This window comes from Capra hircus, chromosome 9 (assembly GCF_001704415.2).
Source record: "Capra hircus breed San Clemente chromosome 9, ASM170441v1, whole genome shotgun sequence".
Taxonomy (NCBI): Eukaryota; Metazoa; Chordata; class Mammalia; order Artiodactyla; family Bovidae; genus Capra; species Capra hircus.
In genome coordinates, this window is record NC_030816.1 from 70,101,218 (window position 1) to 70,333,673 (window position 232,456).

Sequence of the window (232,456 nt, forward strand, 5' to 3'; positions counted from 1 at the left end):
CCCCCAAAAGGAGAGAAACCTCAGGCCCTCTACTTCCTCCAAGAAGATCACCTAGATGGAAGGGGACCTGGATTTGTGGACATCCCCCTTACCAGCTCCAAGGTTCAAGAATTGAAGAAAGAACTGAAGGCCCTACTAGAGGATCCACCTGGGGTTGCAGACCAGCTGGATCAACTTCTAGGCCCCCAGATTTTCACATGGGCCAAACTTATGTCTATCTTTGGTGTTGTGTTTTCTCGCTAGGAAAGATCAGTGATTCGGACAGCAGCAATGGCCGGCTGACTAGAAAAGGGAATACCCAGCTGGCCCAAATGCCTTAGTAGCTGAAGTGAAATTCCCTAACCAAGAAGCCACAATGGGATAATAACAGTCCTGAACATAGGGGTCATATGAGAGATCTCAGGGACCTAATAATAAAAGGAATCAGAGAATCAGTTCCCCAATCCCAAAATATTACTAAGGCCTTTGACATCAAGCAAGGAAAAGATGAAGGGCTGGTTGAATTTCTGAGTAGGTTAAAAGACCAAATAAGAAAATACTCGATTGAATTTAGATGATCCTCTTGGCCAAAATATGTTAAAATTGCATCGTATGACTAATACTTGGCCAGATATTTCTAAGAAATTACAGAAATTAGATAATTGTAAATATGTAAGTTTAGAAAAATTAAGAGAAGCCAGAAGGTATATGTAGGTAGGGATGAAGAAAAACAAATAATTAATGTTAGAAACCAAATTTCCTTGGACCAAGTGCCTCCCAATTACTCTTCTCAGAATCAGAACTGCCCCTCGTAAGAATTCTGGATTATTCCCATATGAGATGCTGTATGGCTTACCATATTTGGGTCCAATTGCTGACCTGCCAAGCCTGGAAACTAAAGACCAATTTCTGAGAAATAAATACGTGGCCACTCCTCTACTCTGCCTTCTCTTAAGTTGCAGGGCCTGTTGGTTGGCTCAGGCTCCATCCTTGGATTTCCCATGCATCCTCATCAGCCTGCTGATCGTGTTCTGAGGAAAACCTGGAAGGAAGACAACTCAAACTGGCCTGAGAAGGACCTGATAAGGTACTGCTCATGAAGGAAACAGCTGCCCGCACTGCAGAGAAAGGTTGGACTCATTATAGGAGAATCAAAGGGACTCCATCTCCTAACAAAAAAGAACAATGGGCTGTGGCCCAATACTCCAATCCTACAAAGCTGTCTTTGAAAAGACTTTAATATCCCTCTTGGTCATTCTATATACCAAGATGCTGATTGTTGGGGGCAGCCCTTATCAGGTCAACTTAATTATTAATGTGACCATGAGCATGGATCCCCTAACTGTGAAATTTGATGCTTTCCAGGTCTTGCCTTATGGTGACCTACACAGCCAAAAACAGCTGTCTGAAGAACATAAGTACCTTTGTCCTGAACCATATCGGGCAGGTCAGGAAATGATCCATGACAACTCTCCTGCTATATTTGGGCCAAAGTATGGGGGACTACCCAGGATTGGTTACACAGCTGAGCCATATAAAGCAGCTCCCACCCTAGTGGAACTAAAAGATTATCCCTGGCAAGGGGGGGGGGCGGTTCCTGAGATGATTATGGGAATCTACAGTGTAACCCACGGTTGTTAACAGTCAAACCAGAGATAAGCATCCATCTCTTGAGCATTGGTATGGACTAGGGGCAGACATATCCAGGAGATGTCCACTGGGAAGGTTAGCTATTAAGCTTGTCAAAAATTTTACCTCCTCATTAGTGACATAGACCCAGAACTCTAAACAAACTTGACCCTCAGTTCCCTACTAAGGTCACCATGGTAGAGGTGAAGGATTTACACCAAACTCTAGATCAAAGCTAGAAACCAGATAGCAGAGAGATTAGAACCGGTGTTATTCTGATGGTCCACCGTCAATAAAAATGTGGATTGGATAAACTGTATTTATTATAACCAGCAGAGATTTGTCAACTATACTAGAGACACTATCAAGGGAATAGAAAACAATTAGACTCAACCAGTAAGATGACCTGGGAGACTGGCTGGCCTTAGACATGACCCTGGCAGAAAAGCAGGGAGTATGTTATGCATGTGTGCATGCTCAGTCGCTCCCATCAGGTCTGACTCTTTGTGACCCTATAGAATGTAACCTGCTGGGATCCTCTGTTCATGGGATTCTCCAGGCAAGAATACTGGAGTGGGTTGCCATTTTCTTCTCCAGAGGATCTTACTGACCCAGGGATCAAACCAGCGTCTCATGGGTCTCATGCCTTGCAGGCAGATTCTTTACCACTGAGCCACCAAGGAAGCCCATATGTGTCATGATAGGAGGTCAATGATGTACTTTCATCCCCAACAAGGCGGCCCCTTATGGCACAACAACAAGAGTCCTGCAAGGTCTTACCACCTTGGCTAATGTGTTGGCTGAAAACTCAGGGACAGATAATCCTTTCTCCATCCTGATAGTGGCTCAGCAAATGGAAAGGTATAAAGACCTCTGTCCTGACCTCCCTAATCATTGTATTTGGAGGAATGGCCCTAGTAGGATGTTGTATAATTCCATGTATTAGAAGTCTTGTGTAAAACAGTCTGCAAAAGACCATCAGAACAACTCTTACTATTAGACACCTCAGAACATGAACTCCAGACCTTCCATAGGTCATTTACTCTCTGGGCCTCAGGTTCTTACCTGTGAATTGAGGAAATAATGACCTATAAAGGCCCTTCCAGCTCTAAAGTTTCTCTGGCTAGTGCAAGAGGCACCACTCAGAGCCACGATCTCATGCAAAAACATTTCATACTTTTCCCTTGTCTAGACCAATGTGATGCCTGAAATGACACACAATCACTTTATTTTTGGAAGAATGTTATAATACTTTTAGTATGTATAAAATGGGTTTACAGTAAACATTTTCAAGCTTTTCCGAGGTAAACAAACAAAAAAAAAAGGTAATTCTATGACTATAAATTTATGGCTTTGATAATTTTTAAATGGCATAAAATAAAACCTTTTGCTTTAAATCTGCTTTCAGTAAAAGTCAGAAATATTTTTTCAACTTAAAACATCATTTTGGGCCCAGAAACACAGGCTGTTTGGTCAAAAGAAAACTATTGAGGATGAGGTGCAGAGGACAGGGGCTTTGATTTTGGTCACTGCCTTAAGAAAACCAGTTGTCCTGTTAACATATTTGTGACTTTTTGATTCTTTATTAAAATTTTCCTCGTGGTCTTAACATGTCTGTATTCACCGACACTTAAGATATCAATCTTCTGCAAACTAAAGACACTAAAGGATACCTCTTTACCAGTATTGAAAAGCTTGTGGGATACAGTCCATAGGGTCGCAAAGATTCAGACACTACTGAACAAGCAGTCACTTGCTTAAAGCTTGCGAATAGTTGGGGAGAAAGTCAACATTTCACGCCTTCAGAATATCATAAGTAAAACAAAGAAGTACAAATATGTAACCTACAAACTCAGTCTCTCAGTGGAGCAATTAGTAAGCTATTAATACATTTCATTTTAAATATTGATATTCCAGTCAGTGTTTGGTTAGTTGCTAAGCATAAGGATAAACACAAAGAAAATTGTGAAGACAGAAGAGCTGGCCAAATACGGCTAATTCGGTAGCAAAGTAGACATTAAATCACAGTGGAAGTGAGTCAGTTTATTCAAATTGCTGTTACACAATATTCTCAGGGTCATTTTGGGAAAATGAGAGTGCTTTGAGCCTGCAAAGACCCTGGAAGCTGGCAGTTGAGACCTTTCTTGAGCTCTGCATGCTGCCCCTGCTGCATGGGTTCCAGATGGCATTATTCCCACCGGCTCTTCCAGAGGGAATACTACCCATTCTGGAGATGAAACAGTAGCAAAAAACGAAAACAATGTATTTGTTCAACAGACATTATTTCCTTTTCTTCTCTCTCCTCATAAAGAAGTTGAGTAACAGTTGGAAGCACCATTTTTTAAGGCCCTAAACAAAATTTGTAATGGCTTATTTTTGGCAATGGCAACCCACTCCAGTACTCTTGCCTGGAAAATCCCATGGATGGAGGAGCCTGGTAGGCAGCAGTCCATGGGGTCTCGAAGAGTCAGATACGACTGAGCGACTTCACTTTCCCTTTTCACTTTCATGCATTGGAGAAGGAAATGGCAACTCAATCCAGTGTTCTTGCCTGGAGAATGCCAGGGACAGGGGAGCCTGGTGGGCTACTGTCTATGGGGTCACACAGAGTCGGACACAACTGAAGCGACTTAGCAGCAGCAGTAGCAGCAGCAGCATTTTTGGCATAAATTTAAATATAGTATAAAAGTGCTAGCTACCCTTGGTAAAATGCAGTTGGGAAGAGAGACAGGTATGGATTAACAGACATATTTTACAATCTCATCCATACTTTGTCAATCATTTGAACTTTTTAACAGTGATAATTAGAATAGCTATGGGGCCATTTTTATGTGCCAGACACAGGGTTTTCATATTCATATTATCTCATTTAATTCTGTCACCACTCCTATGAGATGACTGCAGTTGTTATCCTCATTTTTATATGTGAGGAACCAGGCTAGAGAGGTCTAGTAAACACAGCAAGGAAGGGGCAGAACCACGTGCTAAAAGACATCCATTGAGCTCATAGTTAAAGATAATTTAATATACTATTTGTTTTCTGATAATGAAATCATTTACCGAATTTGAAATCCCAGCATATTTGAATAGGTTATTCCCCATTAGTTCTTAAAAATGAACTTTATGTAATTATTTCCTGTAACAAAATTCATGCTTAGGAATAATTAGAACAGATGAATCATAAGTGGCAGTCTTAACTGATCAATGAGTCTGTAAAACTCATAAATATCTTGGTATTTAATGTGAATTTGCCCTCAGGTGATAGAAAAATGGTAACTTTTAATGCCTTAATATGCCTATCTTGTTGGCAGAGGAAACACAGATTTAAGAAGGCATTATGAAAAAATTTATCAATCATTAAGCTGTGTTATTTCCAGCTCCTTTTCCTTGTTGTCTATGTGAGATTTCTTTTTACATTTCAATAACTGAGGATACTTATTAAAAGAGATTATTTATGAAACCCATTTGGGATCAGATTCTTGATGCTATAATGACCAGCTGAATTAGAGCAAGAATTAGAACAAGAATTAGCTCAGCAGAGTAACATAATTCTGATGATAATTTTTAAAAGACAAAACTAATTTATTGTCATTTAATTTCATTTCTGTAGTGCTATCTCCTATATAACTATAATATATCTTCACAGATGGGTGATAAGTTCAAATTTAGAGTTTAAGGATCCAATTCAAACGTAAATTCTTTCAAAGCTCCCTCAGGGAAAGCTATTACTGGGATCTGGTAATTTCTGTTTTCTGAAGCAATCTTTCACTAGTCAGTGAGTTATCATAAATCTTTCCTTATAATATTGTGTGTGTATTCACACACTCACTGATGTAAAACATATTTCAACCAAGTAGTTTAGAAACCATTATAAGGATTAGTTTATTACTTGTCAGAATATACTGAATTAAATGTGTCACATACTACTGCCAATTGTGTGGCTTAAAAAAAATAACAAAAGGAAAAACAAAAAAACCTTCCAGAGAGAATTTGAATACAGCTTAAAAACGTTTGCATATTGCAGCTTCTCTTCCGGCTTGGAAAACTGTAGGTTAAGCTACTTGAAATCTCTTTGAGTATCTGGAGCAGTAGAAGGATTTGAACCCTAGGCTTTGTTCAAAAATCCCACAACGTTTCTCAACTATTTAAAAAATCCATGTTCCTTTTTGATATATGTAAAAAATCTTCTATTTCCAGGAGATTCCAATAATTCCATTTCCCACCCCCGCACAGACAATGCATCAACAACAGCTAGTTTTGTCATGCTTATTTCTCTGTAATTTATACAATCAAAAAGGTTAATTTTTAAAATGCTCCAAGTATAATATGAAAATGAAACGCATACCTTTTCCAAAGGCATTAACTTTGCCCCTTCCCTCACACATTTCTTCCCACTCTCTGAATTGTGAAATCCACATGTCTTCCTGGAATTTCTCAATTGGGAGCTTCTATTCAGCAGGTCAGCCTGGTTTCTGTTAGGCAATGACCTCAGCTGACTTTTCCTATGGAAAGGAGAGAGCCAAGCTAGGTGGCCAGACCTCGAGGTTAGAGACCCCAGTTTAGAGTTCCTTCAGTGGTAAAAAGATCCTCCTAGGGCCTGGATAACTTGCATGGCAGGCTAATTAACACCTTTCTCCAGGAGGGTAGAGAGCCTGATAATGCAACACTTGGGAATAAAACAGCAGTAGGTAGAAGGGATGATTTAAAACTCCCAAGGGAACTTTCAAAGAGTTTGCGAAAAAGGAAAGAGGTTAGCTGAAAGCAGAGCTGGCTCGTTTATCCTTAAATGGAGAATGGAGATTGAGGTGGGAGAGGAGGACAGTTGTTGGGGGTCGGGGGAGGCCAGGAGGCAAACCTAACAGCACTTTTTAAGAATTTGAATGCACTGTAATTTACCCTTTGCATATTTTTCCTTAACCATTGTATTATATGTGTTTGTATTAAGTATGTGTGTTAATTGCTCAGTTATGTCTAACTCTTTGCAACCCCATGGACTGCAGCCCACCAGGCTCCTCTATTCATGGAATTCTCCAAGCAGGAATACTGGAGTGGGTTACCATCTCCTTCTCCAGAGGATCTTCCCAACCCAGGGATCAAACTCAGTCCTCCTAAATTGCAGGCAGATTCTTTACCATCTGAGCTATCAGGGAAAGTGAAAGTGAAGTTGCTCAGTCATGTCCGACTCTTTGCCACCCCATGGACTGTAGCCTACTAGGTTCCTCCATCCATCCATGGGATTTTCCAGGCAAGAGTACTGGAGCGAATTGGTATATCCTTCTCCAGAGGGATCTTTATGACCCAGGGATCGAACCTGGGTCTCCCACTTTGTAGGCAGATGATTTTACCGTCTGAACCACCAGGGAAGTCCTATTAAGGAAGCCCTATATTAAGTATAAATACTTTAAACATGAAACGGTTTAGGGTGCCTATTTCTGAGGTGGGAAGAAAACAGCAGGCAGGAAGTTGGGGTGACAACATTCCTTTACTTCACCATAGCTGGACAAAGGCCAGGATGCTAGAGAGAAGGTAGGCATTGGTGGGAACCATAGGGAGAAACCTGAGGGGGAACCCCACTGGCCTTCAAGAGGAAAGAAAGGATAAAGCAGTATCTGAGTAAATGCCGTGGGCCTTCCCCAAATCTCTAATTCTTTTCAGGGCTCCCTCGAAATGCAAAAATAGGTTAGAAGGGGAGCACGTCTTCATATTTTAATTAATGAAACCAGCCACTTTTCAAAGAAATATACTTGTCCAAGCAGGCACTATGGACATTGCCAATGTATAATTTTCCAGAATGAATCTGCTGCAAATTAATAAGGGAACCAGCAGGATGGTAAAGATGGTTCAAAAACAATTCAAGAAACAAAGTCTATAGACACTAAAAAATTGCTAGATCACTAGGTTAGATACAAAATTGATTAATTTCCCACTGGGCAATAAAACTGTGACCTTTGGGTTTCTCTGTTCCACCACACAGAAATCAATTGCATCTTTAACCACGAAACATTTACAAAATATAATATATAACTTTGAGGATAGGGTCTTAATCAATGATAAGCAGTAACATAAATCAAGGCAGGAAGAATAATTCTTGAATGCATCTGATGGATACTGTTCCCGTCTGCCCAACATGCAGTCAACTTGCATCTTACTTCTAAGTTTTGAATACTTTTTCCTAACAATATATAATAATAATAATAATCACTTCTCATTTATTTGAGCGCTGATCTACTGTGAGGTAGGCACCGTGCTGGGTGTCTAACATACCTCATCTTACTTAACCTTCTCCACACTTCCACAACATAATTATGATCTCCATTATACAGAAGGATGAAAGTTTCTGAAACATTAACCTATTTACCTCAAGCCGTACAGCTGATAAATGACAGAGCCGGGAACTGTACTCAGGAACGTCTTCTCCAGCATATGGTTGTGCAGCTCACATATTGCACAGAAGCGCTGAGATGGAGGGATCAGTGGAGCTGAAATGCAGCCCATGCTGCCCTTGCAAACCCTTTTAATCTGTGTCCTTTTTTCTTCCCATAAAACACCTGCTCCTTGGTAAGCCTAGTACCACAGAGTAAATCCATAGAAAGCCATGGGGGCTGAGAATACTAGGGGTGACACACATCACTATTTTCTTCTCCCAGAGGAAAATATTCCCAGTTCTTACAAAGGTATATATGTAAGCTAAAGCCCTGATCCCGCACTGGGATGATCCAGAGGGATGGTACGGGGAGGGAGGTGGGAGGGGGGTTCAGAATGAGGAACACATGTATTCCTGTGGCGGATTCATGTTGATGTATGGCAAAACCAATACAATATTTTAAAGTAATTAACCTCCAATTAAATAAATTTATATTTAAAAATAAATTAATTAATTAAAAAATAAAATAAAAATTAAAAATGGGCAGAACTAAATAGGCATTTTCCCAAAGAGGAAATGCAGATCATCAACAGGCACATGAACAGACGCTCAACATCGCTAATAACCAGGCAATTATAAACCAAGACCACGACAAGATGTCACCTCACACCTGTCCAAACAGCTGTCATCAAAAAGGGCACAAATATCAAATGTTGGTGAGGATGTAGAGAAAAGGGATCCCTCATACACTGTCAGTGTGAATGTAAATTTGCGCAGCCACTGTGGAAAATAGTACAGAGGATTCTCAAAAAACTAAAAATAGAGCTACCATATGACCCAGCAATTCCACTCCTAGGTATCTAGTCGAAAAACACCAAAGCACTTATTTGAAAAGAAACATTCCTTCCAGTGTTCATGGCAGCATTATTTACAATAGCTAAGATATGGGAGCAACCTAGGTATCCATCAAGTGATGAGTGTATAAGGAAGATGCGGCATTTATATACAACGTAATACTACTCAGCCATGAAAGACTGAGGCAACATGGATGGACTTAAAGGACATCAGGCTCAGTGAAATAAGTCAGAAATACAAATACCATATGATATCACTTACATGTAGAATCTAAAGACTACAACAAATGAACAAATATGACAAAAAATAAGCGGACTCACAGAGAAACAAACTAGTAGTCACTGGTGTGAAGAAAGACGGAGAAGTAATATAGGGACAGAGGTTTAAGATGGACAAACTTAGGTATAAAAGAGGCTACAAGGATACATTGTAAAACATGGGGAATATAGCCAATCTTTTATGATAACTATAGATGGAGTATAACCTTTAGAATTTGTGTATCACTGTATTATACATCTGTAACATAATATTGTACATTAATTTTTTCTAAGTAAATTAACAAAAACAAAGGCAGCAGTCTGCCACACAATATGTTCATAGACACAGTATCACAGTGCAGAGCTTGTGTAAGAAGGAAGGAGGGGAGAGAGGGAACAAGAAAAAGCATTGTTTTTTAAAAAGTGGGAAAAAAAAGATAATTGTTTAGACACAGTTTGGTAAATATCTATATTTTCACTCATTAGGACAGATCCTTTGCAAAAATTACAGCTCTAAGCAGATTGTATATATCAGCCTGGGGGGCGGGGGCAGAAACAGATGTATCTAACTAGACGTAGAACAGTAGTCTAGATGTTATATACATTCTCTATGGTGAGATTATCTGCCTTTGGAGGTCTACCAAGTGGAGGAGTCTGCATCCTCTGCTAAGACTTAGAGAACTAGAGGCTTCACAGTCATTCCGTATCTCTAGGAACTCCAAAAGATGAATGAAGCAGGGAACAAAAATTCTTCTGCTTCCTTCCTTAAAAGGAGGCCAGAAGAGGTTGTGGTGAGGGAAACAGTTTTCTGAACCTGACTTAGTAGTTTCCACTTCAGCGTATCAATATAAATATGAACCAGATGGAGTGAGGTGCTATTCTCTCTATGCCACCACATGCAAAAAAAGAGCTTGCAGGATGTACCCAAAAAAAGCAAATGAACTGTTGTATTGCCCCTTTAAGTCACGTGAATTGTGAACTCTGCTTTTCAAAGGAAAACACACATAAACTTGGTTTGTAAAAATCTAGAAGAGACTTTGTTCACTTCACCATACCCTAAGGTTCCAATTTGTACTTTATAGTGGTAGATAGGAAAAATAACCATTTCATTTTTTTTCAAATCCCTCCCCCCAAAGCAACTAATTCATATCAGAAAATCAATATACAAATACTGTTGAAATCGACAGCACTGGATTAGGCGACTTGGACTTCATAAATATATGATCCTTGCCCTCAAGGAGTTTATGGTGTAGTCGTTAGAGACAAACACACGTGAAAAATAGATTTACAGCACAGATGTTATTTTTAATATAAGGATACTAAATTATTTGTCACAGAGCAATGACTGACAACTAGAAACAGAAATCAAAAAGGGCTGAACAGGACTGAAACACCAAGGACCCAGACGGTTGGGTCTGACCATCAGGTCATCAACAACTTGGAAGCAGAACATGGGAGAGACAGCAAACAAGAGATGGAGATAAGGGGACACATATATCCCAAGTCAGGGGACTGCATCCACAAAATCGGAAGCAGAAAGCCTCAAAGCATGTTTAAGGTAAAGTCATTTTAAAGGACCAAACGATATGGATTCCAGAAGTTGGTTTTCTAAAATAATTATATAACAGACATGTATTTTGCCTTACTCAGTTACATTTTAGAGTAGTCATGCACTTTATTTCACATGTTTCACATACCACAATTTGGTTTTTTTCTGTCTTTATTGAATGTGTGACAATATTGCTTCTGTTTTTTATGTTTTGGTTTTTTAGTCACAAGGCATGTAGACGAGGGATCGAACCTGTATCCCCTGTGCTAGAAGGCGAAGTCTCAACCACTGGACCACCAGAGAAGCCCCCACATATCACAATTTGTAATAAAAAACAATGGATAAAGAGACAAGCTGCTGCTGCTGCTGCTAAGTCACGTCAGTCGTGTCCGACTCTGTGCGACCGCATAGACGGCAGCCCACCAAGGCTCCTCTGTCCCTGGGATTCTCCAGGCAAGAACACTGGAGTGGCTTGCCATTGCCTTCTCTGAAAGAGGCAAGTATGTTACGGAAATTCTATTGCAAAGGAGTGGAAAATGAAAAAAAAAAAAAAAAGAAAATGTCCTGGGTGTTAATGTTAAAGAGAGAATAAGAAACTTATTGAAATCAAGAGGTGAAGCATTTCCCACACCTTCAGTTCAGTCGCTCAGTCGTGTCCTACTCTTTGCGACCCCATGAATAGCAGCACACCAGGCCTCCCTATCCATCACCAACTCCCAGAGTTCACTCAAACTCCCCACACACCTTAGTTCAGTATAAAGACATGAGTTCACTTACGCTATTTCGTAACAGCAGGAATGAGCACATGGTAAATTTCGAGTCTATTTGCTCATTACCTTCTGCGGTGAATATGTGAGTGCATCACCTTCAAGCCTATCAGGCCAACAATATTAATCATGGAAAGACTGATATATATACATTCAGTAATTTCATTGAGGTATCAAGCTTTTTGGAGTATTAGGTGCGGATAGTGCATTCTTACGTGAATCTCTTTGGGATGCGGTAACACTCTTTTTAGAGCGTGTGATTTATTATCACTTGAGGTAAGGATTGATTTTCCATAGTCTTTAATTTTCAATAAATGTCCAGCTCTGACGTAGTCACTGCAGGGCCACTAAATTCACCATGAAAAAAAAAAGATTCTGTGATTTAACTACATCTGTATGTTCCAGGTGGAGCAGCAATTGATCCTATAATTCAATTTAGAAATTTCTCCATAGAATAGAAGAAAACATCCTTTGTTTCACCAGATTAATGCCTTTAATATTTAATTAGTTTAATATACTTAGTTTACCATTTTGCCCTGAATTTAAAAATTCAAGCTACTGTATTTAGAACTGCAGATTTTCAAGATCCTCCTGGTCCTGCGTATGCCAGCCTCTTTGTGTGACACACAAGCAAACTGAGGCGTTTATGAAACCATTTTTTAAGTTTCCATTCATTTGTTTTCGCCTATACATCTAGGTTCCTAAAACATGAAGGATTCTTAGAGACACACTTCCTCTTATTTCTATCCTCCTCATTCTCACTCCCTTTCCTGAAGGGCTGACTATTTGGTAACCTCGTGTCACTGATACATTCACCAGAACATTCCCAATCCATGATGAATAATAATGTTTTCACTGTGTTGTGCAATTAGCACCAAAATCTTAATTCCAGAACTTTTTATCAATCCGAACAAGGTCCCATGCATATTCATGTGTGTGTGCACGTGCATGCTCAGTCATGTCCACCTCTTTGCAACCTCGTGGACTGTAGCCCACAAGTCTCCTCTGTCCGTGGGATTCTCTGGGCAAGAATGCTGGAGTCGGTTGCCATTTCCTTCTCCAGGGGATTTTCCCGACCCCGGGATTGAACCTGCATGTCTTGCATCTTCTGCGCTGGCAGGTGGGGTCTTTACATATTCTTAGACAGTCTCAATTTCCCTCTTCCTCCATCTTCTGGTAATCCCCATTCATCTTTCCATCACTATGGATTTGCCTATCCTGGAGACTTCATACAAATGGAATTGCCTTAAAGTCTCTACTGTTGTCTCTGAGATGTCTTTACAAGCCACTGATAATCGAATCGACAAGTTTTGATACTGGTACTTTCCTTTTTACTAAACTGATAGTTGCATTGTTTTCTATCCAAAGAATCCCATGCCACCTTTTGTTTAAAGCAACAGTTTCTGAAATTTGAAGTTTGATACCTTGGTGACGGTTGTCCACATCAGCCTGTCACAGTTTTAAATACTGCGCCATTCTACTAAGGGGTATGGTACCTCTCCTGCCCTTAGTTGCATCACTTGGCATGTGATAAACAAGACTTCTGCATGTGTCTTAGTAACAGAACAGCTCTGCTTCATCCACCTGCGGCACTCTCTGTCAGGTCCCATAAAGCACTTTGGGATATTGCTTTGCATGAAAATAGGAAAAAGTTTAACATTACAATCTCTCTAGAATTTTGACCCAGATATGCATAAAACAAATTTAGAAGTTTTTAGTGGGTTTCCCAGGTGGCTCAGCTGGTAAAGAGTCCACCTGCAGTGCAGAAGACATAGAAGAAGGGGGTTCGATCTCTGGATTTGGAAGATCCCCTGAAGGAGGAAATGGCAACCCACTCCAGTATTCTTGCTTGGAGAATCCCATGGACAGAGGAGCCTGGCTGGCTACAGTCTATGGGGTTTTCAAGAGTTGAACACGACTGAGGCGACTGAGCACAAAGGGAATTGTGATCTTTTCACTAATGATAAATTCTTTCTTTAATAGTATAAAACTTTCACTTGGCTGATTCCTTGCCTTTCTTGTATACAAGAAGTTTTCAGATTCTAGACTGGATCATACTGTAAACTTTTAGAAGATACTTTGGAGGGCAAACCAGTCACAAGTAGTCACCATCAGGCACATGGTTGAAATGAAGTGACAACAATATAAAGAGCTATGATCAAGCTGCCACAGTGATTGCCCCAAGGCAGACGTCAGCAAATTTTTTCTGTAAAGGGCCAGATAGTAAATATTTTATGCTTTGTGGACTACCTGGTTTCTGTCCCAATAACTCAACTTGCAACACAAATACACCATGGGCAATGTGTAAGATGATGAGTGTGATTGGGTTCCAATAAAGCTTTATTACAAAACTAGGTACAGGATACAGTTTATTGACCATTGTTGAAGGAATGGCACATGATTTAAGCTGGTCCATTAAGATTTCTTCCCCAGCTGGAGAAGGAAAACTCTCTGAATATTAGATTCTAAGACTAAAGCTGAGAGCTACCTGCATCAAAGGTTCTAGCCTCAAGGGCACAGTCTCAGAAGGGAGCTGACACACTAAGAGGAGCAAAGACAAGAGACAGAATCATCTCATTATTCAAGGCTATGAATCCTTTTTTTCAGGTCAGCACTTCTCCGGCCCTTCTGTGCTTAGGTTTTATGTACCTTTTTACTCTTTTTTTGGTGTCAGCTGATTCAACTTGTGTTTCTTGTGTTCATTATCCCTGACTATGTAATCTTGTTTAAGCTCTCAAACTCTGCCTCACTTTCTTCACTTGTAAAATGAGAAGAAAAATGAACCTGTTTTACTGGGTGGATGAAGAAATCAAATGAGATATCGTATATGGGAAAGTGCTTAGAACAATGCTTGGCCGATAATAAACACTATGCAAATGTTATTGCCATCATTCTCATCATCACTATTGTTAAGAATTTGGTTGCTTGCAAGAACTTAATATGTATCTGGAATGTTACATTTTCATTAAAAGAAAGAATAATTAGTTCACACAGGCAAACCTCCTGGGCAAAAATAACTCATTAATTTTTCCCTTTGTAATAAACGTTATGAAGGTAATAGAAGGAAAGAACTGTCAACACTATGGATTCTAAGACTGATATTTTCAGAATTCAGAAATATGTGCTAAGTTAAACAGTCATGACCTTAAGAATAAGCAGTGAAGTCTATGTTTAAAATGCAAGGGCTTAAAAGTCATTTTGCTTTATTTCTTAGCTAGGTTACACAGATCACCTAGCTGGCATATGTTCATTAGTAAATTGGATATTCAGTAATGTGTCTCCATTAATCTTCAATAATACTAATGCTTCAGCAGTTTGAGATGCCAAGATAAAAACTACCTGTGCAAATCCAGACCATTCTTAGAACTAGTTAAATCATTCATATCTACTAAAGAACATTGAAAACTTTCATTTTGTGATAATCATTTCCTTATTTCTCTTTATACTTTTATTTCCTACATATATAACCATCATATAGTATGGCAGAGGTTACTAGTATCCCACTAGTATTCCCTAGCAATTACTAGGGTTAAGTCTCAATGTAGTCTGATAGGAAATGAACTATTCTTCTCGGAGAGGAAACCATTTATCAAATGTGCTACAGGGCCTGGCTAAAACATACAGGTAGAAATTGACAGGCTATACCTGAAAATGAGGGAGTGGAATATAAGCTGTATAAGATATTGGGTTATTTATTTGAAGGCCCTCTTCTGTACTTCGGGATATATCATCTTTAGCAAGGACTCCTGAAGTCAGTCCTAATACATTCTAGGAATGGCTCCTTCAAATCTGGGGCCGGGGAAGGCGGGGAGTGGAAGGGGGGAAGATAGTATGTAGTGAATGATGTGAATGTTGAAATTGCCTTGGCAGAGTATTAAGAAATTAATCACTCAGTCATGTCTGATTCTTTGTGACCCCATGGACTGTAGCCCACCAGACTCCTCTGTCTATGGAATTCTCCAGGCAAGAATACTGGAGTAGGTGGCCATTTCCTTCTCCAGGGTATCTTCCAGGGATCAAACCTAGTTCTCCCACATTGCAGACAGACGCTTTACTGACTGAGCCACCAGGGAAGCCAAGGCAGAGTATTAAGGAAGGGATAAAGAGACAATGGGATGCGCAGGCTAGATTTTATTTAGAATACAGGGTAAGCGAAGCCATCAGCTGACCTTGCTTCGTGAAGAGCCAATAGAGTGTTTTAAGAGTCAGTAGTCTGAGATGTGCCAGCATACTCCCTTGGAAATAAAGAACTGCCATCTTGCAATTCCTACAACTAAGAAAAAGACACAGACTTTGTTATGCCTCTTTGGATTTTGGAGAATATATACCTCAGGAGAATATCACCTCAGCCCATTCACTGGGTCCCTTGGAAGACTACCAGTTGTGGTCGAGCCCAGAAGAAAAAGGTCTCTGCAGCAATTCCAGCATATGGTACAAGTGACAATGCCTTTAGTAGCGTATGTCTCAGCTGCTCCCATCAAACTAGAGATGTTTGAGGTAGTCAGCAGTGTTGTCTGGCATCTCTGCAAACTCCGGAGCAGCTCTCCAATAAAAATTAACAAGAAATGGTGCATAAATATCTTAATTTCTTTGTCCCTAAAATAAGTTAATTCTGGCTCCCCTGAGTTCCCTGATGGGGCTAAGCTCTAGTCATCCACAGTAATAGCTGGTTTGAAAAGTACCGTATGTTGTCGGCTTCCACTTCTTGTCTATTTCCCCACTGCAACTAATATTTTTCTTTCCTTCCCAAAATAAACTATTGGATTGAACCATATTTGCCATTTTTGCAAGTCATAAATATTAGATACCAGTAGTTTCATAAGTTTCAAATTAACTTTTGAGCTGAATCCTTGATTTAGGATTCTGAAGACACACATACTAAAAAGTTATTTCACCTATTTTTTGAATTTTGTGTAAATAAAACCATACCACATGTATTCTTTTGTAACTTAAGCTTTTTGTTCAGCATTATGTTTTTGAGATACATTCATATTGGGTCATGGAAATGCAATTTTTGTCTAAATACAGCATATTTTATTGCTTGAATATTTCATATTTTATAAATTTTGTTGTCAATAGATAGGCAAATTAGTTTTAGCAGGGTCCTATTATAAACAGTGGTGCTGTTGACAGCCTGGTATCTACATCCTGATATACATGCACAAGTTTTTCTGGAGTATGTAACTAAAAGTCAAATTGCTAAACCATAAAGTATGTTGATATTCTATTTGTTCTTTAAAGAATACCCAAAATTGGAAAAAGTAACCTTTACTAGGATTCAACACAGGGTGTGCAGCATCTTCCTAACCTCTGCTTTCTACACGGCATATCTCCAGTGAGAGAACTTTGATTCTATGCACCCCTGGGTGGGAAAGAAGACACAGATTTCTGATTCTTCTTAGAGTAACTTCTTCTATGTTTTCTCCTTGAAGAGTGTAATCTCCCTGTTTTCTCTTGTCTTCAACAAATAAATAAATCTAATTCCTTTAGTTATTTCTTCATAGAACTTATTTCCTATGGCTCTGATTATTTTCATGACTCTTCTGGGCCACCCCTTGATTTTTCAAATCTAGGATGACTATAAAATTTATTGTCCAAAGCAGGTCAATTTTGAGGATGGAAAGAAGTATTAAAATAATGAACTGTGCTAACTGACTTAGAACAGATCTAAACAAGATCCATCTTAGGCAAACCAGAATGTACTTTATTCATATCACACTTTATGTGGAGTGTTCTCAAACCAAATAAGGAATGCTTCTGGAGGACTGGCTCGTATTAAGTGTTAAAGAGGAGGGGTTGGCTCCATGACACGTTCCCATTTACAACTCCAGTCTCAGGGATGTTATTATGAAGTTATTATGCCTAAGTAACAGCACATAATGGTATTCCTAAACAGAAAGAGCAGACCATCAGTCTCTTAGAGGCAATGAGAATATTCTAACTAGGTTTCAACTGTGTCCTTTAGGGAAATTGTGACTGCATATTTGATCTTCCTTTTGGCAATAGACACAAATCTCATGGTAATTTAGTATTCAAAGGAGATTTTTCAAAAGTATTAGCTGGTTGCTGAGTAACGATAGGAAAGAAGGTGAAATGGGGGGAATTTTTCTAACTTCCCTTGTATTTACTGGCTTCAGAAAACAGGTCTTTTATGGTTAGGGCCCATTTGACAAATTCTACTTAAAAAATTGAAAGTGTGACATTTTTCTGCAAGAAGAAATATGCAAAACAAAACTATTTTAGGCACAAAGAAATTTCACAGGGTTAGTATTTGTTTATATAGAACAGTCTGTAATGCATCTCATTGTTTAGATAAGTGAAATATCCGAATAAAGAAGTAAAATGTTTGGGAAAAAGTCAAATTGCTTCGGAAATACTTGGATTTTCTCAAATAATTTGGTAATAATAATAGAAGTGGCCATTTAATAGGAGCTGTCTTGTCGTGGTCACTGAGCTGCAACTTGAGTTATATCACAAAATCAGTTCAGTTCAATGGCTCAGTCGTGTCCAACTCTTTGCGACCCTATGAACCACAGTATGCCAGGCCTCCCTGTCCATCACCAACTCCCGGAGTCCACCCAAACCCATATCCATTGTGTCGGTGATGCCATACAACCATCTCATCCTCTGTCATCGCCTTCTCCTCCTGCCCTCAATCTTTCCCAGCATCAGGGTCTTTTCAAATGAATCAGCTCTCCTCATCAGGTGGCCAAAGTATTGAAGTTTCAGCTTCAACATCAGTCCTTCCAATGAACTCCCAGGACTGATCTCCTTTAGGATGGACTGGTTGGATCTCCTTGCAGTCCAAGGGACTCTCAAGAGTCTTCTCCAACACCACAGTTCAAAAGCATCAGTTCTTCAGTGCTCAGCTTTCTTCACAGTCCAACTCTCACATCCATACATGACTGCTGGAAAAACCATAGCCTTGACTAGATGGACCTTTGTTGGCAAAGTAATGTCTCTGCTTTTTAATATGCTGTCTATATTGCTCATAACTTTCCTTCCAAGGAGCAAGCGTCTTTTAATTTCATGGCTGCAGTCACCATCTGCAGTGGTTTTGGAGCCCCCAAAAATAAAGTCTGACACTGTCTCCACTGTTTCCCCATCTATTTCCCATGAAGTGATATGACCGGATGCCATGATCTTAGTTTTCTGAATGTTGAGCTTTAAGCCAACCTTTTTACTCTCCTCTTTCACTTTCATCAAGAGGCTCTTTAACACTTCTTCACTTTCTGCCATAAAGGTGGTGTCATCTGCATATCTAAGGTTATTGATATTTCTCCCAGCAATATTGATTCCAGCTTGTGCTTCTTCCAGTCCAGCGTTTCTCATGATGTACTCTGCATAGAAGTTAAATAAGCAGGGTGACAATATACAGCCTTGACGTACTCCTTTTCCTATTTGGAACCAGTCTGTTGTTCCATGTCTAGTTCTAACTGTTGCTTCCTGACCTGCATACAGGTTTTTCAAGAGGTAAGTCAGGTAGTCTGGTATTCCCATCTCTTTCAAAATTTTCCACAGTTTATTGTGATCCACACAGTCAAAGGCTTTGGCATAGTCAATAAAGCAGAAATAAATGTTTTTCCGGAACTCTCTTGCTTTTTCGATAATCCAGCAGATGTTGGCAATTTGGCCTCTGGTTCCTTTGCCTTTTCTAAGTACAGCTTGAACATCTGGAAGTTCACGATTCACGTACTGTTGAAGCCTGGCTTAGAGAATTTTGAGCACTACTTTACTAGCGTGTGAGATGAGTACAATTGTGCGGTAGTTTGAGCATTCTTTGGCATTGCCTTTCTTTGGGATTGGAATGAAAACTGACCTTTTCCAGTCCTGTGGCCACTGCTGAGTTTTCCAAATTTGCTGGCATATTGAGTGCAGCACTTTCACAGCATCATCTTTCAGGATTTGAAATAACTTAACTGGAATTCTATCACCTCCACTAGCTTTGTTTGTAGTGATGCTTTCTAAGGCCCACTTGACTTCACATTCCAGGATGTCTGGCTCTAGGTGAGTGATCATAACATCGTGATTATCTTGGTCGTGAAGATCTTTTTGGTACAGTTCTTCTGTGTATTCTTGCCACCTCTTCTAATATCTTCTGCTTCTGTTCGGTCCATACCATTTCTGTCCTTTTTCGAGCTCATCTTTGCACTAAATGTTCCCTTGGTATCTCTAATTTTCTTGAAGAGATCTCTAGTCTTTCCCATTCTATTGTTTTCCTCTATTTCTTTGCATTGATCTCTGAGGAAGGATTTCTTATCTCTCCTTGTTATTCTCTGGAACTCTGCATTCAAATAGGTATATCTTTCCTTTTCTCCTTTGCTTTTCACAATTTTATTTATCACAAAATAAAATCTCCTTAATTTTCTTAACTACAAATTATGATTCCATTTTGTTGACTAAGATAGTGAAGCTTAAGTAGTTAAGTAAATTATTCTTCTGTTACAAATTAGAAAGGGTTGACCCAATATTTGAACCCAAAACTGTTTGACTCCCATGGCCTCTTTAATAAGATATTTGTAAGGCTTTGCTTTTATTTGCTACCATGTAAATGCTACAGTCGAATGACACTAAGTTAATAGAGACATAAAACATATTACTGAGACTTGAGGTAAGTAGAGATTTGGGAGGACTACTTTAAAAAGCAATCTACACTTTCCTTGAAAAGATGTTTCTAAACTAAAAAAAATCAATTGTTTAATACTTATACATTAAAGAGGTTGATGTAATCTAGGAAATATAAAAGAATTCTATTTTAAAATAAATACTGAATTTCATATTCTCTCTTGGGAAGTCAAACAATGTCATTTAGGAAAAATAGGTGTTAATTAGCAGAATAATGTAAATAATCACATAGGAGGAATTTAATACCCAAATTAACAGAGATAAGATATGTTTTCTGGTTACCTCTCAATTCTATCCAATTTTTGTTATGACAAAAATTCACTTTGGTGGATAATTGTGTAGCTCACTTGTATTTTTTTACTTTAATTTACTTTAAAGCTAAGATAAATAAAAGAAGGTAGGCCAGAAGGTAAGAAGATTAGAGAAAAGTGGTGATTAACCTATGGAAATTAGATGGAAAGAATAAAATGAAAAAGAAAAAAATTATTATGCATGATGGGCAATAACATCAAAGTTTAATATTATTCTGAAGCAGAAAACTTGAAATCATTGGAATAATGCCCCTGTATAACCTTTTCCAAGATGAATTGAAGCTTTCAAGAAGCTTTGGAAATTATATTTTTTCATTGTTCTTCTCCTCATTGCCTATCGTGCATACAATTTTTTTCTCTCCCATTTTATTCTTTCCATCTAATTTCCATGAGTCAATCACTATTTTTCTCTAATCTTATTGCCCTCTGACTCATATTCTTTTATTTTATTGATCTTACTTTGTAACTTCTAGCAACTTCTTTTGAAATATCTGAACCACATTCTGTTTCTTTCTTCATAGTAAAGTGATCCTTTATTAGAATAAAAGGTCATAAAGAACCATGTTTATTTTAAACTTTGGCCTTACTGAGGATAAATACAAAATAAATTATTATGGTTAAGGGGAAAAGTTTTCAATAGTAAAATTACATAAAAGTTTCCAAATGTAATACATGCCACATCTTCAGTAGAAAATATTAGAAATGTCAAGATAACTTTTTTGTGAGCTTTCTAGATATGATTCTTTTATTGCTAGCAAAGCTAAAGATAACACATGAAACTAACTCTGGACAATATTGCTAACTTAGTGTCTCAAAATCAAGAATGATAGATTTCTGAGAAACTCTTATGATTTTAAAAAGTGATGTTAGGTAGCATTTTTCTCAATTTCTGCACACTATAAAGAAATAAATTTAATTGTCTGATTCTGCAAAAGGAATATCATTTAAATCCCTGACCACTGAAGATCTGATTTTGAATAAAAGATTTTGTTAAATTATAATATCATAAGGTTTGGGATTCACAAATCCCAAAGAGAATTTGTGAGTCTTTTTTAATAAAACAGCAAAAACACAATCCTAAAATCCTAAACACGAATCCTAAGAGATTTAGGATGTGTGTGTGTGTGTGCTGACTAACAACAGTAGAAGAAAAGGAAACCGATATAAGAGTAGTGAGGTAGAAAAATAATGACTTTCAGTGTAGTTTGGCTCTGCGGTGGGGGCGGGGTGGGGGCTGGGTATGTATTTAAGAGCACTAATAGGCCTGGGGATGGAGAATAATGATCGTCCTAGTTGTGGTAAGAAGGAGACCTGAGCAGCTCCAAATCACAAGGACATGGATAAGAACAGTAGCTATAGGACTTCGCTGTTGGTCCAGTGGCTAAGACTCTGCACTCCCAATGCAAGGGGCCCAGGTTCAATACATAGTCAGGGAACTAGGTCCTACAAGCAACAATGAACAGTTCACGTGACACAAAAAGAGATCCACATGCCATAACTAAGACCTCGTGTAGCCAAATAAATAAAATAAAATAAAGTATAATATTTAAAAAACAACAGTGGGATACTAGGAGTTCACCTTGGGAAAAAAATAACAGGAGGGTATTTAATCTACAAATTATGAACAAATTAGCTTTTTGCTTAAACACATAAGTGGTAAAATCTTTATAGAGTTATTAGTATTAAACAAGTGGTTATTATTTATAATCAGTATCTGAGGAAACTATAGACAAGCAGATGGGCTGATGACACGTAGTTAAATATACTCAAAAGATAAAATTACATAGCAAATTGTAGTTAGTGATGTGATTGGAATAAACGTTACATTTGTGCTTGGTAAGGTCAAAGTGAAAGCAAAAGTGATATTGGAGGAGGAAATGGCAACCCACTCCAGTGTTCTTGCCTGGAGAATCCCAGGGACAGTGGAGCCTGGTGGGCTGCTATCTATGGGGTCGCACAGAGTCGGACACGACTGAAGCGACTTAGCAGCAGCAGCGGTGGCAGCAACGGTGTTTACACTTGGGGTTCAACAGTTGCCAGATGTTTTTCTATTCATCCTTTCTTTTGAAGTCCTCATATCAAGAGGAGGATAAATAAGAGGCTTTAAAAAGAGAATAAATAATATTCTGGAAATGTTTTAAGGTTACAAATTAACAGGAGAGATCTGAAAAGTCAGCCGAATTATCTACTTGCTCTTCAGCTATAGCCTCTTATAAACTAGCATCTTACATATTTGCAGGGAACCAGCTTAGTTTCCTGTGGCAGTTCATTTCTCAACCCTTTAACTATCTGAAATTTCAGATTTATTTTACTGGGTTGGGTATTGTCCTTGACTCCTTTTTCTAGTGAGCATTATTTGGTAAAAACAGTTCCAATCTTAGTGCTGAGAACCCATGTGGGTCTTAAATACAGCTCTACTTTGTGACCGTGAGCAGATTCTTAATCTTGTCTGAGCCTTAGTTTCTTCACGGAGAAAAATGAGTAATAATACTTCTTGAAATTTCACAATGTTCTGGTAAGAATCAGTGGGATAACCGATTTATAATCATGTAATTAAAATGTATGTGAAAGTATTTGGTGACCTACATTCTGTTAGGCATACAGACATGATTACTGTATCTCATGAACAAAAGTAAAGAAACTTCTCAATTTTGTTCTTCTCTAATGGTATGTCCTGAGGAGAAGGGGACGACTCAGAATGAGATGGCTGGATGGCATCACGGACACGATGGATGTGAGTCTGAGTGAACTCCGGGAGATGGTGATGGACAGGGAGGCCTGGTGTGCTGCGTGCGATTCATGGGGTCGCAAAGAGTCAGACACGACTGAGCGACTGAACTGAACTGAACTGAGATGAATGCTTCTACTTCTTTTCAGTGTTTTCTTACATGTCATGTTTGTTAACTTTGAAATAACTTGTTTTCTTCTGGGGCCTCTAGAGTTTATCATGGTTTTACTATTCCTTCAGGAAAACATTTTCAGCCCTTTTCTGGCTCAAGTATCTTTTAAATGCACTGCAGTCAGGAAACTATAGTTAGTCAATAGACCTTTCCTTATTGGAATTTGTGAAGTCTAAAGGACTTCATGACTTATAAATGGTCTATTTTAGCCCTAAATAAACTAATTCAATAAATGGGATGAATAAAAGCCTCTTTAAGGTTACTTAAGACTTCATAGCTGGAGAAGGCAATGGCACTCCACTCCAGTACTCTTGCCTGGAAAATCCCATGGACAGAGGAGCCTGGTAGGCTGCAGTCCATGGGGTCGCTAAGAGTCGGACAGGACTGAGAGACTTCACTTTCACTTTTATGCATTGGAGAAGGAAATGGCAACCCACTCCAGTGTTCTTGCCTGGAGAATCCCAGGGACGGGGGAGGCTGGTGGGCTGCCATCTGTGGGGTTGCAAAGAGTCAGACATGACTGAAGTGACTTAAAAAAAAGGTGAAAATTTTTGATGCTCAATATCTATCTGTATCTCTAGATAAATAGAAAAATATTTTAAAAGATACTTACTTTTACATTTTATTATATATGTGGCAAAATGGAATTTTTTCTTTTCTCAATTTTTTTCACTTAATGGTGTACACACACATTTGCACGTGTGTGTACACACACACACACTCTTTTCCCAATGATCTCTTCAGGTTCTGGTCCATCCTCAAACAGAATAATTAAAAATGAAGTTTTAGACTTTGGCAAAGCATAGAAAAGATTCAGAGACCCATATGAAAGTGCAAGTTGCTCAGTTGTGTCCAACTCTGTGCGAGTCCATGAGCTATAGAGTCCTTGGAATTCTCCAGGCCAGAATACTAGAGTGGGTAGCCTTTCCCTTCTTCAAGGGATCTTTCCAACCCACGGATTGAACCCAGGTCTCCCACATTGCTGGCAGATTCTTTACCAGCTGAGCCACAAGGGAAGTCCAAGACCCATAAATGTTATGCTATGCTGCTGCTGCTGCTAAGTCACTTCAGTTGTGTCTGTCTCTGTACAACCCCATAGACGGCAGCCCACCAGGCTCCCCCATCCCTGGGATTCTCCAGGCAAGAACACTGGAGTGGGTTGCCATTTCCTTCTCCAAAGCATGAAAGTGAAAAGTGAAAGTGAAGTCGCTCAGTCGTGTCCTACTCTTCACAACCCCATGGACTGCAGCCTACCAGGCTCCTCCATCCATGGGATTTTCCAGACAAGAGTACTGGAATGCTATAAAAACAGTCTATTAGTAAGAAAACCGTCTGTCTCATGAATATTTCTTTTTGAAAACTAAAGGAATCAAAGCACTCTGCACTCAGAAATTAGCTAATTGAGAACAGAAGTCTGCTCACAGCATCTATGCTGTTAACAGCTACTCATGTGGATATTTGTTGATGTTCAGTTGCTTAGTCGTGTCCGACTCTTTAAGACCCCATGGGCTGCAGCATGCCAGGCTTCCCTGTCCTTCTGTATTTCCTGGAGCTTGCTCATGTAGGTATAAAGAAATGATTTTGAAAGGAAAGATGAGGAAAGCTTTGTCCATGTTGAACTGTGGCCCTTGCAGGCCATTTAGGAGATAAAGACAAATAGGTCAACACTATAGCGTTTAAAGGAGGCTTAGATTTTCCTGTTGCTGTTCAGTCCCTCAGTCATGTCTGTTTGGAAGTATCAAATCTAGAGTGCCAGAAGGTGAAAAGTGAAGGTAATTACCCAGTCAACTGGCTACAACGAGTGGATAAAGGGCCAAGGGTGAAGTTCCGGTGTGCCCCAGTGTCAGAGAAGAGGCCTGACACAGAGAAGGAGCGCTTACTCATTCATTTGACAGTTACTTGTGTGTCTGCTTTATCTGGCAGGAGCTTGCTAATGGAAAGACGAAGAAGACAAAGTCCATGCCCTTTAGGAGACCAGTTATGAGCAGCCAAAATAAATTAAAGGAAAATAGGAGGAAGTAGTTAAGAGGAGACACGGGAAGCAAGAGTTTCAAGTGTCACAGTGTTTAAATAAGATAAAGACAGAAAAATACTCTCATGGAATTGGCAATTAAAAAGTCTTTACTAAAAATGTTTTGTTTTGTTTTTTTTGCCATTGCTGCAGGGGAAAGCAAATTGCTTAAGGTGGCTAGCGAATGAGACATGAACTAATAAATACACAGTGAGGGTAAACTACTCTTTCAAGGGGCTTAAATATGATGAACCACGAGATATGATGGGATGGAGGAAGGGGAGGAGGGCAGTGAAATACATATGGAGGTTTCTACTTAAGATGAAGAACGCAATCATATTTATGAACTGAGAGAATATTTAATATGGAGATGGAATTTGAATGTACAGGGCAATAAATGCTAATGGATGGAGCGTATTTCCCTGGATGGAGAGAAAGATGAAATCCAGAGCACTGATATGAGAGATTAACCTTGTAAACCACTTAGGAAGAGTATTTTAACAAAAAAAGGTTGGTGGGGGCGAGAAAGATAAGTACACATGCAAAAAAAAAAAATTTAGAATAAATATGGGGAGGAACATGCTGGGCTGTCTGATTGAGTCTTCTGTTTCCTGTTATGTTACAAACAAGTTTCCCCACTGAGAGTGAAGGAATGGAGATGTTCCAGACCCTGAGGGAATGCAGAGTGGCTGAGTAGCTCTGCATGCCTTTTGGTGTTTGGTTTAGAAAATACTTTCTTGACATTGACCCTCAATGAGAACAGTGAACCAAAAGTTTCCACACACCCTTTGATATCAGGATTTTCTAGGGTTCACAGTATTCCTCCTTAGGAAAGTATTGATCAAAGTTGAAGAGCTGAACAATGGTAGAGAGCAGCAATGTGAATGCAGTGATACAATAAAGAGTTAACTATTTTTAGGAGGCTATTTTAAGAGGTAAATATTTCAGTAACCTAGGGTTTGCACTGTCCTCAAGTTCTCAACTCCAGCGTCTCATACTAACTTGCTATTAGTATCAAAGATCCAAAGTTTGACAATGGTGCACTGTTTAAAGTTCGTCACTATGTAAACATCATTTCCACTCACTGGCTTTCCAGAAGTGTTTGGTTGAGTAGCCAAAAAAAGGAGAGGATGTTGGAGTCAACATGAAGAGAATGGTGAATAACCGAAGTCCCTTTCTGTGCTGCACTCATTAATGGGTGATTATCACTGCTGAACCTTTTACTGTTGCTGGATTATCAATTATTCAAAGTGCCTATCAGTTGTGATGTTGTAATCAGTTTTTTGTACTTTTAATTTTACACATGGATAAAATTTTAATGCAGAAGGAAGCAAAGGTAAATGAGGAAATTATGAGTGTTAGATCTAGTTTGCAGCACACAAATGAGATTAATGCTCTGAACATTGCTGTTTGTAACAACAATTTTGATGATCAAATTAAGAGCAGACAAAATAAAGCACAGGTGAAAATTTCAATACCCTATGTAGGTTAATGATAATAAATCCTGTGTGTGGATATTTTAAATTGAAATAGAGCTTATGCCACAAAATTACCCTTTTTAGGTGCAAAATTCACTGCTCTTTAGTATATGCGCGTGCTCAGTTAAGTCCACCTCTTTGCAACCCCATGGACTTCAGCCTGCCAGGCTCCTCTTGTCCATAGAATTTTCCAGGCAAGAATATTGGAGTGGGCTGCCATTTCCTCCTCCAGAGGATCTTTTTGACCCAGGGATCGGACCTGCATCTCCTGCGTCACCTGCCTGCCAGGCAGATTCTTTATCACTGAGCCACCTGGGAAGCCTCAGGTATATTTTTACAAAATATTTTCACTATCTGAAGAAGAATCCCCAACTTATAACGAGTAACTCCATATATCCCTTTTATCTCAGTCCTGGGAAACCGGTAATCAACCTCCCTTCTGAGTTGGCCTATTCTGGACATTTCGTATGAATGGAATGATGCAGTGTCCTCTCATTCATCTCTTGTTCTGGTAACTTAAGTCCATTTTCTTATTGGCTTGGTCAGTCTGGGGAAAGGTTTGCCAATTTTATTGATCTTTCTGAAAAACTGATGGTTTGGTTGATACTTTCTATTCTCCATTTCCTTTATTTCTCTTATCAGTTCAGTTGCTCAGTCGTGTCCAACTCTTTGCGACCCCATGAAACACAGCACGCCAGACCTCCCTGTCCATCACCAACTCCTGGAGTTCACCCAGACTCGCATCCATCAAGTCAGTGATGCCATCCAGCCATCTCATCCTCTGTCGTCCCCTTCTTCTCCTGCCCCCAATCCCTCCTAGTATCAAAGTCTTTTCCAATGAGTCAACTCTTCGCATGAGGTGGCCAAAGTATTGGAGTTTCAGCTTTAGCATCAGTCCTTCCAATGAACACCCGGGACTGATCTCCTTTAGAATGGATTGGTTGGATCTCCTTGCAGTCCAAGGGACTCTCAAGAGTCTTCTCCAACACCACAGTTCAAAAGCATCAATTCTTCGGTGCTCAGCCTTCTTCACAGTCCAACTCTCACATCCATACATGACTACTGGAAAAACCATAGCCTTGACTAGACGGACCTTAGTTGGCAAAGTAATGTCTCTGCTTTTGAATATGCTATCTACATTGGTCATAACTTTTCTTCCAAGGAGTAAGCATCTTTTAATTTCATGGCTGCAATCACCATCTGCAGTGATTTTGGAGCCCAAAAAGATAAAGTCTGACATTGTTTCCACTGTTTCCCCATCTATTTCCCATGAAGTGATGGGACCGGATGCCATGATCTTTGTTTTCTGAATGTTGAGCTTTAAGCCTACTTTTTCACTAGAGTTTATTATTTCCTGTCTCTGTTTGTTGGAGTTTAGTTTGTTCTTTTTTTCTTACTTTCTTAAGGTAGATGATTAGCTAATTGATTGAGATATTTGAGATGTTTCTTTTTTTGATGTAGACATTTATAAAGGTGTTTGTAGCACTGCTTTAGCTTCATCATATTTCAGTATTTTTTTTTTAATTTTCATTCATCTCAAATTATTTCCTGATTTTCCTTGTGACTTCTTATTTGATCCATTGGTTATTTAGAAGTGTGATGCTTAGTTTCCACATATTTGTGATTTTCCCAAATTTCCTTCTATTATTGACATCCAATTTTATTCCTTGTGGTCAGAGATTATGTGTAATTTTAATCCTTTTAAATATATTGTTTCATGTCTAAAATATGATCTGTATTGGATTATTCTCCATGTGCACTTAAGAAGAATAGTTATTCTGCCATTGTTAGATGAAACGTTTCATAAGTGTCTGTTAGGCCTAATTGATTAACAGTATTTAATCAAGTTTTCTATATCCTTGATGATTTTCTGGGATGCTTGTTCTATCCATTATTGAATGTGAATTATTGAAGGTTTAACTATTATTGTTCAATGTCTAGTTTTCCTTTTAATTCTGACAGGTTTTGCTTTATATGTTACGTTTTCCTTATTAGATGCACATATGTTTATAGTTGTCATATCTTCTTGATGGGTTGCTCATTTTATCACCATAAAATCTTTCTTAATATCTAGTGACACATTTATATTAAAGTCTATTTTGTCTGATATGAGTAGAGTCACTCAACTCTTTTCTGATTATTGCTTGCAGGATATATCTTCTGCATTATTTTTTAATTTTTTATTTAAAATTTTTATTGGAGTATAGTTGATTTATAATGTTGTGTTAGTTTCAGGTATACAGCAAGAGAATCAGTTATATATATACATATACATATATCCACTTTTTCCCATGAAGGCCATTACAAAGTATTGAGTAGAGTTCTCTGTGCTATACAGTAGGTCCTTATTAGTTATCTATTTTATATGTAGTAGTACATATGTCCAGAGAAGGCAATGGCACCCCACTCCAGTACTCTTGCCTGGAAAATCTCATGGACGGAGGAGCCTGGTGGGCTGCAGTCCATGGGAGTGCGAAGAGTCGGGCACGACTGAGCAATTTCACTTTCACCTTTCACTTTCATGCATTGGAGAAGGAAACGGCAACCCACTCCAGCGTTCTTGCCTGGAGAATCCCAGGGACGGGGGAGCCTGGTGGGCTGCCGTCTATGGGGTCGCACAGAGTCAGACACAACTGAAGCGACTTAAGTAGCAGAAGCAGCAGCAGCAGTAGCAGTACATTATGTCAATCCATCTCCCAATTTCTCTCTCCTCCCACCGCTTATTCCCTGGTAACCATAAGTTTGTTTTCTATATCAGTGACTCTACTTCTGTTTTGTAAAAAAGCTCATCATTCTAAGATTTCATGTGATATCATATTTGTCTTTCTCTAGTTCACTCAGTATGACCATCTCAAGGTCTATCCATATTGCTGCAAATGGCATTGTCTTGTTCTTTTTTATGACTGAATAGTATTCCATTGTATATATGAGCCCCCTCATCTTTATCCATTCCTCTATTGATCGGCATTTAGATTGCTTCCATGCCCTGCCTACTGTAAACAGTGCTGGAATGAACATTAGGCTGCATGTATCTTTTGAATTATGGTTTTCTCCAGGTATATGCCTAGGAGTGGGGGGGTCATATAGACCAATGCAACAGGATAGAAAGTTCAGAGATAAAGCCCTACGAAAAGTGGTTAAGAAAAACAAAAAAGAACTTACAAGTCACTGATATTAGCAATGAGAGATAGGTGATGACTACAGATCCTGTAAATATTAAAAGTGTAAAAAGGCGTCCCTTTTCTACCACAATGCTGCCCTCCTGCTGCAGCTTCTCTGACCTGTGCAGCTCTCCCCCTGCCCTTAGAAATTGCGATGCTCTCCTCCATTTTGGAACTGGCTCTTAATTTTTGAATAGTGTGTAATATTTAGGGGATTTTGCTAGAAAAATCTAAAGAGGAAAGGCAGGACTACCAAATTGGAAATTTCCTGGGCATTTGTGGTAGATTTAAATGGCCAGATTCTCCCCATTTCTATACACACACTCATTTGCAACATGCCTTTGCTTCTTCTCCCACCCAGACACAGAATCTGTTTCTCCATCCGTTGCATCTGAGCTTAGCCATGTAGCTGCTTTGGGAAATGGGGCATTCACAGAGGTGACAAGCAGCAGCTTGCACACTGGGGCTTACTCTCGTGTTCTTGCTACTGCCACATAAATAAGCCTGGGCTAGCCTGAGGGATGATGAGAGACATGTGGCCTAATGATCCCTACCACTCCAGCCAACAACCTGGCAACTGCCAGATATGTCTGTAACACTGTCTTAGGTCACCTAACCTCTAGCTGACCCATCAGCTGACCGTGGATGTATACGCCAACCAGACAGAGATCAGCCAAGTTAGGCCAGACCAAACCCAGTCAACTAATCATGAGTTAATTAAACTAGTTTCAAGCCATGAAGTTTTGGGGTGGCATGTTATGCAGCAAAAGCTAACTGCAGGTGCTCAGTTGTGTCTGACGCTTTTGTGGCCTCATGAAACCTGTCAGGCTCCTCTGTCCATGGGATTTTCCAGGCAAGAATATTGGAGTAGGGTGCCATTTCCTCCTCCAGGGGATCTTCCCAAAGCAGGGGACTGAATCTGTGTCTCTTGAGTCTCCTGCATTAGAGGGCAGATTCTGTACCACTAACAGCTAACTGAAATAGCATTAAAAATATTCAATTGTTTTTCATGATTAGTTCAGCAGACAACTACTGAATGCCTTCTGTGTGTAAGGCCTTCTGCTAGGGACAGGGATTCAAAGCTAATTAAGACATGGTTTCTGCCTAGAGGGTACAGATATCAACAAATGACAGTGCAGTGTGATGAATACTGAGAAAAAGTTATGATTTAAGTGGATGAGGACATAGATGAGGGCGACTCATTGGGTTGGGATGGTCTAGGAAAAAACAGGTGATATCAGAACTGGATCCTCACCAAGCATCTGCAGTTTACCAAAGAATTTGGAGGCCATCCTAGGCAAGACTTGCTTGGTGTCTCAGATAGTAAGGAAATCTACCTGCAGTGCAGGAGACCTGGGTTCAATCCCTAGGTCAGGAAGATCCTCTGGAGAAAGGAATGGAGAATTCTATGGACAGAGTCCATGGGGTCACCAAGAGTCAGAGAGCCAGACACACTGAGCAACTAACAATTTCCCTTTTCATTGTAGGCAAAAGAAGCATATGCAAAGGGTCAGAGACGTGGAAGGATAAGTGTTTGAGAAATGGTGCAGAAATGTAGCCTACAAGAGGACAGACGACGATGGTGAAGTAATGACTAAGGAAATCTGGGTCAAATAATCTCTTTGATAAAAAGTCCTAGCTATTGTAGAAATATCACAAAATTGATAAATCATGAAAGTAATAAATCACAACAAATTGAGTATGAATTATCACAATTATTTCCCTTCCTCCTAGTCTTTGACTGTGGACCTCACTGCAGGGTATAAGTGAACCTATTGTGGTGTAAGTCTCCTTTTGTCTACCCCGTTTATCTTAACGGTTTAGATCATACTGGCAGCCTCAGTCTATTTAGCTCATTTAATTATACTTATTGCTCAAGTTGGAGCACACCTGCGCCTTAGTTGGCATATATACCCCCAATCATATGAGACACAGTTATTTGCTAAATAATTTAACTTTTTAAATATCAACTTTAATCAACGCTTTTTCTGAGTCAGCTCTTTAGAACACAATGGAAAGTAACTGGCTTAAAGTAACCTAAACATACCTCCTTCCTAAAGTCATGAAAACAAATCCGTTAATAAATGCATTCCTCAAGTAGTAGACTCTTTGGAATCATGTGTATTTTACTGTACTAAAGAATATGTCTTTCGAATTTGAGGAAGATATATATGAAGAACATTTAAAAGTGCTTGACGTCTTTCTTTCTCTGGAACTTATCCATCTGTCCGTGTATCTGGCTTAGTTACCAGATACACAGTAGTCATAGGAGGAGGAGGAGGAAGCAGGTAGTACGAATTCATGAGGCATGTCATAATCTTCCAGAATTCAGCCTACACAGTGCCTGGCATCAGCACCCAAGAAATTCTTGTTTAATGAACAAACACAGACAAACATTTCAATTTCTCCAAACACAAAGTGAGACATTATATCATCATTAAAGTCCCTACTAATCCCAAGATTCATGTATTTTCCCACAAGACAATTCAAAATACAAAATGTATACACATCAGTTCAATTTATTAATTTAGTCTTATCTAATACATCAGGGTATTTGCTCTTTAAAAGGAAAACAAAATATAAAACTGTAAAAAATGACCATGAAAATTATACACAGTTTTTCAAAGCATGATTTTATATATGGATCTTTAAGAAAGTGTGATTGATTTGTGCCACAAAGAATCAATAGAAAATGTGAAAGGTGAAAAATGAACATGGACACCAATACTCCCTGTTAACAGTTCTTTAAATATAAGAATAATTAAGATGAATTACAATTTTATTTCTGCTGCGGTCAGCAGTACTTCTGTGATGGAATTCATGAATTTCACCAGGACTTTAAACTGAATAAATGTGTTACATTACTAACGCTGTTATTTAATTCTAAACCACAGCTTGAGCATGCACACTTGAGAACACTTTACTTTTTGGCTTTAGTAATGACTTGCAAACACTCCCTCTTTTTAAAAACACTGGGGTAAAATACACATAAATTTACCATTTTAAAATGAACAGTTTAGTAGCATTTAGTACATTCACAGCATTGTGCGATCCACACTGTTTTGTCCTAGAATATTTTTACTACTGAAACGAAACCAGTACCCAATTAGGCAGTCACTTCCTACTATTCCCTCTGCACAACCCTTAATCTGATTTCTCTCAATGGAATTGCTATTCTGGATTATTTCATATAAATGGAATTGAATCCTACAACATGGAGCCTTTCGTGTATAGCTTCTTTCACTTAGCATGTTTTTCAAGAAATACCACATCCTTTTGCAATTAAAATAAAGAAAATTATGTAAATCAGGAAGAAAAGAAGACACTTTGGAAACTAAATGACATCTGAGGTAAGTTAATGAGTCAGTGCAATTACCTCTCAGAATGCAATTCAAGTTTTCAGGATTGATTGGTACTTAAACACCGCTCAGTCTTTACAATTCATATCCAGTGATTTATTAATCATTTAAAGCAACATTTCATATGTCAGAGTTTTTAATCATAAAAGTACTGGAATGTTGTAGGCAATCAATACTATTCATTTCAAATCTCTAATATAGGTTAACAGCTTTTTAAAGTTATTGGTTGATATAAAAGACATCCCAGTTGACATATTCACTTGGTAATTTTACTCTTGAACAGATGTAGTAACCCATTATTGTTTCTATTTCTATGACTTGACTTCTTTTAATCAAATGTGATGAAACTTGAATACTGATAATTCTTCAACCCTACAAACTTGTGAGCTTTAAAAGAAGACTTTAAAAGAAACTAAGTTACTTTATCAAATCTGAACTTTCTTGACCAAGTGACAAAACGTAGGCTGATGAGCAAAAGAAGTTTCTGAAAACTCTGTGTGCTTAATCTGGGTTTTTTGATCACCTGATCAGAAAATTGAAGTCATAGGATAAAACAAGAAACAATGACAATGTGGAAAGGAGGACTTCGATGGAAAAAAAAAAAATGTAGGGCAACAAAAGGCAGGATCTTCTTTTTTCAACTTTAATCTTTTGAGCGAGAACAAATTATTGCTCCTGTTCTTGTATTAGACCACTGGATAATAATCTAATAGTGTTACTCTCTGACTGGAAGGGGTATAGAAAGCTATCTAACTCCAGTCAGTTCCTCCACCACAAGGATGAAACAACACATATATCTACCTATTTACCTGTTTGAAGATCTGAGTAAAAAATTCTAATAATTTATGTTAGAAAAAAGGAAAAATTAAACCTGATAAATTTGCTTTTACTGAGAAAGGACAATTTGACCTGGCTAGTCGGTTAGTCTTAAAAGAGTTTAACAGAAATGCAGTTTTATTTCTTTCAAACAAACAATTAAACACCACTACTACAACTCAGGTATTGGAGGATCATTTCCTATCATATTTACAAGCGAACAGGTTAATAATACAATTTGGGGGATGCTTAAAATTCTACTGGTGTTACTGAAAAAGAAACAGATTTCCCTTGCTTCTGCTGTCAGTTTGCTTCCAAAATGCTTTTCTTCATAGTAAATAATAGATGCTTCAGTACAGCATGTCAAAAATAAAAATTTATAAAATAGGGGATTCATCAATGAATTTTATTGTATTTCTATAGAGCATGTTCATGTATCATCCTTGTATGTAACTCATTTCTATGTAGTTTATTAATGAAAAGTCACCCCCCACTTAACACATTGGAATGTCGAACATTCTGAATACAAAATGTCAGTTTTGAAATATCCTAAGGTAAAATAGCACTTCAAGATGTATCTCCATTAGTATATCTCAACATGTTGTTTATTAAAATCTACTTGGCCAATTTATGGAGATTTCATATACAAATAAATATATGTATAAACAATACATTTACAGAATTTTACAAATCACAGATGCAGCAAAATACTCCTGAAAACTCAGCAAAAGACTATTTCTGCAAAGGATTTTCAGAGCAGCATTCTGTACTTGATTTCTATTAATACTTTGTTTCCTTTTGGTATTACCTAATAACTCATTCTAAAACACTTGTTAGGAATCAAATATTCTATGCAACTATATTTTCCAAAATAACTTCCCTACATCTGAATGTCCCTTCTCTTTATGCATTTGTAAACAACTGTGTCAGAACACACTGCTCTCAAACACTCTAATACACTCATCAGTACCTAAACTTTGAGTACCTAGGTTTTTTAATCCATACAATGGTAACTTAAAAGAAAGGTCTTAACTTTTGAACTTACTTAGTTCTTTTAAATCAAGGAAAAACAGTGTAAAAGATGACTGTAAAGGAAACCATTCTTCCTCTTCCTTCATTTTACTTAAAAAGGAGTTTACTAGTTGGCCTTTACTTTGTACATCTTAAACTTTTTTGTTTGGAAATCAGATTTATATCAAATTTAAAAAAAATCACTGAATTATTTTAACCACAATGGATGAGTCACTGATAAACTGATTAAAGGCATGACTTACACAGTCTTGCTTCCAGGGCCTCACAAGCTTGTCCAAACTGCTAAGAGCTACATTTAGATAACCAGCTAAATACACATCAGAGAAATTATTTCCATCAGAAGGCTCTGTCCAGCCTTTTGAAAGAATGAGGGATTTCTTTCTACTGTAATTCTTGACACTCACTTCTGCATGTTCCAATCAATCACCTTCCAGTGTGATGTGTCATGCATGAAATATTTTTTAATGTTTCCAAAACTCTCTTAGAAAATTTAAAAAACAAACTTTTTTTAGACTGAGATGCAAAACATGAAATCATGTTTTGCTTCTAAACACCAACACTTACATACAAATTGCCAGAAATTAAAAATCTATTACCAGTGTAGTTGTATAAACTACCAAATCTGCAAGAATCCCAATCTTCAAATTCTTGGGACATGTAGCACAGGGTCAAAGACCAAAAGAGAGTCAGTATCACTGATAAATCAGAAACCCAATTTTTAATACCTCTCATTGATAGCACTGAAAGAATTCCTACAGAATTCTTTTCAAATTTAATCTAGTATCTTTTTATTTCTACCCCATTTATCCTAGAAATCTAATATGTTCACATAAGTCTACAACCACTAAACAAGAGAATGAATGATAAGCTGAATGTTAGTGCTAATAAACAATCTGCAATTTACTCTGACCAGAAGACACACTAGTGAAACACTAGTAATAAGAGTAAATTTAAAATACTAGTAAATACTAGCTTTTTAAAAAAATGTCCAACAATCATGGTATCCAACGTATTAATATTTGTCATATGGCTGTAAGATCAAGACAACATATATCATTAAATTTAATCATTTAAGTAATACTAATAAATTACTATTACTCTTAATTTTGGATTATACATGTAGGTACATACACACATGTATCTGTTCTAACAACGTATTATTCACGACAAGCCTGGGCATGTCCCAGGCTTTCCTTAAATTCTCACACATTACCATGCATCAGAATCCTCTGGGGAGGCCTTTGTTAAAAGATTGCCAGTTCCGACACCAGAGTTTCAGATACTGTAAGTCTGTGAAGAGGTCCAAAAATCTGCATTTTGAACAAATTCCCAGGTGATGCTGATGGTCAAGGGACCACACTTTGGGAAACACTACTCTTAAGTAATCTGTGAACCTCAGAAGCTGGAGTGAGGGAGAGAGAAAGCGGGACAGAGAGTGGGGAAAGAGAGAGACAGAGAAAGAGGCAAGGATGGAGGGAGAAAGGGGAAAAGAAGGGTTGAGATTAAGCTAATAGGCAGTTCTAGGGACGAAGGCAGAGGAGAAAAGTGAATTCAGGTATTTCCCTCCTTCTTAATACTTGCCTTTATCTTTCTGGCTAGCAAAGACTAAGGAATCAATAAAGACTTCTCAAATGACAACATACTTGGCCAACACACAAACCTTTTCATGCTTAAAAGGCTAGACAGATTGTTCCCACTACAAGTTTTAGAAAACTACTATTGCTAGAAACTCTTCAGCCGTTCAACAGCCCCAGGTGGGACTACTTTCAAGAAGACACTGAAGGGGCAGAGTAAAGCTAACTATTTAGTTTTCCGTATTAAATAAAAATAGTAATAATGTTCACCAGTAAAACATGGGTGAGCAACGATAATCATCAAGGAACTCCTATAACATGCAGAAAATCGCACTATAGAAACAGTATGACTGTGTCTCAACTTTGTCAAACAAGGATAAATATTTTACTTAAATGTTTTTTTCAAGTTACTGAGCCATATAAAGGAAAATATTAATTTTATTAGAACTTGAACAAATACTACACAAAGAAAACATTTTAACAAAATAATATGGTGGCATAACAAAAAGAAAACAGCCAAAGATGTGTAAAAGAAAATAAAAGGTGAAAAATGGTAAATATCTCATGATCTAATGTGAAAATAAGGAGTCTAAACTTAAAAGAACAAGGATTTTTAAAAAGCACAACCATAAAACAAAAAGTTAATGTTTGTGCTATCCCAACCAGACATATTCTTCAGCAAAACTTCAAGAGGCAGAATTATATTTTACAGTATTTGATATCTTACTTCTGACTTTTTCACATAAAGAGACTGTTTATGTAATTCAAATCTCACAGTTCAAAACAATAGTTTAAGCACTGAGAAATAAGTATTCTACTAATTAAAATGACAAGTGAGGCAAAACAACTAATTAGTCTTCAATGCTGTATTTTTCAACTGTAATAAGGACTTGATCCAACCAAATCAGGTTTTAAGCAATTCAGAATTCTTTTGTAATGCCCAAAGAATGCCTCTTCCCAGCCCGACTGCCATATATGGGAATCAAGAATCTAGTTAACAATAGAGCACTCTTAGGGACAAATGTAGGAAGAGAAGACAAAACAGAGTTTTGAAATTTTATATATAACAAAGTAATTTGTAACCATTTCAGACTACCAAATGCCAGAAGTTACCTAAATTATTTAAGTACATGTCCCCATCTTTGCCATTTATTTCTTAATATTGATATATTCATTTTTTAAACTGACCATATCAGGTTAATGATAGCATAAATCAATTTGAAAACTGTAATAAAATACCTCAAGAATAGGTCTTTGAAGATATTAATGTTAATTTTTGATTTATACATAAAGGTGCAATTCTTACTTTTTTGGTACAGAAGTGTATGGAATACTAACCTGGAAATGTTTTAAAGAGATTGTCAACCAAGACAGGCTTCTCTGCAGTTTATGATTGTCATCTTAAAACGACAGCAAATGTCACATTTTTACATGTCTTAAAACAACATAATTGTGATTTTTATAAACACCGAAAGGCAAAAATTTTAAACACTTCTGAAAAAAGTTAAGCCCTCTGCACTGTGAATATCTGGAATTTATTCACAGAACATGCCCAACTCAAACTTAAAATGGGGCATACAGTCAGTTGTCCCTTGATGTCTGCAGAAGATTGGGTCCAAGACTCCCTGCAGTACCAAAATTCACAGATGTTCAACTGCTTCATATAAAATGGCACAGTATCTGTACATAACCCATGCACACCTCCCATACACTTTATATCATCTCTAAACTATTAACAGTATCTAATGCAAAGATTGAAGGCAGGAGAAGGGGATGACAGAGCATGAGATGGTTAGATGGCACCACTGACTCGATGGACATTGAGTTTTAGCAAGCTCCAGGAGTTGGTGATGGACAGGGAAGCCTGGCATGCACTGCAGTCTATAGGGTCGCACAGAAGCAGACAAGACTGAGCAACTGAACTGAATGCAATGAAAACACCATGTAAATAATTGTAAATATAATGTAGTAGTAGTGTAATGTTAGTCACCCAGTCATGTCTGACTCTTTGCGACCCCATGGACTGTAGCCCGCCAGGCTCCTCTGTCCATGGAATTCTCCAGGCAAGAACACTGGAGTGGGTGGCCATTTCCTTCTCCAGGGGATCTTCCCGATCCATGGATCAAACCATGTCTCCTGCATTGCAGGCAGATTCTTTACTGTCTGAGCCACCAGGAAAGCCCAAATATAATGTAAGTGCTATGTAAATAGTTGAAGATGAGTGGCAAATTCAAGTTGTGTTTTTTGGAATTTCATGAAATTTTTTTTTCCAAATATTTTTCATCCTTCGATTGAATCCATGCATATGCAGATATGAAGGGTCGACTGTATCTTCTTCTCTCCAAATATCAAATTCCTAGCAAATATATACAATTTCAAATTAAATTCACAGGCTTTTTGTTTTGTTTTGCTTTAACCTATCACGTAACATATTGCCATGAGTCTTTGGATGTGGCATCTAACCAAAAAAAGCTGCAAATGGTAACTCTCTGTATGAGAGGTGTAAACACAACAGGAGACAACATTTTTGTGGACTTTTTTAAAACACGACAAATGGCATTATCCACATCATTCACGATTTAAATATTATGTATACATTACAGATCATCTCCATATCAACAGTTATGTAAGGGGAACACTAGAAAATAAAAATTTTATAATGTTTTTATGCAGTGCTTAAGCAACTGAATGCTTTATCTGAAGAGCCTATGATGTAAAAATCAGAATCAAAGTTTTGCTTTTTGAATGCATGGGTTGTAACCCACAGAAAATGAGGAATAAATTGTTTGGTCAGGATCTTGTTAGTTTAAGAAGCAAAAAATGTAAGAACCAAAATATGCACACCATTAAAAATACTAATTCTGAAAATTATGTAGCTAAAAATTAAATCACCCTGTCCAGCAAGTTCCAAAAAATTCACACATTTCAAATATTAAGGCAACTTTTTCCCAACTAATCAGTACTTTATAAAAATATATGTCACTTCAAAACATTATATACATAGTGACAATAAATTTAGCTAGTTGTAATCTTTAATACATTAATAAAGTGTCACATATTACAAAGAAATTATACTAGGAGCTTGCACATATGTGCAAGTGGAATTTGACTTTTTAAAGTACAGGTTTTAAAACTGAGCGAAGTGAACGTCCCTCTTTAGTGAGTTCTCGCGTCACGCACATACACGGCAGTGGGATCGCTTCCTCCCGCTTCTCTACAATGTTGTAACTGCACTTCTTCAGGTGGTCAGCCATGCTCAGGATGTCAGCAAACTTCCATTCATCGACAGAACAAAATGCGGTACTGAATCGCCATACCTAGAAGAAAACTCTACTTCAGATTTAAACCAGTCAATTTATAAGAATTAAAACATTCATTTCTAACTGTTATGAGAAAAAAGTGGCTTGCTACAAAATTCATTTTGATACAAATCTTTTTATTAAATATTTATAAGATAACTTCTATGACATTATGACTTTAAGAAATCTAATAGCAAAAAAGAAAAAACTTAGCATTAAAAAAATCACATCCAACCTGGCTTATTAAGCAATTTTTAATTTCTATAGAATATTTAGAGTCACTTGCTAAAATAATATACACTGTACTAGATTTTCATCCTACCCAAAGGACTATGTATATAGGAGATATTGATAATACAAGTGTTTTTCCTCCAAAAAAATTTCCATGACACCATATGAAGTATACTAAAAAACACTCTACGATACTGTGCAGAGGAACCTTTTCTTTTCACTATTTATTAATAGTAATGGCATTTAGTAATACTGACGAATATAAGTTCTTCTGCATATAAGTTAAATGTTTCTGGAAATTTCTGTAGAATTTTTTGTAAAATGAACAGTTCTTAATTCCATATCAATAAACAATGCATTTCTGGGAAAAAATGCACCTAAGAACTTTCGGAGAAGGCTTTCTTGACGAGATAAGATCTGAGGAATAAGCAGGATATACCAAGGAGATGAGGATCGCAAGCTCCAGAAACAGCTTCCCAGGTCTGAATCCAAGGACATGTTACTTAGCCAGTTTTTTTATCCATAAATAGGGACAGCAGATTAAATAAATTAATAAAAGTGGACACTGTCTATACATTTCAAGCATTCAAATGGAGGTTTCAGGGACAGTGTACTCAAACACCTTAAGGCAAGAAGAAAACATTCAACAACTACTAGTAAATTCCATGGCTGGAATATAAAGGAAACTGAAGAGGCAAGTAAGGACAAACTTATGAAAACTCTTAAATGTTTCATTAAGGACTGCCCCTAACCCAGGGCAATGGATAGACATTTTAAAAGTTTTTAAGCACTACAGCATAAGAACTGTATTCAAGAAATTATTTACCACTCTACATCTTCTACAGGCAATATGTTGGAGAGGGACTCAGTTGGAAAGAGAAGCCCAGAAAGGAAGTGGCTGCTACAGTAACCCAGAAGAGAACCACAGGTGGGACCAGCCAGGGAAATAGCAGTAGAAAAGCTTGAGAGGCATGAAGAAGGGGAGCAACCGGACTGTGGGAATACCAGGAGAAGGAAACAAGGGGGGGAAAAGGGGCTAACCTTAACTCCCAAATTCCTAGTTTAGGCAACTTAAGAGATGATAATGCAACTTTCTGAGATTAAGAGGGGTAGAGAAATGGAGTAGGCTGGATATGCTGAGTTTACTGAAGATAATCAAATGGAGACGTCTAGTAGGTGCCTATATATAGTGACCTGGAATTCAGAGGAGAAAATGGCCAGGGATATACACATGTTAAGTAATTTGTATGAATGATGGCAATTTAAACTCCACGAGTAGATGACATTTTCTGTAGTGACAGAATCCCCAGAAAATATTTCACCTCATAGATCAATACTAGTGGACAAGGACAGAAAGGGACCATGCTTTGAGTGTCCCAGTCCAATGGCAGAAATACACAAAATCATGTAGTAAATGAAGACACACACATACTCACATATACATAGCAAGTATGAAATTTTCTACATAAAATAATTAATGTGTGCATTTACTGGTCAAAGCTTCAGGAGAGCACAGAAGCAGATGCAAAATTCTCAAAAACTGGAGCAATGAAAAAAAAAAAAAAAACTGGAGCAATGAGTCAAAATAAGAGAAAACCTAAGGGTGGTAAAAACAAAGTACCCAGAAATATGACCCCTGTTCAACCAATATGAAGGTTATCAAATTTTTTTATACTTTATGAAATCAGTTTCATATTATAAATGTTCTAAAATGAAAAAACACTTTCAAAGACAGCTGTAATGCCTTCTAGTTTCTACTGGACAGTGCCTCAAACAGAAGCTGGCAAAAATAAGATATCACACAAGGAAAATGGTGGAGCTAGGCTTTGTTCCCAGACCTGCCTAAATCTCCTGGTCAAGCTTCCAATCTGCAACACACCCTTGTTCCGTGCTAAACCCACAGTCTGCACCAATAACAAATCCTACTGCCCTTATTTCACTTCAAGCCATCTCCACATCCATCCATTTTGTTTTCTATATCCCAAATTGACACCGTCAAACTGTGGTGATACAGAAGACTCTTGAGAGTCCCTTTGACTGCAAGACGACCTAACTAGTCAACCCTAAAGGGAATCAACCCTGAATACTACATTGGAAGGACTGATACCAAAGCCCCAATACTTTGGCCACTTGATGCGAAGAGACAACTCACTGGAAAAGATGCTGATGCTGGGAAAGACTGAAGGCAAAAGGAGAAGGGGGCAGCAGAGGATGAGATGGTTGGATGGCATCACAGACTCAATGGACATGAATTTGGGCAAACTCTGGGAAATAGTGAAGGACAGGGAAGCCTGGCCTGCTGCAGTCCATGGGGCTGCAACGTGTCAGATGCAACTTAGGGACTGAACAACAATACCCCAAATACTCCACTGGTCACCTACTAGTAGTACATGTTTTTTTCATGTCTCCTTATTTAAGTTTTACTTGTAACAACCAACTTCTAAGAAAGAAAGGGCTAAGAACGTACAGAAGCTGCCAACTGCAAGCAATTAAAAAGAAACCTTCTCCTTGATTCCTCCATCGTCCTACAGTGCTAATGTGCCGGGGGCCAGCGTGAGGAACTCTGCCCATGGCAAAGGTCATGAGGAAGGAGGCTTGGCTTACGCAAAGGCGTGATCAAGCCTCAGGAAATTCCCTGTTCCTGAGCATCTACCCCCAAAACCAGAGTCTATCTACTTTACTGTTTCATGCTCTCACCTACACCTCTGACTTTATGGGGGGCTGCTCCCCACCGGTTCTCTTGGAGAAGGAGTAAACGTGCAGTTCGAAGTCAATAAAAATTCCTGGGCATGACAAGAGTGTTTCAACTTACGGACTCCTCTGAAGGTTCTCTACCCTGCCTGAGTGGGTTCGTCCGGCCACATGTGATTGTACAGCCTCCCAACCATGAGAGGCACAAGATGCTTTAAAACTTTCTAAATACAGACTCTTTTGAGAAGTTAGAAAATTATTAGTATAGTATAGTGGGTTGATTAGGAATTATATTGGTGAAGGGTTTTTCATTTATTGTGCCAATAGTTACTGCTAATTCCCTGCCCTGGGTGTGACAAGGGTGTCTCAGGTCAAACCTCTCTGCTGACAGACTAGCTTGTGTGACAACCTATCAACCATAAACAGCACAGAGAGTTTGGAGTATTTTGAGAGTCTTAATTAGCATAGGGCTTTTATCATTGTTGAGTCAATGATTGCCGTCAGGCCTCCATATCCTTAGGCACCTGGGAATATATTGATCAATGTATTTGGAATATAGAAAAGGAAATATAGTAGTTTTTAAGGTTAGCAATACTAGACTTTTTGAGTTAATGAATTTTCTCTTTTGTAATAGATCACTGTACTTTGTTATAAATCACTGTGTCCTTGGTATGTAAAAATGTAACTTCATCACTATCTTAAGACTAAATAGATCTTAAGGGGAGCATTGGTGAAAGGATTTTCATTTGTTGGGCTGATGTTTGCTGCTAAATCTCCATATTCCCTGCCCTTATAATGAATATAACTAGCATATAGGAGAAATAAATATTAACCTTTAAGATTAATCATGTTAACCTTGGGTTAAATAAATTCCTTTCTTGATTGTAACTCACTACACCCTCACCCTATAGGAATGCAACTTTATTTGGAGGGTGGTGCCTGGTTTAAGAAAAAACACCCTTGGAAAAAATAAGTTTTTTGGTTATCAGAAAGAAAGGGTAGTAAAATGTCAGCAGGTCTCACAGCCAGAAGATGATGTAAAACCCCTAAGACCTTTGATTTTGATAAAGGTCAGGACTGCTGACCCCCGTGTGACTCTGTATTCATCCCTATGTGTAACAAAAGGTATTTAAGCAAACCCCAAAATAAAGAAATCGGATCAGTTTCCGGAAAGACTGATTCCCTCATGTTGCTTCTTTCTTGCTCTCCGTTTTTCTGGCCGAATTCCCATCTGGTGCATGGGTACCCACCAAGTCTGCTAATTTTGCCTGGGCTTCTAAGATCGGACCGGGAGGTGGGGGGCCTCAGCGCCTCCTCTCCTTCTGGAGAATGGGAAGACGCTTGCGGCCTACGTAGGTGGTGATTGGTATTCCATGTGAACCAAGTTATTCAGCCTCTTTTTCTCTGCTAATTTTCTAATCCGTCTCTATCTGTAATTAAATAAGTTATTTCCAAGGATGCCGACTCGGCATCCCCACCTTCGAATCACCCTGGATCCAGGGGGCTGTACCCCGGCACAAATGTTTCAGATGGAGCCCAAATTAGAAAGAAGGTGGTTAATATGGACTCAAGCAAAGGGAGTTGTTTCAGAAGTGAGTAGGTACACAACCCCTCAACTGAAGAACTACAAGTGGCCTCTGTCATACGACATTAGAATCTAGTTCTAGGATGTCTGCAGTAAATATGTGATTATGACTAACAATGTATTCACATTGTTATTATCTTTATAAAAAAGTTTGTCATCATACTGAATTATTTTTAAGGATGGTCAATTTCACAATGGGCTTCCCAGGTGGCATTAGTGGTAAAGAATCTGCCTGTCAATGCAGGAAACATTAAGACATGGGTTTGATCCCTGGGTCGGAAGATCCCCTGGAGGAGGGCATAGCAACCCACTCCAGTATTCTTGCTTGGAGAATCCCATGGACAGAGGAGCCTGGCAGGCTATAGTCCATAGGGTTGCAAAGAGATGGACATGACTAAAGCAACTTAGCATGCACGCACGCAATTTCACAACAAAGATGATCAATTTCACAGCAACAACATTATTAAGTGCCTATTATATGTCAAATAAGGAATTGATACAATTAAATGACACCAACCTTTTCTTTGATCTGCCATGACGAATTTCCTTCTGGATACTTCTTTTTCCCCCACTGAAGTATGACCATTCCGCGAGACTGGAGAAGACTGCCACATACATCCCTCATTAACTTGGATACACATGAGAGCTGGCATAAGCTGAAGCCATCGAGAAACCCTGCAATATGTTGCAGGACTTCAAAAGGAAGACTACTTAGATGGTCACTATGTAAACCCAGCACACAGTTTCTAGCAGGCTCTACTAACACTGTGGATACAGACGGCTGAACTCCAAATGACCGCAAATGGTGATCATGTATAATCTTTGCTCCTTGTGTTGACGGACAAAATCTACGCTGTGAATAGGTACAACCATAATATGCTAGAGGACACCTCTGTTCCATCCAGCCATTGAGTCCAGCATGAATGTCACCATGCACATTCTTAAAATGCGATGAAAATTCTTTTCTTCTAAATAATTGTCCACAAACAAATGTAAACATTGGACGCTGCTTGGGCTGGTACCTAGCAACACATTCCAATACTAAGTCCAGCCCCAGTGTCTGAAAAGGGCTTGGATTTGAAAGCTGTGGGTTGGCATGATCACAAGCTGAAGCTGAAGCTATTTCCCCAACCATTGTATTTGTAGCTAAAATGGCAGATGGAAGTGAAAAAGTCTGAGTCCCAAAGTCAACGTGATAAACATCAGCCATTCGACTATCAGATATACCTCTTCCACCTGGAGAATCTCCTAGACAAAACAGTAATGCTGCTGTGATTAGATCTATTCCCTGGAGACCCATTGGATCTTCCGCAACTTCCAAATCTGATGTATCTACTGCTTTATCTTCCTTTGGTTTAGACCAACATGAATTCGAAAGAAATTTGAATGAAGGAGGGTGACTGAAAGATAAGACATCCACATTCCGTAGGTCCCCTAAGTCTACCTTTTTCCAACACAAGTCTTCATCATCATCTGGCATGAGGATATGCTGAACTGTGCCATTAGGCAAAGCATCAGGTGGTATTACTTCCCTAATTTGTGCTGCTACTAAAAGTGAACTAGAAGGTTCTGAAGAGCCATCTGATGCTACACATTCTCCATTTGTTAAGTTACTTTGTTTTGAGTCAGTACGTAAATCCTGGTTCTGCTCAATGACCTGTGCACATATATCTTCCAAAGGAAAGCCATTACAAAGAGCAGGAGTGCCATAAGAACTGGCATCCAAGTCACACAATAAATCACTTGAGCCATTTTGTTCCAACTGGGCACTCTGACTTGTGTCCTTATGGTCAATCCCACCTACTGCTCCCATCTCATCCTCATAAAGATGGTCCTGGTCTTTCGGGTTTCTATTCTGTAAGCTTTCTCTGGCATTTTGCTCTTCATTCATTTCATTTGGGGAAGCACAAAGACTCGTACTTAACATGCCAATGTCTCTTGTAGCAGTATTCAGAATATCTAAAGCAGCAGCCAAACTTCGGGTTGTTTCAACAGTAGCTTGATACAGTGCACCATAAGATTCTTCATCAACAGACACCAAACCATTAGTATGTGGTATTTCTGAGACACTTGGTTTAACTGAGATCTGTTCTCTAGGTTCTGACACTTTATCAGTTGCTTTTGACATCATGGTGGCTACTTTAAGAGATTCTAAGAGCATCCGTTGGTCTTGAAGGGCCAAGGCCATATCTAATTGTGCCACTTCATCAACATCTCTGCTTAGATTTTCATATGATTTCCGGTCTGCATAACTAACTGGCCATCGGTTCCATTCCATCGTACAGCACACCACACTTGCAGGACACATTTCTAGATGTTCAGCAACTTTATTTCGAGCCATTGTAAATGGACATCCAAAGTCACTATTTAAGCAAGGCACTCGTTCAAATGGACATAGAAGTCGATGCTCATCAGCCTTACATCCATGGAAAACTGCTCCACAAACCAATGGACAACCAATCAAGTCACAGGAAATCCCAGGCTCTGGTCTTGTCATACATCGTCTACTGACACAATTAACGCAGTGCGAATGCTGCAGCTCTTCCTCCATGATGGCCAGTTCAGCTCTGGTTATTGAGATGGAAAAGAAATAAGATGTTAGGCAAAAAGTGGCTGATTTTTAAAACAATGTTTTAAGAATAAAAATCAAATCATGAAGGTATATTGGCTTACATGAGAATGAAATATATAAAATAAACACATTTAATGAGTTTATTTTACATATAATTGATCCATCTTGAACCAACTTAAGAACATCAATTCAAGAAGTCAAAAATTCATTTTTACATAACATGCAACAATCTGCTCAAAAGGCCAAATGTTTCAAAATATAATACTTAAATTCTAGTATATTATGTAGTGTATAAATGTCAAAAACAAATTAATGCATATTTAACTTCGAGATTTCAGAGAATACTTGTATCTTTTTACACTTTACTTAAACTGATTATGATGTGCCCCCACATTACACAGACCTCATCATATTCCTGAAACAGAATAATTTGAATTTCATGAAAATATTTAACTAGAATCTGATTAGAAGTTTTCTTTATATTCTTTCTAAATACATCAATTCACTTCAGATTTCAGCTACTGACCTCTCCTTCTACATATGCCTTAAGAAATTCTAAAACAAATCAAGAGAGTAAGCCTTATTATTAATAAAACATAGAGGGCACTTAACCAAAAAATGTAAGTTCTAGCTCCAGTTCTGTGACAGTGGGCAAACCACTTACTTCTGAGGGCCATGGTTTCCATTCATTTATTCAACACTTATTTACTGTGTAACTGCCATGTACCAGACTCTGTGTTTGGTATGGCAATAATTAGGAGACACAGTGCCGCTTCCCAAGGAGCTACAGCACAGGGTTAGAGATGAAAGTAAAACCATGCCACTTTTTAATATGACTAATATGACAGAGAAAATAATCAAGATGGGAACAGAGTAGAGAAGAATTCACAGCAGTCTTGAAAGAGGAGGAGTCTTAATCATAGGAGGGTAGGGTTAGAAAGGAAGAAGGGTATTCAGTGCTGAAGCAACAGCATATGCAAATACAGAACGCAAAAACTGGCAAACCCGCCGAGGGACCCTCAGGTTTCCCAGTGTTGTTGGCTCACAGGTGACATGCAAAGTTCCTGTGAGAGATGCGGCCGGACGGGAATAAGGCAGATCATGGAAAGTGCACTGTACGCTATTCTAAGGAGTTCAGACCTCAAGTAGTCAGAAATCACTGAGGATTTTAAGCAAAGAAATAGCATCCATAAAATAACATGAAAGGATTACAGATAACTAACGGTCTTTCCTGCTTTTATCAAGACAAGTTTTATACACAAAGAAGAGAAGGCACTGCCACAATGCACCGATTTAAATCATAATTACTAAGCCTGTTCAATGTCTTCTTTTCTATAAATCTTCAACTTCTTTAATGGCTTGTTCCTATTAGTAGCAAAAACTTAGAAGGCTATTTCATCTTTAAACCCTAAGTAATAAAGCAGTATCTTCCTTTTGCTACTACTTTGTTCCTATTCACTCAAGCTTTCAAAAGAAAAACAACAAATAAACAAACCCTGTTAACATCCCATGTACTCTTCAGCCCTCTAATGTGGCTTTATTTTTACAACCACTCACTAAAACCACTGCATGAAGATTCTCAGTGCTAAATTCAAAGGGCATTTTTTTCCACACTCATCTTTTTAGCCATTACATCATTTTGTTGACTAATTCCTCCTCCTTTCCGAACTACTATCTTTCTTTAGTTTCTATGATCTCACATTTCCCTGCTTCTTCCCCTGTCTCTGGTTATTCCTTAATCTTTTCTTCTAAAATATTTCTCTTCTTCAAGGATCCATGTTATTTCTGGTTCAATCTATACATTCTCCCAGGGTGCTCTCAATTTCTCAAAAGCTTCAATTGCCACTTATATGCTGAAAACTTATCTGTACCTCCTGCCCAGATCCCTCGTCCAAACTTCAGATCTCTACAGCTACTTACTTACTATATACTTCCACTTGCATATGGCACAGGTAACTCACCTCAAAATTCCCCAAATTAAATTAATAATTTTCTGGATAAGAAGCCAATTTTTAGCCTATTTTCTTCACTTCGTGCATAAGAGATTGCTAGCTGAATGTTTTCCATAAATTCAATCTTACATCTAGGTGGCTAATGTAAAATAATTATTTCCCAGATTGCTATTTGTCTCTAAGACAGACTTAATTTTCCTCAAACTCAAATAGTGAAAGTCTACTATTGACAGAGTTTTGGTGATTAAGCAGCAAAGTTCTGAGTTGATATTACGGTATGCACTGCTGCCAGGGACAGAAGAAAACGAGGCACACATTTATCAACAAAACTGCACTTTAAAATGTTTTTTAAAATTACAAATTATGAATACTTATGAATGTTTATCCCTATAAAATTTAAAGCCAAGGAAATGACCTATAAATTAAAGATATACTGCTAAAGGGGTCAAAATAGAACAGATGACAGGCTAATGATGACATTCGTAACTTATGCAGAGAAACTTTAATAAGAAGACAAATTTTACTGAGTGATTAGATTGTGGAAACAGCTGCAGCTTTCTTATTTTGCAACAACTAGACTGAGTTCATCTCACATGCTGAAGGTTATAAACTTGACTGTTACTAAGAGAGAAACCTAAAAATACAAGCAGTTCCAACAGAAGTGACCAGTGCTCTCAGAACTAGTAGGAACACTTTATGTTACATGCACATCACATGACCACACCAGACAGAACACATCTCAAAACATCCCTTAATTCAGATGTGTTTAAAATAGCAACTGTTACAAACAACTGAGTTAAAGCATAATAGCAACAACTTTAAAAGGCAAAAGTAGAAGGCTCTCAAGGTTCAAAATAAATAGACTCCCCCACACTATTCCTCCATCGGACAAATGTTTAAAAAAATAATAAATAAAAGTATCCACAGCAGTAAGTCCATAACATTTATTATTTATTGAAGTAAGCTTAAAGGAAAAAGGAACATTAACTAGGTACTCTATCCTTCTTGGTATTAATATATACCATGTTAATGTCACTTAATCCTTGTAACAGCCCAGAGAAAACTGAGGTACAGAAAGGCTAAGTGACTTAGCCAAGGTCATCTACCTAGTAAGTGGCAGAGCTAGGACTGCAATCTGTATCTGATCAATATATATGGACAAAAACAGATATGCTTACTTACAAAAGTTTAAGAAAATAACACAGCACTTCAGTAACCAGTGATGCAATTTTAACATGTTATTTGAGGAATGGAGGTTACACAACTTTGCTTTGCTTGTAGTTTATCCCAGCACTTAATCACTCTTGTGGTCAAGAAAGTCTTTTTGGTCCTTTCTAATTATAATAGCACATTACTTTGCTTTGAACATTGGTGTTTTACTAAATTATTTTTTTAAAAACTTACATATGTACTGCTCAATATAAATGTACAAATTTACTGTTTGTAAACTGAGCTGTTTACTCAAAACAGTTATACAAAGAGGCAATCAAGTTTGAGTCCATTTTACAATTAAATATATTAAGGTCAAGAAAGTCTTTTTGGTCCTTTCTAATTATAATAGCACATTACTTTGCTTTGAACATTAGCGTTTTACTAAATTATTTTTTAAAAAACTTACATATGTAATGCTCAATATAAATGTACAGATTTACTGTTTGTAAACTGAGCTGTTTACTCAAAACAGTTATACAAAGAAGCAATCAAGTTTGAGTCCATTTTACAATTAAATATCTTAAGAAATAAGATTTTTAAGAATGTACTAGACAATACCCAAAGAGTATTCTTGGGTATTCTTTCAGAATTTAAAACTTTCAGATCCATCCTCTTTCAAAATCGCTATTATCAAATTAAATATGCCTCCTAAAAGTATTTCACAATTGCTCAGGAATTCTATGAAACAAGTTTAAAATGCCGATCCCTGATTTATCGGTTGAACAGTGACACAGCAGGTCCGGCAGAAAATATATTGCTACAACTGAGCTTCAAGCTCAAGATGAGCTTAATTTAAAACTCCTCAATATTAAGTTTTTTAAAAACTCTAAAACAGAATCGTAATCTTCCAAATAACATATCTATTTACACTTGAAGTTGAATGACTGAAAAAAGTTTCATTAGACTGCAAAATATTATAAATGATTAAATGCTTTACAATAGTTTCAATGTTCTCCAACAGAAATTCTAGGCCAACTCATAATCCAAGTGGCTGACAAGTAATCCATAAAAACAATTTTAAGACATGGCATTTGCCCATACAATGAAATGAGATCTTTTTATTTAAGGCTATTTCTAGACATAAAGATATTGCCTTCAAAAAAGAATTATTTTTCCAAATTCATGACAATACATAAGGCAATAGATAAAAGAAAGAATTGCAAATTAGCATGATTTTAAAATATGCTAAATCAAGTCATCCAAATATTCAACACAACTTGCTGCCTCAGGCTGATCTTAAGGTGTGCCTCTGACTCAAAGACAGACAGACACAGATACAGACACACACATATACACACACACACACTCCCTCTCTCCCCCCTTTCCTGTTGTCTCAAATCGTTATCAGCTTAAATGGTACTTTTCCACATACCCAAAGGCAAGGTATGACACAGATTCCATATACTCATGTGTTCATTACACTCTGCATTTTTCCTTGGTAATACTAGTCATGCTGCTCTTGCTGTTTAGTCACTAAGTCATGCCTGACTCTTTTGTGACCCCATGGACTGTAGTCTACCACGCTCCTCTGTCCATGGGATTTCCCAGGCAAGAATTCTGGAGTGGGTTTCCATTTCCTTCTCCAGGGGATCTCCAGTGTTCCTTGTATTCAAGATTGTGCCTTGTTTAGAGACTTGTTTATTAATATGAGCAAAATTATTATAGTATAAGAAATAACCAATGGATTCCAAAACAATTCTTGATCCATGGAAAGCTACATACATCATAAAAACATACTTTATAAATCTACTATTAGTCAACCAGATTGACTCAAAATTAAAAATTACCTCATTGTACCTTCTGTAAAAAGTCAAAAGTATTCAAATATTTACTGAGTATCTAGGGCATATGTTCCAGGCATTATATGTGGAATAAGCTAAATTGTCCATCAAAAAAAGCAACTCAAAGGGAAAAACAAATCAAAGAAAATTAATTTCAATCTTCCATTGTTTAAAATAATAATAATAATAGAAGGCACAGAAGGAAATGTTTAACTGTATATTTTCTTTAACTTTTTAATGAATCCTGCAGTCTGGTTACAGGTTACTGACTATACATGGATGCAATTCAAAGAGAATAGCAGAGATTGAGGTGTCCACATGTGAGCAGGTGACTGAGTACGTAGAGGGTGAGGAAAGGAAGTGGCATCAGTCTACTTCCTTAATATTACAATCAATATGATATTAGACCTTTACTGACAAAGGTCCGTATAGTTAAAACTATGGTTTTTCCAGTAGTCATGTATGGATGCGAGAGTTGGACCATAAAGAAAGCTGAGTACCAAAGAATTGATGCTTTTGAACTGTGGTGTTGGAGAAGACTCTTTTGAGAGTCCCTTGGACTGCAAGAAGATCAGACCAGACCATCCTAAAGGAAAGCAGTCCTGAATATTCACTGGAAGGTCTGATGCTGAAGTTCCAATACTTTGGCCACCTGATGTGAAGAACTGACTCACTGGAAAAAACTCTGATGCTGGGAAAGACAGAAGGCAGGAGGAGAAGGGAATGACAGAGGATGAGATGGTTGGATGGCATCACCAACTCAATGGACATGAGTTTGAGCAAGCTCTGGGAGTTAGTGATGGGCAGGGAATAATGGCGTGCTGCAGTCCATGGGATTGCAAAGAGTCGGACATGACTGAGTGACTGAACTGAATGATATTAGATTAAAAAAATTCCACTGAGACAATAAAATGTTGCTTCAATGAAAGGCTGAAATAGAAATATAGACAGACTTACTCATTAGTTAACCAGTAGGTCTATGACTGAAACTTCATATTTAGCAATCAGTTCTGACTCCTCCAGAGAGAGTCTCATGCTTATTGCTTAGTCAGAGGTGCTGCTGAACAATAAATACAAACACTGCTGCTGATTTACTAATCAGGTGTGCTCAGTTTTAAAGGCCATAATAAAAATATAACCTCAATTGGATATTTTATTTTACTGGCATAAAAACGGGGGCTGGGATGACTAGCCAAGACTGAAAAATCCAAGATCATTAAACTCCCATCTCAAACTACCTGGCCTACTGATGAGTTCAAAATGGCTAAACTGGTTACACAGTATACATTCTTTTACTAAATTTTTGTTCTGACTTTTTTTAATAGAATGATGACCTAATTATGTGGAATTTTGTTTTCAAGTTTCTACCCTTCCAGTTATGATATAATCAAAACATAAATCTTGCATTTCTAAATATGGTCATAGGTAACTGATCTCAAAGTGAAAGTTCTAACTACTTGAAATTGTTCTCCACTAAATAAACGAAAGAAATTACTATAGACTTACATCAGAAATTAAAGTAACAAATATTAATCTTTAATTTCATACCAGAATCTATTTGAGTTGATACTCGGATAAAAATAATCCACCAGAATGGTGGAACTCAACTTATTACAACGGGCAGCATGGCACAGGGGAATGGGCTTCCAAGGACTCAGCTTTGTGACCATGATGCAATTACTCTGTGAAAACAACCTAGTACTCTACAAAGGCTGGATGTAATTATTAGCATGTCCAGTACAACACAAACATGTATTGCTCAGAAGACAGATGCACTTCACTTTACACAACAGACACACACATGCACAAAATTTTATCTATATATATATTTCCATATCAGGTCATTTATACTTATAAAGTTTATTAAAAACAATCATATGAGGATCTAATGCTAACATTATTCACTCTTAAAAAAAAAAAGACAAACCTTTTTGGAAAAAGATTTTCAAAGACTGGGTTGTGTTTGAGGCATGCTTATCTTGTATTTAATTATTGAGCTACCTATAGTGTAAAAACCACTAGTCCAAAGCCAATCTCACTTATTTCATCAAAAAAAAATTGAAATTAAATAATATTTTATAGCCTTTTGACTGAAGACTTGAATATTAATAAATTCTACAAATACCATGTCATTTCACAGCATGTGCTAACTTCTTTTAATGAAACAAGCAGTCACGGTAACTTAGTTACAAGAATTACCAAAACCACCCGGAATAGCATAAGGCTTATGCCGTTAAAAGCCACATTTTAGTAACATAGTCTATCAAATAGTAAACACACATGAAACAAGACCTATTTCGGTGACCTTAAAGGACCTCTCTAACTATATACAGTATCTCAAAATATGTATTATTTTTCTTTAATAGCATATTAGGACATTTTATTTAAAAAAAAAAAATCTCCAACGCTAGCCATACGAAAGTACTGGATTGAAATTAAATACCTAGTACACTTGGAATACATAAAAGTTTGCCTATATCCGAAACTTCAGTTCTCTGATAACACTCTCAAAACTCCACCCACTAATATTTCCAGAATCACACATACACAAAGAGCTATGTCACCGCATTAAAATACTAAATAAAAAGAAATTAGCAATTTAAAAAGTTAGCAAAACATCATGTTATCCCCAATTAAACTTCTGTGGTAAGAAACAGTGACTAAGCATAATGAACATGATTCAGCGAAAACTGTAAACTGAAAACCTGAACCCTTAGGAAAACCCTCATCTTATATTTTATGCTACTCTCTTCCCTCTTGGCCGTCAACAACTCTGGAAAAGCTTAAAAAATATGAGGAAACGCAAAATGTGTTAATAGAATTTCTAGGACTCTAACGGACACAAAAATGGACTGAACTGTAGCAAACAGAAATTAAAAGCTTAGAAAGCTTGGGGTTTTGTATGTAAAGTTTTGAGTTAATCTACACTGAAACCAGAATGCCCATAAATAACTTCATCTTGGATCCGAGTCAACAAAGCAATTATGGAATAAAAGGTCAATTCCTTCCCAAGCATCTTTTATCCAAGACTTACGACAGGGCTCAGAAACAAAAACAAGACACAGGGAGAGGGGGGAATGGAGTACTAGAACCACGATAAACAACACGTTGTTCTGGCTCTATTCTCTAAATACACGCGTAAAAAAACGCGCTCAAATGAGATTACTTTGAATTCAACGTGCACGCTATGCTCCCTTCCCAGCAAGGCACTTCCAGGAGACAGGACACAAACAACTTGGAAATGGTCATATCCCTCAGACCTATAAAATCAGGATTCTCTTTAACGAGGGCTGAGGCTAATACTAAGATCCTCTCACTTCCATGAATGGAAAAGTTACCAAGTTCACTCATCCCGTGGAGACAGTCGGCGATGCCTCTCAGTATTACTTTAACCCGTCTGTCCCCAAACAAAGCAAGTTTCTAATCTGCAAAAGGGAAGAGAAGCCGGGTTTTCGAGGATCTTAGGGCTTCCTAAGTTTAACTCTGGCTTCTCCCCCACCTACCCTCACCCACAGACCCGCGAGCCCGGGTGGCACCGAGGGGTCGGCCCACGGGGTCTGAGGCGCCATTTGCCGGCAGCCTCCAGGGCCGGCCGGGCAGCAGGCTGGGCGCGGAGGCCAAGCCGCCGCCGCCCTCTCGCCGCCAGGACCCGGCCTGGGACTCGCGGGGTCCCCGCGAGGCCGTGTTTGCTCCGCCCCAGGCCCGGCCGGGCCCGCCCGCCGCAACGGCGCCTCCGGCTCGGCCGCCGCCTCTGCCCCCGGGCACAGCCCGGGCCGCGCCAGCCTCCCGGGCAGTCTGCCCCCGACACTCACCGGCCGGCCCGGCCGAACCGCGGCCCAAATCCCAGCTGCCGCGGCCGCCGTGCTCAGCTGCTCCCCGCTGTCCCGGCGCCACTCAGCGCCCCACACCCCCGTGCAACCCGCCTGCTGCTCGCCCCTCTGCCCCACCGGGCCGCCGGCTTTTCTCTCCTCGGCGTCCTCTCCCGGCGCCGGTCCTCTCCGCGCGCCCCGCCCCGCTCCGCTCTTCTCCGCTGTGCCCCGCCCACCCGGCCGAGACTCCGGATCTGTGGCAAGTCGGGCGGAGACGCGCGCGCCGAGCCAGCCGGGGACGCGCACGCTGAGCTCCCACCGTCCCTCGCCCTCCTCCCCGGAAGGGACGTGGCGAGAGGGTGTGGTCTGGAGTCAGAAATCGCGGGGTTCCGCGCGTTCAGCTTGCGGAGGGAGTTGGGGGGGTGGTTCCAGCTGGGCTACACGTGACTTCTGCCCCGCAAGTCTACCAAATCCTGTTCGATTTTAGAAGCTTGTATTCCTGAACGAAATCTTAGGCACGCAGTTTTGGAATTCAAGAAACAGACCCAATTTAAAGTGACTACTTTAATTGTAGGATAAGCAACCCAGATCCCTTAATTCTGGGTGCAGCAGTCTTCCCCTTAGGTCATATTTAGAAAATGGGGCAGCTGTCACTGAATCTTAGGTGAGCAGGCCTTCCTGCCGGCTGATAGGGCCCAGTTCAGTTCAGTTGTCCAGTCGTGTCCCGACTCTGTGACCCCGTGGACTGCAGAACGCGAGGCTTCCCTGTCCATGACTAACTCCCGGAGTTTACTCCAACTCATGTCCATTGAGTTGGTGAGGCCATCCAACCATCTCATCCCGTGTCGGCACCTTCTCCTGCTTTTAATCTTTCCTAGCATCAAGGTCTTTTCAAATGTCAGTTCTTTGCATCAGGTGGCCAAAGTATTGTTACTTCAGCTTCAGCATCAGTCCTTCCAGTGAATATTCAGGACTGGTTTCCTTTAGGATGGACTGGTTGGATCTCCTTGAAGTCCAAGGGACTCTCAAGAGTCTTTTCCAACACCGCAGTTCAAAAGCATCAATTCTTTGGCGCTTTGCGTTCTTTTTAGTGGGATTCTCACATCTATATATGACTACTGGAAAAGCCATAACTTTGACTCTACAGACCTTTGTCGACAAAGTAATGTCTTTGCTTTTTAATATGCTGTCTAGGTTGGTCACAGCTTTTCTTCCGAGGAGCAAGCATCTTTTAATTTCATGGCTGCAGTCACCATCTGCAGTGATTTTGGAGCCCAAGAAAATAGTCTCTCACTTTTTCCGTTGTTTCCTCATCTATTTGCCATAAAGTGATAGGACCGGATGCTATGATCTTAATTCTTTAAATGTTGAGTTTTAAGCCAGCTTTTTCACTCTCCTGTTTCACTTTCATCGCGAGGCTCTTTAGTTCCTCTTTGTTTTGTGCCATAAGGGTGGTGTCATCTGCATATCTGAGATGGTTGATATTTCTCCTGGCAACCTTCATTTCGGCTTGTGCTTCATCCAACCAAGCATTTCACATGATGTAATCTGCATATAGGTTAAATAAGAAGGATGACAATATACAGCCTTTTCCAATTTGGAACCAGTCCATTGTTCCATGTCAGGTTCCAACTGTTTGTTGCCTCTTGACCTGCATACAGATTTCTCAGGAGGCAGGTAAGGTGGTCTGGTACTCCCATTTCTTAAAGAATTTTCCACAGTTTGTTGTGATCCACACAGTCAAAGGCTTTGGTGTAGTCAATAAAGCAAAAATAGATGTTTTTCTGGGATTCTCTCTCTTTTTTGACAATCCAACGGATGTTGGCAATTTGATCCCTGGTTCCTCTGCCTTTTCTAAATCCAGCTTGAACATCTGGATTTAGAACGTCTGAAAGTTCTTGGTTCACATACTGTTGAAACTTAGCTTGGAGAATTTTGAGGATTACTTTGCTAGCATGTGAGATGAGTGCAATTGTGCAATAATTTGAACATTCTCTGGCATTGCCTTTCTTTGGGTTTGGAATGAAAACACCTTTTCTAGTCCTGTGACACTGCTGAGTTTTCCTAATTTGCCAGCATATTGAGTGCAGCACTTTAACAGCATCATCTTTTAAGACTTGAAATAGCTCAGCTGGAATTCTATCACCTCCACTAGCTTTGTTTGTAGTGAAGCTTTCTAAGGCTCACTTGACTTTGGCTCCAGATGAGTGATCATAGCATCATGGTTATCTGGGTCATGAAGATCTTTTTTGTACAGTTCTTCTGTGTATTCTTGCTACTTCTTTTTAATATCTCCTGCTTCTGTTAGGTCCATATCATTTCTGTCCTTTATTGTGCCCATCTTTTCATGAAATGTTCTCTTGGTGTCTCTAATTTTCTTGAAGAGATCTCTAGTCTTTCCCATTCTATTGTTTTCCTCTATTTCTTTGAATTGATCACTTAGGAAGTCTTTCTTATCTCTCCTTGCTATTCTTTGGAACTCTGCATTCAAATGGGTTTATCTTTCCTTTTCTCCTTTGCCTTTCACTTCTCTTCTTTTCTCAGTCATTTGGAAGGCCTCCTCAGACAACTATTTTGACTTTTTGCATTTCTTTTTCTTGGGGTGTCCAGATTCTTGTAAGTTCTGCCTCCCCTGGGACCAAGATCAGCCCAGCAGGATTCAGGCAGCTGTTGCGAAGCCCTGATGGAGCAGCCCACCAAAGTCTGCTTCTGTGAGGGACTGTGATCCTCCACACAGACCATAGCAGTGAGGTTGACTTGTGGGAAAGACAATGCAATCTAATGGAAAGGCGGCTAGAAGCTGCTTTTGCAGGTTACTTTGCAAATGACTAAGGGATGACGTCAAATGACATCAAATGACATCAGGGCTTCCCTGATGGCTCCCACAGTAAAGTGTCTGCCCGCAATGCGGGAGACCCAGCTTCGATTCCTGGGTCGGGAAAGTCCCCTGGAGAAGGAAATGGCAATCCACCCCAGCACTCTTGCCTGGAAAATCCCATGGACGGAGAAGCCTGATAGGCTACAGTCCATGGGGTCGCAAAGAGTCAGACACAACTGAGCGAATTCACTTCACTTCAAGGGATGAAGAAATATCATAGAGCCATATAGAGAACTGGGGTCCATTTCCCACGACTACTGCCATGCCTTGGTCTAAGGCCAAGGGACAGGAAGTAAAAGTGCCCGGTAGTAGTTATCCCTTATATCCCCTCATGGGCTTCTCTTGTGGCTCAGCTGGTAGAGTATCCACCTGCAATACAGGAGACCTGGGTTCAATCCCTGGTTCGGGAAGAAACCTGAAGAAGGGAAAGGCTACCCACTCCAGTATTCTGGCCTGGAGAATTCCATTGACTGTATAGTCATAGGGTTTCAAAGAGTCCGACATGACCGAGTGACTTTCACTTTCACACCCCCTTACCTCTACCCCAGTGTCCATCCCGAGGGCTCCTGCCCAGGCCTAAGGGAAGAGAAGGATAAAGAGATGATGACTAACAGTATATAAAAGCTAGTGTTAAAAAAGACAGGAAAAATTGTACCATGCATATCAGTGCCTCATTTCCTAAATGACAGGGGGTTGTAACACCAACTATTAAACAAGGACGTAATCCCTTAATAAAGGTCAGTTCCTTAAATAAATGAATTTAGCTTTTTGAAAAACTTAGTCTATTTTGATTTTGTCTATTAATAATTTGGCAGTAGATGGGCCCTGGTCCTCAGTCCCGAGTGTGAGAGCTATTGTCGTGAGAACTAGACAGAATGAATGGTGAAGCAGGCAGGATGGCCCTGTGGAAAAAGATGTGGGCAGCCGTCTATGTGGGCTGCTACATTGGCCCTCCTTTGCTCCTCGGTTTCCCTACACTTGCTCACTGCCCTGGATTGAGTGACACGTCTGCCCTGTGCTTTAGCTCTCCTCCTATCAAATGAAGGGGCTAGAATAGATGAACTCTGAAGCCCTTTGTAGCTTTAAAATCTCTTGATTCCATGTTTATACTTATTGAAATATGGGGTTTTCCTCTTTACTAAATCACCTAGCTGACACTGGGTTACTCTCAACCCCTCTCAAGCTGACTAATTTCAGGGGTAGACCTCACAGTCTTCTTTTCCCCCTCCATCTCAATAATTTCCTGTGTGCAGGCATTTAAAAAAATAAATCCTTTCTTCCCATCCTGTTCATTTCTTCCTGTTACCATCCTAAGCACATTTGACTTCTGCTATTGCCTGACCTGTCTTTCCTCCTCCAGTGCTTCCCACCTCAAAACCACCACCAACTTCATTCTTCCGATGACATCCATTTCATTTTGTCATTTCTCTATTCAGATGTCTATTATGACTATCTAATGCTCATGGGGTAAGTCTCAGTTCCTATCTTCAACTGCCCGAGGTAAATCTTTCATTCTAGCCTGATCAGTTTCCTTCTTCTCTCCATCAGACACAATTCCAAGTCCAATTCCAAGTCATCTGTGCTCATGTAATAATAGTAACTTCTTCCCTCTTAGCTGTGAAGCTCTGACCCCATGTCCTCCGTGAGGCACTTCTGTAGTACATCCTGCCTGTGCGCAGCACTTTGACCTCTGCCTCACTCCACTGTCACCTGCTTCACTGGTGTACATCAGCCTGCAGTATCTCCCGCCCCATGGAAGCATGTTTTGCATTGTCTTCCTATCTCCCTTCAGTATCTAGTATTCAGTTCAGTCGCTCAGTCGTGTCTAACTCTTTGCGACCCCGTGAACCACAGCATGCCAGGCTTCTCTGTCCATCACCAACTCCCGGAGTCTACCCAAACTCATGTCCATTGAGTCGTGATGCCATCCAACCATCTCATCCTCTGTTGTCCCCTTCTCCTCCTGCCCCCAATCTTTTCCAGCATCAAAGTCTTTTCAAATAAGTCAGCTCTTCACATCAGGTGTCCAAAGCATTGGAGTTTCAGCTTCAACATCAGTCCTTCCAATGAACGCCCAGGACTCATCTCCTTTAGGATGGGCTGGTTGGATCTCCTTGCAGTCCAAGGGACTCTCAAGAGTCTTCTCCAACACCACAGTTCAAAAGCATCAATTCTTCGGCGCTCAGCTTTCTTTATAGTCCAACTCTCACATCCATACATGGCCACTGGAAAAACCATAGCCTTGACTACCTCCTGTGTAATGTAGATGCTTAACGTTTGTTTGTCACTTCCGGAACAAATAAAACATATGCTTCTCTCATTTTATCCTATCCCCATTTTCGCTTTCTGTCCTATGGTTTCATTCCTCAGGAAACTTTCTCTTGGTAACTTTTTAAGAAAATAGGTCTTAAATTTTTGTTTCAAGCGGAGAGAATGCCAGGAATCACAGATTTCCTTATGTAAGTTCTCTTCTCTACCTATATGCAACTTGGACTTCTAGAACAAAGCAATCATCTATATGACTTAACCACTGAGAGAAGTGACAGCAACCCTGACATTTTAAAATCAAAAAAGGAAGAAAGGGCAGTATTTTGTTTGCTTCACCTCTGCCCTCAAAAAGGAGGGCCTTGCATCTCCTCAAATCACACTCTGCAAGCTGTCTCTCACAGGCTTAGCTCTTAGTGGCTTTTTTAAGAGGCCATTTTCAAGTTGGAGAAGGTTTAAGAACCATAAGAATGAAAACAGCAGAAATATAGGTACAAAGCTTAGACATGAGACGAAATTGTAAGAGAGAGAAGTTCTCAGCAAATGCAAATGCAGTGGAAACTCAACAACCAGAAAAATTACTCCCTCCCTTTTTCAGTGTCAGGCAAATGGCATCACTGTTAAAGTAGGTTTTCTTTCCCAATTAGACTAGCCTGCACTCAGGTAACCCAGGGACCAAAGCAACAGACAAATCAGGACTCAAGTTTGTCATGTACTAATTAAAGAAAGCATCACTGGCCTGAGACAAGTGTGAAAGGGTGGGGGCTGAATTGCAGCTGTGAAATCATGGGACAATCAGAATTGCCAGCTGGGGCTGCGGTGGGGGATACCATTCCTCTTTTATATATACCTAAGGAATTATAAGAGAGAGAGAGAAAGAGCCAGTTTGAATCACCTAATTGCCAGAATTTAGAACCTAATAGCTGTAATTATATTTCTTATATAGTTTATTTGAAGTACAGAGAATGTGACAAATAACATACAATTATATGGTAATTTAGAAACAGCTTGCCAAGGATAATGTTCATAACCCCAAATCAACCTTGCAATTTTATTTAAATAAACAAGGGAATTTGAGTCTTCCCAGGTGTGTAAAGAATCTGCCTGCAATGCGGGAGACACTTTTTCACATGGGTTCAATCCCTGGGTCAGAAAGATTCCCTGGAGAGGAAAATGGAAACCCACTCCAGTACTCTTGCCTGGGACGTCCCATGGACAGAGGAGGCTGGCAGGCTACGGTCCATGGGGTCACAAGAGTTGGACACCACTGGGCAACTAAACCACTACCAGCGAGGGAATTTGAACCAAGTCAGCTTGGAATTTTGGGAAAGTAGAAGACCCAGGTGCTGAAGCTGAAGCTGAAGCTGAAGCTCCAATACTTTGGCTACCTGATGCTGAGAAAAATTGAGGGCATGAGGAAAAGGGGACAAGAGAGGACGAGACGGTTGGATGGCACCACTGACCTGATGGACATGAATTTGAGCAAGCTCTGGGAGATGGTGAAGAACAGGGAAGCCTGGTATGCTGCAGTCCATGGAGTCGCAAAGAGTCAGACACGACTGAGCAACTGAACAATGACCCAGGTATTGTTCCTGTATACCACAGACTTGGTATAGGACACTGTTGATATTATCAATCAGCTGCATTTCAGTGTTTCACAATTTTAGTTATTATAATTAGACCTATTAGTATAGTTACTAGCATACAGACCATAGGGTTGCAAAGAGTTGGACATGACTGAAGTGACTTAGCACTCCTTAGCATACAAAATATATGTCTACTGATCAAATAAAGGAACAAATGAATAATTCTATTTCCCAAAAGGTTTTTGAGTGCCCCTAAGGTGTTGCATTTATATTTCCAGTAGCTACCACTAGGTAGAATAGTCTGTGCATGAGCAGATAAGCAGGTAGCCTTCTCGCAGGTGGGGGTAATAATGACACTGTCTTATATCAAGGTCTACAAATAAATACGTGTAACTTTGTTAAGGTGACAGCACATCTTAAGGGTGATATTTAATTTATAGGTATAAATACCACATTGTTCCAAGAAACTTGATATAGGTTAGATATAAGGGAGAAACTAATTTTAAGTTACCCCATAAATAGGCTCACTATTCAGTGTTCAGGCCTACTGTGCCCTCTACTCAATTTTAATGGTAGCAAAGTCAAATGCCTACAGTCAAAGGGCATGCTAGTAACAAGAAATGGGCTCAAAGGGAGTTGGAATCAGACAAACACATTGTTACTGTTACTTAGCTGTAGACAATAGTTGTTGCAACCCGAAAATGAAGGAAACAGACTTACCACATCTTCTGATTATTTTTTTTAAAGCTCCTGGCAGTCTAGGTAGGTTTTTGAGGTAGCACAGTGGTAAAGAATCTACCTGCAATACAGGATATATAGGTTTGATCCCTGGGTCGGGAAGATCCCCTGGAGGAGGAAATAGCAACCCACTCCAGTATTCTTGCCTGGAAAATTCCATGGAGGAGTCTAGTGGACACTCAGAGTCAGACACTACTGAGCACCCATGAACCCATGGGAATCTAGATAATTGTGTTTAAGTCATATAGTGTTGTTTTCATGTTTTTTGAAAACCTGTATGGGGGCAAAAATCAATAACAACAAAAAAGCTTCCATCTTCAGCAACTTTTATTTTAGTGATTCATTCCAAGGATGATAAAAGAGAAATAATACATCCTTGTTCTGAGTGTAGCCTAATTTACAGTCCATTTGAACTTCACTATCCTTTGGAGCTGGTTTTCCTGTACTCAAAGGCTGACTTAATTGTCTATCAGTTGTTAATTCTTGGGTAAGTGCAGTAGATGGAATGTCTGTGGCTCTTACCCAAATTCATATCCTGAAACCCAATCCCCAAGGTGATGGTATTAGGTGGTAGGGCCTATAAGATGTGATTAAGTCATGGGGGCAGAGCTCTCATAAATAAAATTAGTGTTCTTACAAAATAGTCCCTACAGCAGTCTTTGTGCTCCTTCCACCAAGTGAGGGTACAGTGAAGGGCTCTTACCAGGCACTGAATCTGCTGGTGCCATGGTCTTACACTTTGCAGTCTCCAGAACCGGAAGAAATAAATGCCTGTTATTTGCAAGTCACTTTAATCTGTGATATTTTGTTATAGCTGTCCCAAAGGGATAAGAGAGTAAGTTACTTAATCTCTCTGCATGTGGCATACAGAGAGGCCCCCAATGGCCCCCAAATGGCCCCTGATGACTCATGTCTCCTTGTATGTATGGACACTTATGTAATCTTCTTCCTATGAGTGTGGGCAGGAGCTGTGACTTGCTTCTAACCAATGGAATATGTCAAAGGAGTTGGGCTATCACTTCTACAATTAGGCTACAAATACTGTGACTTTTATCTTCTTGGCAGACTTTCCCTTGCTTGCTTTGATGAAATAATTCACCCAGTCGGGAAGGCCCACATGGCAGGGAACTGAGGGTGTCCACAGGACAAGAGCCAGCTAAGAACTAAGGCCCTCAGTTCAATGTCCCAAAGGAAGTGAATCTTGCCAATAGCTATGTACATGAGATCAGAAACAGATCCTTTCCCAGTGAAGACTTCAGATGAGACCTGAACCTTAGCCAACACCTTGATTGCAGCCATATGAGAGACCCTGAAGCAGAGCATCGGTTAAGTTATGCACTGACCCATAGAAAATGTGACATACATATCTATTGTTTTAAACCGCTAACTTTGTGGTCAATTGCTGTGTACCAGTAGATAACTAACATACTATACCTTATTTTCCCCATCCTTAAGATGGAAAAGCTAATAGCACAGATCACACCTACCCCTAACATAGGCTAGCGTGAGGTTTAAATGAGTTCATCCACATAAAGTGCTTAGAACACTGCCTGGCACATATGAGCACTCAGTAATGTTGGGCATCTTATCCTCCGGCAGATTCTAGAAGTGAAGTCAGGCATCTTAGCCAGGAAGATGTAGTAGAAGAAGCTGGAAGAGCTATTTCTGTGCTGCTTCCAGCCCAGTTGTGATATTGTGTTGAGTAGAGGAAAATTTGTTCCCACTTGTGTACAACCATGGAGAAACTGCTGAAGAGCCTGACAGAATGACAGGGGTACCTATGGAAACCAGAGGTAAGAGTGTGTCCTCACAGAAGGCACTGGGCCTTGAAGAAGAGCCAGTGCAGATCATTAGTGGGTTTATTCTTGAGCACATGTGTCAGACTCCCTGGGAAAACCCAGAAACAACTGAGCCAGCCTGTGAGATGAGCCTGTGAAAGGTGGCGAGTCCTACCATCAAAATTTATAACTTAATGCTTCTATTAAGCCTTGGAGTGCCAATCTAGTAAGCCCAAATGACTAGAGTCAGGGTTTATTGTCTGTCTTGCTTATTTCCCCAGAACACAGGGAATTATGATATAGATGATGTTAAATAAATGTTTGTTAAAAGACATTTGTGTTGCCCCAATAATAGTAAATTATTATTATTTTGTACTTTGAGATGGCAGCAAGTTTTCACAGACTTTTCTCTTGCCAGACCTTACACATTGAGAATAAAGGAAAGAGAGTGCATAATAACATTAGGCTAGCCCTTCACCTGCCCACAGTTACCTTGGCATATTTCTAGGAGCAGAAGCAAGGTGATCTTCAGGATCAATGGATTATTTCCCACTCCAGTGAAATATCTGAAGTGACAAGCTTGGTTAGTTTGTCTTGCTTAGACAGAGCATTTCCTAAATAAATAAACTAACCAGCATTACTTTCATTTCTCTTTTGGGCTTCCCAGGTGACACTAGTGGTAAAGAACCCTCCTGCCAATGCAGGAGACATAAGAGATGGTGGGTTTGGTCCCTGGGTCAGAAAGGTCCCCTGGAGGAGGGCAGAGCAACCCACTGCAGTATTCTTGCCTGGAGAATTCCGTGGACAGAAAAGACTGGTGGGCTATAGTCCATGGGGTTGTAAAGAGTCAGACACGACCGAAGCAACTTAGCATGCGTACACACACACTTTCATTTCTCTCTAGGTAGACGAACAGTTCAGTATGTGTTCAGAATTTAGAAAATGGGGCTGGAGGGAAAATATAGATGATGGGGCTGGAAGAAAGAAGTTTGTTTGTTTGTTGTTGTTTTTTTGGCTGGCCATGTAGCATGTGGGATCCTATTTCCCCAACCAGGGGTGGAACCCAAGCCCCCAGCAGTGGAAGCACAAAGTCTTAACCACTGGACCACTAGGGAGGTCCAATAAGTGTGAGCTGATACTAGCGATCATTCTAGCAGGTCAGCAGGAATGTAGGAGAGGCTTGCAATAGGAAAGGTTCTGTCACACCAGGACTGAAAGCCAAAATGCGAACTTAGGGGCGTTTTCCCAGTAAAAGAAAAATCAGATGTCTTTCAGAGTGTAGATGAGAGTGGGCCTTTCTAACTCTCTCCTCCAGAATTCAAAGGATTAAAGAGTGAGAGCTTTCTCCATTCCTATCAGCTTACTAAGCTGAAGCTACTGTCTGGGAAATGGCCTCCTGGTTTCTCTCTGGACCAGCTTTCCTTTGAAGAAAACAAGATTCTAGCAGAGAATGTGTTTTGTCTTCTTCAAGGTTGGGGAATATGAGGTCTACAGAGCTATGTGAAAGATAAGTCCTCTGGGTGGGACACCAATTTATCAATGTGTTTCTTTGATGACTATGAGGTCTTCTAGGATCACCTATTAAAAGACAGATAACGCTTGACTAGGCAGTACTTTATTTAGAAGGATTATGGACAGTTGGAAGTCTGAAGATCTGAAATGTGGGGCTCAGGATGGTGAGAAGATTAACAGGAGAAATGGAAGCTTCCAAATTTAGCTCTGGAAGTTTCTATCCATATCCTATTTGTTTCACCTATGGACTCTGGAGAGAGTCTGAAAGTGATCCCAGGTCTGGGTCTGCATCTGTTTGTTTGTTTTCATACAATTTGCACATTGATGGTGGTTTAGTTGCTAAGTCATGTCCTAAGCTTACAACCCTCTGGACTGTAGCTCACCAGGCTCCTCTGTCCCTGGGATTTCCCAGGCAAGAATACTGGAGTGTTGCCATTTTCTTCTCCAGGGGATCTTCCCAACCTAAGGGTTGGACCCAGGTCTTCTGCATTGGCAGGCAGATTCTTTACAGTTTGAGCCACCAGGGAAGCTCCAATTTGTACACTAAGGTGTAGTATAATCAGAATTGCATGGGATACAATTCTGACATCCTCATGGTCAATTTTCCTTGATAGTGCTGGGCAAATTTTGATCCATGTAGAAGTTTTACCAAATTTTTGGACACAAAGCAAGGCCAACGTGAATTCCCCTTAGTATCCTTTTCATGGAAATCCTGGAACTAACTTCACTGTCATTTTATGTTACCCAAGGCATTACGGATTTTCATATCATCCATATTTGTGAGTAGAAGGAACAGCAAAATCAATTTGTGATCCAGGATTTGAGTCGAGGACCTGACTACCATACACTGTGATTTAATTAACAAGATATTGAAAACAAACACATATAAAAAAATTAAATTAACCGTAAATGGACTTGCAGTTTACTTATCAGAAGCTTAATTTCATTTCCAACCAGAAATGGAGAGGTCTAGAGTGAGCCTACCTAGGTCATTCATTAAAGCCTATGTCACCACAATTCAAATGCCTCGTCATCTTTTTTGGGGGGCCTAATCTGTGTCCAGAGTTAAAGCAGCCAGTCACACCCTGATTCTGCTCACTCACTGCTCAGCATACTTTATGCAGAGAAACATTACAAACAACATTATCTCTTCCCTTCCTAGTGAGGTCACACAATAATGTTCCTTGACATTATAGGAATAGAACTGACTGATGCCTCAGCACTAGAATAACTTTCAAGTGCTTCCCACATTTGGTTAAATGCTTTTCATGTTTGTTAAAGAACATATGCATTTGTAAAATAGAGGAAAGCAGACTTTGGAAAGTGTAAGGCTCAGAGAACCGCACTCTGAAAAGGACACTCAGGGACAGCCTCTCGTGGACTGACAAAGTTTATTATCTAATTGTGTAGTTTTATAATTTTCAGGGAATACAGCATAAGGCTGACTTGCACGTAGCCATTCCAGATAAACATTAAAGCATTCAAGCATAAAACACAGTTCCCACCGCCCAAGCCATTACGTGAAACAACAGTCCTTGCTCTCAGAAACAGGTGGTTAGAAGGAAGCCTTCGAATGTCACAAGGCCGGGCGTATAACCCTTCATTATCCATTCCCAGCCTTGGGCACTTGGTGAATGCTCATAACCCTTTGTTATGCTCGTCCCAGCTTCCAACCTTCGTCATGAGTGGAGCAAATACATCCTCAGTATTTGCTCAAAGCCTTCCAGCTCCTCCACAGGAAAGAAAAGAAAAATACAGTTGACTGTTGAACAACATGAGTTTAAATTGCATGGATCCACTGGTGTGCAGATTTTTCTTTCAACAAATACAGTAGTATAGGACCTGAGGTCGGTCGGTTTAATCTAGGGCAGATGGAGAGCTACCAGATATGGTATGCCAACTCTAGAATTTGAGCATCCTCGAATTTTAGGTATCCACAGAGTCCTGGAACTAACGTCCCACTGATAGCAAGGGACTACTCTAGTACTTTTCAGGATTGGCCTTGATGCAAAGTACATCAAAGTAAATGCACCTAATCTAGCTGTTGTACAAACTCATGGTTTACGAGGCCCCTGACCTGGAATGATATAAACAGCAACATTAAAGCACCCTTGAGTTTGACCTCAGTTCAGTTCAGTTCAGTTGCTCAGTCATGTCCGACTCTTTGCGACCCCATGAATCGCAGCACGCCAGGCCTCCCTGTCCACCACCAACTCCCGGAGTTCACTCAGACTCACGTCCATCGAGTCAGTGATGCCATCCAGCCACCTCATCCTCTGTCGTCCCCTTCTCCTCCTGCCCCCAATCCCTCCCAGCATCAGAGTCTTTTCCAATGAGTCAACTCTTCAGATGAGGTGGGCCTGAAAAGATAAGGACCTCCGGATAAGGAATCGGAGGGGGTGGATGGTAAAAAAAAATTTACTGAGGGGGGAAGTGGTAAAGAAGTCCTCTTTATTCCCTATGGGTCCCTGTGCATGCTCCATCCAGTATTCTTGCTTGGAGAATTCCATGGACAGAGGAGCCTGGCAGGCTACAGTCCATGGGGTCCGAAAGAGAGAGCCACAACTGAGCAACTGAGCACAATTTTAAGTGGAGAGTCCCTTACATTTGTATAATACATTATATTATAATAAATTATTTCAAGTTGTTTATGTAACCAATTATTGTAACTTCACTATTGATCTCAAGAGTTAGTCAAGTTATCCCTACTTAGCACTTGAGGAAATAGGGGCAAGCAGCATGCAAGCGAGTTTGACCTCCAGGTCTCACAACACAGAACCACAGAACAGAAAGCAGAGGTCGGGTCCACTGATTTTTTTATTTTCCTTCTTTCAGGAATAAGATGAGCAAATAAGTTGGACCTTAGAGATGATTAACCCATCATTTTATGAATAAAGACACTAAATGCAGACACTGAATACTTGTACAAGGTCATGGTGTTAACTGCAGAATCAGAACAGCTGAAACTCAGCAAACTAATTGTCTGACACACTTGAAAAAAAATTTATTGGAGTATCATTGATTTACAATGTCTTCTTAGTTTCAGATATACAGCAAAGTGAGCCAGTTATGTATATACATATACCTACTCTTTTGAGATTTTTTTCCCCATAGAGGCCAGCAGAGCTCTATGCTATATAGTAGGTCCTTATTAATTATCTATTCTATATACTGCAGTGTGTATATGTCAGTCCCAATCTCCCAGTTTATCCTGCCTCCCCTTTCCCCTCTGGTAACCATAAGTTTGTTTTCTACATCTGTGACTCTGTTTCTGTTTTGTAAATAAGTTCACTTGTACCACTTTGAGGCCCCACTTCACATTAAAAAGAGCAACATATTGTGTGGAACTGATGCCTCCTTTTTCAGAGTGTTTATAAGGGTTTCTTTCTGTAGTTGTACAGCTCACAACTAGCACTTCCTAATGAGGCCACCAGTATGCTCTATCTGGGTATAGCCACTACACATTATATACTACAGAGGCTAATGAAAGATTGAGTTTCTTTATTTGTAAGTGATATTATGCCTTCCCAGGTGGCAATGAAATTATCATTTATAATGTTATTTCTGCGTACATGGAGAGAAGAGGAAAAGGAATTATCTATTTGGGAAGCTTTGGTGGTGAGAAGATTAGGAACTAGGTCCTGAACCCATTCTATAGGCATTAAGGATTTGTGGGTTAATGACCAGGGAGTTCAGTGGAACAAGAAAGATACCTATGATTGTGGGGAACTATCAGTGTGTGTAGTTCCTGGAAGGGAAACAAACCACTTTCTTCATATTTTATTTTAGTGATGCCCAGATTGAAGTCAGTTAGAAAGGTAGTTTAGTTTCTAATTTTAGACTAAAAGACACCTCAAAAAGTCATCTATATCATTATAGTGTTTTGTTATATTTGTGATTTAGAGAACCATAGATTTAAGTGTCTCATTTCATTCATAATTCCATTTAAATAAAGTATTTCATAAAATGTTCTACTATAAACCACACAGGAAAAAAAATACTATGTTTTAATACAAGAAAAAAATCATGTTCGGAAATGAAGCATTTAAACTTAAAAAAAAAAAACAACCCACGTATCTCATAGAAGTCAGACAGTCCAAATTGCTTACTGATAGTTTCTGCAATTTGCCCTGATTAACGTTAGTTAAATATTTGATTAATATTAACTGCAACCTTAGATTCAGAATGAGCTGCTGAAGGGGCAAAAACTAAGGAATTTACTGTCATTCAGAAGTGCAGGAGACAGGCAAGAGCAGCAAGGCAGCTGGAGTCAGTGTCTGAAATACAACCACTTCACAAATGCCTGCTGTCCCGTGAGCTCCGAGAGGCCTTGCTCGGCTCTGACCTCCCCCAACCTGTTTACCTCTGGCTGCATGACCCGGACACCCATGCCAAGTTCTTGCTGGCCTGGCTGCTGCTGACTGCTTCCTGCTGTGGCCTGAGCCAGGCTGGCCTTGGTCCACGGGTTTGATGGTGTTCCTCTGACTGTGGCCCTGACTCTCCCGCTCCGACTCTTTCTCTGTGACTTCATTAGGAACGAAGAACAGAGGCGTACTAAAAACTTGAAGACTGTATATACACCGAGAGGACTTTCTAAAAAGAGAAGTGATTCCATCATAAGGGAACCTACTCCAACTATTGAGTACTCTGTAATAAGACCCTATATATCTGTCTGTTATCTTCCCCTATGAATACATTTGCATTTTCCAGAGTCTGAAGCAGGGTTCCATGAAGTGAAATTTGTACAATTGGTATGAAAAGTGAAAGTGAAAGTTGCTCAGTCATGTCCGACTCTTTGCGACCCCATGGACTGTCCATGGAATTCTCTACGCCAGAACACTAGAGTAGGTAGCCTTTCCCGTCTCTATAGTCATTCTAACTGGAGAGAAAGCACTCTACAATCAGAAAGCAGAGAACATTTCCAAGAACAGACAGCAACAATGAGAGAAATACACAGAGGCCTATGGTTTGTACTGAACACTAAAATATTTTAGGATAATGTAAGACTATGAGGCCAATCTGTGATAATAATATCTCAGAAGCTCAGGACTTCATGAAAGTGAAAGTGAAGTCGCTCAGTCGCTCAGTCGTGTCCAACTCTTGGTGACCTGTGGACTGTAGCCCACCAAGCTCCTCCATCCATGGGATTCTCCAGGCAAGAATACTAGAGTGGGTTGCTCTTTCCTTCTCAAGTGGATCTTCCCGACCCAGGGATCGAACCCAGGTCTCCCACATTGCAGGCAGACATACCTTAGGATCAAACTAGAACTAGCTTAGAGGTGGAATAAGTGTCTGGAAATAAGAACTGACGCCAGGCATGATGGATTTCCAGTGAAGATTGGTACCATCTGGGAATTTAAAAAGCAACTCACACTTTAAATTTCTACATTTGCCTTGGCTTTCCTGGCAGAGATTTATGTTTCTATATATATATTTAAAAAAATTTATAGAGTGAAGAGTCCTATTTTTAAAATTATTGTCCATTCTTTTAAAAGTGTCACTGGATATCTCATATAAGTGGAATTGTGCAGTACTTGTCCTGAAATTGGCTCATTTCACTTAACATAATGTCCTCTGGGGTCATCCATGTTGCTGCACATGGCAAGAATTCCTTCTTTTTAAAGCTGAAAATGATTCCATTGTATTTATCTACCACATTTTTAATCTAATCATCTGTCAATGGACATTAGGTTGTTTCTAGATCTTGGCTATTATGAATAATGTAATAATGAACATGGGAATGTTGATATCTCTTTAATATTCTGATTCTAACTATTTTGAATGTATAATATGTAAACCCAGAAGTGGCTGCCAGGGTCTGGGGGAGGGGGAAATGGGAACTGTTATTTACCATGTATAAAGCTTCAGTTATACTGGAGGGATAAATTCTAGAAATCTGCTCTACATGTAAAAGAGTCCACAACTTTTATTTTTTAAATCTTCTCACTATAGGGAGCAGTACTCAGAGTTTGGGCCAAAAGACCATAGTAAGAACTATAAAGATAGTGGATTAAATTGTTACTCAATATTTAGTAAAAATTTTTCATTACAAAAAGTAGTGCAACTTCAGTTTGGTTCAGTCCAGTCACTCAGTCATGTCTAACTCTGCGACACCAGGGACTGCAGCATGCCAGGGTTACCTGTCCATCACCAACTCCCGAAGCCTGTTCAAACGCATGTCCATCTCATAGGTGATGCCATCCAGCCACCTCTGTCGTCCCCTTCTTCTCCAGCCTTCAATCTTTCCCAGTATCAGGGTCTTTTCCAATGAGTCAGTTCTTCACATCAGGTGGCCAAAGTGTGTTTAAATAAGTATGTTTACTTATGTTAAACAATATATAGTATGCTGCATTATTAAGAATTATTATTAAGTTAGTTGCTATAATAAAACAAGCTTCATGATAAAAAAGATAAAAAATAAATGCTGTATTGGAGAAAATTTCAAACACATTTGAAGTAGAGAGATTCATTTGTGTTGATTATGTAATTAGTAATTTCTCCCTTTTTTTGCTGATTACTATTCCATTGTATGGGAGAAAGAAATGGTAACCTACTCCAGTATTCTTGCCTGGAGAATTCCGTGGACAGAGGAGCCTTGGTGGACTGCTGTCCATGGGGTCACACAAAGTAGGACATGACTGAAGCAACTTAGCATGCATGCATGCATTGGAGAAGGAAATGGCAACCCACTCCAGTATTCTTGCCTGGAGAATCCCAGGGACAGAGGAGCCTGTGGGTTGCTGTCTGTGGGGTTGCACAGAGTTGGATACAACTGAAGCGACTTAGCAGCAGCAGCAGCAGCAGCAGCAGCAGCAGCAGCAGCATTCCATTGTATGGACATACCACAGTTGGTTTAATCATCCATATGTGGGTTTTTTCAGTTCAGATATATTATGATTAAAGCCTCTATAAGCATTCACATATAGATTTTTGTGTGAACACACATTTCTAAGTAAATTTAGCTAAATACCTAAGAGTATGACTGCTGACTCACAAGTGTAGTTTAACTTTGTAAGAAACTGCCAAACTATTTTCTAGGATAACCATTTTGCAGGTTCAGCAGCAGTGTATGAGTTTCAATTGCTTTGCATCTGCCCCAGTATGCGATAGTGTCAGGTTTTTTTTTTTTTTTTTTCTTTTAGTTTTAGCCATTCTAATGGAAGGATCTCATTACGGTCCTAATTCACATTTCCTTAGTGAGTTATGATATTGAGCATCTGCTTATTTGCCACCCATGTTGTTTTGATGAAGTATCTGTTCATTTGTCCATTTTTTAAACTAGCACTTTCAAATTAATTTCTTAAGTGTTGAGAATTCATTTTATATTCTAGATAAAAGTCCTTATTACATGTGTTTTGCTGATGTCTTTTCCTTCCCTTAAGATTTCTTTTGAATAACAAATATTTTCAGATTTTGATGAAGTCTACCTTAAATGCTGGGCTCTCCCTATCTGTTTTTAACTCCTAAAAAGGATCTACTGAATAAACTGGGTGCTATGCCATACATTTGCAATTGATTTGTGTACCTCTTAAATCGCTTTAAACCTCCAGTTTCCTCCTCCATCTTTTTTTCCTCTCTTTATTTTATTCCTTGAAGTTTCTTTATTAAAGAAACCAGGTCATTTGTCCTAGAGGGTTTCCCTTAGTCTAGAATTTGCTGATGGCCCTCCAGCTTTGTAAAGATTTCCTGTACATCAGTCACTATATCTAGACACTTGATGAGAGTCAAGTTCTATTTTTTGGCAAGAATACTTGCCAAGAATAAGTATACTGCAACCAGAAGGCACATAATACATGCAATCTGACTTTGGAGAATATTAGCAACCCTTGAGAATTGTGGCTATTAATATTTTTATCAAGCAACAGAAGTTGCAATCAAATATCGTTTGTTCTTGAGAATTTTATTCATGTGTTACTATAACATGACCATGAAAACTTATCACAATGCCCTACTGTTCAAGGAACACTTTCAGTAGAGCCTTTAGATTGACTCTCCTGACAACTTATTTGGGAGGCATTATCCTTATCTCTGTTTTTCACATGAGGTAACTGGCATCCTGAGATATTAAGTGACTAACTGCTTCAGAAATTGTATGTAGCCAGGAAATGATATCCTTTGTATCAGAAAATGTAGCCTCCTTATTATTTAAATGTCTTTGACTGTGTCTTTTGAAAAATCAGACCTGTGCAACATTTATTGTCTTCTTTTGATTTAACAGAGATCCATGGGCCAAGCTTGATCATTTCAATATAAATAACAGACTTTCAGTGTAGATTTAGATACTTTACCACAAGACTACCTGTGAAAATAAGAGTAGATAAGAACTGGTCGGTTAATTTCATTCATAAACAGAGCCAGTAAATCGGCTCAAAGTGAAGTAGCTCAGTCGTGTCCGACTCTTTGCGATCCTGTGGACTGTAGCCCACCAGGCTCCTCCGTCCATGGGGTTCTCCAGGCAAGAATACTGGAGTGGGTTGCCATTTCCTTCTCCAGGGGATCTTCCCAACCCAGGAATCGAACCCACGTCTCCCGCATTGCAGGCAGACACTTTAACCTCTGAGCCACCGGGGAAGCCCAAATAGGCTCAATGCTTGTATTAATTAGATGCATGCTCTCTCGACAAGTCAAGTAATAAGAGTTATACCCTTATAGAATTACAAGTAGTTTCATAAATCAGCTTAACCTATTGACTGGTGGTGCTAAAATTATAGTAATAATAGTAATAATAATATACAGTTAGTGCTATTGAACTCTGTTCTGAGGAATGATTTAACATTAGCAACATAGAGAGTTCTCTGGGATACCTGTTTTGTGGATACCAGCCAGGTCTATCTGGATGTAGTCGGCTCAAAAGAGAACGAGTCCAGTAAATCCTTGTTGCACATCTATCCTATGGATAGTAATTTGTATCTGTTAATTGAATCACTATGCTGTACACCTGAAACTAACACAATATTGTTAATCAACTATACTTCAGTTTTAAAAAGGGAGAGCTAGTCTACAGGTCTGTACTACAGATTTCTGGAAAGTACTTTTATAGACATATCTGGTACAATTTTGTAAACATAATGTAGGACCTTTAATAGGCAATTGACTTAATTATTGCCTCCCTTCCAAAAAAATAAAGTGAAAATGAAAGTTGTTCAGTCGTTTCCAAATCTTTGGGACCCAGGCCTGAATATTAGAATGGGTAGCCATTCCCTTCTCCAGTGGATATTCTCAACCCAGGAAATGAACCGGGGTCTCCTGCATTGCAGATGCATTCCTTATCAGCTAAGCTACCAGGGGAGCCCCCCAAAATAGAACTTCAAAATTATTCTTTGGTGACTAACTCTCAGTCTTCATTATTAATATTCAATGTAGCATGATGTCTTATCTGTTTGCCTGGATATATATTTGACAAATATTCCCTCTTGGAGGCTATGTATCAGAGAGTAGTTAAAAACTTAGTGCTCTTGAGTGTTTTATAGGGATCTTAGTATGTTGAGATTGGCATTCAAATATACTTATACTGCCTTATGATTTTTTTTTTTTTTTGGTCAACTTTTTAAAATAATTGTCAAATTATCTGGTGGAGAAAGTTGGAGCCTTTTAACAGTCATCATTTTCTGAAAAAGATCTTGGCTCTGCCTACAAAAATTCCCTCACCTCCAGGAGGAAGCGGAATGGCTTCAGGGAAAATGTCTTTGTTAAGTTCTTTGTTCTTCACAAGTTATCTATTCTAACCCTAACTCTTCCCTGCAGGAGCCATATGATTGTGTCTTTAATTGGCAAAATAGAATGTTGCTAGCCACTTGCCAGATATTACATTTTTTAAAAATTTTATTTATTTATTAATTTTTGATTGCAGTGATCTTCATTGCTATGCGCCTGCTTTCTCTAGTTGCTGCAAGTGAGACCTGCCCTCTAGCTGAGGTGGACGGCTTCTCTCTCTCCGGTGTCTTCTCTTATTGCAGGCTCTAGGCACTCAGGCTTCAGTAATTGCTGTACATGGGCTTCGTTGCTCCCTAGAATGTGAAATCTTCCTGGACCAGGAATTGAACCCATGTCCCGTGTGCTGGCAGATGGATTCTCATCCACTGTGCCACCCAGGAAGTCTGAGAGTACATTTTTTAACTCTTTGTTATTCAGGTTATTTTTTGTTGTTGTTATTAAAAGCTCAACTAAGAGAAGCAATGTCCAAGAATGATTTAGGAAAGATGCACATTCCATTTGTTCCTTCATATTTTGTTCCCATTATATTTCCAACATCCGTGTTTGGCAATTAGTAGGTACACAATACTTGTTCACTGAGTAAATGCATGAAATCTATCACTGGATTAAATCTCTTAAGGGCCAGGAGATGTATTTCTAGAACAGACTGTTATATTCCCTGCAAAATTGTTGTTCTTGAATTGTACTGGGTATGGAGCCCTGGGTTTGTATTGAGAATTTTTCTAATAATTCTCTTATGGATCTTGTGTTCTTGGAATACACTTTCTCTATTTTATGAAGCAGCTCAGGAACATATCTTTTTTGGACTTACTATAAGGACTAGTCCTGGTCATTTTGAGAAATAGATTTGTTTTTATTTTATGGGTACCATGAATTGTCCTATCATTCCCTTTTATAGAGCAAAATTTGTAGCTCAAAATAAACAGTATGATTGCACTTTTCATCTAATTAATTTCTACTTCTACTTTGCCTCCATGTTTGTTTTAACTTTTTGACTCTCATATAATTTGTAGCTTATGACTTACTGTCATGTATTATTGGTAACTGGTTTATTTTATATATCCCTTTAAATGATCTTGAATGTCTTTTGCAATAAGAGTATTAACAAATGAAAATTTTAATCATCAGGTAAAAAACTATTATTTTATTATACAGAAATACTTCACTGTTGCTAATCTCTGTTTCTAAAAGTCACTGACACAAGACAATCTTATGGAGTATACTTACTGTTTGTTTTACCAATCACCTCCTGACTTCTGGAAAAGCAACTCTTCTGAAAATTGCTCTTCTTTCTACTACAATCATGCAGTTCTCTGAGCAACTCTGCTTCCTTGAAAGTGTTGAGTACTCCACAGTTGGGCAACCAAACCAAGATGTTCTACTTGGGTTGTTTATTTGTTTCTTGGGGAGGGAGAAGTAGTTTGTATGAGACAGCCCTACCCTATGATGGAATTGAGATGTAAAACTCGGGAACTGTGTGTGATCATATTTCCTGCCACATGGAGAAAGCCTAACTCAGTGCAAGAACTTGGCAGAGAGAAAGAGATAGCAAATGAGAGAGAGAAAAGAGACCTGGTGGGAAATTCTTTTGACTCATGGGACACAATCTCAACCTTTCAGGTGGTTTGGATGTTCACCTCTCCTTTGATTTTGTAAGATCACTAATCCTTTTTCTATATTGATTCAGATTGGATTTCGGTCACTTTCAAGTGAGAGTCTTTACTGATGTATGTTGCTTTTAAGCTTTATTGTGTAGAATCTGGTGTGCTAACCTGGTTAGGAAGAAAAGCTTTGGCCCTAACCATAATCAGGGCTTCCCTGGTGGCTCAGAGGTTAAAGCATCTGCCTCCAATGCGGGAGACCTGGGTTCGATCCCTGGGTTGGGAAGATCCCCTGGAGAAGGAAATGGTAACCCACTCCAGTATTCTTGCCTGGAGAATCTTATGGATGGAGAAGCCTGGTAGGCTACAGTCCATGGGGTCGCAAAGAGTCGGACACGACTGAGTGACTGCACTTAACCATAATCAGCCCCACAGCCTAGCCTTGCAGGAAGATAGGATTTAGTCCTCACCTTGAAAAGTGTATACCTGGCTAAACCTTCGTGTAAAAGAAATTTTGCCATGCTTCTTAGAGACCCAGTGTATAAAACATTTAAATTTTCTTTTGCAAAATATCAGCTTTGCAGATTTTTGCCAGCAATCTTAAACTCAGATGGTTTGCTCTCCTGACTGTGTCAAAGTGGATTTAGACAACAGTTATTGGAGATATAAGGACATGATGATTAGCACTTTCCAGGTTGTTCTACTTCTGTCTCCACATCAAATCAACAGAATTCTACATGCTTTGGTGAGTAGAGTGGAAAGAACATAGACTTTAGATCAGGCAGACACAGATCTATATCTTAGCTTTACAACTTAGCCAAATTCCTTGGTCTCTAAGTTCCTTTCTAAGTAGCTTGTGGAAGAACATCTATCTCATATCATTATCAGAGAAATAGCATCTATCTTACAACATTATCAGAGAAAATATACATAAAGCCCTAGTACAGTGTCAACATATAATAAATGGGAGATATTATCATTATGTTGGCTCCCTATGGAAGGACCTTTTGGAAGCTTTAACAATTTGCTTTCAGCTTTCATAACACACACACACACACATACCACACACACACACACACACACACACACCATACATACACATACACACACAGAGCATGTATCCTCATCCTTTACATAAATATTGCTTACATAATTCCCTTTGTAGAGACATTTTTACACTATTCCTGCCTTAGGGATTCTGCCCTAGAGGAAGAGTAAAGACATTTCTGAATCGCTAATTTTCTTTTCTATCTAATGATAAAAGTAATGTGAGTGCCATCTTGCTCACCCTTTCCCATCTTCTTTTTTTCTTTCCTTTTTTCCCCTTGACTATCAGTGTAGGAATAGAGGTAAATTTAATGCTCACTTGCAGCAAACCAGGTTAAAATACTCACTACCTCCTCAATTACTTAACGTGTATTATTTTTTCAATGACCATATCATATGGATATCTTTATGAAAAGGAAGTGTTCCAAAATTCTTTCTGGAAGTAGGCAGCAGAGTATGAACAATAAATGTTGGTAAGTAAATACACACAGACTATTTCACACCTCTCAAATGGAGGATGGTTGAGACAGGAGAATGGGGGTAATAGCCCTCATGTTTGACAGATGTTGGAAGATGTGCTCTGAGTTTCCTAAAGATCGTGCTTCAGTCAGCAGCCTCTCATTGAAGCTTCGGTTCTGACTTGTAATCAAGCTTTGTGAGAAGTGCCCTCTTTCAGATCCCATGTTCCATGAGGCCCACTTGAAGAGCCATGAGGTCAACACATCTTCAACTTGGTTCAAGGTCTCCATTGCTGAGGGATTAACACCAGGCAAAAGAAGGTAATGACATCTAGTGCTGGGCACACAGCACACATTTAGAGAATTTAAATATTTCTTATTGGCTGACACTGTCATTAACCTCTTCTTTCTGAATAAGGCTCATCCCTCCTCCCCTGTGTCTTTGTTCCTCTATTTTCACAACACATACCCTTGGTGCTTACCTGCCTGCTTCCCCTAGCCTGCTAGCACTGGAGTTCTTTGAGGTTACAAGCTGAGTCTTACTCCTTGACCAGTCTCCGGCATATCTCACAATGCCAGCACACAGCTTTCAAAATATGTTGAAGAAGCAAAATGAATGAATAATCATCTTTATAGAGAATATTCTCTATAACAAGAGAGTGTAACAAGAAGAAAAGATCATTGAATATTTCACACTTTTCATTGATCTAAATCTTAAGTGGTAAAAATAATTATTTACTACCAGGGATAAAACGCAAATAGAAATCATTCACCACAAACAATATTTTGTTCTCATTTCCAGGAATCAATGCTACTTCTTTTATAAAGAACAGTTCATCTCAGGGTGATGTCTTACATTTATAGGGAGATAACTTATATTAAGTTCACTGTGTAAGTGTCTTAGTCTATTTTTGAAAAATATCTTTCACAGCCTACTTTTCTCTGAAAGAAAAATAAACACTGGGATGGTTTTCTGGGACAGTAGGTTTCAAGTTTCTATTTAAAGTATCTGTGCTATTGACAGCCCCACATGTCAGCCCAGGGGCCTCTGTTTGGGGTTCAGGTATTCCAGCATCTAGAGAACCTCTTGGGACAGTCACTGTTGGGTCACCACTCCACTCCAAGACTGTCCTAGGGGCTGTGCAGAGTAACTACTACACACTAGGAAACTATCCTTGATTAAAAATAGAAGGGCTGTTCTGGTGGTGAAACACATTTCCATATCATTTCAAGTATGCTTTATTAAAAAAAACCTTTTTGCATTTCCAAGTTAAAAACACGGTTTCCTGACAATGTTCTGAGATAAATTAACTGCATATTCTTTTATTTAGGTCAGAAGCAGCAAGTCTGAATGAATCAATGTAACCTTCTGTATTTATCTACATCTTATTATTGTGTTTCTCAGTTGCAAAGACTGAATCGATATGATCATTTTCCTAGAGGTGGTATCCTTCACAATGTAGTTCAGGAAACCTGGACAAAATCAAGGGAATTAATTTCTTTATTGTATTTTGTACTAAATTAGGAAAGAACTCTGCTCCATGTTACTAATTGCAAATAATTTTCTATTAGGTGTCTTATTTTTATTTATGTTACAAATATAGTCCCTTTGACTATTAAGTGGGCTTTGAAGGTGTGACCAAGACTAAGGTAGCATCACACTGGGGACACTGATTGTGATGGTTAATTTCATGTGTCCATTTGGTGAAGATACGCTATCCTGACACTTGGTCAAACATTATTCTAGACATTTCTGTGAATGTTTTTTTTAAGTGAGAATAACATTTAAATCAGTAGACTTTGGGTAAAGCATATGACTCTCTTTAATATAAGTAGGCCTCATCCAACAAGTTGAAGGCTTTAATCGAAAAAGACTGACCTCTTAGGAAGAAAGGCAATTCAGCCAGCAGAGAGCCAGTGGCCTTGAATTGCAGTTCCTGCCTAGGTCTGCATTTTCTGGCCTACATTGCAGATTGTGGACTTGCCAGCCTCCACAACAGCATGAGGCAATTCTTTAAAATGAATCTCTCTCTCTTGTTCTCTTATATAGATCAGAAGAGATAAAAAACAGAAGAGGTAATATATATAGTGTAAATATCTATATACTTATAGATCTAATTTATATGGTAAATTATATACATAATGATCTATATTACATAAACTTTTAATATATTTTTATACAAAATTTTTAATATATCTCTTATTGGTTTCATTTCTCTGGAGAGTCCTAATACAAGTGACTCTTTCTCCTATCTCATCAGTGAAAACTGAATAGTCTCAAGGAGTAATGCCAAGCAGACATCTTTGCTTTGCTGATCTGCTTTCATAATGTGCTACAATATATCAAACATCAGAGGAAACCACTGGTTTAAAACCAGGAATAAATTTCAATTTATTTATTTAAAAATTAGGCATTTCTGCTGTGGAGCAAGTATTTGCATGTATACTGACCAATATTCTTTTCTTTAAGTTGACTAGTGTTTATTCACCGCAGTTTTTCTTTCCTCCCTGCAGTTCCAGCGATGATTATGGTCGTAAACGTTCTTGCAGTTTGAGTTGCAACTATGAGTGTCCCAACTGCAGTTTAGATAACAGAACAGACCCACTGACGATGCCATCCTTCTATCAGGAACTTGTTTCCCAAGTGGTTGTCCCCTTCATGCTTGCACCGTAACTTCCCTTTTACAGTTGGAAGTAAACAAATGCAGGGAGGATGGGCGGGTGGCCAAGAGGGGCAGTTCATCCTGGACAGTTGTTGTGATGTTGGGCAGAGTATATTCTAAGCTTGATGGTGGCAATACAAGTGCTTTTAACTTAATATAAGTGCTTTTTTTTAACTTCCTCACCCCTTGCCACAAGGTGAGATAAAATAGACAGGAGCAGAACCAGGCAGAGGCAACATATGATTTCCTATTACCCCTTCCCTCCCCTCCGGACTCATCATTTTGTAATGACTTCCATGTTTAAAAACATGTGAGTTCCTTCCCAGGGCTCATATTCTCCCAGTTCCCCTGGGTGGTGCAAGCCTTTCCCCTGCTTCCCAGACAGCCTGTCTTCTTTGTGTTCCTGTGTGCTCACTGTCTATTGTTCCAGGCTCAGCAGGACTGACAGGCAGGTTCAGTGGAAAATCTAGAACTGAACAAGATAATGGATCACTAATTACTTACAGGCACACCCCAGAGGTATTGCAGGTTTGGTTCCAGACCATTAATTGAATATTGCAATGAAGTGAGTCACAAGAATGTTTTGGATTCCCAGTGTATATAAAAGTCATGTTTACACTATACTGTTAAGTGTGCAATAGCATTACGTCTAAAAATATAATATACGTACTTTGACTTAAAAATACTTTATTGCTAACCATCATCTGTGCTTTTGGTGGGTTGTATTCTTTTCACTGTTGGAAAATCTTACCTCCGTGTTGATGGCTTCTGATCAGGGCAGTGGTTGTTGAAGCGTGGAGTAACTATGTCAATTTCTTAAAATAAGAAAAAAAATGAAGTTGGTTACATGGAGTGACTCCTGCTTTCATGAACGATTTCTCTGTAGAAGGTAATGTTCTTTGATACCATTTTCCCATAGTGGAGTTTCTTCCATAATTACTCAGTCCTCTCCAAGGACCTGCCTGCTAATGCAGGAGACATGAGAGATGTAGCTTCAATCCCTTGGTTGGGAAGATCCCCTGGAGAAGCAAACGGCTACCCTCTCCAGTATTGTTGCCTGGAGAATCCCATGGACAGAGGAGCCTGGTGGGGCTACAGTCCATAGGGTCACAAAGAATCAGACACAACTGAAGCAACTTAGCACACACACACTCAAACCCCATGCTCCTTTATCAACTGATTTCATGTAATATTTTAAATCCTTTGTTGTCATTTCAACGATATTTTCAGCATCTTCACCAGGAGTAGTTTCCTCCTCAAGAGTCCACTTTGCACGCAGAGCAGCCCACTCATTATTTCTTTGGAATGCATCACCACAAAGTTTCAGTTTGTAAAAAAATGCAGTATCTGTAAAAGGATAATAAAGCGAATGGCTGTGATATGTTTTCAGACTTCTGATGATTGCAATTACCCTAATCACTTATTGTCAAGGAGCTCTTGTGTGTATCACAGTATATATCCATGTCCACAGACTGCAAGGGTATCTTTAAAAATATCTCTAGGGTTGTTTGTAGAGTGATCTTATATTTTTTCATCCACACCAGAACTTTTTCGAGAGTAAAAGGAGGCATTATTAATAATTATTCGAGACAAACCAGCTTGTGCAGATATCTGGTTACCAGGCACTAAATTTTCCTGCTTTCTCCACCACTGGGCAAATTGCTCTTAATAATACCATAAGCTGCTCTGCGAAAAGGAGGTGTGTAGGTGTGTGTGTTAGGCCCTCAGTCATGTCCGACTCTTTGAGATCCCATGGACTATAGCCTACCAGATTCCTCTGTCCATGGAATTCTCCAGGTCAGGATACTGGAATGGGTAGCCATTCCCTTCTCCAGGGGATCTTCCTGACCCAGGGATCAAACCCAAATCTCCTGCATTGCAGGTGGACTCTTTACTGTCTGAGCTACCGGGAAAGCCGGAGAAGGAGGTACTGTGGTTTTTTATATCTAAGCACCTAACCATCTTATGCTTAGAACTGTTCAAATAAAAGATAAATTGTGATTTCAAAGCCTGTATGTGCAAAACATGGACCTTAGTAGTATTCACAGAGCAGGGTTCTGACCCAGAAACCAGTCTTTACCTAGAAAAAGCTCAGGCAGGGTGAAATTATACTTAAATATAGTTCGGTACCCAGTGGAGAAAGGGAGGGTGGACGGGAAAGCCCACCACGCGGCGTGCCTGTAAAGGTCAGCTCCTTCCCAGCCAGCTTCCATCTGCTAGCTCTACGGCCTCACTTTCTGCTTGCGAAGAGCTCACTGTGTAGCCCAAGCAAATTAAAAGGTGGAATAAAATGTGTTTAAAATAAAATTAGCTTTCATTTCATGAGGAATAGATAGTATCTCACCCTTCTAGAAGAAATGAGGGGTTGGAGAGCATGTCAGGGAATCAAACTCAAGATGAGATTGAGATTCAGCCTCAAAGACACTAGGAATTTGTCTTAACCAATACAGAGAGAGGAGAGACCGCTTCCTTTTTTAGTTTCCGGTTTCTTTCACAACCTTGATGGTTAGGGGATTGTTTACCTTGTGAAATGCCTTTTGCATAATCTGCTCTGGAAGGCATTTTGTTTATGGTCTGATGCTGTCCCAGCTTTTTCACAGTCAGTCTTGCTTTTATTTTTTTCTTGTTTTTCTTCTCTTCTTTCCTCTCTCTCTCTGTCTCTCTTTCTGTCTGTCTAACATAAAACACTGGCTGTTCTCTCTCTGTAGCCTTTTCTCTCTCCCTACTCCACCCCTCCTTCTCTTCTGTCTCCACTCTCAAAATTGGTTTCAATAGCAATAGATTAAGAGCAGGCATCTATTTTGGGCTTCTCAGGTAGCACTAGAGGTTAAGAACCTGTCTGCCAATGCAGGAGAGGTAAGAGACACAGGTTCGATCCCTGGGTTGAGAAGATCCCCGGGAGGAGGAAATGGCAACCCACCCCAGGGCTTCCCTCATAGCTCAGTTGGTAAAGAGTCTGCCTGCAATGTAGGAGACCCCAGCTCAATTCCTGGATTGGGAAGATCCCCTGGAGAAGGGAAAGGCTACCCACTCCAGTATTCTTACCTAGAGAATCCCATGGACAGAGGAACTTGGTAGGCTACAGTCCACAGGGTCGCAGAGTCAGACATGAATGAAGTGACTTAGCATGTACGCAAGCATCTATTTAGGGCTTCCCTGGTGGCTCAGTGGTGAAGAATAATCTGCCTGCCAATGCGGAAGGCACAGGTTCAATCCCTGGGTCAGGAAGATGGCAATGGCAACCCACTCCAGTGTACTTGCTGGGAGAATCCCATGGGCAGAGGAGCCTGGTGAGCTATAGTCCATGGGGTTGCAAAAATGTCAGACATGACTTAGTGACTAAACAGCAACAAAGCATCCTTTTATTTAACAGTAATGGAATAAAGATCAACCCCTCTAAGTTATGTATAAAGATATGTTTGTCAATATTTTATTTAAAGTATCTTATACAAAGAAGATTTTGAAGGACCCTAAGAATTTTCATCAAGAAGCTAGTGAGTTTTGGTTGTATAGCACAATGAATAAGTTTTAGAAGTAGACCAACCTTTCAGTCAGTTCCCAAAATGTCATTCTGATTCTTTTTCTTTGCCTGATACGTGAGCCAATTAACTTCCATTAAGACATATTCTGAGCAAAGTGTTTTTGTTTCCACTGGAAATAATATGTCTATTGATAGTCATTTGAATTTAAATACACTATTTTAAAACATGTTTTAATATAGTGTCCTGGGAAATTTTTTGTGATCTTAAACAATCCTTTTTGGTAGAAGAGACAAATAATTTTTCCTTCTAAACAGTATTATAACATATTCTTGTGAAGTATGGACAGAACTGTGGAAAATTATTTTCTAAAGATGCTTATATATTTTAGCTCTTGATAAAGAAACTTTTTCTTTATTTGATTGCCTGTCTAGAAGGTGATGGACAGGGAAGCCTAGCATACTACAGTCCATGGGGTCGCAAAGAGTCAGACATGACAGAGCGACTGAACTGAACTGAACTAGAAGATATCTGCAACTTATTTTTTTCTTTTTGTTTTCTTTTTGTTGTTCACTCTGTACTTTTTCTTTCTGGAGACCCAACCCATTACCCACTCCTCATTCATCCAAGGTCAAGGTAGCAGTTACCTAGGCCAGATCAGTCAAGACTCTTTCACACAGCAAACAGTTCAAGGGTGGGCAAGGAATTCTAATTGTCAAGAGGAGAGGTGCTCTCTTTTACTGGGACCTACAGCCATAAAAATAATGGAGTCTAGAGTGGCGTGGTGCTGTCTTTGCCAGCTCTTTGGAAGAGCCTGAGAATGAGGACAACACAGCTGAGGTGGAGAAAGGAGCCTGATGACAATGCATGTTCTCCTGAACCTGTTCACAGCCGACCCACGATGGCCTGTCTGGTTACTTAAGGCAATAAATTCTGCCCTCTCCACCCCAAAGCTTAAAGTGGTTTACAATAGATTTCCAACCTAATTTTGAGAAAGTTCGAATATACCCATTAATTTTTAATTTGAATGCGAAATCACACAGTCATATTTGTTTTAAGAGAGAACATACTTTTTATTTCTTTTTGCATCCCTAACCCCAAAGGGAAGCTTGCTAGTTTGCTAACAGCAGAACTGTGATATAGTTCAACTGTGATACGGAGTACAGATAACTATGAGAAACCTCAACAGATCTAAATATCTGGACTTGTTTCCTAGATAATTTTATTCATTATTTTTAACAGTTTTATTCTTCCCAACTTAAAGGCAACGAGAAGACCTAAAGTCAAAGATTATACTTGCTCAAAGGACAGAAATCCTGCTGTTGCCACATGTTAATTTATTACGTATTATGTATTAATACATATTACATATTAATTTATTAATACAATGTTTTAGGCATTGTTTTATAAGGACCTCAGCAAGGACCCTTGAAAAATGAGCAATAAGTGCAACATAAAATAATGCTAATTTTATATTACTTAAAACCCTCTTTTACCTTGATTTGCTTATAATCTGTCAGCCTGGTGACCAGTCACTTTTATGGAGAGGACAGTCAGGTCACCACATTACTCGACTATTGTACAAGCTTTGTTCTAACCTTGCCAAGTAGTTGTGACTATGCAATTTACACTCCAGGGAAGTTTTAGTTTGTCATTCTTACTCAGTTAACTTACCCATGAAGTTTGTCATTATAACTTGGATTCTCTGGATCTAATACCTTTAAAAATAGAAGCAAGAATCTCAGGGTCCTAATTCTGTCGAATGAGTCACTTTTTATTTTGGCCAAAGACCCCCCCTGGGAATCAGTCTAAGGTCTAATCCTACAAGAGTCATGGATGAATTTCCTAATGGGTTGTGCAGAAGGGTGTGGAAATCTGTGGCTTGGGAACAACTTGTGAGCTGCAGAGAGAAAGGCAACATTCCTTCTGGCTCTCAACATTCCTTCCTCAACCACCTGTCACTTTCATATCAAGGGGATTGTCTCATGCCCAGAGTACAGAGTACCTCTATGAAATAAATGTAGCAAATCACTTTCCACTGAGCCAATTTAATTTCTTTCATAAAAATGACAATACACTTTCTAAGCATGTTTATCTTGGGGAATAAATGAGGAGTCAGCATACTTGTGATTTAGCAATTAAGTTTAGAGGTAAAGGCTCCATGAATGCATCCTTCTTTGAGGATCTGGTCCTATTTGCATCTCCAATCTTACCTTTCAGCATCACCTGCCCTCATTCAAACGCTATGAAAAGTGTAGTTAGCCAGTTAGTCGTGTCAAACTCTGTGATTCCATGGATTGCAGCCCACAGGGCTCCTCTGTCCACGGGATTCTCCAGGCGAGAATACTGGGGTGTGTAGCAGTTCCCTTCTCTAGGGGATCTTCCTGACTCAGGGATCAAACAAGGGTCACCTGCATTGCAGGCAGATTCTTTACCATCTGAGCAATCAGAGAAGCCCTCCAAACTCTATACTTAACCTTAAACACTATCCAGTCTCTTTTGCTTCAGGGAAATTTGCAAATGCTATTTTTTCTAACTCAGCATTTTTCCCTTTCCCCAAACCTTGCTGAAATCTTGCTAATCCTTGGTCATTTTTTCAGGTTCCAGTTTTTGTCTTACTTTCTTACCCTCCCCAAACTGGATTTAGCTCTTTCTTCTATTACAGAGCTTTCTATATGGTATGGTACTTGTCTGTTTTGTTATTTGTTCTACGACTAGGGTTTTGCCTATCAAACCTGGCATTACGTGAAGGATAATTCAGCAGTTTTCAAACTGGATAATTACAGGCCTAAAATCTGACTAAAAGAAGTAAATGAATACGATATGAAAAGTTTGATGTTGAATTCTTCATAAATAATGATCCACATCCTCAACATTTTCTTATATAACACTCTGAACCCAGCTGAAGAATTGAACTTGAAAATAAGGAACATTACTGAGTAGAGGTCACAACTACCACATTAGTAATGTTCCTTCCTGATTAGAAAGGGAATCATTTCTCAGCCTTTTGGCTAAGATCTAGTTTCTGATTAAAAGGAAATGTTATTGCATATGGCCTTGAAAACTCAAAAATTTCCACCTTATCTTTTTGAAACAATGTCTGAGAAGATAACAGCTGTTTCTAGTCAAATAAACTAAATTTATTTGATCGACACATGCGTAACAGTGTGCTTGGGTGGGGGAAGCCAAGATTTCTTTTGTAACCTATAAGGGCTTTAATGACCCCTGTCGGGGAGGCTGTGTACCCGGCATGCTAAAGAATAGATCAAAAACTGACAAAAACCCAAAGAATCCTTTTTTTTTTTTTTGGCTTTTACTTCCATAGGATCCAACAGTTAACTGCACATTCAGATTTTATGACTTTTTGGTTGCAGCTTGACTGTTAATTTTCTCTAAATCAACCTTCTGGGTGGTTGTGAAAAAAACTGATGAGGTTTGTTTTTCAGGTGTGCTGTGTGGTGATTTGACATTTGCATCCATTATGAAATGATCACCACAGTAATTCTAGTAACCATCTGTCCTCATACGAAGTTATTCAAATATTATTGACCATATTCCTTATGCTATATATTCCATCCTGATGGCTTATACATTTTCTAACTGAAAGTTTGTGCCTCTTAATCCTTTGTATTTATTTTGTCCTCTCCCACCTTCCCCTCCCCTCTGGTTTTTTCCCTCATCTGAGTCTGTTTTCATTTTATTTTGGGCCAACCCCAAAGGGAGCTGTGGTGGAAAGATTGACTGAAGAGGAGTTCTGCATTGGAGAGAGATGGCAGGGCTCCTGTAAGCCATGTCCAAGCAGTGCCCGGGAGCTGTCTAGGCTCCTGAAGGTACCGAAGCTGGAGGATGGCAGCTCACTGCATCCACTCGATGGGCAAGTTCTTTGTATCTGAGTGGCACATCTCAGCTGTCCTTTAGTAATGAGAAGTATCTTAGAGGACTCTTTCCAAAGTGCCCTGAAAGATTTCTTTTGTAGTCTGCACTATTCTTACCAACTCTAGGGACACCGTGAACATATTGAATAGTAACAGAGTAAAGACTCCTGAACTCTACCCTTCGTGAGAATCATATCCAAGTGTCCTGGGGGCCATCGTGTTCTACTGGAAAGCCCCAAACTGGCAATTCTATGCTCCACATAAGATGATGGGGTACATTTATGACACAAACTCGTATTTCTCAACTGAAGGAACTACAGCAACCCTGTTCAAAACAGCAATATGCACTAAACTGTCTTACAGATAACTGAGGCAGAGCTGAGGTTTATCACAAAAAGATGTTTGATGTGGTACCAGGGACACTTCATGTCCCCCTGTAGTTCTGTGGTATTGATTTGGATTTGGATATTCTTGCCTCCTGTCTCTTTCCATCCATTCTCTGTGTATGACTTGATAGATACTCCATTTTATATCATCTTTACCTAGCAACACTGGAACAAGGGACCCTGTCCACGGGAACAAGGGGAGCAAGAAAGAGAAGATGACTTTTCGAGAATGAAAGAGACATTTGCAAGGCAAAGGGGAAGGGACATGCCAGGCAGGTAAGACCACAGCTGTAAAGTCTGGGCAACACGGAAGTCCAAGATATAGTCAGGAAATAGCTATTCATCTAGTGCGACAGTGTGAGAGAAAGAGAGAGTGTGTGTGTATGTACTGTTTGGAGGGGAAGGGGAAAAGAGTGGCTAAAATGAAATCCTAGAGAGAAGCTGGAGCCTTTATTTGGTTCTCATAGATTTGAATTAATATCTTACAAATGCTTTTTTTATGCCACCCCATGGGTGAGAAATGGAAACTTCTTTGAGACAGATCTGCACTGCTCAATACAGCAACCTCTAGCCATATGTGGAGGTTTATTTTAAAGTTAAACTAACCCATACTAAAATAAATGAAAAATATTGTTCCCAAGTCACATTAGCCACACTTCAAGCATTCAATAGCCACATGTGGCAGGAAGCTAGTCCATTGGCTGGTGCAAATATAAAACATTTAGATCATCACAGAACTTTCTGTTGCACAGCACTGAGTGGACAATTCACAGCTCAGCTTTCTGCAGTATTACTTCTGCCCTGAAAAAGACAAAGAACTTTGGCAAAGGAACTCAATGAGGAAGTAACAGGGCTATGCCCAGTAACTGGACATAAGCACTGCTGCAAAAGCCTGAAAGATTTGCTTTTCATCTTCTAAATAAAAGCAGATTTCTCCCACGCAGAAAGCGGTGACGATCCAGGGCTTTAATTTTGAAAATAAAATCAAAGGCTAATGGGGAGAAAGTATTACAAGAAAAAGACTCCAGAGTCTCACTGCTAGGCTCAAAGATGATTTTGCCTCTTACTTCTACTAGAGATCAGTGGAGAAATAACTTCAGAAAGAATGAAGAGACGGAGCCAAAGCAAAAACAACACCCAGATGTGGATGTGACTGGTGATGGAAGTAAAGTCTGATGCTGTAAAGAGCAATACTGCAAAGAGCAATACTGGAATGCTATGTCCACGAATCAAGGCAAATTGGAAGTAGTTAAACAGGAGATGCAAGAGTGAGAATCGACATTTTAGGAATCGGTGAACTAAAATGGACTGAATGGGTGAATTTAACTCAGATAACCATTATATCTACTACTGTGGCCAAGAATCCTAAGAAGAAATGGAGTAGACATCATGGTCAACGAAAGAGTCTGAAATGCAGTACATGGATGCTTCTCAAAAACAACAGAATGATCTCTGTTCATTTCCAAGGCAAATCATTCAATATCAGAATAATCCAAGTCTAAGGCCCCAACCAGTTATGCTGAAGAACCTTAAGTTTATTGGTTCTATGGAAACCTACAAGACCTTCTAAAACTAACACCCCAAAAAGATGTCCTTTTCATCATAAGGGACTGGAATGCAAAAGTAGGAAGTCAAGAAATACTGAAGTTATAGGCAAATTTGGCCTTGGAGTACAGAATGAAGCAGGGCAAAGGCTAATAGAGCTTTGCCAAGAGAATGCACTGGTCATAGCAAACACCCTCTTCCAACAAATCAAGAGAAGACTCTACACATGGACATCACCAGATGGTCAACACTGAAGTGAGACTGATTATATTCTTTGCAGCCAAAGATGGAGAAGCTCTATACAGTTAGCAAAAAATAAGACTGGGAGCTGACTGTGGCTCAGATCATGAATTCCTTATTGCCAAATTCAGACTTAAATTGAAGAAAGTAGGGAAAACCACTAGACCATTCAGGAATGACCTAAATCAAATCCCTTATGATTATACAGTGGAAGTGACAAATAGATTCAAGGGATTAGATCTGATAGACAGAATGCCTGAAAAATTATGGACAGAGGTTCATGACATTGTACAGGAGGCAGTGATCAAGACCATCCCCAAGAAAAAGAAATGCAAAAAGGCAAAATGGTTGTCTGAGGAGGCCTTAAAAATAGCTAGGAAAAGGAGAGAAGTAAAAGGCAAATGAGAAAAAGAAAGATATACCCATTCGAATGCAGAGTTCCAAAGAATAAAAAGGAGAGACAAGAAAGCTTTCCACAGCAATCAATGCAAAGAAATAGAGGAAAACAATAGAATGGGAAAGACTAGAGATCTCTTCATGAAAATCAGAGATACCAAGGGAACATTTCATACAAAGATGGACACAATAAAGGACAAAAATGGTATGAATCTAACATAGCAGAAGATATTAAAAAGAGGTGGCAAGAATACACAAAAGAACTGTACAAAAACGACCTTCCTGACCCAGATACCCATGATGGTGTGCTCACTCACTTAGAGCCAGACATCCTGGAATGTGAAGTCAAGTGGGCTTTAGGAAGCATCACTACAAACAAAGCTAATGGAGGTGATGGAATTCCAGTTGAGCTATTTCAAATCCTAAAAGATGATGCTGTGAAAGTGCTGCATTCAATATGCCAGCAAATTTGGAAAACTCAGCAGTGGCCACAGGACTGGAAAAGGTCAGTTTTCATTCCAATCCCAAAGAAAGGCAACGCCAAAGAATGCTTAAACTACTGCACAATTGCACTCATCTCACATGCTAGCAAAGTAATGCTCAAAATTCTCAAAATGCTCAAAAGCCAGGCTTCAACAGTATGTGAACTGTGAAATTCCAGATGTTCAAGCTGGATTTAGAAAAGGCAGAGGAACCAGAGATCAAATTGCCAACATCTGCTGGATCATCGATAAAGAAAGAGTTCCAGAAAAATGTCTATTTCTGCTTTATTGACTATGCCAAAGCCTTTGACTGTGTGGATCACAAGAAACTGTGGAAAATTCTGAAAGAGATGGGAATACCAGACCATCAGATCTGCCTCTTGGGAAATATGTATGCAGGTCAGGAAGCAACAGTTAGAACTGGACATGGAACAACAGACTGGTTCCAAATAGGGAAAGGAGTACGTCAAGGCTGTATATTGTTACCCTGCTTATTTAACTTTTACGCAGAGTACATCATGAGAAACGCTGGGCTGGAAGAAGCACAAGCTGGAATCAAGATTGCCGGGAGAAATATCAATAACCTCAGACATGCAGACGACACCACCCTTATGGCAGGAAGTGAAGAAAAACTAAAGAGCCTCTTGATGAAAGTGAAAGAGGAGAGTGAAAAAGTTGGCTTAAAACTCAACGTTCAGAAAACTAAGATCATGGTATCCAGTCCCATCACTTCATTGGAAATAGATGGGGAAACAGTGGAAACAGGGACAGAAGATTTTTTTGGGGTTGGGAGGACTCCAAAGTCACTGCAGATGGTGACTGCTGCCATGAAATTAAAAGATGCTTGCTCCTTGGAAGAAAAGCTATGACCAACCTAGACAGCACATTAAAAAGCAGAGACATTACTTTGCCAACAAAGTCTAGTCAGAAGAATTGATGCTTTTGAACTGTGGTGTTGGAGAAGACTCTTGAGAGTTCTTTGATTGCAAGGAGATCCAACCAGTCCACCTTAAAGAAAATTAGTCCTGAATATTCAGTGGAAGGACTGATGCTGAAGCTGAAACTCCAATACTTTGGCAACCTGATGCGAAGAACTGACTCCTTGGGAAAAACTCTGATGCTGGGAAAGATTGAAGGCAGGAGGAGAAGGGGACAACAAAGGATGAGATGGTTGGATGGCATCACTGACTTGATGGACATGAATCTGAGTAAACTCTGGGAGTTGGTGATGGGCAGGGAGGACTGGCGTGCTGCAGTCCACAAGAGTTGGACACAACTGAGTAACTGAACTGGACTAACATTTTGTCAAGGAGAGACTCTGTCAATATAACAATAATACCTTCCCATAGGACTGTTAGGAAGGTGATATCATTCCTGGCGCTGAGAAATGCTGAAGGCAAAAGAAGAGGGTGGCAGAGGATGAGATGGTTAGATAGCATCACTGACTCAATGGACATGAATTTGAGCAGACTCAGGGAGATGGTAAAGGACAGGGAAGCCTGGAGTGCTGCAGTCCATGGGTTGCAAAGAATTGGACATGACTTAGTGAATGAACATGAACAAAGAATTGCAATATTGCTTTGTGGATAATACAAGTTTTTAGTGCTCATTAATATTATTAATCAGCTTGTCTTTTTGCCAAATTAGCATGAGCCTGCACTGGCTTTGAAAGGAGACCCTAGATAGAGCTGGCTTTATATGTGTGAACATGTCCTATTAGATAGTAAGCATTCAGTATCCATTTATTACTGTTGTTGTTACCTTTCAAATCGCTGTATTACCAGAGAAAATTGTGTTTGCAAAAGGTGGGAAAGTTAGTTTATGGAATGCAATTTTTTTAAATATAGAAACTAATGGCACTGGAAACTTATAATCCCACAAATTGCATAGTGTCCTTTGATTTTTTACCCCCTCTTTTCGAACTTCAAGTGCTTACATTCTAGAAGGAAAGTCAACTCTTGACTAGCATCCATCTTAAGGACAAGTTTGGTGAAGCAGAGGTCCTGGGTTGCTGCTTTCTGGTGTCCCCTGAGAGTGGATTGATGCTGTCTGATGTCATTTGGTTACTGTAGAACACATGCTAAGTATGAGAATACTATGTTAGGTAGAAATGTTTCAAAGCCTAGAAAGGGATAAATAAGCCTCAACAACAATCCTTTTTTCCTGCAAAACTCTGACAGGGACTCCTGCTCTTTGGCAAGATGAAAGGACAAGGGCAGGATTTATGCTCTTGTTATGAAACAAACAAACGTTAAAATTGAATATATAAAACAATGGTTTTCTAGACCTCAGGCAATGCAGGAAAGATCTTTTTGAGACAAAAATGGATAGGGTGAGAACTATGATTGCCTCTGTCACTGATACATGTAACAATATAGATAAATCTTCAAAAAATTATGCTTAGGGGAAGAAGCCTGGCAAAAAAATGTGCACTCTGTTTGATTTCATTCATTCAGAAGTCTAGAAAATGTGATGAATCTCTAGTGACAGAAAGCAGATCTGTTGAGGGGATTTGGTTGGGGGGGATAGATGACAAAGATAAATGAAGAAACTTTTTGTGATGACGGAGATGCTCATGGTTTTGACTGTAGTGATGGTTTCATGAGGATATTTTGATGTTAAAATTTATGAAGCTGAAAATTTAATTGTGTGCTGTTTATTATGTGAATGTACACCTCAATAAAAACTGTTAAAGAACAGAGCAATTCTCTTCTGTTCTTTCCTCCCTCTACAATATTCAACAAATGCATCACAGAACTACAGAAAATCTAAAGGTCTGAAACTCTAACACTGGAAAACAGCATCCTGCCCATCTTCTACTGGCACTGAGACCTGCAGCGTTCTGTGGTTTGGATTTCATGGCTCCTCACGACGGGGCTGACAAACACGAATTTACTTGTGGTCTACGCTGACTTTGCTCTTCTCATTTGCCTGTCAGTTCAGTTCAGTCGCTCAGTCGTGTCTGACTCTGCGACCATGGACTGCAGCATGCCAGGCCTCCCTGTCCGTCACCAACTCCCGGAGTTTACCCAAACTCGTGTCCATCGAGTCAGTGATGCCATCCAACCATCTCATCCTCTGTCGTCCCCTTCTCTCACCTTCAATCATTCCCAGCATCAGGGTTTTTTCAAATGAGTCGTTTGCCTGTATGTCTATATAATTCACAGGTATAATTCTGGTGGCTCAGTGGTAAAGAATCTGCCTGCCAATGTAGGAGACACGAGTTCAGACCCTGATTCAGGAAATTTCTGGGGAGAAGGAAATGGCAACCTACTCCAGTATTCTTGCCTGGGAAATCCCATGGACAGAGAAGCCTGGGTGGCTATAGTCTATAGGGTCATAAAGAGTCGGACATCACTTGGTGACTCACTAACCAATTATATAATTCATAGCAGAATAGCAAGCAAATCTGATATCAACCATTGTGTTTGTGATTGTTATGGATCTTATATTTTGGTGGTATAAAATATACAGCGTGGGCATCTTCAGAAACGTGAAAAGCAGGCCAAAATTTCTGCCCAGGCAGCTTTTGTATGTGCATGTACCTACAGATGGGCCTCCCAGGTGGTGCTAGTGGTAAAGAACCTATCTGCCAATGTAGGAGATGTAAGAGGTGTGGGTTTGATCCCTGGGTCAGGAAGATCCCCTGGAGAAGGGAATGACTACCCACTCCAGTATTCTTACCTGGAGAATCTCATGGAAAGAGGAGCCTGGCAGGCTACAGTCCATGCGGCCGCAAAGAATCGGACATGATTGAAGACACTGGGCACGCATGCATATACTTTTAGATAAGAGCAGACGTAAGTGAAACGTAGGTCCAGTCGCTTTTGAAGAGGTGAATCCTGACTTGGAATTCAGCAAAAGACCAACAAGTTCATCTCACCTAATTAGCCTGTCATATGAAATGCAATTTTGTCTTGATGGTTAGTTTTTGCATTTTTCTAATTGATCCATATGGAGTTTAGAAAAATGACATTGTTCAAATGATATGCTACTTATTTTTATTTAGTATGACATTTGACATTATTTATAGAATTTGGGCACGGGGCTTCTGGTTGGGAACTCTATTGTAACATTATTTTTATGGGAAAATCAAAATAAATTTTAAACATTTCAACTTAATGTACTTTTCAGTGTTGTTCTTTCTATGAATATAGTATTTACTTGTACTATAAAGTATACATCATTATTATTCAGAATAACTTACCCATCTGGTCAAATCAATGCCTGGAGATAATAATACCAATTTGGGTACAAAATTGTTTGTGTTCCAGAAAGCAATATGAGAGCGCCTTTTCAAATGACAAATGAAAGACACTTGTAATACAAATACAAAAACAAAGAAACGAAAAGTCAACATAGTAAGGGTCACCAACTAAGCAGTGACAAGATGCCAGTTACAACGAGGACGTGTTAGTGGCCATTAGAGAACTGGTTTCTAATTGATGTTTCTGATTCCAAACTAATACGAAAAACTGTGGAAGTTTTGCTGACAATGGCCAGTCAGCTTTGCAGGCTGTGATCACCATAATTAGAAGAACAGAAAAAAAGAAAGATAAGCAGCATGTGTCGGAATGGCAGGAAGAGTATAAACTGCTTTTGAACCTTAAGTTGAATTCTATCCTTGTTCCTTCTGAATGATAAAATATGTTTTGCAGTCTCATTAGCGTTATTGAAAGTAGATTTTTGTTGAACCATTGTTAATCTCTAAACATCATTTAGCCTTTTGCAACCTAAATTTAAATTGTATGCTAATAGAAACCTCTACACTGCTAAAATTATTTTCAACACAGCTTCCCTGGTGGCTTAGAGGTTAAAGCATCTGCCTGCAATGTGGGGGACCTGGGTTCGATCCCTGGGTCAGGAAGATCCCCTGGAGAAGGAAATGGCAACCCACTCCAGTATTCTTGCCTGGAGAATCCCATGGATGGAGGAGCCTGGTGGGCTACAGTCCATGGGGTCGCAAAGAGTCGGACACGATTGAGCGAGTTCACTTCACTTATTTATCATTGATGAGTGCAATGTGTACTTAAAGACAGGTATTGTGTCTGCTGTTCATATTCACAATATCTAAAGTACAGTTTACCAGTAGCATGAAAGTGAAAAGTGAAAGTGAAGTCGCTCAGTCATGTCCGACTCGTTGCGACCCCGTGGACTGAAGCCCACCAGGCTCCTCCACTGGAGTGGGTTGCCATTTCCTTTTCCAGGGGATCTTCCTGACCCAGGGATTGAACCCAGGTCCCCTGCATTGCAGGCAGATGCTTTAACCTCTGAGCCACCAGGGAAGCCCAGTTGCAGAGACAGTGTTAAACAACTACTTTCATGTTCTGAGTGTCAAACTCTATGTTCTGACTGTATGAGATGTGGCATTTCTCTCTGAAACAGAGATTTTATGCCTGTATAAGAGTGCTGAAGAAGTACAGAAAATTTTGTCTTTGTTTTCCATCAAGCTATTTCCATGAGTATCTTAGAAAACCCTCTCTCACATGCAACCAAATTTCCTGGATTATAGAGCTAGGAGGGATGAAGTCTTAGTCTCAGGATTTTCAGCTTCTGGCACAAATAGGTACCTGGAATGTGCTAAGTGCTCAGTTAATTTTGGTTGGGTGCATGAATGAGTGAGTAAGATCAAACTCTGCCTAGTGTTAAATCTCATTAGACTGCAGCTTGGCTCTAAGGATATCAGGTGTTGAACAACAACTATGTCTGACTCTGTAATAATGAATAGGATATAAAGGTACACATGGAACACCCACCCAGCCTGAAGGAGGTGCATCACTAAATACACTGTGCTATCACTAATGTGCAAAAGAAAACCCAAGGAAGCACAGGTAAAGGGGTGAGGGATTTTTAGATGAAGCACTACTTATGTTGGGGCTTGAAAATAAGAAAAATGAATGCAGAAATTTTGATTAAAGGTTAACCAAAGGAGAAATTTTCAGAATAACACACTTACTATAACTGAGACTAGCCATAAAAAGTGGACATATATAAGACCAGATTTCCAAAGAAATGCATGGATAAATGCTCATATGTTGTAATATATTGCCCAAGTTTAAGTGATACAAGTGAACTTGCTCAATCGTGTCCGACTCTTTGTGACCCCATGGACTGTAGCCCACCAGGCTCCTCCATCCATGGGATTCTCCAGGCAAGAATACTGGAGTGGGTTGCCATTTCCTTCTCCAGGGGATCTTCCTGACCCAGGGATTGAACCCAGATCCCCCGCATTGCAGGCAGATGCTTTAACCTCTAAGCCACCAGGGAAGCCCAGGTGGTATAGCCCCTTTCAATAAGCAACAAATATTTTAAGTCATTTGGATGAAAATGACATTGGTGAGCTGCCATTTTGCAATGTGCATGTATGGAAAGCTGCTTCAGTTGTGTCTGATTCTTTGCAAGACTGTGGACCGTAGCCTGCCAGGCTCCTTTGTCCATGGGATTCTCCAGGCAAGAATACTGGAGGGGATTGCCATGACCTCCTCCAGGGGACCTTCCCTACTCAGGGATTGAACCTGTGTGTCCTGCATTGCTGGCGGTCTCCTGCATTGAAGGTAGATTCTTTACCAACTGAGCCACCAGGGAATACTCCATCACACTGGGGGTTCATCATATGAATTTGGGGAGTGGGGAACAATACAGTTCATAGCAGTAGCTGAGATGGGAACAGACATGTAGTGCTGGGCCAGCTAATAAAGGACAGTTGTGCCCTATTCAGGGGTTTGGGACATTTCCATTGTCAACAAGGAGCTGGAATAAGTATTAAGTAGGGAAATGACGTGATCTAAGTATTTTTAGAAAGGTAACTTTGACAAGCAGCATCTTCTGGCTGCTGCTTCCTGCTGCTTTTAGTGACTCATTAAGTGGCTAGTTGTCAGGCAGCAGGACCTATGCCCGTAGGATACAGGGCGTTGAAGACTTTCTCATGATGTATTATTGAGGTTGTTGTTGTCTTGTGTTCAGTTGCTCAGTCCTGTCTGACTCTTTCTGACCCCATGGACTGTAGCCTGCCAGGCTCCTCTGTCCATGGAATTTTCCAGGCAAGAATACTGGAGTGGGTTGCCATTTCCTCCTCCAGGGGATTATTGGGATATTGCTGCTAAGTAGATTGTGTTAAAATCCTACACGATAATCTTTTTTACTTATTATTTATCCACATGAATAATTTGAATCATAAGGGTGGCAGCGGTTTCATGAAGCCACAAAACATTTCTCAGTATGAGTGGTTTATTCTCATATCTTGTTGACAAATTAGTTCACCTCTTCTCCTCTTGTCTGTGACTCTAATTTAAGGCAAAACTCTCAGGGCTGAAGCCTGTAGCATCATCTTCTTGCTTCATTATTTTTCATCTTTTTACCTTTTCTTGCTTTGGACCTTTAATTCGGGGGTCTTTACATTTATTCCTTAAAGACATTTAATACTGAATAACCTTCACTATTGGAGAAGGCAATGGCACCCCACTCCAGTACTCTTGCCTGGAAAATCCCATGGACAGAGGAGCCTGGTAGGCTGCAGTCCATGGGGTCGCTGAGGGTCAGACATGACTGAACGACTTCACTTTCACTTTTCACTTGCATGCATTGGAGAAGGAAATGGCAACCCACTTCAGTGTTCTTGCCTGGAGAATCCCAGGGATAGGGGAGCCTGGTGGGCTGCCGTCTATGGGGTCGCACAGAGTCGGACACGACTGAAGTGACTTAGCAACTCTCACTATTTTTATTTACCCTGAATATATTTAATTAAGAAAGATGCTTGAAAAAGAAATGGAATATTTTTTGAAAAGTAAAAATAGCAATTACAGTAAAAACAAAACAAAAACCAGAACAAATAATAAAGCCTCTTATAACAAGGCAACACTTTGCTATCTGGTTCAAAGATAAAGTTATTTAAAAGTCATTTAGCTTATGAATGAGATTTTAAAAGGCTTGGTGGATAAAGACAACTTTAAGAAAAGGCACATCATTCTTTCTAAGTGAAAAGCCCAAAGTGACCAAGGCTTGATGATGTCCCAGATTTCTGAGACAGTTTACCTTGAAATGATTATTTGTTTCCTTTTCAGTTGCCACATATCTAGGTCTTTAGCAGTAGGCAAAGTTGTTACGGGCACTAGCTTTTTCTGTTAATGTCCTTTTTTTCCTTTTTAAGTCCAATAACTCTAAAGCATGAAATAAATAAAATTCAAAACAGAAACAGATAATTTGAGACGTGTTTTTCTATTTATTTCTAGCATGGGATGTTCAGAACCATAAACTGCACATTTTCATGAACTGCTATAGTTTCATTATCCTGGACTATTTTCTTCCCTATAGTTGTGATCATCCCTGACTTCAGCCCCTTTTGGAGTTCACATTTTAGCACCTTTGACCCCTCTAATGCTCTCCCCATATGCATTTGGAAGGAAATAAGTGGTTACTTTTCATTCCAGTTCAAGCTGCCATCCCAACCAGTGAGAAGCAACGGGTATCAGAGTAAATTCCAGAACCGGCTTCTCTCAGGGAGCTGCGTCCTGAAGGAGGAGAGTCTGGGCAGTCTCTCCAAGAGTTGGGTTCAGCTGGATCTTGCTTCATCTGCTTCAGCGAGCTTTCAAGACAAAGTAGGAGTGATTGTATAGAGCGGGGGGTCTTTAAATTTGGTTCCAGGGAGTTTAAGACTCATATGCCGGCCCCACATGGGAAACCCTGTGTACTGTCCACACATGCTCTGTCCCTCAGTTGTGTCCGACTTTTTGCGGCCCCATGGACTGTAGCCCGCCGGACTCCTCTGTCCATGGGATTCTCCAGGCAGGCATGCTGGAGGCGATTACCATCCCCTTCTCCGGGGATCTTCCTGACCCAGAGATTGAACCCTTATCTCCTGTGTCTTTTGCATTAGCAGGCGGATTCTTTACCACTGAGCCAACCAGGGAGGCCAGGAGGCATTATTATTATCAGACGTTATTGGCAGCATCCCCAGAAGTTAGCAACTTCTGACCTCATTTTGAAAGGGGCAGAGGGTTCATCTCAGGTAGCTTTCGAGGAGCCAAAGGTGCAGCGCTCATGTGCTGGGAAAACGGGGACACAGATGCACCTCATATTTTCCATGAAAGGAAGAGGCCGCCAGTGGCAAAAAGGGTTAAAGGAGACTCTGAGTTGCCACTTCCTATCTGAGCTCTTGGCCACCAGGGATTCAGAAGTCAGAAGTGCTATTCCCGCACAAACATCAGCTACTATAACACGAAGTAGCCTGTCATTTCTGTCAGGTGGAAGGATGGACACAGGGCAGAAAGCAGGATTCTGGTAAGTGAAGTTCTACAGTGAATGGCAAAATTGGGCACAACACTCAAAGATTGCCTACACTTATTGGCTGGATCCATATCCTTCTTTTACATCCAAAATACTTATTTCCGCTCCAGAATATAAACCCTAAAACTTTAAAATAGGATGCTAAAGCTCAAAATGGAAGTCCCTATAGAGATGTTCTGTGATGGATTTTCAGACTCTGTCTTGTCTTTCCCACTCTTCTCTCCCTGATCTCAACATGAGCAGGTACACTGAACGTCTTGTTCATTCAGCATTGCTAACACCAGCATCGCAGGAAGGTACCTTGTGTTCTCTGTGTGGATCTGAATGCGTCCCCCGACCAGGCTGAATCACGGTTCCCGACAATGTCCGGTGCTAATCCCTGGAATCCGTACCTGGTAGCTTATATGGAAAGGGTCTTTATAAAAGTGACTAAGTGGGCTGGAAGAAGCACAAGCTGGAATCAAGATTGCCAGGAGAAGTATCAATAACCTCAGATATGCAGATGACATCACCTTTATGGCAGAAAGGGAAGAGGAACTAAAAAGCTTCTTGATGAAAGTGAGAGAGCGAAAAAGTTGGCTTAAAGATCAACATTCAGAAAACGAAGATCATGGCATCTGGCTCCAGTACTTCATGGGAAATAGATGGGGAAACAGTGGAAATAGTGTCAGACTTTATCTTTTTGGGCTCCAAAATCACTGCAGATGGTGACTGCAAGCCATGAAATTAAAAGGCGCTTACTTACTCCTTGGAAGGAAAGTTATGACCAACCTAGACAGCATATTGAAAAGCAGAGACATTACTTTGCCAACAAAGGTCCATCTAGTCAAGGCTATGGTTTTCCCAGTGGTCATGTATGGATGTGAGAGTTGGACTGTGAAGAAAGCTGAGCACCGAAGAATTGATGCTTTTGAACTGTGGTGTTGGAGAAGACTCTTGAGAGACCCTTGGACTGCAAGGAGATCCAACCAGTCCATTTTGAAGGAGATCAGTCCTGGGTGTTCTTTGGAAGGAATGATGCTAAAGCTGAAACTCCAATACTTTGGTCACCTCATGCAAAGAGTTGAGTCATTGGAAAAGACTCTGATGCTGGGAGGGATTGAGGGCAGGAGGAGAAGGGGATGACAGAGGATGAGATGGCTGGATGGCATCACCAACTCAATGGACACGAGTTTGAGTGAACTCTGGGAGTTGGTGATGGAGAGGGAGGCCTGGCGTGCTGCGATTCATGGGGTCGCAAAGAGTCAGACACAACAGAGCAACTGAACTGAACTGAACTGAACTGAAGGGTCTCAATGAGGAAGATTATCTGGATTAACCTGGTGGGCCCTGAATGCAATCACAAGTGTCAGTCTAAATGAGAGGCAGAGGAAAGACACAGACAGAAGAGAGAGGTAAAGGGACATGATCGTGGAGGCAGAGCTTGGAGAGATGCAGCCATAAGCTGAGGCATGTCAGAGCCCCAGAAGCTGAACAGACAAGGAAGGGACATCCCCCCAGAGCCTCCCGAGGGAGTGCAGCCCTACCGCCATCTTGATTCTACTCCAGTGAGACAGACTTCAAACTTCTGGCTTGCAGGCCTGGAAAAAACCCATTTCTATCATTTTAAGCCTCCGAATTTGTGGTCAGACTGGTAAAATAAACAATGTGATTTTATTTTCTCACTGTTTTGGAGACTAGAAGTTCAAGATAAACGTGTCAGCGAGGCTGACTTCTTCGGAGGCCTTTCTCCTTAGCTTATAGATATGTCTCCCCCATGTCTTCTCGTCTTCTTTCTGTGGAAGCTTGTGTCTGTGTCCTAATCCCTCTTCTTTTAAGGATGCTGAGCATATCGAATTATGACCTACACATATGACCTCAGTTCAATCGCTCTGTCATGTCTATTTGTGACATTATACCTAAATTACCTCTCTAAGGATCCTGTCTGCAAATACAGTCACATTCTGAGATACTGGGGGTTAGGATTCTCAACATATGAATTTTGATGCGGACACAATTCTGAGCATAAAATCAAGTAACTTCATTATCTTTATTTCTATTTTTCAGGAAATATTAAAGTCCAGAACTTTTGTTTAATATCACACAGCTGAGGAATCCAGGAGCTTAGATTTCTTGCTCTGAATCCATTACTCAGTTCTTAGAAACAACAACAACAAAAGTACAGATTGAAAGGGAGATAATGTAGTTGTCTTAGAAGAGTCTTGTTTTTACATCTCACCGCTCTAGTGTCTGGTTCAGTAGCTGAAGAAGAACCTATAGTCTAGACATATATATAATATATATAACAAATATTTCTATACATATATTTAAGTCTACTATAAAACAATTACCCTTACAGCTGATTTCTTGAAATATCACTTTGGAAACAAACAGGCATCTACAAAGAATTATCAAAGTTATCTTTAGGAGAAAGTTAGAAATCTTGCATCATAATAGTTTTTCATTCTTCTTCAATAATAATGCCTCTCCTGTGTGTTTCATGAGACACCATCCTTTTTCTTAACAAAAAATTTGATCAAATTCTAAAAATGTTGTTAACAGGGAAGAATTTCCAAACATAACATCATTCGTCGAACAAATACTGTTTGAAGATGTTCTGCCAAATATTTTTCTAAATATTGGGAATAAAGTTCCAAAAATACCCCACAGAAAAATCCTGAATGAAACCTACGGTTTAGTGGAATAAAGCAGATAGCAAACAATTACATGCCAGAGGTTAAATCCAGGGTACATATCGGCTGTGCCTTAAAGTGACTGCATCCACAGCCTGCAGGACACAGCCTCATGAGAGTGGTTTCCAAACTCATGATCCACAGAAATAATGAGAGCTATAAATTAATTATAATTTTTAAAGTCATTAAATTTTGAAGTGATTTGTTATTCACCATTAGACAACTAATAAGTTGCTTGCAACACTAATTCAAGTATCTGCTTAGTACCTACTTTGCAAAGCGTGTGTGACCTCATGGACTGTAGCCTGCCAGGCTCCTCTGCTCATGGAATTCTCCAGGCAAGAATACTGGAGTGGACTGCCATTCCCTTCTCCAGGGGGTCTTCCTGACCCAGGGATTGAACCCTCATCACCTATGTCTCCAGCAATGCAGACAGATACTTTTATCGCTGAACCATCAGATAATAGCTTTGTGCTTTAAATTGTTTGCATGATTATTTTATGCTAAGCATTATGAAACAGCTAGAAATAAATATTTTCCTCCAGGCAGTGTTTGGAAAGCAGTTGTTAATATTAGTTGTCATCTGATAATTCTGAGATGCTACTGAGATCACTAAATGATCAGGCTCTTTCAAAAGAATGTGAATTCCTATCCAGAAAACCGAATTTTCTATGCTGCTTGTTGAAAACAGGTCTTCTAGGTAATTATAATACCTTCCAGATCCTTGAAATGTCCCGACAGATATTAAAAAAGAATATTTATCTGTTCCCCTCACTTTATTTTTTACTGGTTAATTCTAACTTTCAATCAATGAAACTAACGTTGACTTTAGTATATTTTTATGTAGACAATAAATGTATCTGTTCCCTGTTTTCAAGTCATTAACTGACTTGAAGGAAGTTTAACAATGCATAGTATATGTACTTGCTGCTAAGTCACTCCAGTCGTGTCCGACTCTGTGCGACCCCATAGACAGCAGCCCACCAGGCTCCCCCGTCCCTGGGATTCTCCAGGCAAGAATACTGGAGTGGATTGCCATTTCCTTCTCCAATGCATGAAAGTGAAAAGTGAAAGTGAAGTCGCTCAGTCGTCTTTGCGACCCCATGGACTGCAGCCTATCAGGCTCCTCCGCCCATGGGATTTTCCAGGCAAGAGTACTGGAGTGGGGTGCCATTGCCTTCTCCGTATATGTACTTGGTTGACCATAAAATGATTGGACTTCTGCAGATGGCCGTGATTCCACCTGTTAAAGTGGTAGCCTCTACCACCTGAGGGCAGAATGGGGCATATTGCCCTTTCAGTCCAGGATATCTATACAAGGAGGAACCCCCTCCCCACTTTTATGTATTTCAAATAAATCCATATTAATAAAGCCGGAAATGCTTTGTAGAAACAGCAACAACAAAAACATCTTGGAATTGCCACCTGAATCAAATCTTTGTAAGAGGTGATAATTTCATTGATTTCTGTAATAAAACAATGTTGCAGGTAAAAACATAATCTGCTGTAGTGTGTGTTATTTAGCTGCTGATCTTAAGAGGAATCTTTATATAAATTATTACAGCACAGCTAATTTGCAAGTACGTTTGAAGATTAATGCCATCCTTTTTCTTTTTACTGGGCTATGAAGGCACTTGTATTATGGCTTTTTGACACAAATAGACTAACATTCACTCAGGGTTTCTCCCGGGAAACCCGCATTTAAATGGTAAATGTATTTGCCCTGAGGCATATGACAGTTCCTTACTTTACTTCTTACACTGTATTTAAAGTTTGTTCTTCAGACACTTTGAAGTGGTACTTGTTTCACTCAATGGCGATGTATTGATCCTTTTAAGTGGATGGCAGACAAACGCAGCTTTTCTTCTATTTCAATTTATCATGTAACATCATAGAAGACTGGAAAGCTGCCACATGGTAATTCTGACCAACCTAAGGTCTTTATAATTAAAAGGGAGACACACCATTGAGGGGTTTCTGTAGGCATTGCACACACTGAGCAGCAGTTCTCAAAGAGTGAGACCGATGGCCATGTGAGTGCTCACTGTGCTAAGCTGCTTCAGTTCAGTTCAGCTCAGGTCAGTCGCTCAGTCGTGCCCGACTCTTTGCGACCCCATGAATCGCAGCATGTCAGGTCTCCCTGTCCATCACCATCTCCCGGAGTTCACTCAGACTCACGTCCATCGAGTCTGTGATGCCATCCAGCCATCTCATCCTCGGCCGTCACCTTCTCCTCCTGCCCCCAATCCCTCCCAGCATCACAGTCTTTTCCAATGACTCAACTCTTCACATGAGGTGTCCAAAGTACTAGAGCTTCAGCTTTAGCATCATTCCTTCCAAAGACATCCCAGGGCTGATCTCCTTCAGAATGGACTGGTTGGATCTCCTTGCAGTCCAAGGGACTCTCAAGAGTCTTCTCCAACACCACAGTTCAAACGCATCAATTCTTCGGCGCTCAGCCTTCTTCACAGTCCAACTCTCACATCCATACATGACCACAGGAAATACCATAGCCTTGACTAGACGGACCTTAGTTGGTAAAGTAATGTCTCTGCTTTTGAATATACTATCTAGGTTGGTCATAACTTTTCTTCCAAGGAGTAAGCGTTTATTAATTTCATGGCTGCAGTCACCATCTGCAGTGATTTTGGAGCCCCCCAAAATAAAGTCTGACACTGTTTCTACTGTTTCCCCATCTATTTCCCATGAAGTGATGGGACCAGATGTCACGATCTTCGTTTTCTGAATGCTGAGCTTTAAGCCAACTTTTTTACTCTCCTCTTTCACTTTCATCAAGAGGCTTTTTAGTTCCTCTTCACTTTCTGCCATAAGGGTGGTGTCATCTGCATATCTGAGGTTATTGATATTTCTCCCGGCAATCTTGATTCCAGCTTGTGCTTCTTCCAGTCCAGCGTTTCTCATGATGTACTCAAAGCAGGGTGACAATATACAGCCTTGACGTACTCCTTTTCCTATTTGGAACCAGTCTGTTGTTCCATGTCCAGTTCTAACTGTTGCTTCCTGATCTGCATACAGATTCCTCAAGAGGCAGGTTAGGTGGTCTGGTATTCCCATCTCTCTCAGAATTTTCCACAGTTGATTGTGATCCACACAGTCAAAGGCTTTGGCATAGTCAATAAAGCAGAAATAGATGTTTTTCTGGAACTCTCTTGCTTTTTCCATGATCCAGCAGATGTTGGCAATTTGATCTCTGGTTCCTCTGCCTTTTCTAACACCAGCTTGAACATCAGGGAGTTCACGGTTCACGTATTGCTGAAGTCTGGCTTGGAGAATTTTGAGCATTACTTTACTAGCATGTGAGATGAGTTCAATTGTGCGGTAGTTTGAGCATTCCTTGGCATTGCCTTTCTTTGGAATTGGAATGAAAACTGACCTTTTCCAGTCCTGTGGCCACTGCTGAGTTTTCCAAACTTGCTGGCATACTGAGTGCAGCACTTTCGCAGCATCATCTTTCAGGATTTGAAACAGCTCAACTGGAATTCCATCACCTCCACTAGCTTTGTTCGTAGTGATGCTTTCTAAGGCCCACTTGACCTCACATTCCAAGATGTCTGGCTCTAGATTAGTGATCACATCATCATGATTATCTGGGTCGTGAAGATCTTTTTTGTCCAGTTCTTCTGTGTATTCTTGCCACCTCTTCTTAATATCTTCTGCTTCTGTTAGGTCCAGACCATTTTTGTCCTTTATCGAGCCCATCTTTGCATGAAATGTTCCCTTGGTGTCTCTAATTTTCTTGAAGAGATCTCTAGTTTTTCCCATTCTGTTGTTTTCCTCTATTTCTTTGCATTGATCGCTGAGGAAGGCTTTCTTATCTCTTCTTGCTATTCTTTGGAACTCTACATTCAGATGCTTATATCTTTCCTTTTCTCCTTTGCTTTTCTCTTCTCTTCTTTTCACAACTACTTGTAAGGCCTCCCCAGACAGCCATTTGCTTCAGTCGTGTCCAACTCTTTTGCTACTCCATGGACTGTAGCCCACTGGGCTCCTCCGTCCATGGGATTCTCCAGGCAAGAATACTGGAGTGGGTTGCCATGTCCTCCTCCAGAGGATCTTCCCAACCCAGAGATCGAACCCAGGTTTCCCACACTGTAGGTGGACTCTTTACCATCTGAGCTACCAGGGAAGCTAGGGCCATGCTTGTACCTGGAGGAGCAGCATTGCAGACAGAGGGAACAGCCATTTCAAAGGCCCTGAGGAAGCACATTTGGCATGTTCCAGGTACAGAAAGCACTCTGAGGATGAAACAGGCTGACAGGGTGTGTGGGAGATGAGAACAGGGAGGTGACAGGGACAGATGGGATGGGGCCTGCCAGCCTTCATGAAGATTAGGCTTCCCTCTGAGTGACTTGAATGACCAAGAGAATTTTGCCCAGAGCTGGGACATTATCTGTCATTTATCTTCAAAGCATCACACTGGTGGCAGTGTTGGGAAAAGGTTCTAAGAACCTGTCAATAATTCAGTTAAGAGCGAGTATGGTGGGGCTGGTGGCAGCTTTGGAGGTGTTGAAAAGTGGTTGGAGTCCAGATGTAGGATGAAGGTGGACTGACGGGTTAGATGTGAAGGATGAGAGCAGAGAAAGAGATTCGGATGACTCCGAGATTTTTGGCTTGAGTAAGGGAAAGACAGAGTGACATTTACAGAGATACAGAAAATGGCCAGTAGTTTTATATCATTAGTTAACAAAACTTCCCATTAACTTCATGTAGTTTTTTGAAAGTTTGGGGAAAACACTTTCCTTCTGTAAGTTTGTATTCCTTTGCGTGCTCAGTCACTCAGTTGGGTCCAACTGTTTTTGTGATGCTGGGGCTGTAGCCTGCCAGGCTCCTTTGTCCATGGGATTTTCCAGGCAAGAATACCAGAATGGGTTGCCATTTCCTGCTCTCGTGGATCTTCCCGACCCAGGGGTCAAACCCTCGTCTCTTGCATCTCTTACATTGGCAGGCAGTTTTCATCACTGAGCCACCTGGGAACATTTGTAGCCAATAATCTGGGGAAGATTCCTGGTAAAGCCTCACATTCTACTTATAAGAGAGGCTAGCTTGTCCATGGTTTCCTGTAGAATAATTGCAAGAGTGGGTGAGGATGTTAGCTTTAGTGGCTCAGTGATGCTCATAAAAGGAAGGAGGGAGGGAGGAAGGAAGGAAAGCAGGAAGGAAGGGAGAAGAAAAGGAGGAAGGAAAGAAAGGAATCATTTAACCCCAGAGACTTCAGGTATATGTATGGTCCTCTTGAGGTAGGTGAGGACTTTTTAGTGGGAAAACTAACATCACAGTGACAGTACATTGATATGACATATTTAAATGTGCGAGCAGATGTCATTCACACTATAGTTTCAGAATGCAGTAAATTCACATTTAAAACTCTTGAAGTACAATGTATCAGACCTTACATGATTATATCCTTCTTTCTTAGATGATTTATGCTAGAAGGACAATGAAGTGATTTCTGCCATGCCAAGTTGGTGCCCATAATGATAAAGACATTGAGTGTATTTTCAAATTCTCTGTCAGTGGACAGCAAATCTTTTACTACACAGCAAAGTAGATTATACAATTACATTTCAATTGCTTTGAAATATTTCCATTTATGTGTCCAAAGGTGTCCAAGGGCAGTCTTTTACTATAATACAAATATGCTTTTTTTTCCCTGTGGCTCCATGTTGGCATTTCAGCATCAGATTCAGATTTTAGAGCAAACTATGACAATCTTCCAAAGAAACTTGGCAAAGAATATGGTCACTTAACATACAGAATATTCTGAATATTTCAAACCAGCTGAGCTTATACTAGTGAAGTAAAAGTCCAATATATGGAATTTTCCTTTTAATATATGGTCTATGTTATTACCATGGAAAATGATGTCTTTCTAGACTTGCCAGTGGTTCTAAATTTTGCACCCTCAGGAGATACGTGGTTATCTCTGGAAACATTTTTGGTTGTCATCATTTTGGGGGTGGGGTGGGCTAATAGCATCTAGTGAGTAGAGACTAGGGATATAACTAAACAGCTTATGGTGCACAGGATAGTCAGCCCAGGAAAGAATCATTCAGTCCAAAATGTCAGTAATGCTGAGGTTGAGAATCCCTGGCTTATGCCGTTGCTCATAGCTCATTCCATAGCTCACAACACAATTGCAGTCCTTTAGCTGAGCCTTACACTTCTATTGTTCAGCTCAATATTTGGCACTATGTCTGCCAAGTGCCACTGGCACTATGTTGCATTTCTCGGATGGGAAGAACACACTACTTTGAGGTTACATGGTTTACAGTCATTAGCTGAGTTGAAAGACCATTTGATCTGTCATTAGAAACTGGCAAGTGCACCAGATTAGGGCTTTACCAAGAAAATCATGGGGCTTCCCAGGTTCAGTGGTAAAGAATCTGCCTGCAATATAGGAGACGAGATGTGGGTTTGATTCTTGGGTTGGGAGGATCCCCTGGAGAAGGAAATGGCAACCCACTCCAGTATTCTGGCCTGGGAAATCCCATGGACAGAGGGGCCTGGCAGACTATAGTTCATGGGGTCACAAAAAGAGTAGGACATGATGCAGGGACTAAAATGACAGAAGAATATCATGAGGGTTAAAGAGATTTTGAAAGATAATAAGCCACCTTTCAGTTCAGTTCAGTCGCACAGTCATGTCCGACTCTTCGCGACCCCGTGAATCGCAGCACGCCAGGCCTCCCTGTCCATCACCAACTCCCGGAGTTCACTCAAACTCACGTCCATCGAGTCAGTGATGTCATCCAGCCATCTCATCCTCTGTCGTCTCCTTCTCCTCCTGCCCCCAATCCCTCCCAGCATCAGAGTCTTTTCCAATGAGTCAACTCTTCACATGAGGTGGCCAAAGTACTGGAGCTTCAGCTTTAGCATCATTCCCTCCAAAGAAATCTCAGGGCTGATCTCCTTCAGAATGGACTGGTTGGATCTCCTTGCAGTCCAAGGGACTCTCAAGAGTCTTCTCCAACACCACAGTTCAAAAGCATCAATTCTTCAGCTCTCAGCTTTCTTCACAGTCCAACTCTCACATCCATACATGACCACAGGAAAAATCAGAGCCTTGACTAGACGGACCTTTGATGGCAAAGTAATGTCTCTGCTTTTCAATATGCTATCTAGGCTGGTCATAACTTTTCTTCCAAGGAGTAAGTGTTGATTTCATGGCTGCAGTCACCATCTGCAGTGATTTTGGAGCCCCCCAAAATAAAGTCTGACACTATTTCCACTGTTTCCCCATCTATTTCCCATGAAGTGATGGGACCAGATGCCATGATCTTTGTTTTCTGAATGTTGAGCTTTAAGCCAACTTTTTTACTCTCCTCTTTCACTTTCATCAAGAGGCTTTTTAGTTCCTCTTCACTTTCTGCCATAAGGGTGGTGTCATCTACATATCTGAGGTTATTGATATTTCTCCCGGCAATCTTGATCCCAGCTTGTCCTTCTTCCAGCCCAGCGTTTCTCATGATGTACTCTGCATAGAAGTTAAAAAAGCAGGGTGACAATATACAGCCTTGACGTACTCCTTTTCCTATTTGGAACCAGTCTGTTGTTCCATGTCCAGTTCTAACTGTTGCTTCCTGACCTGCATATAGGTTTCTCAAGAGGCAGGTCAGGTGGTCTGGTATTCTCATCTCTTTCAGAATTTTCCACAGTTTGTTGTGATCCACACAGTCAAAGGTTTTGGCATAGTCAATAAAGCAGAAATAGATGTTTTTCTGGTCCCCTTTATTTCACTTCTAAGAACTTTATCTATCCTTTGTTAACCATTCTAGTCCCAAGGCTATCTCTTCACTTGAGTGTCAATTACAGCTAACAATTTGAGATGCTACACACACACATTCAGACACACGATTTTAACTGTGGCTGCCAGATATCAATGAGATTCACAGGCCCCTGGTACAATATTCTTGACAATGTGTGCCTGATAGTTTGAAGACCATCTGTCTCATTTTAATTGAGAATATACTCTGCCAAAGGTTTTGCATGCCAAATGACTTTAAAAAAAATCTTGTGCTGTTAAAAAATGTTTTAAAATATTTTTATTGAGGTAAAATTCACACACCATAAAACCCAGCCATTTAAAGTGTACTATTCAACTTTTAAAGTACACTCAAAGAATCGTGCAACTGTCACTACAATCTAAGCTTAAAACTTAGAATCTTCATCCTCCCATAAAGAAACCTCAGAACTATTAGCAATCACTCCACATACCCCAGCACCCTCAGACCTAGGCAACCAGTAATTAATTTTTTAACTCTATATTTGGGCTATTCTAGACATTTCATACAAATAGAAGCACATAGTATTTTACTACTGGTTTCTTTCACTAAGAATGTTTTCAAGATTCATCCTTTAATAGTATGTATCAGGGATTTTTTTCTTGAGTCTAAATTATGTTCCATTGTATATTTACAATATTTTGTTTATCCATTTGTCATTCAATAGGTGTTTGTATTGTTTCTACTTTTGTATTGTAAATAATGCAGACATGAACAAGTTTTAGGGTGGGACCATGATTCAACATGACTTGTGTCCTTATGAAGAGAGACACCAAGGGTATATGAGTGGGTTTCCCAGTTGGCTCAGTGGTAAAGAATCTGCCTACAAATTCAGGAGCTGTGGGAGATGTGGGTTCAATCCCTGGGTGGGGAAGATCCCCTGGAGAAGGAAATAAAAACCCACTCCATTATTTTTGCCTGGAGAATCCCATGGACAGAGGAGCCTGGTGGGCAACAGCCTTTGGGGTTGCAAAGAGGCGGACATGACTCAATGACATGCACGCATACAGGGTGTACGTACACAGAGGAGAGATCATGGGAGGATACCTTGATCTTCCAACTTCTAGCCTCCAGAACTGTGAGAAGTGAATTTATGTTTTAAGACAACCAGTCTGTGGTATTTTGTTATGGAAGCCCTAGATGACTAATATGCTTAGGGGCAGAATTGCTGGTCATGTGGTAACTCTATGTTTAACGGTGTGCAGAACTGCCAAATTATCCACAAACAGGTCTTCATATGTGTTTTCTTTTTAGTAAACACATAGGAGTGGCAGAGCTGAAAGTACTATGTTTAACTTTTTAAGAAACGGACAAACGGTTTTCCGAAGAGCCTGTGCCATTTTACATTCCCGCCAGCGGTGTGTGCGAGTTCCAACTCGCCATCTCCTTGCCCAAACCTGTCATTGGCTGTTTTGATTATAGTCATCCCAGTGGGTGTGAAATGGTACTTCATTATGTTTCTTTTTTTTTCCCCCACAGGGTTTATTTATTTGTGCGAGTCTTTTTTCCCCCATAGGATTTATTTTTTTGAGCCCTTATAGGTTCATAGCAAAATTGAGCAGAAAGTACAGTGTTCCCAGGAAACTCCCATCCATGTCTACCCCACCTCAACTCTCCCACTATCAATATCACATGTCAGAGTGGTAAACTTGCAATTTATTACAAGTGATGAAACCTATTTTGTCACATCATTATCACCTAGGGTCCACAGTTTTATTAGGTTTCACTCTTGGTGTTGTGGACAATGTAAAATAACATGGATCCACTGGTGTAGCTGTCCTATGGAATTGTTTCACCGCTCTAAAAGTCCTCTGTGCTCTTACTCATTCTTCTCCCCTCCCCCAACCTCTTCATTAGGGTTTTGATGATTTTTATATTTTCCGAGGGACTAATGCCGTTCATCATCTTTCCATGTGCTTATGGCCACTTGTCTTTCTCAGAGGGGAGATACAGGTCAAGTTGCCCAAACTATCAGTTATAAGTATGTACAGTATGATGACCATAGTTCTGTGTTTCTCACATCTGCCTGTGTTCACAGGTGGGTTCTTTACCCCCAGCGTTAGCTGGGAAGCCCCATTAGTGATATAATATTGTGCCAATATTAAACATACATAGTATTTTTTAAAGTAACTTTACAGAACTTTTAGATTTATTAAGCTTTTGGTATCTTTATTTTGAAATAAAACATGTCTATTAAAAGTTCCTTTGCCTATTTAAAAATTGGATTGTCTTATTCCTGAATATCAGTGCTTTTTAGAGGTCCAGTTTGCCTCTAACTGAAAAGGAAAATAACCCACTATTTCATCTAGTATAAGAGAAACACTATAGTGTGTTATCCTTTACGGTGGTCTTCTGAGCAGGTTTCACTGTTCCTTAATATCTGGGATCCACTGATTGTCAAAGTAGTTGACTTGTGATTTCAGGGCAGAGGCACCACTTTTCTTGGCAGCTGGACTCATAGCAGTCCAAAAGAAACAAATAGCTTCAGGCAATTTTTAATAAATCTTATGTAATAGTGTAACCATTTCTGATATCACAATCAGAGAACAGAATCAAACAGCACTTCTTACTATTAAATATGAAACACACAGGAAAAGCACAGCTGGAGGAAAAGTGTTAAATAATTTTAACGTTCATTAGCTTGTTCTCTTTATCAGACAGGATGTTTGCCGACTTTAGTAACCCACACAACTCTCCTCTAGGGTGAACAGTGTTTATGTTATTCCAACCAATTAAATTCAGCAACTATTAACTGTACCATTAGAAAAAACCCTGATGTTGGGAAAGATTGAGGGCAGGAGGAGAAGGGGGCAACAGAAGATGAGATGGTTGGATGGCATCATCAACTCAATGGACATGAGTTTGGGCAAACGCTGGGAGATAGGGATGGACAGGGAGGCCTGTCATGCTACGTCCATGGCGCTGCAGAGTTAGACATGGCTGAGCAACTAAAAAACAACAGCAACAGTTTACTGCCCACCCAACAACAAACATTTAATGCCTTTTCTACTGAATTCGTTGAGTTACTTGATGTTTTCAGAAAGAAATAGATGCATTCTATGTTTACTCACTTTTTAGAAAAGGAAATAGCAGCCTCCTTTTTTTGGTATTTATTATTCATTTGGCTAAAGAGATTCTGGAACTTAGCACTGAATATTTTGGCAGAAAGAAAATCTAAAATGGAAAATGCCATGGTGATTTAACTACCGGATTTAAAAGAGCCTTAAAGTTCACTTGTACTAAAAACTTCCAGAAATTATTTCACTAACTCCTTTTGAGAACTCATGTTGTATTCAAAATTTCCTTTCTCCATGGAGAATCAATGTCGTAATGGATGCTTCAGGCCTGTTCTCTGACTTCAGTAAACCAGCTCCTCCCTGCCGGTATCTTATAAGGATGAAATTCTTCACAACTATTTTACCTGATAACATGAGTAGCTCCCATGTTCACTTACATAGGTGACATGTGACTGCCATAAACATGGATGGGAATAAAGGTGTTGGTCTGCATATTAAATAAGAGGAAGCTTAATTTGTCTTTTATAAAAAACCCTCCACTCTGAATGAGTTCCAATATCTTCTTTCACACCTTAATGGACCTCCTTGCCGATCCCTGGAATGTGTCCATGGGAGTCCACTTACTGACCCAATGATACTCATGAACTACCATTTCTTTGGGGTGCAATCTTTATTCTTTAGATGTTTAAGTCACAGTTAAACAGTTTTGAGTATATATTTTTAGAAACATTACAATGTTATTTAAAAGTGGTAGCGTAAACTGTATCACCCATTTGTTTCTCCAAGGATAGTCTGGATCAAGAGTTCAACCAGAGAAACAAAACCTGTTGGAGATACATATTCAAGGATTTATTGCAAGGCATTGGCTAATGTGATTGTGGAGGCTGGCTAGGTAAGTCTGAAGTCCAGAGGGCAGGCCATCAGGAAGGACAGGCTGGAACCCTAAGGCATGAGCTGAAGTTGCTGTCCACGGGTGGAATTTCTTCTGGGAAGTCTCACATCTGCTTGGAAAGACTCTCAACTGATTAAATCAAGTCTGCCCAGCTCATCTAGAATAATCTCCTTTAAAGCCAACCGATTATGGACACTAGTCGTATCTACAAAATCTACAAAAACATTTCATAGCCACACAGTATCTGATTGGTTGAGACTACAGCCTGGACAAAATGACTCATAAATCTGACCATCACAGATGTCAATAATTTCTGTGGTCCCGGGGCAGTCACAGAATATCACTTGTTTACATTTATGTGGACACAGCTTTTAAAAGCTATTACATGCAACCTCAACCATTTCATTTTTTTTTTTTAACAAAGTATAAGATATAAAATTAAATGGAACTCTTTGTTTTATAGCCTACCAGACTTGCAAACACTGCTGCCGCTGTGTGGACAGACTTCCTCCTACAATAGAGCTTTGTCCATGATCAACAAAATTGTGTATACAGCAACTTACAATGTGGCCGAAAAATTTGCCCATTCCCTGCCTTGCTCCTGCTGAGGAGACACCAGAGTTAATTTAAAAATAGGCTATTATAGTTTTCAAAATTTTTGGTCTCAGGATCAAAATTTTTGGTCTCAGGTGCCATCAAAATTATTGAGGACTCTGAAGAGCTTCTGTTTATATGGGTTATACTTATTAGCTTGCTTCGCTTTGCTTGCCTGCTCAGTCATGTCTGACTCTGCGACTCCATGGACTGTAGCCCATCTGGCTTCTCTGTTCATGGGATTATCCTGGGAAGAATACTGGAGTGGGTTCCTCCTCCAGGGGATCTTCCTAACCCAGGCATAGAATCCTAGCCTCCCATGGCTCCTGCACTGGCAAGGCGGATTCTTTACCACCTGAGCCACCTGGGAAGCCGGTTTGGGCTGCTACAAAACTCTTTCCAGGGACCTGAAGACTGTACACAGGGGGACATCCCCTCTGAAGCTCATCTGGGGAAACTCTTCCTCTTTCTGAGGAAATTTGGGGACAAATGTCTGCTCCCTAAGGCACTGGAAGAATCAGTCATCAAAACTGTGAGGCATACAAATCACAGATGTGAAAAGATCCCATGTGCTGAAAATAGGTTCTTGTTCAAAATTGTGTTTTGAATAGGCTCTATTGAGGGTTTGGAACGTAAGAGCAGGTTTACTAGGAGACAAAGATACCATAGGAGTTTGGAGATTAAGCTCTTTAAGGCTGAAGGGATGGAATAACTGAATGGCAAAAAGAAAAAGTTACTGAATAATTTAGTCATCCATACAAAGAATTGTTACACAGGTAATGGAGCTTAAATTTTATTTCTATTTTGCAAGGAAAAAGCATAAGCTGTAGTACGAAAGATTTGGTTCCAATATAACACAGTTTTAATGAACAAAATTGGTCTTGAGAGTCACTGATATTAAATAATGGAATAGGGTTCAAGGGATGGTATAGGACCTTCAAAGATAAAGTATGCAGCGCTCTGAAAGGCTAACTGGAGGCAAAGGAAAGTTGGAGATGTCAACTTTGGTCCTGGCCAACTTCTCCTGCTATTTTCTGTATATGGTAGTCTGTTAACTCAGAAGCAACACCACATACCCATTATGAGAACTGAGTTCCCTTTGCGGTTTATCCATTACTCCTTCCTTTAAAGGAAGGCTCACCAGTGGTTCATATTTAAGCCTTATGTGTGATAGCATTTATGTGAAATTCACAATGCATTGAAGGTACACAGAAATTCTTGTACATTATATAAAAGGTAGAGCTGACTGATCCCACTTTGAAGAAGCATTATGGAAGATTAGATTTTTCTTTACCAGAGTAGACAGGTTTAAAACATATTGCTTGTACTATTTCATTTTAGTAGCATGTCATTTTTATATTGCTATGCCAGTAAGAAATTAAGAAATAGCATATAATTGTGGGATTTTGTTTAAATTCTATAAAAATTGAAAGATACTTTTTATTCAGCTTAACAAGGCCTGAGCTCTTTTACCATAGGTGATTTTTGCATTTCTCAAAGATTATCCTAGTTTAATAAACATGAAAATACTCAAGCACAATTAAATATTCGGAGAACTTGTAAAGGAGAGCACAAGATTTAAAAGACATCATTTGTTTCTTTGTCTACTTAACAGGGTAACTTGGGTTGATGATTCATCTTGCATTGTTAAATTCAAATCCTAAATATTTTGACAAATACTGTCAAGTTTGATAACTATTTGTAAAGAATTTGTGGTTGTATGTTGAATTATCATGTAGAGAGTTTTAAGTTTATTAATACAGTATAAAAGGGGCCAATCCCTAACAAGCTATCTCTAAAACACAGGCCATTCTGCTGAGATCACAAAGAGAAAAGCTGAAATTGCAATAAGTATGGCAAAGCTACCTGAGTTTGAAGCAAGAGACTAAGGAATTAGGTGTATTTCACATTATAGGACTTCATTACATATAAATAAGTCTTTTCAGTCCTAGTAAGGTTACTTGGATTCATTTAAGAGAGATGCAGGGCTTTCCTGGCGGATCATTGGGTGAAGAATCCGCCTGCCAATGCAGGAGACTCAGGTTTGATCCCTGACCTGGGAAGATCCCACATGCTGTGAAGCAACTAAGCCTGTGAACCACAACTATTGAGCCTGTGCTCCAGAGCCCAGGGTGAGCCTATGTGCCGCAGCTGCTGACGCTGGTATGCCCTAGAGCCCATGCTCCACAACAAGAGAAGCCACTGCAATAAGCCTGTGCACCGCGACCAAAGAGTAGCCCCCAGCTCACTGCAACTAGAGAAAAAGCCCATGTAGCAACAAAGATCCAGCACAACCAAAAATAACTAAAAAAAAAAAAGAGAGAGAGAGACATACAGTCCTAGTTCCAAACACATTTCAGCTCACTAAGGACTTGAATTACCTTACTATTTTCCCTCTGTGGTTCATTAATAAAGTACTCATTTAAGAACAACTATTTTTAAAAGTACAGTGATATTTCAGAAAATATAAAAAGATAGAAGGAGGACTTTGCAGCCAAGATGTGGAGACTGGATTGGAATTTATTTTGAACAATTATTTGGGAGAACTGTCATAACTATGAGAAATGCTGGACTGGATGAAGCACAAGCTGGAATCAAGATTGCAGGCAGAAATATCAATAACCTCAGATATGCAGATGACACCACCCTTATGGCAGAAAGTGAAGAACCAAAGAGTCTCTTGAGGAAAGTGAAAGAGGAGAGTGAAAAAGTTTGCTTAAAACTCAACATTCAGAAAACTAAGATCATGGCATCCAGAACCATCACTTCATGGCAAATAGATGGGGAAACAGTGGAAACAGTGAGAGACTTTATTCTCTTGGGCTCTAAAATCTCTGTAGATGGGGACTGCAGCCGTGAAATTAAAAGATGCCTACTCCTTGGAAGAAAAGCTACAACCAATCTAGACAGCTTATTAAAAAGCAGAGACATTACTTTGCCAAAAAAGGTCCATCTAGTCAAAGCTATGGTATTTTCAGTAGTCACATATGGATGTGAGAGTTGGACTATAAAGAAAGCTGAGTGCTGAAGAACTGATGCTTTTGAACTGTGGTGTTGGAGAAGACTCTTGAGAGTCCCTTGGACAGCAAGGAGATCCAACTAGTCCATCCTAAAGGAAATCAATCCTGAATTCATTGGAAGGACTGGTGCTGAAGCTGAAACTCCAATACTTCAGCTACTTGATGCGAAGAACTGACTCATGTAAGACTGAAGGCGGGAGGAGAAGGGGATGACAGAGGATGAGATGGTTGGATGGCACCACCGACTCAACGGACATGAGTTTGAGTAAACTCTGGGAACTGGTGATGGACAGGGAGGCCTGGCGTGCTGCAGTCCATGGGGTCGCAAAGAGTTGGACACGACTGAGCAACTAAACTGTCACAACTATTTTGAAGAAAGAATAAATGTCTATAAAATATAGGGTTCTGTGGTTTAAACAATTTTGACACCTTTTTTTGAAAGACCAAAACAAACAAAAAATGAAAACCATGTAGTATGTTCTATGGATCAGAAATTTAATAAATGCCCAAATTTCAATTTACACTAAAATATTTATTTAATTGATGACATTTTACAGAAATAAATAAGAGCAGTTTTTCTCTAATACAGATAGGTATATTTATCTATTTATATTTTTATATTTCTCTTTATACAAAATTGAAGCATTATCAAATTACTTTCCCTAAAACTGTAGCGCAAAAAAGAATACTCAGAAACAGAAAGAAATACTGAAACATGTTCATCATTAAATTAGAACCAAGGGCCTTCTGAATTGCAGCAAGTTATGATTTAGAGAAAAAACATGAGATTTGGAGCCAAGGGTCCTGGGCTCCACTGTTTACTTGCTATGTGTCATAGGCATATTTCTTAGTATTTCTGAATCTCAGTTCTCTACTTTTAAAACAGGAATGTTATAAATTTCATCAACTTCACAGGACTGGTGGGCAAATTAAACACAAAAATGTATAGGAAAGCTCTTTATAACATGTAAAGAGCTACAAAAATAATAGTTTTGTCTAATTTCATATAAAAGAATCAATGCATATCTTCCTTCAACTGAAGAATAAGCACCAAAAATGTGTGTGTGTTTTCTTCAGTTGGATTATGTCACTCTATAAACCAGAATAAGAAAATGCACCTTAACTAAGCACCAAAGCCTCTTGGACAAATGTGATCCAGGGTATATTCCTGTTAGTTTTCTGGACAACTAGTAGGAGTTAATGAGTCCTGAGGGTCATCTGAAACTCTGAAGGCTCAAAGAAAATAAATCAAGAACATTTGTATTACATCAAATGGCTAGGATACAACAAGCTACTCCTTATTTAACAATTTCAAAGTCCATTAATTCTTCACAGAAGAAGAAACACTGGGTTATTATCACTTGCAATTATTTGCTTCTGTGAATATGACATTCTCTTGTTACAAAGATCAAATGCTAATCCTTGAGGGAAGTACTAGTGGAATGAAATAACAAATCCTATCATAAATTTAGATATTAGTGGTTAAAAAGTCTAGTTACACAAGAACATAGGAAAGAAAAAGAATCTAAGACATTAGTATGTAATAATGATAAAAAAACCCTGCCATATTGCTATAATCATAAGAACTGAAATTACAGACACTGCAATATTTACAGATCAATCTTAAAACGTAAACATTTAGAACACAAATTAAAAGTAGAGAAAACAATTTTAATTAAACATTAATACACTTAATAAAGCTATGTTAACTGCCTACACTGATAATATTTAACATATAACAGAAATACTTAAAGTGTTCAGTGTTTCAATTTTTAGTAGCAAGATACAGAGAAAAGAAGTAACTGTCTAATATTAACTTACTGTTGGAGCTACATTACTCTGAAGTTACTATTTATGGAGTTACAGTCTATAACTACTCAAAGAACTGGGAGCTAATATAATTCATCATCTTTTAAAAATATTACTAATAAGATATTGGTGAATCCTGTGCTAAAGATACTAAAGGCTCTTCCAAAAATGAGATCTATCTTGGTTGAGTATACTGAGACATATAAAACTAGAATAGCTGAGTTCCTCTCTTATTCTAACTTCTTTTTAAGACTGATCTTATCAAAAGAAAAGTACACAATACCTCTCTTAACTCCCTCAGATAGAGATATTCTTTGGAATAAAAATAAGTATTTTTGTGTGTGTGCGCGTGTGTGCAGTCGCTCAGTGGTGTCTAACTCTTTCGCGACCACCGTGGGCTATAGCCAGCCAGGCTCCTCTGTCCCTGGGATTCTCCAGGCAAGAATACTGGAGTGGGTTGCCATTTCCTCCTCCAGGGGATCTCCCTCACCCAGGGATCAAACCCATGTTTCCTGCATTGGCAGGTGGATTCTTCATCACTGTGTCACCTGGGGAGCCCGAACATTTTATTAGGAGTGTAAAATTAAAGATCTTGATAGCTATTATGGAAACAGTATATTGAAAAGGACTCAAAAACTACTGGACTGTACAACCAAAAAAGCGATAAATTCATTCAACTAAGAACAGTGTTTACTGACATCTACTGGATTGTTTTACTTATAACTTTATTCTATAAACTATGAAAAATTTAAAATACACTAAAGTCTGGACTGAACCAAGTGTACTTCATTCAAGGTCTTCAGTGTCTTTGGTAAACAGGTCTGCCAGGTCAGCCACGGTCAAGACAGAGGCCTCGGAATGCTTTGCGGAAGGGTTCGTGTGACTGCAGGATTTTCCAAGTGAGCAGAATCAGAAAGAAACCCCCAGAAATAAATTATTATGTTTGTCTTTATATACTGCTCTGGTCTCATAATAATGTAAGACATAAAAATATATTAATATTATATTCTTAATATAAGAGTATGTCCCTAATTTTTTGTAATTGAGTTATAAGAAACTCCAAGAAGATGATTGGATCATTATTACAACTTGTTAAAATTAGGAAAGATTGCTATATAGCATTTTCAAACTTTGCCATAAAATGTTTTCCTCTGTACACTTAATAAACAAAACCCCTTGCCAACTACTGCTAAGGCTTTCACCTTACAACTTACCTTCTTACTATCCAAAGTTAATTTCAAGAAAAATTCAAGCTGCTATTTTTATTGAGGCAGCTTAAATATAATCACTGAATTCTGTTATATTTGGAAATACCACCAAGAAAAAGCCTTCATGTTTGAGGCAAAAAGCTTTTGTGGCAGCCTCTCTCTTTTCCACAGACCACCAATGAAAGAGAATTTCTGGTTTCCAATGGCCGCTTTACTGTGCAAAGCACTAATACCTCTGCAGAAACCATCCCTTCCAAGGCTATCATCTCTTCTGAGTTTATCTTGCAATCACATCTGTCTCACCAGAATTCAGTTAGGCATTAGTTTATGTTTCAAGAAAACATATATGGAAAGAAAACAAATATTGAAATAAAATATATTAGGAAGTAAATGTTAGGAAGTTTTATGATTTCAAACTTAAGTTTTTAAAATTAAGGCTGTTTTAGTCTCCCTGCTTCTGCTCTGCCTGTAAGAGTAATAATACAATTACCAGCCTAGTTTTAAGTCCATACCTTTTAACTTGCATGTAACCAACAAGTGTCTCTAAGTTTCATGTTACAGATTTCAGACCAAGGCTTTTAGGTTGGGCATAAAGATAGATTTCATTTAAAAAGTAATCCAGCATGGCAAGGAAATGTAGGCTAGTTCTCCCAAAGCCCACCACTGGCAAAATATATATGTGTGATTGAAAGTATAATAGCTCTGAAATAAAGTTTCTTTAACAGCAGAATCACTTAAATATTTTTTTATGTATTTGCTGTTGTTCTTCCGTCTCTAACTCGTGTCCAACTCTTTGGGACCCAATGGACTGCAGCACTCCAGGCTTCCCGGTCCTTCATTATCTCCCGGAGTTTGCTCAAACTTATAATCCCTATTAATAAATTAAGCCAAATATAGAATGCTTGGAGTATTAGCTGGGAAATTTTGGATAGGTAAAATGTCATATCTTGCTCTATAAAAAGTATATGCACTTACATCTTTTGGTTGACTAAGTGATCATCTAGGTGAAGAAGTTCTACATGCTTACACAACCTTAGATGAACAGGAACACTGCTGCCATCCACTTGAAGCGAACTGTTACCTACCTCCTTTCAGCAGTTTTCAGCATTGCTTGCATTCTTTCTTCTATTGTCGCTTTTATTAAGAATCTGTGTACAATAGTGGGTCTAGAAGGCACATAACAACGATAAGTTTAAAAACACCTGCAGAACAGTTTAGAATGAAGAAACTTCATATATTACATGCTATATTTATCAGTCAGTATCTGCTGTGGCAGGTACTAAGCCAGGTGCTGGGGTGAGGGGGTTTGGTCAACAGTGAATACAACAAGCTAATCTCAATGAACCGATATCTACAGTATCTACTGAGGGAAGACATAATAAAAACACACCATAAAGACATTTTCAGCTATAGACAAGGTCATGAGGAGGCTGACATATGACCTGAAACATGACTGCTGAGAATAGGTGGCTACAAGCAGAGGAGGACAGGGAAGAGCAACCTGACAGAAGCAGCAGTAAATCAATGCCACGCCCGAGCACAAGCTTCCAAAGTCTGAAGGGCAGAAAGAAGGCCAGCAGGGACGAAGCATACGGTGAGGGGGACGGAGGCTGGATTCCCTTCCTGCCCAGCCACCTGCAGGGTGGCTAAGTCCTCCTTACCCTGCCTCTAACACAGTATATGTATTTACTCATTATGTTTATTGTTTACCATCTGTCTCTACCAATCCCCTACAACTAGTATTTAAGCTAGGTGAGGGCATCTCAAGTACTTAGAACAGTGCTTGGCACACAGCAGGAGCTCAATAAAAATTTACTGAATGAACTATGTGGATACTGCTGGAGGTAGACAGCTCAAGTTGGTGATGGAAAGATGAGTTACTTCTACTCTGACTGTAGCTGTTTTCCCTTTTCTCCCTCAACAAGGAGGAGGAACAGAGAGACTGCAGATCCACTCTTCAGAAAGCAGAAAAATCTATATACTAGGGAAGCAAAGTAGGATTGTTAAGCAGTGTTGAGTGGCCTTTATAGACTTGTGGTCTTACATCTGAGATAAGCCCACTGTATGCTTTAGAAAACAGTAAGATAAGAAGTCAGTGCTTAAAAATATAAGACAAGGCGAAAACAAACAGGGACCTCTCTGGTGGTTCAGTGGTTAAGAGTCTGCACTTCCGTTTCAGGGGGGATGGGGTTGCTCCCTGGTCAGGGTACTAAGATAACCACATGCAGTGTGGTACGGCCCCAAACCAAACAAAACCACCCCACATAAACCCGAATCAAACAAAGAAAAAACCCAGTAAGACATAACTACATTTTAAATGATACTTGGTAGTACTTTAGAACTATCTTGCCTTTATTACAATTATATTACTTTGTCATATTTTGCTTGATGAATGTCTCTTTCCTGCTTAAAATTAAAGCCATTGTTTGCTCTCTCGGCCACTGCTTACAGAGCAGGCTATGTTTCTGAGTGTGGCATACAAGCCCTTACCTCCTGCCACTCCTCTGCACATACTTTATACCCCGGCAACTTCAAACTCCTGATGGTCCTGAGAAACATCATGTGGATTTTCTCCTCTGTGTTTCTGCACAAGCAACTCTCTGCTGTGTGAGCACCCTTCTCTAGGCCAACTCCGGAGTAATCAGTCCTTCAAGACTCAGTCTAATGAAGCCTCTCCTGACTCTCTAGGGTACAAGAGTGCACGCTCTTCTTTGTTACCACAGTATTCCTATTTTTGCACATTCTGCTATAATATGTCAAATCATCTGTTTCCTGTATTACATAGTGATCTCATTGGGGAAACAAGATTATATCTTATTCAATTTGAATCTTCAGGGTAGAGCATATTTGTCATCATTGTTTAGTCACTGAGTCATGGGGACTCTTGTGACTCCATAGACTCTAGTCCGCCAGGCTCTTCTGTCTATTGGATCTCCCAGGCAAGAATACTGGAGTGGGTTGCCATTTCCTCCTCCAGGGGATCTTCTGGACCCAGGGATTGAACCCACATCTCCTGTATTTCAGGCAGATCCTTTACTGCTGAGCCCTCCAGTGTCTAGAATAATACCTGACATTTAGCAAGGGTTCAATCAATATTTATTTAACAAGTGCTTAGTATGGGTGCCACCACCCTTATGGCAGAAAGTAAAGAGGAACTAAAGAGCCTCTTGATGAAAGTGAAAGAAGAGAGTGAAAAAGCTGGCTTAAAATTCAACATTCAAAATATGAAGATCATGGCATCCAGTCCCATTACTTCAAATAGATGAGGAAACAATGAAAACAGTGACAGGTTTTATTTTTGGGTTCCAAAATCACTGCACATGGTGACTGTAGCCATGAAATTAAAAGACGCCTGCTCCTTGGAAGAAAAACTATGACAAACCTAGAGAGCATATTAAAAATCAGAGACATTACTTTGCCAACAAAGGTCCATCCAGTCAAAGCTATGGTTTTTCTAGTAGTCAGGTATGTACGTGAGAGTTGGACCATAAAGAAAGCTGAGTGCTGAAGAACTGATACTTTTAAACTATGGTGCTAGAGAAGACACTTGAGAGTCCCTTGGACTGCAAGGAGATCCAACCAATTGCAAGGGAAATCAGTCCTGAATATTCACTGGAAGGACTGATGCTGAAGCTCCAATACTTTGGCCACCTGATGTGAAGAACTGACTCATTGGAAAAGACGCTGATGCTGGGAAAGACTGAAAGCAGGAGGAGAAGGGGACGACAGGATGAGATGGTTGGATGGCATTACCAACTTGATGGACATGAGTCTGAGCAAGCTCTAGGAGTTGGTGATGGACAGGGAAGCCTGGCATGCTACAGTCCATGTGGCTGCAAAGAGTTGGACATGGTTAAAGGACTGATTTGAACTGAGTATGAATGCATTAGAACAAATTGAAAGAATCTAACATCCAGGAGGTAGTGCATCTGAGAGGCTGTATAAAGGATAATTATCCATTCTGATATTTGAATAAAAGTAGTACATACTACATAATATTTACTATTAGGTTTACTTAACTATCTCATTTGTACTTTCCTAACGGGAAGCGTTTATAAGAGCTATTTGTTTTCAGTTATGCATGAGATATGGCTTATTTTAAATACTGGCTACTTCAGCAAATCAAAAATCAGTTCTTCTCAAAGTTATGACAGATGCCTTCAGCTTAATAGTTGTCTTAGGTATTTTAAGAAACTATCTTGATGAAGTGACCAGGGTAGCTTCTGAACAAGGAAAGAGAAAAATCTGGGAGAATGTGGGGATTTGGTGTTTGGAGGAGAGTCACTGGAAATCTCAAAATATCTTCTGGTCATATAATAAGAATTGAAAATTTAATATATAAGTAAGTCACTAAAAATGAATAGGTTAAGATGAACATAAATGAAGAGTTTAAATGCTGACTTGTATCTTAGAAACAAGAGCAAATGTGACTGAGGCTAACTTTAGTCCTTACTTTGTTTGTCCAATCCGGTGCACCCTTCCGATGGCCTGAAGCTCATGGGCAGGGTTCAATATGGGCTCCACCAAGAGAACATGAGTTGCTTCAATGATAGTTAATCCATTAGAACCTGTGTGCAGGGGCAGCAGCAAAATATTGATTTGGGGATCATACTTAAATGCTGACAGGTTCTCCTAAAAAAAGAAAGGTACATTGAATTTTAGCTGGATAGTCAAAAATAAAAGCAGGATACTACAGCTCATGCTAAAATGCCCAAAGATATCCAGGTCATTGTGAAAGGCAATAATTAAGAAAATTAAATGTAAGATGACAAATTTTAGAAAACAAAATCATGTGGCTTGACTTTAAGAAAAAAAAAAGTGTCACACAACCTCTCATGTTCTTTATAATACATATAATAATACATAAAAGAATCACAAGATACGTGCATGTGATGTATGCAAATGAAACTATATGAGCTTAGAAGAAAGAAGGAATGCGAGAAAGTGCTAGAGTGAGTATAAGAGACATGAATCTGCTAAATTTTCACTTGGTCTTTTTTTGGTGTTTTTCTCTTAGGTTTGTATCTGTCATTGTGCCGAGTGTGAGGTAAGCACAATTTGACCATATGCAGTTCTGCCTAATGCAGTGTTTTTAGAACTTAATTTAAGGGGCATGAGGCCTCTGTCCATTCAAAAGGTATACTATAGGCCATCTTTTCCTATGTTAAAGAAACGGACCTCAAGTCACAAGATCTTCAAGTATGGTTTGCTATGGGTATAACTGAATAGATGGAAAGTAAATGTAGTTTGTTTACTTTGCCTTTAAATGTTAATCTTATAGACAATCAAGAACTCAAACTGTTTTTGTGGTTTATATGACACAAGACAATAAATGCAAGTAAGCTAGTTAAGAGCAGTTTCAGTTTGTAACTGAATTCACTCCAAAAAACATGAGTAAAGTCTTCTTGACATACCTGAAATGTCTTAACACGACTGATCTGTGCAAATTCCATGTTGTTGTCAGTGAGAGCTTTTGAAATAATGTCTAATACATCTTGCCACTAAGAACACAGAAAACAGAAAACCAAATATTTACGCATAGCTTTCATGTAAAAGGGATTTGAAAAGGGACTAAACCAAAATAAGCTTTATACCTCAGAATTAAGTAAACAAAAACATAAACTTCAAGTGTAATACCATTAATATTATTTTCTATCCTGAAAGATATTTTAAATCAAATGCTGGTTGAAGATAGGGTAAAAAAATGAGCATCTTTAACAAATGAATTAAAATAAACATAATAGAAAATAAATTATAGAATATATAAGTAGATGTGGCTATTTATCTTTCAAAAATGAAAACTAGAAGTTCTACTCAATACCTTTTTTCAATAGGTTAATGTTCTTTTCCTTAACCAAGTACATTTGTGAAATGACTTTCAAGTTTATAGATTTCAATTTTAAAGTAGTAATATAAGAAATCCCTAAGTAAAATTAATATTAAAAACATAAAATACAGCTATGGGAATTGCATTGTGAAGCATCATCAAATTTCTCTAAAAATAATTCTATCCAATGGATATAAGTAAAAAAATTTAACAAGGAAAAGTCGATCAGTAATTCTAAATCTCAATTACATCATGGCAAACATTAACAATTAGTTCTCAGATATAAACTGACTAGAAACAGAAAGCCAGTCCGAGTTAACACTGAGGATGTTGACTGTACCGTTGAGAAAACAAGCGCCTTAGCCCCTGGATCTCTAAGCTGGATTCTCATCAGAGTTCTGACCACAGCTTCCACTTTTGTAGAATGGCTGCCCTTTGAAGACAAAGAAGAAAACCAATTATTATCAAATAAAATCCAATCAACAAGGGAATAGAAAGTCAATGTAAAACACCATCAAAACTGTATGATAGATACATATGTATTTATTCTTTTTCATTTCGTATTTGCTGGAAATTTTCTTTAGCCTCAAACTGCAGAAGTTACAGATTTATATCCCAAGAAAATAAAAAAAGCACTCCAGAAATTTATAAGACCCTAAGATAAGCTTTTTTAGTTAAGTGGCTATATTTTACAATTACAAAACTTTGTTATTTTAGATAATCAGAATATATATTAAAATACACATCACTTTAGATAGTATGGCACTGAAATTGTTCAGAATATAATGAATCAAAACTCTAATGTAAGCAAATAGTAAAGAACCTAACCCACAAAAAATCCTTTCTTTTAAGGGCATTACAAAGGACAATGACAGAGGTACAAATGATGTCCACTTGGACAGAGGCAGATTTATGCAAAGCTAGATAAACACTTAAAAACTGCTTTTTGTACTCTGCATAACCATTTCTAAGATAAAGGAATAAGAAAATGAAGAAATAAAGCAAGTGTTTTTGAAGCCTTCATTGAGAAAGTTTTCCTCCTAGAATGCTGTGGGAGATGGTATGACATGGAGCTTAAGGGCATGAGACTTTGAGTGAGATAAACTGAAATTCAATTGCCAGTTCTGCAGCTCCTTAGTTATAAAGATTCTAACCTTTCTAAGCCTTAGTTTGTCAAGCAGGGATGATGATTATATTTATTTCCAAAGGTTGCTGTGAGGAGAAAATGTGTACAAAGCGTTTAGCCTAATACTCCAAATAGTAGACACTTGGTAACCTTTCAGAGACATCAGATCACCGTACAAGAGGAGCAGATGTAACCAAAAAGTAAAAATATTCCCAATTTACTATTACCCTCACATCATGCCCCCTTATTACTTTTACACAGAGATACTTAAAGGTAAAAATAGAAACAAATTAGGAAGAAAGCTTTATTAAGTTTAAAGTCATCAACAAAGAATTAAGGAAGATTTTTAAGTTCTTATATTAAAGTCCTATATCTACATTTATTTCTCTGGATATGCAGACTTTCAGTTATACTTGAAAGGTTAAAAAGTATACGGGAACCATTTCAATCTAAAAATTATCTTAAATAAGAGCAAAACTATCTCACATAAAAGAAAACAGGAAATTAGCATAAAGTGATCATTTTAGCAGTTAAGAAAGAAACTTCCATGTTCCCTGCAAGGTTTTATTTTCAAAGATATTTTCAAGTGAAACACCAAGATAACTATGAACTCTTCTACAATTAAGCTGCTTCTTACAAAAATTTCAAAAGAAAACAGAATAACCTTTTATAAGCAAAATTCCAACCTGGAGTGGTAACTCTGTGAAGGAAAAGACTAGAGTTCAGTTCAGTTCAGTCACTCCGTCGTGTCCGACTCTTTGAGACCCCATGAACTGAAGCACACCAGGCCTCCCTGTCCATCACCAACTCCAAAGTTTACTCAAACTCATGTCCATACAGTCGGTGATGACATCCAACCATCTTATCCTCTGTCGTCCCCTTCTCCTCCCACCTTCAATCTTTCCCAGCATCACGGTCTTTTCAAATGAGTCAGTTTTTCGCATCAGGTGGCCCAAATATTGGAGTTTCAGCTTCAGCATCAGTCCTTCCAATGAATATTCAGGACTGATTTCCTTTAAGATGGACTAACGGGATCTCCTTGCAGTCCAAGGGACTCTCAAGAGTCGTCTCCAACACCACAGTTCAAAAGCATCAATTCTTTGGTGCTCAGCTTTCTTTATAGTCCAACTCTCACATTTGCTTATTAATATAAATTTACATTAATTTCACTCTTTTTTGTTCTTACAAACAATACTTCAGTGACTATACTTAGAGGATTGGTTATGTGTGCACAGAGTTTTTGTTGGATAGGCATATCAAAGTGGAACTGTTGGTCAAAGGTTAAAAAAAAGTTTTTAGATTATCTGGATTGCAGTAGATTCCCTATCACACTGACCCTAGAAATGCTAGAAATTTAAACTATCAACAGTTTAGATGTGCCTGCTTCTTAGTACACTTGTTAAAATTCAATTTTTTGCCAATAGCATAGGTAAAATGAGGAACCAAATTTTCATTTATCTGCATTTTCCTGAGAATGAGCTTGAATATCACTTGCTGGCCATTCAGAATTTCTCTTCTGTGAACTGTCCATATTCCTTGCCAATAAAAATAAACTGGTTTGTAGGACCACTCAAATACTGCACATTAAATTCATGTTGTAAATATTTTCCTACCTTTCTATATATAGTTCACATTTAATTGTATTAAATGCAATAAGGTTAGCAAAAGTACTGTATTAATACATTATATTAGTTTCAGTAACTCACAAATGCTTGATGAATGGTATGTGGGTTTATAAACTAGATGTTTTTTTGACTTTATTAGGCTTTTCTGTGTTTGACAGTTAAATGTGTCTTTCATAAGGGAAAGATGAGAGATTTTATTTGGAAAGGAACAGCTTTCTCTTTAATTAACTGCCCTGTGATGGTTCTATGTAGTATCATTTGATATGATATCATACCTGAGTATAGAATACTTCTGTCATTTATCAGTTGATATACTACTTGAAAACAAGGACTAAATGGCATTTACTTTTATATCTCTTAGAGCCGTGCATGGTCTTCCATAATAGTATACACTTAACCAATTTACTTTAATGTAAAAGAAAATTTAATATGTACTTTTAAAGTTCTCAATCCCAAACAAATCTGAGTAAAACAATACAGATAAATGAAAACAAAAGAGGTTAGAATATAATTTAAAACTCTCAACATATTTTTTTATTCATTCAGAATGATCAACAATAGGCAAATCAAATCTTGTGATTTGATCTCTATCGCTTTCCCAGAAATACTCAGATAAGAACAGTCATGAAAGAAAAGCAGATTTAATCTAACACAAAGCAAGCTTGAGGAGGATTTTGGGTTAGTAATATGTAATGAAATCTGGGTAACTGGTCTTAAAAGAAGTAAGTGATTGGAGGGTGGTACCATTTCATTCAGGTTTATCAATCCTTTTTTTTTTCACCTACCTATCAGCAGCAATAGGAGAGGTTAATAAAGTCAGCCAACCCTGTGGACTTTTAGTTCAAATCCTTAGGATCAGAGATCCTTATTCTTAACTTTCTTTTCTCTTTTCCGCTTGTGATTTTTCCCCTTCCAAGTGAAAAGCAAAAGTCCCAAAATAATACTGAAAAGACCATGGTTGGTCTAAGAGCAGAGTCAATAAAAGGGATCAAAGAGACAGGGCAGACTTTCTTCTGTGTCCTTCTATCATTCAATCCCTCCAACATTTCAGGCAAGTTCACGTTTGATTATTTAAATCATTCAACAAAAATTTTCTGTGCACATAAGTGACAAGAACTACAGTAGGCACTGGATGTACAAAGATGAAGATACTCCCTTATTCCCAAATGCATACAGTCTACCGTATGTTACAGAATATGGAGAAAAGCAAAGTCTTATACTGCTGGGCTGGCTTGGAAGTGACTTAAGTGAACGCTTTATTATACCAGCTTAATAAGCATTATCCGCATTCTACTGTTCTTCTTAATGTTTCTTTTTATCTCATATGCATAAATGAACTTTGGCTCAAATCTACCAGTTTCTGAAGAGACTACACAATGTGGTCACTGCCACAGAAAAGAAACATTCACCTTGTTGAACAGACTGAAACAGGAAGAAGGTGATGGATTATATACATGTTGTATCCGTATAGGAGGCGATCACAGAAAAGGCAAAAAAGATATGGGAGAGGAAAAAGGGATGTCAATCTATCCCTGTGCAAGGTGTTAAGAAAGTATAAATATTCTCAAGACACGTAAATTGGTAGCCTTAATCCAACCCAGCTTATGTTTTAGTCATGTCAGTCAACACACAGATGAAAAGTTAAACTGGAATTAGGAGGGTGCATAGGAATAGACACCCCACCCCCAAACTGCTAGATTATTCCTTAATATATGAGATTGATAAAGTTGCATTTAATTATAGCACCTCTGTCCTTTTCTATTGTTCTTGTCCCTTTCTTCATTCCTATCCTTTCTTGATAGTCTCCAGTTTTTCCAGATATGTATCTGCCAACCCTGACTCTATGATTAATGCTCAGTTTTCCTTTGTTTCTGAAACATCAGTGACCAAGCCCGAGCTTTGGAATAAAGACCTTTCATTTGTCCTCTGCCTCTCTTCACTGTATCTTTGTGGCCATTCTCTCTGAGACACAAGTTCTCTCTAAGGTCAATGAGGAGCTATAAAAAGAGACATATGAAGTGCAGCCATGCAGACCAAGCCAGTGCCTCTTCTGGTTTTCCCCACATGAGGTAAGCAGCCAAGAGCATTATAATAGTTAATACTGAAGAAAAAGAATTTGGAATTTTCCTTCTTTACAACAGAAGGATCTTATAAAATATTCTTTATGAAGATTTTTGCTCACCTGCTTATAATTTAATGAGCAAAACCAGACTAGATCTCGAAGCTACATACACAGGTCTTTCACTTTTCAGAAAATTAAATACAAAGTTAAAAGCTCCAGATCATTGGGTCAAGGCAATGAAAAAGAGTAGAGCTCCATTAGCAATAAAGGTTAATAAAAAACCTCTCATGAAATCTGGCCTAGAGGCTGTCTACTAGCATAACTAAAATCAGAAAGGTCATGTAGCTTATCTATTGTAAGTAGGTATAATTAACATTTTTAAAAATCAGAGTTAAATTTGATTGGAGTGTGCAGTTCTATACTCTCAGGCTCTTGCAAAATTCTGAAATCACAGACTCTGCATTAAAAGCTGTTAACCACGTTCAGTTCAGTTCAGTTCAGTTGCTCAGTCATGTCCGACTCTCTGTGACCCCATGAATTGCAGCACGCCAGGCCTCCCTGTCCATCACCAACTCCCGGAATTCACTCAAACTTGCATCCATCGAGTGGGTGATGCCATCTAGCTATCTCATCCTCTGTCGTCCCCTTCTCCTCCTGCCCCCAACCCTCCCAGCATCAGTCTTTTCCAATGAGTCAACTCTTCGCATGAGATGGCCAAAGTACTGGAGTTTCAGCTTTGGCATCATTCCTTCCAAAGAACACCCAGGACTGATCTCCTTTAGGACGGACTAGTTGGATCTCCTTGCAGTCCAAGGGACTCTCAAGAGTCTTCTCCAACACCACAGCTCAAAAGCATCAATTCTTCGGCACTCAGCAAAGGATAGAAAACTCAGTTTTGTTTCTATCATATATGCAGGAGACTAAAAGAATTCTAACAATAAAACAATCAAGTAATATTTAATTTATTTAGACTTTGATCAACGCCTCTCCTCCAGAATGGGTCTAAATATTTTACCAATGCAACTTAGAGAGAGGTACTGCTTTTTATTCTCTGAGGTCTTACTACTGGGGAAAGAGGGTGCACCTTAGAAAAGTCCATAAGTATGGTAGAGAAGAGACTGCAGTTGGCTTCACACTATTCCCTCCACATCTATGTCCTATCTGTTGAGACTCCTGACTTGGAGAAGAGAGAACAGACATGGCACCTTCCAACTGGAGCAGCAAAATGCTACCTGTACTTGATTCATATAAACAAAAGAAAAATAGTGCTCTATGACTAGAAAGTTAGTATGGCTTTCTATGTTTTTCTTCGGTGACTTGACTTATACAATAAAAGTGAAAACTGTGGACTCTGAGGCAGAGCTGGGCAGTTCACAACTGAACCAACAGTTCGTTGCCTGTTATAACCCTTCTTCACGGTCTTAGTCCTCCTTCCTTCAGCTTCTCTTATTTCCTCTATTAAATCTGTCCATATGCCTCTCCCACACCTTTTCCTTCGTAGCATCTACGGATTCTCATGGTCAGGCTCAGCTCCACTGGCAGAATTAAAGGCTACAGTGTCTGCTGTGTTCTGAAGAGCATCAGAAAAAACTCAACACAATGGAGATGATGAATGCATTCAGTTTTCATCAAACATCAGAGAAAATATTCATGTCTATAGATTCCGCAGGCAGACCATATCCTTAGAGATTTTAAGGATACTGAGTATTTGTATATTATCTTTACCACAGCTTCACACTACACTGTGTGCCACGTGCGCTTAGTCACTTAGTCATGTCAGACTTCTTGCAACCCCAGACTGTAGCCCTCCAGGCTCCTCCGTCCATGGGATTTCCCAGGCAAGAATACTGGAGTGGGTTGCCATTTCCTTCTCCAGGGGATCTTCCCAACCCAGGGATTGAACCCAGGGATTGAACCCAGGCCTCCTGCATGGCAGGCGGATTCTCTACTGTCTGAGCTACCATATTAGTAGGTATAGGTATATTCTATATATTCTATATATGTGAAATACACACAAACTAATATATACAAGACATGTCAAATAATGTCTCATAGTAAGGAGGCCAATTACTTATGACTTCACTGAAGTGAAGGCTGAATGAAGTTATTCTCAGAAGTGCAAAAACTGATTTGCCATTCACATGCTCATCATGTTAAAATTTCTTGATGCAGTTATAGCACAGTGAAAAAAAGAATCAAAGAATGAGGGTAACATGAATAATGATATCAGATAAGGCTGACACAGAAGTGCAGGAAGCTAGCTGAAAAAGTGAGAACTTCTATTAGACTGGAGTACTTAAAAAGATTCTTTTTAAGTAAATTTAAATGATACAGGATCAGGATTCTGCTCCTTTCTGTATGACTTCAATCACTCTACTTGGTTCTATAATGAAAAGTATTTATATAACAAAATGTGGATGTATAAATATTATAATATAAAAATGATAATATTACAAAAATACAAAGGAAAGGAATGGAGGAATAGATGCATTAATTTTTCCTATTTTATAGTGAGGAGTCAGCAGATACTGTCTAAAGCTAGTACTTTAAGAAACAAAATTGATGTATATTACTGAGAATCATAGAGGTGATCTTTGTAAATAAAAATAGAAATTGTTCACAGTGGCAAGGCAAAGTAGGATGGATGAAGGAGAACGTTAGTTTTCACTGAGTGCCGTTCATTTCATTCTGAATTTATTTTAATCTTTCGTGTAAATTACTTCCACTAAAAAATAACATTATACTGATTTTTGACAGATGAATAAGGGTTTTAGGGGAATGGGTGGGAGACTTGTAACTGTAATCCTGGGAACTTTTAATTGTATCAGTGATACCACTGGGATTGTGTTTATTGTAACTGATAAACACTTCCCTGGTGCCTAAGATGGTAAAAGATCTGCCTGTAATACAGGACATCCAGGTTTGATCCCTGGGTTGGGAAGATCCCCTAGAGAAGGGAATGGCTACTTACTCCAATATTTTTGCCTGGTGAATTCCATGGACAGAGGAGCCTACAGTCAATGGGGTTGCAAAGAGTCAGACATGACTGAGCAACTAACACACATTTTATTATAAATGAACTGGTCTTCTGAATTATGTCATTACTTTAGTGCTGTGTAATATTGTACCTACAGCACCTCTCACTGCTCTAGGGTCAAATGGGTGCCTTGCCTCTGTTAGCTGCCACAAGAAAGGAGTGTCAGCCTTGTTAGAAATGGGACAATCACAGCTGAAACAGAGCAGAGTTAGTATTTAAATCTTCCAGCTCTTACTCGGATTGATTTTTTGCAATCTTTTAAACTTACTATAAGAGTCAAAAATCCTGAGATTAGAGCTTTTTTTGAAAATTCATTTAACTGAAGAACATCACTTTTAAAAAGACAAATTTATACAATTTAGCTCCCTCACGCTCCCAAAAGAATCATAATCTTTCATCAGTTATAACTAGGGCTATAATTTGGTAATAGGTCACAGATTTTTCTTTAGGTTTTCTTACTGGTTTATAACTTCCAAATAACCTGAATGTTTCCTATTTTTAGGAAAACAGTACAGAGGAAGTAATTTCCTGTCTTGGGACTTTCTGACTTTCATTACTTTTATTTTGGACTTCTTTTAAAGTAGAGCTGACTCTTACAATTTGCCTGTGCTGTCCATAGTAGTTCTAGTTGAATAAGATCAGTTAACATTGTTTTATTTCTGTCTGCACCTGTTCACCATGCTAAAAACCCTTTTGATAGTGACAGATACAATTTAGTGCAGTTACACAGTTTATATATGATTGATCTCACAAATCAGGAATATTTGTCAAGTTCTTGCCTGGGAAAATGGTCAGGCTTTTCACATGTTTCTTCAATAAAGTCCAGTGGAAACTCCACCCAGGCAGCCTAGGTGGGAAATTTTACAAGTGCACTTAGCCACAAAAATATCCTATTCTTTAAAGTATTTTGAATAATTATTTCAAAGAGATAAAAAGGTAGCAATTGCAAAAAAGTTAAAAATTTTATTTGGACCCAAAGGTTATGGGGGATATTATACGTAAATATAATAGATGGGGAATAGATGGGGAAAACAATGGAAACAAAGAGAGACTTTATATTCTTGGCTTCCAAAATCACTGCAGATGGTGACTGCAGCCATGAAGTTAAAAGATGCTTGTTTCTTGGAAGAAAATCTATGACAAACCTAGACAGCATATTAAAATGAAGTGACATTACTTTGCCAACAAAGATCCATCTAGTCAAAGCTATGATTTTTCCAGTAGTCATGCAGGATGTGAGAGTTGGACTATAAAGAAAGCTGAGCACCAAAGAATTGATGCTTTTGAACTGGTGTTGGAGAAGACTCTTGAGAGTCCGTTGGACTGCAAAGAGATCCAACCAGTCAATTGTAAAGGAAATCAGTCCTGAATATTCACTGGAAGGACTGATGCTGACGCTGAAGCTCCAATATTTTAGCCACCTAAAACAAAGAGCTGACTCACTGGAAAAGACCCTATGCAGGGAAACATTGAAGGCAGGAGGAGAAGGGGACAACAGAGGATGAGATGTTGAATGGCATCACAGACTCAATGTACATGAATTTGAGCAAGCTCAACAGAAGCCTGGGGTGCTGAAGTCCATGGGGTCACAAAGAGTCACACATGACTGAGGAACTGACCAACAGCAACAAGATAATATCAAGTATCTTATATAGGAATACTTAGAGGAGCATATTTGAATATAACCACCTGTGGATTTTATTTACCAAATTATTTTATGTCAACTTTGAACTCAGTAAGAATTAAACAATCAGTTTTCTTCCACCTAGATATTTTAATTATAGTTAGAAAGTATAAGACAGACTTTACAAGTCACCTTCAAATCAACTGAATACAAACTGAAAAAAAAAAAAAAGGAAAAGAAACAACATGATCCTACACATAGTACAGTTTGATAAATGGTGTTGCTAGGTTTCTCTGAGTTTTAATGTAGAAATACAATATGTTTTTTTCCTCTACAAAAGGTTGTATAAAACATCTTTACCAGCAATAGATTTGCTTGTTAAAAATGCAGATTTCTGGACCAGATCCAAGATCTAACAAGTTAAAAGTTATGGGAATACAGCCTGAAAATATACTTTAATTTAAAAAACAGAGCACTTGATCACTAGGCACTCAAAAGTTTGAGAAGCTGAACCTCTGTGTGTGTAGCAGTTGCTGTTTTGCTGTGGCTATATCCATGTATTCTCTCTTGGATAGAAACTTCTTATGACATAAGAATCTTGTTCATTACAGGGTCAGGGTTTCCAATGACAAAAATGCTTTGTATGAAAGAGAGCCAAACTGAGGACACAGGGAACAGGTCACGTGGGGCCTATGTTCTGCCAGGAGGCCTACGTCACCCTCTAAAATGCCTGGCAGTTGTCAGAACTCGCAGGGGGAATTTTGTTCACTTTGCAAAATGCCCAGGAAGTTCCAAGGGTCACTTAAGAATACTGTGACACTGCTGTTAGGGTAGAGACAGTCTTTAACTTAAATGCATACCCTAATTCACTAATGAATACTTTATTCATTTTATTTCCATGGTCAATCAACAGGATTCCTTACATTGGGAAATACCAGTAGAAAAAAAAAGTCTTATATTATTTACTTCTATTTTTATGTTCTCCAAATATCCTTTACCAGAGATCAGCTAGATGATTAAGCACCATGTATAAAATTACATTGTTTGCTGTGTCCAAGTGTCTGGACATGAATGCTTAGAGTGAAGTCAACATTTCAGATAAAAACTTTAATGAAATAAATTTCAAAACAATGCCTTCAGCATTTACATAGAGCCATCTTTATATCCCTCAACTCTAAGACAGATGATGTGATCAATTAAGTGGGATAGTCTCAGACGGTCAGAGTGCAGTGTGAGTCTGAGAAAACAAGCAGATGCTTCAAGAAGGTGGCAGAAATGTGACAGTCAGAAAAGGACACAGGCAGCAGAAGGCGGAAATGGCAGACAGAAACAGCGACAGAAAACAAAAAGTAAACGCAGAGAGAAGCAACGTGAGAATGCAGAGAAGCGATAAAACTTGCTCACACAGTAAGTGTAATATTCAGTCACATATTTAATAGAAAGGAAACAGAAGTATATGTACATCTAAGATGATTTAACTGATAAATTCTGTATTCTTTTTGGAAAAAAATTATTTATTTTAATTGGAGGATATTTATTTTACAATACTGTGATGGTTTTTGTCATATATCAACATAAATTAGCCATAGGCACACATGTGTCCCCCCCGTTCTGAATCCCTCTCCCACCTCCCTCCCCACCCTATCCCCATGGGTGGTTCCAGAGCACCAACTTTGGGTGTCCTGCTTCATGCACTGAACTTACACTGGGTATCTCATTTTATATATGGTAATGTAAACATGTTTCAGTGCTACAAAAATTTGTTTTGGTAGATCCTTCAATTAATTCCCGTGTTCATCAATACCCACGAAAGACAGGAAAAAGTCAGAGCATAATATACAGTATTTGTACACTGATATTCCTGTCCCAACAGGACAGCATATGTAACTGTCCTGATCTTTCTCCTAGGTGTCTAAGATAGCTGCCATAAAATGAACAGGTGTTTGGGTTTGATGGCCTCAGTTTCAGAGAGATGGTGCTGTTTACTGGTAGCCAGGGCAATCACTTCCTAAACTGCATGAAGTCTGACACAGCAGTTCCTTCTTATGCTTGTTCCCTGTACTGTCATGAGCCACGCATGCCATCTGTGGCCCCTGGGATGCCTGAGGCCAGAGGAGAAGAGAGAGGGAAAGAAAAAAGACTTTTTATGCAAAGGAAAGGAAAAAACTGTAAGAGTAGGAAGAGAGGAGGGGGGTGAACTGAAAAAGAAAGCAGTTCTCTGTGTGGTCGACAGGCTAAAGTATAATCAACTCCAGATATTATATACCTTCCACTTGGACCACTTACTCAACATTCAAATCTCATTGCTTCAGCTTCTACCACCTCACCTGAGTTACCCATTTCTACAGTCACATCTGGAGTACTGAATACCTATCTTCTTTGAAGAGAACTAATACAAATATCACATGATATTGCTCATATGTGGAATCTAAAAAATTGGTATAAATGAACTTACAAAACAGAAACAAGTCACAATAGTAGGAAACAAATTTATGGTTGCCGGGGGAGTGATAAATCAGGAGAATGGTATTGACATATATACACTACTCTATATGAAACAGAGAACTAATAAGGATCTGCATAGCACAGGGAACTCTACTCAATACTCTTAACAACACACACGGGAAAAGAACCTTAAAAAAAAAAGTGGACACAGGTATATGTTTAACTCTTTCACCTTGCTGTACACCTGGAACTAATACTGTAAATCAACTATATTTCAGTAATAGTAACAATAGTAAAAAGGTCTCCTGTTCTCCGATAAGGACCTGTGGTTCGGTCTACTCACAAAATACAACCTTGGACAACAAGTGAGCACACAGCAGCAGGGACCCAGAAGGAGAAGGAATTAATTAAAAATATTCTACTACTTCTAGCTTATGAGCCAGCTCCATCAGTCTTCCAACTACTTCTTCTGGCCTACATTCTCTACCATACTCATATGTTGAATTGTCCTTTAACTTTGGTTAGGAAAACAAACAAAAAAAGCATGCTTACATAAAACAAAGAACAAAAAACCTAGTAAAGGCTTTTCATTAAATAAATACTCCCTCAGGCAGAAAGTCCAATTACAGATCCTACTTGGATTTTGGGTTTCCCTGGTGGCTCAGTGGTAAATGTAGGAGACGTGGGTTTGATCCCTGGGTCGGAAGGAGCTCCTGGAGAAGAAAATGGCAACCCACTCCAGTATTCTTGCCTGGGAAATCCCATGGACAGAGGAGCCTGGTGGGCCACCGTCCATGGGGGTCACAAAAGAGTTGGACACAACTTAGAGACTAAACAACAAATCTGGAATTTATTTTATTTGCATTTTAAATTATAGTCTTCTTTCTTAAAGTTCTGAATGAAGCATGGGAAAAAAAATTAGGAAAATAAAGCAAAGTTTTCACTATAGTCTGAAAAACCAATCCATGCCATCTAAAAATGTGCTATCTCCTTGTGACAGTCTTCACTAATAACTTCAGGAATCAATTTATTTTATCCCTCAATTTGGTGGGGCATATCTTCTTTTTCCTGATACACTGGGCTGAATGGAAAAATGAGGAGAAAGAAACCTGGAATTGCACCAGAGCTCTATCTAATATCTGTAGTGCTCAGAAACACTATTAAAAAAAAAAAAGGAATGGAATTCTACGATGTCACTTTTTTGCTATAGTGGGCATAATTATTGCTATGTTTGAAAAAGCGTTCCTGTGTTCCTCCCGTGAGGAATGAGTAGATGCACTAAGGCTCTCAGGCAGTGCATCTACATCCACAGTAGCTGCTTCACAGTCACTGAGCCAGCCCTGCTCTGACTCTGACGCTCTCACTGCCAGATACTGACTCCAATTACACTGCTCTGACTATGCATGTTCTTCACCGACTTTACCTTCACAGGGATGTCCTCTTCCTGGCTGGCTTTCTCTGAGGTGAAGACATAGGAGATTTCTTTGTGAGACGTGGTCTGGCGGCAGATGGCACACTTAATGGAGCTCCTGTGAGACCCCACGCTGTACTGTTCGATAATAATTGAAATGCACTCATTACAGAAACAGTGCCCGCAGGTCAGTACTGCCCACTAAAGGAGAAAACACACAGAATGTGCCTCAGCGAGATGCTATCAAAGATGCCTTCCAATCTATAAATCTATTAAAAGGAGAGGAAGAGAGCCATCACTTCATTTCCCAAATATTTCATGATAAATAATAAAAAACCCTTAAGTCATAAAAACTAAATTATACTTTTAAACTATTTTTTAGTGAACCATAGTTTTTAGTTCTGCTCACACTAATAGGAGGACTAATAGTCATCAATATTTTGTAAGATGTTGGTGTTCTCATTTCAGTATTTAGGAAAAATGCAAATTACTCTAATAGAGTAACAGGTTACTACAATATTAATTCTGAGATATCATATTCAATACATTCTATACAATTTATTAAACAGATTTAATTTTTATATGTTAAAGCATTTACTATACAGAAAATGAGATGCAAATGGTAAAGACAATAAAATTTCTGAGACAAACTAGTTGCATGAATCTCATCAAAACTAAAAGTAAAGAAACTACTTACACTACTTACACTATGATCCTTTCCATTTATTATAGTAATTTTTGTCAAAATGCTTTTATCACTTATTTTTTAATCCAAATCTCCAGTATTACTGAGATTAATATTCTTTTGCTCAGTTTCCAATCTATCCTTTTAAGATTTATTATCAATAAACTATCCTTTAAAATCTTCTCCATAAATTATGGAGACTAAAAGGTATGTGCTTTCTGATTACTGATGGTCAGAGTACAGAATTCATATATTTAAATTTTACTCTTAGTTTCATAGGAAAAAAGTGCCAGAGACACTTTTACCCATTTAAGAAAAAAGAAAAAAGACTTTTTCAAATTAAAAAAAAAGCAAAGAATATTCTGCTATCACATATTTATTTATCATACAAAGTAGAACTTACAGTATCATAAATCACATTTCATAAAATAAAAATAATCTTTTTGAGGAGAAATAATATAGTACCATTTATTTTAGACATTTGTACACTAATATTCAAACACATATAAATTCCTTTAGGGTTACTGTTATTTGTGCTTTAAATTCTCATACTATTAGATATTAATAATATTAAGTAAGAACTATGTTACTATACATTTGTAATACCATAAGTAAATCTGTGTATGTTGTATTATATTTCTGTACAATTCGCAAATATCCATGATAAACTGACAGTCAAGTGACTGAAGACAATGCTTAAAATTATTCATCTTTAATGAAAAAGATGGGGTTATTCTAGAAACATGTTTGATCTGTCACTTAAGGGAAAAAACATTATCAAACATATTTGATATTAAGCATGTTAGTTAACCTCTGGCCATATCTTTAAGACAGAGATAATATTTGCCTTGCATGCAAGGTTTGAGGGTAGAGCAGGGGAATTTGTATGTAGAAGCCTTTGAAAACTGTAAAGTATTTTATAAATGCATGCAGTATTTATTATAATTTCACCTGTTTTCCCAGTTGCCGAGCACAGATTGGACAAGGTTCTGGATTAATACCTCCTGATGTTTTGTCCTGAGACTGTCCAAAAAAGAAAAAATAAAACATGTATTAGTTATATTTTAAAAGCTGATACATGTTTTACAACTCATTTATAAAAGTAAATATTGGCAATTGAATTAAAATAATCTAATAATTGAGATGACCTAATAATTCATATAGTACCTAATACTATCAATCCTGAGATGTACAAATAACATTTATTTAAGGAGTGAACAAAAAAATGGACACAATTTTTAATACCATTTGTGAAAGTTGTCATATTTACTGTATTTATGATTTGTGATTATTATAGAAGGCAAAATAAAAAGCAAAATATTGATACAATTTAGCTAAATTCTCAAATTTTACTTTCATGCTAGATTTTTTTTAAGATAAAGAAATAGGTATTCTGCATATCCAGTTGGCATGGGATCACAGACATGGGAAGAGGCAGCATTTATTCATATGCTGCTGCTGCTGCTGCTAAGTCACTTCAGTTGTGTCCGACTCTGTGCGACCCCATAGACAGCAGCCCACCAGGCTCCCCCATCCTTGGGATTCTCTAGGCAAGAACACTGGAGTGGGCTGCCATTTCCTTCTCCAATGCATGAAAGTGAAAAGTGAAAGTGAAGTCGCTCAGTTGTGTCCGACTCTTAGCGACCCCATGGACTGCAGCCCACCAGGCTCCTCTGTCCATGGGATTTTCCAGGCAAAAGTACTGGAGTGGGGTGCCATTGCCTTCTCCGATTTATTCACATAATTCCTTATTAATGCTGATTTCTTCTCAGGACCCTTTCTCTAATTTCACTAAGCAGAAATACTATTGATTTGAGAGCTATCTATGCCTGGAAATCATGTCAAAATAGCTTTTCAAAATCTCCTTAAAAACTGGAAGATTTCTAAAACAAAGTCATCAAAATGAACAAGTTTTAAAACTGAAGACAACAAGGTAAAGTAAATTAGACTCACAGATTACTAAACTGTTCTTGATTACCCTTTGACTTTTATAAGCAGGAAAAAAAAAGTAAATTGTGCATGGATTCAGCAGTTCTAATGGTTAAAACAACTCCATTAACTATAATGTAAGTATGCAAGCACTTAAAAAAGTTGAACTGAATTATCCTTTCCCTTTTTAACTAATGATTTATTTCAGGTAACGTGTAACAAACCACCTAAAACTTAGTGGCTAAAAAAAACATTTATTTCTCCTGATTCTACTGGGCACCTGGGTAATTTTGGGATGGACCGATTTGCTTTGGGCTGGCCCCACACTCATGTCTAGCAGTTGGTAAGAGCTGGTCTGGGGAGAGGGCTAAGTTGAGGTATTTGATCCTCAAGAATGGAACCTGGGCTTCCTCACTTAGTCTGAGAGTCCAAAAAAACAACGCAACTGGGAGAATGCCAAAGGGCATTACTATTGTTTGGTCCCTAAGTTGTGTTTCTTTTGCAACGCCATGGGCTGTAGCCCGCCAGGCTCCTCTGTCCATGGGATTTGGAGTGGGTTGCCATTTCCTTCTCCAAGTGATCTTCCTGACCCAGGGAAGGAACCTGTGTTACCAGCATTGGTAGGCGGTCCTTTACCACTGAGCTACCTGCGAAGTCCCCAAAGTGCGTACTTTTCAAATCTCTGCTATGACACAAGGCCAAAAGCAAATCATCTGGCTAAGGCCAGAGTCAGTGTGGGAGTGGAGTAACTAAGAGCATGCACACAAGAGAAGGCATTACTGTATTATTTTATAAACAATCTACCATTTGTTTTCTCTTCTAATTTGTTTAACATAAGAATTAGCATTTTTCCCATGAAGGGCCTGGTAGTAAATATTTTAGGCTTTGTGGGCCATATGATCTCTGCTGCAACAACTCAACTCTGCTGTTACATAGCACAAAAGCAGCTGCAGACAATACTTAATGAATGACAATAGCTGTTTCAATAAATCTTTAAAATTTACAAAAACTGGTGATGGGTTGGATTTGTCCTATGTGTAGTAGTTTATGGATTCCTTATTTTCCTTCATTTATAAACTAAATATTTTTTTCTATTTTTAGTCAAATGGGTTTTCCCATACAGATTATATCTTTGGGATTTTAACCTTTAAAAAATAATTCAACATACAGAGGATATCAACTTACTCTATAACTAAAAAAATGACCAACTGTCTCTTAATTTTGACCCTCATATTTAAAGTATAGAAATCTTATATTTTAAAAACTCATGTCCAGAAATATTAAAATTTTTTCCCATGTTATTTTTATATATCTGGGATTTTTGCATGAGATTGACCTCAAATTTTTCTCTTTTTACCCCCCTGCCAAAACAGTAGTCATCATTATAGTAATAGTAATAATATTAAAATATTGTAATAATATAAACATATTACTATCAAATACCTAGAAATGGCTTAATAAGCCAGGAAACACTCTTAACACTTTACATATATTAATTCATTTAATCTTACAAGGAGTCCTAAAAGAGAATTACTATTCTTATTTTACAGATGGGACAACGAAGAAAATAACTTGAAAAAAGTCCTATATTTAGAAAATAGTGGCTTCATGATCCAGCTTGCACTGTTTAGGTCAAAAGTCTACCTTCTGAATGACGATGCTATTTTACCGATAATGAATGTTTTTCATTTTGTCATCACTGAGATTTAATGACATTCACTCAAATGTTATTTTGCACCAGTTTTTCAGGACCAACTGTAGTCTACTCTTTGCATTATTTTTCCTATCCAAAAATCTACTCTGATAAGTTCTTTGATAAGTAACTTTTCTGATAACTTACTTTGTTAACTGTCACATTTATGCTTGCCAGAAAGCTGAATTACATTCATCCATGTCTGATATAGTACTTTGCTTACTGCTCAGAAAATATGCTGTGAATTACATTAAACAATTCATTGCCATATCCTCTTATTTAGTAGGTTTCCAAACACACTGCACAATTTCAGGTAACAAATTAAAAAAATCTATGCATGCATTAATGGAGGCAGGTGTATGTATTATACAGTGCAATCTTCACCCAGAGGTATGCTGCAATACTATTACTGTTCAAGGTTTCGAACTAGTCTGTTTACATTGTGTTATGCTATATACTCATACCCTTTACATTATCTGTATAACATATTCTCTATAGACATCATCTTCTTTCCTGATCTGCACAGGTACTGCAGACATAGCTAGTGTTCTGACATGTAACTAACACAAACAAAAAAATGATTAAAAAACACCTATAGCATTAATTATGGGACTAACAGATTAAATAAAGAGAATCAATAAAGTGGTTTATTGATAGTACAACATGGGAAAAATTAACATCTTTTAAAAACAATACCTTTTCCAAGTTAGTTAGGTAAAGAAGCTGCCCAAGCTTTTTCTGCAGCTGGGATGTAGCAACAGCTTTATCATTTAGTAGTTTCATACGATTCTGTTCTACCTGAAAAGCAAAATAAAACATCTTTATTCTAAGATAGTAACATTATATTAAACACACACAATTCTTCTATTTTAATTCATCCTTTCAACATTTAAGAAACATATTTAAGTGTGAAAACTCAAATGTGCAAAATGGATACTAAATAATATATTTTTAAAACTGCATATATTTTGCTATATAGAAGAAATAGTATATAATGAACTTTTCTAAGTTTTTCTAAGTTACAGTCTCCAAGCTTTACAGAAAAAAAGATTTAAAAGATTTAAGGAACAAAAACAAGTAATAAAGTATATTATATTTTTAATAGGAAGAAGAAAGGTTGGTGGAGTTATTTTTTAAATTTTGAGATACAAAGAGGGATTTAACAGATAGTAACCTGTCAATTTTTCTGGGCTCCAAAATCACTGCAGATGGTGACTGCAGCCATGAAATTAAAAGATGCTTACTCTTTGGAAGGAAAGCTATGACCAACCTAGACAGCATATTAAAAAGCGGAGACATTACTTTGCCAACAAAGGTCTGTCTAGCCAAGGCTATGGTTTTTCCTGTGGTCATGTATGCATGTGAGGGTTGGACTATAAAGAAAGCTGAGTGCCGAAGAATTGATGCTTTTGAACTGTGGTGTTGGAGAAGACTCTTGAGAGTCCCTTGGACTGCAAGGAGATCCAACCAGTCCTTCCTAAAGGAGATCAGTCCTGGGTTTTTATTGGAAGGACTGATGTTGAAGCTAAAACTCCAATACTTTGGCCACCTGATGTGAAGAACTGACTCATTTGAAAAGACCCTGATGCTGGGAAAGATTGAGGGCAGGAGGAGAAGGGGACGACAGAGGATGAGATGGTTGGATGGCATCACTGACTTGATGGACATGGGTTTGGGTGAACTCCGGGAGCTGGTGATGGACAGGGAGACCTGGCGTGCTGCAGTTCATGGGGTCGCAAAGAGTTGGACACGACTGAGCGACTGAACTGAACTGTACTGAATCTGTCAATATCTGTTCATCATTTAGCAAAGGAAAATAGGGTAAGGTAGGTTCCTGGCCACTCTTTGGGGAAGAGTTTCCCAGTTCTGAAAATGCTGGAGTAACAGGACACATGTCTAAAAACTGACCAAGAATAGGTTTTTGCACACAGAAAATGCTCAAGAATAGATGAATATGCAATATGAAAGAGAAACACACAAATGTACCGAATCAGTGATGCTAAGCACATGATAGATATGAAATTGCTCATCTTCGACCTACAAAAACAAAAATATCATAGAGCTCAAACTAAGAGTAGTCAGGAAACATTTACTGAAAACATCACTGTCCTGATCTCTTCTATGTGTCTCACATTTTTGTGACTATCTATTCGCTGTGCTCTCTTCTGTGATTCACTTGCAGATTACCTCATGAGGCTCAATGATATGAAGAACTGGTGGGTTGGGCTTTGGCTCCCGAGGATCACGGACTCTCAGTCGTTCTGTAGCCATTGCAAGTTCATCAACAGCAGACACACGATTCCTCAGAGCCATCCAGTATTCATGAAGCAACTGAAGGAACAGAGAAGACAGACAGCACAAAAAGGTAAAGCACATAATTAAAATTGGTTAAAATCACTTAGAATCTTCAGTGAGGTCTTAAGACATAAATAGTTTTTTCATTAGGGTCTAAGGTGCAAGCAATCTTGGTACATTTTTGGGATGAAGTGTGACTGGATAATCTTCACAGGACACTAGAGTATATCACTTCTTCAGAATCTGATGAACAGCACATCCCAAGATTTCTTGGTAGGATCAAAGATTTTTAGAGCTCAATACTAGACTGGTGGAATCTCTGCTTTATTTTCTAAAGAAATACTTTTTATTATACAATATTTCACATTCTCAATTTTAATATGTATATAGGATAATGAAAATATTAAAATTACACAACTGAGTCCACATCATCCAAATTACGAAAGAGAATGTCAGCTCCTTAGAAAGCCTCTGTGTTCCTTCTCAGCTGCCTTGCTCTCTTGCCTCACATATTCTTCCTTCAACCCCCAACAATGGGGTAACCACTATTCTGAACTGGACTTATTATTCTGTACTTTTCACTGGAGTTATATTAATCTACACATACTTAATAATCTGGTTATATAATTTTCTGAAATTTGAAAAAATGGTATCAGTCATTATAACATTTTTTGATATGCTGTCTTCAATAACATTATGCTTTAAGTTAGATCCTGATGTGTGAAGCAGTATCTCATTCATTTACACGGTCTAAAAGGGTTTAGTCTGCAGTGTCACAGAGAAAAAAGTGCACGAAGATCGGGGTGAAATGTGTGATAAGCATTCCTCTGACACAGAAGACGTGGCTAAAGTGAGCTCAAAGGAAGACTGCAGGCCAAGTGAACACTGTATACAGTACTGTCTTCGTCCATGACCTGCTGTAATTAACGGTGTTAACGTGCTTTTGCTTTTAGAAGAGTAACGTGAAGAGAAAAAAATTACTACAAACCAACACTTTGGACTCTACAGAAGTATCATTCCCTAAACTATTAAACGCATGAACTGATAGACAACTTAGCTTCTCTTTCTTGAGAGAAATTTTTATCCTGCTTTAAAAGGAAGAACTTTAGATTAAATAAATAAAAGATATTAAATGGAATTATAATGGCATAAATTAAAAAAAAAACTATTTCTTTTATTTTCTCCCCCATCTCACTTGCAAAACAGGACGAGGGATTAACAAATCTACATAAAAAGAATTCCAGTAGTCATGTATGGATTTGAGACTTGGATCATCAAGATAAAGAAAGCTGAGCACTGAAGCAGCGATGCTTTTGAACTATGGTGTTAGAGAATATCCTTAAGAGTCCACTGGACTGCAAGGAGATCCAACCAATCAATACTAAAGGAGATCAGTCCTGAATATTCATTGGAAGGACTGACGCTGAAGCTGAAACTCCAATACTTTGGCTACCTGATGCAAAGAACTGACTACTTAGCAAAGACCCTGATGTCGGGAAAGACTGAAGGCAGGAGAAGGGGATGACAGAGGACGAGAGAGTTGGAAGGCGTCACTGACTTGATGGACGTGAATTTGAGCAAGCTGTGGGAGTTGGTGATGGACAGGGAAGCCTGGTGTAGGGCAGTCCACAGGGTTACAAAGTCAGACATGAACTGAATTGATATAAAGGAAAATTCAAAATTAATAAATTCTGGAATTTCAAGTACAGAATTTCATGAATGAATATGAAGGGTCCCTTTGTGCATTATTAATTGCAATGGTTTCTAGTCTTGTATGTTGAGAACTATTTATTAAGTTCAGTCTTCAAGGTTGCTGATGTTTGGTTGTTATTTACAAAAGCAAAACAAAACAAAAAAGGAAACAAAGTAATACTCTGATTTCAAAGAATAGCAGTGTAAGGTCAAGCTAAAACAAGACTAACATACTTTCAAGGCTAAATAGAAGGTTTCATTTAAATTTCATTTTAGTTATTATTTTCAGCAATTTAATAAATAGAAATTGCTTATTTCTCAGTATATTTATTATTAATTAGTACAATCATTACATTTCATGGAAAGATAAATTATGATACCTCAACTTTCTTTTTTTAAAAAATATATTTATTTTAATAGGAGGTTAATTACTTTACAATATTGTATTGGTTTTGCCATACATCAACATGAATCCGCCACAGGTGGTATTAGAAGGGAGGAAGGAGGCGGGATCAGGATGGGGAACATGTGTATACCTCAACTTTCTGAAGCAGATTTTTAAAAATTGAGAGAGAAAAAGGAAAGTAGCAATTAAAATTAATGTAGAGGTGGAGAATTTTTAATACAGGAAGGAAGACATAAATTACTGTTACCTTATATTCCTTCTTCCAAGCTTCAAAGAGATCCATTGAATTACTTCCCTCATCGATGAATTCAACATCAAATCTGTGTGATTTTGCAAATGACAGGAGCGCTTTCATAGATCGCTCTGTCTCACTTATTGCCCACAGACCACGGTTGGTGGTAGTTATTCGATCATCCACCAGTCCCTCTTCATCTTCTATCATTTCCTCAAATATTGCAGTCTGGCCTTTGACTCTGAAGGTGTTTGAGAAGAAAACCACAATAACTACAGTGGGTAACAAGTACCATAAAAGCGATATTGGCAGAATCAACAGAAAAGCAAGGTCAAAAACAATTATTTCATCAACAATACTGACAACTTTCAATGTCATGTCTACAAGATCATGCTAGCAAGCCTTTGGAAAAACCACAGCAGCCTTGAGGCATCATACACTTGACCAGTGTTCTTTTAAGAGCAATCTGGCACAGTAAAAAATGGCTATAAATTCCAGGCTAAAATCTTACTCTGAGAATTAAAATACAAAACACAAATTACCACTATCAACCATACAAACAGAAAAGGCCACAAGATGACCTAAAAGTAAACTATTTTCTTTCTTTTTTTGAGGCAATCAGAACTTAGTTTTTTCTCAATTTCCACGTTTGTAAAATCAGCGTAATTTTGCTAATGTCATGGTTATACATATCTTCAGTTTACAAATGAGGATCCTGAGGCTGAGAGAAGTCTACTATGCACATTTGTGAGCAGGGATCTGAGTTCAAATCTGTTGTCTGGACAGTCTGTGTCCTCCCTTCAAGTTAACATATACTACTATTAACACAAGACACGAACATTTAGAGGGTGAACTTCAGCAAAGGGGAAACTGAGCATGTTACATGGTCAAATGCTAAGGTTTATAAACTCATTGAAAAGGAGAGAGAAAAAAATAGTACTTTGAGGAAAATATGATCCTACAAAGTACCAAGGCTTGGGGCATCCCTAGTGGTACAGTGGCTAAGACTGAGCTCCCAGGGCAGAGGACCCGGGCTCGATCCCTGGTCAGGGAACTAGGTCCCACATGCCACAGGTAAAAAGATCCTGTCTGTTACAACTAACACCCAGGGCAGCCAAGTAAGTAAATAAATAAAAATAAATATTAAAAAAAAAAAAAAAACAGACCAAGTCTTGTAAAATGTTTCATTTGAATCCATCAGAGAACTTACGTGTGAGAAAATAGTTTCGACTCATACTCTGTAAACAATTCATCAGCCTTACAAAAGACACAGCTGCAAAAGAAGAAATTATGAGAGAAAGAGTCACAGACATATCTGGCAATCAGGTAATCTCTAAAAGAGGCTGAGTATTTTATACTTCACATTTTTGTTACAACAAATAAGCCATTTTAGAAAAAAAAAATACATAGTCCTCTGGTATGTGGTCTTAGAGAGGTTTTTATTTTTTAAGTTAGATTAACAACACATCTTTATTTCTACCTGAAATCAAATGAAGACAAATTTTATGTGAGCTGCTGTTTCTTCTCTGAGAAAAAATCTAGCTCAAAGGAATGACGCCATCCGCCAGGTGATTTCTGCTATTACCCACCAGTTGAGAGGAAGTCTGACTGGTCGGAGATGGCAGATTGTTGCAGACTCAATAACATGCCGAGATGGAGGTCCCTCCAGGTTTTTTACAGCCTCTCTCACTTGCTTCTGGAACTTACTGAGCTCTTCCATATGTGTTGTCAGTAAGAACTGAAGTCCTCGGCAGTCACGGAACCTGATTCCCGTCACCAGCACCACACACAAAAAAGAAAAGAATAGTAGGTCAATTTCTTGAAAATTCAAAAAGTGGTTGACAGCGTGTTAAAGAAACTGAACATTTTACCAAGTCAAACCTGGGTGAGTTTACCTTAGGCATGTATGCAACTGCTATCTGCTAGTAAACAAAGAATAATAACATTGGGTAGCCCACTATGAAAGATAACAAAATCATCTGATAGTTGCTGGCCTCAGAACCAAAAAACAGTAAGCAAAACCTATGTCTCTGCCTCTGATGTCTGTGAAAGATGAGAACTGTCACATTTTTTTTGTTTTTAACTCTGACTGATGCCCCCTGACACCGATGCTCTTCGTGGAGGTGGTGACTGCAGAATGAAAAGTAAAGACAGAAAAGTGAGAAGAAAGAAGAAAAATGGCCAACAGTTATTTTCCATATTACCAGGAACTTGTACATATACACATGTATTTTTATTAACCACTTACTAAATGCCAGCCACTTTGCCAAGGACTTCTCCTGTTAACCTCAAAAGACATCATGGTCCCCACAATGTAGATAAAGCTTAATGAATTAAAGTAATTTAAAGCTAGAAAGCTATGTGGCAGAACTGAGAGTTAAATTTCAAAGCTCTTAACCAATCTGATAAACTGTAAATGAAACAGGTTAAGACAAAAAATTTATGGATGTGTGTATGCATTTCTGAAAGGAAAAACAAAGCCTAGAATAACAAGAAATTGAAAAGTAAAAAAATATAAATGGGATTTGTTTGCTTTTTAGGTTAATACTATATCTGACCTGCCTCTTGAGAAACCTATATGCAGGTCAGGAAGCAACAGTTAGAACTGGACATGGAACAACAGACTGGTTCCAAATAGGAGAAGGAGTATGTCAAGGCTGTATATTGTCACCCTGCTTATTTAACTTATATGCAGAGTACATGATGAGAAATGCTGGAGTACATGGATGAAGCATAGGCTGGAATCAACATTGCCAGGAGAAATATTAATAATGTCAGATATGCAGATGACACCACCCTTATGGCAGAAAGGGAAGAACTAAGGAGGCTCTTGATGAAAGTGAAAGAGGAGAGTGAAAAAGTTGGCTTAAAGTTTAACATTGAGAAAACGAAGATCATGGGATCCGGTCCCATCACTTCATGGGAAATAGATGGGGAAACAGTGGAAACAGTGGCAGACTATTTTTTTGGGCTCCAAAATCACTGCAGATGGTAATTGCAGCCATGAAATTAAAAGATGTTTGCTCTTTGGAAGAAAAGCTATGACCAACCTAGAGAGCATATTAAAAAGCAGAGACATTACTTTGCCAACAAAGGTCCGTCTAGTCAAGGCTCTGGTTTTTCCTGTGGTCATGTATGGATGTGAGAGTTGGACTGTGAAGAAAGCTGAGTGCCGAAGAATTGATGCTTTTGAACTGTGGTGTTGGAGAAGACTCTTGAGAGTCCCTTGGACTTCAAGGAGATCCAACCAGTCCATCCTGAAGGAGATCAGTCCTGGGTGTTCACTGGAAGGACTGATGTTGAAGCTGAAACTCAAATACTTTGGCCACCTGATACAAAGAGCTGACTCATTTGAAAAGACCCTGACACTGGGAAAGATTGAAGGTGGGAGGAGAAGGGGACGACAGAGGATGAGATTGTTGGATGGCATCACCGACTCAATGGACGTGAGTTCGGGTAAACTCCGGGAGTGGGTGATGGACAGGGAGGCCTGGTGTGCTGCACTCCATGGGGTTGCAGAGTTGGACATGACTGAGTGAATGAACTGAACTCAATACTGCGACCCCATGGGCTGTAGCCTACCAGGCTCCTCTGTCCATGGGATTTTCCAGGCAATAGTACTGGAGTGGATTGCCATTTCCTTCTCCAGGGGATCTTCCCGACTCAGGGATCGAACCCGGGTCTCCCACATTGTAGACAGATGCTTAACCATCTGAGCCACCAGGGAAGTCCTGTATATACTTTAGAAATTAGAAGTCTATCAGGTTCTGTATGATGAAAAAAAAGATTATACTAAGGTACATCCAAGTTAATAATGACACATGGAAAATGGAGCATATCTTTTTAGGGTGTTAGCAGACATTTGGAAAAGTTTTTAGAAGAGTAAATGAAAATGTTTTAAATATTTAACAGACATTGTTACTGAATTTTTCACTGAAAATCAGATTTAATGCCAAGGCTGACCTCCGACTGGGATGTGATCTGAGAGGCAGTGGTCCTTCCACCCAGAATCCAGGTCTGCCACAACACCTAAGTTTCCCACACTAGGCAGACATCCCTTTCAGTTAAACCACTGAAGGTACTTTTGACAGAGTATATCTGTTCTTTGGAAAGAATTATTCACCATTCATACATTTATCAAGAGCAATAATCCAATATATCTATCTTAAAGAATGATAAGTGTTGATAAGAAGAAAGACGGGAAGACAAAGACTCTAAAATATGAAACTGCTCACTGTGGCACTATAAGTTTAGCTCTCAGGGAATGAATGACATAGGGAAATGGGAATGGCTTACCCTAAGGGCAAAAATCTCCAAAACAGAGCGTATTTCAAAACTCTGCTTCAGTTTGGTTTTAAGCAACTTTATCCAACAAAGATACAAAAAAATACTTCAAGCAGATTTTAAAAAAATAGAAAAAGAAAAGCATTAAAAAAGAAAACATTTAAAAACAACTAATATACAGGAAAAAAGGCTTATCTTTTAGATTTATACTTCATATTTTGGTTTGAAATATACACTTAACAAAATATAAAATTCAGATGTTCATAACCACAGTATGTTATGATCTTTAACTGTAACTCTTAATGCCAAATGATCTGAATATTTGGGACGACTACTAATATAATTATCCTGTTGTGTGCTACTTCCTTACTTCTCTGACATAGAAAGCTTGCCAGTCTGTTGCTTGTAGTTGCTGGTTATTTCATTTCGCACTCTTTGAGCAAGTTCCTCTTCAATACCAAATTCTATTGCTCTGTGTATCACATTCAGCCACCAAGGAGAATTAGAATGAATCTGTAAACAAGATAATTAATATCTTTTCACTACTCACTATATTTCTATCATTGAAAAGGGTTCTAAAAGGAACAATAAATGCCACTCTCAGGAAAATCACAATAGTAGTAGGGAGACAAATAGACATGTTGGCTATACAATGAATGAATACAACATCTGCATATATAATTAAATAGAACACCTATTTCATGATTACTCTAAATGAGTGAGAATTTATTGTACATACATGTATAACAAAGTTGTGCTAAAAAAAATACTTTAAAATTCAGTATTCACTCTATATACCTGAAAAGGTAACGGGTTTCTTTCTCAGCGTAATAAAGACTTCATGCTTATGCTCAACTAACTGAACAAGATTCTACTCAATGAATAATCTATGGTAATTAATGAAATTATATGCCTGAATACTAAATAATTAATGAATTAGGAAGAATAACACGTGGTGTAACTGATTAAAATCAAAGACTAGAAGTGTATTTTGTGTTTCCTCCTCTTTAAACTTTGCTATTGACTTCATGAAAGAGAAATTTTAGAAATAACAAATGGCACATATTTCATAAGAAAAATACTTAATAGTTCTAATATTCCAAACCTCAAAAGATTTTGGAAACATACACATCTAAGATCAAAAGAAGGTTGTGGAAGTCTACTTTCTTCAAAAGACAACTTGTTATATACCAAAGGGAGAGGAAACCCCATTACACCTTAAAAGAAATCAGAGAGAATAACCTCAAAATAGGTGATTTATCTCTGTATCTGTTCATTCAATCAATAAACACTGTTAACAGCAAATAAACTTTTATTGTGGCCCAGGTACTATATGGGCTTCCCTTGTGGCTCAGTTGTAAAGAATCCGCCTGCAATGTGGGAGACCTGGGTTCGATCCCTGGGTTGGGAAGATCCCCTGCAGAAGGGAAAGCTGGTGGCACTGGAGTGCTACCCACTCCAGTATTCTGGCATGGAGAGTTCCATGGACTATATAGTCCATGGGGTTGCAAAGAGTCAGACATGACTGCGCGACTTTCACTTCACTATACTAGGTGCTAAGAATTCCAAGATGATAAGAAAGTTCAAGTTTCTCCCTAGATCAGAACACAAACCAAAATGTTGTTGTTGTTCAGTATTCCAGTACTGTCTGACTCTTTAAGACCACACGGACTGCAGCAGGCCAGGCCTCCCTGTCCCTCACCACCTCCTGGAGTTTGCCCAAGTTCATGCTCATTGCATCGCTGATGCCATCCAGCCATCTTATCCTCTAACGCCTTCTTCTCCTTCTGCCCTCAGTCTTTCCCAGCATCAGGGACTTATTTCCAATGAGTTGTCTGTTTGCATCAGATGACCAAAATACTGGAGCTTCAGCTTTAGCATCAGTCCTTCCAGGGAATATTCAGGGTTGATCTCTCTTAAGATTGACTGGTTTGATCTCCTTGCTGTCCAAGGGACTTTCAGGAGTCTTCTCCAGGACCACAGTTCAGTTCAGTTGCTCAGTCATGTCCGACTCTTTGCGACCCCATGAATCGCAGCATGCCAGGCCTCTCTGTCCATCACCAACTCCCGGAGTTCACTCAGATTCATGTCCATCGAGTCAGTGATGCCATCCAGCCATCTCATCCTCTGTCAGAAGGCCTCAATTCTTTGGTGTTCTGCCTGCTTTACAGTCCAGCTCTTAGAACCATACGTGACCACCAGGAAGACTAGCCTTGACTATATGGGCCTTTTTTGGCAGGGTGATGTCTCTGCTTTTCAACACACTGTCTACGTTTGTCATCCCTGTCCTGCCAAGAGGCATTCGTCTTTGATTTCATGGCTGCAGTCACCATCCACTGTGATTTTGAAGCCCAAGAAGAGAAAATCTGTCACTACTTCCACCTTCTCCCCCTCTATTTGCCATGAAGTAGTGGGGCCAGATGCTATGACCTTAGTTTTTTAATATTTAGTCTTAAGCTGGCTCTTTCACTCTCCTCCTCCACCCTCATCAAGGTGTTCTTTAGTTCTTCTTTGCTTTCTGCCATTAGAGTGGTATCATCTGCATATCTGAGGTTGATGTTTTTCCTGCCTGTCTTGATTCCAGCCTGTAACTCATCCGGCCTGGCATTTCTCAAGACGTGCTCAGCATACAGACTAAAGAAACGGTGGGAGCAGATAGTCCCGTCGTACTCCTTTCTCAATCCTGAACCAATTGGTTGTTCCATGACGGGTTCTGACTGTTGCTGCTTGACCTGCACACAGGTTTCTCAGGAGACAGGTAAGGTGGTCTGGTACTCCCCTCTCTCTCAGAACTTTCCACAGGTTGTCATGATACACACAGTTAAAGCTTTAGTGTCATTGATGAACAGAGACAGATGTTTTTCTGAAATTCCCTTGCTTTCTCTATAATTCACCGAACGTTGGCAATGTGATCTCTAGTTCCTCTTCCTTTTTGAAACCCAGCTGGACATCTGGAAGTTCTTAGTTTGCATAATGCTGAAGCCTAGCATGTAAGATTTTAAGTAAGACCATACTAGCTTGAGAGATGAGTGCAACTGTTTGATGGTTAGCACATTTTTTGGTAGTACCCTTCTTGGGAACTGGGATGAGGACTGACCTTTTCCAGTGCTGGGTCTTCCAGATTATCTGGCATAATGAATGCAAATCCTTGATGGCATCATCCGTTAGGGATCTGAACAGTTCTGCTGGAATTTCATTGCATCCACTAACTTTACTAACAGTGCTTTTTAAGGCCCACTTGACATCGCACTCCCAAAGGTCTTCACACCACCAAAATGTTATGTGGATAAACATGTAAGTAAGGAAAATTACATACATACCTTTCTCTGAAGATCACGGATAGTCTGCTGCACAGGCAACAAAGCCTGCTGGGCTTCCGCAACCTCTGTGTTACACTTGCTCATATAATGCTCTCGTAGCTGTTTGGCCTGTGTTAAAACATGAAACAAGTATAAACTTTCACTACAGGTCAAGAAAATAATCTAGTATGATGTTTCAAGAACAGTGTGCTTACTTTATTTACTTAAATCTGTTTAACTTAAGCATTAAACTCAAGTATACTGTAGAGAATGCAAAACCCACGCTGCTGCTGCTAAGTCGCTTCAGTCGTGTCCGACTCTGTGCGACCCCATAGACGGCAGCCCACCAGGCTCCCCCATCCCTGGGATTCTCCAGGCAAGAACACTGGAGTGGGTTGCCATTGCCTTCTCCAATGCATGAAAGTGAAAGTGAAGTCTCTCAGTCGCGTCCGACTCTTCGCGACCCCGTGGACTGCAGCCCACCAGGCTTCTCCGTCCATGGGATTTTCCAGGTCAAGAGTACTGGAGTCGGGTGTCATTGCCTTCTCCAAAACCCATGCTAGAAGTTCCTAATATGTATGTTGAAGAGAATTTATCTGGAGGCCACCTTGCCTTACATTTACCTGTAAGTCATATAAAAAATTCCAAGGATTTGCTCTCCAAATTTCTAATTTTTTAATTTCAAAAAAAAAAGGGAGGAGGAAGAGCAGTAACATTTTAAACTATAAGGCAAAGCAGGAATACATTTTAGAATTTCTTGTCTCATTCAGTTATTATAATTGCTTGGAATTACTTCAGTTTAGAACTAACACTTGAAAATATACACTAACACAGGGTTTGTGAACTGAACTGTGTTCCCTCAAAATCTGTATGATGAAGTTCTAACCCCCAGTGTGACTATATTTACAGACAGGGTCTTCAAGAAAGTGACTGAGTAAATGCATATACATGAGATGATAAGGGTGGAGCCCTAATCCAAAATGACTGGTGTCCTTAAAAGAAAAGGGAGACACACCAGGGATGCAAGCGCACAGAGAAAAGGCCATATGAGGACACAGTGAGAAAGCAGCCTTCTACCAGCCAAGGAGAGAATCTTTCGGAGTAACCAACCCTGATGAGACCTTGGTATCAGACTTCCAGCCTTCCCTGATGATTAACGATATTGAGCATCTTTTCATGTGCATGTTGGCCATCTGTATGTCTTCTTGGAAATAATGTCTATTCCTATCCTGTGCCTATTTTTTTAACTGCCTGATAAGGGGTTAATATCTAAATCCCTGATAAGAGGTCAGCATCTAAAGTATATAGACAACACATAAAACTCAATATCAAAAAAACAACCTAATTAAAAAATGGGCAGAAGACCTGAAGAGACATTTTCCCAAAGAAGACACAGAGATGGCTAATAAGCACATGAAAAGATGCTCAAAACCACTAATTATCAGAGAAATATGAATTACAACAGCAATGAGGTATCACCTCGCACATGTCAGAATGACTATATCAAAAATTTACAAACAACAAGTGTTGGGGATAACATGGAGAAAAAAGAACCCTTGCACACTGTTGGTGGGAATGTAAACTGGTATAGCTACTAAGGAAAACAGTATGGAGATTCCTCAAAAAATTAGATATTGTACCATATGACTCAGCAATTCCACTCCTGAGTATACAGATGGAAAAACAATGAAAATACTAGTTCAAAAAGATACATACACTCTGATGTTCAGAGCAGCACTATTTACAATTAACCAAGACATGATAAAACCCAAGTGCCCATCAACAGAGACGAATGGATAAAGAAGCTGTTGTAAATATTTATAATGGAATATCATTCAGCTATAATCAAAGAAAGAAATTCTGCCATTTGCAGAAACATGGATGGATGCAGAGAATACCATGTTCAGTGAACAGGGCAGAAAGAGAAACACAAATATTTTATATTACTTACACTTGGAATCTAAAAAAAAAAAATGAATATATATGCAAAACAGAAACAGACCCATAGATACAGAAAACAAACTACTACTGGTTGCCACTGGGGAGATGAAAGGGGACAGGGGAAATCAGAGGGATGAGACACAAACAATTATGACATATAAAACAGATGAGCAACAAGCATATATTGTATAGTACAGGGAATTATAGCCATTATCTTTCAATAACTTATAATGAAGTATAATCTATAAAAATACTGCACCATTATGCTGTATACTGTATCATAAATTAACTATAGTAGTGGTAGTGTTAGTTGTTCAAATGTGTCTGACTCTTTGCAGCCCCACGGACTGTAGCCTCCCAGGTTTCTCTACCCATGGAATTCTTCAGGCAAGAATACTGGAGTGGGTAGCCATTTCCTTCTCCAGGGGATCTTCCCGACCCAGGGACTGAATCTGGATCTCCTGCACTGCAGGCATATTCATTACCATCTGAGCCACGAAGGAAGCCCCATATCAAATCAACCATATTTCAATTAGAAAAAAGGAGAGACTGTCCTTTCCCTACTGAGTAAGAACTATATAAAAAAGATCTTCATGACCCAGATAATCACGATGGTGTGATCACCCACCTAGAGCCAGACATCCTGGAATGTGAAGTCAAGTGGGCCTTAGGAAGCATTACTACGAACAAAGCTAATGGAGGTGATGGAATTCCAGTTGAGCTATCTCAAATCCTAAAAGATGATTGCTGCACTCAATAAGCCAGCAAATTTGGAAAACTCAGCAGTGGCCACAGGACTGGAAAAGGTCAGTTTTCATTCCAATCCCAAAGAAAGGCAATGCCAAAGAACGCTCAAACTACTGCACAATGGCACTCATCTCACACGCTATTAAAGTAATGCTCAAAATTCTCTAAGCCAAGCTTCAGCAATAAGTGAACCGCGAACTTCCAGATGTTCCAGCTGGATTTAGAAAAGGCACAGGAACCAAAGATCAAATTGCCAACATCCACTGGATCATTGAAAACGCAAAAGAATTCCAGAAAAATATCTGCTTTATTGACTATACCAAAGCCTTTGACTGTGTGGATCACAAGAAACTGAAAAATTCTGAAAGAGATAGAAATACCAGACCACCTAATCTGCCTCCTGAGAAATCTGTATGCAGGTCAAGAAGCAACAGTTAGAACTGGACACGGAACAATAGACTGGTCCCAAGTCGGGAAAGGAGTACGTTAAGGCTGTATTTTGTCACTCTGCTCATTTAACTTATATGCAGAGTACATCATAAGAAATGCTGGACTGGATGAAGCACAAGCTGGAATCAAGATTACCAGGAGAAATATCAATAACCTCAGATATGTAGATGACACCACTCTTATGTTAGAAAGCGAAGAAGAACTAAAGAGCCTCTTGATGAAAGTGAAAGAGGAGAGTGAAAAAGTTGGCTTAAAACTCAACATTCAGAAAACTAAGATCATGGCATCCGGTCCCATCACTTCATGGCAAATAGATAGGTAAATAGTGGAAACACTGACAGACTTTATTTTTCTGGGTTCCAAAATCACTGCAGATGATGACTGTAGCCATGAAATTAAAAGACGCTTGCTCCTTGGAAGAAAAGTTAAGACCAAGCAAGACAGCATATTAAAAAGCAGAGACATTACTTTGCCAACAAAGGTCCGTCTAGTCAAAGCTATGGTTTTTCCACTAGTCATGTATGGGTGTGAAAGTTGGACTATAAAGAAAGCTGAGTGCCGAAGAATTGATCCTTTTGAACTGTGGTGTTGGAGAAGACTCTTGAGAGTCCCTTGGACAGCAAGGAGATCCGTTCATCCTAAAGGAAATCAGTCCCCAGTATTCATTGGAAGGACTGATGCTGAAGCTGAAACTCCAGCTTTGGCCACCTGATGTGAAGAACTGACTCGATGGAAAAGACCCTGATGCTGGGAAAGATTGAAGGTGGGAGGAGAAGGGATGACAGAGGATGAGATGGTTGGATGGCATCACTGACTCTATGGACATGAGTTTGAGTAAATTCTGGGAGTTGGTGATGGACAGGGAGGCCTGGCATGCTGCAGTCCATGGGGTTGCAAAGAGTTGGACACAGCTGAGTGACTGAACTGAACTGAATCTTGGTTCTTTTTTATAAATTAACTGACCATATGTGGGTGGGTTTCTTTCTGGGCTCTCGCTGTTCTTTCCCATTGATCTATGTTTCTGCTTTTATATCAACACCATACTCTTTTAAATACTATAGTTTTATAATGTAGCTGAAAAATCAGGGTGCATAATGCCTGCAGCTTTGTTCTTTTTCAAGATGACTTTGGTTATTCAGGATCTTTTCTAGTTCCACAGACTTTTGGATTGTTTATTCTACTTCTGTGAAAATACCATTGGAATTTTAATAGGAATTAAACTGAAAGTGTCTACTGCCTTGGGCCGCATAAACATTTTAACAACAGTAATTCTTCCAGTCCATGAGTGTGAGAAATGAAACTTCTATTGTTTAAGTCACCTAGTCTGTATTTTGTTATGGCAGTCCTAGAAGATTAATACAAAAAGGATTCAAAAATTGGGGCCCTTTCAACTTCTCAAGACAAAAAGCATCATGTTATTTGCAAAGCAACGGAAACACTGAAAAATTTTATTCGTGTAAGTTTCCACTAGGAAATTTAGGGGAATTCACTTTTGTCCATTTAACTGAAACACTTAACTGACTCTGGAAACTATTTTATGAATGAAGAAAGGGGATGATCAGAGGCTATGTGGACAGTGGGAGAAAAACTGGAAAGACTACTGAACTGGAAATCCCAATACTCCACTTAGTAGTGGGACGAGCCATAAGAAATTGCCAATAGTAGACTACTTCTGACTTACAACAACAGCAATTTCATGAAGTCAACTGAATAGACACACCTCTCTTGACCAGCCATTTCATTTTCCTAGGCTTTAGTTACTTCATCTACAAAAAGAGGTGGTGGAAATGAATGATTTCTAGAATTTCGTCCAGCTTTGAAATACCAAGGCTTCATATCATGTGAGAGTTAGGCCAAAGTGATAGACTGATTTCCTTGGAAATACCTCTACATACTATGAACCCTCCACCTCTTGATGCAATTTTCCTCTTCCTGTCACAACCTTCCAATTAATATCCATTACAATTCCTTGGCTGTAATTAGCTGGTCATTAGAGCTGTCTACCAATAGATAGGACTGTCTCCCAGAGACCTTCCTGTCACTGAAAGCATTTAATAGAATGACTGATTACATATAAAGATTAGACGTCTGCACTGGGAATAAAATTTCACTTGAAAATTTCATACAGTTGATGCTAGATTACTATCTAGCATCTAGCTAGATACATATTTAAAAAATACATACTTACTTACAAGTAAGTACATACTTACAAAATCTCATTTTTTATCCTTTTAATTTATATAAAGGCTCCATTTACAAGTTCAGTAGTTTTCAAACACATCTACTACTCCTTTGCTTTTAGGTTTGCCATTTTTCTGATCTTTAATGAGGCAAAAATTCACTGGGGAATTGGCATAATAAGTGTATTAAAACTATTTTACGTCACTGTTTCTAATGAGAGGTAATATTCATTGCAGAAGGAATTTCTTTGAGGACATAGGTTATCGTGAAAATCTGAGTTTATTTATTGCTTTAATAATACACTGCAGGGTGGAAAACATAGAAAACTTTATTTTTACTAAACTACACCTTTGGCAGGTCTGTCATGAAATCAACAAGATTTCCTTTAATTTGTTGTTTATACACATCCTGTGCTGTTGGCTACCAGCAGCCATGTCTACAACAAGCAGTTGCCACACAGCTGCAAGAAGATTATCAGAGAAACAAAATAATATGGAAAGTTCCTATTCTATGCCACCCAAAATCACCACAGCAAAGTTTGGAACATCAAAGCAGCAAGGAAACATGATTACCTTTTGATTTCCTAGGATGTATCAATTAGCCGGAACATGAAGTCTGAGAAAAAATTCTTTTATAGGCAGAATGAAAAAAAAAAAAAGTACCTCTTCCTCAAGTCTGCCATCTCTCAGGGTAGGAGGTATCCCTGGGTGCTTGGCTGTCAACAATTCCATCAAGTTATGGGTCGCATGAAGTCTCTACAAACACACAAAAGGCAGCAATTATGACAGCCAACGCAGGTGACTCTAGGGGAGAATCTACTAAGGCATACAGAGCACTAATAATGTATTTAAGGCCAAATCATCGAATTCTTTTCCTTTAAAAATAACTTGAATACCAACTTTCTTCAGAGTCAGTTTTACTGTAATTATCTTAATTCATAATGATGTAAATTTTCAGTTAAAATATATGGTTTTATGAAACATGTCTATGTATTTAACAAAGTAAGTAATATAGGTAACTTCTCTTATACATGCACTTGTCTATATGGGGAAATATGAATATGTCCAGTAAGTCCAGTAAAGCAGAAAGGCTGACTAGATAGACTTGATTCCTCTTCTGGAAAATGAGTCTGGATGAGCCTAGCAATTTATGATATTATAAAACCAAAGATAATGAAATACATAAGAAAACAGGGCTGTGACCTGGATCTATTGAATTTAAGGGCTGAAAAGAGGAGGGGCTGGAGGTGAAGAAGGCATAGAATAAAGGAGAAAACTCCATCTTAAATCTCTGTATTAAATATTAATATAAGCCAGACATATCACTGTGATATTGAGTCTGTGATTGTATTGAGCCTTCTGCTGCATTCTGCACAAGCTGGTGGAATGGCCTGGGAGGAACACTTATCTCTCTCTGTTCCCTTACACATTTATCCCAACAGAGCAGAGTGGCTAATTTGACTGGACAGTGTTAGACAGTCCTTGGGTTATGCTTGGTCAGCAGGCTAAGTTACTGTGACTCAAAGCAAGAAACCAGGCTGACTGATGGTTTACTCTTCACTCTTGAACCCAGGCACACTAGACTTAGCTGTCCACTTTTGTTTCCTTTATTCAGGAGCATAGTATCTTTGCACTTTCTCCTTCTCTCATAAGGTAAACACATTTGCTTAAGGTCCAAAGCCTTCTGTAATCCTCATCCATGCATACATAAGGATACTAGTATTTAATTTTCTCTCCTCTTCCCCCTCCCCCATACACTCCTCGTAACACCTGCTCAGACACAGGTGAATATGAGGTTCCAAGATCTAGGTTCTGAACAGTAAAAAAGAAGCCTCACCTAGGACTCAAGCCTAAACTTACCAGGATTCATAAAAGGGATCTTATTTACCATTTAGCTAGAGTCTTGTCTATATGATCCACTGACAGAATCAAGAAGAAGAAATTTCACACTTGAGTGTTACAATTCAAATACCCAAATCTCCCTAAAAGACCTACAAAAACTAAATTAGAAGACCATTGGATAAGTATTATTATTACTTAGTTCCACTGCTGAGTGAAACTCAATTTCTTTTTTTGATGAATATTATATAAATAAATGTGCTGATGTAAATATGCAAAAGTGATAAAACTGATGCCATTCTTTGAAATACGAATGTTTTGAGCTGCTTTTCTAATGTAGGTTAGGCTTATCAGTCAGCCTTGTGGCCAGTACTGGCGTAAGTAGACAGAATATTAGTGTTTCTCAAACTTTTGGGTCTATACAAAAAGACATCCTGGGTGCTTGTTTAGAGAACATGAATTTTAAGCTTTATCCCCAGTGACTGTGACTCACTCCACTTGTTACCTTTCATTCTCTTAAATATTCAGAAAACTTATTTTACAAAGATCACACAGTTTGAAACTGTTTAGTTTACTCACTTGCAGTGAATCTGTTTTTAGCTTTTCCTTGTGTTCCTCAGATGAACGCAACACTTCTCTGTATAGTTCTGCTGCCGAAGCATACTCGCCTGGATAATCAAAATGTTTAAAGAATAAGAAAATCACGTATTTAGCTCTCAAAGTCATCTAAGAACATCTACTGTAAAAATACAGCATTGATTAGAACTCCCTAATTTATTTTTTATGAGAAGGAATTTGAGTTGGTATTAATATGACTGCCCCAGTAAAAAAAGTTGATGATAGCACCCTTTCTTGGGGGTTAAAATTCCATACAAATAGAACACCAATCAAATACAATGTTTTAAAATTATGCTAAAAAACAAACTCTAACTTTTAAACTAACGTTTTCTTCCTTCTCAGGTTAATGACTTCCAAGTAGTAGTCATTAGGATGTTTGAAATTAAGGACAAATTTAGGGTATTTACATGTGTTTATAAACCAATATTCAAAACACTATGACCAATGTACACATACTTCTCAGAAAAATAATGCACTCTTCTTGATAGGTATTGTTTCTGTTGGTATTAGGCCAAAATGATTTAGTTTATAACTACATTTCAAAAATTTAGAATTCTATTTCTGGTTATATAATTCACAGTTAGTCTAAGAGATTTATGCTTTTTTTTGTTATACCTAAAAAGTAGCTCATACAAATAAAGTAAAAAAGTATAAAAGCACAACCTGACAAACTATGGCCCATGGGTCTTATCTGACTGTATTTTTGTAGGGTCTACACACTAAGAATTTATTTTTACATTTTTAATAGTTGAAATAAAAATTAAGATAATACTATTTTGTGACATGTGAAAATTACATGATATCAAATCTCAGGGTCCATGAATAAAGTTTTAGTGGAACTCAGTCATGAGGACTTTACGTACTGTCTGTGGCTGCTTTTGTATTACAACAGCTGAATAGTTGTCACAAATCTTATGGCTCACAAAGCCTAAAATATTTACTACCTGATTCTTTCAGAAAGTTTCATTAGACTTCAGTGAAGGGGAGGTGAAACATTTTTAATGGCTCTGACTAATGGAACCTATCTTTTTTGCTGCCTAGGGAAAAACTTGAAACCAGTAATTTATACATATAATTAAAATGAAAATCTAACAGTGGCAAAATCATGAAACACAAGGGAGAAAAAGATAAAGAGATGTTCTAATTTCAGTTTGCTGAGGAAAAAGCTTTTATCCTGATCATTGCATACACTTGCTTATTTTAAACTTTAAACCAGTTTCATTAATATCATGGATTTAGAATTTTGCTCATAGCCATAATGAATATTATATATATATATATATATATATATATGTGATATACATATGTGCCTGGTGGTTTAGACAGTAAAGAATCTGCCCGCAATGTGGAATACCCGGGTTCAGTTCCTGAGTCGAGAAGATCCCCTGCAGAAGGGAATAGCAACCCACTCTAGCATTCTTGCCTGGAGAATTCCACAGACAGAACAGTCCACGGGATTGCAAAGAGTCGGGCATGACTGAGTGACTAACACACACACTCTCTCTCTGGTAAAGCTGATTTCATATATGTATATTTTATTGTGGCAAAGTATACATAAAATAAAATTTACCATTTCAACCATTTTTTTAAGAGTGTAGTCCAACAGCACTGTTTTATATCTAGTTCTACCAGTTATTTAATATAAAGCTTTCTAAAGCACACATTTTCACAGTACTTGCCAAGTCATCTAATCTCTATTCATTTTTATAAAGCAGATTACTTTCACAATAATAAAGTTGCACTATAATGTAGGAGTAACACAATTATCTTCACACAATGAGCTCTCTTAGGTTTTCAAAAGACATATGGATTCTATTAATATTTATACTGTCATTTATAAAGAATAATTCATTTAACAATTTTCTCTTCATAATTATTATACCTTTTAAAGAAGGTACAATGACTAGACTATAATAAAAGCAGATGAAACTGAGCTATTCATTATAATATCTGTTTTCTTTTCACTATTTAATGAAAAAAAAGTTTATAGTGAAAAAAAATATTTTTATGTCTTTCCCAGACTAAGACATAAAAATATCCATATTCAATAAGCTATGCAAATATAAGCCAAATATGGAAATGCCCATTCTTTGCCACTTGATGGCACTAAACCTATTAACAACTAGACAAATTGTACTGGTTCGATACTGCCAAACTAATTTTTTCCAAAAAAACACACGTAGAAATGAAAAATGTATGTGAGGATCAGGAAAAAAAGCTTTCTTTCTCAGAAAACTGAACCTAAAACACTTCTATATTATATGTGTGTGTGTGTGTGTGTGTGTGTGTGTAGATAAACACACACATATAGATTTCATGTATCTAGTACACAAAATTGAAATAACATCATGTTTTTAACACCATAATCAGTAAGGACCTTAAAATATACACTGTATATCATATATATGTATATTCGCATGTAATATGTGAATCCCTTTAGAGGTTAATATAAATTTTAGATTTCATTTAGAAGTCATATCTGTACTATCTGGTCTCTAATATTAGAAGAGTTTAGATTACATAAGTTAAATATGTAACATTACTTTTAAAAATGTATATTATTTAATATACTACTATGAATTAAACTAGAAACTGAAAGTAGTTAATCCCCCACAGTTAAGCTTATAATTACAATTAAATGAGAACAGACATACCACTTATTAACGGACTTTCTAATAGGAATTCTTCTTAATAATCAGCAATAGTTTCCAGCCACAGAAAAATAACTACGGTGAGGATGCAGTGGAAACTACCTGGAAAGAGCAGTGATGCACCTCCTGCTACACCATAGCATGGTATTTTGCCACACAGGAGCCAGTCACACACTGATCCTGTTAGAGTGCTACAGTGTCTGGACATTGATCAGATGAATAACCCTCCCAATTCTCATATTGTGTATAATTTCACAGCAGGGGAAAAGAGACAAGTCTGACAGGAGACTAGAAAAAAGGCCAAGTGAAGAAATTCATTTACTGTCTAAGCTTCTGAGTTATAACAACACAGAATAAAATGAGAAATGCAGTTCATAATCAAGTTGGGAAATCTGAAATTTATTATTGTGATCATTTACAAGGGACATATCACTCAACATAACAAATTTTTGACGGTGAGTTGCAACCTATTATATAGTATAATACTGAGGTTTATAAATGCCTATTTGATAAAGAGGAGGACATAGGATAATAAAAAAATTAAATATCTAATGTGAAATCGAGAGATCCAGGGCAAACTCTTTGTCACTTTCTAGCTGTAATCTTGAGAAAGCAACTAAGCCTTTTGAACCCATTTTCTCAAATAAAATAGGGATGGTAATGACTAAACTAAATCCCTAAAATAGGGATGGTAATGGCAATCAGGAGGATAAAACAGAATATATATATATATATATATATATAAAATAGTATTATATATACTATAAAATGCTTATAGAAAAATGATTTTTCAGATATGAGGCTAGATTGACACTTATTTTAGTACATTATTTTTAGTACCTAAATCATAACCAGCACCTAGCAAATACTTGAATATTTGTTGGGAGAGTGAACTTACAAGTGATACTATTTTGTAAGTCAATGACCAACATTCACTTGAATGTGTCACAATTTAACCATTCTATTTCTAGGCATTTTGGTTGTTTCAGTTGTTCACTATTTTGATTGTTTCGATTGTTCACACAAAAAGCTTCTAAAAGTGGAAATGTTTGGGGAAAGCATATTGAAACATTTTTTCTTGAAATGTTCTGTGTAACTGCTCTCCATTAAGTTGGACCTATTTAAATTATGATTAATATTGTGGGAAAGTGTCTTTCTGGGGAGACTTTGATTTACATTAAAACTGTAATTGTAACTTTGATTTACATTATAAGTATTTAGAAGAATTGAAGATAACAAAGCATCACCTTCTACCTTTAATGATGTGGATGCCTGCTAAGCCATTGAGGGCACAGACTAGCTGCCGATGTGCCTCTTCACATTCAGTGCCACACTTCTTCTGCAGGGATGTCAGCAGTTCTTCCATTGTCATGGTGCTAAAAGAAAAGGCAAGTTTTACAGAACTAGAAAGAAGATTCCAAGTGAGAGAATAATACTACATAAGATCAAGAGTACCAGTCTCTGTTACAGAGTCTTTGTGATCCTTGATATCCGTTTACCTCCATTTTCATCACTACCATTATTAGTTTACTATTCTAGCAAGCTTTCTTTTGATCCTCTCATTCTTTAACTTTTTCTCATTTCAGTCAGTGAAGAGCAGAACTAGAAAAATCTTCCTAAAGTGCAAAGTGGTGGTTGTGGTGGTGAAGTCATTCAGTCATGTCTGACTCTTGCAACCCCAAGGACTGTAGCCTGCCAGGCTCCTCTGTCCATGGACTTCTCCAGGCAAGAATACTGGAGCAGCCATTCGTTCCATTCTCCAGAGTATCTTCCCAACCCAGGGATTGAAGGCAGGTCGCATCGCAGGCAAATTCTTTACTGTCTGAGCTATCAGGGAAGCCCCACAGCAACTCATATATACCTCTTGTGAAATACACAATGTTTTCTTTATATTATAGAGATCTATAAACTTTGTCTGATGGCTCAGACGATAAAGAATCTGCCTACAGAGCAGGAGACCTGGGTTTGATCCCTGTGACAGGAAGATCCCCTGGAGAAGAGAATGGCAACCCACTCCAGTATTCTTGCCTGGAGGATCCCATGGACAGAGGAGCCTATCAGGCTACAGTCCATGGGGTTGCAGAGTCAGACTCAACTTTGCAACTAACACTTTCATTAATCTTTGTCATTGCCTTTAGTTATCTACAAACTGCTTAAAGGCAAGGATAAGAGTCAAATTCCTCTTTATCTTTCTTATAGCACTTGAGGATATCTTTTTAATATCAAGTGCTAAAAAAAAAAAGAGGCTAGTTCCTATCACAGTTTGATGAACAAACAAATTTTTTTGGACAACAGAGTATTGAAAGGAATAATCAAAGAATATAGCTAGTATAATTATAAAGAAAATATTTAATAGGAATCTAATTCACCTAATTCCCTGATGTCAGAACCAAAAAATACAACACAAAATGAACAAAAGCATTTCATATCTGAAGTGCAGCGGAAGACAATTAAACAAAACCCCCCAAAAACAACAAAACCCTTCAACAGTCCTAAAAATATGTTCAAAACCATGAAAATAATTTTGATGTGGTTCTCTTTCACAAATGGGGTTCCATAGTGAAGAAAAATCACCACACTGCTAAAAACAGATGACAACTCAGTTCTAAGACCCTGAATGAAACCATGGGCTAGGAAGCTAACTGCTTTAATACTGTCTATGTATGCACGCATGCTAAGTCACTTCAGTCGTGTCCGACTCTGTGTGACCCCATGGACAGCAGCCCACCAGGCTCCTCTGTCCACGGGATTCTCTAGGCAAGAATACAGGAGTGGGTTGCCATTTCCTTCCCCCAATATTGTCGATCACTACTCTATTATCTCTTACAGCATAAGAAAACTGATAATAAAACCTTTTTTGGAGCGGCAAGAACTCGCCCCGAACCGCCTGTGGGTGGCAGCAGGCCTGTCGGAGCCTCAGCAATGGATATAGGATGGAGGTGACAGTCCTTCTGTCCAGGCTGCTGAGCTTCAAAGCCCAGTCGGAAATCTTCCTGAGTTTTACCACTGCATCCTGGCAGCACACCTCATGTTGACGGTGATAGAAATGTCTTTCCACTGGAGAAAAGTGAAGCCAGTGGGTTTCTTCTGTCTGAGGGGGTATCTGGATCTAAACAGAGAAGGAAAAAAAAAAGTCACTTGGAAATTTAACTTTTCACCCCAACTCTGCTTCTTCTCAAATTTTTTCCTAATACCCTTAATCAGTAAATACTTATCCTACTGACTTGATCAATCACATCTTTCTTCGCAGACCTCCACATTATCTTGGCAATAAAGCTGTAGAGGAAATGAGGATTCTTCTTGCAATAAGGACGATAGAGAAGTCGAACCCACCAGTGTCTGACACAGTAAGGTTCAACACCAAGAAATACCACTAACCCAAAAAGATCTGAAAGAAAAAAAAAAAAAGCATGTTGAGAATACAGATAGATAGTCTCTGACTTAGGATGGTTTGACTTAAAATTTTTGACTTTACCATGGAGCAAAAACAAATGTTAATTAATAAATCATCAAAACTTATTTATCTCTATCAGTCTAGCAGAGTGGCTACTGACTGGGGTGGAAGGATGTGATTTTGCCCACTGGGGACATTTGGCAATGACTGGAGACAATTATGTGTGTCACAACTGCAAGAACACTACCAGCATCAGGAGTGTAAAAGCTCAGTATCCAAAATAACCAGAACAGCCCCTAATAAAAATGAATATCTGACTCAAAATGTTAATGGGGCTAAGGTGGAGAAACCCTGGACTAACACAAAAAGAAAACAAATGAGACTTCTACTTCCAAATACAACATAGTAAGCTGAAGAAGTTGAACAGTTCTATGAAGACCTGCAAGACCTTTTAGAAGTAATACCCTAAAAAAGATGTCCTTTTCATTATAGAGGACTGGAATGCAAAAGTAGGAAGTCAAAAAGCACCTGGAGTAACAGGCAAATTTGGCCTTGGAGTACGGAATGAAGCAAGAAAAAGGCTAACAGAGTTTTGCCAAGGGAACGCACTGGTCATAGCAAACACTCTCTTCCAACAACTTAAGAGAAGACTCTACACACCAGATAGCCAACATCAAAATCAGATTGACTATATTCTTTGCAGCCAAAGATGAAGAAGCTCTATACAGTCAGCAAAAACAAGACTGGGAGCTGACTGTGGCTCAGATCATGAACTCCTTATTGCCAAATTCAGACTTAAATTGAAGAAAGTGGGGAAAACTACTAGACCATTCAGATATGACCTAAATCAAATTCTTTATGATTATATAGTGGAAGTGAGAAATAGATTTAAGGGACTAGATATGATAGACAGAGTACCTGAAGAACTATGGACCGAGATTCGTGACACTGACTGAACTGAAGTCACATCAGGCTAACATTCCCACCGCAGTTACTATTAACACAAAAAAACCCCCCAAAACCTGACATATTATAAGAGTGATAGCATTAACGATATCAGAGAATCACGGAAGACAAGATGAAAAATAAACTACATTTCCAGACATTCAGGAAATGCTATTTTTTAAGATAAGTTGGACATGAGAAAACTTTTGGAGTCATTATGTTGATTGTGGAAATAAACTCCCTGGTAAATATATATGTCAAAAGTTTACAAATTTTACATTTTAAATATTTCTAGTTTCATTATATGTCATTCATACCTCAATAAAGCTGTTTAGAAAATTAATCAAAAATTTGTTAAAGGGTGCCAGTTGCTCAAAACACCTGCCAACATCTTATTCATCCCAAATTAAGTACCCAGGGAACTGCCGAATTACTGCTCATATTCCTTTAAAATTAAAATACGAATAAAGTAACTGTGATAGGCATTTTCTCTACACCTTCCTAGCTAACTCTGGAGTTCAATGAAATCTTCAGTTCAGTTCAGTTGCTCAGTTGTGTCTGACTCTGCGACACCATGAATCGCAGAACGCCAGGTCTTCCTGTCCATCACCAACTCCTGGAGTTCACTCAAACTCATTTCCATCGAGTTGGTGATGCCATCCAACCATCTCACCCTCTGTCGTCCCCTTCTCCTCCTGTCCCCAATCCCTCCCAGCATCAGGGTCTTTTCTAATGAGTTAACTCTTCACATGACGTGGGCAAAGTATTGGAGATTCAGCTTTACCATCAGTCCTTCCAATGAACACCCAGGACTGATATCCTCCAGAATGGACTGGTTGGATCTCCTTGCAGTCCAAGGGACTCTCAAGAGTCTTCTCCAACACCACAGTTCAAAAGCATCAATTCTTCGGCGCTCAGCTTTCTTCACAGTCCAACTCTCACATTCATACATGACCACTGGAAAAACCATACCCTTGACTAGATGGACCTTTGTTAGCAAAGTAATGTCTCTGCTTTTGAATATGCTATCTTGGTTGGTCAAAACTTTCCTTCCAAGGAGTTAGCGTCTTTTAATTTCATGGCTGCAATCACCATCTGCAGTGATTTTGGAGCCCACAAAAATAAAGTCTGACACTGTTTCCCCATCTATTTCCCATGAAGTGATGGGACCAGATGCCATGATCTTCGATTGCTGAATGTTGAGCTTTAAGCCAACTTTTTTACTCTCCTCTTTCACTTTCAACAAGAGGCTTTTTAGTTCCTCTTCACTTTCTGCCATAAGAGTGGTGTCATCTGCATATCTGAGGTTATTAATATTTCTCCTGGCAATCTTGATTCCAGCTTGTGCTTCTTCCAGCCCAGCGTTTCTCATGATGTATTCTGCATAGAAGTTACAAGCAGCGTGACAATATACAGCCTTGACGTACTCCTTTTCCTATTTGGAACCAGTTTGTTGTTCCATGTCCAGTTCTAACAGTTGCTTCCTGACCTGCACAATAGGTTTCTCAAGAGGCAGGTCAGGTGGTCTGATATTCCCATCTCTTTCAGAATTTTCCACAGTTGATTGTGATCCACACAGTCAAAGGCTTTGGCATAGTCAATAAAGCAGAAATAGATGTTTTTCTGGAACTCTCTTGCTTTTTTGATGATCCAGTGGATGTTGGCAATTTGATCTCTGGTTCCTCTGCCTTTTCTAAATACAGCTTGAACATCTGGAAGTTCACGGTTCACATATTGCTGAAGCCTAGCTTGGAGAATTTTGAGCATTACTTTCCCAGCGTGTGAAATGAGTGCAATTGTGCGGTAGTTTGAGCATTCTTTGGCACTGTCTTTCTCTGGGATTGAAATGAAAACTGACCTTTTCCAGTCCTATGGCCACTGCTGAGTTTTCCAAATTTGCTGACATGAGTGTAGCACTTTTACAGCATCATCTTTTAGGATTTGAAATAGCTCAATTGGGATTCCATCACCTCCACTAGCTTTGTTCATAGTGATGCTTTTCAAGGCCCACTTGACTTCACATTCCAGGATGTCTGGCTCAAGGTGAGTGACCACACCACTGTGATTATCTTATTAACACCTAAATATTAACATATTGGACAGTTTCCCTTGTAACAGCAGACCACTAAATTTGGCCTTTTAATTAGCCTGATATTATTCTACAAATTGGAGAAGGCAATGGCACCCCACTCCAGTACTCTTGTCTGGAAAATCCCATGGATGGAGGAGCCTGGTAGGCTGCAGTCCATGGGGTTGCTAAGTGTCGGAGACGACTGATTGACTTTATTTTCATGTTTCACTTTCATGAATTGGAGAAGGAAATGGCAACCCACTCCAGTGTTCTTGCCTGGAGAACCCCAGGGACGGGGGATTCTGGTGGGCTGCCACCTATGGGCTTGCACATGGTCGGACACGACTGAAGCGACTTAGCAGCAGCAGCATTCTAGAAATATGCATCTTAATGTAACTTACTAAAATTACACAGGTATTTAAATATATACTTAAACATCTTCCTAAAAACCTCTTTTCCCCTAAAAATAATCATCAAAAAAATAGTGTTTCTCAGTTCAATGTAATAGATGTTGATATTTTTACTTTTGCAGAATAGTAAGTTATCCTGCTAAGAACAAATGATACATGAAAACCTGAATTTTCAAGAATGATAGGTTTTGAAGATAAATATCTGTCATAGGACTAAGGATATTTATATTTTTATAATTAAACCACATTTTAGTGACAGTTTTTCCAGAATTTATTATGTAAACCAACATTTACTTATTTAAACTTTTAGTCTTAAATATTTGCTACTTGGACAAAAGTTTTAAAAATGTTGTCTATGTTCTATAGAAAGAATTAGTTATATGAATGAGACTGATGTAGAAGCATCAGTTAAAATGTGTGAGTGGGAAGTCCTTATCTTTATAGACACAGCCAAGTGAAACTAATTCCTTTTTCTTCTCTCTTTCCCTCTTTCTTTCTTGTCAGGTTCTCCTTGTTTTCTACTCACCATTTTGGAACTTTGAGTCCAATTCAAACCTGTGTCTACAGTGTTCAGGCACGCAAAATAACTGCTCAAATCAGGACAGTAGGACTACTCAACTACATATCTGTCTTCATATATATGTATATATAAATAAAAAGCACTTGATTCCATTTAAAAAGGTAGATGTCTGCAACTATTAGGATCAAATATATTTTAATATATGCATAATCACCTAAGGATTTCTACCAAAGTTAAGCAATGCTTTTTGCTTAAAAAATTTAAGTTTTTCAAATAAATGCAATATGTGATGAAACCATCCATTACCTTCCAATCCTCTCTGTACTGGAGTGCCACTGATGCACCAGCGGTTAATCCCACTCAAGCGCTGAGCCATTTCTGCAGCCTGATGGGAGAGAATGAAAAGAGAGACACAAGAACAATGCAGGATTGTGTTTACTTATGAAAACAGCTCTCAAGCCCAGGCTTCAGGTCAGATGCATTTGCCCTTACAGAATAGTTATCACACTCAATCCTGAACATCATAGTCAATGGGTTATCTTCTAGTATGGGGCTCTTATTAGCAGGAGGCTGCAATGTGTCCTTTCAAAGAGGAAAGGAAATTCATGTATGGGTAGATTGAAAATGTCCCAGCTGACTGATACATTCCTTAGACCACCCCATCCTCCAGATGAGAAGAACCACTGTGCTAATAGGCATGACTTATTAATTCAGTTCAGGTCACAGACTGGGCAAAGAAGACAGAATAAAGACATACAGTGAAGTCTGAATAAAAGCTTTTCCTCTAGCATTTTTCTGTTACCATTTGGTCTCTGATAAAAAGCTGTCAGTTATCAGAACCTGTATGGTGAGTACTCCACGTGGCAGAAATGCTGATAAAAGTACCTAAGTAGAGTTTACTTAGATCTACATCACATAAAAACTACCATCTTCTTCAAATATACATGAACTTTTCATACAGAACGATGATTCTGAGTACCAAATAATTTCTTAGGATTATACAGCTCATGCATAAGAGAAAGCAAATGCAAAGTGTCCAAAGGCAAACTTGGCGAATGTCAATACTGTGGGTTAAACTACATGTAAACTATTAAATTTCCTATGAACAGTTTCCTCCAGTCTTTTCCCCAGCCCTCAAGTGATTCTTCAGAAATTCTCACTTTTACAGCAGGACATTCGACCATCTGAGCTTCATCAAGGCAGATCCTCCACCACTCCACAGCTACAAGAGGACTGGGAATAGCCATGTAGCGCTTCTGGTTCCTTAAGCGACGCCCATCCTCACTGTTGCTGTGTGGGATGTCTACATAGTTCAGCTCTGAACGGAGGACATCGTAAGTAATGATGACTATATCCTGTTCTGCCAAAAAATGAGGCTGTAAAAAACCATCTTTCTTCACTCCTTGATATACCTAGGATATAATCACAGACATTCATTTATACCCTTACCGAGCACTTCCTATTTGTTTATAACCAAGCATCCTATAAGATACATCCCAGACCTATTTAGAGAAAGATGCATTTTACTGTGGAAGACTAAAAACATAAGCAATGTGAAAGGAACTGGAACGAAGTAAACGCAAAAGCTTCACAGTGGAGACCAATTTTATGGCTAAGAAGGTAAACTCAGAGAGGAATTCAAATTTGCAGTAGATCTTGAAGTACATTCAAGAGTTTTCATGGGTGGAAGAAAGGGGAAAACGTAGGTGGGTAGATGGAATCAATAGTTTGTGCAAAAGCACAATGGTATGAGAAAGTTTAACAATAAGAGCTATTATTTACTGAATGCCTTTTATGTTTTAGCACTGCAAAGTTTTATCTCCCACCTTTAACAACAACTCTGTCAGTTGTTATTATTCCTATGTCACACATAGAAAACATGAAGTGACTTACTCAAAACTAGTAGAGTCAAGATACAAATCAAGGTTTGCCTCCTCTACAGAACAGAGCGCCTCAGTGGCAAAGTTGGTGTTTTATAAACTACTGTATTATACATGCCTATCATAGTGGCCGAAATATAGAAAATCTCCAATAACATTTGTGTGGAAAGAAGAAAAGAAGAACACAAAGGGTAAAAAATACTAACAGTAGTGAACAATAACATTAAATGAACACTCACTATGTGCCAGCACTTTATCAAACCATTTAATCTTCACAAAAAGTGTGTGGGGGTACAATTTTTAGAACTTAGCACAATTTCTGGCACACAATAGGTGTTCACTTGTTGAATGAGTAAATTCTTATTTTACAGAAGGGGTAACTGAGGCTTCAGAGGAAGATTCTGGAGCTAAAAGATATAGGATCATACAAACAGATAACTATTAAACAATGCTGCCTTTGAACTGCATTTCTTTCTGAATACAAAGATGTTTTCCTTTATATGATTAAGGACTTTTTCAAAAACTTTCATAACTTTCCACTCACAGTGCTTTAACTTCTGATGTCAGAAAAGAATAAGCAGTCTACTGTACTTTTTCTTATTCTCAGTTTCCTCTTTGAGTTCTGACTTAATATTATTATCTCATTAAGTTAATTTTGGGGATAAAAACAAGGTGACAAAGATTATAAAAATTATCATAAGCAAACACTTATATTTTCCTATCCCTTTAAAGAGTCCAAACTGTCTTACCAAGACTCGAAGAGATGATGACCTCACATGCCTGTTGATTTCATCCACCCACTGATGACAGATGGAACTGGGGGAGATGATCAGAGTCGCTCTCGTAGATACTGGCTCCATTGCAACAAGGCAGTGGGGGCAGTAGAAAGGTTTAATCTTCAGATTCTTCTCTTCATAATTCACACATTTTGCATGTTGCCACAAGTGGCATTTCAGGCACTGAACACGAGGCTTACAGTCTACCTGGTCAAGTTCACCACATATGCACTCAAAGCGATAAGTGGAAGAATTATAGGGACCCATGATATTAGAATGTGGCATGTCATCACCAACAGGATTTAGAGATTCAGCTTGGTCCTTTGCTGAATGTTCTTGATTGACTTCAAAGACACATGTACTTTCAGATGTAGTAACATCAGTAATTTCAGAGTTACCAGTAGGTGGACAGTGATCTTGCGGGTTGAGACTGATGTTCAGCTGGCTTTTTTCCCTTTTTGTGGACGGAACGGGTTTCTTCCTCCATTTACTACGATTTCTCCTGGGCTTGCAGTAATAATAGTAAGGATCATCATCATCATCAGAGGTGTTTGATGGCAAATATTCAGAGTCTGTGTCCTTGTTTCCTGATTTTCTGGATTCTTTCTGAGTTTTCCTTGGACTCCCCACTGCCTATGAAAAACATTATTTATTTAATTTATTTCAATGGAGTGACATAGCTAAAATTAAACACCCAACTTCATGTGCTTTACATAAAAATCTCGTAGTCAGTCTTTGTTACTCTTTCCCTGAGGAGAATCACTCCTGATCAGTGATTTTCAACTTGCTCTATGAACTCCTCTCCCTGTAGGACCAAAAGGAAAAGAAAACTCTACTGTTTTGTTTAATTAATATTTGGAAGGACCAAACTTAGAAATAACGGGAGCTACTAATTTTGCTATCAACCTCTTATAATTTACAGTCTGTCTAAATCAATAAAAGACTGGTAGTTTATAATACAAACTAGGGCAATTATGGGCTTCCCTGGTGGCTCAGTGGTAAAGAATCCACCGGTAGTGCAGGAGATATGGGGTTGAATCCCCGGGCTGTAAAGATCCCCGAGAAGGAAATGGCAACCCACTCCAGTATTCTTGCCTGGGAAATCCCATGGACACAAGGGCCTGTCCATGGGCTACAGTTCATGGGGTCACAAAAGAGTTGGACATGACTTAGTGACTAAACAACAATAGGGGAAATTATACAAATATCAAGTATTAAAATATAGCTTTTAACTAAAGTAAAAATTAATCTACTAGTTACTACAATAAACAAATAAATTCCTTCTTTCTCCTTTCTATTGGTGTACCCTCTTTACAATTATTTATTGAATGCCAATTCTGTGCCAGGCAACATGTTAGGTGCTGGGGATATAAGTATGAGGTATATTTAGCTCCTGGTCTCAAAGGAGTCTGTAGGACAAGAGAGAACAGTGAAAGGCAACCCACTCCAGTATTCTTGCCTGGGGAATCCTATGGACAGAGAAGCCTGGTGGGCTACAGTTCATGGTGTTGCAAAAGAGTAGGACACAACTGAGCATGACTCTTTAAAATGATGCTACAGGATTGCATAAGGGGGTTATACCACAGACAGGGGCGGCAGATGTCAGCTGCACCTTCCTAGAAGTGATGTCACAGTCAAGGGCGAACAGAGGAATGAATGACATTAACATGGAATGATTGGCATTAACTGAAGGAGATTTTCCTTTTGTGGAAAGAAGGATTATTAAAAGCAGAAGGATTATTAAAAGCACAGAAGTTCATTGCAGTCTTCTAACCTGGCTGGGGAGAAAATGCTGGAGACTCACTACTCTTGGAAGAGAACATTTTGGTCTGCAATTTCTTTCACAGCAGCTAAGCTAGTAACTCCACATTTTGAATTGTTGTCATCAGTCTTTTCTTGATTTATATTCACAAATTTTTAACTATTTTCTTAAAAGCAAATTGTAGTATTGGCCCAGAAGAGAAGTTTTATAACAAAATGTAAATATTTTAAAAGGTGATGACAAGGGAAAATGAGAACATATATAAAAGATTCAAATCGTATGTAAAGAGTTATGCAGATGTCATGTATTAACATTTTTAAAGTATGGAACGTGCTTTTTGAGTGCTGACAATAGCATGAGGGTGAAGAAACCTTATTTTAACCTATATTATGCTTTATAAACTAATTGCATAATCCACTCAATTAATACTTATTTTTAGTTTCTACTCTGATGGAACTTTTATTCAGAAAGTAGAAAACAGAAGTCATAGCCATTAGTGCTTTTCCTAATGTTTCTTTTTTATCATCTGGCTCTAAGAGCTTTAAACAGGTGGGATCTGTCAACTTACTTTGTAAAGTATCACATATAACTACTTGATAAATGCTGTTACCTGCTTTCTCGTTTTATCATATATGTCCTCTTCTTTGTAATTCTTCCCCAATGTAAAAGTACCAGAAAAACCATGGCCTTTGATCTGTTTCACAAGGCCTTCAAAAATTAAACATTTGAGCATCCGTTTCAGAAGACTCCTGTTCCGCTGAACATCATATCTATAGATAGAACTGACATACTTGTAGATGGAAAGAATAGAAACTCCTTTTTTTCCATTCATTTCTTTAACAGCTGTCAGGATCATCACACGTGTAGCTAAATGCAAAAGGATATGCTAACTCAGTCAAAACAATTATAGTGAAAAGAAAATAAAACTCAGTTAATCTTAATGTGCATTAAGAACCAAGTAAAAAATAAAGATTTATTAAAGACATGCTGTCGTATATCATCATTTTGAAGAATATGTAATGAGCTTATCTCAATTAAGAAGTAAATTACAGTAATGAAAATAATTTAAGAAGAATTACATTAATTTGCTAATCTATGAATTAAGCAACAAATTATCTGGATCAAGTCAAACCAAAGAATAAATCTTTAGTTTTGCTAAGATAATATGCCTTGTAACCAAACTTTTATGCAAAGTATAAACAACTGTAAAAACAATTATTTATAACAATTATAAGATATTTCTATTAAAGATTATAAGAATTAGAACAAATATCACTGCAAAGGCTGTTACCTTTAATAGATTTCATACTTACGGGGGCATTGAACTTTTTCTTTTGGTTCAAATTCCATATTCTGGGTTTCTGTCTTTTTTACATTTCCGCCAGAATAATGTGATGGAATGAAATAATTTACCACTTCTCCCTGATATAAACAACGTTTAGCAGTTACATAGTGTTTTGCTTTCAGTATTCTGAGTTGCTTCACAAAATTAACCCTCCTTCTATTAAGGAGATACAAAAGAATTATAACAAATTATGAAAGAAAGGGCTAAATAAGTTATTCACACATATAAACCTTATTTTTTATTTCAGAGTTAACAGCTAGCCATCATTTAAAAAAATTATGCATTTAAAAGTGTGAAACTTCTAAAATTAATATGTTTTAAGGCTTGTTTAAAATTGTATTAACCCACTGAATTTGTAATAGCAATCAAAATAAGTTAAAATTAACACAGCTAATGAGAAAAAAACCCTCAAAAGGAAGTTACTGATAGTTAAAACTGTACACGTCAACTCATTTTTCTACAAAGGAAACAGACATTCCCTACTCTATCCCTTACTCAAATCTGAAAGGATAATTTTGCAAACTTTACCCTATCAAAAGATCATATAACCGCTAAGGTTGAAAGCATGGTGGACCCTACAGGTAATTAAGGTTATGTCTTTAACTAGTGGCTTCATTTCGGCAGGATTTAATGTGCTAATTGACGATTTTATTATCTGAAAATATAAGCTATAAGCTATGAGTCTCAGTGAAGTTTTTTTTCTTATAAACTCTAAAATGTATATATTTAAACACAACTATACATTTTAGAGGGTTTTCCTAGGGGCTCAGATGGTAAAGAAATCCACCTGCAATGCAGGAGACCCAGGTTCAATCTCTGGGTCGGGAAGATCCTCTGGAGAAGAGAATGGCTACCCACTCCACTATTTTTGCCTGGAGAATCTCATGGATGGAGAAGCCTGGGGGGCTACAATCCCTGAGGTTGCAAAGAGTCAGAAATGACTGAGCGACTAACACACATACATTTTAGAATAAAGACTTAATTTATTGAGAAGTTTTATTTGTTTCCTTTGTTCGTTTCATTGAGAAATCTACTTACTAAGCTATTTACCCTTTAACAAAGTTCTAATTATTTGACCCCAAGATTTACATATCTGAGCTTTGCATAATTTTTGAAAAATAGCTCTCAAAAATATGTAGCAGTAATATGGAGATCAGAAGAAGTGACAAAACATTTGAGGAAGTAATCAAACTTTCCTAAGAGAATTTCTCTGCCAACTAGAAGGAAGCTTGATAAATAACAGCATACCTATCCCCTTCCTGGTTGGCCAATATCACTTTAAAAACTTCGCCAGGTCACAAATATCCCATTTTTTGTGCCTATGTGAAGTTAACAACTAATACAAATCATAAGCCGCAGAATAAACTGAAAGTGTTGACTTAAGTGCCAACCAAATGTTCAACATATGATGCTTTCTGGAGAACATATGCTCTGCTTTCCCAAGCCCTGTAGTACTCCTCCTACCTCAGGAAGAGTGAGAGCATCTTGTTTGACATCTTGTCGAGTATGTGTCAGAATCAGAGCCAAAACCTCCACTGTCTTTCCAAGACCCATCTCATCTGCTAAGATCCCACCAAGCAACTGTGGTCCAGCACTTGGGTACTCACGAATGATGCTAAAGGAAAATATAAGAAAAACACATCATAGGAATGCAAATATAAGTCATACTGTTCCTAAAGAGAACTGGGAGAAATGCATTAAAGTCTTAAGCTTTTTAAAACTCTGCTTTCAGTTGCAACAATTATAGACTTTAGATCATGAATAGAACAACTGTGAGACTAAAAAAACTGCCTGAGCTGACAACTTAAGTGCGCAGAAACAGAATGGGTACTATCATCATTTTTTTTTCTCCCATAAATAAAGGGAAGCATGTCTACCTTCTGTAACCTTTATGAATCTGTGAATAAAAATGGCAATAACTACTGATTCGATAATCATATTTAATGATTCCTAGAACTCTTTTATAATAAAATTAACAAGTTTGATGAACTGGCTCATAATAAGGTGATATTTTTACTTAAAAATTATTATCTCTTTAAATATCAATAAATACACATCTTAAGTCTATCCTACTGCATTTATCTACCAAAAAATTACAAGTGCTATTAATTCCATGTCTATCCTATCTATAAAACTGTCTAATGAGACTTTAATTTAGTATGCCTTTTTGAGGTACTGCCAAGGCTGAAGACATATGCCATCAGTCTCGTATAGGTTTTCATAATATTTGTTTTCAATATCAAGCACATAAGCAAAGTTTTGCCTTACCAGCCTGTGTATGGATTGTAGTAGAGTTTCAAACCTTCAGATGTAACAATTTCTCGCCATAGAAAGTGTAAGGCATTTTCTAAAGAAAAATAAACCATTTTCTGTTTAGTTTCTGTTCTGCCAGATAATCACATTAAAACAAAAGTAAGTCAACAGTCAGGATACCCTGGGAAGACACCTACATGTGGGTAAAAGGCCAGGACCCCACTCTCATTCTTCAGATATTATTCTTTTGCTTCCTTTGTTTAGCGTACAATTATTTTCCATAGAAGCAAGTGATAAGACAGAAAAACTAAAGCAAATTATACTTGCAATTATATTTTATTGGAAACTTTATAATTTAACTTATTAATTATATTTTAATTATGCAAAGTATAGCAAAATGTACAAATTATACTAGTATAGAGGATTAACAGGAAAAGAAAACCAATACATATCAAGGCTTACCGAATAAATGAATGCAGCTTGTCTTTTATACATGCTTAAAGAAGTTACCTTATATCGTTAAATAACTTCACAGATAAATTACACTGGGCTAATACATTAACTTATATCAGATCTAACCTTTCATATGGGTCTGAGTAGAGGAAAGGCTTAACTGAGGAAAAAAAAAAATCTAAAACTACAGCAATGAAGTACTGAGTCTGTGTCAACCAGCATCTTCCACTATCCCTTCCCAATATTTTAAGCTGTTTAAACCAACTGCTAAGTTGTAAGTATGTCTCTACTTCCAGAAACGGTTAGTCATTTTTTGTTACCTTCTTCAGTGATTAATAGATGAAGTAGGAATACAGACAATACAGGTTTTTTAAAATGAAAAAAATTAAAAGATAGAAAGTTTTAATTTATGGGAACCACAGAGAACCAAAAAACCACTAAATGACACATGTGACTTAATCAACAAAATCTAGCCTGAGGACAAAAAACAATGAATTATTGATACATGCAGCATGGATGAACCTCAAAAACATTATGTTGAAAGAAGGCAACTCCCTCCGCCTGAGTGGACACATTTTATCACTGTCTGTTTCAAAAACAGACAAAACTAATTTATGATGACAGTGGTTGCCTCCTGAAGGGATTGAAGTAGGAAAACTGACTAGGCAATGATGGAAAGTGCTGGGTGATGGAAATATTTTATGTCAGCACTGTATGAAACAAATATTAAAAGAAACAGGTAAAATTAATTTTAATATTTTTGTCTAACAATCAAATACAATATTATCACTTCAATATGTAATCAATGTAAAAAGTAGTAGTGAGATATTTCACATTCTTTTCTTTTTGTACTATTGGAAATTTAGTGTGTATTTTAAACTTACACCACATAATTCGGACAGTCACATTTCAAGTTTAAAGAGGCATGGGTGGCCAGTGTCTACTTTTGGGAAAGTCTGGTTCTATGTCTTGGTTCTATGTCTGGTTCTATGTCTGGTTCTATGTCTGGTTCTATGTCTTTGGGAAAGTCTGGTTCTATGAATTGCTGGTTACATAGATGCAGAGATTTATCCAAACTTAACAAACTGTGCCCTTAAGATCTATGCATTTACTGTATATGTTACACCTTAATCAAATTCCTTAGTTAAAAAAAATTATTTTATTTTAGAGAAAAAAATAACCTGTAGGAAATTCTATAGAACTATAAAATTTCTTCAACAAATATAAGAAAAAAATAGAAGAGGAAATAAAACCTATGGACTAAAAGAAACTTAAGAGACACCAGGTAATTCCAATACTATATGGATATTACTTGGTTTCAGATTTGAACATACTAAAGAGAGAAATAGAAAGGGGGTTAGGAAGGAAGAGAGACAGTGATATTGAGAAATTTTGGGGTTTCAAAATTCATTATATATATATATATTTGTTTAAAAGAACCTGTATCTTTTAATGAAATAAACTGAAATATTAACAGATGAAATGATATGTGGGGTTATTGTTGCTATCCAGTCACTCAGTTGTGTCCGACTCTTTGCGACCCCATGGACTGTACCACCAGGCTCCTATGTCCATGGGGTTTTCCAGGCAAGAATACTGGAGCAGGTTGCCATTTCCTTCTTCATGAGGCATTACTACTTCAAAATAATTCAGAATATGGGAGAAGCAAGAGTAAGAAATAATATTGGCTATGAACTGATAGTTCCAAAATAAAAAGTTTAAAAAAGTTTGTTGGATAAAAAAGTGGGAGAAATATGGAAGAGTTATTCATCACTAATTAAAATAAATCTATACAGGAAAAAGGAGAAATGGTTAGCACTTCACTTCCTAGGGTCATGTAAAAATCTCATCTAGTGCCCAACCCTGTAAAGACAATGATAAAGCAGCGACACAGATGATTCCCATAAATTGACTACTTTTATAAAAACACTTACTAGATGACATTTCATTATTTATTTTGTGGAGTAAAGAAAATAAGTATAACTAGGAAACGCAGATGAATCATGTTAGTCTCCCACTTTTATAAACGTGCTTTCTGTTCCTAACATTCATGATTAAATTGTACAGTTTCTTTCACATATTAGCACAATTCCCATCTGATCAGGTTACAAAAGCAATTCTTAGTTGGAAAGGCATGTAAAAAAAATTTCTTGGTTTTTAAAAATTCCATCAAGGCAGCCTTTACTCTGGTTGGAAAAATCAGTTCAAACGTTTACAGATGAGGGAACTCATAAATGAATTTCTCTAGGTGTCAATTTTGAAGGATATCTTAGAAAATAATTTTGTTCACAGTAACACACCCATTCTCTCCCATGCTTTCAATATAATTTGTTTACTGACTGATTTCCTCCACCCTAACTCTCTCATCTAATTACTCTGATCAATTTGCCTTTCTTTAAGTATCTTATACTTGCCACTAGCAGGGGTGCTTTTGAAATGCTCCTGTTGTAGCATCCAGTTGACAGCCTCTCTTTGGTATGGTCTCAACACAGGAGTCAGTGCAGGATGCTGGACATCCACTTGGATGGACCGAGTTTCTTGCTGATGTGTCTGCTTCACAAAGTGATAGAGTTCATCAATGTCTTGTCCCTCTGGCTCACTATCGGAACCTTCCTCATCCTCTTCCAACACATCTGTATATCCAAGAACAAGTGTACTCAGAACAACAAGATCTACATTTATAATTATAAGCAATTCTTATTCCCAGAACATACCATATACTCTCCCGACTCTGGGGCTTTGCTTAGTGTGCCTTTTGACTGACCAAAAATCTATGCTTCCACTCTTCAAGGTAATGTAATTGATACTTTTTTCATGACATTATGTTTTCCCTGATCAGAATACTCTCCTCTGTATTATGCAACACTCTTATACACTGGATATAACAATACATTGTAGTCTTTCTCATAGTATAATCGTTTGTGCGCATTCATCCCTTCCCCACTGAACTGTAATGCTTTTTGAGAGCAAAGGCTGTCTTTTGTTTTTATGGCCCCTCTGAGCAGCCAGCATGTGCTATGCCCATCGTAGATGTTTAATAAGCCTCTGAGGAACTGAATGTGAATATCTATTGCAGTTTGTAAAAGAGTAATTTATTTTACTTTTACAACATTAAAAAAATCCACAGGCAGACAATTTTCCTATATCTAATAAGACAAAGTTTCCCATTCTATTTCTTATGCTAAAAAAGGATAGGTATTTGGTAACAGCAGCAGCAGCCAATTAGGAGACTAAGGGCTTATGCCACCAATACAAATCCATAAGAATTTCAGATTCATTTGTTGGGCACAACTGCCCTGTGGAAAAAGATTCATGCCTGCTGCTGCCGCGTCGCTTCAGTTGTGTCCGACTCTGTGCGATCCCATAGACGGCAGCCCACCAGGCTCCTCTGTCCCTGGGATTCTCCAGGCAAGAACACTGGAGTGGGTTGCCATTTCCTTCTCCAATGCATGAAAGTGAAAAGTGAAAGTGAAGTCGCCCAGTCATGCCATGCCTACGATGTGGAAAAAAAAAAACAACCCTCAAACTCTTGAAAAATTTGCAAGGCCCCTGTTGCCAATGATTTATTACTGAATGGTTTCAAACAGGCTTACAGACATTTGTAGGACATACCTCACAAGCCTTAAAATAGAGACTGTACCACAAAATACACAATTAACTTTTTTCAATAAAAATTATATCCTTTTAAGATTTTCAAAAGTTTACAATAAATGTGTAGTTACATGCTTGGCTATTTCTGTTAGTGTAGGTGCATATTATTAGTAATTAAATTTGAAGTTTTCCTTTGAAAAGTTCCAGTTTTATTATTTTTAAAAGGCAGAATAATGGACTCTTATCATAACTCTGAAAAAGTTCTAGATGGACTTGAAAGCATTCCTTCCAATTCTGAAACCAGTGATTTTCTTTTTTTATGTCTTTAACATGCAAATGATTTACTATTATTAGTATTATGAAGCTTCGCAAAGAATGTACTGCAGAAAAACAACTCAATAACCAAGCTTAGAAACTGATTTCCCAGATATCCCAGTATAAAACTGTTCTGATTTGCACCAGAAATAAGGCTGACCCACCATGAGCAGGACTTGGAGAATCTGAGCCGTTTTTCCAGTCGTGCTGATGGGCTGCAGCAAGCCATCCACACTCTCCCTTGGGAACCAATGGCAGACAACTCTGAAACTGCAGTCCTGACCAAGGATGCAACTTCTTGCCAAGAAACAGTAGCAAAGTTAACTGGTCTTTATGGGAAGCAGGCTCTTGAGATTATTTGTCAGACTGCAAAGGAGAGGTGGAGTAAAGGCCGGCCAAGAATCTCCGGCCATAACAAAATAAAAAAAAAAAACAACACAGCAATAATGCAAAAATTCCAATCAGCTCAGATCCCTTTATATTCTGCCTAGTGATGCTACCAACATTTCTTGAGTACACACTATAAGCTAAGCATATTATTAAGCAAAAAAAAAAAAAAAAAAAAAAAAAGACAAAAAGTATAGTAGTGGGGGCATTTAAGATAAGTATAACTTTGTCATACAGCAATTTTATGTTGGTTGTTCAATTTTATTATGGTTTTATTAGCTGTTTTTCTGGTTGTTATATACAGGATTTGGGAGAAATCCACAGCTCTTCAGTAGCAGCAATTTTAAAGCTTACTTTAAAAATTACCTGGAATAATAAAATTGTATAGCTTTTCCATCACTCTCTTCATGAGTTGATTGAACTTTTTCATTCTTGAACTTGCATCACTCAGAAAATCTGGTTTTGCCAGGCCAGCTTCCAAAAGATAAATTCCAACCTACAAATAATTAATCAACATTAGAAAGTTTTGACTGTACTACACCATTTTTTATGACCATATAAGAAACACATTTTTAACACCATCAGTTTTAAAGGTATTCAGAGTATTTACCCCACAAGCTCTAAATATATACCTACCAAATCTCACATATTTCCACTTTCAATAACAAATTTATTCTGCAAATGCAGTGCTTACTATGTATGATGCACCACTGAAGTAGCCAGAAAAAAATATTTCCCTAACTGGAACCAAACCTGTGAGACTGTGATGAGAACGCCAATTCTACCTACCAAGTCAATGATTTCCCAGCTAGATGATCATCAGAATAATCAGTGATGCTGGTTAAAAATACAGATTCCCCAAGAAGATTCTTAAACACAGATAGGTTTTACTAATCCCTATTACTAGATCAAACACTAAAATGTTCAGGAAAATAAGCCCTGATTAAAGCTGTACAGCTTGACTTTGGTGAAACAATGTAGTATAAAGCTTTCCAGTCAAAATACTTGAATTTTAATACTGGCATTGATATTTAAGAGCTAAAAGAACACAAAATGATTGATTTTAACCCAAATGTTGTCATTTGTAAAATGGAGAGACAACTATATGAGATAGCCCACTTAGTATAATTTTAAAAGTTCCTAATGGTAGATAATCAACAAACACAGTTTCCTGCATTTCCCTGTATTATGCTGGGCCTGATTCCATGATCACTGAGAGTCTCACATTCTTTCAGTAAAGAACAAAATTCAATAAGCATTACACTGGAATAAGCGGCAAAGAATACTTTTCATTATTATTTATATTCTGCTCTGTGTTTGCTTAGAGATGCCCTGGTATTGCAGCAGTAAGTGTTTAAATATTTATAAAAGTAGGGATTAGGGAAGACAGAAGAGATGAAGACTTGATGTGGGTGAGAAGTGGATAGAACACAGACATACAAACCACAAATTCTTAAATCTGTTTTTAACTTGAGCCACAATTTATGGCACTCACAGTCACCAGAGGGGATGCTAGGTTGCAGAGGTTGACTGTACAGGGAAGAATTAATTACAATCTAATGCTTCTAAAATTTCTCCTTTCCTCAGTCAATTTTGAAGCTATAAATAGGGCTATTGATATAACTGCTTTTCAGTGTGAGAAATGTATAACACACATGTGTGATGTTTTCAACTGAACAAAAGTGAATTTAGCATTTTAGAATTCCACGTATTGAATCAAGTATATGTCAAGTATTAGCATGAAGACATATTAACTTCTTTACAGTTCGAAGTACATTTACTTACATTACCTCCCCTGATTTTCAGCACAGTTGTATGAGGTAAAATGAATATTATTTACATGTCATATGGAAAGAAGCTGAAATTAGAGTCTTTAAAAGAGTCACAAAAAGTTACTTGGCTAGTGAATAGTAGAGCCTGAAATGAATCATAAGTTTATTCAGCCATTTGCTGAAAATCTGTTTAGTATTTGGTATTCTATTCAGTAGTGAAGATTAAAAAAACTTCATAGTCGAGTGAGGGGGAAAGTCTAAAATGGAAGTACACTACAAGCGATCAAGGCAAAAATAAGCATGTGCATCAGGTATTACGGGGGAAGAGCACATAACACCGTGCATGGAGTTTAAGAAAAGATCTCCCCAGATGAAGTAAACCCTGAGCTGCACATTGAGGAATGACCAGGAGTTTTGAGGGATGAGGAAGCAACAACCCAGGCAGAGGGAAGTATGAGAGTGAAAGCACAGATGCAGAGAGACATCAGGGTGTATGCAGGAAACAAATCAATCTGTAGTTTCTGGGACAGAATAAAAAGCAGAGTGATAAAGAGTTGAGAGGGAGACAGATAAAGCTGGAGGAGACAAAGGTCTATCTAAGGAGAGACTTATATGCTGCATTATAGTTAATTCCGTAGGCATAAATAGACTAGAATGTGGTCCACTGGAGAAGGGGATGGCAAACCACTTCAGTATTCTTGCTTTGAGAACCCCATGAACAGTATGAAAAGGCAAAATGGTAGGATATTGAAACAGGAACTCCCCAGGTCGGTAGGTGCCCACTATGCTACTGGAGATCAGTGGAGAAATAACTCCACAAAGATCGAAGGCATGGAGCCAAAGCAAAAACAATACCCAGCTGTGGATGTGACTAGTGATAGAAGAAAGGTCCGAAGCTGTAAAGAGCAATATTGCATAGGAACCTGATTCAGGACCTATTGTTAGGTCCCTGAATCAAGGCAAATTGGAAGTGGTCAAACAGGAGATGGCAAGAGTGAACGTTGATATTCTAGTAATCAGCAAACTAAAATGGACTGGAATGGGTGAATTTAACTCAGATAACCATTATATCTACTACTATGGGCAGGAATCCCTTAGAAGAAATGGAGTAGCCATCATGGTCAACAAGAATCCGGAATGCAGTACTTGGATGCAATCTCAAAAACGACAGAATGATCTCTGTTTGTTTCCAAGGCAAACCATTCAATATCACGGTAATCCAAACCTAGGCCCCAACCAGTAATGCTGAAGAAGCTGAAGTTGAACGGTTCTATGAAGACCTACAAGACCTTTTAGAACTAACACCCAAGAAAGATGTCCTTTTCATTATAGGGGACTGGAATGCAAAAGTAGGAAGTCAAGAAACACCTGGAGTAGCAGGCTAATTTGGCCTTGGAGTATGGAATGAAGCAGGGCAAAGGCTAATAAGAGTTTTGCCAAGATAATGCACTGGTCATAGCAAACACCCTCTTCCAACAACACAAGAGAAGACTCTACACATGGACATCACCAGATGGTCAATACTGAAAACAGATTGTTTATATTCTTTGCAGCCAAAGATGGAGAAGCTCTACACAATCAGCAAAAATAAGACCGGGAGCTGACTGTGGCTCAGATCATGAACTCCTTATTGCCAAATTCAGACTGAAATTGAAGAAAGTGGGCAAAACCACTAGACCATTCAGGCATGACCTAAATCAAATCCCTTATGATTATACAGTGGAAGTGAGAAATAGATTTAAGGGTCTAGATCTGATAGATGGACAGAGGTTCATGGCATTGTACAGGAAGACAGGGATCAAAACCATCCCCATGGAAAAGAAATGCACCAAAGCAAAATGGCTGTCTGAGGAGGCCTTACAAATAGCTGTGAAAAGAAGAGAAGCAAAAAGCAAAGGAGAAAAGGAAATATATATGCATCTGAATGTAGAGTTCCGAAGAATAGCAGGGAGAGATAAGAAAGCCTTCTTCAGCGATCAATGCAAAGAGATAGAGGAAAACAACAGAATGGGAAAGACTAGAGATCTCTTTAAGAAAATGAGAGATACCAAGGGAACATTTCATGCAAAGATGGGCTCGATAAAGGAGAGAAATGGTATGGACCTAACAGAAGCAGAAGACATTAAGAAGAGGTGGCGAGAATACACAGAACTGTACAAAAAAGATCTTCAAGACCCAGATAAACACGATGGTGTGATCACTCACCTAGAGCCAGACATCCTGGAATGTGAAGTCAAGTGGGCCTCAGAAAGCATCACCATGAACAAAGCTAGCGGAGGTGATGGAATTCCAGTGGAGCTGTTACAAATCCTGAAAGATGATGCTGTGAAAGTGCTGCACTCAATATGCCAGCAAATTTGGAAAACTCAGCAGTGGCCACAGGACTGGAAAAGGTCAGTTTTCATCCCAATCCCAAAGAAAGGCAATGCAAAACAATGCTCAAACTACCACACATTTGAACTCATCTCACATGCTAGTAAAGTAATGCTCAAAATTCTGCAAGCCAGGCTTCAGCAATACGTGAACTGGGAACTTCCAGATGTTTAAGCTGGTTTTAGAAAAGGCAGAGGAACTAGAGATCAAATTTCCAACATTCGCTGGGTCATGGAAAAGGCAAGAGAGTTCCAAAAAAAATATCTATTTCTGCTTTTGACTATGCCAAAGCCTTTGACTTTGTGGATCACAATAAACTGTGGAAAATTCTGAAAGAGATGGGAATACCAGACCACCTGACCTGCCTCTTGAGAAACCTGTATGCAGGTCAGGAAGCAACAGTTAGAAGTGGACATGGAACAACAGACTGGTTCCAAATAGGAAAAGGAGTACGTCAAGGCTGTATATTGTCACCCTGCTTATTTAACTTCTGTGCAGAGTACATCATGAGAAATGCTGGGCTGGAAGAAGCACAAGCTGGAATCAAGATTGCCAGGAGAAATATCAATAACCTCAGATATGCAGATGACACCACTCTTATGGCAGAAAGTGAAGAGGAAATAAAAAGCATCTTGTTGAAAGTGAAAGAGGAGAGTGAAAAAGCTGGCTTAAAGCTCAACATTCAGAAAACGAAGATCATGGCATCTGGTTCTATAACCTCATGGGAAACAGATGGGGAAACAGTGGAAACAGTGTCAGACTTTATTTTTGGGGGCTCCAAAATCACTGCAGATGGTGACTGTGCCATGAAATTAAAAGACGCTTACCCCTTGGAAGGAAAGTTATGACCAACCTAGACAGCATATTAAAAAGCAGAGACATTACTTTGCCAACCAAGGTCCGCCTAGTCAAGGCTATGGTTTTTCCAATGGTTATGTATGGAGGTGAGAGTTGGACTGTGAAAAAAGCTGAGCGCCGAAGAATTGATGCTTCTTAACTGTGGTGTTGGAGAAGACTCTTGAGAGTCCCTTGGACTGCAAGGAGATCCAACCAGTCCATTCTGAAGGAGATCAGCCCTGGGATTTCTTTGGAAGGACTGATGCTAAAGCTGTAACTCCAATACTTCGGCCACCTCATGTGAAGAGTTGACTCATTAGAAAAGACCCTGATGCTGGGAGGGATTTGGGGCAGGAGGAGAAGGGAACAACAGAGGATGAGATGGCTGGATGGCATCACCAACTTGATGGATATGAGTCTGAGTAGACTCCGGGAGCTGGTGATGGACAGGGAGGCCTGGTGTGCTGCGATTCATCAGGTTGCGAAGAGCTGGACACAACTGAGTGACTGAACTGAACTGAACTGAAAATAGACTAGAATTGCATTTGCATTCATATCATACCAGCCCAGAGACAAAGGAGATGAAAGAAATGAAAAGGCAACGACTTAAGGATTGCTACTGGAAGGGAAAGAGATAATGAAGATCAAAAGAAGTCACTGAGAGTAGAGCTAGAAGCGGTGAATCAGGAAGATCCCAAAGTACAGCCTGGAAATGACTGGCTATGATATATAAAAAATATATATTTTTATAGTTATTGAATGCCCCCAATGAAGTGTACTTTGACACTTAATAATGAAATGCTTATCGCTGGCTTTACAGGGCTTCCTTCTAAGTTAATTTCAAAATGGGGTATCCAATGCAGAAGAACCTTAAAGGACACCACATAAATTGATACCTTGATAATGTTATTTTCTTCTGGTTTTTGGTAAAGTTTTATTCTTTTCTTCTTTTGCAGCCATCCCAAATCTTGTAACATTTCACTGCTGAAGGACGACTCCACTTGAATTCCCTTGTCACAGATACTGACTGGCTCATTGAGTCCTCTTTCTTTTTTCTCTACATTTTCACATCCTGAATGAACATAGATCAGGAACTGATTGCTCAACTCGGGACTCATTAGTGTAAAACTCTTTTCAGAAAAATTTTGAATTAAACACTGTTCAGGAAGAAGCTGAAGAGTGAATTCTCCTAGAAATGCTTTCCAAGACTTATCAAAGTGATAGGGAGAAATTACAATATTCAGCTTTACAGACAAAGGGGAAAAAACACCACCAGTCTCTTCTTTATCAATTGATTTTGAGATGCTCACGGCTTTGGAACATCTCTTCTTTTCTCTATGAGCCACTTCTTCCTGTAGACTGTCATCTACGATGATGCGGTGAGCAGGAGAGGGGTCCAAACCTGGGCAGGACTGCTCGTCATCGGTTAAGGTGAGAGGTTCATTCCTTCTGTCCTCATGCATATTCCAGCAAAGCTGCTGTTGCTTTTCCTCATCTACCCTCACTGGGGGAGCACGTTTCCGTCGGCTGCTCATCCTCAAGTTCTCTTGGTAAATGTGAACCCTAGAAGATAAACACAACAGCAGACATTCCAAGAGAGGATTTTAGTATAAAAATATTCCCAGATGAGCAATTTAACATAGAATAATAATCCCACACATAACATGACATCTTTAAAGAGATACATAAAGCAATGGATAATTGTTTTTAATAAGTTAAATACAGGTATGGAACACATTGACTATAATCTCTTGTATCACACAAATCCTAATCATCTTAACGGTCTTTTTAGAGAAGTTTAATATAGACAAATTTTTGTTTAAAATAAATTCTAAAAATATGTATAATGATTTTTGAATGCATGATGGGTAAATCTCTCAAATATTCTGGAAATGCTTATTTGAAAACTTTTAGTAACACTTAAACCCATATAATCATTACAGGATTTAACTTTGCTTTATAATTCCAAAAGGTTCACTTGACTCTGACATAGCTTAAAAATCTCTAAAAATATATTTTTTTTCAAAAGAGGAATATGAAAATATGGAAATGTATTTCTTTTTATGAATTAGCTGATAAACAGAATAAGAGGATGGCTGGACAAGAAATAAGATGGTGACAGATAGCAATGAGGGGAAATAAGGCAGAGACAATAAAAGAAAAGAATTTTAAAATATAGGAAAAAAAGAAAAGAAAGCTTTTGCAATTAAGTTGAAAGTAGCCTATATAAGGCAGGCACTAAACTATATATATATATTTAAAGTCACTTAGTCATGTCCGACTCTTTGTGACCCCATGGACTATACAGTTCATGGTTCTCCAGGCAAGAATACTGGAGTTTGTAGCCTTTCCCTTTTCCCAAAAGAAAAGCCAATTCCTATACATAACATAGAACTCAGAGAAGTTAAATCATAAAGTCACAATGATGGTTGGTGCCTAATCCAATGTATTCCAAGCATGTAGCTGAAAAAAAAGAGAAAGGAATGTATAAATAAAATTTGGCTTCAAGTGCTGTTTAATATATATTCTCAGTAATCTCATTTTTTAAATAAAATCCAGCCAGGTACTGGATAAGTCCCCAGTAAGTATTCAACACCATCCCGTATCTGAGGAGAGGATATAAAAGTAGTGGAGATCAAACCATGGTATTTAATTCAGTAAAAACATCAAGCTGCATTTTGGTTTTGTGAAGACAAACTCAGCACACAGAGCAGTCTATACTCCTCTACCCCTGCTAACAACCCAGTCTCAATTATTCTGCCCCCAATCTAGCCCTGTCTAAGATAATATAAAACGATGAGACAGCTCAGCTGTCCAGAAACTTGGAGGGCTTCGTAAAGAACGACACAGAAGGGATCAGAATGGAAAGCTAAGTGACAGTGTGAGTGTATTAGCACAAGAGAGGAGAGCATCACCAAGGGGGCTGCCATGTTTAGTGGTGGGGCTGGTAGTGGTGGGACCTGGTAGTGGAACCTGAAGTGGAGACTCACAGCACAAGAAATGTTAAATGAAGTACTCAAGGGAGAGGAAAATGATATTAGATGGAAATTTGGACCTATACAAAGAAAGAAAGCATTATGAATGAAAAATATCTGTAAAAATATTAATATTCTTTTCCATTTTTATACTCTTTTAAAAGATAATTAACTTTAAACAAAGTTGTAAACTTCTTATTCTTAAAACTGTCAAGTCTTCATAAAAAGAGAAAATAGTACAGAGATCTGATGAAAGATTTATATGTGAAATATACACATAACTCTTGCAAACCAATTTAAGAAAAACCTTATTTAAAAAATGGTCAAAATTGCTGAATGGTCATTTCATAAAAGATGATCTCTAAGTGCCAAATAAACACATGAAAATATCCTTACCATTGTCAGTCATTTAGTGAAGTTGCTCAGTCGTGTCTGACTCTTTGCAACCCCATGGACTATAGCTTACCAGGCTCCTCCATCCACGGGATTTTCCAGGCAAGAGTACTGGAGTGGGTTGCCATTTCCTTCTCCAGGGGATCTTCCTGACCCAGGGATCGAACCCGGGTCTCCTGTACTGAACGCAGATGCCTTGCCATCTGAGCCACCAGGGAAGTCCCATGTCAGTCATTCAGGCATTGCAAATTCAACTCATAAACCACAATGAGAAACTACGTATCTAGTAGAACAGTTAAAATGGTAAAGACCGAGGACACAGAATAACTAAAACTGAATTCTCAAACACTCCAATAGGAAAAGTTTGTCAACTTCTTACAAATTAAATATATACTTTCTGCACAGCCTATTAATCCCACTCAAAGGTGTTTACCTAAGAGAAATAAAAAACAGAATCATAAAAAACCTAAACTTGAATTTGTTAATACCAATTTTTTAAATAAATGCCTAAACCTGGTAACAACCCAAATGTTCATCACCTGATGAATGGATAAACAAACAGAATGCTACTCATAATAACTAACTATTGATCCATATAACATGGATGAATTTTTAACACATTTATACTAAGTGAAGGAAGCCAGATGTCAAAGACTACATAGTGCCTGATTCCATTTATATGAAATTCTAGAGAAAGAAATAATCTAGTGTTAGAAAGCATATTATGGTTTCCAGGGGTCAGGAAGTGGTAAGAGATGTGACTGACAGCAAAGAAGCAGAAGGGAAACCTTTGGGGTAACAGAAATGCTCCACAGGTGATCACATGATTTTATACATTTGTCAAAATTCATCAAATTGTATATATAAAATTGTTGTATTTTATTGTACGTAATTTATCTTAATAAAACTGATTTAAAAGGTAAAAACAAAGAGCAGGTATAGAAGTGAATTAAAAACTCTTAATAGCTTTATTCTAATAAACTCGAAATGTATTGATACAATGCATAATTTACTAACAAAATGTAATGAGTAAAGTTGGCCCAATAAATAGAAAAATCTGAATACGACAATAATCACGAAACAAACAAGTAATATTATTTATCTACCTAAGATCTACCTCATTTCCTTGTTGACAGAACCTTTCTCTTACTGAGGAACATGTTAGCTTTGTGACTTAAAAGGAGAGTGGTTTCCTCAACAGCCCCAAAGAAGTTGTTTGTGTAGTCCCATAAGGATGCCGACAGCTGCATCTAACTTTAAGAGGTAGTATTTATGTTAAAAACAAAAAGATTTAAACTCAGCTCTTCATTCTCCCTAGCCATAGTTCAAGTGCTCAAAAGCTCTATGTGACCAGAAGCTACCACAATGGACTGACAATAATTGAACATTTTCATAATTGCAAAATGTCTATCAAAAACTGCTGTTCTAAGTCAATCATGAGAATTCCATTCCCTTAATCAGTGCTTGGTTTATGAATATGGAGGTGGCGGTCTACAATCAACCTCTGACTATAGTTGACTACTTTTCAAGCATCTTATCTCCCCTATTACCTTGGATAAGAGATCAGAATGATAAAGAAAGTCCCTAATAAACTAAGTGCTTGTCTGTGTCCAGTTCTCCTCAGAGCACAGGTTGGAATACCAGAATCGAGTCAGTCTTCTACACCAGTTTATCAGTTAGCCACCATCATAAATATGGTGTATAACATATCACCCAAAGCTCTGCCTGGAGACAGCAATCATTTATTTTCACAGATCTGCAGATTATCTTAGGACTGGCTGATACAGGCTAGGTTTCGGGAAAAGCCACTTGGCCCTCCTAAGTATAATCATCCTTCTCGTACCAGCAATAAAACCCAAGAATGATATTATGACAGTGACTGAAGAGTAAGAGTCCAAATCCAATCACACAAGTACTTTTTGGCATTTGGTCAGGGTAAAAACACTAAGGTTCCATGGGCCAAAGCAAGTTCACAAAGATAGACTCAGTCAAGAGGTGGGGACATATGGGGAGGGAACTGGGCCAGTTACACAATCTAGCTCACTAACCACCATAATATTAGTAACATGGTGATGATGGAATCATTAACTCTAATGGCCCCCAAAGCAACTGGTTACAGAATCTCACATCTGGCAAAGCAATGTGGCTTATATGAGACAATGTGAGTTTTGGGGTCCTAAATTCTAATTCTAGCTTTGGCACTTAGAAATTATCTAGCTTCTTTGTGTATGTACAAGAGCATAGCAACTGAAATTTAGCATATATTCAGTAAGTGGTAGTTGCTATTATCATCACCCTGAGAACACTGTGAGCGACTTCACTTTCACTTTTCACTTTCATGCATTGGAGAAGGAAATGGCAACCCACTCCAGTGTTCTTGCCTGGAGAATCCCAGGGACGGGGGAGCCTGGCGGGCTGCCGTTTCTGGGGTGGCACAGAGTCGGACACGACTAAAGCGACTTAACAGCAGCAGCAGAGAACACTATAAACTACACTTTACAATAACCAAACTTTAAAGTGGCAAGATGGGGAACTACAGATCAGCATGTTTCAAACTTGACTGAACACTAGAACCACCTGGGGGAAATTTTCAAAATCCTGATGCCCTGATACTAGCCCAGCCAATTAAATTATCATCTCTGGGGCAGGGCCCAGGCACTACCTCCATTATTTTTTTAGGTTCCCTTGGTGATTCTTCCCTGGTGGCTCAGACAGTAGAGTCTGCCTGCAACGCAGGAGACCTGGGTTCAACCCCTGAGGTGGGAAGATCCCCTGGAGAAGGGGATGACCACCTACTTCAGTGTTCTTGCCTGGAGAATTCCATGGACAGAAGAGACCGGCAGGCTACAGTCCATGGGGTCACAAAGAGTTGGACACAGCTGAGGGACTAACACTTTCACTCTCACTTGGTGATTCCAGCATCCAGCCAAGTTTGAGAAACCTTGTTATGGATAGCTAGCTGCCGACGGAAATCCATTTCTTTCCTGGCAAAGTACAGCATAGATGGGAAATGTCTGCTCATCTGGTGGTGCATCCATAGTAGTCCCATGACCAGTCTGAGGCTATCAACTGCAAACAGAGGTTAACATGTGCCCTTTCTATTACGACAGTCTTGTAATAGACATATTATTGAACCAGAACACTTTCCTTTTACTCTTTGTTCTTTTCTCTGGTAACACTCATCCTCATGTAGTATCTTCTAAATTATATACACCACTGTAATCTACACCTTCACTCAGATGTTTGCTTCCAACTTGATTCTTCCAATGTCACAGTATTATCAAAGCATTTATCAATTACAATGATAAGTTCAAGAAAAATAAATACCAAAGTTTCTAGCAGGCTCTCCTTTCATTCAGTTCTCTACTGAGCCAACATTCTGCCTTCTCTCTGCCCCACTGTTTTAACTTTTTTTTTTTAGGAGACTTTTATCTAGGAATAATTCTTGAACCAAAGAACATTAAATTATTTGATCAAAGCTACTCAAAACCATAATGTTAACTGGCAGCTATTAAGTCAAGTCCCAGTAAAATTCCATATATCTCTAATCATATTCCAGTTCTAAATCCTTCTTATTTTCCTCAGACCAGATGAATCTTCTTCTTCCCTTCTTCCCCTCCTTAAATACCAGTGTTTGGGTGTAACGTGATTATATATCACAGTTTCCTACATGAACCACACTTTCATTCTCATTCCTTTAAATACCTTTTGCTTGAAATGCCCTTTCATGCTTTTCAGCCTATCGATATTCTAATCTCCCCCAAAACGTTCCACAACCAGGTGTGCTGAGTTAAGGGCTTCTCCTTCTGATTCCAACTGCTACAGTGTTCTCAGCTGTTTGACTCTGAACTACTTGAAAGCTGGGCAGGAACAGTACCCTATTCAGCACTGTACTCCCAATGCCGGGTCAGGGCCAGGACGGAAATGATATACGAAGTAAGGTGAAACAAAGATCTCTAACTCTGTGAATATTCTCTCTCTTCTCAAGGACCCAGAAGTACTTTTACTCAAATTTCTTTTTGGACGAATCTCACTCAACCACATTCAAACAGACTACAGGTAGTGTGAAACTACTCCTTACAATTTCTGGCCCAGAGTGAAACAGAGAAAACTGACTGATCCGTGTCTTTAACAGAAAACAAAGATAGATTGCTAGGAAAACATAAAATGTTGTTACTAAGACAATACAACAGATGGATATCAATTAAACTTATTCAGATTTCCCCCCCTCCAAATTACTATCTCTTCATTAAAAGATAATTGCTAATACTGAATGATATATAACAAACCCATGGTAGGTCCTGATTTAGGCTATCCAGGAAAACGGAGAGTATATACATTTGAGATATCACACTGCAAGGTAAGCCTTATGCAAGTGAAACTCAATCACTACTGATGGCTGAGAAGTTCTCAATGACCTAACATTACCACAACCTTTTTCTTAGTGATAACCCCAGCAGGTTGACAGTATTTTCCTCTGCAGAACTCTAAAATATAGTTAGTCACAGATACTTACAAAAGGCCTTGATTTTTCACCAGCAGATTCTATTCCCCCAAGTCCTTCTAGCCTGAACTCTTAATAACAGATTTAACAATCCTGTAAGTACAGTTCTTTAGGCCAGAGGAGAAGAGGATATTTATAAATAGCACCCTTCAAAAAACCATTTTATTCTCAACTGCCAGCTTATTGGCTAAGTGGATTCTGTAAACTCTAGGAAGTGCCATGTACTGCAATACAGAACATTTATCCCACTACTGCTCACTACTATCTTGCTTCCAGCATGATTTCTCATCATAAACCAACTAGCCTTTCTGGTGACGGTACAGGTATCATTTCGATTCATGGGAGTTTCATCATTCTTGCTATCATCCAAAAGAATAATTGAAACTGGCTCTAATAACTCTAAAAGTATTTTTGTTTATTAAAGTCACAAGTTAATTCAAACAGAAGTAGTGAAACTCGCTCAGTCACGTACGACTCTGCGAGCACGGACTATATACACAGAGTCCATGTAATCCTCCAAGCCAGAATACTGGAGTGGGTAGCCGTTCCCTTCTCCAGGGGATCTTCCCAACCCAGGGATCGAACCCAGGTCTTCCACATTGCAGGCGGAAAAAGGAAAACACCAAACATCTAGGGTTTTTACTTCACTGCTAAGGTCAAGTCCCTCAGAAAAAAGGCACAATGTCACTGTTTACTAACCCTGTTTATCTGATAGTGACCGTCAACCATCAGAAAACATATCTTGGTTCAGAAAAGTAGAAACTATCACGGAGTCAAAAGGCACAAAATGCAAGGCTGATTTTGAATGCGAATGTAATTAACCTGATTCCTGAGGTACCTGAGAACTTTAACTCAGAGGCCCTGGCCTCCCCTTTACTACAGTTACAATCCCGCACACCAATAAGCTAGGCAGCTGCCCAGTTCCAGTCTTTAGGGGGATATCTGCGGAGAATGGTGATACCCACTCAGTTTTCTTCCGAAAGACTCAAAAGCGGTGTGAGGAGTCTGAACAAGGCTGTCAGCGCCGATCGTTCCCAGCAGGCCGGGCAAACAAGCTGCCTGGAGGCAGAGGAGCGAGATTAAGGGCCCTAGGACCCTCGAACGAGACACCGTAGGCCCCAGTCCGCGGAGGGAAAGCAAGCCTCCCTTCCGCGGCTCCTCTTCGTCCCGGGCAAGCCGCGGCGGTCCCCAGGCCCGCACATCTGGGATGGGGAAGGGTCGGGGAGACTCGCGCTGAGGCTCCCCCTCAGCCTTTTAGTTTTCCAGGCTCCAAAACAACGGAGTCGTCCCTCCCTGAGACCTCTGTATGCGTCCAGAAACGCCTTCCGCCCCCGACCTCTGACCCCTGACCCTCTATCACCCAAGCGCCTACCTAGACTGTTTCTCCAAGACCCTAGAGCCTCTCTGCACCAAGGCCCAGGGCCCTCTGATGCCCCTGCAGGTCCCGGGCACGCATTCGCTATCCACTGAACATCGGCCTGAGGTGGGCACGCGCGCTTTATGCTGGTTTGTGTTGGGGTTCCCGGGGGGCCCAGAAACCACAGCGCCTAGATGCCGGGCGCGCGCTGGAGCGTGGGGTTAAGGTGAACGCGCACGTCGGGACGCCCCGCCCCTTTTCTCCGACCCTCGCTTCATGAGTCTCTTTTGCGCAAGTCCACACGGTTAGAGACTCTCGAAGGATACCGTTGGAGTCTCGCGATAGCTACACTGAGCCATTAGAGAATATGGGATAGGCTGAACGTCAAAGGAAGAGGCGGCACTCTAAGCGGATTTAGAAGTGGGCGGGGCTGCTGGCTGAAGGGTTCGGGTCCCACTTGGAACAGATATTAAGAGGTGTGTCTTTAATAAAAAGACCAGAATTCTACAGGTACACCTTGTAAATTGTTTCTAGAGAGCAGCCATTAATTAGTTACGGTTAAAGTTTGTCTCACTCAGAAGTTATTTTAAAAGACTCTTTAAGATGAGGAAAAAAACTACACGTATTGTGACGAAGCTGGACTTCCAATATCTTAAGGGTTTTTTTTTGTTGTTTTTTTTTTTTTTTTCCTTTTCTTCACTGAGTGGTAGCCTTTTCTCTTGGAGGTAGGCTTATGCCTAGGTAAACTCCGAAATCACTGAGCGGCTTCAGAACCAAGAGCATGGAAAATAACGGCTCAGAGAGTAAAGAATCTGCCTGCAATGCGGGAGACCCCAGTTCGATCCCTGGGTCGGGAAGATCCCCCAGAGAAGGAAATGGCAACCCACTCCATCCTCCACGGAAGAGCCTGGTGGGCTACAGTCCATGGAGTCCCAAAGAGTTGGACTCGGCTAAGCTACTAACACTTTCAGACATCGGGCACTCGATGATTGAGTACCTAATGAGGACTTAGAATTATGCTGCGGAAGGGCGTCTTGGCCTGTGTGATCACAGAAGCACAAAAATAACTTCTTGCCTATAGGAGGATCGGTTAGCTATGGAGACAGTCCAGAGTGGTCGATATTCTTAGTACCGAACTTCACGACAAACCTCTAAGAGAAGCTATTTCTGTAAACAAAACCCCTTAGAATTCAGTGGAAATCAGTGACCTATCCAGAGTTTCCGGAGGCAAGCTAAAAAAGTAGCGCTAGTGCTGGAAGAGTAGGCAAGCAGAGTCCCACTACATTGGAGAACTAATCCTTTTATTAAGTGCAGGATATAATGGAGCCTTTCTTTTGGAAATGTATTTTGAAACTCCGTACTTAAATGTATATGGCGCTGCGACAGGTGATCTTTGATAGTTTTATGTCACATTTCACCAATGGAGCAGAAAATCAAGCTCATAATTTTACCGAGTCCTGCTGGTGCCAGGTAGAGATATTTTAAAATAAGCCCAGCCTCATTTCATTTTTGTTCAATGTTATTGAGTAATTAGTCTCTACAGACATTATTGTTAACCTGTACAAAAATAGTAAACTAGGGATCCAGTTATATATCTAGAGATGTTATTTAAACTCTCTGATGTAATACAGAGAATTCTAATACAGTAGCATATGCTTACAATTAAGATTTTAACAGTTTTTACAATGCTATATATGTTCAGTCCTGTATTTTCAAAGTATAGCCTTTGAATAGTTCTCTATGGAGTAATGTGTTTTTCAATATAGAATCACCAGAGCTAGTTTCAGAAAACGTGACTCATTTTTGCACCTTAGCATTCTGGAAGCTCCCAGCTGTGAAGCAGCTGTTCACACCTCAGTTCAGTTCAGTTCAGTTCAGTCCAGTCACTCAGTCATGTCCGGCTCTTTGTGACCACATGGACTGTAGCATGCCAGGCTTCCCTGTCCAAAATCACCAACTCCTGGAGCTTATTTGAACTCATGTCCATCAAGTCAGTTATGCCATCCAACCATCTCATCCTGTCTCATCCCCTTCTCCTCCTGCCTTCAATCTTTCCCAGCATGAGGATCTTTCCCAGTGTGTCAGTTCTTCATATCAGTTCAGTTCAGTTCAATTGCTCAGTCGTGTCCAACTCTTTGTGACCTCATGGACTGCAGCACACCAGGCCTTCCTGTCCATTACCAACTCCAGGAGTTTACCCAAACTCATGTGCATTGAGTCAGTATTGGAGTTTCAGCTTCAACAACAGTTCTTCCAATGAAAACTCAGTCATCTCTTTTAGGATGGACTGGTTGGATCTCCTTGCAGTCCAAGGGACTCTCAAAAGTCTTCTCCAACACCACAGTTCAAAAACATCAATTCTTTGGCACTCAGCCCTCTTTATAGTCCAACTCTCACATCCATAGATGTCTAGTGGAAAGACCATAGCCTTGGCTAGATGGACCTTTGTTGGCAAAGTAACGTCTCTGGTTTTTAGTATGCTGTCTAGGTAGGTCACAGCTTTTCTTCCAGGGAGCAAGTGTCTTTTAATTTCATGGCTGCAGTCACCATCTGCAGTGATTTTGGAGCCCACAAAAAAAAAGTCTGACACTGTTTCCACTGTTTCCCCATCTATTTCCCATGAAGTGATGGGACCAGATGCCATGATCTTCGTTTGCTGAATGTTGAGCTTTAAGCCAACTTTTTCACTCTCCTCTTTCACTTTCATCAAGAGGCTCTTTAGTTCCTCTTCACTTTCTGCCATAAGGGTGGTGTCATCTGCATATCTGAGGTTATTGAGATTTCTCCTGGCAATCTTGATTCCAGCTTGTGCTTCTTCCAGCCCATCGTTTCTCATGATGTACTCTGCATAGAAGTTATATAAGCAGAGTGACAATATACAGCCTTGACGTACTCCTTTTCCTATTTGGAACCAGTCTGTTGTTCTATGTCCAGTTCTAACTGTTGCTTCCTGACCTGCACAATAGGTTTCTCAAGAGGCAGGTCAGGTGGTCTGGTATTCCCATCTCTTTCAGAATTTTCCACAGTTGATTGTGATCCACACAGTCAAACGCTTTGGCATAGTCAATATAGCAGAAATGTTTTCTGGAACTCTTGCTTTTTCCATGATCCAGCGGATGTTGGCAATTTGATCTGTGGTTCCGCTGCCTTTCCTAAAACCAGGTTGAACATCTGGAAGTTCACAGTTCATGTATTGCTGAAGCCTGGCTTAGAGAATTTTGAGCATTACTTTACTAGCATGTGAAATGAGTGCAATTGTGCAGTAGTTTGAGCATTCTTTGGCATTGCATTTCTTTGGGATTGGAATGAAAACTGACCTTTTCCAGTCCTGTGGCCACTGCTGAGTTTTCCAAATTTGCTGGCATATTGAGTGCAGCACTTTCACAGCATCATCTTTCAGGATTTAAAATAGCTTAACTGGAATTTCATTACCTCCACTAGCTTTGTTCGTAGTGATGCTTTCAGGCCCACTTGACTTCACATTCCAGGATGTCTGGCTCTAGGTGAGTGATCACACCATCTTGATTATCTTGGGTGTAAAGATCTTTTTTGTACAGTTCTTCTGTATATTCTTGCCACCTCTTTTTTTTTTTTTTGCCACCTCTTCTTAATATCTTCTGCTTCTATTAGGTCTATACCATTCTGTCCTTTATCGAGCCCATCTTTGCATGAAATGTTCCCTTGGTATCTCCCCATTCTATCGTTTTCCTCTATTTCTTTGCATTGATCGCTGAGGAAGGCTTTCTTATCTCGCTTTGCTATTCTTTGAAACTCTACATTCAGATGTTTATATCTTTCCTTTTCTCCTTTGCTTTTCGCTTCTCTTCTTTTCACAGCTATTTGTAAGGCCTCCTCAGACACCCATTTTGCTTTTGTGCATTTCTTTTCCATGGGGATGGTCTTGATCCCTGTCTCCTATACAATGTCACAAACCTCCGTCCATAGTTCATCAGGCACTCTATCAGGTCTAGTCCCTTAAATCTATTTCTCACTTCTACTGTATCATCATAAGGATTTGATTTAGGTCATACCTGAATGGTCTAGTGGTTTTCCCCACTTCTTTCAATTTCAGTCTGAATTTGGCAATAAGGAGTTCAGGATCTGAGCCACAGTCAGCTCCCGGTCTTGTTTTTGTTGACTGTATATAGCTTCTCCATCTTTCGCTGACAAGAATATAATTAATCTGATTTCAGTGTTGACCATCTGGTGATGTCCACATGTAGAGTCTTCTCTTGTGTTGTTGGAAGAGGGTGTTTGCTCTGACCAGTGCTTTCTCTTGGCAAAACTCTATTAGCCTTTGCCCTGCTTCATTCCATACTCCAAGGCCAAATTTGCCTGCTACTCCAGGTGTTTCTTGACTTCCTACTTTTGCATTCCAGTCCCCTATAATGAAAAGGACATCTTTTTTGGGGGTGTTAGTTCTAAAAGGTCTTGTAGGTCTTCATAGAACCGTTCAAATTTTACTTCTTCAACATTACTGGTTGGGGCATAGACTTGTATTACCGTGATATTGAATGGTTTGCCTTGGAAACGAACAGAGATCATTCTGTCGTTTTTGAGATTGCATCCAAGTACTGCATTTTGGACTCTTTTGTTGACCATGATGGCTACTCCATGTCTTCTAAGGGATTCCCGCCCATAGTAGTAGATATAATGGTCATCTGAGTTAAATTCACCCATTCCAGTCCATCTTAGTTCGCTGATTCCTAGAATGTCACCATTCACTCTTGCCATCTCTTGTTTGACCACTTTCAATTTGCCTTGATTCATGGACCTGACATTCCAGGTTCCTATGCAATATTCCTCTTTAAAGCATTGGACGTTGCTTCTATCACCAGTCACATCCACAACTGGGTATTATTTTTGCTTTGGCTCCATCCCTTCATTCTTTCTGGAGTTATTTCTCCACTGATTTCCAGTAGAATATTGGGCACTTACACACAGTAGTAGCATACATCGACAATTATGTTCATATGTCTTAAAGTCCCTTCTTGATTATTAGTTCCTAAAAATTAACTTTTATAAAATAAACCAAATCCATCCAACCATCCAGGTAGCTCTAGTGAAACCAACGTAAAGACAGATATTTAGAAACCTCTGGAGCAAATGATTTCCAACTTAAAAACTAATAGATTCTTTGATGGTTAAAAAACAAGCACGTGTAAACCAAATCCTTATTCTCCGTAGCTATAATGTTATAAACTGTGGTACCAATCCTGGAAATCTTTTCATACTTCAAAAATGACAAAATCACCTTCACAAGAATTAACTAAGAATAGATCACAGGTCTATTGTGTTAGCCAAAAACTTTGTTTGGGTCTTTCAATAACATCTTATGGAAAAACCAGAACAAACCTTTTGGTCAATCCTATAAATATAAAATGTAAAAATACAAAACTCTTAAAAGATAGCATGAAAGAAAAACTAGAAAACTTTGGGTATGGTGATGCATGGGGTACTTTTAGATCGTGTACCAAAAGCATAATATGTGAAAAAAAAAACTGATAAGCTGGACTGTTATTATTTTATTAAATTTCAATAAAACAATAAATTATTTATTAAATTTATTAGATTTAATTCTTTAAAACTGAAATAATCTGCTCTACAAAGACAATCTCATGAGAATTAGAAGATGAGATACAGAGTACTAGAGAATAATGCAAAAGAATCATATGATAAAGGACTATAACTGCAATCATTAGTTAAGGGATACATAAGGCTTCCCTGCTGGCTCAGATGGTAAAGAATCTGCCTGCAGTGTGAGAGACCCACATTCAATCACTGGTCTGGGAAGATCCTGTAGATAACAGAATGGCTACCCCCTCCAGTTTTCTTGCCTGGAGAATTCCATGGACAGAGCTATGGTGCATGAGATCACAGAGTTGGACATGACTGAAAGACTAATATTTTCATACAAGATAAAAAGATATAAGATGTGGCTTCTCAAATATAAAACCTGGTGGAGGTAGAGAGCAGAAATATAGAGCCTTAGAATGTTATCAAGCTTAAGTTCTTATAAGTTGTTATATGTAAGCCTAATGGTAACCACAAAGAAGAAAGCAGATGTACAAAAGTTAAAGAGAAAGGAATTAAAAAATACCGATAAGCAAATTTAGCAAATTACAAAGGAGAGAAAGAGAAGAAAGAAACAGAGAGGAATTATGAAACAACTAGAAAATAATTAACAACATAGCTGTAAATAAATACATATCAATAATTACTTTAAATGTAAATGTAATATATTCCTCAATCGAAAGACATAGAGTGGCTTAATGGGTAAAAAATAAGACTCATCTTTACACTTCTACCAGAGACTCACTTCAGAAATGCACAGACTGGAAATGAAAGGATGGACAAAGCTGTTCTATTCAAATGGAAACCAAAAGAAAGATGGGGTAGCTATACTCATATCAGACAAAAGAGATTTTAAAACAAAGACTATAATAAGAGGCAAAAAAGGGTATTCTATAATCATAAAGGGGTCAATCCAACATCAGGGATCTAACATTTGTAAATTTTTATAAACCCAACATAGGGGCACCTAAATAGAGAAAGCATGTATTAACAGACTAAAGTGAGAAATAGAAATATAATAATTTTTATCGATGGATTGGTCGTCTAGACAGAATATCATTAAGGAAACATCAGATCATATGAACTTAACAAATACACACAGAACATTCCATCCCAAAGCAACAGAATACATTCTTCCAAAGTTCACAACAAAGGCCATTTATGAAGAGCTCACAGCTAACATCATATTCAGTGAGGAAAAAATGAAAGCTTTCCCTTCAATAACTGGTGCAAGGCAATAATGCCCACTCTTCCCACTTCTATTCAATATAGTACTGGAAGTCCTAGCCAAGGCAATGAGTTAAGAAAAGAGAAATAAAAAACATCCAAATTGGAAAGGGAGAAGTGAATTTTTCTCTATTTGCAGGTGACATAATTATATATGTAGAAAACTCTCAAGTAACAAAACCTATTAGAATTAATAAATGGATTCAGTAAAGTTGAAGGGTACAAAGTCAACATACAAAAATCAGTCATGTTTCTATACACAACACAAAACACAGAAACTGGCTGAAAAGGAAATTAAGGAAACAATTTAATTCACAGTAGCAACAAAAAGAATAAAATATTAGATATAACTTGGCATAATACACAAAAGACTTATACACTGAAAATTATAAAACATTGGTAAAAGAAATCAAGAGACACAGATGAGTGGAAAGACATCTTTTGTTTGTGGATTGGAAGAATTCATAAAATATCCATATTACCCAAAGATTCAATGGAAGATTGCATAGATTCAGTGCATAGGTTCAATGTAAGCCCTATCAAAGTCCCAATGGCAATCTTTGCAGAAGTAGTATAACAATTCTACTATTCATATGGAACCCCAAAAGAATCTTGAGAAAGGAAAACAGTTGGAGGTATCATACGTCCTGATTTCAAATTATATTACAAAGCTATATCAAAAGAGTATACTTGCAAAAAAAGACATATAGGCCATTGTAACAGAATAGAGAGCCCAGAAATAAACCCACACAACTGCAGTCAACTGATCTTTGACAAGAATGCTAATTACCCATAATAAGGAAAAGTTAATCTCTTCTCAATTTTGGGAAACCTGGATATCTCCATGGAGAAGAATGAAATTTGACCCTTCTCTCCCATCATCTACAAAAATCAGCTCAAAGCAGATTAAAGGAATAAATATAATTCCTGAAACTGTAAAACTACTAGACTAAAACATAGGGGAAAAGCTTCTTGACATTAATCTGGGCAATAATTTATTGAATATGATGCCAAAATCACAGGAGCAAAAGCAAAAACAGACAGACAATGAATTTTGTCTATTTTTCAATGAGATTGCAAAGAAAAGCAACCTACAGAATGGGATAAAATATTTGCAAACCATATAATTGGTAAGTGGTTTAATATGAAATATATAAATAATTCAGCCAGTCAAACAGCAAAAACAAACAGTAAAAACAAAACAAACTTGATTAAAAAATGGTCTAAGGGCCTGAATACACACTTGTCAAAAGAGCACATTCAAATGGTCAGCAAGTATATAAATGTAAGGGTGCACAACATCCCTAATCATCAGAGAAGTGGAAATCAAACCTACAATGAGCTATTAACCTTAAACTTGTTAGAACAGCTATTACAAAAGGGCAAAAGAGATGTTGACAAGGATATAGGGAAAAATGAATTCTGGTACACTGTTGATGGGAATGTAAATTAGTACAACCATTATGGAAAACGGTATAGATTTTCCTCAAAAAATGAAAAATACAGCTGCCATATGATTTAGCAATCTCGTATGTAGGTATGTAACCAAAGGAAATAAAATCAATATCTTGAAGAAATCTGTACCCCTGTGTTCACTGAAGCACTATGCACAATATTCAATATATAGAAAGAACCTAGGAGAAGGCAATGGCACCCAACTCCAGTGCTCTTGCCTGGCAAATCCCATGGGCGGAGGAGCCTGGTAGACTGCAGTCCATGGGGTCGCTAGGAGTTGGGCATGACTGAGTGACTTCACTTTCACTTTTCACTTTCATGCATTGGAGAAGGAAATGGCAACGCACTCCAGTGTTCTTGCCTGGAGAATTCCAGGGACAGGGGAGCCTGGTGGGCTGCTGTCTATGGGGTCGCACAGAGTTGGACACGACTGAAGTGACTTAGCAGCAGCAGCAGCAGCAGCAGCAGCAGCAGCAGCAGCAGCAGCAGAAGAAGAAGAAACAACCTAAAGTGTTCATCAATGGATTAATGGATAAAGATGATGTGACTACATATATGTTATTGTCGTCCAGTCACTAAGTCATGTTTGACACTATGCGACTCCATGGACTGAAGCCTGCCAGGCTTCTCTGTTTTTCGCTATCTCCTAGAGTTTGCTCAAACTCCTGTCCGTTGAGTTGGTGATGCTATCTAACCATCCTCTGCTTTCCCCTTTTCCTTTTGCCGTCAATCTTTTGATGGCATCAAGATCTTTTCCAATGAGCCAGCTCTTCACATCAGGTGGCCAAAATATTGGAGCTTCAACTTCAGCATCAATACTTCCAGTGATTGTTAAGACTTGATTTTGTTTAGGATTGACTTGTTTGATCTCCTGGCTGTCCAAGGGACTCTCAAGAGTCTTTGCCAGCACCACAATTCGAAAGCATCAATGGACAAACCTGGAGGACAAGTGAAATAAGCCAGACACAGAAAAACAAATTACTACATGATGTAATTTATATATGGATTCTAAAGCATTTGAACTCATAAAAGCAGAAGATAAAAAGGTGTTTTCCAGGGATGGGAGAAATGGGGAGATGTTGTTCAAAGAGTATACACATTCAGTTATGCAGGATGAATCACTTCTGGAGATTTAATGAACAGTGTGTGACTATGGTGGTTTAGTCACTAAGTCATGTCTGACTCTTGCGACCTCATGGACTGTAGCCCACCAGGTGCCTCTGTTCATGGGATTTTCCATGAAGAATACTGGAGTGGGTTGCTGTTTCCTTCTCCAGGGAATCTTCCCAACCCAGGGATTGAATCTAGCTCTCCTGCACCACAGGCAGACTCTTTACTGATTGAGCTACAACAGTTCTCTGTCACTATGCTTAATGATATTGTATGGTATACCTGCAATTTGCCAGAAGAGTTGATCCTGAGTGTTCTCACTACAAAAACTGTGATAGCAATGTTTTTATGGATATGCTGATTAACTTGATTGTAGTAATCATGTCACAGTGTACATATATATTAAACCATCAAGTTGTACGCTTTAAATATACACAAGTTGTATTTGTCAATACTGCAATGAAGCTGAAAAAATGGTACCTGAGAAATTTCAACAGTTTGGACTGCCCTCATCATAAAATGATTCATTTGCAATCAAATAGGTATTATATATCTCATTGTATTTTGATCCTTTGAAACGCAATTATCCATGTAGAAGAAATTCTTAGCCAAATGATATTACAATAGCTAGAATGCTTTGCCTGTACCAAATATTTTGAACAAATGTGGGTTTTCTATATTTTGATAAGAGGTGGGAGGAATTTCACTTATTCTACCAGAAACCAATAAAGGAGTCCTGTTGCTTTAATGACTATTTCTCCTATGCAGAATATTTGTTCAATTTTATTCCAGTTAAATGTAGTATATGAAAATCAATTTGAAATGCATAAATTTGTGTCATTAAGGAGGGTAATTCATAGTGGATATACTGGCAGAAATGGAATATTTAATCAAACACTAAAAAAATATCCAAATTATCAGCGATTATTACCCTGATTACAAAAAAAGCATCTTCTTATGTAAAATAGAATATTTATGATTGTGTATTTTCAGTCATCTGGAATACAGGTATGTATTTGGAAAACTCTTCAGATTTGTTAAAGTTCCTCTGCCCTAAATTAGAAGCAGTTTTAGTTAAGTTTTTCAGCATCCTCATCCACTTTACAGTGCAAGCTTAAAAGAGGTATTCTATTTCTATAGTATACCTGTAGAAATAGAAAATTCTGGCTGTATAGTCATTAGAAAATTCAAAATAGTGAAATGAATGATGGAAAAATGTGTTTGTATATATAAATAAACTTAAGTTCCTTGTATCACATGCTTTATTTTTTAATTAGAGATAAATATGATTATGTGGAAGTCACAAAAAATGTTTCATTCATCTTGTCATATGGGTCTCTGCTATTTCAGGGAAGTTTTTTTTTTTTTTTTAACCTGGTATGTTAAACTCATTTGTGGCAGGCATCAAAATATCAATTTAGGCAGATTTCCTAACTTAGTCTAAATTTCTCTTTATAATTTAATATCTTTTCATTTCTTGGGGAAATATTAGAGTTTTTCTACATAGGACCAAAATTTAGGAAAATGATCATCACCCACCTTTTGAAGGACAATGCTATGACTTGATAGAGAAACTGCCTGAAAATTATAGGAAGCTCTACTAGTTTGAATGAAGTTTCAAATAGTGCACAGACAAGGTAAAAACACAGGCTCGGTTCTGTACAGAGCTGACTTCTCTGTTATGTTATTACTATATAATACAAAGGAAAATTTATGAAGTCCATGAGGCAGATGTACCCTAGGCAGACATAATAGAAGCACTAGCAATATGAATATAGTTAAAGGAGAGCTTTCCTGGCTCGTGTGGTGAAAAATCTGCCTGTAATACAGAAGACCTGGGTTCGATCCCTGGGTTGGAAAGATCCCCTGGAGAAGGGAATGGCAACCCACTCCAGTATTCTTGCCTAGAGAATCCCATGGACAGAGGAGCCTGATGGGCAAAGAATCGTACATGAGTGAGTGACTAACACTAAAGGATATAAAAACCAACTCCCCACTCCTCTATCAGAAAATATCCCCCTCACAGCTGCTTTGGTACTTGATAGTATATAAGTGAAAGAAAGTGGAGTCACTCAGCTGTGTCTGACTCTTTGCAACCCCATGGACCATAGCGTACCAAGCTTCCCCATCCATGGGATTTTCCAGGCAAGAGTACTGAAGTGGGTTGCTATTTCCTTCTCCAGGGGATCTTCCAGACCCAGGGATCGAAACCAGGTCTCCTGCATTGCAGGCAGATGCTTTACCCTCTGAGCCACCAGATATTTGTTTCTTTGGATAAAGATATGACATGCAGCAACTTTTTTTTTTTTTACTTTACATATGATACATTCTGTTCAGTAAATATTTTGCAGAATTAGATGCCAAGTGCTTTACAAGTTGTAGGAATATACAGTTGAATGAGATAGAATCCTTGTCAATTTTTGTCACTGCCTATTAAGAAAAGATAGCTGTGTTAAAATTAGTATAATGAACTTTTGTATGTGCTATGGTAGAGTGCTGATTATTGTGAGGGCATAAATGTACAAATGAAAAACTACTGGGATAGTTAGAATTTTCTGAGGATAATTGAGTGTTGAAGTATTAATAGGTATGTACCAGGTACTCAAGTGGGTCTTAGGAAGCATCACTATGAACAAAGCTAGTGGAGGTGATGGAATTCCAGTGGAGCTATTTCAAATCCTGAAAGATGATGCTGTGAAAGTGCTGCACTCAATATGCCAGCAAATTTGCAAAACTCAACAGTGGCCACAGGACTGGAAAAGGTCAGTTTTCATTCCAATCCCAAAGAAATGCAATGCCAAAAAATGCTGAAACTACTGCACAATTGCACTCATCTCACACGCTAGCAAAGTAATGCTCAAAATTCTCCAAGCCAGGCTTCAGCAATATATGAACCGTGAACTCCCTGATGTTCAAGCTGGTTTTAGAAAAGGCAGAAGAACTAGAGATCAAATTGCCAACATCCGCTGGATCATGGAAAAAGCAAGAGAGTTCCAGAAAAAACATCTATTTCTGCTATATTGACTAGGCCAAAACCTTTGACTGTGTGGATCACAATAAACTGTGGACAATTCTGAAAGAGATGGGAATACCAGACCACCTGACCTGCCTCTTGAGAAACCTATATGCAGGTCAGGAAGCAACAGTTAGAACTGGACATGGAACAACAGACTGGTTCCAAATAGGAAAAGGAGTACGTCAAGGCTGTATATTGTCACCCTGCTTATTTAACTTATATGCAGAGTACGTCATGAGAAATGCTGGGCTGGAAGAAGCAAAAGCTGGAATCAAGATTCCCAGGAGAAATCTCAATAACCTCAGATATGCAGATGACACCACCCTATTGCAGAAAGTGAAGAAGAACTAAAGAGCCTCTTGATGAAAGTGAAAGCGGAGAGTGAAAAAGTTGGCTTAAAGCTCAAAATTCAGAAAACTAAGATCATAGCATCTAGTCCCATCACTTCATGGGAAATAGATGGGGAAACAGTGGAAACAGTGGCTGACTTTATTTTTTTGGGCTCCAAAATCACTGCAGATGGTGACTGCAGCCATGAAATTAAAAGACACTTGCTTCTTGGAAGGAAAGTTATGACCAACCTAGGCAGCATATTGAAAAGCAGAGACATTACTTTGCCAACAAAGGTCCATCTAGTCAAGGCTATGGTTTTTCCAGTGGTCATGTATGGATGTGAGAGTTGGACTATAGAGAAAGCTGAGTGCAGAAGAATTGATGCTTTTGAACTATGGTGTTGGAGAAGACTCTTGAGAGTCCCTTGGACTGCAAGGAGATCCAACCAGTGCATCCTAAAGGAGATCAGTCATGGGTGTTCATTGGTAGGGCTGATTTTGAAGCTAAAACTCGAATACTTCTGCCACCTGATGTGAAGAGCTGACTCATTTGAAAAGCTCCTGATGCTGGGAAAGATTGAGAGCAGGAGGAGAAGGGGATGATAGAGGATGAGATGGTTGGATGGCATCACCGACTCAATAGACATGGGTTTGGGTGAACTCCGGGAATTGGTGATGGACAGGGAGGCCTGGCGTGCTGCGAGTCATGGGGTCGTAAAGAGTCAGAGATGACTGAATGACTGAACTGAACCAAACCACGTAGACAAAGAGATAAGATATCCTCAGTAAAAAGAGCCTCCTGAATATGAAAGCCAAGAGGTATAATACAGACTGGATTATTTGAAGGAATTGCAGGATATTGGACATAGGTGGCTGTTTTGGTCTAAATGTTTATGTTGTTGTTTTTGTGGCAAAGTCATGTCCAACCTGTTTGTGACCCCATGGACTGTGGCCCACCAGGCTCTTCTGTCCATGTGACTTCCTAAGCAAAAATAGTGGAGTGGGTTGCCGTTTCCTTCTCCAGCAGATATTCCTGACCCAGGGAGCAAATCCACATCTCTTGCATTGGCAGGTGGGTTCTTTACCACTGAGCCACCAGGGAAGTCCAAATGTTCATGTTTCCCCCAAATTTATATGTTGAAACCCCCTCCAAGGTGATGGTATTAAGAGACAGGGTCTTTGGGACATGATCAGTTCATAAGGGCAAAGGCTTCATGAATGGGATTATTTCTCTTATGAAGGAGACCACACTTAGAGCTCTTGCTGCTCATGGCATGTAAGGATACAAGAACAAGCTTGTAAGCTAGGAGAGAGTCCTCGCCTATCAGTGCTGATTCCCTGACTTCAGGCTTCCAGCCTCCAGAACTTTGAGAAATAAATTCCTGTTGTTTATAAATCACCCATTCTCTTGTGTTTTATTATAGCAGCCTGAATAAACCAAGCCAATGGCAACTTATATTTACATAGCAAGTTAGAGTTTTAAAAATATATTTATCTTCACAAATTATAATAAATATGAAAATGGCATGGGGACTCCCCTAATAAAACCTAGTCAGCTAGATTAGTATTAGATTTGCTAGAAAAAGTAGAGCCTTCAGGGACTGGGAAAGAAGGTGTATACAACACTTATGATAAGCAGTAACCCAGCAGAGTCTGTCATGCTCAACTGCTTTTGTGAGAGTGGCCAGCTGAATTAATGATTTGTTGGTTGGAGCTACAGAAAATAGGAAGAATTATTCCAGAGATGAGGTTAAAAAGCCATTAGAGAATGAGCACTGCCTAAGTCACAATTCCATCTGTATCTGTCTCTTTTAGAATACTGTAATTGGAGAATATTGTGGTTGGTTAACACACCAGTTAGGAAACAGAAAATATTATTTACTTTTCAAATCATGCCCAGATTTGTGTGTATGTGGTTTATGCCTTAAGAATACAATAGGGATAAATGCCATCCAAGCAATGAAAATAGATACACTGGAAGACTATGGGCCCCGTTTTTTTTTTTGAAATGTGCATGTTTAGCTTGTGATACACAACTTAACGATTCCTTAGTGGTAGCATAAAAGAATTCCAAATGAGTTTTGTTGTTGAAATACAAGCAAATTTAACTTGAGAATAGTAGCATGAAAAATAATGTCTTACATAACTTGTGGGAAGCAAAGCTGCTTTAACTGGCATAAGCACATGAATATTTTGTTTCTCCCTGAAATATCAAATCTCTAACCAGATAGCCATTTACTTTTAGCTACAGTAACTAGGCACTAAAGCAACTAAAAGAGCGATGGTATCACTCTCTTGGGCAGAAAGAGAGAGAGGCCTGTGTTTGTAAATCTTCTTCCAGTTATCTATCACATTTAATCAGTTATTAAAATTAAATAAGTGTGATTTTGTAACTGGAACATATGTTGTGAAAGGAAGTTTATACATAAAAAATAGATTTCAGGATATAGGAATATGCAACTTCCTTTCTAAAGTAAATCTAGAATGAAAAGTTGTATAGTTGTCTAGAAAGATATTAATTATGTATTTAAATAAGCTGAAATATTAATATAGTGAATTACCAACTCTATTGTTCTCATCATATACATGATAGACTAATTTTTAAAAAGCTTTCCTTGCAAAAATGTATGATATAAAACGGTTCTTGTAAGTTATTCTGAAAGACTTTATTGAAATTACCTGTTCAGCAGATAATAGTAGAAATTAAAGTCACATAGGGGTTTCTCCCAAGTTTAACCATCTATATCTCTGCCAAGACAGATGTTTAAATTATAGGGATTCTTTTGTGTCATGTATTTACTTTAAAAGTTAATCTATCTCTAGTTTTTCCATTTGTGACACTCTTGAGAACTTTATTTCATTTTTTATTGATTCTCTAGCTCCAACTGCAGGAATTAGAGGCTCATTAACTTGATAGGAATTGTTTAAAGTGAAAGAGTTAGTCGCTCAGTTATGTACAACTCTTTGTGACCCCATGGACTGTAGCCCGCCAGGCTCCTCTGTCCTTGGAATTCTCCTGGCAAGAATACTGGAGTGGGTTGTCATTCCCTTCTCCAGGGGATCTTCTGGGCTCAGGGATGGAACCTGGGTCTCCTGCATTGCAGGCAGATTCTTTACCATCTGAGCTACCAAGGAAGTCCAAGGAAATGTTTAGTTATTTTTAAAGAAAAATTGTTCTTTATTTCCAATCCCTCAAAATCAGTTATTGAAGATAATGAGACCAATGAGTAATTGTTCCTGAAAGCAATATTTAGCCTTCCATACCGATAGATTGTCATCAAGATAGAGTGTGCTTGTATGTCCTGATATCTGGGAGGAAATTATCTGGAGGTAAATATAATTTTTTTAATGAAAAATCTGTGATTGTTGATAATTTAACTGTGCATTTTTAAAACATCATCGGTTGAGAAGAAAGCTATATGCAGTTAGAAGAATTCCTTATAGATTTTGGCTTATATAACAAAGGCAAGAAATCTGAAAGAGGGCGATTGCAGGTTGCATATAGCAGCTCAAGGATAACATTTCACTTTGTTAGCATCTCCATGCTCTCAGTGGCCCTCTAGACTTTGTCTCAAGATAGTTGCAGCATTTGTGGGCACCAAAACCACACAACCAGTATCTTGAATAGGAAGGGCTGGGACATAAAAGTTTCTTCTCGCAAAGTCTATCTTTTTATATAGGAACACAAATTTTCCCCAGAGCCTCCTAGCAGACTTCCTCTTATGTCTCATTGAGTATAACTTGTCATATGGGCACCTCTATCTCCAAGAAATTTGGGAAAAATATTTAATGAAGAAAAGTGGGATAGTGGGATTTCTATGACTGCTGCTGCTGCTGCTGCGTCACTTTAGTCATGTCCGACTCTGCGACCCCATAGACAGCAGCCCACCAGGCTCCCCCATCCCTGGGATTCTCCAGGCAAGAACACTGGAGTGGGTTGCCATTTCCTTCTCCAATGCATGAAAGTGAAAAGTGAAAGTGAAGTCACTCAGTCGTGTCCGACTCTTCGCAACCCCACGGACTGCAGCCCACCAGGCTCTTCCATCCATGGGATTTTCCAGGCAAGAGTACTAGAGTGGGGTGCCATCGCCTTCTCTTTTCTATGACTAGTTTTTATTTATCATGAGTCATTTTCTAGGGCTAGCAAAAGACTTACCTTCCCTGAGATCAAGGATTCTTAGCCAGCTAGCTGAATATAACTAAGATTCTGTTAGGGAAGGCTTCACAAGAGATGAAATAGGATTTTTTCTGGAATTATGGCTAACATCCAAAGCTAGTATTAAAAGCAAAAAGTATTACACTTGTTACAGCCTGTGTTACTGTTTAATTGCTAAGTGGTGTCTGACTCTTTTGCAACTCTGTGGATGATAGCCCACCAGGCTCCTCTGTCCATGGAATTTTCCAGGCAAAATACTGAAGTGGGTCGCCATTTCCTTCTCCAGTCGCAGTCTATACCTACCAGCAGTTGGAGCTGACCATCATCCTTTAGAACCTGCTGAGATTTGCCAGTTCCAAGAAGAGACTCTGACACCACCTATCCTGTCATTTGTAGTCATTATAAGAGAAGTCATTGTAAGTGGGCTTTGTTTACAGAGAAACGCTGTTCTGTCTCTCTCCTCGGCTTGAACTCCCAAGAAGATTGTGATGACTGCAAGAAGGGAATTGGCATTTACTTTCCTAATATCCACCCACATCTGCCTGTGCATTCTCAAATCATTCGGTTGCACAGACATAAGTAACCAAGAGAACTTGTAAAATTACTTGTCACATTAGCTACTTGCTCTCTTTGCATAGATGCTTATCATGTAAAATGGTTTTGTTGACTCATGTGCCCAAAGATTCTGAATAGTTTTGTGAGACATAGTTCTTAGAGGTTAATGGTGATCTACTTTGGTACTACTTTGATGCTATTTCAGCTATGGTCCCAAGAATATCCAGATTATTTCTTCTCCCCTCTCCACTTTGGTTTCTGTGCAAGGTCCACATCTAAGAAAAAATAGGATAGGCATCCAAGAACAACATCATAAACGATCATGCAAGCTTCCAATAAGCCCATGGTAAAGCAGAATTGAAAAATGCATCTTAGACTCAAGTTCTGAGCTGTGACACTATTTTATTCAGCCCCACTTCTCAAATGGTTCAGATATGCTCAGTGATGGTGGAATCAGTCAGAGTGAAGAGGACACGAGAAATGAGAGAGGTATAGTAAGCAGATAGCCTGGTCCCAGATCTCAGCCTCTAGGGTGATAATTGTAGCTAAGTTAGAGTGAAAGTATAAAAAGTTCTTTGAATCAGATATGGAATTAAACTTTAAAATGAAAAACTAAATTTAAAAAATGAGTCGGACAGCTCTAAGAGTTAAAATGGTTAATAAATTATATAGATATCATGATGACAGAATAGTTCCTCAGGAAGAAAACGAAATACAAGAGGGTGGGGTTTTGTATAGCTTTTTGGAAAGCAAAACAAAACCAACTATTTCATCTTTATAACCCAGTGAACTCTCCAATAAACCAGTCTCATGGAAATGTTATTGTGTTTGTATATCAAGTACACGGTTATGTTCATACCTGTGCTGTAGTATGTATTTATATAAGTAAAGAGGTATGTACAAGTTATTATTAGCTATAAACTCAAGACAGAAGGTAGAAAATGTATATTAAAGGAGAAAAAATATTTTAAACAAGTGAAGGTTAGTATTAAAAGCTCAGCATCAAGGAACATAACTATGTGGAAAATTGGTGCAGTTAATGAAAGTGAAAATCACTCAGTCATGTCTGACTCTTTGTGATATAGTCCATGGAACTCTCCAGGCTAGAATACTGAAGTGGGTAGCCTTTCTCTTCTCCAGGGGATCTTCCCAACCCAGGAATTGAACCCAGGTCTCCCACATTGTAGGCAGATTCTTTACCAGCTGAGCCGTAAAGGAAGCCCAAGAATATTGAAGTGGGTAGCCTATCCCTTCTCAGGCAAATCTTCCTGACTCAGGAATCCAACCGGGGTCTCCTGCATTACAGCAGATTCAATACCAACTAACCTATCAGGGAAGCCCAGTTAATAGGATATCAGTATTACACTGATACAATTCAGGAATTTTACTCATGGAGTATGAATTATTCTTATGGAACTTATATTCTTCTGTTTATTTAATACTTGTGCATGCTAAGTCGTTTTGGTTCTGTCTGACTCTTTGCGACCCCATGGGCTGTAGCTCGCCAGGCTCCTCTGTCCATGGGATTCTCCAGGCAAGAATACTAGAGTGGGTTGCCATGCCTTTCTCCAGAAGATCTTCCCGACCCAAGGATCGAACCTGGGTCTCTTACATCTGCATTGGCAGGTAGGTTCTTTACTACTAGCAACACCTGGGAAGCCCTTATTAATACTTGCTGGGAATCAATTAAATATATTACTTTGAGTTTTCTAGAAGTCAGTGCAAAGCAGAAGCATATTTTAATATGTAATTCAAGGCAACATAATGTAGAAGTTAATTAGTTGCTCAAAATATAGTCATCACTTATACTAAGACCAGAAGGAGATGTCACCTGAATGTCTCAAAAGAACACTATGTACTCCAAAAACGATATCCTTAATATCACCTTCACTGAAGAGCTGATGATGAGTTTCCTAAGGTGCTATAAAAAATGAAAACTTGGATGAGATAGAGTAGCAATAACAATTTTGATTACAAAAATAAGTGTATCACCTAAAAAAAAATATATATATATATATACACTATTTTTCAGAAGGATTTTTCTTGTGGCTTCAAATTTTATGTTTGAATGTCAGGGTTATCTGAGATTATTGAAACCACAAGTAAATTTGGCATTTTCATGTAGTTTCCTCTCTTGAAGAGGAGCAATGTGTGCTGTTTATATCATGTATAATCTAAATAGGGAAGAAATGAAGCTCAACTGGCTTTTATTGAGTTAAATACTTACTTGTTATTTCTAGTTTTTAAAGCTCAACACATTAGAATTGAAAATATGTGTTTTGATAGTCATTGATCACTGCAAAAGAGTTTGCAGTGAGTTTGTGTGTGCACATGTGTGCTTTGATCCTTAATAAATATTTGTGGAGTAAATGAGAGGATGGATGAGTATACTGCTTTTAATCATTCAATGGACGAACTCCTGAACTTTGGTATTATGCCCTATTATATCTTAGACAGAATTTCAGCTCTTTCTGTTACAATAAAGACACTGGGCAATATTATTAGAGTGGTCTATAACATGGCTTGTAAAATGACAGGAGTTTTAATGACTTGAATAAGGGAATGGATATGTGAGTGCACAGTAACTCTTTTATTTTTAAACTTCAAAGTGAAATCAATAATTACAATAAGGACCTGACCCAAAATTAAGATCTGAAAATACTTAGTAACCAGTCATTAAGAACAACGTACATCTAGAAGCTGTTTTCTTTAGCCGGCTGTTTCTATGTTGAAATCTGTAATTGGCAAAAACAAAGCAGAACAAAATTACAGGCACAGGGAGAATAGTAAGCCAACTGAGACTCTTTTGTACCTTAAAGACTTTCACTCCCTTTTTTGTTATATATCCTGGAATAGGCTACCAAGACTTAGTAAAATTTCTGATTTGGAAATCCTTAAAAACACAGAATAAACAAACAGAACTGATCTTGTACCTTTTAACTTATAACTTTTACCTTGTTACTTTTTACTCAGTCATTCATGTTCCTTTTCTTCTTTAAAACCAAGGTCAATATTTGCTGCCTCTATCAAGTGGTCTCTGATTCTTGACCATGATCCACTGCTGGGTGTCATCTCAGCTCTTATGGGTTTAATGAAACATTATCATTCATGGTAATGTTACATCACATTGTTCTTCTACGTTCTTACTTTCCAAAATTAGGTCTCTTTTCCTGTTTTTGAATAGAAAACACCCAAAGTAGTTTTTAAAAGTGATGTATCACTTAGGATATTTGGATTTTTAGAATTGTTCTCAGTTGATTAACACTAAAATGATTTGATTTTGCAAAGTATGCTCCTGAGGGTTTATTAGAGCAGTGGATCCTGACCAGCAATACTGGGAGCTCTAGAGGTTACTTGAAGGTCACTGTGTGGGAAACTTGAAAACATAATGTTTTTAAAATTGAATTATATTTGATTTACAATGTTGTTTTACTTTCTGTTGTACAACAAAGTGTTTCAGTTTATGTATATATTATTTTTCATGATCTTTTCCATTATGGGTTATTAGAGGATACTGACTATAGGTCTGTGTGCTATACAGTAGTACGTTGTTGTTTATCTATTTTTATGCAGTAGTTTGTGTTTTCTAATCACAAACTCCTAATTTATCCTTCCCCCATCCCTTTCCCCTTTGGTAACCATAAATTTATTCTCTATGTGTCTGTTTCTGCTTTGCAAATAAGTTCATTTGTATCATATTTTAGATTCCACATATAAGTGATATCATATGATATTTGTCTTTTGCTGTCTGATTTCACTTAGTATGATAGTTTCTAGGTCCATTTATATTTGTTGCAAATGACATTATTTCCTTCTTTTTTTTAATGACTGAGTAGTACTCCAGTGTTCTTGCCTGGAGAATCCCAGGGGCGGGGGAGCCTGGTGGGCTGCCATCTATGGGGTCGCACAGAGTCGGACACGACTGAAGTGACTTAGCAGCAGCAACAGCACTATTCCATTGTGTGCTTTGTGTGAGTGTGTGTATATATATATATATATATATATAAACATCTTTTTTACCCATTCATCTATCAATGGACATCTAGATTGCTTCCATGTCTTGGAAATAGTATTATAAATACTATTATATAGTTATTGTAAATAGTGCTTCTATGAACATTGGATGCATGTATCTTTTCCAATTAGAATTTTCTCTAGATACATGCCTAGGAGTGGAATTTCTGGATCATATGGCCACTCTAGTTTTAGTTTTTTTAAGGAAACTCTATAGTGTTTTCCATAGTGGCTGCATTAATTTACATTCTCACCAACAGTGTAGGAGGGTTTCCTTTTCTACACACCCTTTCCAGCATTTATTATTTGTAGACATTTTAATGATGGTCATTCTGACTGGTGTGAGGTGATATCTCATTGTAGTTTTGATTTACAGAAAATATATGTTTTAAAAGTCTAATGAATGTTTAGTTAGACTAAGTTGTCTTACCTTAGGTAAACAAAATTGGATTTTTTTGGTTTTGCCTAGATTATATCAGTTCAACAGCAACATTTTGCATTGTTGTAAATAAAGCATTGGAATTCTTTGTATCCATGATAGGAATACAGAAGGATCAGTTACCATTTGGATAGACTCTCTGCAGGTCTTTGTTGGAGGCAGCATATACTGTAAAGATTAGATAGTTTATATATGATAATTTATATTAAAAAGCATACTTTGCCCCAGTTATTACTTTCTGTAAATTTAACCATAGGAATAACAATATAATGTTAAACTTTTATCTAATAACAGTAATCACATATTGAATGTCTTGGTGAGAAGCAGTCTTGGGCACTGTTCATTCACAATCTCAGTCTTCAAAATGATTCCATGCTGTTATTATTTGTATTTTAATATTAAAGAAATAGAGGCTGATGAGGCATTAGTAACTTACTAAAGGTCATCTAGATATCAAGTAAGTAGGCAGAAAATCTAGGATTCAGAAACAGATTTGCCCGAATCCAGAATGCATACTTATTCACATGGTCTACAATGCCTTTCAATGAAAAATGGATATACAAACTATTTTCTTGGGCTCCAATATCACTGTGGATGGGGACTGTAGCCATGAAATTGAAAGACACATGCTCCTTGGAATAAAAATTATGACAAACCTAGACAACGTATTAAAAAGCAGAGACATCATTTTGCCGACAAAGGTCTATATAATCAAAGCTATGGTTTTTCCAGTAGTCATGTGTGATTGTGAGAGTTGGACCATAAAGAAGGCTGAGTGCCAAAGAACAGATGCTTTCAAACTGTGGTGCTGAAAAGACTCTTGAGAGTCCCTTGGATACCTAGGAGATCAAACCAGTCAATCCTAAAGGAAGTTAATTGTGAATATTTATTGGAAGTACTGATACTGAAGCTGAAGCTCAAATACTTTGGCCACCTGATGCAATGAGCCGAATCACCGGAAAAGATCCTGATGCTGGGGAAGACTGAAGGAGGAGGAGAAGGGGTGACAGAGGATGAGATGTTAATGACATCATCAACCCAAAGGACATGAGTTTGAGCAACCTTTGGGAGATAGTGAAGGACAAGGAAGCCTAGTGTGCTGCAGTCCATAGGGTCACAAAAAGTCAGACATGAGTGAGAGACTGAACTGAACTGAACTGACACTTGGACGTGGCTTTCTATATTCCTCTGTTTACACTTCCCTGGTGGCTCAGACGGTAAAGTGTCTGTCTACAATGCAGGAGACCTGGGTTTGAGCCCTGGGTTGGGAAGATCCCCTGGAGAAGGAAATGGCAATCCACTCCAGTACTATTGTCTGGAAAATCCCACAGCCAGAGGAGCCTGGTAGGCTACAGTCTATGGGGTCGCAAAGAGTCGGACACGACTGAGCGACTACACTTCACTTCTATTTACACAATACTTTCTAATACTCCAGTTTTCCAAAGAAACTCCCCTGCTTTTCTTTTCAGGCTTTTTACATGTCTGTTGTTACCCTCAACTGTAATCTCCAGCTTGAGATGGTAATGGGTTGTTCATTTGCTTTACAACATTTTCAAGGAATTCTCTCTGCATAACAGCTCTGAATTAGGTGATGCAAAGGCAAGTATCCTGAATCACTGCCTCAGGTAGCACTCAGATATGTCAAAATGGACAAGCCCAATTCTTTGAGAACAAAGTCCCCTTTGCTCTTTCACCAACCAAGGGCCAGTGTCCCACGGTGGGAATGTAGGGTGCTTTCTTCAATATCACTACAGGCTGGGAGGGGATAGGACAAAAGAAAGTATAAATGCTGAAAAACTTTCCTAGAATTCTAAAGTTGCCTTTTCCCCTCCTTAATTCAGTATTCACTTGATTGTTATAAATCTTTTTCAGAGTTCCAGTTTTTGTATTACTTATGGTATTTCTGTGGAGGGGCCCTTGGAAATTAACTATTCCACCATTTCTGCTGAAGGAAATTCCATTGCCTCTACAAATGGGTTTATATTTTAAATAATAAAAAAATCAAAGAACACTATGAAATTTACATAAAATTAAACTTCAGTGTGCACCGATATATATTATTAGGTTGATTCAAAAGTAATTGTGGTTTTGGACCATGAATTTTAAACCATTATAACTAAGCTCAAATATATCTTTATTCATCAAAATAGGAACCAGTACAATCAACACATTTTTGCCAATGAGAAATGAATTTGTTTATTCCTGTAGATTTGATGAACTCTCGGAAACCATTTTCTGCTTCTTACTGGTTGTGGAAGCATTTTCCCCGCAAAATGTTGCTTAAAGAAGTGATAATCAGCTGATGGGAGGTTGGGCAAATATGGCAGATGAGACAAAACTTTATAGGCCAATTTGCTCCACTTTTGAGGCATTGGTTGTGCAACGTGTGGATGGGCATTGTCATAGGGAATTGGTTCCTTTCTGTTGACCAGTGCCTGTTACAGGCGTTGCAGTTTTCAGTGCATCTCATTGATTTGCTGAGCATACTTCTCAGATGTAATGGCTTCACTGGGACTCAGAGAGCTGTAGTGGATCAGATTGGCAGCAGACCATCAAACAGTGATCATGACCTTTTTGGCGCAAGTTTGGCTTTGGGAAGTGTTTTGGAGCTTCTTCTCGGTCTAACCACTGAGCTGGTCATTGCCAGTTGTGGTATATAATCCACTTTTCATCATACATCACAATGCAATCAAGAAATGGTCTGTTGCTGTTGCATAGGATAACAGAAGACAACACTTCAAAATTGTGATTTTTTTTTTTTTGATTTGTGGTCAATTCATGAGGCATACACTTACTGAGCTTTTTCACCTTTCCAATTTGCTTCAAAAGCTAAACAACTATGAAATGGTTGACGCTGAGTTCTTAAGCAACTTCTCCTGTAGTTGTAAGAGGATCAGCTTCGGTGATCCTCTCAATTGGTTGTTGTCAACCTTCAGTGGCCAGCCATTGTGCTCCTCATCTTCAAGACTCATGTCTCCTTTACAAAACTTCTTGAACCACTATTACACTCTACGTTTGTTAGCAGTTCCTGGACCAAATGTTTGTTGATGTTGCAAGTTGTCTCTGCTGCTTTATGACCCATTTAGAACTTGAATAAAAAATTGCTCAAATAAATTTGCTTTTTGTCTAACATCATTTTCATAGTTTAAAATACATATAAAATACACAGCAAGTAATAAATAATTAGCAAAAAATCATAAAGTGAGAAGTGCACGTTAAAATTATGTATAACATAACCACATTTATTTAAAAATTATTTCAATATCAAACAGCAAAATTAAGCAATGCAAAACTGCAATTACTTTTGCACCAACCTATTAGAATCCCTCCACACTGATTCTTTCACCTACTGTCTATGTCTCCTTACACCCTGCAGTTGAGTAGTTGTGGAGAAATAGTTTGTTATTCAGCCTAAATTATTTATAATCTGGTCTTTTACAGGGAAACTTTTTTCAACCCCTGTTTTAAAATCTCTCAACCTCCAGTTTTCTCTTTCAAACTCCAAATTGTTGTTATAAAAATCTTACCCAGAATTGGGTTTTTTTTGAGATTTTCTTACTTTGGTTTACATGGTGCTTCTCAACTGACCTCAGTTTACTGCTTCCGCCTTACCTACTGTCCCTTTTCCAGGTTCATCCTAATTGTTTTACACTTCTTACTTCTTCACCGTAAGCGGCATTCTTTCATAATGTCTGTGGATTGGCCTATGCCAGCATTTCTCAGATTTTTCAAATGTTTCTCATTTGTGATATCTCAACAGTCTGTGAAATGGGTTGGCTAGCCCCCTAAAAGGCATGTATATCTGCAACCCTTGAAGGTGGTCTTATATGAAAAGAGGTCATTGTAGATGTAATTAAGATAAGAATCCTGGTATAAGATCATCTTGAATTACAGTAAATGCTAAATCCAATGACAGGTTTTCTTATAAGAAAGAGACGGGGGAAGGAATACAGAGGAGAAGATGATATGAAGACAGAGGCAGAGACTGCAATGGTGCGTCTACATGCCACTAGCCGTTGGAAACTGGAAGTGAGGCAGGGGATGGGGTCTGCCTTACAAGCTCAAGAAGGGACTAAGCCTGTCAACAGTTTGATTTCACACTTCTGGCCTCCAGGACTTTGAGAAAATAAATTTCTGTTGTTTTTAGTCAATGTATTTGAGGTAATTTGTTACAGCAGCACTCATCTTCTGAAGACCCAGATCAAATGTTACTTTATGAAGGCTTACCTGATTCTCCTAGACTAGAAAAAATTATCTACTCACTCTTCTTTTGTATTTTGGCATTCACCACACTATACTTCAATTTATGTATTTAAGTATTTGTCTTTCCTAACAGCCATGATCTTGCCCACTGTAAGAACTTGTACATTTGTCCTTCACACTTAGCATGTCATTTGGTGTACAGTCGTACTCAATGTGGAGTGAATGAATCATAGTAGAATATCAAGTGACAGATTAAGCATTGCTTGGAGTCAGGTTGTTAATATTCTACATTTGGTTCTGCCACTTACAAACTCAGTCAGATGCCACTTTGGTCCTCAGCTTGCTCATTGACGTACTTTGAGAGTAGGACTAAGGCTTTCCCAGCTCTAATTTTTTTAAAATATAGATTTATTTATTTTAATTGGAGGCTAATTACTTTACAATATTGTATTGATTTTGCCATACATCAACATGAACCCACCACAGGTGTACACGTGTTCCCCATCCTGAACCCCACTCCCATCTCCTTCCCCGTACCATCCCTCTGGGTCATCCCAGTGCACCAGCCCCAAGCATCCTGTATCCTGCATTGAACCTGGACTGGTGATTCGTTTCATATATGATATCATACATGTTTCAATACCATTCTCCCAAATCATCCCACCCTCTCCCTCTCCCACAGAGTCCAAAAGAGTGTTCTATACATCTGTGTCTCTTTTGCTGTCTCACATACAGGGTTACTGTTACCATCTTTCTTAATTCCATATATATGCGTTAGTATACTGTATTGGTGTTTTCCTTTCTGGCTTACTTCACTCTGTATAATAGGCTCCAGTTTCATCCACTTCATTAGAACTGATTCAAATGTATTCTTTTAATGGCTGAGTATTACTTCATTGTGTATATGTGCCACAGCTTTCTTATCCATTCATCTGCTGATGGACATTTAGGTTGCTTCCATGTCCTGGCTATTATAAACAGTGCTGCGATGAACATTGGGGTACATGTGTCTCTTTCAATTCTGGTTTGCTTGGTGTGTATGCCCAGTAGTGGGACTGCTGGGTCAAAACTGGAAATAGAACTGCCCAGCTCTAATTTTAAGGTGTATTGTTTCTTTGAGGTGATTTCTTTCATGTCATTCTGTTTTTGTGATTAAATTTGGAGAATAATACCTTTTAGATTTTCAAAAATTTGCTACACTACTAATACTTTAAAAGGACTTTAAAGACTTAGCTCCTTTTATCTGTGAAGCAAAACTGTAAATAATCTATTAGGGATATATGAAAGAATTTCTGTTGATACTTCCATGGTATGTAAATTTTTAGCTTTAAGAGATGAAATCTTTATGTTTAAATAATGAATCTAAATTAGGAACTTAAGTTTTTCCAGAAAATTTTTTACAGTAATAGTTACTCATCATTTGAGGTATCATAGGCACTTAAAAAATAGATGTAGACAAAATACCTTAAATTTATTATATACAGATAAACTTAACTGTAATATGCATGACTGATTTATTGTTTATAATAAGCTCTGAAATTAGTTTTCTTTTTATATATATCTCAGATTATGTACTTCCCCCCCATTGTCTGTTTTCAATATTTCTGTCATGGTAAAATGCTCATATATCAATCACTTGATGATATATGCACTGTGTATCCACATGTTAGGAAAGCAACTTAGAAGCCAACAAAACATGTTATTTGTACATTATTTGCACCAATGAAGATCCAAATATATATAGGCCATTCTTCAAACTGCTATTTAAACTTTGACTCATCAAATCACTTGCAAGGTAATTATCTCCACAGAGAGATAAGAAAATAGAATTGTCAGCATAGTTTCTGAATCAAGGCTAAAAGTGACATTACTCTCTGAACTTGAGTCAAAAGTTGAGAACCGAGCTTCACAATGAAACCAAGTGGTTCTGTAAAAAGATTTAGGAATCTCTTTAAAAACTCCTTAATTTGGGAGGCACTTCAAAGCACTTTATCTGCTCAAGCTGGAAGGAAAGCTAGACATCCTTTGCAGTTCAGATTTAGATGTGTTTTTATTTTTTATCCTATGTCTTCAGGATTATCTCTTGGAAATTCCTTGGTGGTACAATTGTTAAGACTGAGCTTTCACTGCTGAAGGCATGGATTCAGTCCCTGGTCGGGGAACTAAGATCTTGAAAGCTTCACACGGCATGACCAGAACTAAAAATTGAAAAAAAAAATTTTAATTAGAAAATTATCTCTTTCATTACTTTTTAATACAACACATTTTTATTGAGAATCTATTATCTGCATGGAACTGTACCATGGGTTACAAGAATACAATTTGATCTGATTCTTAACCTCAAGAATCATGTACTCTTTCCTCTTGATCAGGTATAAGTGAAAAACAAGGATATTTTCTTGGTGTAAATATATGTAACACAGTTCATTAGAAATCATAAGTGGCAGCAATTAATGTAGATCAGTGTTTTCTGAAGGCCTCAAAACAGGAGATGAGACTGGAGCTGGGCCCTCAAAGATAGATGAGATTAGCATGGCAGGAAGAATACAAGACTGAGATAAAAAGATGGTTAAATAAAAGTACCATTTATGAGGACAGTGGATAAATGCAATGATAAGTGAATAATAATTGTGAGATGTGAGTCACTTTGGAGATATCTGCATTTAAGTCATCTGAGAAATACAGCGTTGTGTCCTTTAAATTCTCATGGAAGATTGAATTCTACTAATTGAAAGAACATTATGGTTCTTTGAAGTAGAAAATACCCCTGTTAAATCCAGTCCCCAGTTTTGTAAAATGTTGGGAACAGATTATTAGGCTTACATAAGATTTTCAAGTGTGATACATACATCATGAGTCTCCCTACACAGGACTTGAGATAGTTCATATTGAGTTGTGACTAGCAATTCCATTTTTTGAAGTTGCAATATGCACACATGCTAAGTCGCTTCAGTTGTATCCAGCTCTGTGTGGCCCTGTGGATTTTAGCCTGCCAGGCTCCTCTGTCCTTTGGATTCTCCAGGCAAGAATATTGGAGTGGGTTACCATTTCCTCCTCCAGGGGGTCTTCCTGACCTAGGGATTGAACCAGTGTCTGCATTGGCAGGCAGGTTCTTAACCACTAGCACCACTTGGGAAATCCTATTAAACATTAACTATTCAACCACTTCAGTCTGTCTTAAGCTCTCAAAACTTGACAAAAATTGCTCTTGCTGGAGCCATCCATT

General features: G+C 38.6%; 2 protein-coding genes across 7 annotated transcripts; both read right to left on the minus strand.

Annotated features, from left to right (window-relative positions):
- On the minus strand, positions 38,615–56,000 carry FBXO30 (F-box protein 30). Its single transcript, XM_018053307.1, has 3 exons — positions 55,803–56,000; positions 44,991–47,040; positions 38,615–39,984 (listed from the first exon to the last, which is right to left on the minus strand). Exons 2-3 carry the CDS (start codon positions 47,022–47,024, stop codon positions 39,781–39,783), a joined length of 2,238 nt encoding a protein of 745 aa, XP_017908796.1. The 5' UTR covers positions 47,025–47,040; positions 55,803–56,000; the 3' UTR covers positions 38,615–39,780.
- On the minus strand, positions 82,785–203,387 carry SHPRH (SNF2 histone linker PHD RING helicase). 6 transcript variants are annotated; one of them, XM_018053310.1, is made up of 31 exons: positions 203,165–203,387; positions 195,323–195,483; positions 194,817–194,992; positions 189,305–189,434; positions 187,060–187,278; positions 184,208–184,286; positions 183,404–183,554; positions 181,908–182,016; positions 181,205–181,461; positions 178,806–179,465; positions 177,337–177,588; positions 176,483–176,561; positions 172,061–172,224; positions 171,689–171,945; positions 170,091–170,212; positions 166,147–166,235; positions 164,392–164,484; positions 158,432–158,539; positions 155,482–155,624; positions 152,417–152,590; positions 152,038–152,100; positions 150,843–151,068; positions 148,390–148,533; positions 146,899–147,000; positions 143,532–143,603; positions 141,908–142,096; positions 128,906–128,998; positions 128,153–128,239; positions 127,192–127,370; positions 123,824–123,904; positions 121,987–122,413 (listed from the first exon to the last, which is right to left on the minus strand). In XM_018053310.1, the coding sequence occupies exons 2-31, from the start codon at positions 195,453–195,455 to the stop codon at positions 122,317–122,319; spliced, it is 4,728 nt and encodes a 1,575-aa protein (XP_017908799.1). In that variant the 5' UTR covers positions 195,456–195,483; positions 203,165–203,387; the 3' UTR covers positions 121,987–122,316. The 6 variants fall into 6 exon arrangements, with proteins under 6 accessions (XP_017908798.1, XP_017908799.1, XP_013822042.1 ...); XM_013966588.2 differs by adding an exon at positions 202,758–202,851 and having other exon boundaries at positions 194,817–195,483; XM_018053309.1 differs by lacking the exon at positions 121,987–122,413 and adding an exon at positions 82,785–82,854 and having other exon boundaries at positions 194,817–195,483.

Coding starts and splice junctions, on each gene's coding strand:
- FBXO30 (XM_018053307.1), bottom strand. CDS start 47,024: ATGGAGGAAGAGCTGCAGCATTCGCACTGCGTTAATTGTGTCAGTAGA. Junction 39,985..44,990: donor CATGGCAGATCAAAGAAAAG/GTTGGTGTCATT, acceptor GTTTTCTTCTAG/GTATGGCGATTCAGTACCGC.
- SHPRH (XM_005684887.3), bottom strand. CDS start 195,455: ATGAGCAGCCGACGGAAACGTGCTCCCCCAGTGAGGGTAGATGAGGAA. Junction 187,279..189,304: donor ATACAATTTTATTATTCCAG/GTAATTTTTAAA, acceptor TTGGATATACAG/ATGTGTTGGAAGAGGATGAG. Junction 176,562..177,336: donor TCGAATGTCCTGCTGTAAAA/GTGAGAATTTCT, acceptor CTCTCCCATCAG/GCTGCAGAAATGGCTCAGCG.